At 43.2% G+C, this 218,268-nt stretch overlaps 1 protein-coding gene across 1 annotated transcript; it reads right to left on the bottom strand.

The window, feature by feature from the left end:
* Window positions 1-31,683: 31,683 nt before the first annotated feature.
* tmem145 (transmembrane protein 145) lies at window positions 31,684-141,332 on the bottom strand. The gene is made up of 11 exons (XM_034173604.1): window positions 141,152-141,332; window positions 139,742-139,873; window positions 134,353-134,424; window positions 105,607-105,675; window positions 105,079-105,159; window positions 104,736-104,814; window positions 98,296-98,389; window positions 59,389-59,561; window positions 58,597-58,717; window positions 58,069-58,257; window positions 31,684-32,201 (listed from the first exon to the last, which is right to left on the bottom strand). Exons 1-11 carry the CDS (start codon window positions 141,330-141,332, stop codon window positions 31,962-31,964), a joined length of 1,431 nt encoding a protein of 476 aa, XP_034029495.1. The 3' UTR covers window positions 31,684-31,961.
* Window positions 141,333-218,268: the final 76,936 nt, after the last annotated feature.

The following is a 218,268-nucleotide window of genomic DNA, read 5'->3' as shown; positions in this document are numbered from 1 at the left end:
GGAAACTGCAACAGTTCCTCGGTTTTGCAAATTTCTACTGGAGGTTCATCAAGGGCTACAGTCAGGTAGTTAGCCCCCTGACAGCCCTGACCTCCACAAAAGTCCCCTTCACCTGGTCGGATCGGTGCGAAGCCGCGTTTAGGGAGTTGAAACGCCGGTTCTCGACTGCACCGGTTCTGGTGCAGCCTGATCCCAATCGCCAATTTGTAGTTGAAGTGGACGCCTCTGACTCAGGGATAGGAGCCGTGCTATCCCAGAGCGGGGAGTCCGACAAGGTTCTCCATGCATATGCCTACTTTTCCCGCAGGTTGACCCCGGCTGAAAGGAACTATGACGTCGGCAATCGGGAACTTCTTGCGGTGAAGGAGGCTCTTGAGGAGTGGAGACATCTGTTGGAGGGAGCATCGGTACCATTTACGGTTTTCACGGACCATCGGAACCTGGAGTACATTCGGACCGCCAGGCGTCTGAACCCCAGGCAAGCCCGCTGGTCACTGTTCTTCGGGCGTTTTGACTTTCGGATCACCTACCTCCCCGGGACGAAGAACCAACGATCTGACGCCCTATCCCGGGTGCATGAAGAGGAGGTCAAGACCGAGTTGTCAGACCCGACGGAAACCATCATCCCCAAGTCCACTGTCATGGCCACCCTCACCTGGGACGTGGAGAAGACCGTCCGGGAGGCCCTGACATGGAGCCCGGACCCGGGGACAGGTCCGAAGGACAAATTGTACGTCCCACCAGAGGCCAGGGCTGCGGTCCTAGACTTCTGTCACAGTTCCAAGCTCTCCTGTCATCCAGGGGTGCGAAGGACCATGGCAGTGGTCCGGCAGCACTTCTGATGGGCGTCTATGGAAGCCGACGTCCGGGAGTATGTCCAGGCCTGCACCACCTGTGCCAGGGGCAAAGCCGACCACCACAAGGCCCAAGGCCTCCTCCAGCCTCTGCCCATGCCTCATCGCCCCTGGTCTCACATCGGCCTGGACTTTGTCATGGGCCTCCCACCGTCCCAGGGCATGACTACCATCCTCACGATAGTGGACCGGTTCTCCAAGGCGGCCCACTTCATGGCCCTCCCGAAGCTCCCGACGGCCCAGGAGACTGCAGACCTCCTGGTCCACCATGTTGTGCGTCTGCATGGGATTCCATCCGATATTGTCTCAGACCGTGGTCCTCAGTTCTCCTCTCAGGTCTGGAGGAGTTTCTGCAGGGAACTGGGGGCCACCGTGAGTCTCTCGTCCGGGTACCATCCTCAGACGAATGGACAGGCAGAGCGGGCGAACCAGGAATTGGAGCAGGCCCTCCGCTGCGTGACCTCCGCGCACCCGACGGCCTGGAGCAACCATCTGGCCTGGATTGAGTACGCTCATAATAGCCAAGTATCGTCTGCTACCAGCCACTCCTCGTTTGAGGTGTGTTTGGGGTACCAGACACCCATTGTTCCCGCTAGTGGAGGGAGAGGTCGGGGTGCCCTCGGTCCAGGCCCATCTGAGAAGGTGCCGTTGGGTATGGCGTACCGCCTGTTCTGCCCTGCTCAAAGCCCGGACGAGGGCCAAGAACCATGCAGACCACCGGCGTGCCCCGGCCCCTATGTATCAGCCTGGGCAGCAGGTTTGGCTTTCCACAAAAGACATTCCCCTGCAAGTGGAATCCCAGAAATTAAAGGACAGATACATTGGACCATTCACCATACTCAAGATCCTCAGTCCAGCCCCAGTGAAGCTGAAGCTGCCAGCTTTGCTGCGGATCCACCTGGTTTTCCATGTGTCACGCATCAAACCTCACCACATTTCACCCCTCTGTACCCCCGGACCAGCGCCGCCTCCTGCCGGGATCATCGACGGGCAGCCGGCTTGGACTGTGCGCCGGCTCCTGGACGTCCGTCGGATGGGCCGGGGGTTCCAGTATTTGGTGGACTGGGAGGGGTATGGACCCGAAGAACACACCTGGGTGAAGAGGAGCTTCATCCTGGACCCGGCCCTCCTGGCCGACTTCTACCGGCGGCACCCGGACAAGCCTGGTCGGGCGCCAGGAGACGCCCGTTGAGGGAGGGGTCCTGTTGTGTGGGCCGCTGAAGAGGAGGTACTGCTGGCCCACCACCACCAGATGGCGCCCTGCTTGGAGTGCGGGCTTCAAGCACGAGAGGGCGCCGGAGCCACTGGGAGTGACAGCTGTCACTCATCATCAGCACCAGCTGTCACTCATTCAACTCATCACCATCACTATAAAGGCCGGACTGCAACTCCACCTCCTCGCCGAGAAATCAGCTACCTTGGAGGTAATTTCTCTGCTGACTTACAACATTGAGTAATAGTCTGAACTTCTTTGCAGCCGTTTTCCTGTGGTGTTGCCTTATCTGTGGGATTGGCGTTTGGTGTGATCAGCGACGGCTTCGCTTCACACCCCAACCAGATAAGTGGTTAGACAGGAGCTGCACGAGTGTGTGACTGGAGGTGGAGGTGCTCCCTCCCAAAAGAACACAGACTGTGGGATTACTGAGTGTGCGTACTCACACTCACCTGTACTGTTTCTGTTCTCTGCCAGCAGTGCCAGGTCTGACAGCTGGAGACGGTGACCACCTGGGGACCCAGGACTTGGCGGCTCCGGTATTCTTCAGATCCGTTGGCGGTGAGGGCCATGTGGGATCCGGCTCGGTTCTGGACGGGCGTCTCCTATCCTCAAGCCTGCCCACACGTCACCCAACGTAATTGACTGTAGTTCCAAACTGGTTGTTGTCTGTATTCCGTTGTGCACAATTTACAACATTAAATTGTTACTGTTTGGCTTATCCATTGCCCGTTCTTTTACGCCCCCTGTTGTGGGTCTGTGTTCCTACACTTTCACAACAAGAGCTCTATTGAGCCGAGTATTCCTGTAACTTTAACTAGTAATGACTTCATGACTTTCTTTGCTAATAAAATTTTAACTATTAGAGAAAAAATTACTCATAACCATCCCAAAGACGTATCGTTATCTTTGGCTGCTTTCAGTGATGCCGGTATTTGGTTAGACTCTTTCTCTCAGATTGTTCTGTCTGAGTTATTTTCATTAGTTACTTCCTCCAAACCATCAACATGTCTATTAGACCCCATTCCTACCAGGCTGCTCAAGGAAGCCCTACCATTAGTTAATGCTTCTATCTTAAATATGATCAATCTATCTTTATTAGTTGGCTATGTACCACAGGCTTTTAAGGTGGCAGTAATTAAACCATTACTTAAAAAGCCATCACTTGACCCAGCTATCTTAGCTAATTATAGGCCAATCTCTAACCTTCCTTTTCTCTCAAAAATTCTTGAAAGGGTAGTTGTAAAACAGCTAACTGATCATCTGCAGAGGAATGGTCTATTTGAAGAGTTTCAGTCAGGTTTTAGAATTCATCATAGTACAGAAACAGCATTAGTGAAGGTTACAAATGATCTTCTTATGGCCTCAGACAGTGGACTCATCTCTGTGCTTGTTCTGTTAGACCTCAGTGCTGCTTTTGATACTGTTGACCATAAAATCTTATTACAGAGATTAGAGCATGCCATAGGTATTAAAGGCACTGCGCGGCGGTGGTTTGAATCATATTTATCTTATAGATTACAATTTCTTCATGTAAATGGGGAATCTTCTTCACAGACTAAGGTTAATTATGGAGTTCCATAAGGTTCTGTGCTAGGACCAATTTTATTCAGTTTATACATGCTTCCCTTAGGCAGTATTATTAGACGGCATTGCTTAAATTTTCATTGTTACGCAGATGATACCCAGCTTTATCTATCCATGAAGCCAGAGGACACACACCAATTAGCTAAACTGCAGGACTGTCTTACAGACATAACGACATGGATGACCTCTAATTTCCTGCTTTAAATCTTAGAAACATGGTGTCTAACCAGATCCTTACTCTGGATGGCATTACCCTGACCTCTAGTAATACTGTGAGAAATCTTGGAGTCATTTTTGATCAGGATATGTCATTCAATGTGCATATTAAACAAATATGTAGGACTGCTTTTTTGCATTACGCAATATCTCTAAAATTAGAAAGGTCTTGTCTCAGAGTGATGCTGAAAAACTAATTCATGCATTTATTTCCTCTAGGCTGGACTATTGTAATTCATTATTATCAGGTTGTCCTAAACGTTCCCTGAAAAACCTTCAGTTAATTCAAAATGCTGCAGCTAGAGTCTAACGGGGACTAGAAGGAGAGAGCATATCTCACCCATATTGGCCTCTCTTCATCGGCTTCCTGTTAATTCTAGAATAGAATTTAAAATTCTTCTTCTTAGTTATAAGGTTTTGAATAATCAGGTCCCATCTTATCTTAGGGACCTCATAGTACCATATCACCCCAATAGAGCGCTTCGCTCTCAGACTGCAGGCTTACTTGTAGTTCCTAGGGTTTGTAAGAGTAGAATGGGAGGCAGAGCCTTCAGCTTTCAGGCTCCTCTCCTGTGGAACCAGCTCCCAATTCAGATCAGGGAGACAGACACCCTCTCTACTTTTAAGATTAGGCTTAAAACTTTCCTTTTTGCTAAAGCTTATAGTTAGGGCTGGATCAGGTGACCCTGAACCATCCCTTAGTTATGCTGCTATAGACTTAGACTGCTGGGGGGTTCCCATGATGCACTGAGTGTTTCTTTCTCTTTTTGCTCTGTATGCACCACTCTGCATTTAATCATTAGTGATTGATCTCTGCTCCCCTCCACAGCATGTCTTTTTCCTGGTTCTCTCCCTCAGCCCCAACCAGTCCCAGCAGAAGACTGCCCCTCCATGAGCCTGGTTCTGCTGGAGGTTTCTTCCTGTTAAAAGGGAGTTTTTCCTTTCCACTGTCGCCAAGTGCTTGCTCACAGGGGGTCGTTTTGACCGTTGGGGTTTTTATGTAATTATTGTATGGCCTTGCCTTACAATATAAAGTGCCTTGGGGCAACTTTTTTTTGTGAGCTCTGACTCTTTGTCAGCCTGGCTACAGTGCTGAAAAGAAACCTGGGGTTGTTCTTATTTTCTTCAATTAGTGATGAGTAGTAAGATGTCCTAGCTTTACGGAGGGCTTTTTTATAGAGCAACAGACTCTTTTTCCAGGCTAAGTGAAGATCTTCTAAATTAGTGAGACGCCATTTCCTCTCCAACTTACGGGTTATCTGCTTTAAGCTGCGAGTTTGTGAGTTATACCACAGAGTCAGGCACTTCTGATTTAAGGCTCTCTTTTTCAGAGGAGCTACAGCATCCAAAGTTGTCTTCAATGAGGATGTAAAAGTATTGACGAGATACTCTATCTCACTCACAGAGTTTAGGTAGCTACTCTGCACTGTGTTGGCATATGGCATTAGAGAACATAAAGAAGGAATCATATCCTTAAACCTAGTTACAGCGCTTTCTGAAAGACTTCTAGTGTAATGAAACTTATTCCCCACTGCTGGGTAGTCCATCAGAGTAAATGTAAATGTTATTAAGAAATGATCAGACAGAAGGGAGTTTTCAGGGAATACTGTTAAGTCTTCAATTTCCATACCATAAGTCAGAACAAGATCTAAGATATGATTAAAGTGGTGGGTGGACTCATTTACATTTTGAGCAAAGCCAATTGAGTCTAATAATAGATTAAATGCAGTGTTGAGGCTGTCATTCTCAGCATCTGTGTGGATGTTAAAATTGCCCACTATAATTATCTTATCTGAGCTAAGCACTAAGTCAGACAAAAGGTCTGAAAATTCACAGAGAAACTCACAGTAACGACCAGGTGGACGATAGATAATAACAAATAAAACTGGTTTTAGGGACTTCCAATTTGGATGGACAAGACTAAGAGTCAAGCTTTCAAATGAATTAAAGCTCTGTCTGGGTTTTGGATTAATTAATAAGCTGGAATGGAAGATTGCTGCTAATCCTCCGCCTCGGCCCGTGCTACGAGCGTTCTGGCAGTTAGTGTGACTCGGGGGTGTTGACTCATTTAAACTAACATATACATCCTGCTGTAACCAGGTTTCTGTAAGGCCACCTCATTTTTTGGACACCACTCAGACAGCCAGCAATTCAGGGAGAACATGCGGCTAAACATGTCACTCCCGGTCCAATTAGGGAGGGGCCCAGAGAAAACTACAGAGTCCAACATTGTTTTTGCAAAGGTACACACCGATTCAATATTATTAATTTTAGTGACCTCCGATTGGCGTAACCGGGTGTCATTACTGCCGACATGAATTACAATCTTACCAAATTTACGCTTAGCCTTAGCCAGCAGTTTCAAATTTCCTTCAGTGTCGCCTGCTCTGACCCCCGGAAGACAATTGACTATGGTTGCTGGTGTCGCTAACTTCACATTTCTCAAAACAGAGTCGCCAATAACCAGAGTTTGATCCTCGGCGGGTGTGTCGCCGAGTGGGGAAAAATGGTTAGAAATGTGAACGGGTTGGCGGTGTACACGGGGCTTCTGTTTAGGGCTACGCTTCCTCCTCACAGTCACCCAGTCGGCCTGCTTTCCCGGCTGCTCGGGATCTGCTGGAAGGGAACTAACGGCGGCTAAGCTACCTTGGTCCGCACCGACTACAGGGGCCTGGCTAGCTGTAGAATTTTCCACGGTGCGGAGCCGAGTCTCCAATTCGCCCAGCCTAGCCTCCAAAGCTACGAATAAGCTACACTTATTACAAGTACCATTACTGCTAAAGGAGGCCGAGGAATAACTAAACATTTCACACCCAGAGCAGAAAAGTGCGGGAGACACAGGAGAAGCCGCAATGCTAAACCGGCTAAGAGCTAGTAGCTGCACTAAGCTAGCGGATTCCTAAAAACACACAAAGTGAATAATGTGTAAATAATTTAGAGGTGATTCAGCAGAAGGAGTGCTTTAGTTAAGGCACGTAAAGATTACACTGTGAAACAAATCATTATCTAGATCAATCTAACTGCGCAGATTAAACAGCTAACAGATACAGCAAAACACCGCTGTGCTCCGGAACAGGAAGTGATACAATACCGCAGTGAGAGCCAACCACCAGTAGAGGAAAGCAAATGGCAGGCAAACAGACACCTGCAGCCAGGTGTGAGTGGGAAAAGGCGCAGCGTCAGGACGCAGAGGCCCGATCTGTGACATACTGGTCAGTCACTATTAATAATTTCTTATATGTCCGACCTTGTTCGTTGATCGTTAAAATTAATTCATTAGTTCTAAATGCCATCATAATTATTTATAGGAAAATGTTCTATTTTTATTTCTCAAACAAATGTTTGGGCCTGAAAACAGTTTGGTATTATTTTCCTACTAAGGTTTGAACTTTGAGAGTGTTTACACACAAGAGAAAAGTGAGAAAATGTTCATGCCTGATTGAGAAAGTGTATAAACTGTGTAGTGAGGGGTTTTACAGCTTTGAAATGTCTATAATAATTGTAAAAAATAAAGCTGCCTCACGTCGCGGTTTCGCGTATTACGGGCTATTTTTTAGAACGTAACTCCAGCGATTAATGAGGGACCACTGTAACACTTTATTGATTATATACTACAAAACAATTGATACAACAGCCACTTTTGACGCTCTATTGGCACGCGTCGTGATTGGTGGAGTTCTTTTTCATTGCGGTCTTTCCTGCTTCCATGTCGTAAAATGAGGGTGTGTCTGAAGCAGAGTCTGAATATTTATGGGCGTGTTTATTATAATTACTGTTGGGAAAGTGTAGTGACACGGACCCACAACAGGGGGCGTAAATGAACGGATAATAGAGGAAGTTAAATGTGAACACTTTACTGTTGTGAATGTCACAACCACACACAGCAGATTATAGAATAAATACAAGTCAATGAATGAAGGTGTCGTGTGGGCAGGCTCGACGATAGGAGACGTCCGTCTGGAGATGAACCAGAACCACACGATTTCCACCGCCACCGAACCCGAAGGATACTGGAGCCGCCAAGTCCCGAAGTCCCCAGGTGGCCACCGTCTCAGCGTGTCGGATCTGGTACTGCTGGCGGAGAACAAAGACAGTCAAGTGTGGGTGTGTATACACCCAGTAACAATAACGGTGGGAATTCCACCTCCACCTCTAACACACACTCGTGCAGCGTCTGAGTACCACTTATCTGGTGGGAAGTAGGACGAAACAGTCGCGACCCACGCCAGTCCTCTGGGTAGACAGCTGCAACACAATAGCTCTTGGAATCAATCAATATAGTACGTGTGATAGGTTAGAAGGATAGCACGCCTTTAAACACTATGCTCAGGACAGCGCCAATAAATAATGATAACTCATAAGGTGATGTCATATTAAAAATAGTTAAAAATAGGAAAGTTCTTAAAATGTTAAAAAGGTTTGTAATAAATATACATTTACATAAAAGCCTTCAGAACAATATAAATACAGTTAAGAGTTGGTTAAAAGTATGTAAAGTATGTTATTCTTTATTTTTTCTAAATGTTTTGTAATTCTATTCAAAGGAATTGTGACCGCATTCTCGGAAATCGTCTAGTAATCCTGGGGGATCCTTTATTTTTACAACTTGTAATGTCTTCCCACACCACTGGAGTGATTTCGCGGGGTTTCTCCTCATTGCAATAAACCTCTGCGTGGGAGAAACAACCCGAAATAACTCTCGTGATCATTTCTCTCATATTTTCAGAGGTACTGCAGCATATTACCCCATATCCTGGGTACAACATTTGGAGGCACCGCTGGGATTGCTGCTTAGATGTCCGATGTCCACAGCCTGTACGTCGTAGTCTGAGCCTGCTAAATCCCCCACATCACCCAGGCAGCCTACAGTGAGGAAGGTGTTGCGGTTAAGGAGAGCTGGCAGCTGTGCTCCAGTCCACGCATCCTGAGGCCGACCAGAGATCACCAGGAGCTGCACGGATCCCACAGCTTGGTCTCCCCTGTACCTGCAAAAGTTCCTCCTGTCTACTGCCAAAATGTCACTGCTGGAACAGCAACAAGAACAAATCGTGCATGGAGTGCACACTTTGCCTAAAGAACAGTTAGTGTCCATCTGTGAGTTTCTTGGTATAGCAGGGAAAATAAAGGCTGACACAAAAACACGCCTGTCCCTGCTGACGCACATCCAGATGCATATTGAAAGAGAAGAAATGAAAGAATTGGAGGATGAAGGGATGTCTGAACTATTGTCACTGAAGAATAAGATTGCTGAAATAATAAGTGTTGAAAATGACTTACCTGGAGAAAATGTAAATGAAAGAGGAGACTCAGGGCGAACAGACCAGCCAACTACTACTCCACGGGTAGCAGAGACAGTTAATACAGTGAGAAGCGCAGTGGCTAATATTCAGTCCCAAACAAGTAACCGCCCTGTGAGTAGTGTGCCCAGTCAACAGCAACCAGGCGCCTATTGGCACAAAGATTTCAAAATATCAGGCCAAATAGGAGAGCCAGGCCAGAAGGATAAACTGACATTTTCCAGTCTTGCCCATCAGATCGAAAATGGACTGAGCAGAGGTTACTCAGAGTTTGACATTGTAGATGCTGTCATCAGGGCTATCTTGCCAGGTCTACAACTACGCAGCTACCTGGAGGGGAAGGCCCAGCTCACTTTGCCCACTCTACGCCGCATTCTTCGCTCTCATTTCCAGGAGAAGAGTGCCACTGAACTCTACAAACAACTCGCTTCAGAGGTACAGAACCCCAAAGAGACTGCCCAGAATTTCCTGATGAGGGTCCTCGATTTAAAGCAGAAAGTCTTATTTGCATCACAGGAGTCAGAGTCAGGTCTTAAGTATGACCCAGCACTAGTGCAGCGTATGTGCTTGCACACCATACTAACAGGCCTTCAGAGTGACAGTGTCAGGATAGACATGCAGCCACTGCTCTTAGACAATGATACTCCCGATGAGCTCCTGCTAGAAAGATTAAACATAGCTTGTGCTAATGAAGCAGAGAGGAAGCACAAGAAAGGGTGTTTAGCCTCACAGTCAGCCACTAGTGTGAGCGCAGTTCAGTCAGTAGATGCCGGGCCTGTCAAAAATTTAGTAAAGGAAGTTAAAGCTAAAATCCCTCCTGAACTAGTCACAGAACTAGCAGATCTAAAGACAGACGTAGCCTCCCTGAAAGGTCTCAGTGCAGAGATAGCGCAAATTAAAGAGACACTACAACAGCCAGTGTCTAGTGCTCAGTTGTACGTTCAGCCGCCAGTTATGCAGTACGACCGGGACCCACAGCAGTTTCACTTCTATCAGGGCCCCCGCCAAAAACCACCACCCTCTCAGTATTCACCACAGCACTACCAAGGTCACCCAGCTCGTCCAGAAAGGAGGTGCCATGCCTGCCAGCAGTCCGTAACTAATGAGCGCTGCACCCACTGCTTCTTCTGTGGGAGTGAGGAACACTTCCAAGCTGGATGCAAAAACAGAGGCACAAAATCACCTCGAGAGAGACATTTAAACGGGCAACGGTTACCACTGAGGGACGAGTGTTAACCATCGCTGACAGCAACAGGTCCCAACAATGTGCCCACTGCAAACAAGAAGATCCAGACATGAACTTGAGACGGTGTTCAGCGTGTAAAAAGACATTCTATTGTTCTAAAGCATGTCAGAAGCAAAACTGGATTGAACATAAGAGACAATACAATAAGTTAAAGATAAACAATGAAAATGAGATGGTCCACATCCCACTGCCACCAGTCCAGGTGAACACCCCTCACAAGGTCACATCTCTGGTGGGCAGACAGTGTTTGGTCGAGTGTCTCCTGGATGGCCACAGACTTCAGGCCTTGTGGGACTCAGGCTCACAAGTGTCAATCATTGACGAGAGATGGAAAGAGGACTACTTGCCACACCTAAAGCTGAGAGATGTTGCCGAGATGATGGACTCCACTGAACTGAGCCTCACTGCAGCCAATGGGACCAACATGCCATACCTCGGGTGGATTGAGACTACATTCCAACTTGATTCTGGGGCAGAACCACCTGAGGAAATGATCATTCCCATGTTGGTAATGAAAGGTTGTTACCTGTCGCACCCCATTATAGGTTACAATGTCATTGAATGCATCTTGAAAAGGACTGAAAGAGCTAAAGCATTCAGTACAGTGAGAAAAGCATTCCCCAGCCTCAAAAGGAACAAGGTGAAAGCTTTCATTCAGGCTGTCAGTGCGAATACAGTAGATGAGTTTCAAGTGAAAACAAAAAAAGACTGTATTACTGTTCCTAAACAAAGGCATATCCAAGTGGAATGCCGTGTAGCAGCACAGCCATTTAAACAAGACATGACTATGTTATTTGAGCCAGATTTAAACCCTCAGTGGCCAGACAATCTCGAGTTCTTCGACACTCTGGTCAGAGTTAAAAAGGGCACTTTACCTGTCATAACTGTGGATGTCTCTAACCCCACTGACCACGACATTGTTCTGGTAGGTCGTACCTTAGTTGGAACGGTACAGACTATAACGGCTGTTTTACCTGCCCAGATGTTTGAAAAAGCCACTGTAGCTACAATTAATCCCACCAGCACACAGCCCTCATCTCGCTCTAATGAGAAGTGGGATCCTCCTGTAGATCTTGGCCACCTCAGTGAAGAACAGAGGGTCATAGTTAAGCAGATGCTCAGAGAAGAATGTGACTCTTTTTCTATAACAGACAATGACATAGGCTGCATTGAAAACTTGCAAATGACTATTTCACTCAAGGACAATGAGCCTGTCAAACGCACATATCTGTCAGTACCACGCCCTCTCTATCAGGAGATGAAAAGTTACCTGCATGACCTAATCGCACAAGGCTGGGTCAGGAAGTCAAACTCCTCATACTCCTCACCAGTCGTATGCGTTAGAAAGAAGGATGGCACTTTGAGACTGTGTATAGATTATAGAGACTTGAATAGAAAAACCCATCCAGATCGCCAGCCCATCCCACGTGTCCAGGACATTATGGACAGTTTAGGTGGTAACTCCTGGTTCTCACTATTAGATCAGGGAAAAGCATACCACCAGGGGTTCATGTCAGAGGAAAGCCGCCCACTCACTGCTTTTGTGACCCCCTGGGGATTGTATGAGTGGGTACGCATCCCCTTTGGACTCATGAATGCCCCTGCAGCATTTCAACGCTGTATGGAGGAGTGCTTGGAGGGACTTCGCGACAACATATGCATCCCCTACCTGGACGACACACTGGTCTACAGCAAAACTTTCAAAAGTCATGTGGAGGATGTGAGAAAAGTGCTCCAGCGGCTAAGAGACTTTGGTATTAAACTTAAGTCAAGTAAGTGTGACATTTTTAAACCTGAAGTGCGCTACTTGGGTAGGAGAGTGTCAGCAGAGGGCAGCAAAGTTGATCCTGCTGATTTTGAAGCTGTAAGAGCACTCAAGGACATTAAACCGCAAACTGTTGGTCAGCTCAGAAAGATGTTAGGCCTTCTATCATACTACAGGCAATACATAAAGGACTTTTCCAGAAAAGCAAACTGTCTATATGAACTGTTAAAAGCAGACAAGGACAACGAAAATTTGACCACGAGAGTCACAAAGCAAAAGAAGACGAGTCCCGTTGTGCCCTCATCCACACAAATAATGTGGACTGACAAACACCAAAGTGCACTCGAGGAACTAATTGACTGCCTGATGAACCCACCAGTGCTCGGCTTTCCAGATTTCACCCAGCCATTTATTGTACACACTGACGCCTCACACGAGGGACTCGGTGCAGTGCTGTACCAAAGACAAAATGATAAGCTGCGAGTTATTGCTTATGGCTCGCGCACATTAACAGCAGCTGAGAAAAACTACCACTTTCATGCAGGCAAGCTCGAGTTTTTAGCTTTAAAGTGGGCGATCACAGACAAATTTCGAGACTACTTATATTATGCCCCGTCATTCACTGTGTTTAGTGATAACAACCCATTAACTTATATTTTGTCCACTGCCAAACTGAATGCAACAACATCAAGATGGGTCGCAGAGCTCGCTGACTTTCATTTCACTATTAAGTACAAACCAGGAAAAGAAAATGGTGATGCTGATGCTTTGTCGAGAATGCCCCTTGATGTAGAGACTCTAATGAAAGACTGTTCTGAGGAACTCCCTCCTGACTCTATTGCAGCTGCTATCCAGGCCATAGAGGCACAAAAGGAGACCCCTGCCACATGGTCTATGTTGGCCACAGCTTTGTCAGTCACAGCACAAGGTGTGTCAGCCGAAGCATCACTCACACCCATCCCAAAAGAACAGCTAAGCCAAGCACAAAAGACTGATCCTGTTATTGGCCCTGTATTACAGAGCAAAATGTCAGACTCAAAGCCACTGACCAGAGAGCTAAGAACTTGCAGTCCAAAAACAAAATGCTTATTCAGAGAATGGGACAAGCTAGTGCTAGATAGTGATGGCATTTTGTACAGAACCACTTCTGTCCGCAAACAGCTGGTACTGCCAGAACACTTTAAGAAAACAGTGCTTGACGAACTGCACAATAAAATGGGCCATCAAGGTGTCGACCGCACCGTGTCTTTAGTACGTGACCGCTTCTTTTGGCCTTACATGCAGACAGACATCGAACATTATGTGACCCGTGTGTGTTCCTGTGTCAAACAGAAAAAACCCAGTCGCGATTCAAGAGCCCCTTTGACCAACATTGTAACAACACAGCCTTTTGAACTTGTGTGTATAGACTTTCTTCATCTTGACAAATGCAAAGGTGGTTTTGAATATATTTTAGTGATTGTTGATCACTTCACACGCTTTGCACAAGCCTATGCCACTACTTCAAAGTCAGGGAAAACTGCTGCAAACCTCATCTTCAATGACTACGCCCTGAAGTTTGGTTTTCCTTGTCGCATTCACCATGACCAAGGCGGTGAATTTGAAAATCAGTTATTCACTCAACTTAAGAAACTCAGTGGCATGGCCGGCTCAAGAACAACACCCTATCACCCAATGGGGAATGGTCAAGTCGAACGCATGAACAGGACGTTGTTACAAATGCTTAAGACACTCACTGAAACAGAAAAGTCAAACTGGAAGGACTCTATCAACAAGCTGGTGTACTCCTACAACTGTACTCGTTGTGATGTGACTGCTTACTCTCCATTTTATCTACTGTTCGGGCGCTCACCCAGATTGCCAGTAGATATGCTCTTTGGACTATATTCAGACCCTGGTTTTAGTAACCACAAAGACTATGTTGAAAAATGGAGAAAGGGCATGGATGAAGCATATACCATTGCAAATGAGAATGCCAAGAAAACAGCTGACAAGAGCAAAAGACATTATGACACGAAAGTAAGGAGTTCTGTGTTACAGCCTGGCGAGAGAGTCTTGGTCAAAAACCTGACTCCAAGGGGAGGCCCAGGGAAACTCAGAGACTATTGGGAGGACACTATTCATACGGTAGACAGACAAATGGGGCCTGACCTCCCAATCTATGAAGTGAGACCAGAGAGAGGCAAAGGACGCTCTAGGGTGCTACACAGAAACCTACTCATGTCATGTGACCACTTACCTTTTGAACCAGCCCCAGAAAAAGACAACCCTGTAAAACAGAAGAGGAGAGACAAAACTGCCCCAGATACTCATGTGTCTGATGATGAGAGTGGTGATGAGTTCAGCTTTTACCATGCACCACCTCAGCCGCCTGGTTCCCAGCCATCAGACCTTTCTGAAACGAAACAAGAACCTGCTGCAGTGAGACATCAGCCTCCAGCACCAGCCCTTGCTGCTGTTCCAGCAGGGCCAACCGGTGGAGACCATCTGGAAGCACGTCACCCTGCGGCTGAGGAGGCAACTCGTGAGGAGATGGATTCAGTTGCTGGCGATCCTCCAGCCCCTTCGTTGCCTGCTGCATCTGAGGGAGCAGAGGAGACCACGTCCCAGCGCCCTCAACGAGAGAGACACCCGCCGAAACGGATGACCTACGACTACCTAGGGACCCCATCCTGCTACAGTGTCCAGCCTGCACCACCTCTGCTGCCTGTGTACCCAGGTCTGGCCCCATGGTTCCCTACGCTGCAGCCATACTACACTCAGCCCTTGGGTATGCATGGACTACAGTAAACAGGTACTACAGCACACTACCCCATATTCAGGGGTACGACACTCTCCAGTGATGCATCTACAGACTGCCATCGAGACTTTTCCTTCTATGGTTATAAACACAGACAATAGACTGCTTACTGACTCCTTAGTCTTCAGTCTTCAGACCTGATCTGTAGTGAAGTGATGGCTAGAGCCCACAGATATGGTTTGCTTTCAAGTTTATGGACTAACGGGTAAATATAGAATGTTGATAGTTTTGACATGTAAAAGTAAATGTTTTGATTATAATGTCGGGACGACATTTTTTTCAAGTGGGGGAGAGTGTGATAGGTTAGAAGGATAGCACGCCTTTAAACACTATGCTCAGGACAGCGCCAATAAATAATGATAACTCATAAGGTGATGTCATATTAAAAATAGTTAAAAATAGGAAAGTTCTTAAAATGTTAAAAAGGTTTGTAATAAATATACATTTACATAAAAGCCTTCAGAACAATATAAATACAGTTAAGAGTTGGTTAAAGTATGTAAAGTATGTTATTCTTTATTTTTTCTAAATGTTTTGTAATTCTATTCAAAGGAATTGTGACCGCATTCTCGGAAATCGTCTAGTAATCCTGGGGGATCCTTTATTTTTACAACTTGTAATGTCTTCCCACACCACTGGAGTGATTTCGCGGGGTTTCTCCTCATTGCAATAAACCTCTGCGTGGGAGAAACAACCCGAAATAACTCTCGTGATCATTTCTCTCATATTTTCAGAGGTACTGCAGCATATTACCCCATATCCTGGGTACAACATACGCAGGCAGAGAAAGTTACCTCTCAAAGAAGTACGATATCTCGGCGACTTGGTGGAGGTGTCATCCTGCTTTTTTCCGGGGAGAAGTGCAGATGATCGGTGACAGCTGTCATAGTTGATGAATGACAGCTGTCACCTCGGCTGTTCCTGTAAGGCGGCAGCGCCCCCTCGTGCCTGAAGCCCGCACTTCAGGCAGGGCGCCCTCTGGTGGTGGGCCAGCAGTACCTCCTCTTCTGGCGGCCCACACAACAATTACGATCGTTTCCACCCGCCGCATTTATCAAGATCACGTCAGGCGTACGCCAGAAATGGGCAGGTGCGCACTGCTTGATACATGTCACGGCGACTTTGGTGTATTTCAAGTTTACGCCATAAATTTACGCCACAAGTGCGCAACATTGATACATGAGGCCCAGTGTGTACATGATTACAGCTGATGGCACCAATCATCAATTAAATATTGTCTTATTGTTCTGATTGTCACATGTGGTGACACATTTAAGGGACTTTGTCCAAGTTTCTTTGTCCACCTTTCTTTGGGCAACTTACTGGCATTTGTCAGTTATCCATAGATTCAGTCATGTCCATGTACGAGCTCTGTTAGAAAACTATCCGACCTTTTAATTTTTTAAAAAAACTATATGGATTTGAATCATGTGCGCTTGCATCAGCCAAGCTTGAACCTTCGTGAGCATGTGTGAGTGTTTTCACGCCTGTTGGTTGCGTCATTCGCCTGTGGGCAGGCTTTGAGTGAGCACTGGTCCACCCCCCTCGTCTCAACACAAAAACATTTTTTTCACTCATGGTTAGTGGTTGTGTGAAGCCATTTATTGTCAAACAACTGTGTTTACTCTTTTTGAGTCATAATGACAACAGAAACTATCCAAATGACCCTGATCAAAAGTTTACATATCCTGGGGATTTTGACCAGATAACATGCATACAAGTTGACACAAACAGGTTTGAATGGCTACAAAATGTAACCATCCTCACCTGTGAGCTGTTTGCTTGCAATCAGTGTGTGTGTGTATAAAAGGTCAGTGAGTTTTTACAAAAACTCCTGTAACAGTGGAATGTGCTGAAAAAGTGCTATGTCCAGCTGTCTTGCCATTTCTCTGGAAGTCAGATGGCGTCCCGGATCAACAAAGCATTCACTTTGGAAATGATGTGGTCGTTTGAGCCTGTCGATCACCGCTCGGTGCGCGGCGTGCCATCTGCCGCTGTGGGCCGTCTTTAATCCAGTTGTAATTGTCCTTAAACTGTGTGATCCCCATAAGATCTTCACCGAAAGCCATCTGAATTTTCCAAATGGTTTCCACTTGGCTGTCTCTCACACTTTCTGAAAAAATTTTAATGAAGCAAAGCGGCAGTCGATCAGCCAATTTCCTGACAATGAAAATCCAATGAGGGGGCTGGACCACTCCTCCCACAAGGCGTGCTCACAGGCGAATGACGCAACCGACAGGCGTGAAAAAACTCACGCATGCGCACGAAGGTTCAAGCTTGGCTGATGCAATCACACATGATTCAAAAGGTTATTGCAAAAAATAAAAAGGTCCGTTACTTTTCGGACAGACCTTGTATGTGGACCTTGTATGTGACCTTGTATGTGGAAAAATTCACAAAAATTTCCAAAGACTGTAACTTCAAAAAGTTTTCAAGATACAGACCTAATATCTGGCATTTCACCCAAACTTTGGAATGTGATTAACATATAAATTTGACAGAATAAAGCTGAGGGGTAATTTCAGATGGAATGACCCCGCTGAAATACATCCCTACAGCATGATGCTGCCACCACCATGCTTCACTGTAGGGATGGTGCCTGGTTTCCTGCAAACATGACGCCTTGCATTTGTGCCAAAGAGTTCAATCTTTGTCGCATCAGACCAGAGATTCTGTTTCTCATGGTCTGAGAGTCCTTCAGGTGCCTTTTGGCAAACTCCAGGCGGGCTGCCATGTGCGGTTCTGTCTGGCCACTCTACCATACAGACCTGAATGGTGTATTGCTGCACAGATGGTTGTCCTTCTGGAAGGTTCTCCTCTCTCCACAGAGGAATACTGGAGCTCTGACAGAGTGACCATTGGGTTCTTGGTCATCTCCCTGACTAAGGCCTTTCTCTCCCGATAGTTCAGTTTAGACGAGCGGCCAGCGTTAGGAAGAGTACACTTCCCCTCAGATTTGTGCCTCGAGACAATCCTGTCTCGGAGGTCTACAGACAATTCCTTTGATTTCATGCTTGCTTTGTGCTCTGACATACACGCTCAACTGTGAGACCTTATATGTAGACAGGAGTGTGTCTTTCCAAATCATGTCCAGTCAACTGAATTTTCCCCAGGTGGCCTCAATTAAACTGTAGAAACATCTCAAGGATGAAACAGGATACACTTGAGCTCAATTCTGAGCTTCATGGCAAAGGCTGTTAATACATATGTACAGTGGTGCTCAAAGGTTCACATACATACCCTGGCGGAATTTCTTTTTTATTTTTTTATTTTTTTGGGGGGGGCATTTTTCAGAGAATGTGACTGATAACACAAAAACTTTTTTTCACTCATGGTTAGTGGTTGGGTGAAGCCATTTATTGCCAAACAACCAGGTTTACTCTTTTTTAATCATAATGACAACAGAAACTACCCAAATGACCCTGATCAAAAGTTTGCATACTCCTTTTCTTAATACCATGTGTTGCCCCCTTTAACATTACTGACAGCTTGGAGTCTTTTGTGGTGGTTGTGGACGAGGCTCTCTGATGGTAAAACTGCCACTGAACATGTCTTGGACTTTATTTACACTAATTACAAAGAAATACAAACAGTATGGCACTTTATGGTAAATCTGCATGGAGTAGACAGTTCTCAAAAACTGAGTGACTGTGCAAGAAGGAGAGAGTGAGGAAAGCCACCAAGACACCCAGACAATCCAGGAGAAGTTATGGGCATCTCTGCTCAAACCTTCAAGTCCCTACTTCACCGGGCTGTGAATTCTTCAAACTATATTGGATTAACCATGAAATTGATCATCTGGTCTCCGAACGCTATTGACACCATTTTTTTCAACAAGGAAATCAGGGCCGGGGGATCCTGCATGCCCAGATGGAACCTACCCTGCGGGCTATGTTCTTGACGCCTGGGAGAAATGGCGTATCGCATGCTTGGTTCCATTCTCTGTGGAGGATGTCAAAGATCTATTTATATTTGGATTTATTGTAGGAGGGCTGGTACTTATTGGTTTATGTGCTGCACTGACCTACCGGAGAATTGGCAAGACGGCTGCCACCAGAACCACGACCCCTCACCTGTCCATCATGATTAATGAGTTGGGCAAGGCGATACATTCTCAGACTGCGTTAATCCTTGAACTCAGATGCAAATTGGATAACATCTCAGAGCAAATGCACGCCTTGCAAAGGAAGATGTCGGAGACCAGAGAATACTCATAAATTGGATCTGGGTGTTCATGTGAGCTGCAAAGGTGTTTTCACTGCTCCACCATAAACATGGCAGGCTTATCAGCCTCTGAAGGACAAAATGCCCCGTTTTTTTCCTCCAGAAGAATTTCGACGGCCTTGGTGAACCATTTGGCTGCCTTCTTTCTTATCTTCTGCAACTCCAGCACACACGGACAGAAACTGACATAAACTTAACTCATTTGCCACTCACACATGGTCAGAGACTGATATGCATGCTCCCACCCCCCCACCCCCTCCTGTCCACATCCCCCACCCCATCCAGGCCCCTGCTCACGCCACTCCCTTCCCCCTCCGGGGTGCAGTGCAGCTTTAGCTGCTGTAGGTCCCAGTTCTCCCCCAAGCTGGCGGCTGTGCGACCACATGTTGCTGCGGCTCCCCCACACTCACATTGCCTCAATTCGGATAACGGACTGTTTCAAAGTTTAGTGCACATAAACAATGTCAAATGTATATGTGTTGTCTTAATTCTGATGTGTGCCATTATTACGGTAAACAAGTAATAATTGTGGATTAATTGCTATATCTTGTCTGTGGAAATGTGAGTGTGGACATAATCTCGTTGTTGCACTCGTGTAATGACAGTGACAATAAATCTTATCTATCTATCTATCTATCTATCTATCTATCTATCTATCTATCTATCTATCTATCTATCTATCTATCTATCTATCTATCTATCTATCTATCTATCTATCTATCTAGCTATCTATCTATCTAGCTATCTATCTATCTATCTGTCTATTTTGGAATAAGGGTATAACATAACAAAATGCAGCCCAGTCTCATGTTTTGTTTTGTTTTTTAATCCTCCCATCACGAAATGAGTCAAATTTTTGTGAAGGGGTTTTTTTTAAACTCACTATTACTAACCCTACTCCTACCCCCAACCCTAACCTTAACCTAATCCTACTCCCCCCCCCCAACCATAACCACCGAGACACCCCCCCCCCCCCCCCCCCCCGCTTCACTTTTAATTTTGTGCAGCCATCACGGAATGAATTAGAATGAATTTGTGCTGCCGTGACGAAAATCAGGCGCTTTTCATCACAGTATCATGAACCAATAGATTAATGTATATTTCATGCTGCTGAATCACAAATTGCGACTGGGTTGCAAAATGTTGAAAAAGTGCAGCGCTGTGAATACTTTCTGGATACACCGTATGACACATCATGGATATGCAATAGGCAGTGAAGCAAATGTCAGTGGAGGGTGGGCTGAATAAAGCACACTAAATGATCCCGGGTATGACTGGCACAAACAGGCAATTGAAGGCAGATGGGTTTCAGGATGATTTCCCTCCAAAAAACTTTTTAATTCTCTCTGTTAAATGGTTCCTTCTCATGTGTTTAATAATTTGTTTAGGAAACTTCAATCTGTATCAATATTTATTTGATATTACCCATTATTTGCAACAAGAAAAAAAAATCTGATTTATTGTATTTCTGATTTCTTTGATTTGTGTGCTGAGCATAATAACATTCATACTATGACATAATTTGATCAGTTGTTATGAATTCAAATTATTTGCTGAAATCCATCTGACTGTCTTTACATAATGTGTTTTCAATTTGATACAAAATGCAAATGTTGACTAACTGAAACACTCGAGTTGAAACTTCTCATATTTTTTAATTAATAGTTGCTCATTGCTTAGTCAGCAGTCCCATTCTTTTGTTGCTGCTAATGTAGAAATATACATATACTCATATTCCGCATACCCCATTAATCATTACTTCTATACTCAACAAAAATATAAACGCAACACTTTTGGTTTTGCTCCCATTTTGTATGAGATGAACTCAAAGATCTAAAACTTTATCCACATACACAATATCACCATTTCCCTCAAATATTGTTCACAAACCAGTTGAAATCTGTGATAGTGAGCACTTCTCCTTTGCTGAGATAATCCATCCCACCTCACAGGTGTGCCATATCAAGATGCTGATTAGACACCATGACTAGTGCACAGGTGTGCCTTAGACTGCCCACAATAAAAGGCCACTCTGAAAGGTGCAGTTTTGTTTTATTGGGGGGGGGATACCAGTCAGTATCTGGTGTGACCACCATTTGCCTCATGCAGTGCAACACATCTCCTTCGTATCATCCGTGAAGAGAACACCTCTCCAACGTGCCAAACGCCAGCGAATGTGAGCATTTGCCCACTCAAGTCGGTTACGACGACGAACTGGAGTCAGGTCGAGACCCCGATGAGGACGACGAGCATGCAGATGAGCTTCCCTGAGACGGTTTATGACAGTTTGTGCAGAAATTCTTTGGTTATGCAAACCGATTGTTTCAGCAGCTGTCTGAGTGGCTGGTCTCAGACGATCTTGGAGGTGAACATGCTGGATGTGGAGGTCCTGGGCTGGTGTGGTTACACGTGGTCTGCGGTTGTGAGGCTGGTTGGATGTACTGCCAAATTCTCTGAAACGCCTTTGGAGACGGCTTATGGTAGAGAAATGAACATTCAATACACGAGCAACAGTTCTGGTTGACATTCCTGCTGTCAGCATGCCAATTGCACGCTCCCTCAAATCTTGCGACATCTGTGGCATTGTGCTGTGTGATAAAACTGCACCTTTCAGAGTGGCCTTTTATTGTGGGCAGTCTAAGGCACACCTGTGCACTAATCATGGTGTCTAATCAGCATCTTGGTATGGCACACCTGTGAGGTGGGATGGATTATCTCAGCAAAGGAGAAGTGCTCACTATCACAGATTTAGACTGGTTTGTGCACAGTATTTGAGGGAAATGGTGATATTGTGTATGTGGAAAAAGTTTTAGATCGTTGAGTTAATCTCATACAAAATGGGAGCAAAACCAAAAGTGTTGCGTTTATATTTTTGTTGAGTATATGTCTCTGGGTTCTGGAATTCATTCATCTACTAATAGAAGCAACAAGTTGGTTGTTGTTGTTGTTGTTGGTGTCCCACACCAGACTAAATTCAAGCCTCTCAAGCAATATATAGTGATATAGCGATTTAATTAGAAGTCTCACTTTCATAAATCTCAATTTATCCCTTTTTAATTCACCTCTGGTTTTTTCTTCATATCAGGTTTTCCATCCTGAGATATTCTGTAAAAGGAAATTCATAGAATGGAAATGCTTTTTCTCTCAATTTGGTGGGTCACATGACAGTCGCTTTGACTTTGTATGTTCTACTAATGTAAGAATATACATGAATGAGATTAATTTCTCTATGATATACTCCATATTCCAGTGAAGTGTTTTCAGATTTCAGAAATGATTGAATAATCTTACTTTCACCCTGGCTGGCGTAGCTGTTTCATATTATTTATTTTATTTGAAAGTTTCGCGGAGGAGTGCTCCATAAAAGTGGCACTGCAGGTGGGTTAAGAGCAGTCTTTAATATTAATATCTTTAAGATGATGCAAGTGTGCGAAGCTCTTAATTTCACCCCTGATTACTTCCCATCTTGAACTTAACTTCATAATGAAATGAATTAAGAATTAGACTAGCATCTCATGTCTTGGCAGACACAGTGTGTTTGACAAACTGATGGTATTACTTCTATCTTGCTTCACAACATCTGGACTGGGACTAACACATTCATTCAGGTCTATTATATAAATAGTCTGATCCGCTTCTTTATTGGTTTTGACAAATAGTAGCTGTAAACATGTGGGCCTGAGTTTGAATAAATGTAACAGCATAGTAACAGCACAGAAAATGCAGATTTATGGTGAAACTCCATTGAAAACATTAATCATGCCCATTAATTTCTATTTATGTCTGGTTGTCAGACACTAACCAAGATGGCAGTGCTCTGGCAACAGCCAGCAAATGAGCGGATCAGCCTGGTCCTCCATCTAGTGATTAAATAGAAATCGATGGGCGAGAGGCAGGGTAAACCCTGGAAAGGACTCCAGTCTATCACAGGGCCAGTTCTGGAAACGCACAAATATCAAATTTATCAAAGGACAATCATTGGGGTCATAGATCAAAATTTGTGTTTGTGTGTTTTTTAAATTAATTATGTTTTTTCATTCAATTTCCACCAAATCTGGCACACATATGGAGGTGGGTTCTGGAAATTCTCATACAAGGTAACATTTCCCAAGGGGTTTTGACTCTGATTTGCAGAAGTGGCTTCTAGAACTGCCCAAGCAAGTTATTTTTTTTTTTTAAATCCAAAGATGAATCATTGGGGTCAAAGGTCAAAATTTGTTTTTCATTCTAATATCCACTAACCATGGCACACACATGAAGGTGGGTTCTGGAATTGCCCAGGTAAGATGAAGTTTATCAAAAGTCAACAACTGGGGCCAAGGATATATCTGCCAGTTTGTTGGCCTCTCTCCTCCTACGTCCACCCATTTTTGACACGCACTTACGCTAATAAGCGAAGTGCGCAACGCATCTGCGCATGTGTGGGTCAAACGGGGGCAAAAATCCCAACTACCAAACTCACACTGCTCCCATTGAATTTTGTATACAGTAGCATTAGCGCACTGTAAAAGTTAAGGCTTACAGGGATTGTTTCAAAGGCTTTAAGCCTTAAGCGACATACAATAATGACAGGGGCGCATTGTGCTGTTTTCAAATGCTCGAACGGTATTTATAGGCTTGAAAGTTGGCTGAAAACACACGACTGCAAAGCTCCACTGAGTCCACACAAAGACGGAAAGAATAAGAAATGTGGTTGTAAACCTCCGTTCATTCTACACAATTTCCCCACAGAAAAGAAAGATCCAGATGGACATAAAAGACGGACTAAATTGTAAGTTTCTTGCACACATTTATTTTGTCAATATCCTGAAACTGTGCCGAATTATAATGTGGCTGATGACGCTGCTTTCGTGCATCGCCTTATAACTATAATGTCGCGCCATGAATGACGTGGCACGTAATATTGTAATATTGACATGTTCTATAAACAAACTGCATGCATGCACATATCATTGTATGTCTGTCAACTTACCAAGACAAACATGACACCAAAGAGGTTATATGTGAGACCCACCTTCCTTGTGGTCATTATAAAGTCGGTGGAGTCACGATTACTCATCCCTGCTTAGCAAATATTCTGCAATATCCACAGTTTTGTTGTGTGGGCCACCCGAAGAGGAGGTACTGCTGGCCCAACACCAGAGGGCGCCCTGCCTAAAGGCGGGCTTCAGGCACCAGAGGGCGCAGTCGCCACCAGGAGCACCAGGAGCCCGGAGTTGACAGCTGTCATTCATCACTTCATCACACCTCACCCATAAAAGCCCTGGAGAAGACACCACATCTCTGCCGAGAAATCGTCAAACCATTTCAGGTAAACTCTCAGCCGTCTTTGTGCTTTCCGCTGCTAAACTTAAGTTGTAACGTACTTTGCATCTAAGCTGGGAGCTGTTAATCTGTGATTTTGAGTTTGCAGCCATATTCACTTACAGCCGAGTTGGAGGAAGTTGGGAGGAGTCGGCGTTTTCCGCTCTGCACTCCTGCACTCGTTAAGTGTATATTGGGGTCTGCACGAACACTCAAAGGAAATGTGAGATCAGGAGGTGGAGGTGTTTTCCCACCCGAAAAGGAACTGCTTGCTGACTGTTTTGCTGGGTGTGTGCACTCACACCCACTATTAGCAACCTTTAAACAAGAGGCTATACCAGCACCGCAGAGAGGTCACCAGTGGACCTCAGTCTGCAGTTCATCTCCACCTGAAAGACACTAACCACACGTTTGAGGACAAGGAAGTTAAAATCTTAGCCAGAGAGAAGAAATGGTTTGAGAGAGGTGTCAAGGAGGCATTTTTTGTAAAACAGTTGAAACCCAGCCTTAACCGGGGGCAGGTCTCAGACACGCTTTGTCCCCTGTTTACAATGGGGTACTCAGGTCAAAGCAGTTTCAGTCTTTTGTTCATGGTAATGAGTCATTCACGTCATCAGGAGAGTCGTCAAGGGAGCCATCAGGGGAGGCTTTCATCCCATCATTAGGAGAGTGCTAACTAGAGCACAATAGGTGCTAATTAGAGCTATTGTTTAGTCACTAGCCTATAGCAGTCGGCCTCTCGGTAGGAGGGGTCTGGTTAGGTTAAAAATTCCAGCTTTTGTTGGCTTCTGGTTTATTCTTCTCTACAAGAGTCAAGACAGAAGTCAGACTACCAGAGCAAGAATTTTAGCTGAGGAAGCTTCTGTGATTTGAAGCGAAACGTCCTCACGTCAAGCAACCCAGTCCAGTCGAAGATTCAAGCTTCTCTACCCACTATTAACTGTTTCTGTTTCCTGCCAGCAATACCCGATCTGACAGCTGGAGACGGTGGCCACCTGGGGACTCAGGACGTGGCGGCTCCGGGGTGTTCCAGATCTGTTGGCAGTGGAAATCGTGTGGGTCCCAACTCTTCTCTGGACGGGCATCTCCTATCCTCGAGCCTGCCCACACGACACCAACTTTGTAATTGACTGTAGTGTAAAACTGTATCTGTATTCCATTGTGCACATTTCACAACATTAAATTGTTACTTTTTGCATTTCCATTGACCATTCATTTACGCCCCCTGTTGTGGGTCCGTGTCATCACACTTTTCACAACAAGTTTCAGACCCTGGACTTCATCTAACCATCCGTCAGTTGCCTTCAAGGGGTCAGAAATTTGTTTGTCTACAACTATTAACAAGGACTGGTCATTTTCGACAGCAGCACTCTCATCCTCTTTTGTTAGCACCAACGGTAGTTTCTGTACCGATGCAGCACACGCAAACGCAGCCAGCTCTTCTTTCCATTTCTGTCCACGGCCGTATGTAGTCCTGGTTGTAACAGGCAATCTGCAGAGCTTACAAAAACGCTTTAGATCAACTTTCCAGCGGTTGAAATTATCCAAATCATATCACTCCTCACTGCTTTCCGCCGTCATAGCTTGTGGATTGGTAGTCGAAAAATTTAGCCTACCCATAATGCACCGCGCGGCCCGAGATGTGGACTTCACTTATAGAGTCAGCGTTGAGCCCATCCCAGCAGCCACAGGGCACGAGGCAAGGTACAACCTGGACCGTACAGCAGTCTGTCACAGGGCCACAATTAGACAAACACATTCACGCCTGCACACCTACAGTCAATTTAGGGTCACCAACACACCTGACCTGCATGTCTTTTGGAGGTGGAAGGAAGTCAGAGCACCCAGAGGGAACCCATGCGAACACGAGAATATGCAAACTCCACACAGGTGGGAAGCAATCCCACGACCATCTTGCTGTGAGGCAACAGTGCTAACCGCTAAGCCACCGTGCTGCCTCCTCCCAGGTCCTTTTGCTGATTTCTACCAAACTTATATCAGTGAAGGCCGACTCCAACAATGCCTTTAAATAATTTATTTCTGCAAAGTTCAAGATTAGGGAATATGATTTTCAAACCAATTTGGACCAAATGTGGCACACACTTAGGTGGATTCCAGAATTGCCCTGGCAAGGTCAGCCACAGGTCAATCATTTGAAGGAAAGTGAATGTCATTGGGGTCAAATGTCAGATTTCTGTAGCATTTACTTTTTTTATGCCCACATATATTACCAAGGAAAGCAATATTAGCCCTGCTTCAGAGCTGAAGCTGAGGGATGAACTCGTGTAAAAAAAAAAAAAAAAAAGTGTGAAAATAACACAATCAGACAAAGCCTGTAATAAAACCAATATTTTTAATTAATTTGGCAAAAAGTGTATACTGTATGTACAGTGTATTTGACACCATTAAATGCATTTGAACAGTGCCTCAGTGATGTGCTCTTAACCAGGTCATTCTGAGTAGCCTAATAGCTGTGCTGTTTTTTTGTCATGCATACATGATCTTTTTTTCTTTTCTCCATCATCTTTCCCTACTCGCGTGTCTCAGTCCACTAATGTACATCAACGTACACAAAGTTAAAGCCATGATACTGACAAAGCACGTGTGTTAGTCGGGTCGGCCAGTGTTGGTTCAGTCACATCATGGTTACCACAACAACAGGCAACAGCAGACAAATGGCAGTCAGTGTCATATATAAACACATCATCAAAAATAACAACTAGGAATTCAAGTAGTATTCTGCTTCACACACTAAATTATACTCTCACGAGTTACACACCACGGTCCAAACATCTTAAAATACTCCATACAGAAGGTTGCCATTGATTAAACAGTGGACTACCTGTTGACTTCCACCATTTATGGATTAGAAAAATACACAATCAATGTACAATATTTTCTAGTTGAGATAAAATTGCTTGATTTGTCAGCGTCTTTACAGTTTTTTTGTTTGTTTTTTTGTCAGTATCTGAATTGCAGAAAGCTGGTGGTCCACTCTGTTCCAGAGAAATCCATACATTCTAAATTGATTGTAAAATGACTGTGCACGATACGGCCTATAACATGTCCACTCAGAGACGTTTTCAGACTCTATTTACAGGTGTTGCAGGTATGACTCTGAAATAGTACGACGTGCGGATACAGGTTCAAAGCAGTCTTATAAGGTGACATCACGAATAAATAGACTAAGACCAGGAACATTAAAGTGCTCCATGCAGGACAGACAATATGTACAACTGTGTCGCTCTGTTCACAGCTCAGCTATACTTCTTTTCTTAAATCATAGCTCATTGGTAGAGGAATAAAAATGACTAATAATGGTTCAATCTTTGCCATATTCTACAGTGCCTACAAAAAATGACCCCTTTGAGATTTTTGTTTTTCCTCGGCACTGGAAAGCAGCAATCCTGTGCTGACTGTAGCTTTGAGCGGTGGCGAGTCTAGACTCTAGGGTGGGGGCCGTATGGAAACCCATCCGGGTCTTCTCTCCCTTTCTTTCCACATAAAAAGTTAATTTCACACCACTCACATATCTGTCAGTGTGTTGCTTAGTTGAGAGTTAAACACTCTCATGGGTCCTGTGGAAACTATAGATGCTATAGGACTGGATCAGTCAGGGAGGGGTGACGGTGAGAAACTGAGGCTGACAATGCAGGATTTGTGATGTCAAATCTTAATTTTTCCGGTAGGGTTAAAATGGTACTAAAATTCTTTGGGGTGGGGGCTGCATGCCTATGAGGCCCCTCCTTAGATCTGCCTTTGCTTCACAGTACAAAGACCAAGAGCAGCAGTGCACAAGATGAAATCTGGACCATGCTTTTTTATATACACAGCCCGAGTGCTGAAAATTCTCTCTGGGCTCTCCACTCGCACATCACGGTAGATGCTGCCTCATGTTATATTAATGCTGAGCTTCATCATAATATAATACGCCTGCTTATAAAAGATTGCTACCGGATTCATGGGAATTCTTTTGGATATTTTTTAGATAAAACGTCCTTTTTTCAGTACATAAACCTGTGGAGTGTCACTGTGCACAGCTTCTGCAGACTTAAGGAATAGAGGGAAGAGTGTCAAAACCCGTACCATCCATACCCTGTGTGGTTTTTGGTGCACAGTTTGGATTTAAAGCTTTTTCCCGCCTCTCATAGCAGATGTTAACACAGAAGAGACTCACTGCTCCACAGAGGGCCTACTATTTAGAACAGAAATAGTTTCCTCTCTCAGTTTCTCCCACTCTTCACTTTTGGGAAGGAGAGTAGCTATGGTTTATTGGTGTCACTGCAAAATGAATGTGGTTATCACTTGGTGGTCTCCAGCATCATTCTTCTGTGCTGTAGTGTGCTGAGGCAGCAGGCTGAAGGCAGCTGACACAGACTCAACAAGCTCATCAGGAGAGCTGGCTCTATCCTGGAGGTTGAGCTGGAGTCAGTGGTGGAGGTGTCAGAGTAGAGGATGCTGAGGAAGCTGCTCAGCATCCTGGTCAATACCTCCCACCCCCTGCATGCCACACTGACGTCCTGTCAGAGCACCTTCAACCAAAAACTGAGACCACAGAGGTTCACTATAGAACACCACAGGAGGTCTTTCCTACATGTGGCAATCAGACTGTATCATTCCTCCCCCTTCTGCAGGATGAGTACATAATGAAGAGAGCTATTCAAAATTATTCAGTTATTCAGAGTAAATTTGTTGTACCTATTGTACCAACAACAACAACAAAAACAAATTTACTCTTTCTGTACTCTGGTGAAATACTTTCCTTTGGGATAAATAAAGTTGATTGTATCTTATTTGCTGACCCAGAATTTTGGGGAACCTCCCATACACAATTTTTGGGAGGGTTTGACTGTTTCTGTTTTTTAAAGGAGCACATATTTAGATTTTTATCCCTGTCACAAAATAATAAAAACATGTAAAAGTCCAGAGAGTATTGTGAAGTAATGTGCGGGTAAGGATTTTTTTTTTTTTAACACCCGCACCCACCCAGCTGGTCATGAGAGCCAATTAACACTGCCTGACCCATACAAAATATGCAGTGATTAACAACCCAAAACCAAGCTGGCTCACAAAATAAAGCAACAACAATGGGTCTATGTATGCTGTGATGGAATCATAGCATTTACGTAGGAATATGCTTTCTTATTTAATCACATTTTAAGAAGGATAGACATGGGTACAAACACCAAGGATGCCACTCATGCTGCAGTCACATATTGGCTGTAAGTGGCAGACTGTAATGCAGATGTTTTATCTTTAATGAGGAAGAAATTTGGGCAGCAAGAGATGTATTATTTAAGTGCAGAGAGTCACTCAGTTTTAATCAGGTAAAGGTGAATAATTTGTGTGATATTACAGAGAATAATTAATCTACAACCTCTCAAAAGTTGTCTTTTTAAGGCACCAATACAGTCAGAGCTTCCTGCTTTAATGGAGGCTGCATTTCAGTTTTATGTCGCTAGAATCTGGAACAAACTTCCAGAAATGGTTAGACAGGCCTCAATTCTGACAATGTTCAAATCCAGGCTGAAAAAAAAGCTGAAGCTTTATTTTACCTGTGCATATGACAGTTGAAAGTATTTTATTTGCATTTTTTCCTTTTAATGTATTTTTTAAATGATTATTTAGATTTTATGAATTGATTACATTTGATTGTAAATTTATGTAACTGTAAAGCACTTTGTATTTTTTATTTTTTATATTTTTATTGCCTTGTGTATGAATTGTGTTCTATAAATAAACTTGCCTTGCTTAATATATGCTGTGCAAAACACTATGTTCCAGTGAAGTAAATTACAATCATTAGGATAAAAAAAAATAAGCAAGCCTCATGTCGTCGTCACCTAAGGTGTGCCACTGCAGACAGGAATTTTACTATGATGACCATTATGACTATTTTTGTAATTGCCAACATGAATATAGCAAAAATGCAGACAATATCAAGCAGCACAGAGTGCACCCTCTGGCGTGTGTGGGAGAGAGGAAGAGAACGTGGATGTAATCGCATCTTATATATGCCATTGAGAGAGTCTGTAACATATCTGCAAATTATTAATTACTGAGTGGGAACTCTGTTTTATTATTTTTGACCCGCTCCACCCGCAACTGCAACATTTTTCTGATCAAGCTTGTCCACAACCTTATGAGCCATGGTTCAACACCTGCAGGTTACAGATCGACCTGTTAATCAGTAGTGATTATGATTATTGTTATTATTTTTAAACAGTCACTGTAACTAAAGGCAGAAAGGCCAACAAATACAGTCCACATATTTTAGGTACTCAACAAGAGCGACATCAAAGTTAGTAAAGGTTTGGGTGTCCTGTTTACATTGGATACATTGTAGATTTGAGCTGGAGAGTGATGGGGTGAAAAAACAGGGTTGAGTTTTCCAGTGACTTGGGGGAGGAGTTAATCACCCCGTCCTTGTGCTGTATTGCATAAGTACATTCACTGCCGTCTGTATACAGAGAAATGACTTTAGTTAGCAAACACTCCAATGGAAATTGAGCTGAAACTGAATATAGTGTTTGTTTTCCCAGACAGCGGAAAAAGGAGAAATTACAGGAATATCGTTTAACAGAAACTGTGACTGTAAATTGATTTTCGCCCGTCAGAAGTACTACTAAAATCTATTGTATGCATTTTACAAAAGTATAAATTCCAATACACACAGTAAGCAAATATTCACATGGAATACATCCATTTTTGGACAGCAAATACAAACATGCTTGTTTTACGAGTACCTACAAGTGTCCCACAGTAAACAGGAGACTGTACATTTGCACATCAACAGCATGTCAAATGTGGAACGATCAGCAGAAGGCATGAACAAACAAAAATTATGTCCCCAAACTCAGGAAATATCTATAGTCTATCAAAAATGACCCCACAGAAATAAGTCATGAAAAGATTAAATGTAATGGCATAAGATTTCTGATGGTCTCAGCACCAGCTAGAATTTAATAATATAGAAAAGAACCATCAAACCTAATTAGGCTTTTGTGACAAATTCTTAAACTATACAGTGGCATTTTTAGCTATTCACATTCTCTTCCAGCGTGCCATCAATGCCTGATGAATTTTTAAACAAAAGCATTTCTGAATGTTGTTCACTTCCACTTCATGCACAGCTGTCGTTCTGTTGCTCCAGCTACATACACTTTGTCATCTTTTTCCCCTGGTGGCTCCTACTGGTCAACATCAAATATTTATTGCTTCTTTATTCTTCAACAAGCTTCCATCTCCAACTCCTCCATTTCGGTGATTTCATTTCTGTTTCAGGATGCTCACTTTCAGATGCCCTTTTATGGTGATTTCTGCCCTTCGTCCATCCAAACCTTTCTTGGATGACACGTGTCTCTTTAACGCTGCGATTTCCACCTTCTGATTTCATTCGTTTGATTTCGTATTACCATTCTCTCCCCATCTCCCTTTCCTGTCTGTCTCTCCATCTTATGCCTTTGTTCCAAAGCCTGCTCCTCCTCCGCCCTGCATGCTGAAGTACTCTGTGAAGGAAGGGATCCGGGGAGGGGGCAGGGATGAGTGTGTGGCAGGGCGGGGAGGTATTGGAGGTGGAAGTTGGGGCAATAAGGATGTCAAGTCAGCAGCCGTGGTGATGATCTTCTGTTCGCTGTTCTTCAGCACATCTTGTCCTTTCCGGGCCACCGTCTCATCCACCGTCTTCACCGGATCCTGCAAACAGAATGACACTGACTTTACACATTTGATGTGATTTAAAAGACAAAAAAGTTTGTTTCCATTGTTTTCAGGTAAAATTCTAGACACTGACAGCTATGCAGATGATATGCAGCTTTTCAATTCGGTGGCTAAAAGAAAGCCATCGTAGTACTTTTTTATCACTGTCAATATACAGAACATAATAAACATCTGGATTTGATTACATTTATTCAAATTAACCCTCTGATGTTCACAGATGCAACATGTCCAGATTAACATAAAATTTCTATTATTATATATGTGTGACAGAATGATACAGAGACTTTGTTCGACCACTTCCTGAAACTACAACTTCTTAGCTATAGTTTCCATCTTTCTTGGGAGGATCTGTCATTCACAGCCAACCCTAGAATCTGGTAAAGAGCACATGGCCTTGCACCATCAGCACCGCTTTGTGCTTAAAAGTGGCTGCAATGCATCTCAGTCAGAGATTCTCAGTGAAACACTAAGACAATCAAAAAGAACCTTCCCACTGACCTGAAAAGGCTTTAATTTTTATTTAGTCTTTCACTGGCACATAGCAATTATGGATTTTATGGAGTTTCTGCTAATGAGGGATTTTATTAATTAATTTTCTATACCCACTTACTCCAACTAAATAAATGAACTGCATTTATATAGTGCTTTTCCATCGGCACCAGACGTTCAAAGCAGCTACACACTCCAGTACACACTGGGAGCAACTAGGGAATTAAGGACCTTGCCCAAGGGCCCTTCGTGATTTTCCGATCAGGCTTGGATTTGAACTGAGGATCCTCTGGTCCCAAGCCTAACACTTTCACCACTAGGTCACCTCCTCCCCAAAGGGTAATGGAGGAGCTAAAGACTATCCCAGCAGTCACTGGGCGAGAGGCAGACTACAACCTGGACAGGACGCCTGTCTATTACACATCAAATGTGTGTGTGAAATTTACGGTGTTGAGATATGTGGGTGTGAAGCGTTAAGACTGTAGTGTTAATTTCAAACAAATTAACAACACATTTGTGTCACATGGCCGTGTTAAATCACACAGTGTTAACTGAACTCTCTGCAGGATTTAAACTGCGGCCATGAGTGAGCGGGAAATGAGAAAAGGAAGAAATGTCTACATGTACAATATGATAAAACACCATCATTGGCCATACTGTGCATTTAGAGGAATAATGTTACACACATTAGCCACCATGCTATACAACACATTCTATGGGATATCATGCGACACACAGTAACACAACATAAACTGATGAGATATACTTTATACTTTATTGATCTCACAGTGGAGAAATTACGTTTACACTCCAGTTACCTCAGACAGCAATTAGTCCACAATTATTACTTGTTTACCGTAATAATGGCACACATCAGAATTAAAGACAGCACATACGAGGTCTGTCCAAAAAGTATCGGACCTTTGTATTTTTTGCAAAAACCATATGGATTTGAATCATGTGTGATTGCATCAGCCAAGCTTGAACCTTCGTGCACATGCGTGAGTTTTTTCACGCCTGTCGGTTGCGTCATTCGCCTGTGAGCAGGCTTTGTATGAGCAGTGGTCCACCCCTCTCATCAGATTTTTATTGCAAATAAATGTCTGAACGATTTGGAGCTTTGCTGCATCAAATTTTTCCAGAAACTGTGAGAGACCTCCAGCTGGACACCATTTGGAAAATTTAGATGGCTTTCAGCGACGATTTTATGGGGAGTACACAGATTAAGGAGTGCTCCAACCGGTTTAAAGACCGCCCACAGCGGCTGAGAGCGCGCCGCGCTCCGAGCGCCAATCGACAGGCTCAAACCCCGCTGAAACATCCAGATCATTTTCAACGTGAAGGTTTTGTTGATCCAGGACGTCGTCTGACTTTCACAAAAAAGGCAGAAGGCGTAGACATCAGCACTTTTTCGGCACATTCTACTGTTACAGGAGTTTTTTTTCATGGAAAGAGAAGCGGAGGATTGCGCCACCGTGCTGCTCATGGCGCGGGACAAAACCACCTCCGTGTTGGTCTCACAGGACGGCTTTCAGGTAGCTTTCAGACGGCTTCCGGTTGCTTTTCAGTCGTGTGAGTATCCGAGAAATTGTGCATGAGCTGGACATGCCCCAACATGTCCAGCGGATTTCCTCCGCTCCTCTTTCCAAGACAAAAACTCCTGTAACAGTGGAATGTGCCGTTTATTTCTAAACTGGACGCTGTCTTGATCCGGTATGTCGTCTGAGTAGCACAGGCATTGCGGAAGACGTGGGCATCAGCACTTTTTCGGCACATTGAGACAGACGTGCGGAGGAATTCCGCGTGTCGCGGCGGAGCCGCACGGCGCAAAGCAACGCCGTGATGAAACCTCACAGGAATCTTCCGCTTCTGTTTCCATGAAAAAAACTCCTGTAACAGTAGAATGTGCTGAAAAAGTGCTGATGTCCACACCTTCGGCCTTTTTCAGATGACGTCCCGGATCAACAAAGCCTTCACGTTGGAAATGATCTGGTTGTTTCAGCGGGGTGTCAGCCTGTCGATCGGCGCTCGGAGCGCACCGCGTTCTCAGATGCTGTGGTCGGTCTTTAAACCGGCTGGAGCACTCCTTAATCTGTGTAATCCCCATGAAATCATCGCTGAAAGCCATCTAAATTTTCCGAATGGCGTCCAGCTTGAGGTCTCTCAGTTTCTGGAAAAATTTGATGCAGCAAAGCTCCAAATCGTTCAGACATTTATTCGCAATAAAAATCCGACGAGAGGGGTGGACCACTGCTCACACAAAGCCTGCTCACAGGCGAATGACGCAACCGACAGGCGTGAAAAAACTCACGCATGCGCACGAAGGTTCAAGCTTGGCTGATGCATTTTAGGACAGACCTCGTACACATTTGACATTGTTTATGTGCACTAAATCTGAAGAAGTCCATTATCCAAACTGAGGCAAGTGGGTGAAGGTCGCGCAGCAACCCTGAGTTCCACCACCGTCAGCTTGGGGGGGACACGGACCAGCAGCAGTTAAAACTGCGCTGCCCCCGAAGAAGGGAAGGGGTGTGACGTGAGCAGAAGCCGGAGTGGGGGATGTGTGATGGGGGGTAGAAGGAGGGTGGGGAGAGGGAGTGGAGCATGCTTCAGTCCTACGAAAAACAGTTTATTGTCTTTGTGGGTTGAGATAAGAAGGAGCCAAATAATCACCAAGGCCAGAAGACATTCCTCTGGAGGAAAACAGTCGGGCAATTTGTCCTTCAGGCTTGATAAGCCTGCTGTGTTGTGGTTTGAGCAGTGAAAAACACTTTTTACAGTTCCACTTGAACAAACCAAATCCCAATTATGAATTAAGAATATTCCCAATTACGAATTAAGAATATTCCCCGGCCTCTGAAATCTACATCTTTATCTGCAAGGATGTTGTGTGGGCCGCCTGAAGAGGAGGTACGAGGGCTGTCAATAAAGTAACAGTCCTTTTTATTTTTTTCAAAAACTATATGGATTTCATTCATATGTTTTTACGTCAGACATGCTTGAGCCCTCGTGCGCATGCGTGAGTTTTTCCACGCCTGTCGGTGACGTCATTCGCCTGTGAGCACTCCTTGTGGGAGGAGTCGTCCAGCCCCTCGTCGGAATTCCTTTGTCTGAGAAGTTGCTGAGAGACTGGCGCGTTGTTTGATCAAAATTTTTTCTAAACCTGTGAGACACATCGAAGTGGACACGGTTCGAAAAATTAAGCTGGTTTTCAGTGAAAATTTTAACGGCTGATGAGAGATTTTGAGGTGAGACTGTCGCTTTAAGGACTTTTCACGGTGCAAGATGTCGCGCAGCGCTCTCAGGCGGCGTCATCAGCCTGTTCAAGCTGAAAACCTCCACATTTCAGGCTCTATTGATCCAGGACGTCGTGAGAGAACAGAGAAGTTTCAGAAGAAGTCGGTTTCAGCATTTTATCCGGATATTCCACTGTTAAAGGAGATTTTTTTAATGAAAGACGTGCGGACGGGTCCGCGCGTCGGGACGCAGCCGCCGCGACGCTCCGCCACAGGAAAAACACGTCTGTTGAAAGCCTTAAGGACAAGTTGGAACATGTCCTGCCTGTTAAACAATTTCTCATATACTCACTCCACTGAAAGCCATCAAAAGCCGCCTGGATTTTACAAATGGTTATCAACACGGAGGTGTTTTTCCTGTGCCGCCGCACCGCGTCGGCTGCGTCCGGACGCGCGGATCCGTCCGCACGTCTTTCATTAAAAAAAATCTCCTTTAACAGTGGAATATCCGGATAAAATGCTGAAACCGACTTCTTCTGAAACTTCTCTGTTCTCTCACGACGTCCTGGATCAATAGAGCCTGAAATGTGGAGGTTTTCAGCTTGAACAGGCTGATGACGCTGCCTGAGAGCGCTGCACGACGTCTCGCACCGTGAAAAGTCCTTAAAGCGACAGAATCACCTCAAAATCTCTCATCAGCCGTTAAAATTTTCACTGAAAACCAGCTTAATTTTTCGAACCGTGTCCACTTCGATGTGTCTCACAGGTTTAGAAAAAATTTTGATCAAACAAAGCGCCAGTCTCTCAGCAACTTCTCAGACAAAGGAATTCCGACGAGGGGCTGAATGACTCCTCTCACAAGGAGTGCTCACAGGCGAATGACGTCACTGACAGGCATGGAAAAACTCACGCATGCGCACGAGGGTTCAAGCATGTCTGACGTAAAAACATATGAATGAAATCCATATAGTTTTTGAAAAAAATAAAAAGGACCGTTACTTTATTGACAGCCCTCATACTGCTGGCTCACCACCAGAGGGCGCCCTGCCTGACGTCGGGCTTCAGGCACCAGAGGGCGTAGTCGCCAAACAAGAGCACCAGGAGCCCAGAGCTGACAGCTGTCAGTCATCACCTCATCAACATCACATTCCATAAAAGCCTGGGAGAGACGTCATAACTCTGCCGAGTTATCTGCGTACCCTTCAGGTAAACTACTCAGCCGTTCTGTGCCGTACGCACACGTTTTTGCATCTGAGCTTTTTGCAGTCGTAACCTTTTTGTACACTTGCAGCTTGTAGCTGAATTTGTGGAAGTTGGAAGGAGTTGGCGTTTCTACTCCTCACTTCAGACTTTGATTAAGTGATACATAAGGCACTGCACGTACTCTGTGTTCTTGGGTTTGGAGGTGGAGGTTTTTTCCCTCAGGAAGGAACTGTGTTTTTGCTGACTGTTTGCTGGGTGTACACACACCCACCTTTAACCTGTGTCTGTTCCTGCCAGCAGTACCGGATCTGACAGCTGGAAGCGGTGGCCACCTGAGGACTCGGGACTTGGTGGCTCCATGGTGTTGCAGGTCTCCGTTGGCGGTGGAACCTCGTGGGTCCCGGGTCTTCTCTGTTTAGGCATCTCCTACTCTCGGGCATGCCCATGCGTCACTGAGTTTTGAGATTGACAGACTAAAAGCATATTTGGTTGTTTGTGCACATTTGCAGAATAAATTGTTATTTATTCGGACTTCCTATTGGCCGTTCATTCATGCCCCCTGGCGTGGGTCCATGTACTTCACTTTCCCAACAAAGGCACCCATCTGCTCCAAGATGTCATCCAACTTGCATCTAAGTTCAAGAGTCATCACAGTCTGAGAATGCAATGCTTTGCCCACCTCGTTAATGATGACAGACAAGCGAGGGGCCGTGGTTCTTGATGCCGCCGTTTTGCCAATTTTCCGATAGATCAGGGCAGCACATAAGCCAGAGAGTACCAGCCCTGCTACCATAAGACCAAATATGAATAAATCCTCGACGTCCTCAACAGAGAAAGGCGCCAAGCATGCAATATGCCAAGACCCCCAGGGGTCGAGAACATAGCCCACAGGATGCATTCCATCTGGGCAGGTAGGATCCCCTGGTCCTGACCTTCTTGTAGAAACGACGGTGTCAATAGCATTCAGAGACCAGCTGATTACTTCCATGGTTAATCCAATAGTAGTCCAATAGAACCAGTATTTATTCGGACTTCCTATTGGCCGTTCATTCACGCCCCCTGGCGTGGGTCCGTGTACTTCACTTTCCCAACAGGATAACTTGGCCACGTCATGGACTCCGAGGGGCGTTTTCCACCATTTGAACCACCAATGGAAATGCAAGGTGCGCAGGCTCCACCAGGAGGTGAGTTGGGTGAGCTGCAGCACGTTCTCACCAACTTTATTGCTCGGTTGGATCTGTTAACCAAGCAGGATATTCACCTCACCCGTAGGATGGAGGCTCTCATCGTTCAGGTGAAGGCGCGCGTCAGGTGTGGCTGCAGCCACTCCTCCTGCGGGCCTGTCGCTTGATTATGATGATCCAATGGTAGTTCAAAAGTCTCCCCCCTGTCACCTGAAGCTTACATTAGCCCCCCGGAACCGTACGGGGGTTGTGTCGAAATGGGCGCAGACTTCTTGATGCAGTGCGCGCTCGTTTTTTCACAACACCCTGTGATGTACGCGTCAGACCACAGCTGGGTGGCTTATGTGATTAATTTGCTTCGGTGCAAGGCACGCACCTGGGCTACGGCGCTCTGGGAGCAGAACTCACGGCTCCTGTCGACGTACAGTGAGTTTATCAGGGAGTTTCGACAGGTGTTTGATCACCTTACAGAGGCGAATCGGCTTCAAATGTGCTACTGTCAATCCGACAGGGGCGCAGGAGCGCCGCCGAGTATGCCATCGACTTCCGCGTCGCGGCAGCGAGAGCCGGTTGGAATACGGTAGCGCGCCGCGCCGCCTTTATAAGGGGGCTGTCTCCGGCCCTAAAGGAGCACCTGGTGGCAAAGGATCAGCCGCGGGATTTAGGCGGGCTTATCGACCTAGTTATACAGTAAGACAACCAATTAGAAGAACATCGACGGGAGCGAGATGAAGGATGTGGCCGGGCACGCACCGCCCCTCTCCGTTCCAGGTCCGAAGCAGCGCCGCCCTCCCCCCGCTCCAAAGCCAGAGTGCTCTGCGTGACAACAGCTCCCCCTGCTGCCGTTGCTATGGAAATGAGCTGGACTAAAGTAAAATCAGATAACAGACAAAGGAGGGTGGCCCGTGGAGAGTGTTTTTACTGCGGCTCGAGTGAGCACATGCAGAAAAACTGCCCCAGACGGTTAAAACGTCAACACTCGCCCTTAGAGACTGGGCTAAGGGTGAGCCATAATACTCATGTGGGAACACCACGAAAATCTGCACGAGTCCCAGTCACAATCCTCTGTGGGGATTTAACCCTTCATGGCCCAGCACTGATTGACATGGGGTCAGAAGGGAATCTGCTTGATAGTAGATGGGCTAAGGAAGTAGGGCTCCCTCTAGTGGCCCTTCCTTCACCATTGAAGGTACGGGCACTAGATGGCACCCTTCTTCCATTAATAACACACCGGAGACAGCCCTTAACACTGGTTGTCTCTGGAAACCACAGGGAGGACATTGTGTTTTTTGTAACACCTTCTACATCCAGAATCATTTTGGGTTATCCATGGATGATTAAGCACAATCCCCAGATTGATTGGCTGACTGGGGTTGTGGCTCAATGGAGCGAAACCTGCCACCGGGAGTGTTTAAGATCCTCGGTCCCACCCGGTGAGACTGCTAAAGAGGAGGTCCGAGTCCCCCCCAATCTTGCAGCGGTGCAAAGATCTGGCACTCACACTTCCCCGGCACAGACCGTATGATTGTGCCATTGATTTAGTTCCGGGCACTGAGTATCCGTCCAGCAGGCTGTACAATCTCTCACGTCCAGAGCGCGAATCAATGGAGACCTACATCCGGGACTCTTTAGCTGCCGGGTTAATCTGGAACTCTTCCTCCCCGTTGGGTGCAGGTTTCTTTTTTGTGGGCAAGAAGGACAGCGGACTCCATCCATGCATTGATTATAGAGGGCTGAACGAGATCACGGTTCGCAACTGATACCCGTTACCTCTATTGGATTCAGTGTTCACGCCCCTGCATGGAGCCAAAATTTTCACCAAGCTGGATCTTAGAAATGCTTATCACCTGGTTCGGATCCGGAAGGGAGACGAATGGAAGACGGCATTTAACACCCCTTTAGGTCACTTTGAGTACCTGGTCATGCCGTTTGGTCTCACTAACAGCCCCGCGACGTTCCAAGCATTGGTTAATGACGTCTTGCGGGACTTCCTGCATCGGTTCGTCTTCGTGTACCTAGACGATATCCTCATCTTCTCCCCGGACCCTGAGACCCATGTTAAGCATGTACGTCAGGTCCTGCAGCGGTTGTTGGAGAACCGGCTGTTTGTGAAGGGCGAGAAGTGCGAGTTCCACCGTACTTCTTTGTCCCGATCCGGTCAAGGTAGCGGCGGTGAGAGATTGTCCCCAACCGGTAAGCCGTAGGAAGCTGCAACAGTTCCTCGGCTTCGCAAATTTCTACAGGAGGTTCATTAAGGGCTATAGTCAGGTTGTTGGTCCCCTTACAGCCCTGACCTCCCCAAAAGTCCCCTTCACCTGGTCGATCGGTGCGAAGCCGCGTTTAGGGAGTTGAAACACCGGTTTTCGACTACACCAGTTCTGGTGCAGCCTGATCCTAACCGCCAGTTTATTGTTGAAGTGGATGCCTCTGACTCAGGGATAGGAGCAGTGCTGTCCCAGAGCAGGGAGTCCGATAAGGTTCTCCACCCTTGCGCCTATTTCTCCCGCAGGTTAACCCCAGCAGAGCGGAACTATGACGTCGGCAATCGGGAGCTCCAGGCGGAGAAAGAGGCCCTGGAGGAGTGGAGACACCTGTTGAAGGGAGCTGTGGTTCCATTCATGGTCTTCACTGACCATCGGAACATGGAGTACATCCGGACCGCTAAGCATCTGAACCCCAGGCAAGCCCGTTGGTCACTTTTTTTCAGACGTTTTGACTTCCAGATCACCTACCGCCCCGGGACTAAAAACCAGAGGTCTGACGCACTGTCACGGGTGCATGAAGAGGAGGTCAAAACAGAGCTGTCGGATCCACCAGGCACCATCTTTCCGGAGTCCGCTATCGTCGCCACCCTCACATGGGACGTGGAGAACATCGTCAGGGAGGCCCTGACCCATCACCCGGACCATGGCGGTGGACCAGCTAACCGTTTGTACATCCCACCAGACGCAAGGGCTGCAGTCTTGGACTTCTGTCACGGTTCCAAGCTCTCGTGCCGCCCAGGGGTGCGAAGAACCATGGCAGTGGTCCGGCAGCGATTCTGGTGGGCGTCAATGGAGACCGATGTCCGGGTCTGTACCACCTGCGCCAGGGGCAAGGCTGTGCACCAAACAGAGAAAGTACTCCTCCAGCCGTTGCCTGTACCTCGACCCCCCTGGTCACACATAGGCCTGGACTTCGTCATGGGCCTCCCTGCGTCCCAGGGAATGACCACCATCTTGACGATAGTGGACCGGTTCTCCAAGGCGGCCCACTTCATGGCCCTCCCGAAGCTCCCGATGGCCCAGGAGACTGCAGACCTCCTCGTCCACCATGTTGTGCGTCTGCATGGTATCCCGACGGACATCGTATCGGATTGTGGTCCCCAGTTCTCCTCGCAAGTCTGGAGGAGTTTCTGTAGGGAATTGGGGGCGACCGCAAGCCTGTCGTCCAGGTACCTGTCACCCACAGACCAACGGACAAGCAGAGCGGGCTAATCAAGATCTGGAACAGGCCTTATGTTGTGTGACCTCCACGCACCCGACGGCCTGGAGTCAACATCTGGCCTGGATCGAGTACGCCCACAATAGTCAGATCTCCTCGGCGACCGGTCTCTCCCCGTTCGAGGTGTGTTTGGGGTACCAGCCCCCATTGTTTCCAGCCATTGAGGGAGAGGTTGAGGTCCCCTCGGTCCAGGCTCATCTCAGAAGATGCCGTCGGGTGTGGCGGACAGCCTGCTCTGCCCTTCTGAGAGCCCGGACGAGGGAGATGGACTATGCAGACCGCCGACGAGCCCCGCCCCAGCTTACCAGCCTGGGCAGGAGGTATTGCTTTCCACAAAGAACATCCCTCTGAACACGGACTAACCTAAACTGACTGACAGATTCATCGGACCTTTCCCCATCATAAAAGTCATCAGTCCCGCCGCGGTGAAGCTTAAACTCCCAGCTTCATTGCGGATCCACCCCGTGTTTCACGTCTCTAAAGTCAAGCCTTACCACACATCTGACCTCTGCACCCCCGGACCAGCGCCGCCTCCTGCCCGCATCATCGACGGCGAGCCTGCATGGACAGTAAGAAGGCTCCTTGATGTTCGCCGGAGTGGTCGGGGTTATCAGTATCTGGTGGATTGGGAGGGGTATGGACCCGAAGAGCGCTCCTGGGTGAAGAGGAGCTTCATCCTGGATCCGGCCCTCCTGGCCGACTTCTACCAACGACACCCCGACAAGGAGGCGCCCATTGAGGGGGGATCCTGTTGTGTGGGCCGCCCGAAGAGGAGGTACTGCTGGCTCACCACCAGAGGGCACTCTGCCTGATGTCGGGCTTCAGGCACCAGAGGGCGTAGTCGCCACACAGGAGCATCAGGAGCCCGGAGCTGACAGCTGTCAGTCATCACCTCATCAACATCACATTCCATAAAAGCCTAGGAGAGACGTCATAACTCCGCCGAGTTATCTGCTTACCCTTCAGGTAAACTACTCAGCCGTTCTGTGCCGTACGCACACGTTTTTGCAGTCGTAACCTTTTTGTACACTTGCAGCTTGTAGCCGAGTTTGTGGAAGTTGGAAGGAGTTGCCGTTTCCACTCCTCACTTCAGGCTTTGATTAAGTGATACATAAGGCACTGCACGTACTCTGTGTTCCTGTGTTTGGAGGTGGAGGTTTTTTCCCTTAGGAAGGAACTGTGTTTTTGCTGACTGTTTGCTGGGTGTACACACACCCACCTTTAACCTGTGTCTGTTCCTGCCAGCAGTACCGGATCTGACAGCTGGAAGCGGTGGCCACCTGGGGACTTGGGACTTGGTGGTTCTGGTGTGTTGCAGGTCTCCGTTGGCGATGGAACCTCGTGGGTCCTGGCTCTTCTCTGGTTAGGCGTCTCCTACCCTCGGGCCTGCCCACGCGTCACTGAGTTTTGAGAATGACAGACTAAAAGCATATTTGGTTGTTTGTGCACATTTGCAGAATAAATTATTTATTCGGACTTCCTATTGGCCGTTCATTCAGGCCCCCTGGCGTGGGTCCGTGTACTTCACTTTCCCAACAAAGGCACCCATCTGCTCCAAGATGTCATCCAACTTGCATCTAAGTTCAAGAGTCATCACAGTCTGAGAATGCAATGCCTTGCCCACCTCGTTAATGATGACAGACAAGCGAGGGGCCATGGTTCTTGATGCCGCCGTTTTGCCAATTTTTCGATAGATCAGGGCAGCACATAAGCCAGAGAGTACCAGCCCTGCTACCATAAGATCAAATATGAATAAATCCTCGACGTCCTCAACAGAGAAAGGCGCCAAGCATGCAATATGCCAAGACCCCGAGGGGTCGAGAACATAGCCCCCAGGATGCATTCCATCTGGGCAGGTAGGATCCCCCGGTCCTGACCTTCTTGTAGAAACGATGGTGTTAATAGCATTCAGAGACCAGCTGATTACTTCCATGGTTAATCCAATAGTAGTCCAATAGAACCAGTATCCAATATAATTTGAGGAATTCACAGACTGGTGAAGTAGGGACTTGAAGGTTAAAGGAGAGAGCAGAGATAAGGGAGAGTGGAGGAGATACGATCGCCCTCGTCGGAGTCCCAAGCTGATGAAGCTCCCAGGTTTGGCTTTGGTTCATGAACAGTCGGCAGTGATGCTCATGGCCTCAATTCCCACCCTGTGTTTGTGTGGGTTCCCACTGGCTGCTCCGGCTTCCTCCCACATCCAAAGACATGCAGGTTAGGTGGACTGGAACCTTACTATCGTCCTTGTCCAGGGTGTCTCATGCCAAAACGTACACTTTTATGTGTCATTATTTAACAGTGACAGTGTTGGGGAATAACACAATTTAGTGTAAAAAAAAAGAACACTTTTAAGTGTCATAATTTAACACAAAAAAATGTTAGATTTTCAATGCTTTTCACTTCTGAAAGTGTAAATTTAACTCAGCATCTGTTAGAACTATATAAACACAGAGAAAGTGTTAAAATTAACACTGTGTGAGTTAAAGTAACATGGACAATTTTGCTGTGTACAGAGTCACATATAGACAAACACATTCAAGGTCACAGGATCAATTTAAAGTTTCCCAATCACTTAAACTGCATGTCTTTGGAAGTGGGAAGAAGCCAGAGCACCCAGAGGGAACCCACCTGAACAAGAAAGGAACATGCAAATTCTCCACAGAAAGGACCAGGTGGGAAGAGATCCCATGACCTTCTTGGTGTGAAGCAAAAGTGGCAACCACCAAGCCACGGTGCCATCTGGATTTTATTCATATGATAAGGATTTGTGAAAAATAGAAAACATCTAGCTGACACTGGAAAGTGATTTTATTTTACAAATTGTTCTTTTACAATGTACAAGCTCCCTTCCATGCAGCTCCCAGTGGGTGGCACTACTGAGCTGCAAGACATATTTTTTATTTCTTGAAATGCATTTATATATTGCGTTAAAATCTTTTTTTTCATATATTACACTACTTTGTGACGCAAAGACATTGGAAAACACATTTCTAACACCAAAACAGTTTGTCCACATAAAAGAATTTTGAAGAATTTTAAAAAAGACATTCAATATTTTCAGCATTAGAGTCAGAGTACATCTTTCACACAGTGTTCTAGACAAATATATGTCTTACAATCAGAAAGCTGAGATTGTTATGAACATTTTGATATGCAACATACAGTTGTATGCAAAGGCTTGGGCACCCCTAATAATTTTCATTATTTTCCTTTATAAATCATTGGTTGTCAGGATCAGAAATTTCAGTTAAATATATCATATAGCAGATGAACACACTGATATTTGAGAAGTGAAATGAAGTTTCTAGTATTTACAGAAAGTGTGCAATAATTATTTAAACAAAATTGTGCAGGTGCATAAATTTGGGCACTCTTGTCATTTTATTGATTTGAATACATTTAACACTAATTATTGGAACACAAAATTGGTTTGTAAGCTCATTGACCCTTGACCTCCTTACACAGGTGAATCCAGTCATGAGAAAGGGTATTTAAGGTGGCCATTTGCAAATATTTCCCCTCTTTGCATCTCTTCTAATGAGTGGCAATATGGGGTTCTCTAGACAACTCTCAAATGACCTGAAAACAAAGACTGTTCAACATCTTGGTTTAGGGGAAGGATACAAAAAGCTATCTGAGAGATTTCAGCTGTCAGTTTCCAATGTGAGAAACATCGTGAGGAAATGGAAGACCGCAGGCACAGTACTAGTTAAGGCCCTAAGTGGCAGGCCAAGAAAAATCTCAGATAAGCGGAAGCGAAGGATGGTGAGAACAGCCATAGTCAGCCCACAGACCTGCTCCAAAGATCTACAACATGATCTTGCTGCAGATAGTGACTCTGTGCATCGTTTAACTATACAGCGCATTTTGCACAAAGAGATGCTGTATGATGCTGTAATGCAGAGGAAGCCTTTTCTGCGTACATGTCACAGAGTCACTTGAGGTATGCTAACATTTGGACAAGCCAGCTTCATTTTGGAATAAGGTGCTGTGGACTGATGAAACTACATTTGACTTATTTGGACATAACAAGGGGCGGTTTGCATGGCTGAAAAAGAACACAGCATTCCAAGAAAAACGCTTGCTACCTACAATAAAATTTGGAGATGGTTCCATCATGCTGTGTGGCCAGTGCAGGTACTGGGAATCTTGTTAAAGTTGAGGGTCACATGGATTACAGTCAGTATCAGCAGATTCTTGAGAACAATGTTCATGAATCAGTGACAAAGTTGAAGTTGTGCTGGGGCTGGTTCTTTCAACAAGACAATGACCCCAAACACTGCTCAAAATCTACTAAGGCATTCATGCAAAGGAACAAGTACAATGTTCTGGAATGGCCATCTCAGTCCCCAGACCTGAATATTACTGAAAATCTGTGGTGCGATTTTAAGCGGGCTGTCCATGTTCGGAAACCAATAAATCTGACTGAATGGGAGATGTTCTGTAAAGAAGAATGGTGCAAAATTCCAAAAATCCAGGCTCTCATTGGAAGCTATAGGAAATGTTTAGAGGCTGTTATTTCTGCAAAAGGAGGCTCTACTAAATATTGATGTATTTTTTCTGTTGGGGTGCCTAAATTTATGTACCTGCCTAATTTTGTTTAAAGAATTATTGCACACTTTCTGTAAATCCTATAAACTTCATTTCACTTCTCAGATATCACTGTGTTTGTCTGCTATATGATATATTTAACTGAAGTTGCTGATCCAAACAACAGGGGGCGCAAATGAACGGTCAATAGATAATCCAATAAATACAATTTATTGCAGCAAAAGTGCACAACAAGTCAAATACTGTTTTTAGACAGTCAATCACAAGATACAATGAGTGACGTGTGGGCAGGCCCGAGGGTAGGAGACGCCTATCCAGAGAAGAGCCGGGGCCCACCAGGTTCCGCCGCCAAGTCCAGAGTCCCCAGGTGGCCTCTGCTTCCAGCTGTCAGATCCGGTACTGCTGGCAGGAACAAAAACAGGTTAAAGGTGGGTGTGTGGCCACCCAGTAAGCAGTCAGCAAAATAAGATCTCACTGTACTAGGGTGGGAAAACACCTCCACCACCTACACAGGAAACACAGTTCGTGAAGAGCCTGAAAAGTACTTCTTAGCCGGTTTGGAGTGAGGGGTGAAGACGTCACTCCTCCATTAACCACAAACCCAGCTCCCAGCTGGCAGTAGTAGACAGGAACTCCTACAACACTCAGAAAAGAGAGAACTTGTGCGTACGGCACAGTCAAAAATGGCTGAGAGGTTACCTGAGAGGTAAGCTGATATCTCGGCAGAGATGTGGTGTCTCCTCCAGTCTTTTATGGGATGGGATGGTGATGAGATGATTTCTGACAGCTGTTAGTCCTGGCTCCTGGGTGGAGACTGCGCCCTCTGGTGCCTGAAACCCGACAACAGGCAGGGCGCCCTCTGGCGTTGGCCAGCAGTACCTCCTCTTCGGGCGGCCCACACAACAGGATCCCCTCCTCAACGGGCGCCTCCTGGCGCCCGACCCGGCTTGTCGGGGTGTCGCTGGTAGAACTCGGCCAGGAGGGCCGGGTCCAGGATGAAGCTCCTCTTCACCCAGGAGCGTTCTTCAGGTCCGTAACCCTCCCAGTCCACCAGATATTGGAGACCCCGACCCCTCCGGCGAACATCCAGGAGCCTGCGTTGATGATGCGGGCAGGAGGCAGCGCAGGTCCGGGGGTGCAAAGGTCCGAGGTGTGGTATGGTTTAATTTTGGAGACATGAAAAACAGGATGCATCTGCAGTGAAGCTGGGAGTTTCAGCTTCACTGCGGCTGGACTGATGATTTTGGTGATCGTAAATGGTCCGATATATCTGTCCATCAGCTTTTGTGACTCCGTGTTGAGGGGAATGTTCTTTGTTGACAGCCAGACCTCCTGCCCGGGCTGATATTCTGGGGACGGGGCGCGTGGGCGGTCTGCATGGCTCTTCGCCCTCGTCCGGGCTTACAGCAGGGCAGAGCGGGCTGTACGCCACACCCGACGGCACCTCCTGAGGTGGGCCTGGACTGAGGGAACCCCGACCTCTCCCTCCACAGCCGGAAACAATGGGGGCTGGTACCCCAAACACGCTTCAAATGGGGAGAGGCCGGTAGCAGATGAAACTTGACTGTTATGAGCGTACTCGATCCAGGCCAGATGTTGACTCCAGGCCGTCGGGTGCGCAGCGGTCATACACCGCAGGGCCTGTTCCAGCTCTTGATTAGCCCGCTCTGCTTGTCCATTGGTCTGTGGGTGGTACCCGGACGAAAGGCTCATGGTGGCCCCCAGTTCCCTACAGAAACTCCTCCAGACTTGCGAGGAGAACTGGGGACCACGATCCGAGACGATGTTCGCAGGGATACCATGCAGACGTATGACGTGGTGGACCAGGACGTCTGCAGTCTCCTGGGCCGTCGGGAGCTTCGGGAGGGCCACGAAGTGGGCCGCGTTGGAGAACCGGTCCACTATCGTCAGGATGGTTGTCATACCCTGGGACACAGGGAGACCCGTGACGAAGTCCAGGCCGATGTGGGACCAGGGGCGATGAGGCACCGGCAATGGCTGGAGGAGTCCTTTCTCCAGCTGGTGGACTGCCTTGCCCCTGGAACAGGTGGTACAGGCCCGGACATACTCCCGGACGTCGGCTTCCAAAGACGCCCACCAGAACTGCTGCCGGACAACTGCTACGGTCCTTAGCACCCCTGGATGGCAGGTGAGCTTAGAACCGTGACAGAAGTCCAAAACTGCAGTCCTAGCGTCTGGTGGGATGTACAAACGGTTAGGTGGTCCACTGCCGGGGTCCAGGTGCCGCGTCAGGGCCTCCCTGACGATGTTCTCCACGTCCCACGTCAGTGTGGTGACGATAGTGGACTCCGGGATGATGTTTTCTGGTGGATCCGACAGCTCCGTCTTGACTTCTTCTTCATGCACCTGGGACAGTGCGTCTGACCGCTGGTTTTTGGTCCCAGGGCGATAGGTGATCCTGAAGTCAAAACGTCCAAAAAATAGAGACCAACGGGCTTGCCTGGGGTTGAGACGCTTAGCCATCCGAATATACTCCAGGTTCCGATGGTCAGTGAAAGCCGTGAATGGAACCACAGCTCCCTCCAACAAGTGTCTCCACTCCTCCAGGGCCTCCTTCACCACCAGGAGCTCCCGATTGCCGACGTCATAATTCCCCTCTGCTGGGGACAACCTGCGGGAGAAATAGGCACAGGGGTGGAGGACCTTATCGGACTCCCCACTCTGGGACAGTACGGCTCCTATCCCTGAGTCAGAGGCATCTACTTCCACAACAAACTGGCGGCTAGGATCGGGCTGCACCAAAACTGGCGCAGTAGAGAACCGGCGTTTCAACTCCCTAAACGCGGCTTCACACCGATCCGACCAGGTGAAGGGAACTTTTGGGGAGGTCAGGGCTGTAAGGGGACCAACAACCTGACTATAGCCCTTGATAAACCTCCGATAGAAATTCGCGAAGCTGAGGAACTGTTGCAGCTTCCTACGGCTTGCCGGTTGGGGCCAATCTCTCACCGCCGCTACCTTGGCCGGATTGGGGGCGACGGAGTTGGAGGAGATGATGAACCCCAGGAAGGACAAAGAAGTACGGTGGAACTCGCAGTTCTTGCCCTTAACAAACAGCCGGTTCTCCAACAACCGCTGCAGGACCTGACGTACATGCTGCACATGAGTCTCAGGATCCGGGGAGAAGATGAGGATATCGTCTAGGTATACGAAGACGAACCGATGCAGGAAATCCCGCAAGACATCGTTTACCAATGCTTGGAACGTCGCGGGGGCGTTAGTGAGGCCGAACGGCATGACCAGGTACTCAAAGTGACCTAACGGGGTGTTAAATGCCGTCTTCCATTCGTCTCCCTTCCGGATCCAAACCAGGTGATACGCATTCCTAAGATCCAATTTCGTGAAAATTTTGGCTCCATGCAGGGGCGTGAACACTGAATCCAATAGGGGCAACGCATATCAGTTGCGAACCGTGATCTCGTTTAGCCCTCTAAAATCAATGCATGGACGGAGTCCGCCGTCCTTCTTGCCCACAAAAAAGAAACCAGCACCTAACGGAGAAGACGAGTTCCGGATCAAGCCGGCAGCTAAAGAGTCCCGGATGTAGGTCTCCATCGATTCGCGTTCGGGGCGTGAGAGGTTGTACAGTTTGCTGGACGGAAACTCAGCGCCCGGAATCAAATCAATGGCACAATCATACGGTCGATGCGGGGGAAGCGTGAGTGCCAGATCTTTGCTGAAAACGTCAGCAAGATCGTGGTACACAGCTGGCACCACCGTGAGATTGGGAGGGACTCGAACCTCCTCTTTAGCAGTCACACCGGGTGGGACCGAGGATCTTAAACACTCCCGGTGGCAGATTTTGCTCCATTGAGCCACAACCCCAAACGGCCAATCGATCCGGGGATTGTGCTTACTAATCCATGGATAGCCCAAAATAACTCTGGAGGTAGAAGGTGTTACGAAGAACACAATCTCCTCCCTGTGGTTTCCAGACACAACCAGTGTTAAGGGCTGTGTCTGGTGTGTTATTAGTGGAAGGAGGGTGCCATCTAGTGCCCGTACCCTCACTGGTGAAGGAAGGGCCACTAGAGGGAGCCCTACTTCTTTAGCCCATCTGCTATCAAGCAGATTCCCTTCTGACCACGTGTCGATTAGTGCTGGGGCTTGAAGGGTTAAATCCCCACAGAGGATCACAACTGGGATTCGTGTGGATTTTCGTGCATTACCCGCGTGTGTGTTATGGCTCACCCTTAGCCCAATCTCTAAGGGCGAGCGTTGGTGTTTAACCGCTTGGGGCATTGTTTCTGCAAATGCTCATTAGAGCCGCAGAAAAAGCACTCTCCGCGGACCAGCCTCCTCTGTCTGTTTTCTGATCTTATTTTGGTCCTGCTCGTGTCCATAGCTTCCTCAGCAGGGGGAGCTGTCGTCACACGGAGCGTTCTGGCTGTGGAGCGTGGGGAAGGCGGGGCTGCTTCGGAATGGGAAGGGAGAGGGGCGGCGTGTGCCCGGCCATGTCCTTCGTCTCGCTCCCGTCGACGTTCTTCCAATCGATTGTCTAAACGTATGACTAAATCAATAAGCCCGTCTAAATCCCGCGGCTCGTCTCTACCCACCAGGTGCTCGTTCAGGACCGAAGACAGTCCATTTATGAAGGCGGCAGGGAGCGCTACCGTATTCCAGCCGGCTCTCGCGGCCGCGACACGGAAGTCGACTGCATACTCTGCAGCGCTCCAACTCCCCTGTCGAATGGACAGCAGCAGAGTGGAAGCAGATTCGCCTCGATTAGGGTGATCAAACACTTGTCTGAATTCCTGTACGAACCCAGTGTATGTCGTTAGGAGCCGTGAATTCTGTTCCCAAAGCGCCGTATCCCAGGCGCGTGCCTCACCTCGAAGCAAATTGACAACATAAGCCACCCTGCTGGAGTCTGACGCGTACATTACTGGACGCTGAGCGAAGACGAGCGAGCACTGCATTAAGAAGTCCGTGCACGTCTCTACACAACCTCCGTACAGCTCCGGGGGACTTATGTATGCTTCAGGGGATGGGGGGGGGGGGGTCCGTTGAACGACCACCTGTGCGGTGAGAGCCTCCAACCTACGATTGAGTAGTACATTCTGCTCGGTTACCAAATCCAACCGAGCAGTGAAGGCGGCCAAGAATTGCTGCAACTCACCCATTATTCCTCCTGCAGAAGCCTGTGCACCTTGCGTCTCCATTGACTGTTCAACGGGTGGGTTGTGCCCCTCGGGATCCATGACGTTGGCCGAGATATCCTGTTGGGGAAAGTGTAATGCACGGACCCACAACAGGGGCGCAAATGAACGGTCAATAGATAATCCAATAAATACAATTTATTGCAGCAAAAGTGCACAACAGGTCAAATACTGTTTTTAGACAGTCAATCACAAGATACAATGAGTGACGTGTGGGCAGGCCCGAGGGTAGGAGGCGCCTATCCAGAGAAGAGCCGGGGCCCACCAGGTTCCGCCGCTAACGAAGACCTGCAGTATACTGAAGCCGCCAAGTCCCGAGTTCCCAGGTGGCCTCTGCTTCCAGCTGTCAGATCCGGTACTGCTGGCAGGAACAAAAACATGTTAAAGGTGGGTGTGTGGACACCCAGTAAGCATTCAGCAAAATAAGTTCTCACTGTAGTAGGGTGGGAAAACACCTCCACCACCTACACAGGAAACACAGTTCGTGAAGAGCCTGAAAAGTACTACTTAGCCGGTTTGGAGTGAGGGGTGAAGACGTCATTCCTCCATTAACCACAAACCCAGCTCCCAGCTGGCAGTAGTAGACAAGAACGCCTACAACACTCAGAAAAGAGAGAACTTGTGCGTACGGCACAGTCAAAAACGGCTGAGAGGTTACCTGAGAGGTAAGCTGATATCTCGGCAGAGATGTGGTGTCTCCTCCAGTCTTTTATGGGATGGGATGGTGATGAGATGATTTCTGACAGCTGTTAGTCCTGGATCGTGGGTGGAGACTGCGCCCTCTGGTGCCTGAAACCTGACAACAGGCAGGGCGCCCTCTGGCGTTGGCCAGCAGTACCTCCTCTTCGGGAAGCCCACACAACAGTTCATTCTCATTATCCTACACTTTCCTGCACATTGTGTAAAGATTTTGCACATGTGAAGTGGAATAATTTGAGTTTCTCTCCTGTATGCATTATTCCTGACTGCATCTGCACACTGCATCAGTGGATTTAAGGCCATTTTTGGCACAGCAGCTTGTGCATGTTTGAAACTTCTCTGAGCTGCAGCATATAATTAATCACTGCACACATGATACGAGGTCTGTCCATAAAGTAACGGACCTTTTTTATTTTTTTCAAAAACTATATGGATTTGAATCACATGTGATGCGCGCCCTCCGCGTGCCCTCCGCGTGCCCTCCGCGTGCCCTCCGCCACTGTGGGCCGTCTTTAAAAAAGTTTTAACAGTCCATAATCCACGTGACGCCGACAGAATCTTCACCGATATCCAACTGAATCTATCGAATGGTTTCCAACTGCTTGTCTCTAACAGTTTCTGAAAAAAATTTCATGGAGCAAAGCTGCAGTCTCTCAGCAAGTTCTCAGACAAAAGAAATCCGACGGGAGGGGTGGACCAGTGCTCACTCAAAGCCTGCCCACAGGCGAATGACGCAACCGACAGGCGTGGAAAAACTCACGCATGCGCACGAAGGTTCAAGCTTGGCTCATGCAATCACACGTGATTCAAATCCATATAGTTTTTGAAAAAAATAAAAAGATCCGTTACTTTATGGACAGACCTCGTACCTTAATTTACTGCCATCAAAGATTATATTTAAATGTTCTTTTTTGTTTTGTCCAAGTCTTGGCATATCAGTGCTGGGGCTACATTACACACTGTGCTATTCACTGCACACCCACAGGAACTGAAGATTTTTGGGGGTGGGGGGTGGGGGGGGTAAGGTTTTGTTTTTTCTTTTCCATGTGATCACCTTGGAAACTAAAGCATTAAAGTGATGCTTTTTACTTTGAGGCATCTTTGTGTAGTGAGACGAGTTCTTTTCAAGTTACATTTGACACATTAAGGTGCGTTTACACATAACCAAGACGCATTACAAATGTCATTTTTCTGTCATTCATGACACATTCCTGACATTCTTAATGTGACTTAATGCATCTGAATAGGTTTCTTAATAGTGCATGTTGGTGCGTGATATTCTTGATATTCGTGGAGCATGTTTTTGCCTGTCAAAAAATCTTCCACGAATGTCACACACCACCCTCATTTCGTCTCACGTCGTGGAGGTCGCAACTGAGCGTATTGATCCGTCTTGATGAGTAGTGATCCTTAATAGAACGTGGCAACGTTTGTAGTGGTTCCTGTGATGGTTCTTGGATCCCAAACTGTCACGTGTTATGAAGTGACACGGAAACTGTCAAGTTTTGACACGACTTGTAACGCGGCGTCACATTTCACTGCACGCCACGACAAATGAGTTTTCTGTCACGTGCGCACAATTAAACTCGGCTCCAAATGTCATTCCACAGTTCCTGCTGAAGCTCCTCAGGACGCTCCTGCAGGTGTTCCACCTGCTGTTGTAACCAATGAGCGGGAGAACGAGTCTGAGCAACCAGAGGAGTGAGAGGAGACTCACGTGCAGCCAGACCTCCTCCAGTCCGGCGGAGGAAGAAGCGCGCACACAATCAAACCCTGCTGCACCGCATTCAGTTTGATTGCTGACACCAAGTCGGCTAGCGCGCAACAACGCGGAACACTATTCTTGACCGTGCGTAATGGTTCCTGATAATTCTCCAGCAACACGTGCCATTAATCGTAACGGGTGGTAACAGGTTGCAACAGTTCCTGAGGACACCTGACGCCTCTGCCCCGAATCATCACATTCGTGATCAGCGGCCAAGAATGTGTACTTCGTGGCATTCATGACTTGTCGTCGTTATGTGTAAACGCAGCATTACAAGAGACAGAATCAACAAAAGTCACTTTCTCGAAGAATCTACAAATGGCAAATTCCATAAAATGTTTAGGGTTCCATCAAGCTATACAGAACCACATATTATGACTTGATTCAAAATAATAACAATAATTACCTTGAAACTGTTTAATGCCCTTAAAGTACATTGCACCAGTGGACCTCAGAGCACATATAGGCCTTATCTTTTATTTTAACTCTTTTATTACATTGTATTATTATTGTGACATTATTTTATGATATTTAGATATGCCTTTATATGATTTTATGTACTTGAAAATGCATTTATTCATTTATTTCTGCATTAAAACATTCATTTATCCATGACACACTCCCTGGCTTAACATCTAACTGTCACTCAATTAGTTATGGCCTATTTTAAACAACAAGAACAGCCCTTTATCTGTCACAGGGGCAGACAGTCGATGAGCCAAGAAGGTTTATGGTAATACCTAAGGTGGGTAAACTGACACAATCTAATCTCGCACATACCATGATCTACACAAAACATTGATAATTTGGTAGGAACCAATTAAAAGCAAAAAAAAAATTAAAAATACACCATTCATGTTGAAAATGCTCCATGCCACAATAGCTGTCTTATCATAAGAATTACAAAAAGATAGTTTGTATTATCTGTGGCCTAAAGTTGTTGAATTATGGGAAAAAGGTATAAAAGGAAAAATGGTAACAAAAGCCAATTTCAGGATGTACAAAGGCCAAATATTAAAGTTACTCTGATGTAGGGAAAATATTGGTTGCAAATTACTGATTACACAGTGGGAATAAAAAAAAACCTTTTACCATCTTGCTTCATTATACTGTATAGCAAAGTATGTTAGTGTCAGAAGACGTTGACATTGTATGCCTTTTATATTCATCACCAATGATTCAAAACAGTCAGAAATATCTTTTAATCACAATACCTCAATTAATCATTTTCATCTTTTTTTACTATAATTGAAGCAATAATGACTTTTGAAACCTATACAAACTGAAATCATCCTCTGTCATCACTTTTGCTGTTTTCATCCCGCAACTCGGTAACTTCAGGCTGTAGACAGTATGAAATAACTTTTTGGAATCTACAAACATTGAGGTATACCTCAGTGTTTGTACCTGTCAACATGATTGGAGCATTGGTAAATTGTGAACCTTGTGGCACTTCAAACAATCTTCGTTTCAATCTAGGAAAAGGCATCATCACTATGGACTGAAGAAAAGGACTTCTTGTCCTACTGTGGAAAAGAGAGGGAGATTGCCAGGATTGCAACAACGACAGGGGTACCAGTACTACTCTGTTCATTGTGACAGGAAAGTGGATTACAAGGATTATTCTTAACAAGAACTCAGTTTTAGTTACTTGCTGCTCAGCACCACTCGGGCGAATAGCTGTCATTTTGGGCGACTGGTCATGGACGTCGGGCCTCTTGAAAATGTATACCACCCTCCAAAACCATGTTATTGTATTATTATATACTTTCTACATTCATACCATAATAGCCCTATTCCTTTTCTGTATACTTTGTAATTCTCTGTTATATTATATAGTTTGTATAGTCATCTTCTATCTGTCTCTCGGTTCCAGGGACTACAAAGACACATTAGGTAATCCTAAAAAGCAAATAGACAAAACAGGAAAAAAATGTTGTAAAGGTAACTAAAATGTAATTACATCTTAGTTAAATAATTTGCTTGTAAAGTGGCTCCATAAGCTCACCTTAACTAACATCCTCATTGCTTGTGTTCTTTTATGGTTTTGTCTTTTTATTGTGTTTTAAAAAATTTTATTTGATTTTCTCTGTTTTTATTATGCCGTGTGAAGCACCTTGAGGCAATCTCATTGCAAATTGGCGCTATATAAATTAATAAATATGATTTGACAAGATGAGGGATCAGAACCTGGACCAGCACCTCCTGCTTTGTCTGAAACTAAAGGCCATGGGGTTCATAATGTTAATATTACATTCTGATAATACATTTTTTTATTGTAAAAAGTTTAACCAATTTGTGTGTGTGCATGTATTTTTGTAGGCAGGTGCATGTGCAACTGGACTGTGGTCATATTATATCCCACAGAAGACAGGCAGGCTAATGCCTGTTTTTTCTGTCATTGTAATAAAACAGACTTTTCCAAATCTGCACATATATAATGAAAGGGACAGCGCTGAATACATGCAGTTATTTTTAGCACTTGGGTAATTAATTTGCCATAAATGCGCTAACAACCAGTGGAAAGTCAGGGGAGATTGGGTCAAGACGTGATTTTCTTGCAGCAGAAGCCTGCTCCTGTCCTGCTCCTGTCCTGTGTGTTGTCACAGCAGCCGCGCGCTGCTCCATGTCCCCCTCCCTCCTTTTCTCCCTCCCATGTGGACTGTGTCCCCCGTGGGGGGAGATGAGCAGAGCTGCAGCTGCTTGTTTAGTTATTTTGCCACCAAAACCGGCGTGGGTTTATCGTGTCTTTCCCTGTTAAACTGTGTTTATATGTCCCCTGCGTGCACGTTTTCGAGCTCACCTCTCTTCTCAAAGAATTTGGTTAGCAGCTGTTTTCCCTCATTTAGTTTTCTTTTTCTCTTCTTTTTTGAAATCCGGACTTTTTTAGTAAAGACATCTTATTTCAGCCTAAAAACCTCTCCTCATGCTGTCAGATTCCATTTGGGATGTGTGTCTGTGTGTGCCAGCGTGCCGCCTGTGCACCTGGACTAAACCATTGTAAAACTGTGCAGGGGTGGAAAGGGCCCTCAGAGATCTTTCAATGTTATTGTTAGAGCAGAATTATGTTGCGCAACATTTTGTGGGCCCCCTCCCATGCTCTGGGCCCTGGGTACATAGTACCTTATACCCCCCCAAGTCTGACGCCCCTGGTGATCAGATACAGGCATGTATCTGAATGTGGTGAAAGTTTTTAACTTGCAGAGGGATTCACTTATCTCTGCAGTGGCATTTATGTTTCTTGGTTCTTGATCGCTGAGATTTAGAAACACCTGGAAGAGCTTATGAAGTAATGAAGTCGATGGACAAATGTGTTTGGTGTTGTTGATATCATTGCAGGAGAATGAAGGTTCAAGTCTTTAAGGGTCCTGGTGCTTCCTTTCCTTGTTATATGGTTGTGAGCTCTGGATGCTAACCAGTGACCTAAAAGGCAATGACGGGATGTCTTTGGCACTAACTCTCCTTGGATGAATCACTGGAACTGCTTTGCATGAAATAAAATTTCTTACCACCTCTCAGATGAGGCGTAAAACTTGCATTGTGAAGGAAGACTAGCTTCAACATTCTGGCCATGTGACACACTTCTCTAGGCATGATCAAGCACGGAGGTGCCTCAGTGCTAAGGATCCCAGCAATGTGAAAGGCCAAGGGGACAGCCACATATAACCTGGCTGTGACAGATGGCTACTTTTGTGAAATGGGTATCAATCTGTTGTCTGCCTGGGCGGCTGTCATCCAGGGCCAGAGTTAGTTCTGTAGTGGATGTTGTAATGTGCAGCACCAGCACATGCTCCCAGACATGACCTGACCTGTAATCCACAAGCAGCCTCTGCCTGGGTGTAGCCATGTTTGTATATGCCATAGCATACTAACGCCTGATTCTGAGTGTCGTTTTTCCTCCCTAGGTGTTACTGATTTTTCAAAACTGGCAGTTGGCCTTGTTACACACTCCACTTGACTTTGACTGATTTGTCCGCAGACTCTCTTAACCACCTACAGGATGTTGACAGGTTGTTGAAGCACCCAAATAACACACATTCCCATTAGACTCACTGATTGGATGGAGAAGAGTTCAGTAAAGTTGGGCTGAGAGTCCCCCAAATAGGAACTGTTTCCATAGGCATGGTGAGGAAAACTCTCACCCCCCTCGCCACCTTTTGGACTCGACAGAAGGATCCCAATCTGGGACGTCCGAACATGATATGGGAAGTTCTTATTAGCTGCAGAAGGTCGTGTGATTGCCTACAAGAAAAAGAAGAAATTCTATTAATTTCAATTTTTCTTGTGCTGTGACTGTGTACTGTATGTGCACAGTGTATACAAAGTAATAGTACACATGAAAAATAAGCGACGTGAGAAATGTAATACGTGCATTTAGTAAGAACATAAAAGAGATGTAGGTGAGGAGTATGGTCCATTAGTAAAGGACAATGTGTTGGAGGTGAGGGAGAGGTGGATAATGAGGTGTGGAAGAGACAATCAGCTGAAGGAGAGCCAATAACGTACGACACACAGACACTGCTGGAGAAGGTTAATTTGATATGCTATGTGTGGTCAGGTTTGTGTCTGTGTTTTACGAACAAGAAAGACGATGTGAGCGTAGAGGTGTATGCCGAGCTGAATGCCGTTGACAATCTTTTCCCGCGCCCAACGAGGAATCCCAAAGTTGGCAATCAGAGCCATAACTGGCACTGCAAAAAACCTGGAGAAGACACAAGAGAGCAGATGAAGGATAAGGATGGCAAGAGACATATTAAAGAAGCAAATGTGATGGTGAGGACTGAGAGAAAGATAATGAGACAGGAGAGAACTAGAGATAATATTAGTCTTTGTAATCCACCCTTCACTTCATTACGTGCAGTGAGTGAGGAGGGAGAAGCTGAGCAGTATGTCAAATTATTTTTTAATGAGGAGCTTATGCAAAAGGAATTTCAAGAACAAAGATTTTAAGTATCTTTTGCACTCATATGTGAGTCCATAAATTACACCGCTTGGAGAGACTTCAGTTCATTTGCACACTAACATGTAGAGCAGTTAATATCGCTTGCAAGTTAACATCACTTTGAGCAGATGGAATCAGTTAATCAGTGAAATCACCTGCTGGAGTGGGTGGTTGCAAAGAAAACCTGCACCCTCTCGGCCCTTTCTGGAACAAGTTGAATACCCTTGATTGTAGAGTGCAGAGGTTGGATACAGTGTGTTGTAGAAGTGTTATTTCAAACTAACAAAGCTTTAAGGTACAACTATCGTGCACACACTTTTACACAGCTGCACCATTTATACAAATTGAAGAGAAATGTGCGCTGTTTGGCCCCTCGCTCAGCTCCTGTTATCTGCAGTAAGAATGATACAGAGAAGCCGAGCGGGACTAACCAGAGGGTGTATGTAGTGAAGAACGGGATGTAGAAAGGCTGTTTCTCGGGGTAGTGCTTCAGGGAGACCATGACAGCGTAGCAGAACCAGACGTAGGCCAGCAGCTGCAGGCCCATTAGTCCATAACCTGCAGGGCTGTCGTAAGCGTAAAGCACTTCACCTGGATCAAAGAACTAGAACAAAGTCATGAGAGGTTATACACACAAACGGAAATGTGCAAACGTACAGGTAGTTAAAGGCATTATCTTAAGGCACACTGACACTTGCACACATTTAACCCCCGCACTGCTGCGGATGCTGTGGTATATAAAATAATTATTTTGTAGTGGATTAATCATTTGCTGTCAGAGTTTGATTGATGAAACCACCTCTGATCACTTCCAGAATCACAGAGGAATTTCTACTGCTGCTGCTTGTCTCAAGTGCTTCATGACGTGGAGAACGCATATGGAATCGGCTCAAAGGTAATTATTTGTTATATTTATATTGTAATGGCTTGGTAAAACAGTTGCATTTTCATTCCTTTTTATGAGTATCTGTAAAGTTATGTTTATTATAGATTTAACATCTCATCATAATCGTTCAGATGAGCTATGCTGTGATGTGGTGCACTGACGTAATGATTTGCACTCGCACTCAGTGTTTTTGAATTGTTTGCCCAATGTTCACATGAAGTTCACATAATTAATGTACGCCAGAAATTTTGAACATTTCAAAATTGTCTTTGCGCACTTGCAAAGCTGCGCACACTTTACAATTTCCAGTGGTTTACAATGAGTTTACTCTCTGGCACAGCAGATTAATGTACCAGTGCGCGGCTCAAATTGGTGCAAGTGTCAAGGCACCTTTACACACTGTAGCTGCTTCCCTAACAACAGTGTTTTTGTCATCCAACACAGCTTGGACCATTCTCAGTCAATTTACATGCACTTTACATGACTTGTAATCTGAACACACAGTAAGGCGCTTGGGATGGGCCACAGTGTAGCATTAGATAAACCAGAAGAAATTCTCTCCATGGTAGGAATTTGTCATATATTTTCATATCAGCTCGTGCAGAATGATGGTGGACGGTGGAGTTCAAAATGTACAAGGAAGAAAAATTCACCAGAGCATAAAATACACAATGACAGTGTGATTCTGCAGTGTCATAAACAAGGTTGGGTAGGATTACTTTGAAAAAATACATGTGGATTACATGTATGTATGTACATACAAGTATGTACATATGTATGTACATATGTACATATAAGTCCCTGTTGGTAAATGATATAATAATTGATCAACATATTGATTTATTCTGCCTAACAGAAACCTGGTTACAGCAGGATGAATATGTTAGTTTAAATGAGTCAACACCCCCGAGTCACACTAACTGTCAGAATGCTCGTAGCACGGGCCGGGGTGGAGGATTAGCAGCAATCTTCCATTCCAGCTTATTAATTAATCCAAAACCCAGACAGAGCTTTAATTCATTTGAAAGCTTGTCTCTTAGTCTTGTCCATCCAAATTGGAAGTCCCAAAAACCAGTTTTATTTGTTATTATCTATCGTCCACCTGGTCGTTACTGTGAGTTTCTCTGTGAATTTTCAGACCTTTTGTCTGACTTAGTGCTTAGCTCAGATAAGATAATTATAGTGGGCGATTTTAACATCCACACAGATGCTGAGAATGACAGCCTCAACACTGCATTTAATCTATTATTAGACTCTATTGGCTTTGCTCAAAAAGTAAATGAGTCCACCCACCACTTTAATCATATCTTAGATCTTGTTCTGACTTATGGTATGGAAATAGAAGACTTAACAGTATTCCCTGAAAACTCCCTTCTGTCTGATCATTTCTTAATAACATTTACATTTACTCTGATGGACTACCCAGCAGTGGGGAATAAGTTTCATTACACTAGAAGTCTTTCAGAAAGCGCTGTAACTAGGTTTAAGGATATGATTCCTTCTTTATGTTCTCTAATGCCATATACCAACACAGTGTAGAGTAGCTACCTAAACTCTGTAAGGGAGATAGAGTATCTCGTCAATAGTTTTACATCCTCATTGAAGACAACTTTGGATGCTGTAGCTCCTCTGAAAAAGAGAGCTTTAAATCAGAAGTGTCTGACTCCGTGGTATAACTCACAAACTCGTAGCTTAAAGCAGATAACCCGTAAGTTGGAGAGGAAATGGCATCTCACTAATTTAGATCTTCACTTAGCCAGGAAAAAGAGTCTGTTGCTCTATAAAAAAGCCCTCCGTAAAGCTAGGACATCTTTCTACTCATCACTAATTGAAGAAAATAAGAACAACCCCAGGTTTCTTTTCAGCACTGTAGCCAGGCTGACAAAGAGTCAGAGCTCTATTGAGCTGAGTATTCCATTAACTTTAACTAGTAATGACTTCATGACTTTCTTTGCTAACAAAATTTTAACTATTAGAGAAAAAATTACTCATAACCATCCCAAGACGTATCGTTATCTTTGGCTGCTTTCAGTGATGCCGGTATTTGGTTAGACTCTTTCTCTCCGATTGTTCTGTCTGAGTTATTCTCATTAGTTACTTCATCCAAACCATCAACATGTTTATTAGACCCCATTCCTACCAGGCTGCTCAAGGAAGCCCTACCATTATTTAATGCTTCGATCTTAAATATGATCAATCTATCTTTGTTAGTTGGCTATGTACCACAGGCTTTTAAGGTGGCAGTAATTAAACCATTACTTAAAAAGCCATCACTTGACCCAGCTATCTTAGCTAATTATAGGCCAATCTCCAACCTTCCTTTTCTCTCAAAAATTCTTGAAAGGGTAGTTGTAAAACAGCTAACTGATCATCTGCAGAGGAATGGTCTATTTGAAGAGTTTCAGTCAGGTTTTAGAATTCATCATAGTACAGAAACAGCATTAGTGAAGGTTACAAATGATCTTCTTATGGCCTCGGACAGTGGACTCATCTCTGTGCTTGTTCTGTTAGACCTCAGTGCTGCTTTTGATACTGTTGACCATAAAATTTTATTACAGAGATTAGAGCATGCCATAGGTATTAAAGGCACTGCGCTGCGGTGGTTTGAATCATATTTGTCTAATAGATTACAATTTGTTCATGTAAATGGGGAATCTTCTTCACAGACTAAAGTTAATTATGGAGTTCCACAAGGTTCTGTGCTAGGACCAATTTTATTTACTTTATACATGCTTCCCTTAGGCAGTATTATTAGACGGTATTGCTTAAATTTTCATTGTTACGCAGATGATACCCAGCTTTATCTATCCATGAAGCCAGAGGACACACACCAATTAGCTAAACTGCAGGATTGTCTTACAGACATAAAGACATGGATGACCTCTAATTTCCTGCTTTTAAACTCAGATAAAACTGAAGTTATTGTACTTGGCCCCACAAATCTTAGAAACATGGTGTCTAACCAGATCCTTACTCTGGATGGCATTACCCTGACCTCTAGTAATACTGTGAGAAATCTTGGAGTCATTTTTGATCAGGATATGTCATTCAAAGCGCATATTAAACAAATATGTAGGACTGCTTTTTTGCATTTACGCAATATCTCTAAAATCAGAAAGGTCTTGTCTCAGAGTGATGCTGAAAAACTAATTCATGCATTTATTTCCTCTAGGCTGGACTATTGTAATTCATTATTATCAGGTTGTCCTAAAAGTTCCCTAAAAAGCCTTCAGTTAATTCAAAATGCTGCAGCTAGAGTACTGACGGGGACTAGAAGGAGAGAGCATATCTCACCCATATTGGCCTCTCTTCATTGGCTTCCTGTTAATTCTAGAATAGAATTTAAAATTCTTCTTCTTACTTATAAGGTTTTGAATAATCAGGTCCCATCTTATCTTAGGGACCTCGTAGTACCATATCACCCCAATAGAGCGCTTCACTCTCAGACTGCAGGCTTACTTGTAGTTCCTAGGGTTTGTAAGAGTAGAATGGGAGGCAGAGCCTTCAGCTTTCAGGCTCCTCTCCTGTGGAACCAGCTCCCAATTCAGATCAGGGAGACAGACACCCTCTCTACTTTTAAGATTAGGCTTAAAACTTTCCTTTTTACTAAAGCTTATAGTTAGGGCTGGATCAGGTGACCCTGAACCATCCCTTAGTTATGCTGCTATAGACGTAGACTGCTGGGGGGTTCCCATGATGCACTGTTTCTTTCTCTTTTTGCTCTGTATGCACCACTCTGCATTTAATCATTAGTGATCGATCTCTGCTCCCCTCCACAGCATGTCTTTTTCTTGGTTCTGTCCCTCAGCCCCAACCAGTCCCAGCAGAAGACTGCCCCTCCCTGAGCCTGGTTCTGCTGGAGGTTTCTTCCTGTTAAAAGGGAGTTTTTCCTTCCCACTGTAGCCAAGTGCTTGCTCACAGGGGGTCGTTTTGACCGTTGGGGTTTTACATAATTATTGTATGGCCTTGCCTTACAATATAAAGCGCCTTGGGGCAACTGTTTGTTGTGATTTGGCGCTATATAAAAAAATTGATTGATTGACATACATTTGGATTACTTGTAATCTGATTACTTTTGGATTATATTTCAAAGTAATCCTACCCAACCCTGGTCATAAATGCATCTACGTGATGAAGAAGGATTTTCAGAACAACAGAATAGTGTGTGTTGGTGTGTGTGCTCATATCTGCTTCGTGTCACAGAGTTGGAGGAAAATTGTGAGAATATTCACTGTACGGCGTACCGGCTGCATTGAGTGAAAAAAACGAGGCCTTAATTCACAATGTTCCAAACTCTACTTCCAAGATACAATTTACTTGCATGATTTGGTGAATTAGTTTTTTCATTTGATGAGTATGTGTGCTGTGCTGAACACACACACACTGCACACTAAATTAAGAGCAACACTGAGTGGAAGATGTTATCGTGTGTTTATGTGGATAATAACATGAAAATACATTTATTGAGCACAGAATAGATTTTGTTTGTTCTGAGAAAGGAATGCATATCTTTGCTGTATGCACTGATAAAATTAATGATTTAACTTGTGTGCTTGAATTAATTAAATCAAATCCAACTGTGAGAATGAATTATATGTTCTGCACATTCTGTCAACACATTCAAGTGAACACTTTGGAAGTCTGGTCCTCTAAAGGTCCCCAGCTTTTTTTCTTTTTTCTTTCTTTTGGCTGCTACGACTGAATATTTTAAAGACTGGAAACATCCATCTCCTCTTCACCCAAACAGGGAAGTCTTGTGAATTTTGGCCAGGGTTGAGTGTGATGAATGGCACCATTTTCATTTATATTGTTATTGCCAAAAACACAATGAAATATAGTGATCGAAGTTGAGGTGATGGGAACAAAAGGCTTGTATTTAATCACCTAATAAGTGATGATGGTGTTTTGGGCAAAACATGAATTGAACCAATCAGAATGTCACTTGTCATTGCCTTAAAGAGACAGATGTATCGGCAACAGGCACACTGCTATATTACATACACCTTTTAGAAATTACAGCCAATTTTAAATACAGTTTCTCCATTTTTGGAAGTCATAAGTCATTGGAAAATTAACCGACAAGCACTTCCATGTCACGGTGTGGCCTGTTGCCTCATCATTCCATGGAAAATTAAAATGATAAATGGTCTGGAGTTGATTCCAAGTGTTGAATTTTCATTAGAGAGTAGTTCATGGACCCTTCAATATGAGGTCCAAATAGGTGTCGATGCAAGAGAAGGAAGCCATAATTAGTGTGACACAAATGCATAGTCTGCACTAACTTACAGCACCCTGGGCGAATGTTGATAAGCTTAACAGCAACAAGTGACGCTTTTCTGCAGAAAGCTTTAACAAAGTGCAGTTCAGTGATTTTGGCATTTGACCTTTTTGACCCCCCAAATCAATAGGGTTCTTGAGGCCACCGTGCATAACACACATATCAAATTTGGTGAGTATCAGGTAACTAGTAAAAAATTTTTTTGCATTCACAAGCGTTTTACAAAGTACACTCCAGTGACCTTGACATTTTCACACAAGTGTCAACAGGCATTTTTGAGTCAATATGCAGAATGCATATACCAATTTTGGTGACGATCGACTCAGTATAAGTGAAGTGATCTCTCTCAGAAGTGAAATGAGGGTCATGGGGGGATGGAGCCTATCTCAGCAGCATCCCTAGGCCTGTAGTACTGCCAGTGAAACTGGCTCTCTGGTGTTTATTGATAATGTTCCTGCTGATGGAAGCACCGACTGCACATACTGATATCTACCCACTGGCTGTAAATTAAATCTGGCTTACAGTCTCATTGTCTGTTTGTTTTCACTATGAGTCACCACAGCAGATCCAAGGTGGACCTGCATATTGAATTGCTCCAAGTTCTACGCCGGATGCCTTTCTTGACGTAACTCCATATTATATGGAGAAATGTGGCCGGGGGGGGGGGGGGGGGGGTTCAACCAGCAACCTTCTGCACTGAAGCCAAGTGTACTAACCACTTGGCCACTGGCTGTACCATAGGAAAAGCAAAAAAAAAAAAAAATCAACAGGCAGAAAGCAGAAACTTTAGGATTAGGGAGTTATACAAAGTCAAAAGGCTTGGAAGACCACAGAAAACAAGAGAAGGTAAAGAAAAACCTCTTCACAACATCAGGAGGAGGTCAGCGCATCATCTTTAAAGTTTGCAATCAACAGATACTTTCATTAATGTAAATTCCAAGAGTTTACAACAAGGCGTAAACTAGAGTCCCTTTATACAAAGAGTAGTGACAGCTGAGAACATGGTGCCATTTTGGGGCCATCAGTTAATCAGTTAACCACATACAGCAACACATCCAGGTACAGGTACTATCAAAATAAATATAAAAATAGTTAAGCTATCCAATTTACATAAATTACAATTTATGATTATTTATTTAATTAATTTAAAGCCTGCTTTATTCTTCTGGAACATCATACACATTGACGTATCATGACGTCAATGTGCATGACACCTTTAAAGTTCTCAGTTGCTTGATTATGCTTTATTATGGATTAATTTGACCCTCAACAAAATTTTCTTTCTACAATCATCACCTCCAATTCAAAGGTAAGGTGTACACTTAACTCTTTTTCTGACTCCATGTTGTAAATTTACAGACTTTTCTGCCCAATGTATGTGATCCCAAAATGTAATTAGTGTGCGCACCGCAAAAACTTTAAAATATGAGAGGAAAGAGTGAAAGCAGAAAATTGTCAAATCACAGGCTTTTGCTGTGTCTGATTTAACAGGTGCAGGTCAGGCTGAGGGTCCGAGTCTGAGTACAGTTTGAAAAATTAAACAGACAGGCATTTAATCACAGAAATGAATCTGGTCCCACTTTCCTCGAATTGGTGAGTGTCAGCGCTGAACTTTAATTTTGTACCTCTGTTACTGTGCACGTCCAGACTGCTTGGGGTTTTTAATGGAAATACACTGTGATCAGACGGGACATTTTATCAGATGTGAGCAAAAAATCCGTTATATACTACATTTACTACATGGACTTTTTTGTCCGGTGACTGCGAATATCCATTTATACGATGACGGTTTAGGTGGGTTTTGGATGGATGGATGGATGGGATTTATTGTCATTGTCATTACAAGTGCAACAACGAGATTACGTCCACATTCAAATTGTCACAGACAAGATACAGCAATTAATCCACAATTATTACTTGTTTACCGTAATAATGGCACACATCAGAATTAAGACAACACATATACATTTGACATTGTTTATGTGCACTAAACTTGAAACAGTCCGTTTTCCGAATTGAGGTGATGTGAGTGTGTGGTAGCTGCAGCAACATGTAGTCACTCCGCCGCCAGCTTGTGGGGAATGGGGACCTACCACAGTTAAAACTGCACAGCCCCCGGAGGGGGAAAGGAGTAGCATGAGCGGAGGCCAGAAAGGGGTGTGTGATGGGGACAGGAGGGGGTCAGGGACGATGTGGAGCATGCTTTCAGTGTCTGTCCATGTGTGAGTCATTTTCTGTCAGTGTGTACTGGAGTTTAGAAAAGATAAGAAGGCAACCAAATGTTCACCAAGGCCGTAGAAATTCTTCTGGAGGAAAACAATGGGGCATTTTGTCCTTCAGAGGCTGATAAGCCTGCCATGTTTATGGCTGAGCAGTGAAAAACACTTTTACAGCTTCACATGAACAACTAGAACCAAATTATGAATATTCCCTGGTCTCCAACATCTTCCCTTGCAAGGCGAGCATTTTGCTCCGAGATGTTATCCATTTTGCGTCCGAGTTCAAGGGTTAACGCAATCTGAGAATGTATCACCTTGCCCACCTCATTAATCATGATGGACAGGTGAGGGGTCGTGGTTCTGGTGGCAGCTGTCCTGCCAATTTTCCGGTAAGTCAGGGCAGCACATAAGCCAATAACTACCAGCCCTCCTACAATGAATCCAAATATAAATAAATCCTTGACGTCCTCAACAGAGAATGGCGCAAAGCATGCGACCCGCCATGTCTCCCAGGCATCAAGAACAAAGCCCGCAGTGTAGGTTCCATCTGGGCACACAGGGTCCCCCGGCTGTGATCTTCTTGTTGAAAAAATGGTGTCAATAGTGTTCAGAGACCAGCTGATCAATTCTATGGTTAATCCAATATAGTTTGAAGAATTCACAGTCTGGTGAAGTAGGGGACTTGAAGGCTGGAGCACAGATAGAGGAGAGAGGAGGAGATGCGACTGCCCTCGCCGGAGTCCCAAGCTGTTCATGGGACAGTAAAACTCGATGTTCTTCAATAAATTTACCTCACAAAACTTTGACGATGAAGTCGCTTCCATCCCACCCGGCTGACTTTATTTTTCCAAATTTTTCTTCTGTTTGGATCTGAAGGGAATCTGTACATCTTGAAGCCCTTGTTGTGTCTGTCTGTGCATCCAAATGCACAGCAACCCGACATTTTCAGCGAATGAATAAATAAAACAGCTGGATAAAATAGCTGGAAGGTTATTTTGGCCCCAAGATGGCACCACAAGTCACGTGACTGTTTTTTTTTTTCGGCTTGTCGTGTCGCTACTCTCTGAATAAAGGGACTCTAGCATAAACCACTGTAACTCTCAAGAACCGGAAGGTCAGATTAGACTTTGCCAGAAAACATAAAGAAGCCTGCCCTGTTCTGAAACAAGATATGAGGTCTGTTAGAAAAGTTTCCATCCTTTTTATTTTTTTCAAAAACTATATGGATTTGAATCATGTGCGCTTGCATCAGCCAAGCTTGAACCTTCGTGCGCATGCGTAAGTTTTTTAACGCCTGTCGGTTTTCAAAGTAGGATAGTAGCAGTTTACACAGTAGGATTAAGGAGGATTGGAAGTCTCACAGGACATGTTGTGGCATGCCCAGCTGTTACACAATTTCTCGGATACTCACTCGACTGAAAAGCCACCGAAAGCCGTCTGAATCTTCCGAATGGTTTCCAACACGGAGGTGTTTTTTGTTGTGCGCGCCATGAGCGGCTCCATCCCGACGCGCGAATTCCTCCGCACGTCTTTCATTACAAAATCTCCTGTAACAGTGGAATGTGCTGCAAAAGTGCTCATGTCCACATTTTCTGCGATTTCTCTGGTAGTCACACGACGTCCCGGATCAACACAGCCTTCACTTTGGAAATGATCTGGTCGTTTCAGCCTGTCGATGGCTGCTTGAAGCGCGGCGCGCCCTCCGCTGCTGTGGGCCGTCATTAATCCGGTTGTAATCCTCCTTAATCTGTGTGACGCCGATAGAATCTTCACCGAAAGTCATCTGAATTTTCCGAATGGTTTCCACCTGGCTGTCTCACACAGTTTCTGAAAAAATTTTCATGGAGCAAAGCGGCAGTCGCTCAGCCATTTCCTTGACAATGAAATCCAATGAGGGGGCTGGACAAGTGCTCACTCAAAGCCTGCCCGTAGGCGAATGACGCAACCGACAGGCGTGAAAAAACTCACGCATGCGCACGAAGGTTCAAGCTTGGCTGATGCAAGCGCACATGATTCAAATCCATATAGTTTTTGAAAAAAATTAAAAGGTCGGATATTTTTCTAACAGACCTCGTATATTGGACAGATGAAACCGAGACAGACAGCACGGTGTCTTTGTGGTTAGCACTGTTGCCTCAAATTGTCCGTAGGTGTGCATGCAAGTAACCCTTAACTGCAGTAAGCGGTTGAGGATGAGTGAGTGAGTGAGTGAGTGAGTGAAACCAAGATTAACTTGTACCAGAATGGGGTGAAGAGAAGTGCATGGAGAAAGAAAGGAAAAGCTCATGATCCAAATTATTCAACACCATCTGTCGAGCATGGTGGAGGCAGTGCTGTAACACGGGCCAATATTATTGCCAATGGAACTAGCTCTTTGGTGTTTATTGATGATGTTCCAGCTGATGTAAGCAGCATAATGAATTCTCAAGTGTATAGGGTGATTATTATCTGTTCAGGTTCAGCCAAATGCTTCCAAACAGGATGGAGCTTCACAGTGCAGATGAATAATGACGGAAAATATCCTGCCAAAACAACCCAACAGCTTCTTAAGGAAAAGAAATGGAATATTCTTGAATGGCCAGGTCAGTCACCTGACATCAACCAAACACAGCTGCTTTTCATGTCCTGATGGCAAAACTGAAGACAGAAAGACTCACAAAAGTTGCAACTAAAGGAAGCTGCAGTAAAGGCCAACTGCAGCAAAGCATCTTAAGGGAAGTCAATCAGCATTTGTTCTCAGTTTCCAGACTTCAGTAACTGAGTGCAAACCATTTTTATCATTGTATGAATAATAATTCTCAGTTAGTTTGTTACTTTTGACCCAAGAAACCGGAGGGACTATGCATAAAAATGGCTGAAATTTCTGAATGATTTTTTTTTTTTTTAATGCCACGCACGGCACTTGCACAGCGTGGCGGGGCATATAGCATTCGGGTTGTCCGTCCGTCCATCCTTCCGTCTGTCTATCCGGCTGCAATTCGTTCGCCGTAACGTAGCTCGGCACCTCTTGCTCACAAAAACTTCACATTTGATGGGTGTATGCCTTGGAGGAGTACTTCGCATGGGTTTGAAGGCCGGTAACCTTGACCTACGTTTCAAGGTCACCAATGGTCACAACTGTCAAATCCTTCACCTGAAATTTGTTTGGCACAATGTACCTCTGCACCTACTGCTTACAAAAACTTCATATTTGGTGGGTACATGCCTTGGAGGAGTACTTTGCATGGGTTCCAAGGCCGGTGACCTTGACTTACTTTTAAAAAATTACCAATGGCTGCATTTGTCCGACAGCTACCGACTTTTTATGGTCACTGTTGGCCACATCCTCTAAATAAATATAATGTCAATCTCCAGTTTTTCCACTGTGTATCCCAGTTTACATCAAACACATAAGGGTTCAACCAAATACCTACCCCACACATGTACATATTACTGCACTTTACATGGAAAATAGTACTGCGCGCGGGGCATTTCGTGATGAACGTCTCTAGTTTTATTTATTTTCATTTATATGGTAAATGGACTGCATTTATATAGCACTTTTCCATCTGCATCAGATGCTCAAAGCGCTTTACAATTATGCCTCACATTCACCCCAATGTCAGGGTGGTGCCATACAAGGTGCTCACTACACACAGGGAGCAATAGGGGATTAAAGGGCTTGCCCAAGGGCCCTTAGTGATTTTCCAGTCAGGTGGGGATTTGAACCCATGATCTTCTGGACTCAAGCCCAACACCTTAAGCACGAGACCATCACCTTTATATAGCACCAAATCACAACAGAGTTGCCTCAAGGCGCTTCACACAAGTAAGGTCTAACCTTACTAACCCCCAGAGCAACAGTGGTAAGGAAAAACTCCCTCTGAGGAAGAAACCTCAAGCAGACCAGACTCAAAGGTGTGAGCCTCTGCTTGGGCCATGCTACAGACATAAATTACAGAACAATTCACAAAACGAATATACAGGAAATGCTGTTGGTGCACAGGACAGGATGGTCACCAGCACAAATACAAATCCCATCTCTTGGTGGAGCAGCACCTTAAACAGAGAGAAAAAAATAGAATCAGGCATCAGAAAGACAAGAAATACAGTACAATTTGCCAGCATTAATCAACAAGAAAAACAGAAGAAATACTAAGGTGATCGCCGACCACTAGCCCTAAGCTTCACTAAAAGATGCAGAATTTAGGTAAAGTTGAGAACGCGGCATGCTCCGTTTCCTAATAAAATGAATTAAAAGTGTAAAAAGTGTAAGACGAAACTATACCAGTATGCTAGCCATACGAAAGGGAAAATAAGTGCGTCTTAAGTCTGGACTTGAAAGTCTGCACAGAATCTGACTGTTTACATAACTGATGCAGGGAAATCATTCCACAGAACAGGGGCATGATAAGAGAAAGCTCTATGACCTGCAGAATTCTTATTCACCCTAAGGACACAAAGTAGTCCTGCACCCTGAGAACGCAAAGCCTGGGCCGGTACATAAGGTTTAATTAGGTCAGCTAGGTAGGGAGGTGCCAGTCCGTGAACAATTTTACAAGACTAGTAGCAGAACCTTAAAATCTGATCTCACTGGGATAGGAAACCAGTGAAGGGATGCCAAAATGGGTGTAATGTGGTTGAACTTTCTGCTTTGTGTCAAAAGTCTGGCTGCAGCATTTTGAACCAATTGGAGAGCCCTAATGCTAGACTGCGGTAAACCAGAAAATAGAACATTGCAGTAGTTCAATCTAGAAGAGATAAATGCATGGATCAGGGTCACAGCATCAGCCATAGACAGGATGGGATGAATCTTCATTATATTTTGCAGGTGGCAGAAAGCAGTCCTCGTAATATTTCTAATGTGGAGGTCAAAGGACAGTGTAGGATCAAAAATTACCCCAAGGTTCCTCACTTTGTCAGTGTGATGTATGACACATGAGCCTAGGCTGAGTGTTAACTGGTCAAATTGATGCCGATGTCTCACTGGACCAAGAACCATCATTTCAGTCTTTTCAGAGTTTAAAAGTAGGAAGTTTCTAGATATCCAACTTCTCACTGATGCAAGGCAATCTTCTAAGGATTTTATGTGAACGAGATTACCAGCAGTTATCGGCATGTATAACTGAGTATCATCTGCATAGCAGTGAAAGGTAATCCCAAAACACCACAATATGTGCCCAAGGGGTGCTATATAAAGGGAGAAAAGCAGGGGGCCTAAGACGGACCCCTGTGGAACTCCAAATTTCATGTCACTAAGGTTAGAGGTAGTGTTACTGTGCAAAACACAGTGAGAACGACTGGTCAAGCATGACATCAGCCATGCAAGGGCACTCCCAGTAATCCCAAAATGATTTTCCAGCCTATCAAGTAGAATATGATGATCCACGGTATCAAATGCAGCACTGAGTAGAGTAAAAAAGTATTTAGTCAGTCCCTGATTGTGCAAGTTCTCCTACTTAGAAAGATGAGAGAGGTCTGTAATTTTTATCATAGGTACACTTCATCTGTGAGAGACAAAATGAGAAAAAAAATCCAGAAAATCACATTGTAGGATTTTTAAATAATTTATTTGTAAATTATGGTGGAAAATAAGTATTTGGTCACCCACAAACAAGCAAGATTTCTGGCTCTCACGGACCTGTAACGTCTTCTTTAAGAAGCTCTTCTGTCCTCCACGTGCAAGGTTGGGTAGGATTACTTTTAAATGTAATCCAAAAGTAATCAGATTACAAGTATTCCAAATGTATGTACATACAGTAGTGTTCAGAATAATAGTTGTGCTATGTGACTAAAAAGATTAATCCAGGTTTTGAGTATATTTCTTATTGTTACATGGGAAACAAGGTACCAGTAGATTCAGTACATTCTCACAAATCCAACAAGACCAAGCATTCATGATATGCACACTCTTAAGGCTATGAAATTGGGCTATTAGTAAAAAAAAGTAGAAAAGGGGGTGTTCACAATAATAGTAGCATCTGCTGTTGACACTACAAACTCAAAACTATTATGTTCAAACTGCTTTTTTAGCAATCCTGTAAATCACTAAACTTGTGCTGGCGAACTGCTTGATAGTCCCTCCTCCCTTTCCATCAGTGGGGGATGCCAGGTGGAACGAATCTGCTGCGCAATCTATGCGTGCCCGGTACGTTTAAAATGACGGACCTGTCACTTTTGGGTGTTGGGGTCGCAGCGCTTGTAAAGATCGTAGCGCAAGAAAATTCATCTGTAAAACCAGAGTGACTGTGCAGAGATGATTCCTTTCTGCAAACATTTGAAAGACAGCCGGTAAGCGCCATATTACCCTGCAAACTGTGAAACTTACCTGAGCAGTGTGGTGTGTTCAGTAACGTTCTGGAAACACGGACTCTAAAAGACTGTGGTTTGATTGAATTGTTTGTTAATGTGGTTTGCTGTGCTTTGTGCAAGTTGGGGCTAAAAGAAGGTGTAGTTAAAAGCTACAGTTAAAACAAGGCGTAGTTAAAAGCTACAGAGTCTGTTTGCCTAAAATTAGAATAAAATGGTAAAAGCCCAATTGATGGAGATTTTATGAGTTGTTACCATTTATTTAATTAATCATTGCCTGCTTACATGATATTCAATGTAATCAAAAGTAGTCTGAGTTGAGTTTCTGCTTCTTGTGAAATGAACTGTATCAACTATCTGTTATCTGTGTGATGTGGGAGTGAAACCAGCCACAAGACTGAAAGAATATGTGTCTTAGCTGACTTGTTAAAGGATTCTACATTTATTATTGTCTGAATTATTTTCTTTTATACTTCATTTACTCATTCAATCATAATAATTATGTACCCATTCATATATGCTGCATTTAAGCTAAATGATTGCTCAGCCACAGTGATGAACTAAAGGTTGTTTCAGGACTCTGTTGACATCGAAACTTAACTGCTTACTCCCTTCTTTCTGTGAAAGAAACACAGGTCTTAGGTTTGTACGCTCTCTCTGAAGCTTCTCCCCTTTGCGCAAAGCTCACAAAAGAGATCTCTGTCTAATGTTGTCTCTTTTTATGTGATTGTGCTTTGAGAAACTGTGTTTTGCAGGATACGATCTCAGGCACAGTTTAAGTGCCAGGTCCAGTTAGGGCAACGGACCTGACATTTTCCTGGCGCCCAACGTGGGGCGTCGACACATCCTCCCTCCGTAACCAGAAGACGACGCGCCGCAACCCCGTTAGATGGAGGAAAAGACCACCACTTCAAACGTGGCCGGCGTTTTAGACTGAAGTCGACTTGTGGCTCGGAGGAGGGATTGACGACACTCTACGAAGCCACTAGAATCACAATTTTGACGTAAGTAAGGAGTCTTTTGTGTGGGATTGTGGACTTTAAGTTAATCACTGCAGTGTAACTAAAACACAGGAAGACCGTTCAACACGTGACCTGTGATTAAAACACAGGAAGACCGTTTAATACGTGACCTGTGACTAAAATACAGGAAGACCGTTTAATACATGACCTGTGACAGGAAGACAGATTTATTCTTGACCCGATGTGATATTTGCCACAGGATGACAGTTAACACTTGACCTGGAGAGCAATTCTAAGACTATTATTTACCTCAAAGAGAGACAACTGTGACAACGTGTAGGATTGTTTTTTTCTCCAAATAATTTAACAAATTCTAATTGGACATTTTAAAAAGTACTGAAACCCCAAGTTTACCTGAAGGGGTAATGAATGAATGGAACGTATGATTGGGAATGATCGTAAGCGAATTCCTGTAACTCCGGTTGCAGTGTAGCTTGCGTGACATTCCATACGCACAAAAACTCAGCAGCAACCGCAAGGAAGCAGAGGCAAGGTCGACCCGCCCAATCTAAGGATTTGGTAGAAGCTTGGTCGCACCTCACGGACGCGCCAGAGTCATTAAAGGGGTCTTGAAATATCACTGATTTAGATGGCCCTAGGCCTAACCCCCTCAGTGGTCTAAAATGGGAAACACACAGGGTACATTAAAACTCGAGGGCGACCCCAAATATATGGAAAGGGTCTCCCCGGGATCCACACAGTACTGTAAAGACTGGAAAAAGAAATCTGGTTTCACAAATAAACTTGTGGTGGAAAATTGTCAAAAGGGTGTAAGTGACGTCACACTTCAAGTAGCCACAAAGACAGGAAAGAGTAAGTTAAAAAAGGAGGACGAATTGAAAGTATCGAAGAGATGGTTAGATGAGGCACAGAAGAGACAGAAAGCAATCAATGACAGGAAGAGTCAGAAAGGAAAAGACAAGATAATGTATGTAAGACCTGAAGATAATGAGACAGTGACCGGACGACAACAGCCACCATTACAGCCGAGACCACAACCTGGACAACAAATTGTACAACATCCATCACAGCAGAATTCACAAGTACAACAACAACAATCACAACTTACAGACTCTGGAAGTACACCCTGGAGATTGGATCTACATTAAAGTAATCAAAAGGAAATCTTGGTCCAGCCCAAAGTGGGAAGGGCCATTCCAAGTGTTACTAACAACACCAACTGCAGTTAAAATCGCGGAGAGGTCGAGTTGGATCCACCTAAGTCACTGTAAGCTGGTAAAACTCCTGGACAACCCAGAGGAAAAGGCATCCAGCCCAGAGGAAAAGGCATCCAGCCCAGAGGAAAAGATCATCTTGGGTGCATCTATCCCACTACAAAGACAAAGACCAAAGGTTGAAGCAGACGAGTAACCAGCTGTGACCAAGGAGAGGCCTGTCAACTCAGACCAGGATCAGAAGCAGACGTACTACAAGCTTGAAATAAGAGCACTGAAGCTGACGTGACCAGACCAGGAGACAGAAGCAGACGAAACTGCATCTTTGAAAACAGGAGACAAGACGATCCTGTTCTAATCCTGTGCACCTGTGTTTAAAAGAAACGTCAAGAACAGGGCACAGGACAGAGTACATGACACATTATCTTAAGTCCACTTGCAACATGCCTTACACATACTGATAATAGTACAGATTTATGCACTACAACTGAAGGGAAATAACATAAAAAAAAAAGGTTCCAGATTCCCTCAGTCCCTTGCTGAACTAAACTGAGACTGTGAACTGTCACCTTCAGCCCCTAAGCCCACATAAACTGCTCCTTTTGAACTGTCACTAAAGACGACACCTGTGCCAGTCAACATGAAGGACGAAGAGCTCCTGCTGAGGAGAGAAAGAGTTAGACGATGTAAGGGAAAAATCCGAGAGGTTCATAGCAGAAAGAAATGCTCTTGTTTTTGTTGTTGTATGATAATGTTGCTTCTGTTAGCAGGGGTAATATATTTACTTCATCATTTCTGGTTACAAGGGACAGCTAGACAAAGCGAAGCGTTCGCAAAAATCAATAAAAGATACATACCTAAACAGATGTTAGCACTACTCGATGAGATAAAAAACGATACCAGAGACAATCCATTACAGCAAAACTCTTGGTACAATTATGCAACAATCGTAGCTCAATCAGTTAATGAGACAGACTGTTATGTCTGTTCATACATCCCAATATCCAGCACACAACCAACTTTATGGGCACGACCATTTAGTTATGGTGTCACTGACTGTATTGTTCAAGCTATGTACGTAACAATGACTGGTGAGGATCACATATATATATGTCAAAGCATACAGCGGATGGAATGGATCTCATTGGGGGAAAATTTATGACCCGTGTAGTCAATTAGTAACCTTGACTAGGATTAAGGCATCTGCACTTGTGGCCAAAACTGTTATAATACCCCACGGAATTAAATTTCCAATTTGTTATTATCAGGAAGGGAATGTATCAGTGGGACGGTTGACTGCTAAGAGATGTGTAGAGACTCACCTAAATGTTGGAGAGTGTATTCAAGTTAACACAACCAAATCTGAAACCCTATATTGTGGAAAGTGGGACAGACCCACCTGTCCAACAGATCACAATTGCTTCAGGATAGCAAAATTATGGTTACCGGCCCAGAACGGAACATGGCCAGTGGATGACGTGTTCTGGGTTTGTGGTACAGGCTTGTACCTGAATCTCCCACCGGGATGGGATGGAATTTGCGCCCCTACCCAGGTGTCAGATCACACATTTGTTGTCGCGGCCGAGCCCAAAAGGCCAGAAAGGGTGAGGCGGAATTTAGACGACGTGGAGATTCACCAGGTAAAACACATCTGGCAGAGCGATGATGTGCCCGAGGAGTTTAAGATCTGGAAAGATTGGGAGATCGGTGGTCTGTCCGTGTTGCCCTGGTTGGGTATTCCAAACTTACAGTTTCGATTAGAAACAGTAAATTATCAATTGGCTGTATTCCTAAATACGTCTCTCGTAGTCAACAAAGTACAAAACAAAATGTTGACCGAAATCCGTACGATGTGGTTTGCTGTGCTTTGTGCAAGTTGGGGCTAAAAGAAGGTGTAGTTAAAAGCTGTAGTTAAAAGATACATTACATAAAAGCTACAGAGTCTGTTTGCCTAAAATTAGAATAAAATGGTAAAAGCCCAATAAAATGTAGTTTGTAGAAATGTAAAACTATTTATTTATACCAAGCAAGGTTTATATTTATTTATACCAAGCAAGGTTTAATTTAGCTAAAAATGTACAGTTAAAAATCTCTCGCTAAAAGTATAATCTATTTACTTAGCTAAAAACAGAGTGAAAAATTTGCTGTTTGGCTAAAACAAATATTTTAGATTTATTAATTTAGTCGAATAATGAACTGTTTTGAAATCTCTTGGCTACAATATGTGATGTTACCTTGGCTAAAGACATAAATATAAAAAATGTACTTAAAATCTTTTGCATTGGTAAAATGTATTTAGACCTTTTGATTTACCTGCTAAACCTTTAACCTTCTGCTGAAAGTTATGTGTTCAAAGTTATCCTACAATTCATATGGCTTGTAAATAGTAGCTGAAATCTTTCACTAAAAAAAAAAAATCGTTAAAATCTTACTACTGGCTAAAAAATCTTTGACTATTAAATCTATTTGGCTAAATACCGTCATAAAAATATTTTGATTTAAAAGACAGAAATATTATTTGTAATATTATGATTAATGTGTTTTCATGTACTACTATAAGTAATTTTGTGTTTTTGTTCTCTTTTTGAGGTTTTTCACCTAACTGTTCAACATGGAACAGTAATAAAATGGGCTATGGCTGCTCACTGAGTGAAATCCAGCTGACATTCAATGTAGAAGGTTTATCTTTTTCAAGTGGGGAATTGCACATACTAAGTCAGAACACAACTTGACAAAACTAGTATTTAGTTGTATAACCACAGTTTTTCATGATTTCTTCACATCTGCGAGGCATTCATTTTGTTGGTTTGGAACCAAGATTTTGCTTGTTTACTAGTGTGCTTGGAGTCATTGTCTTGTTGAAACACCCATTTCAAGGGCATGCCCTCTTGAGCATAAGGCAACATGACCTCTTCAAGTATTTTGACATATCCAAACTGATCCATGATACCTGGTATGCGATATATAGGCCCAACACCATAGTAGGAGAAACATGCCCATATCATGATGCTTGCACCACCATGCTTCATTGTCTTCACTGTCAACTGTGGCTTGAATTCAGAGTTTGCGGGTTGTCTCACAAACTGTCTGCGGCCCTTGGAACCAAAAAGAACAATTTTACTCTCATCAGTCCACAAAATATTCCTCCATTTCTCTTTAGGCCAGTTGATGTGTTCTTTGGCAAATTGTAACCTCTTCTGCATGTCTTTTATTTAATAGAGGGACTTTGTGGGAGATTCTTGCAAATAAATTAGCTTCACACGGGCGTCTTCTAACTGTCACAGCACTTACAAGTAACTCCAGACTGTCTTTGATCATCCTGGAGCTATCAATGGGTGAGCCTTTGCCATTCTGGTTATTTTTCTATTCATTTAACGGTTGTTTTCCATTTTCTGCCACACATCTCTGTTTTTTTTTTTTTGTCCATTTTAAAGCATTGGAGATCATTGTAGATGAACAACCTATACTTTTTTGCACCTGCGTATAAGTTTTCCCCTCTCCAATCAACTTTTTAATCAAACTATGCTGTTCTTCTGAACAATGTCTTGAACATCCCATTTTCCTCATGCTTTCAAAGAGAAAAGCATGTTCAACAGGTGCTGGCTTCATCCTTAAATAGGGGACACCTGATTCACACCTGTTTCTTCCACAAAATTGACAAACTCACTGACTGAATCCCACACTACTATTATTGTGAACACCCCCTTTTCTACTTTTTTCTTTTTTTACTAATAGCCCAATTTCATAGCCTTAAGAGTGTGCATATCATGAATGCTTGGTCTTGTTGGATTTGTGAGAATCTACTGAATCTACCGGTACCTTGTTTCCCATGTAACAATAACAAATATACTGAAAACCTGGATTAATCTTTTTAGTCACATAGCACTACTATTATTCTGAACACTACTGTACATACATGTAATCCACATGTACTCTTTCAAAATAATCCTACCCAACCTTGTCCACGTGTTACCTGTATTAATGGCATCTGTTGGAACTCATTATCTGTATAAAAGACACCTATCCACAGCCTCAGTCAGACTCCAAACTCAACCATGGCCAAGACCAAAGAGCTGTTGAAGGACACCACGAAGAAAACTGTAGATGTGCACCAGACTGGGAAGAGTGAATCTACAACAGTCAAGCAGGTTGGCGTGAATAAATCAACTGTGGGAGCAACTGTAAGAAAATGGAAGACATACAAGACCACGGATAATCTCCCTCGATCTGGGGCTCCATGCAAGATGTCATCCCGTGGAGTCAAAATGATCATGAGAACGTGAGCAAAAATCCCAGAACTACACGGAGGGACCTGATGAATGACCTGCAGAGAGTTGGGACCAAAGTAACAAAGGCTACACACAATGCAGAGAGGAACTCAAATCCTGCAGTGCCAGGCGTGTCCCCCTGCTTAAGCCAGTGCATGTCCAGGCCCATCTGAAGTTCTCCAGAGAGCATATGGATGATCCAAAAGAGGATTGGGAGGATAAAATGTGGTCAGATGAAACCAAAATAGAACTTTTTAGTCAAAACTCATCCCAAGAACACCATACCTACTGTGAAGCATGGAGGTGGAAACATCATGCTTTGGGGCTGTTTTTCTGCAAAGGGGACAGGGCAACTTATCTGTGTTAATGGAAGAATGAACGTGGCCATGTATCATGAGATTTTAAGCCAAAACCTCCTTCCATCAGTGAGAGCATTGAAGATGCAACATGGCTGGGTCTTCCAGCATGACAATGATCCCAAACACACCACTCAGGCAACAAAGGAGTGGCTCCGTAAAAAGCATGTCAAGTTCCTGGAGTGGCTGAGGCAGTGTCAAGACCTCAACCCCATAGAAAATTTGTGGAGGGAGTTGAAATTCCATGTTGCCCAGCAAAAGCTCCAAAACATCACTGCTCTAGAGGAGATCTGCAATGGGCCAAAATACCAGCTACAGTGTGTGCAAACCTGGTGAAGACTTACAGGAAATGTTTGACCTCTGTCATTGCCAACAAAGATTATGTTACAAAGTATAGAGCTGAACTTTTGTTATTGACCAAATACTTATTTTCCACCATAATTTACAAATAAATTCTTTAAAAATCCTACAATGTGATTTCCTGGATTTTTTTTTTTCCCCTCATTTTGTCTCTCGCAGTTGAAGTGTACCTATGATGAAAATTACAGACCTCTCTCATCTTTCTAAGTAGGAGAACTTGCACAATCACGGACTGACTAAATACATTTTTACCCCACTGTAACAGCAACAGAACCGTAGTGGTGTCAGAATCCATTGTAAGCAGAAGATCATTCACCACTTTAGTGAGAGCCATCTCATGATATTTTCTAAAAGCAGACTGCAGTGGCTCAAAGATATTATTCTCCGTAAGATAGTCCACAAGCTGCTGTGACACCATTTTTTCCAGAATTTTAGAGCAAAATGATAGATTTTATATCGGTCGATAGTTTTTCAATACACTAGGGTCAAGATTAGGTTTCTTAAGTAATGGTTTAATCACTGTAGATTTGAAACATTGTAGGAACAGATCCAGAAGTTAAAGACAGATTAATCATTTCCAGCACAGTCGGCCCAAGAGTGGGCCACAGGTCCTTAAACAGTTTTGTTGGTATAAGATCAAATAAACAGATTGTGCTTTTTGTGATATTTTTGCTTAACCCTCTGGAGTCTTGGCTATTTTGGGGTGTTTTTGAATACTTTTGGTTTTACCTTCATAATTTACCTTAAAGTATTTACTTGGCCTTGTTTGGGATCATTTTTTCAGCACAACCTCACCTGTGTGACTTTACAGTTTTTCTTTCATTCTGACATACTGCAAAAAAACAGTGACCCAATATTCACCCCAAAACATAAAATCGAATCAGAAAAAAGTTAGTTTTTTTTACTGTGAAAAACAGAAATATTTTGACAAACCATTTTCATAACTTAGAATGTAAATATAAATTGTAAACTTCAAAAATATATGTAAAAATGTAGCATAAACAAAGTTATATACAACAATTCACATTAAAATGCAGGAAATGCTTCAGGTGTTTTTTGTGGCTATTTACATCCAATAAGAGGCCACACAAATTATATTTGTGCCACTCAGAAAAACAATTCCTGTTAAATGCACTTCAGAAGCTTAAAAAAAATTACAGATATTCCACCTCAACATCCATGTGTATTTTTCCCAAATTCCTTGTTTTTGTAACATTTTTTTGGTATTGGTACAGACTGTCCTGGCTGTGTTCATGGCCAAAAAAAAGAAAGAAAAGGGTGTTTTGGACTTTGGGGGGGCGGGGGGTCTCTACCTGAACTCCTGTGTTCTCCGCCCCTGGAGCCTGCTCTGTGTTCCAGGACTAGGCACTGGAGCAGAAACACAAGAGTCCTGGAGAAGATGGAAAGAGAAGCGCGTAGTCCGGTCCACTGTGCAAATCTGTGCGCAAAGATCGGTGAATCCACCTGCTCTCGTTCGTCCAGACCAGAACAATAAAGTCCAAAGTCCAGAGCGTGATCAATCATCAGATTGATCACGCTCTGGTTCAGACTCAAGTCAAATCATGTGAGTGGAAGCAGTAGTCAGCAATGACAGTGCCTTGAGGTAAGCACTCCGCACTTTGATCGTCTTCATGCAGTTCAAAAAAAGAGAGAAAGACTTGATGCGCTATTCCATGATGCCTGATTATTTTGGAGCACTAAATAAATAAAAAACTACACCACACACTAACTACACATGTTAAAACACTCCACCCCACACACACTAAAACACATTGCAAGCACGGCAAATATCACAACTTTCAAAACTGCTCGCATCTGCGTTTTGCTCCACACACCTTCTCTCAGCAAGGAAATTACGTGGATTGGGGATCATTGTTTATTTGGTAATATATTTTACACCAGTGATAAAGAAAAATTAGTGTTTTTTTTTTTTTACTTCTTTCCTATTGCAGACAGAGAAAGACGGAAGAAAAGTCTTGTTCGCAAAACGCGTGCATGCACATACACCCATGTGGGGTCTGTGCACTGTCATCAAACCTAAGTGAAGCTGGGGATTGTGATTGGTTAGTTTCTGATTTTTCCACAAATGCTAACACCCCTTTCTCCTGCTGCAGCTGAGGGAGTCCTGTTTCATTCCAGCCCTCTCCCTCCTCCAGGTGAAAGGAGGAAATGAGTCGTTTTGCAGCTGCTGTCTGCAAAACACGCAGCAAATATGAGAATATTATCCCCCAAAAAACTTGCATAAATTATTAATCATAATTCAAGTTATACTTGGCCTATTAACAAAATTTAAAAAGTGGTGTGGAGGTTGAAGTCTCCACGTTCAACACGCATGCAAACAGACTTTCAGAGTGGAGCCGATTGTTTGCTATGTCCACTTAATTAGGTCGTGTGACTTTTAATGCGAGGGCACGTCATTCGACCACAGACGGTTAAAGCTAAAATTCTACACCATAAAAACACCTTGATTGTTTCCTTTCAACTCAATTGTGGTCATGCACAAATTTGCAAATCACTGTCCCAATACCTATGTGCCTGACAACAGATATCAAACTCAGAAGAAAGAGGATTTCTAGTGAAGAAAGGTTTCTGTGTGTAAATCAAAGCATGTGAGTGAAAGCAGCAGTCAGCAATGACAGTGCCTTGAGGTAAAGAATTACAGCACCATGTGCAACACCTTCTCCACATCATCCAATCACTGATCTTATACATATCCCACCAGGTGCAGGCAGTACACCTTGGTTATTTTCTAACTTGATGCTCTATTGCCCATCCATGTGTATCCAACCAGACTAAGGTCGTAATGAGGCCACATATATAAGGCGTATCTGAATATTGTGTTGCGTAAATAGCAGAAGTACCTCTGTGTTCAATTTCTGTTTTTTTTTTTTTTTTTTGTCTATGACACAATTCTTTTCTGTCTCCTCATGATAGCACTGCACCAACCTGACATTGGACCACACCTCATCTAACAACTGGCACGCCCATGGATATATGGATGAATGCAAATACTTTTGTTATTTTAAAATTGTGGACACTGGGTGAGAAAATGGCAACTGCATCAGGTGAAAAGTAGCAATGCCACTTGCACGGCTCTGTGTAGTGCACTGCGATGGGTGGAAGGTGACATTGACACAACTGGGTCATCAGCCTGTGTAAACACATATTTGTGGTGTGTTTGTGTGCATCTGGATTGCATTTCACAGGCCGGTGCCTGGAGAGCGTACAGGGTTACCATTACTACATAATGCATGACAGCCGGTTAGATTCTCACCTGCACACCCATGGTGTGCAACATTTTTCCAAAGACTTAATTTCAGTTCCAGAAGTAGCCTAGTTCATTTTATTTTTAGCAAGGGTTCCCCTGAGTATGGAGCACTTTAATAGCAGGGACCAAGCAAGAGAGCGAGAGAGTGGATAAATTACACTGCTAAAACAAATGGCTATAAGTCATTATACGTCAGCTATTACTGTTAAGAACAGGATGGACGTTAACTTTGCAGTCTTCCTACTGGATCATTGCCATGCTGTAGCCAACCAGATATCCTAAAGGTACATATGCCATTACATGTTACTCAGCTAAAGACACTGTAATAATTAAATCGTAACATAACTGTTACGCACTGAGTGATACTGAAAAAACCCCACCATGAAATGTCTAATCCATCTTTATATTAAGAAAACAAACAGATTTCTAAACCCTTAAAAGTCATTGAACTATGATTACTTATTTTAGGGCCCCTTCACACACAGGACGATTGAAGCTGACTAGCGCACAAAGGAGGAATTGCTGCCTGTAACACCTCGTACACCTGTCCCTACAACTATTCGTGCACACCAGCGGCTGAAAGACAGAGAGTGCCCTGTGAGAGCTCATTCGATCCATCTCGCGGCAGGTGTCGGCCAAATTCCAGGTGACACACGTGAACATCCAACACTGCTCACTGGACACTTAGAAAATGTGGGGCCATTCATGCTGTTAGCATGAAAATAGTGAGCAGACAACCACTGTCGAGCTGCATGTGAAATTTGTCTAAGTGCCCCCACGACTGTGGCGTTGCAAAGCAACACACGTGGCATGCCAGAATATCGGCTCACCCCTCAACACGTGTCATGCGTATGTATCGCGTGTGTGTTACCCTTTCCATAACACATGTGGTGTGCATGTGTTTCACCCTATATATAGAGGAGGACTTTATTAAAAACAAGACCTGAAAGTTCAGCTACAATTTGCCAGAAGGTACATCTGAGATGCAAGCCTAGATTTGATGTTTTGGTGAAAGAAAATCCTCCTCTGTACCACTTCATCATGAAGCTGTAAAACTGGGGATACCAAATGCAAAACATGCACTATGCACAATTTCTCCTATCACAGCCACAGAAGCCTGTAATGTATTCTGGGTGTCTTGTGTCTTTCCTCACTCTTCTCCTTCTTGCATAGTCACTCAGTTTTTGAGAACTGTCTACTCCACACAGATTCACCATAGAGTGCCATACTATTTGTATTTCTTCATAACTGATGTAAATAAAGCTGAAGACATATTTAGTGACATGGAAATGTTCATGTATCCATCCCCTGACTTGTCTGAAGAAAACTGGCAATTAACACTGGGATTACCAGCATTTTTACACTACTCCTCTATCTACCAAGTGCTGCCAAATGGCAGCACTGGGGTACTTTACATCTCATTAGGCCACCTTTTGTTATGTACATGGGGGCCATTAGATCAGAATGTGCAAGTGCTAGAAAGCCAGCTCACAACACATACTCACTCTGTTGACTGAGAGACGCAGAGATGGCTAAGCTTTATAGCACAGAGCAAGCTTTGGACATGATCCTGAACCATGTTGACCCGTGTGACTTCGATGGAGAAGAAATAACCATTGCGCTGACTTCCAACTCTGAAGATTCTTCTGGTAAGATTTCACAAATTTCCTATTTTCGTTTGCCTGTATTTGGCTGTTGTCTTTTTGGAAGAGAAGCACTGCAAAAAGTACCATCTTGATAAGTTAAAATTGCTCAAAAAATAATATTTTATCTTAAATTGAGAAATTTGACTTGTCAAGACAAAAAAGTCTTGATAAGATGTTTTTACTTAGGTTTTTATGAAAGTTTAAGTAAAAAATGTCTTTTTTCTGAGTGTTTTTTCTTTTTTCTTTGTCTGAGTGGTTTTTTTGTCTTCTAAATCTATGTAAAAATATCTTTACCTTTACCAGGTTTTCAAAAGGCAAAATAACTTAAAATAAGGTTAAAGATCTGAACTTGAGCTATTTTGACTAATCAATATGCCACTTTTTGCAGTGTGAAAATCCTAAATTAGTACAAAGGAGGCATACTTGAGATGTTTTGGAATTATAATTCGAATAATATCTTTGTCAATTGCACATTATTTCAACATTTCACTAATCAAATCTCAAACATATGGTCACCCTGTAGATGAGGACACTTCGCCACCGCCACAAAAGAAAGGTCGCATGGAGACACACGAGTGGCTGACAGAGACGGCAAAAGACGGCACAGTGTGGCGTGACGAACAGATCGGAAGGCCTCTGCATCACACCCCAATTGATTGTTATGCCACAGATGGAGAGCCAACTGCTTTGGCCAGAAGAAAGGTGTCGAGTCGCTTACAGAGTTTCCTCTGTTTCATCACTCTGGACATGCTTCGGACCATTCAGGGGTGGACTGTCCAGCATGCACGCCAGACACAGGAGGGAAACTGGTTCATGGCTGTCCCTGAACTAATGGCGTTCATTGCAATCCTCATCCTGCGAGGGATTGTCCGCCTTCCAGCGGTGCATGATGTATGGTCAGCAACACTGGGAGTGCCCTCAATCAGCAAGATTATGGCTCGAAACCGCTTCCAGGACATCATGCGGCACCTGCGCTTCGATGACAAGGACACACGCAGTGAACGAGTCGCAAATGACCGGTTTGCTGCAGTCTCTGACATTTGGGGGTCTTTTGTTACCAACTGCATTACTTCTTACAACCCAGGAAGGCACATCACCATAGATGAGCAACTTTTTCCAACTAAGACCCGTTGCCATTTCCTGCAGTACATTGCTTCAAAACCTGACAAGTTTGTCATAAAGTTCTGGGTTGCATGTGACCTGAAATTCAAGTATGTATGCAACATCATCCCATATCTTGGCAAAGACCCCAGTCGTCCAACAGGGGAAAAACTATCGGAAAATGTGGTGATGAAGCTTATGGAACCATTTATGGACAAAGGAAGAACCGTTACCACAGACAATTTTTTTTACCTCATTGTCACTAGCACGGCGACTGCTCAGCCGGAAGACCACACTCCTTGGCACAGTAAACAAGGTTCGCCGTGAGCTTCCAGACTCTGCCAAAAAGACTTTGGACCGTGAGGAATTCAGCACACAGGTGTTTTCAACCTCTGGTGCCACACTGACCGTTTATGTGCCCAAACGGAGAAAGACTGTCTGCATCCTCAGTAGCATGCACAGTGTTGTGGATACTGGGGATACCCGAAAAAAAAGCCCAACACAGTCACCGACTACAACAGCCAGAAATGTGGTGTGGATGTCATGGACCAGATGGTCAGAAAGTACACTGTGCGTTCAGGAACACGGCGTTGGCCAGTCGCTGTGTTTTACAACATGATTGACATTGCAGCACTGAATGCACATGTGCTTTACCAAGCATGCACTGGGGTCAAAGAGAGACGGGCGGACTTCTTGGTGAAGCTTGCAAGAGAGCTTGCCCAGGGGCATATGGCAGCCAAGGAGGTGTGTAATGAGGATAAACTTCAGCAGCAACCACACACACCTGACACAGGGAAAAGGGCATTGTGCCAGGTGAAGTGTTGCTGCAAGAATAACCACGCCACTAAGCGTTGTGTTTATTGCAACAAGTTAACATGTGGAAAATGCAGAAAGGAGATGTTGTGGCAGTGCCAGATGTGTTCAGACAATCTGTAAGCACACACATATGTACACAGGCTTATTGGCAGAGTTTAGAGTTTAGAATACTTTTGTTATCATACTGTTGCATGCTTATTTTATTTTATCTTTTATTACTTACTTATACTTAGATTTATATAAGATATTTTGGACATCCAGTGTGGGCAGCAAAGTACTGTGCATATGACAATAAAGCTTTGAATCTTGAATCTAAATTTCTTCTACTAAGTGTTGTGTTTTTTGTAACAAGTTCACAGAAAGGAGATGTGGCAGTGCCAGGTGCGTTCAGACAAACTAGGTCAAATGTCACCTGGTAACAATAGAAATAATAAGAATATAGAAATAACAAAACATTAGCATAATAACTATTGAAGTAATAGTGGTACAAATATCATTCCTAAAGCTATGGGTATGTCTTTATGGTCAAAGAATCTGATAAAGTTGAAAAGTTTATTTTATTCTTTATAACTAAACATCTGTTTTTTCTTATGTACTTGGGTTCTGTCTTTAGAGTTACTTCTTACAAATGTAACTGAAACTATTTTTTATTTTTGCTGACACAAAGAGGACAAATGTGCAAGCTGAATAAGGTGCTACTGTGTATTAGCTCATTTAGCATCAATAACAGCTCGAAGTCTTTTGTGATAGTTGTGGATGAGACACTTTATTTTCTCAGATGGTAAAGCTGCCCATTCTTCTTGGATAAAGGTCTCCAGTTCCTGTAAATTCTTGGGCTGTCTTGCATGAACTGCACATTTGAGATCTCCCCAAAGCGGCTCAATGATACTGAGGTCAGGAGACTGAGATGACCATTCCAGAACCTTCACTTTTTTCTGCTGTAGCCATTGACACATTGACATGGCCACCAGTCCCCCGAGGGACCGCCGTACACCCCCCCAATTCTCACTCCAAGCAAACTTGAAAACTTGAGAGCCCTGGTTCAGACAAACTACTGCTCAAGCATACCCCTCCCCCTAAAGGTGTGTGCAAGAAACCTCCAGAACAGATCTAATGGCTGCATTTACAAATGAAAGGGGGTCGTTGAGATGTAAATCCAGGGAGTGCAGCTGCCATTTGGCAGCACCTTGGGATTTAAAGGTATAACTGCCATTTGGCAGGTCCTTATTTACAGGTATTACACCAAAGAGGCTGACTACTTATGCAACCCATCATCTTGGCTTTTATATTTTTAATTAATTAATATCATGTTATAGAGATTTACTTTCAGTTTGAGTCTAAGGAAGATAATTTTAGAATTTTTTATTGAGAAGGCTGATTTACTTTTTGTATTTGAAATGCCATAAACAAATCAAAATGTATGAAATACCAAGGGGCTGAATACTTTTGCAAGCCACTGTAAGTGTATCATATTTGGAAATAAGCCCAGGAATTTAAGAAGAAATTTACTACTACATGATGTTGAAATTGATTTTATTGATGATAAATTAAGATGGAAAACACATTAATTATGTTAAATCTAAAATGTCAAAAGCCATTGAAATTCTGTATAAAGCACAAGACTTCGTCTCCCACCATTCATTAAGTACTTTATATTAGAGCCCGACTGATAAGGATTTTTTGAGGCCGATGCTGATAACGATATTTGGATGAAAAAAATGCTGACATGACAATGATACCTGTTTTGCCAAAACTCACTTTATAGTCACCCTTTCTTGACTTCAATGAAAATAAATACTTGTTTTATAAAAAAGTCAAATAATCTTTCTTGACCTCATATTTAACTGTTGACAGCACTGTAACAGTAAAACGTGCATTTTCTAACCTACATTGTTTATAAATGTAACTATTAAATTCTAACATTTTTCTAACATTTAAATTCTCTATAAACATTTTACTTGTCAAAATTATTATTATTTTAAGTAGTATTAGTAGTTGTAATAAAAAAAAAACAGCTTCAAAACTGGACCTTTAATCTAGGGGTGTTGTGGGGGAGGGGGGCACATCCCTGCCCCACGTCCCCATTCTATCTGGATTCGCCCCTGCTTTGGCGTTTCAGCACAAAGAATGGATAACATTTATTTATGCAGAAAACATGACCAGATTTACAGGTAAGAAAGTTTTATTGTGTTTTCACATCATGTGGTCCTCAGAAAGAGAGTTTAGGTGCATTTGAATGGAAAATAGTGTTAGCTGTTGACGCATCGCGGAGGATTAGCTGTTTTTAACGAGACAATACGGAGCAGCTCAGCTCAGAATTCTAAATAAAGGAGAAAAATAAAGCATAAAAATGACTTTGTAAAGCTCAGTGCAGGTGTACTGTTTTCACAGCGCTTTAAGAGGTGAGGACGAGTCGTAGCTGATGAAAAGCTCACAGCTCGCTTAAAGTGGGCAGTTCAGTCGAACCCCGACCTCCTGCCCACGGACCAACTTTAATGCTGCTGTCGACCCACAATGCAAAAATAATAGTAACGCACAGTGACTTGGAGAAGTAACTTTAATCTGATTACTCATTTGGAAAGATTAACGCGTTAGATTACTCGTTACAAAAAAAAAGTGGTTAGATAAGAGTAACGCATTACTAAGTAACGCGTTACTGGCATCACTGCTCACGACACACCGGGAGCAATAGGGGATTAAAGACCTTAATGATTTTCCAGTCAGGCGGGGATTTGAACCACAGATCAGTGCAGAAACCATGTGTCTGAAGAAAAATCCTTGGAAATGTTTTTTGTTGTTGTTTGTTACCTCAAAATTTCTGATTACTGTTTAAAAAAGTTTAGAACACTTAAAAAACACAATTAAAATAGTTAAATCAATAAATGGTTCTTTAGAAACCTTTCATCTATAAATTAAAACCACCTGAGATCATTTCTTGTTTAACATAAGGAACCTTGGACATTTATTTTTAGACAAATAAAATAACATGGAAATGTGTACATTTTTTAAGTCTGGTAGATTATTACTTGATTGTTCAAGCTACCTCAAGGAGAAGTGCACTGTTTAAGTGATAAATAATAAAATAAGGTGATTAAAATGAAATTATTATATATTTAGCATTTGTTCATTGTTCATTCAGTTTTTTTAAAGTATTGGATCGGGACTCGGTTTCGGCAGATACTCAAAATCAGATGACTCGGAATCGGATCGGGGCCAAAAAAACCTGATCAGAACATCCCTAATTATTATTATTATTATTATTATTATTATTATGTCATTCATTCATTATGCTTATAAGACTCCGGGTCATGGTTTCTACAAACTAAGTAGCCCTGAATTGACACCTTAACATGGTGGAGGTGTTCATGAGCTCCAGTGATCCAGGGATGTGTGTTGTCTGAAGCTCCTGGTCCATTGTACAGTCAATGGAAGTGTCCATGTTGTGAATTCTGACCACAGACTTGTGGCTTCCGAGGATTCATGTGAAATTTCATATACTACTGTCTGCTCACTGCCCAAGACAAATCTGGCCAGCTCGAAAGGTCAGACTGTTTTTCAGGAATTTGCATGCAATCTGGCTGGAAAACTTGCAGACACGGACACAACTAACAATTGTGGGAGTTCTTCACCAACAACACCTTGAATGTTGCTGGGGATTGTGTCAGTTCACCACTGTCCATAGAAGAGGTGCTTCACATCTGAGGGCACTCTAAATGTCATCCATAGGCGTTGTAGTGTATGGTTTAATAACTACAATCAGAATCAGAGCAGTACCCCGCTCTGATTCTGCTTGTAATGTATGCTTTATACCCCCATCACACATAGCCAGAATGATACCGAATGGCATCAGAATGACGAATCGACCCACATCCAAAAAGTGTCAGGTTTCAATTTCAAAACGTACTGACAGCAGTCTGCGAAAGGCCACACAGTTGATCCCAGTACATGTTCAAAACACTCCAAGCACCGTCGAGGTGGAACACCTAACCGACGGCGGTCTGACGCACGTGAGGTCAGTGATCTTGGGGAAAAAGAGGATGAGCGAAGGAGTAATTGAATGGGAACAGGTGACACTGATGCCAGCTTGGACACATATGGCGTGAGTCCGGTCCATATGTTGGTTGTTCTTGTCCAGCACAGGTCCTGTGTAAAGGGAGAACAAAGTGTAACATCCCATTCTGGTCCCATGTTTGCCATCCAGACATTTGGAGATCGGGCAGTCTTCAGCACCATTTATGGCCATCTGACAGTAGTCTGTGTCATCTACATATGCTTTGGATGCGATCTGACAGGTGTGGACAAGGCAGTCTGTCTGCATTCTGACATGGCTGACCACGCCTCTTTTCCTCTTGGCTGCATCCAGATTATGACCACTTTTGCTGTGTCGGCCTGATTCCTGTACATTCCGGCTATGTGTGGCGTGGGCTTTAATAACAGTTGCAGGCTCCACAGGGAGCTGAAAAACTAGGCTGTGATGGCCCTGAGAACGGGTAAGGAGGCATTTGTTTGAGGACTCTGTGATCAGGTAACACACCATCGGTGGTCTAGTGACCCTCAACCTGCTTACAGAGGAATCCAAGCATTTTGTTCCTCCAAATCTACACCTTGTTCCATAATGGAAGATGGTCGAGTCCTGACAGATACCTCTGCTGTACTGTCACATTGGGCTGGCTACTTTGAGAAGCTACCTAAGGCTGATCCTCTTGCTGGGATGTTGGACATCTCTCTGCCAGGGTTCTTGGAGCTGATTCCACAGTCAGAGATCACAAACTTGCACTTTTATTGACAAACTGGATATTTTAATTAATAATCAACACACATTGAAAACCTTGTCTCCAAGCTAGTCAAATTGTTTTTCTTCTTTAAGCCTCAGTCACATGGCACTAAGGGCTCCTTCATACATAGTACAAATAAGTACAACTCAGGGCAACTCACGGCGAAACATCTCGTATGAGTGACGCACAAAAACATTGCACTGACAGGCAGGCATGCATGATCCCAGTGCATCTGTTCGTGCACGCGATGGTGTCTTTCAAGCAGGAACACAGTGGGAGCAGCTGCACCACATCACGCTGCTGATGTGGAGAACAATTAAATAAAAAGCAGCTGTATAATTAGTGAATATCACTGGGTTGATATAAATGATACATAGAAGGAGACACAATATAGAACCCCACGATTAAATGACCTTGATAAAAAATGTCACTCACGGGATTCAAACCTGTAAGCTCTGATTACCAGACGGAAACTTTACTACTGCGCTACCATCGCTGGCCTGTAATCAGTGCAGAAAAATGCCTGAAATCAACAAAGACATGGTCAAGGTGCGCTGTGTCTGGCCACTGCAGCTAGGCGCAAAGGCGAAAGATGTTTTATATATTTCCACATGAGGACAGCAGGCAGAGACACACGCCTCACGGAAGAATGTTGTAAGTTCATGTCCTTCCAAACACTGAACGTGTTCTCAAGCTGGGACGTCCAGGAGCAGAGATCTTTACAGCCATGGCTGTGAGCGGACATGCCCCCCCCCCATCCGTTCAGTGCACAGACCAACGTATCACTCTCTGTGTTGTGTGGTCATTTATTTTCGTTATTTGTTATAAAACTGCGTATGTAAGTATTGTCGTAATTATTTATATAACTGTCCTGGCAGTGGTTTCTGTGTTTGTAATGTGTGCACTGAGTTGTCATCCAGCTGTCAGTGTGCTGTGATCAGCTGATAGGCCCCTCCCCGTGCTGTGTGATCAGACCTCACTGTCCGGCACCCATGTGATCAGACCTGTACATACATGTAAGCATTTTATGCAAGTGTGCCCCCTCCCCCCGGCATGCCAGCTGTGTTGTGGGGAGCGGGGGGGGGGGGGGGGGGTGATACATGTGCACACATGCAAGACACATGCATCACGTGTGTGGCATCACGTGTGTGGCTTTTTGCAACTACACAGTCATGGGGCACTTAGACAAATTTCATATCCAGCTCAACAGTGATTGTCTGCTGACTGTTTTCGTGATGATAGTGTGACTGGCCACACATTTTCTAAGTGCCAAACAAGCAGTGTTAGATGTTCGTGTGTGTCAGCTGGAATTTGGCTGACACCTGCCGCGAGAGGGTTCGATGGGCTCTCACATCGTACACTCTTCTTTCAGCCGCTGGTGTGCACAAATAGTTGTAGCAACAGGTGTACGAGGCGTTCAAGGCAGCTATGATTTTACACATTTTGCATACGATTCCTGCTCCATGCACACTTCATGCGCAATCGGACCAAATCTGACCAAATTCGCACTATGTGTGAAGGGGCCCTAACGAAGGACACCGAAGCCCAAACAAAACAAGAAATCTTGACTTATGCTGACTTTCAGACGCATCGTTTAACCATCGTCCAGCTTTGTTCCTGCAGCTGGCGCTTCATCAGACTTTTCAAACTGTTGAAAAATGTGAACAAATCCCGATGACAACCACAATTCGTCTATCTTATGGTTCCTTATCATTTGCGTAGTTTCTGTATTTTCAGAATCACAATCAGAATCAAATTTATTGCCAAGTAAGTTCTCACATAAAGAATTTGATCTGGTGTCATTGGTGCATAAACAGCAATAAAAGAAAATACTTCTGTAAGAAGCAATAGGTGCATAAACAACAATAAAAAGAAAAGGAAAAAATATTTCTGTAAGAAGAAAAGGAGACAAATAGACAATGGGCAAAATTAAGTTTACTGTCAAATAGATATAGTGGAATGGGGCTGTGCAGGAATTCCAGTCAGCGTTCCATTTGACTGTCGTTCAACTTCGTCCAACATCTTGCATGAACGTTGACAATATCTGAACGGATCAATAACCAAAGCTCCAATGAATTGCAATGTAACATCCTTGGCTCGCTGATGACTCGTCCATGTGTGGGATGAAAAGCAATGCTGTCATACAGAAACAATAGCAGTAAGAACGTTTTTTCAACTACTTCAATTATTTACGCATGTTTCAACTGTTTGTGGCTGGCCTGCATGCACCTGCATGTTTTATACTCGATTTTGGTCATGTCATCATGAATGTTTTATTTTGATTTCATTTAAAGCGTCAAATTCGACGTTCGTTTTGCACATTCCAGCCATTTGTGGCTGGCCTGCGTGTGCGCACACGTTGTTTTTGTGAAGACAAATAACATCTCTTACCTGTTGTCAAGACAACCAGATCCTGCACCTGCAGGTGCTGCGGACATGAGGACCAGGCTGGCTGCACTCGGTCTCATACCCACTGTCGATCACATCATCGTGAATGTTTCGTTTTGATTTTGTTTAAAGCATCAAGGTTGATGCTCGCTTTGTTTTTCTCTCAGTTTCAGTTTTGTTCCTTTTTGTGCTCTTGATTCGCAGGCTTTTTGGTGATGGGGAAGGTGCAGGATCACTTGCTCACCTTTTCTCGACGATTTGTGTCTATGTGACTTTTTTCTTTCGTGTGCCGAGTGACCAGGCCCTTTAGGAACAGATCCAATTTCTCCCTCAAGACAAGACAGTACTTGATATCAGCACCTTTTTTTTTATTTTTTTTTACCTCTGCTGGATTACCTCTGCTGGATTATGGTGATTTAATGTTTTTGACTGCCCCTGATCAGTGACTTAATAAATTAAATGCTGTGTACCACTGGGCTCTGCATTTTATTACTCACTGTGGATATCGCACACATCAATGTACTTTGTAAGCTATTGCTAATTGGCCCTCTATGTACGCAGGTTGGTTGATCTCTATATATAAAACAGTTCTTTATATAGTTCCTCCTTATCGTCTACATACACGTGTAGAACCCAACATCAATATGGCCTTAGCTTTCATTCTATTCTACAGATGGTGGTCCCAAGAGTGAGAACAGAACTTGGAAAAAAAAAGCTTTTAAATATGCTGATTCTTCCACATGGAATAACTTACAGACTGAATTGAAATTGTCAGAACTGATTTCTCTGGGGGAGTTTAAGTCATTTATGTGGGATCAACATGTGTGTGTGTATTTATATATAGGGTGGAGTGGGTGGGTGAAGAAAGGTAGCAGAAAGATATCTGCAAGAGTGAAGGGAGAACGTCTACAGTAGTGAGACCAGTTATGTTGTATGGCTTAGAGGCAGTGGCGCAAACAAGAAGACAGGAGGCTGAGCTGGAGGTATCAGAGATGAAGATGCTGTGAGTTTCTTTGGGAACTATAAAGATGGACAAGGTCAGGAATAAGGATGGGTATCGAGAACCGGTTCCTTTCGGGTATCGTTAAGAAATGATTCTATCCACCGATATCAATAAGCTTTTTGCTTAACGATTCCGTTATCGGTCCTTCAGAGTGGCCGTTGTTTATGGGGGTGTTTGTCAGGAAAATGAGCATTTCTCTGCACTGATTACAGACCCTGCAGCGGGTCCGTAATCAATTTTTCTGCAGCGCGGCTTTGCTTTGAACCAATTGAAGCAGTGGTTCGATCTATTGCTTCGTTTATTCATTTTTTTCCCTTTCGCTTTGTCTTAATTTTCCCCTGCTAAAACCCTAAAGAGCATACGTCTGTGAGTATTATTTACCTTTTTTATGTTAAACCGACCTGTTATGGTCTTCTGGAACAGTTGATAGATTTTATAACTTAAAAATGTCTAATGATTAGTTATTATATACAGTTTTAGAGAAAGAGACAAAAAGAACCTGAATAGAAACACAACAGAAAATATAAAACCAACTAACAATGAACATACATAAATAAATAAATACATACATACATACTGTGAACACCTAGTGACTCTTACACCTCCATTTCATCCCTGTCTTATTTAAGTTTAATGACAGTTTGTTTCGGTCAAACCATATTTTCAATTTGTTAATTTCTTCAGTGATTTCCTCCAGAACTATCTGCCAAGCTAGAAAACTTCTGCATCCTTGTAAGAGCAGAATACTACTGGAATGAATTTGAATAAGGAAATTGTTTTTTTTTTCTCACCTAAATGGATGCTACAGTCACTGCAGTTTATTGTCTGGAATAGTCCCAGATTGCATTTCAGAGCTTCTCGAATTCAAACATTTTCGTGCAGGTGGTGTTGGGGGTAATTTTGGGTTTCAGCTTTTTTTGTTTTTCACCACTTTCATCCCTGAATATGTCAATCGTGAGTCACGTTTGTGTGGATTAAAGTTACTAACTGGGACTCCTGTCTTGTTGCGAGAAAGAAACGAGAATCGTCCTCCGTTCTGTTCACACAGCTCCAAACGCTGCGCGGCTCTCTGCCGAGTCAAGTTAGAACGATATAGTCCAGTCGGAATGAATAACTTCAAAGCAAAACACTGTTTTGTTTATTTTTATTTATGTCCAGAGATCAAGGATACAGTGACCAATTTCATATTTATTTACTTTAAGACTCAATGAAATACATAGAAAACCTGTAAAGCCTACTTTTAGTACAAAATTCACAAGAGGTATTGATAAGGGAATCGATAAGGAATTGGATCGATAAGCAGAATCGATAATGGCATCGATATCGATAAAATCTTATCAATACCCATCCCTAGTCAGGAATGAACATATCAGAGGTACAGCACAGGTGCAGCGGTCTGGAGACAAACTCAAAGAGGTGAGATTGAAATGGGTTGGACATGTACAGAGGAAGGACCCAGGCTATATCGGAAGATGGAACCACCAGGCAGGGGTGGAAGAGGGAGGCCAAAGAGGAGGTTTATAGATGTGGTGATGGAGGACATGCAGGTGGATGGTGTGACAGAGGAAGATGCAGAGGATAGGGTAAGATGGAAATGCATGATCTGCTGAAAGAAGAAATGTTAAATTCTGCATTTCATGGCACATTGGGATATTGTTGTATAAACCTATTTTTGCTGCCGACATTAATTTACACACGTGTGTTATTCAGTGCACCTGTTACACCTTCCATTGCTGACACAATTCAATGCAACTGTGAATAACTGCAACAAAAACAACAAAAACTGTCAAGGGCAGCACCCAAAACCTTTGTGAAATAAATTTAAGAAAAATTATAATGGAATGCTATCCTTTGTCTACCTTCAAGTGTTAAGTGAGGATGTTCTTCCAAAAATTGGTACGTTTCGTGTGAGCGCTTTGTCATCATTAACCATATATACGGTGTCCCAAAAAAATATACAACATTTAAAACACTCTGTTTGACCCTTAAATGCTACAAACTTAATCACTTATGTTTCTTTTTTACTTGCAGAGACCCTGAAGTTTATGTTGATGCCAAGCAAGACTCAGGAAAATGCCAAGATTAAGCATACTACAGCGAACAAAAATTATTGAGTTTTGACACCAGACCAAGAGTGTCACAGGTGCTTTATGCTAGACCTACAAAATGCAGGGCCAGTATTGACATTGGTATGAAAAACGTCAACCTTTCAGCTTTCTATCCAGCCAAAAATTTATTTCCTAGACATATGCTTTGACCATTTTCTTTGCTGATAAAATGTTGTATATTTTTTGGGGACACCTGATATATTGCTCAGAAGCTTCTGAGCACGAAATTACCAGGATTCAACCCCCTGGTCTTAATGAGCTATTGTGCCCATATGGTGAAACTGCTGAGCAAACTGGTGATGCTATTGTGGCTATTGGTGAGGAGACTGCTAGGATCAGGCTGCCAAGAGGTATTGTGGGTAATGCAGTGCGCTGTTATACCTCAGCCTCGTAGATGAACAGGATGACGTAGGTGATGGTGTAGACAGTCATGTAGATGCTGAGTTTAACCGAGCCGCTGTGGCTGATCCTCGCCCTGCAACACCCACAAGTGGGGTCAAACGTTGTGCACGTCACAAGAAGATAAGAATATCATATAATAATAACAATGGTATAATGATATGAGTGACAAAGGTAAAGGAGAATGAATATGCACACACAGAAACATGCAAGTGTGCATTGCAGCAAAAAGGCAGGTGTTACTCACAGCAGAAACACAAAGGATGTGAACTAAACAGTTATTCACGGAAACAACACATTTGGAAAGAAACTGCATGCAAAACGCAATCATTAATCTCTTCGTAATTCACACAACAGCATTCAACACACAAACGTTTCAGAATTCAGCCTTCGCCAACATTTGAAGACAAACGTAACACTAGAAAAACAACATTTTCAGAGTAATTATGCAAACGTTTCACTAATAACAGATACGTTTTTGGAATGAGATGTGATGCAGATTTTCAATTTATGCAGTGGGATTTCAAACGCTTTCCAAAGCCAAAGAAATCACAGAGACTCCCTGACACAGACAACAATATAATTCTGGGCTTTCAAAGACATCGCAAATGTTACACAACCAGTTTTTGCTCCACAGGTTTCATCTGCAGGAAGCTTCACTGAAAGTCAACCCCGCGGCAGGAAGCGGGAGCAGTATTTTAACGAAGAGGCACACCTCACAAACCTTGTGATCTGCACCGAAAGATCACAAAGTGGAGCCTCGTTCTGCAACTGCACAGCCCAATTCTCACGATAATGAGATTCAGAAAATAACTTCAGTGGAATGCTCAGAAAAAAAGTGAACACTTCACACAACAGCTGGTATGTTGTTCTCGTTTGACAGCTGTGATCAGACGTATAAATGACATGTGCGCATGTGCATATGTTAATTCCCACATCGAAACTGAAATTCAGTGTGAATATGCACACCCTACACATGCATCAGACCATGTGTGCATACATTTTGTCACATGATCCGAGTCTGATGTGATAAACAGGAAAAGGAAAAAAAGGCGAGAGACAGAAACTCGTATGCAGTGTTATTTTTTTAGTCTCATTGCCTTTTTAAAAGACTTGGCATGATTTCATGCAATCTGAGCTTCGGTGTCACTGAAGAAATACTGAATTAATGATGAGTTTCAATGGCCTAAATACACACAGTCGTACATAATGCGTGTGCAGACTACTTGCTACTGCAATGTTACATGACCTACACAAGAGAGTTTACAGGAAATTTTGTGACTGACTGATGACTGCACAAACAAGAAGGTTGATAACTGCCTCTGCCTACATCAGCTTTACATCATCCAACTCATTTCCTATCCGTGCTGCAGATTAACAAGCTTCTTTTTGTACTTCTGTTTGAAGTACAAAACAAAGTCCGATATGCTACCAGCAACCATATTAGCTAGCCATGATACAGCATTTCATTTTATAAAATTCAACCCTACTGAAGCATAAGTTGTTCTAAAAACAGATTAAACCTCTAGAAACTTGGACCCTGGACAACTGGCTAATAAGCCAATTCAGCATCTCAGTCCGTGCGGTGAATGCTGGGCCGGGTTAAAGTTTACAACTAGCAGAAACACACTACAAGCGTAGACAGCAACATAAATACTGATGATTTTTAGTGCTGGAAAGCCGACATTTGGAAGGAATTTTGAAAAAGAAAGGGGAGGATCCAAAATAGGTGGGATGCAAAAGAAACAACTTGTGGCCCTAGTTTATGCGTTCACAGTACAATATGCCCCCATATTGTATCAGGCTATCAGGCTATGACACCTTATGAATCATGCGGCAGGATACTATAATATACAAGGTCTATTAGAAAAGTATCCGACCTTATTATTTTTTTCAAAAACCATATGGATTTGAATCACGTGTGATTGCGTCAGCCAAGCTTCAACCTTCGTGCGCATGCATGAGTTTTTTCACGCCTGTCGGTTGCGTCATTCGCCTGTGAGCAGGCTTTGAGTGAGGAGTGGTCCACCCCTCTCGTTTTTTTCATTGTTTAGGAATAGCTCAGAGACTGCCGCTTTACTTGATCAAAAATTTTTCAGAAACTGTGAGGGACATCAAAGTGGACACCATTCGAGAAATTCAGATGGTTTTTGGTGAAAATTTTATGGGCTTCAAAGAGATTACGGAGTGTTACTGTCGCTTTAAGGACAGCCCAGAGCGACTGGTGGTGCGCCGCGCTCCGAAGCCACCATCGACAGGCTGAGCGACCATTTCATTTCTAAACGGATGGCTGTATGGATCCGTGACCATCGTGTGCAATTTCTCTGGTTATCACAAGAGCTGGACATCAACCATTTTCCGGCAGATTTCACTTTTAACAAGAGATTTTGTCATGGAAAGCCGAGCCGAGGCTTCGCGCGTCACGATGGATTCGCTACTGGAGCGAGACAAAACCACCTCCGTTTTGGTCTCACAGGACGGCTTTGAGATGCCGTTCAGACAGCTGTCGGTGGTTTTTCCATCGAGTGATTATCCGAGAAATCGTGGATGCGCCTGGACATGCCAGAACATGTCCTGTGAGGCTTCATCACGGTATTGTTTTGCGCCATGCAGCACCGCCGCGACGCGCAGAATTCCTCCGCACGTCTGTCTCAATGTGCCGAAAAAGTGCTGATGTCCACGTCTTTTCACAATTCCTGTGCTAGCCAGATGACATCCCGGATAAAACACGGCGTCCAGTTTGGACATGAATGACACATTCCACTGTTACAGGAGTTTTTGTCATGGAAAGAGGAGCGGAGGCTTCGGCGCAAAGCAACGCCGTGATGAAGCCTCACAGGACATGTTCTGGCATGTCCAGGCACATCCACAATTTCTCGGATAATCACTCGATGGAAATCCACCGACAGCTGTCTGAACGCCATCTCAAAGCCGTCCTGTGAGACCAAAATGGAGGTGGTTTTGTCTCGTTCCAGTAGCGAATCCATCATGACGCGCGAAGCCTCCGCTAGACTTTCCATGACAAAATCTCTTGTTAAAAGTGAAATCTGCTGGAAAATGGTTGATGTCCAGCTCTTGTGATAACCAGAGTAATTGCACACGATGGTCACGGATCCATACAGCCATCCGTTTAGAAATGAAATGGTCGCTCAAGCCTGTCGATGGCGGCTTCGGAGCGCGGTGCACCACCAGTCGCTCTGGGCCGCCCTTAAAGCGACAGTAACACTCCGTAATCTCTTTGAAGCCCATAAAATTTTCACCAAAACCATCTGAATTTCTCGAATGGTGTCCACTTTGATGTCCCTCACAGTTTCTGAAAAGATTTTGATCAAGCAAAGCGGCAGTCTCTGAGCCATTCCTAAACAATGAAAAAAATGACGAGAGGGGTGGACCACTCCTCACTCAAAGCTTGCTCACAGGCGAATGACGCAACCGACAGGCGTGAAAAAACTCACGCATGCGCACGAAGGTTCAAGCTTGGCTGACGCAATCACACGTGATTCAAATCCATATGGTTTTTGAAAAAAATAATAAGGTCGGATACTTTTCTAATAGACCGCGTATACATCGCATCAAATACTTCTCTGGTTTAATTTGGACATGTAACGGATAAAAATAAAAATAATAATTACATCTTACTACTTTAGTCCACTCAGCATGTCTTTTGGGATCTTACAATTCCTTTGGAAAGTTGGAGCGCAAATGCGATGGTTTCCACTCCTGAACTGGACAAATTTGCTATCTCTACTTTTGCATCCCGCGCACATCATCCATGGAACAATGTGGACCTGTCATGCTGCTTTAACACTGCTTAAAGCTGCTAATTTAACTTAACTTTAAGGGCAAGATACAAATGTTTCAAATACTCTGGTAATGTGGCTTCTATACTTTGTTTACTGAAGTAGATATGCATGATCTTTGACCGGAAGATTTGACACCCTCACGGCACATGTGTGATGATAAGGCTTATCACAGACCTGTCTCAAATTTACATTTCATTTTGAAAATTCTTGAAAAAGTAGTTTCACTGCAACTTGTAGCTTATTTGTCCAATAGTCATCTCTTCATTACAGTCAGTGTTCAGAAATGATCACATTACAGAAACTGCATTCACTAAAGTGGTGAATGATATGCTCACTATGGATTCAGATACCACCACAGTGCTGCTGCTGTTGCTGTGCCTTACTGCAGCTTTTGATGCAACAGATTATTGTATATTGTTTGCTCAACTTGAACACTATTTCCGGTCAGATGTTTTCTTGGTTGACCTCATATTTATCCAATCAATCACAATGTGTCTTGTGTAATAATATAACTTCCAATCCCTTTGGAGTAAAATATGGGGTTCCACAAGGTTCTGTATTAGGTACTCTATTGCTGTCACTTTTCATAGCATCTCTGGGAAAGATACTACCGTCATTTATTCATTTTCTATACCCACTTACTCTAATCAAGGGTCATAGAGGGCTGCAGCCTATCCCAGTGGTCATAGGGCAAGAAGAAGGGTACACCCTGGACAGAACGCCAGTCTATCACAAGGCCACATACAGCCAGACAAATGCATTCAATGCATTCACACCTACGGTCCATTTAAAGTTTCCAATTCACTTAACCTGCATATCTTCTGAATTAGGATCAACGGGAGCACCCGAAGGCAAGCCACATGAACATGGAAAGAGCATGCAAACTCCACACAGGAAGGACCACGCAAGAAGCAATCCCAGGACCTTCTTGCTGTGAGGCAACACTGCTAACCGCTATACAGGCTAGGTGAAATGATGACTCTAAACTGACCGCAGGTGTAAGTGAGAGTGTGAATGTGTTTGACTGCTGGCCCTGCAATACACTGGAAGACTGTTGCCTCTTGTCTGATGACAGCTGGAATAGCCTTCAGCCCCCCGTGGCTCTTAACTGGAATAGGTGGGTATAGAAAATTATTATTATTATTATTATTACTACTATTATTATTATCTGTGTTCTCTGGCTAATTCTGTCTCATGCTAGACTGTCTTTGGTGCTTTTACTTTGATATCTCCTCTGCGTTCTGTCCGTCTAATATCACTTCCTGTTCCTGGCCTTGTGGGATCACATGTCTTCAAACTTCATGTGTAATTGTTGGCTTTATAACCATCATCAGCGCATTCCCTCAATGCCAGATTGTCTAGGTTCATCCTGCTCTCTCGTGTGTATCTCCCAGTGTTTTTCTTGTGTTTTACTGCTGTGTTACAGACCTTCAATGCCTTTCTAAGTTTCTTGAGTTTGCCTGTCCTTTCTGGATTTGATCCCTTGGCACTCTGTGCATTGACCTTCTGCTTGTGTTTTGGATAACATTTTCTCTGATCTCTTGGATAGTGTATTGTCTATTGGACTGAAAAATAAACCAGTTTGTTGATACCATCATGGTGGTTCTCTGTGTTGGTGTACTCTGTCTATGTGGTTACACTGTATTAATTTCAAAAACCCCTCCCCATAGCTTTGTTTTTTAAAGTACGTGGATAAAAATTGGTACACATGTGTGACTTGCATAGATGTACAAAAAAGTCTCTTGCACCATTGGGCTACTCCAAACAGGAAGTCAGCTATTTAAAATTTTCATGTCAATTTGGCTTGATTTCCACACGTTGTATTTGAACAAACTCCTCCTAGGGATTTTGTCCAGTGCACTTCAAATTTCTTTCACATCTTCCAGAGACTATACTGATCAAAATTTATCAAAAGCTTTTTTCTATGTCGAAGGGTCTGGCCACTATGGCGCCGCCATTTTGACCCTTTGTCGTGGAACATCAAGTCATGATAACTCCTTCATGCTTTGTCTGATTGACTTGAAACTTCACATGTGTGATGAGGGTCAGCCCCTGAAAAGAAATCATGCTGGCCCGGGGAGGCGGTGGTGTGGACACGAGGGCCCGTATATGACTGCTTGCAGTCCCAATTTGTTTTTGTTTGTATTTTTGTTGTTGTTGTTTTTTTGTTTTTGTTTTTTTTTTTTGCAAATTTTCATTTTTTTAAGTTACATAAACCTTTCCACAGTACTGTTTGCCCCTGACTAATGTTTATTAAGATCTGCAAGGTCACCCTTAAATGAAGCAAATTGTCTTGGCTAGATTTACAGGTCAAATATAACCCGTAAAGGACAAGCGGAACGAACTGGACAAACCTTTGCACAACAGCAGTAGTATGCAGTAAATAAAGGAATATTTTCATTTGTGAAAGCTCAGAGACATACAGTATCAGTCACATCAGAATATCAGATGTTCATCCTCACTATAAGAGTCAATGCACTAAGTGCCTGTGTGATTGACATCTAGATGAGCCAGTGTTATGTCTACAGCAGACAGAGCCGACAGCAATGGCACAAACACACCGGCACAGTGACAGAGTTAAATGGAGAGAGACGCACAGAAAATTGTAGACTCCCCCACCTGGTGACAGTAAAACCTTTTCCCAACAATATGAGCATCAGAAGGAACACCAAGAAACTGACAGAGAACAGCAATTTCCCTGGAGATGGACAGACAAAGCGAGAAAAAGAGAGACAGAGGGGCAATTAGTTTTTCTGTAATATTAGCGGGAGGGAACATAAAAAACAGGTCACCTAGCGCACACACACACACACACAGACACACAGTGGTTGTCGAAGCAGCTATTACACCTCTTCAACGCATACATCCATCATTCTTTACTCATTCATTCAGCTGTGGCACTGTGTGATTTTGCAACGCAGAGACGGTGTCATTCAGCCGTCCAAGCAGGAGGCCAACTCACCGAGTAGTTTCAGGCTGCCGTTGCCAACTCCATCTTGAGCATACAGGCCCCAGTAGACACAATGAAACAACAGGCTGAGCACTGCCAAGTGAAAAACAAAATAAAGACAGAGAAAGGGAGATGGAGAGGGCAAATGATGGAAGACCAAAGAAGCAGAGGAGCAGGAGGAGGAGGTGGGGAGGGCGATAACCATGATAGGGAGTGAGGGCAGCATGAAGGAAATGGTGAGAGGAAGAGAGGGAATTAGCAGAGTCAAAATAAGAAGGCTTGGAAAAAGTGGCAGGAAAAGGAGGGGGAATGGGAAAGGAGAGGAAGAGGAGAGAGAGATAAAGACAGGAGAAGACATCAGTAACAGCACGTCCACTGAGACTGTTTGCAATGGTTCCTTTCAGACGCTAATCAGGGCGATAATATCTCGCCTCTTCAAGAGAGAATTAACAGATGAGATGCTGCTGCTGCTGCACGTGCGTGAGCATGCCTATCTGCTTTATGTCTGTGTGCACGTGTGTTCGGCATAGAGGCACTCACCCTCCACACCTGCTGCCGTCATAAACATTTTGTAGGTTGTGTGAAGAAGCTGTCGTCCCTTCAGATTGTCTGCAGGAGGAAAAAAAGAATGATAATGAGGCGACTGTGTGTGTTTTTGTGAGAGAGTGAGTGGAGGGAGATAAAAAGGATGTAGATGTACAGATGGTGGAGGACAGTGAGAGATGGGACCAGGCCAGATGAATGGCAAGCAAACATTAGCATGCATCCATCTCGAGACAAGCGTCACGAGCCCAGAAGCGTCTTCTCTGTTCTCCATCCCTAATCTCTGAGGAAATATGTTTAATGTAGGGTTGGAAGGCATTTTTACAGATTAAAAAAAAAAAAAAAAAAAATTTAATTACTGTTACAGACAGAACCTTATAAGAACAGTTAGAAGAGCAGGAGGTCACACAGCTGAGGGCATATGTTTATATACACCTTGCCAAAAAACTTTCAAGGTCAATTTTCTTCTACTGCACATGTCCCATTTTAGCAATCAAGAGTTATTTAAAGCTAAAGTGTGCAGAATTTAGTCCCCCGTCACACTAGAGGACGAATGCCGTCTGAATGGAAATCTGATGTGCATTCAGGCAAAGCTGAGGCACACTCAAAAACCTCCAACAGCAGTCTGAGTGCATTCCAAACGGCACAGTCGTACAGCCAACCCGAAAGTAGAGAACATGCTCTCAACTTTCAAGGTGCGTTCGAGGTGGAAAAATATGGTATGGCAGTCAAGGTGGACTCTAACTGCAGTCTGACTGCGGCCTAAATATTCTGACAGCGTCATAACAGCATTCAAAATAGTCTGATCATGTTCGAGGGATTTTTGCCATGGTTACGCACTTCAAAACCTGCCGGTATGTCCCAAATGTGGCACAGATGAGCCAGACGTGCACCTCCAGTGCATCCCATTTGAGGTGCGCAAAAGAAATACTGTAATGTGGAAAGTCTGCGGCATGCATTCATCTTATGAAACAGATGTGGACATTGCGCAATCAAACCGAAAACACTGTGTGTCACCGCAAGTCTATGCGCCTTAGTGCCGCTGCACAGCGCCTCAGGACAAGGTGTTACATCTATAATACTCATGATATTACAGATACAGGTAAAACAGAAATGTAACTGTTTTACCAAGCCACTACACTGTAACAACTATTTATATATTATACCTTTGAGACAACTCCAAATATGTAGCCCAGTGGTACAATGCGCCTAATCCAGCCGGACAGCGGGATGCACAGCTCCTGTGGGAGCACCTATCATCTGATCGCTTTGCTGCTCATGCATGAGGCAGTATCATGTCCAGGTGTTCGCATGCTTCGGTCCGTCTGCTGGAACATGTTTGAAGCCCGGTTGCCACAGAAAATCACTCACAAATACAAACTCTCTGACAATGAGAAAACAATTGTAACGTGATCGTGACGGCATGTAATTTGCTAACTCCTCACCAAAATAATTATCCTGGTAGTGGTAGCTCATTTTACAAGTGAAAACTCTTCATTTCTGCAGAAATTAGCTGACTCCCCAACCATGTGAAAGCATGTGTGAAACTAACCTGGTCCCACGGCAAGTCGTGATTCAGGAGGACAAAATATACATGAATCTATTGGTTTGTGACATTGTGATGAAAAGTGCCTCATTTTCATCACAACAGCACAAATTCATTCTAATTCATTCCATGATGGCTGCACAAAATTAAGGGGGGGGGGGGGGGTGTCAGTGTGGTTATGGTTAGGGTTTGGGGGTAGAAGTAGGGTTGGTATAGTGAGTAAAAAAAAACTTTCAGAGGTATATGATATATTTAGAGTGTAGATTGTTGTGCATTATGCAATAACACTCTATCATAAGAAGAACTTAGTGTTGGAGATTTTCTTATTACTCTTATGACTGAAGGCTGAAGTAGCAAGAAATTACCTCCATTTGAATTTGAAACAGTCAGCATGCTAGAGCTTCCTCCTTTGGAGGACCTACTCCCCCGGTGATGTTGACAATTATTACCCGAGGCAGCACACAACGTGTGCCTCTGGTAATTTCTGTGGAGAACCCTGAAGGAAGTTTAGTTCTAAAGGTCCAACAAAATTCCTAGATCACAGCTGATGAAGCATTTTGAAGGCATCATATAGAAAAAGCCGCTGGCATTTATTCAAAGTTCAGATAAAAAAGCTTCACAAAAGTGTACAGTTGGTCACCAGGACAAAGGTCAAACCTGTTAGTTTTATAGTAATCGCTTCCTCCTTGCTCAACCATGTTGGAGGAGGAACTTTTCAGCCGAACCTTGTGTTTTGATTTCTATTTCATTGCAGATGGCATGAACGCTAAATATTTCATGGTTTGTGTGGTCAATTTCATTTCATTTGTTATAATATAATGTACTGCGACAGACTAGCATCCTGTCCTGGGTGTACCCCGCCTCGCGCTCTATGACTGCTGGGATAGGCTCCAGCCCCCCGCGACCCTTAATTGGACTAAGCGGTAGAAGATGGATGGATGGATGGATGGATAATATAATGTATATACATAATATACATCCATTCCATCATGTAACATATTTCAAAGCAAAATGGGATAGAAGCAATTTAAAGCTATTAATGATGCTAAACAAAAGATGTTATTCCTAACATGTCAGCATTGTCAAGTAACAGGTGATCCACAAAAGACCAAGTCTTTGAGGAGCAAAGATGGGCAGAGGATCTCCCATTTGTCAACAAATACATGAGAAAATTATTGAAATGTTTTACAACAACATTTCTTAACAAAAGATTTGAAGTGGTTTGCATATTTCTCCCTCGACAGTGCATAATATCATTAAACAATTCAAGACATCTGAAGGAATTTCAGTGTGTAACGGATAAACAACTGTGATCTCTGATGCCTAAAAAAAGAAGCCTTATGTAAACTTTATTGAGAAGTGGCATCAACATTTCTGGGCTCCAAGACATCTGGGTTGGATTATCACACAGTGGAAATGTGTATTTTGGTCAGATGGATCAGTTTTGTAGATCTTTTTTGGAAGAAATGGATGCAGTGTGTTCCAGACCAAATATGAATCCACACATAACACGACGTTGGGAGAAAGAAGCAGAAACCGGCCGAAAAAGAGCAAAGAAAAAAAAAGCAACAAATTGGTGAACTGGGAAAAATTCACCCAATGTCGGGAGTGATACATGGTTGGACAGGTGTGAACGATCTCATGCACGTGCATGAACACAGTGCGAGGACATACATTGTGCTCACACAGCAGCAGCAGCAGCAATTATATGCTGGACATATTAGTTATGCTGTGCATGAATCAAGGAAAATGTGTAAGCAGAAAATGGAGTGCACACAACATCATAAGAACAATGAATGTACTGTTTAAATGTAAGACAATCATGTTACTGGTCATGATTCTGTTCTCACTGTAAAACACACACACACACACACACACACACACACACACACACACACACACACACACACACACACACACACACACACAAAAGAACAACCACTTTTTAATATTTAATTCCTGTCATAGAGAGCGGACAATGCAAGAATTATCCTCCTCCTGGATGTACACAAGGAAGTAATGAACTGGCATGGATGACTTTTTCTTCCTTTTATTTTTTACATGAATGATCTAATGTGCTCATATCATGGACACATCAGCCAGTTCCGCATGTTCCTCTGTACAGCACTAGTGACCACGTTACAAAGGTGATATGTGGTTATATTTATTACAATGTGATGAGGGCCCACTGATGCACGCGCCTCACAGTGGTGTCTCGTTAGGTGATATTCTGCATGGCACCATATGTGTTCCCCAGCTGTGCATGGCAATGATGCAGCGGTCAGGTGCAGCTTTGACTGTTGTTTTTATTTTTCCCCATGTTGTCATCATTTGCAGACATGCGTGCAGCACCGTACCTTGCACATGGGTAATTGGAGCACATGTGACAATATGTGTTCCCCAGCTTTGCATTGCGCTGACACAGCAGCTGCGATGTGGAGTGGCGCACGCTGCAGGATGGCAGCACTGGCCGTGGGCATTAGTCAGCCCCCTCCCTGCTTGATTTCGAATGTCATCCAACCCATGACATGATCATATGTCACCCACGGTCCTCTGACAAACACATAACTGTAGTGCATCTGTGTGCATGTGATCATGTCAGTCGATATGGACATGAGCAACACACCCACCTTCCCATTGCAGTAACTCACTCATATAGATGGCCTCACGCCTCCAGGCTGTGGGGCAATCGAGCTGGCCATGCCGATTTTTCTGTGAGACTGTCAGTCAAGCTGTGACATGACGGACAGACCATGTGGACTAGGGCTGCAGCTATTGATTATTTTAGTAAGGAAGTATTCTATTGATTATTGTGGCGATTAATTGAGTAATCGGATAAAAAGTACTTTTGCGTTTTTAAACAACATCAACAGTCCAGGGCTCTCCCTAAGGGACCCTTCACACATAGTACAAATAAGTACAAATCAGGGTGAATCACAGCGAAACAGCTCGTATGAGCAAACCACAAAAACATCGAGCTGACGGGCAGGTAGGAACGATCCTGCTGTGATGGGAGCATGTGGAACCACATCGCGCAGCTGCTGCGGAAAAAAACAATACATGCCACCAATGGGATTTGAACCTGCAATTTACAAAGTCTGATTGCCAGCCAGAAACTTTACCACTGCGCTACCATCGCTGTCCTATAAAAGGTGTGAAAAATGCCTGAAATCAGCAAGGAGCTAAATGTGTTTAAAAAATATAAAACCACAAACCATAAAAAAAGCTGCATTTTACTGAATCCCTCTTATTGAGTGGACAATACAAGTATGAACCGTCAGTTCCTCTTTAGATGACCCATGGTCTCAGATGTACAGCCATGAAATGACATGAATGGAGCAGTGCACTCTTATCATGTACACATCTGCTGGCCCAGTGTGTCCACCTGGCCCCGCGCGCATCTGGCCCGACACGTCTTGCGGATGGTGCGCCACAGGACAGACACTGCATCATGTGGAACAGAGTGGGTGATGTGACATTCAGATCGCCCGCTGCATGTTATGATATGACCGCCCATTTCACCTGGAGCAGCCTGTCAATGTGCATGCCATGTGCTCGCTCGCTGCAGCCCGTCGTAACAGCGATATATATTTTTATGTATGTGCATGAGAGGACAGCAAGCAGACACACGTGCACCACAGTTGTAAGTTCATGTCTGTCCAAACATGGTACGTGGTCTCCAGCTGGGACATCCAGAACCAGAGATCTCAACAGCTGCAGCTGTCGGCAGCCACACCCCCCTGTCCGTCCAGCGCACACACCAACATGTCACTCTGTTTCTGTGTTATGTGAACTGTAAGTGAGTCTCTGGTCAGCAGCTGACAGGCACCTCACTGTGCTGTGTGTGCCCAGATCTGCCTGTCCGGCCCCCATGTGATTATGTCTGTGTAGCATACATATCAGCATTTTATGCAAGTGTGCCCACACCCGGCACGGGCGCGAACCACATGTATGCCACTTGTGTTTTGGGATGGGGGGAGCGCAACACACACACACACACACACACACACACACACACACACACACACACACATACACGCGATACACATGCAGGCCACGTGTGTTGTTTTTTGCAAAGCCACACTCGTGGGGGCACTTAGACAAATTTCACATCCAGCTCGAAAGTGATCGTCTGCTCACTGTTTTTGTGCTAACAGCGCGAATGGCCACACAAGTGCCAGTGTTAGATGTTCGTGTGTGTGTCCGATCTGCACCCTGTCAATGAAAACTTGACTTAAGGTGCACGTAAAGGGCCGAGTCTATATGCTCGGCAGATGGGGACGCAAAGCTGTGTCAAAATGTCTATTTGACCAAACGTTGGCTGAATAAGGCACAAACAGTCTACTTGCCTGACCATGGTCAGGCCAAAGTCTTGACATTTTGTTGAAATGGCAATGGGATGTGGCTTTCTGCCCCCCCCCCCCCCACCTTGTAAATTTTAAACATTTTTAAGTTTTTTTTTGTTCTTCTTTTAAAAGGTTGGTGGAGTGGTCACCTGCCTGAATTTTTTTATCCTTCTTTCTCGGCGATTCAGCAGATGCATTTCAGCATTCATTCATTCTTCATTCATTCATTCATTCTTTCATTAGACACCATGTGCACTAATCATGGTGTCTAATCAGCATCTTGATATGGCACACCTGTGAGGTGGGATGGATTATCTCAGCAAAGGAGAAGTGCTCACTATCACAGATTTAGACTGGTTTGTGAACAATATTTGGTGGAAATAGTGATATTGTGTATGTGGAAAAAGTTTTAGATCTTTGAGTTCATCTCATACAAAATGGGAGCAAAACCAAAAGTGTTGCGTTTATATTTGAGTGTATTTAAGTTACCTTGTTTGTGAAGCACTGTGTGTTGCCCAAAAAAGCGAAAATTAAAAAGCAAAACACAGAAGAAAGAGTGGACTTCTGCTGAGAGGATCTTCTTTCAGAGACTGTCAATGTGGCCAGGGACGAAGCTGTGACTCGCCCGGTGTGAGGGGCTCAGCACTCCCCTCAGGGCAGAGAGAGACAGCAGCCGGCCGCCGGGCTAATAGCAAACTTCGACTGTGGGTACCCAGCCACCGGGTTAATGGTCACTCCCCACGTAGAGTGGAGAGCAGCCAGTAGACCAAACGTGTGTTTTTTAAAAATAGACAAACACACTGCTTCACTTTAAATGCACAGTAAGCTATTTCAGATGATCAGCATAGACCATCTTTCTATTAAAAGACTTTATGTATGCATGTAAACTCATGTTCACAACTTGTGCGTGCTTAGTGTGCACACTTACAGCAGCCCTGTGTAGTCACAAAACCTTTTCAAGCCAAGCATCACTGGATCCTCCTGATAGGATCGTTCTTATATGTATCCCAGCTGAAAAATTACCTTCACATTTCTCCTCTTGTAACAAGACGTGTAAAATAACCATTGGATTTATTATAGCAGATGTGTATGGTGGCCAAACAGGAACAACACTGCCCATAACTCTTTGTTGGATGATAAATTGTAAGAAATCTACACAGAAATCCAACAAATCCACTCTGAAACTCATCTTGGTTGGTGAATTTTCTTTAAGCCATATGACAATAAAACATACTGTTGGGTGGCACTGCAGAAATCATTTGAAGACTGCAATTACATTTCCTTTAATAGTTTGGAAAAAAGGAAGACGCACAAGAAAATGTCAATTCCAATTATCACCAATTCTTAGCACTCTGCCAGCCCGATCACTGTAACAGTTCCTCGCTCCCCGCAGCGTACACTTGAGCAAGCACAAAATGAGATTGAGGATTGACGAGTATGAAGAATATTCAGACAGCCTACAGCAGTGTGCAAAGATGTTATGAAAAAAGAAACAAAGAAATAGATGTAAGATTAAGGGTACAGTTTGCCAAAAGGCACATGGGACACCCGGGCCTAGATTTGATCCGTTTTCTTGCATCAAGTTCTCCTCTGTGCTCCTCCACCATGAAGGTGTGACTGATGATGCAAGAGGCAAATAATGCACTATCCCCAGTTGTTTTTCAATCTTGGTGAAAGAAGCCTATAACTCCTTTAGAGTTGTCATGGGAATTTTGTTGGCTTCCCTCACTAATCTCCTTCTTGCACAGTCACTCAGTTTTTTGGAACTGTCCACTACAGACAGATTTACCATACAGTACCATGCTGTTTGTATTTCTCAGTGATTAACAAAAAGGAAGTCCAAGACATAGTGACTTGGAAATGTTCATGTATCTATCCCCCGAATTGCCTTAAGAAAACTGTCTAAACATGACATGTATTGTAAATTAAAAGTGTTCCAATAACTGTGCCACATGTACATAATATGTATATGCTGCGGACATGAATGAGCGAAGCTCTTCAGCATCTCACTATGTCATTTACAATCCCAATTCCAATGAAGCTGGGACGTTGTGTGAAATGTAAATAAAACAGAATACAGTGATTTGCAAATCCTCTTCAACCTATATTCAATTGAATACACCACAAAGACAAGATATTTAATGTTCAAACTGATAAACTTTATTGTTTTTGTGCAAATATTTGCTCATTTTGAAATGGATGTCTGCAAAACATCTCAGAAAAATTGGGACAGTGGCAGCAAAAGACTGGGAAAGTTGATGAATGCTCAAAGAACACCTGTTTGGAACATTCCACAGGTGAACAGGTTAATTGGAAACAGGTGAGTGTCATGATTGGGTGTAAAAGGAGCATCCCCAAAAGGCTCAGCCATTCACAAGCAAAGATGGGGCGAGGATCACCACTTTGTGAACAAATGCGTGGAAAAATAGTTCAATTGCAAGGAATTTAGGGATTCCATCAGCTACAGTCCATAATATAATCAGAAGTTTCAGAGAATCTGGAGAACTTTCTACACGTAAGCGGCAAGGCCGAAAACCAATACTGAATGCCCATGACCTTCGATCCCTCAGGCGGCACTGCGTTAAAAGCCAACATCATTGTGTAAAGGATCTTACCGCGTGGGCTCAGAAACACTTCAGAAAACCACTGTCAGTTAACATAGTTCGTCGCTACATCTACAAGTGCAAGTTAAAACTCTACCATGCAAAGCGAAAGCCATACATCAACAACTTCCAGAAAGGCCGCCGACTTCTCCGAACCTGGACTCATTTGAAATGGACAGACGCAAAGTGGAAAAGTGTGCTGTGGTCTGATTAGTCCACATTTCCTATTGTTTTTGGAAATCATGGACGTTGTGTCCTCCGGACAAAAGAGGAAAAAGACCATCCAGATTGTTACCAGCGCAAAGTTCAAAAGCCAGCATCTGTGATGGTATGGGGGTGTGGTAGTGCCCATGGCATGGACAACTTACACATCTGTGATGGAACCATCACACATGCTGCCATCCAAGCAATGTCTTTTTCAGGGACGTCCCTGCTTATTTCAGCAAGACAATGCCAAGCCACATTCTGCACGTGCTACAGCAGCGTGGCTTCGTAGTAAAAGAGTGCAGGTACTAGACTGGCCTGCCTGCAGTCCAGACCTGTCACCCATTAAAAATGTGTGGCGCATTATGAAGCGCAAAATACAACAACGGAGACCGCGGACTGTTGAACAACTGAAGTCGTACATCAAGCAAGAATGGGAAAGAATTCCACCTACAAAGCTTCAACAATTAGTGTCCTCAGTTCCCAAACGCTTATTGAGCGTTGTTAGAAGGAAAGGTGATGTAACACAGTGGTAAACATACCACTGTCCCAGGTTTTTTGAAACTTGTTGCAGGCATCCATTTCAAAATAAGCAAATATTTGCACAAAAACAATAAAGTTTATCAGTTTGAACATTAAATATCCTGTCTTTGTGGTGTATTCAATTGAATATACAACCCCTGGCAAAAATTATGGAATCACCGGCCTCGGAGGATGTTCATTCAGTTGTTTAATTTTGTAGAAAAAAAGCAGATCACAGACATGACACAAAACTAAAGTCATTTCAAATGGCAACTTTCTGGCTTTAAGAAACACTATAAGAAATCAGGAAAAAAAATTGTGTCAGTCAGTAACGGTTACTTTTTTAGACCAAGCAGAGGGAAAAAAATATGGAATCACTCAATTCTGAGGAATAAATTATGGAATCATGAAAAACAAAAGAACGCTCCAACACATCACTAGTATTTTGTTGCACCACCTCTGGCTTTTATAACAGCTTGCAGTCTCTGAGGCATGGACGTAATGAGTGACAAACAGTACTCTTCATCAATCTGGCTCCAACTTTCTCTGATTGCTGTTGCCAGATCAGCTTTGCAGGTTGGAGCCTTGTCATGGACCATTTTCTTCAACTTCCACCAAAGATTTTCAATTGGATTAAGATCCGGACTATTTGCAGGCCATGACATTGACCCTATGTGTCTTTTTGCAAGGAATGTTTTCACAGTTTTTGATCTATGGCAAGACGCATTATCATCTTGAAAAATGATTTCATCATCCCCAAACAACCTTTCAATTGATGGGATAAGAAAAGTGTCCAAAATATCAATGTAAACTTGTGCATTTATTGATGATGTAATGACAGCCATCTCCCCAGTGCCTTTACCTGACATGCAGCCCCATATCATCAATGACTGTGGAAATTTACATGTTCTCTTCAGGCAGTCATCTTATAAATCTCATTGGAACGGCACCAAACAAAAGTTCCAGCATCATCACCTTGCCCAATGCAGATTCGAGATTCATCACTGAATTTGACTTTCATCCAGTCATCCACAGTCCACGATTGCTTTTCCTTAGCCCATTGTAACATTGTTTATTTCTGTTAGGTGTTAATGATGGCTTTCGTTTAGCTTTTCTGTATGTAAATCCCATTTCCTTTAGGCGGTTTCTTACAGTTCGGTCACAGACGTTGACTCCAGTTTCCTCCCATTTGTTCCTCATTTGTTTTGTTGTGCATTTTTGATTTTTGAGACATATTGCTTTAAGTTTTCTGTCTTGACGCTTTGATGTCTTCCTTGGTCTACCAGTATGTTTGCCTTTAACAACCTTCCCATGTTGTTTGTATTTGGTCCAGAGTTTAGACACAGCTGACTGTGAACAACCAACATCTTTTGCAACATTGCGTGATGATTTACCCTCTTAAGAGTTTGATAATCCTCTCCTTTGTTTCAGTTGACATTTCTCGTGTTGGAGCCATGATTCATGTCAGTCCACTTGGTGCAACAGCTCTCCAAGGTGTGATCACTCCTTTTTAGATGCAGACTAACGAGCAGATCTGATTTGATGCTGGTGATAGTTTTGGGGATGAAAATTTACAGGGTGATTCCATAATTTATTCCTCAGAATTGAGTGAGTCCATATTTTTTTCCCTCTGCTTGGTCTAAAAAAAAGTAAACGTTACTGACTGCCACAATTTTTTTTTCTTGATTTCTTATAGTGTTTCTTAAAGCCAGAAAGTTGCCATTTGAAATTACTTTAGTTTTGTGTCATGTCTGTGATCTGCTTTTATTCTACAAAATTAAACAACTGAATGAACATCCTCCGAGGCCAGTGATTCCATAATTTTTGCCAGAGGTTGTAGGTTGAAGAGGATTTGCAAATCATTGTATTCTGTTTTATTTACATTTTACACAATGTCCCAACTTCACTGAAATTGGGGTTGTAAGTCCTTCAGACTTTTTTTGAGTAAATGCTTCAGGGGAGCATTAGCATGGCTAAAAACCTTCTCTCTCTCTCTCTCTCTCACACACACACACACACACACACACACAGACGCCCTGCCTTTTTATGCATTTTCCTTTTTTTGTCTTTCAGCTTCTGGGGCAGGGGGATCCACCCCACAGACCCCTAATTACAGCCCTCTTAACCCCCTGCCACTTTAAGTATTTTTTAATGTAGATCTAAATTAATATTCAAAGTTTTCAGCTAGTTGACAGTAGGGCTGTACAATATGGCCAAATTAACATATCTCAATATTGTCATATCAATATGATACATGATATGACTATGAATTCACACAAAGTGCAGCAACAGTGAAAATTAAACATTTTTAAACAGCAGTAATACCACACTCATTTTGCACTCATCATAAGGTTAGGATAGTGTGCCCTCCAAAAGTATTGGAACACTTGGTATTTCACACATTTTACTTTGTTTATGCCATTTAAAATACAAGAAATACAAAAAATATACAGAATAAAATTTCTAAAATTAACTTCCTGAAAGCAAATGTCTAAAACTTGATATAAATTAATTAAAATATATAAAATACAGGTTCCTGATGAAGTGGTGTAGAAGAGGATATTCTTAAAAAGAAGTTGTTTGAAGTTTGCTGTTTTGGTGAAAGAAACTTTTGTATTTCTTCATAATTGATGTAAATAAGGTCCAAGACATATTCAGTGACTTGGAAACGTTCATGTTTCCATCCCCTGACTTGTCTGAAGAAAACTGGCAATAAAACAAGAGTTGTGTATGTAACTACGGTTTTATGAATTCTGGATGACTGCCAGAGGGCAGTGCTTTAGCACCTGGATTATTCTGGATATGCCTCTCGTTGAACGACATTTCACCGAAGGAGGCTGATGGTCGCCGTTCCTGTAAGCTTGCAATATAGAGTTAACAACCCACCGCACCAGTCTTTGCTTGGACAAGGCGCTGCCCTTCCTGGGGCACCCATAGCAGACTAACAGAGCATCACTTTTGCGAAACGCAACTGTCAATTCAATATAACGTCTAAGTGCACAAACAGGGCACAACAGGCTAGAATTAGCTTCTGCAGTAGATCAAGGGGTAAAGACAGCCAAGGTAACCGGCTGGTTAGCATGGAAGGGTAAAATCGTCTTTGGTAAAACGGAGGGGTTCAGCCATAGAGTAACCCCTGACCCATCAGAATTCCAGCGCACGCAGTTGTCAGCAATTGACAAGGCATGAAGTTCCCCAACATGCTTTGCACATGAAATAGCAAGGACGAATGCAGGCTTAATTGACAACCAGCTGAGGTCACTGGCACCCAGTGGCTCAAACGGCAAACAGCATAAACCCTCAAGAACTAATGGAAGATCCCAGGATGGCACACGTATAATCCTCGGAGGCTGAAGGCAAAGAGCACTTCTTAAAGGCAACATATCAGGGGTGTGATCCTATTGATTGACCATCTACCATAATGTGGCAAGCAGAGACAGCAGCAATGTAAACTTTAACTGTGGAGACAGAAAGACCACTGTCAAACAATGATTGAAGATAGCTAAGCAGCACTGGCACAGGACAATGCTCAGGGTCCACACATTGCCCACTGCAAAATGGGTAAAAAGCTTCCATCTATTGCCATACAATGCCCTAGTGGAGGGCACACGGGCATTCAGTATAGTCTGCAGTACAGCTTGATCACAAGAGCTCAACATGGAGTATGTCCCTTCAGGGGCCACACGTACAGTTGAAGACGCACCTGGGTGAGGCTGCCAAATGTTCCTGTTCAACTGTGAAAAAAGGTCCCTCCTCCATGGGAGAGGCCATGATACTCCACTGAGGAGCAACAGAATCATGGGGAACCATGTCCTGCCCGGCCAGTACGGGGCTACTAGCAACACTGTGTCATCGGTCATGCATATTCTGTGTAGTATCAGCGTGATGAGCGGAAGAGGAGGAAACGCATATAGTAGACAGGCCGGCCAAGGGTGAGCCACTGCATCTTGGCCGAGTTGGCTGTATGGTTCTGAGAGAGAGAGAACCACAGTGTGTTGTGGCTTTCGGGGCAAACAGATCAACTTCTGCCTTGCCAAACTTGTCCCAGATCAGCTGAACCACATCCGGGTTGAGGTGCCACTTGCCCGGTGGTAGTTTCTGACGTGAGAGAAAATCCACAGCGTGGTTCTGCATGCCTGGCAGATGCACAGCCCAGAGAATCAGCATGCGAGTTCCTGAGCTTCCTTCAGGGAATGAAGAGAACTGGTACCTCCTTGATGGGGTTTATATGGTACACTCTCAATGTGTTGTCTGACCGAACAAGCACATGTTTCCCCTCTAGGGCAGGAGAGAAGTGGCTCAGAGCTAGGTGGACAGCACACAGCTCTAACACATCGATGTGCTGGAGTCTGTCCTGAGAGCTCCAGACACCCCTGATCATTCTGTGGTTCCACACTGCACCTCAGCCGGAAAGTGAGGCATCTGTTACAATGACCTCCCGGCGGGAGGATAGAGAGACCAGAGGAACACCATGTGTTAGGAACTCCCTTTTACCCCAGGGGCGAAGATGTCGGACAGACTGAGCTGGAAGAGGCACAGTTCTGTATTGATGCAGCATGGGGTTGAGACCCAGGCTGTTGAGCCAAATTTGCAAGGGCTGCAAGGACAGGAGTCCCAGAAGCACTACTGCTGACACTATCGTCAGTTTCCCCATGAACCAGAGGAGCAGAACGTAAGTCAGTCTGGCATTCCTGCAAACATGATGGACCAGAGTAAGAATGTCATCCACCCTTTGCGGGGATGGACAAGCAGTCATTGCCAGTGAATTGAGCACCATGCCAATAAATACCACCTGTTGGCATGGGGTCAAGGAGCTCTTTGCAAAGTTCACAGTGAGCCCTAGCTAGCTGTGAAGGGTGCGAGTGTCGTTGAGTGATTGCTGCCGGCTCTGTGCGCATACAAACTAGTCGTCCAGATATGGAAGAATCTGTATCCCACGAGCCTGCAAGGGACAGAGTGCTTTTGCCACGCACCTGGTGAACGTACGGGGAGCAAGTGAGACCCCAAAGGGGAGGACTCTGAACTGGTACACCTGTTCCTCGAAGGCAAATCGGAAGAATTCACCAGGAGTGGAAAAACACTCACAACAGTGCTGTGTAATATCACAGCAGAAAACAAAACGGGCGATGTGTAATAACTTCAGAGTGACTAATTAACATTCATGCCACAACGTCAGGACAGTGCAGCATGTCCTGCAGCGCGACATACCCTGGCATGTCCCACACACACACATTAGCATTGCACACAGCAGCGGTAACAAATTAACGAGCACTCGTAGGAAAAACGAGAGCGACACGTCCCGCACACAGGAGAGTTGCACATACACAGTAGCTCAAACAAATTAACATGTACTCATAGGAAAACAAGAGTGACACATGCCGCACACAGTAGTGGAAAAACAAGTGAAGCCACAACTGCTCACTCGTAGTGAAACAGAGTTACTCACTGAGAGCTGAGGCCAAATCAACCAAACACCTGCACCAAGCGGGGTTACTCACCCACAGCGGTAAGCAGAACAGAGTAAAGAACTCGTGGACTTACAGCCTCTGGAGGGCGTGTGTGCACAGCTCCAACCACGGAAGGTTGCGAGGCTATGATCAACAAGCGATCCGAAAAAGTTCAATCTTCTGCTTCTCATGCAAGAGATGGAAAAAGAACTGAATGCTGGGTAACGTGTGCTCATATACTGTTGCTGACGTCACCCAGGTCACGCCTACTGGCGTGACATTGTTGGTATAAGACTCGACCTCTGCGCATGCGCGCATTAGAGGTTGACATTTTTTCAGGAATCCCACGGGTCACGGGATTCCCGTAGGATTCCCACAGGATGGGAGTCAACTTTGCTACTTATCACATGATTTGGACGGTACGGGATTAAAAGTTCACAGCAGCAGACGAGAGCGGGAACCAAAGTTTTAGACAGTGAGCCGTCCTGCTGTCATTTGGTTGGTCAATTTTTGAAAAAGACGGCGAAAAAATAGCGGGCGGCTTTACCTAAAGCCGTCTAAAATTAGGACTGGGTTCGATCGCTGCAGCTGTCTGTGTGTGTGTGTGTGTGTGTGTGTGTGTGTGTGTGTGTGTGTGTGTGTGTGTGTGTGTGTGTGTGTGTGTGTGTGTGTGTGTGTGTGTGAGAGAGAGAGAGTCTGCTCGCTGCCAGGAGGGAGAGGGGAGGGGGCAGGGGAGGGCTGTGAGCCGCTTCAGTCAGTGCAGAGCGCGCGCTGAGCACAGGATGAAGCAACACAAACAAAACTGTGACGCTGGCTTTATTTCTCCCTGGACTGATCTGATGGTACATCCTGTTCACACCGTGTGGGTTTTGGTGACAGTTACACTGAATTTATGAGATGACATAAATGGTCAAAATTCCTTAAAAAATGAGAATACAGGAATGAACATTATAAAAATCACACACACACATGTTTAAAATAAAACCTGATGTGGAAGAAACTGCAGTGATGTTCAGAAGCAGAAATCACATAAAGCAGCTGAGAACTCTGAACTCTAACAGGTTGTTATTTTCCAAAGATATTTATTTTAGATGACTCAATGTCATTTTATGTTCAAGCACAAAATGTGACTGAGGAAGAGAAAAAGAGGAAATGAACTGGTCAGAATAAAAATACAAGCTGCTGATTTTTGTTATTTTTCAAAGTTATTAGGCTGCAGCTCTGCGTTTCATTTTGTTTATTATTTTCAAAAATCATGAGAGTCAAATCAGCCTGCATTGTTCAGTTTTTCCTGCATGTTTGTGTATTTTTTCCTTCTTCATAAGAGTTTGGTGTTTGCATTTGTTACAAAGTTTGAAAAAACAATAAAATGTTCACACTTTTCTTTATAGCAGTTCTGTAATTTCAGAAATGCAACAGAAACTCCACAAATCAGAAGAAGATGGGACTGTATGTAAATGAAGGTAAAAATAAAAATGTTTGCACGAGTCCCAGTTTTTCCACTCACACCCAGTCCTTCCAGAGTTGTGTCTTGGTGGCTTCCCTCACTTGTCTTCTTCCATCATGGACATTTAGTTTTTGAGAACTGCCTACCTGACACAGATTTACCATAAAGTACCACCCTGTTTGTATTTCTGAATGATTGATTTAAATGAAGTCTAAGAAATATTGGATCAATTGGAAATGTTCATGTTTCATCCTCTGACATTTCTCAAGAAAACTGGCTGTAAAAATTAATTAATTCTTACATTTAGAATAAACTGCCCTGTTCCAACATTTTTCTTCTTGGAAAATGCTGCAGGCCTTAAATGTAAGAATGGATATATACTCAACAAAAATATAAACGCAACACTTTTGGTTTTGCTCCCATTTTGTATGAGATGAACTCAAAGATCTAAAACTTTTTCCACATACACAATATCACCATTTCCCTCAAATATTGTTCACAAACCAGTCTAAATCTGTGATAGTGACCACTTCTCCTTTGCTGAGATAATCCATCCCACCTCATAGGTGTGCCATACCAAGATGCTGATTAGACACCATGATTAATGCACAGGTGTGCCTTAGACTGTCCACAATAAAAGGCCACTCTGAAAGGTGCAGTTTTGTTTTATTGGGGGGGGGATACCAGCCAGTATCTGGTGTGACCACCATTTGCCTCATGCAGTGCAACACATCTCCTTCGCATCATCCGTGAAGAGAACACCTCTCCAATGTGCCAAACGCCAGCGAATGTGAGCATTTGCCCACTCAAGTCGGTTACGACAACGAACTGGAGTCAGGTCGAGACCCCGATGAGGACGACGAGCATGCAGATGAGCTTCCCTGAGACGGTTTCTGACAGTTTCTGCAGAAATTCTTTGGTTATGCACACCGATTGTTTCAGCAGCTGTCCGAGTGGCTGGTCTCAGATGATCTTGGAGGTGAACATGCTGGATGTGGAGGTCCTGGGCTGGTGTGGTTACACGTGGTCTGCGGTTGTGAGGCTGGTTGGATGTACTGCCAAATTCTCTGAAACGCCTTTGGAGACGGCTTATGGTAGAGAAATGAACATTCAGTACACGAGCAACAGCTCTGGTTGACATTCCTGCTGTCAGCATGCCAATTACACGCTCCCTCAAATCTTGCAATATCTGTGGCATTGTGCTGTGTGATAAAACTGCACCTTTCAGAGTGGCCTTTTATTGTGGGCAGTCTAAGGCACACCTGTGCACTAATCATGGTGTCTAATCAGCATCTTGGTATGGCACACCTGTGAGGTGGGATGGATTATCTCTGCAAAGGAGAAGTGCTCACTATCACAGATTTAGACTGGTTTGTGAACAATATTTGAGGGAAATGGTGATATTGTGTATGTGGAAAAAGTTTTAGATCTTTGAGTTCATCTCATACAAAATGGGAGCAAAACCAAAAGTGTTGCGTTTATATTTTGTATATTAACAAAAAATAAATAAAAATAAAGCTGACCACACAAAACATGTAATATGTTGGTTTAATACAGTCAGCAGTTACAGAAATAGAAGTCAAAGTACGAGGTCTATTAGAAAAGTATCCGCCCTTATATTTTTTTTCAAAAATCATATGGATTTGAATCACACGTGATTGCGTCAGACAAGCTTGAACCTTCGTGCGCATGCGTGAGTTTTTCCACGCCTGTCGGTTGCGTCATTCACCTGTGAGCAGGCTTTGAGTGAGGAGTGGTCCACCCCCTCGGCGGATTTTCATTGTCAGGAAATGGCGGAATGATTTGGGCTTTTTTTCCCATCAGCTGAAATCCATCCAAAAACTCACGCATGCGCACGAGGGTTCAAGCTTGTCTGACGCAATCACGCGTGATTCAAATCCATATGATTTTTGAAAAAAATATAAGGGCGGACACTTTTCTAATAGACCTCGTAAAAGTCAGGATCATTACATGTCCACCACCACCACATTTTGAAAAACTGTAAGACCACAGGCCGTGCATTATTTATGTTTTGTGTCTTTTAGTGAAGTTTTTTTTTATTATTATTTGGATTAAGGCAACAAGTGCCTCCTTGTATAACCACAGATGAACTCTTCCTGTTGCCATATCTTCTGAAATAAAACAGCAGAGCACTAAAGCCTAAAAACTAAAAGAAGGAAAAAATGGGAGCAGTACAGGAGCGGGAGTCATTCTGAATGGGAGCGGGATGGGAGTGGGAGTCATTTTACCAAGAGTGGGACGGGACAGGAATTTTATTTTTACTCTGGCCCAGGATTGGGATGGGACAGGAATTTTTTTGTGGGAGTGGGATGGGACAGGAGTGAAAATCTACTCCCGTGTCACTCTCTAGTGCACGTGGAATAATCCAGGGGCTAAAACACTGCCCTCTGGCAGTCAGGAGGAATGACATAGAAAAGATTATTATTTACAGGTATTGTCAAGTTTTAGAGATTTTGCTTTCAGTTTGAGTTTAATTAAGATAACAACGCCTCATACACCCGTTGCTACAACTATTTGTGCACACCAGCGGCTGAAAGACAGAGTATGCGCTGTGCAAGCTCATCGAAACCTCTAGCTGCAGGTGTGGGCCAAATTCCAGCTGACATACATGAACATCTAACACCGCTCGTTTGGCATGTATAAAATGTGTGGCCATTCATGCTATCACCACGAAAACAGTCAGCAGACGATCACTGTCGAACTGGATGTGAAATTTGTCTAAGTGTGTGTCTAAGTACTTAGACACACACATGTGGTGCATGTGTCTCACACGTGTGCGCGTGTGTTGCACCCCCCGCCCCGTGCCCCCCAACACATCTGGCATGCCGGGTTGGGGGGGTGGCACAAAGTGCTTATATCTATGTACAGATCTGATCACATGGGGGCCGGACAGCAAGGTGTGATCGCACACAGCACGGGGAGGGGCCTGTCAGCTGATCACAGCTGGATGGCAGCTCAGTGCACACATTACAAACACAGAAACCACCACCAGGGTGGTTATATATATATTATATATATATATATATATATATATATATAATATATATATATATATATATATATATATATATATATATATATAAAACCGCCCTGGTGTCTTTGTGGTGTATTCAATTGAATATAGGTTGAAGAGGATTTGCAAATCATTGTTTTTTTTATTATTTTACACAGCGTCCCAACTTCATTGGAATTGGGGATGTATGCAATTACATAAATAACGAAAATGAATGACCACATAACACAGAGTGACACGTTGGTCTGGGTGCTGAATGGACAGGGGGTGTGTCTGTTCACAGCCGCGGCTGTAAAGATATATGCTCCTGGATGTCCCAGCCTGAGAACACGTTGTGTTTGGAAGGACATGAACTAACAACATTCCTCCATGAGGCACGTGTCTCTGCCTGCTGTCCTCAAGTGGAAATATAGAAAAAATCTTTTGCCTTTGTGTTGGGCTGCAGCGGCCGGACACAGCGCACCTCATCCATGTCTTTGTTGATTTCAGGCATTTTGCCGCATTATGCCAGCGATGGTAGCACAGTGGTAATGTTTCCATCTGATAATCACAGCTTACGGGTTAGAATCCCATGAGTGACATCATTTTTTTTAAACAGGGTTATTTAACCACTGGGGTTCTGTATTGTGTCTTCTTTTATGTATTATTTATATCAACCCAGTGATATTCACTATTTATACAGCTGGGTTTTATTTTCTCCACATCAGCGGTGCGATGTGGTGCAGCAGCTCGCACTGTGTTCCTACTCAAAAGACACCGTCGCACCAGGATCATGCATGCCTGCCCGTCAGTGTGATGTTTTTGTGGTTCGCTCATATGAGCTGTTTCGCTGTGAGTCGCCCTGAGTACTATGTGTGAAGGGGCCCTTAGATTTATTTATTTATTTGTATTTGAAATGGCATAAATAAATTAAAGTGTGTGAAATCAATCAATCAATCAATTTTTTTATATAGCGCCAAATCACAACAAACAGTTGCCCCAAGGCGCTTCACATTGCAAGGCAAGGCCATACAATAATTATGTAAAACCCCAACGGTCAAAACGACCCCCTGTGAGCAAGCACTTGGCTACAGTGGGAAGGAAAAACTCCCTTTTAACAGGAAGAAACCTCCAGCAGAACCAGGCTCAGGGAGGGGCAGTCTTCTGCTGGGACTGGTTGGGGCTGAGGGAGAGAACCAGGAAAAAGACATGCTGTGGAGGGGAGCAGAGATCGATCACTAATGATTAAATGCAGAGTGGTGCATACAGAGCAAAAAGAGAAAGAAACAGTGCATCATGGGAACCCCCCAGCAGTCTACGTCTATAGCAGCATAACTAAGGGATGGTTCAGGGTCACCTGATCCAGCCCTAACTATAAGCTTTAGCAAAAAGGAAAGTTTTAAGCCTAATCTTAAAAGTAGAGAGGGTGTCTGTCTCCCTGATCTGAATTGGGAGCTGGTTCCACAGGAGAGGAGCCTGAAAGCTGAAGGCTCTGCCTCCCATTCTACTCTTACAAACCCTAGGAACTACAAGTAAGCCTGCAGTCTGAGAGCGAAGCGCTCTATTGGAGTGATATGGTACTACGAGGTCCCTAAGATAAGATGGGACCTGATTATTCAAAACCTTATAAGTAAGAAGAAGAATTTTAAATTCTATTCTAGAATTAACAGGAAGCCAATGAAGAGAGGCCAATATGGGTGAGATATGCTCTCTCCTTCTAGTCCCCGTCAGTACTCTAGCTGCAGCATTTTGAATTAACTGAAGGCTTTTTAGGGAACTTTTAGGACAACCTGATAATAATGAATTACAATAGTCCAGCCTAGAGGAAATAAATGCATGAATTAGTTTTTCAGCATCACTCTGAGACAAGACCTTTCTGATTTTAGAGATATTGCGTAAATGCAAAAAAGCAGTCCTACATATTTGTTTAATATGCGCTTTGAATGACATATCCTGATCAAAAATGACTCCAAGATTTCTCACAGTATTACTAGAGGTCAGGGTAATGCCATCCAGAGTAAGGATCTGGTTAGACATCATGTTTCTAAGATTTGTGGGGCCAAGTACAATAACTTCAGTTTTATCTGAGTTTAAAAGCAGGAAATTAGAGGTCATCCATGTCTTTATGTCTGTAAGACAATCCTGCAGTTTAGCTAATTGGTGTGTCCCCTCTGGCTTCATGGATAGATAAAGCTGGGTATCATCTGCGTAACAATGAAAATTTAAGCAATACCGTCTAATAATACTGCCTAAGGGAAGCATGTATAAAGTGAATAAAATTGGTCCTAGCACAGAACCTTGTGGAACTCCATAATTAACTTTAGTCTGTGAATAAGATTCCCCATTTACATGAACAAATTGTAATCTATTAGACAAATATGATTCAAACCACCGCAGCGCAGTGCCTTTAATACCTATGGCATGCTCTAATCTCTGTAATAAAATTTTATGGTCAACAGTATCAAAAGCAGCACTGAGGTCTAACAGAACAAGCACAGAGATGAGTCCACTGTCCGAGGCCATAAGAAGATCATTTGTAACCTTCACTAATGCTGTTTCTGTACTATGATGAATTCTAAAACCTGACTCAAACTCTTCAAATAGACCATTCCTCTGCAGATGATCAGTTAGCTGTTTTACAACTACCCTTTCAAGAATTTTTGAGAGAAAAGGAAGGTTGGAGATTGGCCTATAATTAGCTAAGATAGCTGGGTCAAGTGATGGCTTTTTAAGTAATGGTTTAATTACTGCCACCTTAAAAGCCTGTGGTACATAGCCAACTAACAAAGATAGATTGATCATATTTAAGATCGAAGCATTAAATAATGGTAGGGCTTCCTTGAGCAGCCTGGTAGGAATGGGGTCTAATAAACATGTTGATGGTTTGGATGAAGTAACTAATGAAAATAACTCAGACAGAACAATCGGAGAGAAAGAGTCTAACCAAATACCGGCATCACTGAAAGCACCCAAAGATAACGATACGTCTTTGGGATGGTTATGAGTAATTTTTTCTCTAATAGTTAAAATTTTGTTAGCAAAGAAAGTCATGAAGTCATTACTAGTTAAAGTTAATGGAATACTCAGCTCAATAGAGCTCTGACTCTTTGTCAGCCTGGCTACAGTGCTGAAAAGAAACCTGGGGTTGTTCTTATTTTCTTCAATTAGTGATGAGTAGAAAGATGTCCTAGCTTTACGGAGGGCTTTTTTATAGCGCAACAGACTCTTTTTCCAGGCTAAGTGAAGATCTTCTAAATTAGTGAGATGCCATTTCCTCTCCAACTTACGGGTTATCTGCTTTAAGCTACGAGTTTGTGAGTTATACCACGGAGTCAGGCACTTCTGATTAAAAGCTCTCTTTTTTAGAGGAGCTACAGCATCCAAAGTTGTCTTCAATGAGGATGTAAAACTATTGACGAGATACTCCATCTCACTTACAGAGTTTAGGTAGCTACTCTGCACTGTGTTGGTATATGGCATTAGAGAACATAAAGAAGGAATCATATCCTTAAACCTAGTTACAGCGCTTTCTGAAAGACTTCTAGTGTAATGAAACTTATTCCCCACTGCTGGGTAGTCTATCAGAGTAAATGTAAATGTTATTAAGAAATGATCAGACAGAAGGGAGTTTTCAGGGAATACTGTTAAGTCTTCAATTTCCATACCATAAGTCAGAACAAGATCTAAGATATGATTAAAGTGGTGGGTGGACTCATTTACATTTTGAGCAAAGCCAATAGAGTCTAATAATAGATTAAATGTAGTGTTGAGGCTGTCATTCTCAGCATCTGTGTGGATGTTAAAATCGCCCACTATAATGATCTTATCTGAGCTAAGCACTAAGTCAGACAAAAGGTCTGAAAATTCACAGAGAAACTCACAGTAACGACCAGGTGGACGATAGATAATAACAAATAAAACTGGTTTTTGGGACTTCCAATTTGGATGGACAAGACTAAGAGTCAAGCTTTCAAATGAATTAAAGGTCTGTCTGGGTTTTTGATTAATTAATAAGCTGGAATGGAAGATTGCTGCTAATCCTCCGCCCTGGCCTGTGCTACGAGCATTCTGACAGTTAGTGTGACTCGGGGGTGTTGACTCATTTAAACTAACATATTCATCCTGCTGTAACCAGGTTTCTGTAAGGCAGAATAAATCAATATGTTGATCAATTATTATATCATTTACCAACAGGGACTTAGAAGAGAGAGACCTAATGTTTAATAGACCACATTTAACTGTTTTAGTCTGTGGTGCAGTTGAAGGTGCTATATTATTTTTTCTTTTTGAATTTTTATGCTTAAATAGATTTTTGCTGGTTATTGGTAGTCTGGGAGCAGGCACCGTCTCTACGGGGATGGGGTAATGAGGGGATGGCAGGGGGAGAGAAGCTGCAGAGAGGTGTGTAAGACTACAACTCTTCTTCCTGGTCCCAACCCTGGATAGTCACGGTTTGGAGGATTTAAGAAAATTGGCCAGATTTCTAGAAATGAGAGCTGCTCCATCCAAAGTGGGATGGATGCCGTCTCTCCTAACAAGACCAGGTTTTCCCCAGAAGCTTTGCCAATTATCTATGAAGCCCACCTCATTTTTTGGACACCACTCAGACAGCCAGCAATTCAAGGAGAACATGCGGCTAAACATGTCACTCCCGGTCTGATTGGGGAGGGGCCCAGAGAAAACTACAGAGTCCGACATTGTTTTTGCAAAGTTACACACCGATTTAATGTTAATTTTAGTGACCTCCGATTGGCGTAACTGGGTGTCATTACTGCCAACGTGAATTACAATCTTACCAAATTTACGCTTAGCCTTAGCCAGCAGTTTCAAATTTCCTTCAATGTCGCCTGCTCTGGCCCCCGGAAGACAATTGGCTATGCTTGCTGGTGTCGCTAACTTCACATTTCGCAAAACAGAGTCGCCAATAACCAGAGTTTGATCCTCGGCGGGTGTGTCGTCGAGTGGGGAAAAACGGTTAGAGATGTGAACGGGTTGGCGGTGTACACGGGGCTTCTGTTTAGGGCTACGCTTCCTCCTCACAGTCACCCAGTCAGCCTGCTTTCCCGGTTGCTCGGGATCTGCCAGGGGGTAACTAACGGCGGCTAAGCTACCTTGGTCCGCACCGACTACAGGGGCCTGGCTAGCTGTAGAATTTTCCACGGTGCGGAGCCGAGTCTCCAATTCGCCCCCAGCCTGGCCTCCAAAGCTACGAATAAGCTACACTTATTACAAGTACCATTACTGCTAAAGGAGGCCGAGGAATAACTAAACATTTCACACCCAGAGCAGAAAAGTGCGGGAGAGACAGGAGAAGCCGCCATGCTAAATCGGCTAAGAGCTAGTAGCTACGCTAAGCTAGCGTATTCCTAAAAACACGCAAAGTGAATAATGTGTAAATAATTTAGAGGTGATTCAGCAGAAGGAGTGCTTTAGTTAAGGCATGTAAAGATTACACTGGGAAACAAATCATAATCTAGATAACTAGATCAATCTAACTGCGCAGATTAAACAGCTAACAGATACAGAAAAACACCGCTGTGCTCTGGAACAGGAAGTGATACAATACCGCAGTGAGAGCCAACCACCAGTAGAGGCAAGCAAGCCAAGAAATGCCAAGTATTCCAATACTTTTGAGTTGAGAAACACTTTCAATCAATCAATCAACTTTTTTCTTATATAGCGCCAAATCACAACAAACAGTTGCCCCAAGGCGCTCCATATTGTAAGGCAAGGCCATACAATAATTATGAAAAACCCCAACGGTCAAAACGACCCCCTATGAGCAAGCACTTGGCCACAGTGGGAAGGAAAAACTCCCTTGTAACAGGAAGAAACCTCCAGCAGAACCAGGCTCAGGGAGGGGCAGTCTTCTGCTGAGACTGGTTGGGGCTGAGGGAAAGAACCAGGAAAAAGACATGCCGAGAAGGGGGGCAGAGATCGATCACTAATGATTAAATGCAGAGTGATGCATACGGAGCAAAAAGAGAAAGAAACAGTGCATCATGGGAACCCCCCCACAGTCTACGTCTAAAGCAACATAACCAAGGGATGGTCCAGGGTCACCCGATCCAGACAAGTAAGCCCGCAGTCTGAGAGCGAAGCGCTCTAATGGGGTAATATGGTACTACGAGGTCCCTAAGATAAGATGGGACCTGATTATTCAAAACCTTATAAGTAAGTGGTACCACTTTGTGGTATGCGTATTTTTAAGATAAATGCATCATCCTGGTTTCACTCAAAACTTCACTTCTAAAATTAGGGAAAAACTGATATAAATAGCAAAATATACATACAGTATAGTAAGTTGAAAGTGTTTTTATTCATTATCACTGAAAAATAAAGTTTGTACAGCTTCTCAAAAGTGTGTTTATTGGAAAGCGCGCTTGCAGCGCTCCTTCAGCGGTTACGTGATGCCGTGACATCACAGAATGGAGAGTCCCGTTTTTGTCTGTTCGATCGACAACAGGAACAGATGGACCTCAGCATGGACAGTGACGAGATCAAGAACTTTTCTGACTCCTCTTCAAGTATGGATTATTTCTGACTCGGATCCTGAGATTGTCGCAGCAGTGATTAGACCCTACAGATTGGAGCCGTATTTTTCAGACGAACATTCAAACCAGGAGCATTCTGGCAGCAAAAATAATGCCGACGGTGTTTATGGCGGAGCCGAAGCAGAGGCAAGAGACGTGCCAATTCCGATGGATTTTGAAAGGCTGCAGAATATGGAATGGTAAGGGAGGCTTTGATTTTTGTTGCTGCTGTTCATAACACTCTAATTACTGTATAGCGTTTTCGATTCAAGCGTCTGATTACCGCCTTTGTTATTGTTCCGGAGCTGTGATAGTGTAGCTATTACTTGCGGACCACCGTCATTACCTTCGGGTTTTTGCCGTTTTCGAGTGCCTGGCATTGCATTCATCCATGTTTAGTTACTTTATTTTCATGAAACAATAGGAAATAAACAGTGAAAGTTTCGAAAAAGATCGGCGAAAACAACTGTGAACATGCCGGCGCCGTGTTTACTACGTAAGTTCCTTGACCATTTCAAGATTATTGTGAACATATTATTTGGGGTTGACATTTTATATGTGTTCCTGTGAGCGGTGAGAACATGGAGACGGTAGAGGAAAGTGTCTGCTGTCGGGAGCAAATGCGTGTGTGCGAGCGGAGTGAGCGGCAGCCGGACATTTCGTGCATCACACAACAGCGCGGCTTTCGATCAATCTGCCTGGATTTGAAAAGGCTAAAACCTTTCGCCCTCGTGTTTGTGCAATATGCTGCGACACACTGGTCAGGCATATCAACAACCAAGTCCCTGAGAGCTGTGTTTAATCAAAGTTTCAGCAAGCCGGTACGGTCTACACGTAGTGACGTATTTTAGGCTTGGTGCTCAGCGGGAAGCTGGTCACGGGGCGTGCACATTTTTCAGTGGCGGGACGTTCAAATGTTATATATAACGGGAGAACCGCGTACACTTTCCTAAAACGTTTAGGTTGACCGAATTATATAACCTTTGTTACATGTAATAAGACTATGTTGTCTTTAAGTGTCATATCCACTTTAAGTCCTTCAGACATCAAAATTAAGAGGTTATTTAATTAACAGCTGTCTGCTCTTTTACAAATCACTGGAGACACATGCATATATAAGACAACCAGAATTAAAGGAGAAATGCTGCTTTTAACAACCTGGACCTCATTTGTGGCATAAAATATGGTCATTTACTCACCAATCTAACTTTGGTGTCATTATTAGTCCATGGTTCAAACGACGTGTTCAGTTCAAATCTGAGGCAAACATTTTTATTCTTCTACTAAGGTGGATTAGAACTTTTTGTGGTACATAGCACCAACTACTAGACAGAAGGAACGTAGCAGTCAATGTGACTCACTGATTTCAAAATGCAGCTCTTTTCAACTAGACCTGTGGTGCCGTGACATGTCAATAATCTGTGTTCAATCAGATTTCAGGAGAGTCCAGTCCAACCCTGGCTTCTGCTCTAGCTCCACCCATGCCAAGAAGTGTTCAACATTTGACATTTCCTGTTTCACTGTGGACTCAAAATTTGGCACTTCCTGTTTCAATGTGAACTTCCCACTGAGTTCCCGCGAGATTCCATGGGATCTTGTCTGTCCTACCAGGAAGTGTCAATCCTGGAAGTGTTTGACATTTGACATTTCCTGTTTCACTGTGGACTCAAAATTTGGCACTTCCTGTTTGGGACCCCCTGTACCATGAGCGAACATCACGCTGCTGCGTGGGGCTTCACTCAAATTATGTCTGTATATGTATTTCACAATAGGAAAGCATTTTGTTGTTCAATAACTTTAAAATTATGATATTAATATCATATATTCAATCACAACATAATTTTCCCCAAGTCACAGAGGAGTTACATCTAACCTTACCCACACCTTGTACAAGTACATTGGCAATGGTCAGCAAAACTCACTCTTAGAAGCAGAAACCTCAAGCAGACTATATTCAGTGGGATGACCATCTGCTTGGGCCATACTACCAAAAACACAAGGAGATAAAGCAAAAGCAGAAGGAAGCGCTAAAAAATGCAGACAGAGAAATGTTGTAGATAAGCAAGAGCCCAGTTGTTGCAACAATCATTGACTTAAAAGACAACCAAAGGGTGAAGAGCAGTCTTGGTGAAAAGGACTGTGTTGGAAGCATTCGAATTGCGGTCGAGATGCAGTCATACCAAATTCTGATTGCCATACGAATGCAATACGACATACATAAGGGCAATTCGTATGCAACTGGAAACCATTCGGACTGCATTCGAGGGGCTGTACAAATTGTTCGAGCACATCAAATCCTGGCCAAATGTCTCGACCGTCCTCCCCATCACACGAGGGCATGAATGAGCACAAATGCCATTTGTGCATATCAAGCTGCATTCAAATTCCTCATACAACATTCATGTGGCACTTAACAAATTCAGCCAAATTCGCACGGCCGGAACAAATGTAGAGAACATGAACACTACTGTCAAGCTGCAATCAAACCGGTGAAATTTCGAACGGTGGTCGAAGGGTCGTCGTACCGCAGTCTGACTGCATTCAGAGCATTCTGATCGCATTCGAGGGGACCTCAAAATGGATCAGGCACGCCAACTCCTGCTGGCACATCCCAAATGTGCCCCCATGCCCCAAGGCCTCATATTTCATTGAGAGCAATGCATCCTAGTTGTTGCCGTATTTTCGACTCAAAACTTATTTAATTGTTAAATTTTCAAAGTTTCTAAAATTTGAGGGAGGTAAGTCAATTATTAGAGGAGCAGCTCAACCGCTTCAGGTATTTGCGCCATTACTGGCTTCACTGGCCTGAAGGTTGCTGCTGCTCGCGCCGTTCAGCCGTTCACAAGAAGCCAAAGCTCCCCCGCCTCTGTCCTGTTCTAATAATGTCCCAGCCTGCAGATAAAACCACCGCACGCTCAACTTGTACTCATCTAAAGAGACATGAGAACTTACTCCTATCCCATCTAGAAATCATGTAGATTTTATAATACATGTGAAGAAAAAGCCCCTTTGTGCTGCAGCGGCCTTTGATGGCTGAGATAATGTGATCTGAATGCATAAATTAATGAGCGCGACTACTTACAGGCAAAGTAGCAGGATAGAATGAAGACCATGGTGAAGATGACCAGAAATGTGATGTCCGTCTCCAAAATTCCTGAAAGGAAGAAGTGATAACATTAGAAACCTTATAATATAATAATTCTGTAATATTGTAGTAACTCCCATTAATGTAATAAAAATATCATCAAAAGTCCAGAAAACGTAATAAAACTTGATAATCTAATAATCTCCATACCAACAATGTAATAAAACTAATACAAAACAATATTTTTACTACAAAGAAAACCATAGGAATTATTAGAAACAAACCCTACTGTGAACCAACAAACCCACTATTTATCTGTTTACATATTTTAAAATTCAGGGACTTGGTTGATTACACCACAATTCAAATCATGTATAAAGTCAAAAACAAACTTTTTCCTCAACATGTCCAGGATCTGTTTAAAATAAGGGAGTCCAGTTACAATTTGAGAGCAACACTGGTATTTGACAAGTCAATGATTCAAACTACTGTAAAAAGTCATTGCATTTCTGTTAAAGGTGTTAATATTTGGAATAACTGTCCTGATAACAAAATTATCTGATAACTTAGTCGGCTTTAAAAGGCTCTATAAGAACAATATCATTACTTCTTTTAATCTGATAAACTAGGTTTCTAGATTTTTTGTTATTGTTTTTGGGGATTGTGCACTGTTTGTCTGGTTGTGTTTGGGGAAAAATTATTTTTTTTTTTGCTTATTGACTAATTTATACTTTTTGTGCTTGGCAGTTGCTGTTGCAAGTACACGTACACGTACCCTAAACACTGCTCAAAATCTACTAAGGCATTCATGTAGAGGAACACGTACAATGTTCTGGAATGGTCATCTGTCGTGTATATATATATATATATATATACACTCAACAAAAATATAAACGCAACACTTTTGGTTTTGCTCCCATTTTGTATGAGATGAACTCAAAGATCTAAAACTTTTTCCACATACACAATATCACCATTTCCCTCAAATATTGTTCACAAACCAGTCTAAATCTGTGATAGTGAGCACTTCTCCTTTGCTGAGATAATCCATCCCACCTCACAGGTGTGCCATATCAAGATGCTGATTAGACACCATGATTAGTGCACAGGTGTGCCTTAGACTGCCCACAATAAAAGGCCACTCTGAAAGGTGCAGTTTTGTTTTATTGGGGGGGATACCAGTCAGTATCTGGTGTGACCACCATTTGCCTCATGCAGTGCAACACATCTCCTTCGCACAGAGTTGATCAGGTTGTCAATTGTGGCCTGTGGAATGTTGGTCCACTCCTCTTCAATGGCTGTGTGAAGTTGCTGGATATTGGCAGGAACTGGTACACGCTGTCGTATACGCCGGTCCAGAGCATCCCAAACATGCTCAATGGGTGACATGTCCGGTGAGTATGCCGGCCATGCAAGAACTGGGACATTTTCAACTTCCAAGAATTGTGTACAGATCCTTGCAACATGGGGCCGTGCATTATCCTGCTGCAACATGAGGTGATGTTCTTGGATGTTGGCACAACAATGGGCGTCAGGATCTCGTCACGGTATCTCTGTGCATTCAAAATGCCATCAATAAAATGTACCTGTGTTCTTCGTCCATAACAGACGCCTTCCCATACCATAACCCCACCGCCACCATGGGCCACTCGATCCACAACACTGACATCAGAAAACCGCTCACCCACACGATGCCACACATGCTGTCTGCCATCTGCCCTGGACAGTGTGAACCGGGATTCATCCGTGAAGAGAACACCTCTCCAACGTGCCAAACGCCAGCGAATGTGAGCATTTACCCACTCAAGTCGGTTACGACGACGAACTGGAGTCAGGTCGAGACCCCGATGAGGACGACGAGCATGCAGATGAGCTTCCCTGAGACGGTTTCTGACAGTTTGTGCAGAAATTCTTTGGTTATGCAAACCGATTGTTTCAGCAGCTGTCCGAGTGGCTGGTCTCAGACGATCTTGGAGGTGAACATGCTGGATGTGGAGGTCCTGGGCTGGTGTGGTTACACGTGGTCTGCGGTTGTGAGGCTGGTTGGATGTACTGCCAAATTCTCTGAAATGCCTTTGGAGACGGCTTATGGTAGAGAAATGAACATTCAATACACGAGCAACAGCTCTGGTTGACATTCCTGCTGTCAGCATGCCAATTGCACGCTCCCTCAAATCTTGCGACATCTGTGGCATTGTGCTGTGTGATAAAACTGCACCTTTCAGAGTGGCCTTTATTGTGGACAGTCTAAGGCACACCTGTGCACTAATCATGGTGTCTAATCAGCATCTTGATATGGCACACCTGTGAGGTGGGATGGATTATCTCAGCAAAGGAGAAGTGCTCACTATCACAGATTTAGACTGGTTTGTGAACAATATTTGAGGGAAATGGTAATATTGTGTATGTTGAAAAAGTTTTAGATCTTTGAGTTCATCTCATACAAAATGGGAGCAAAACCAAAAGTGTGTATATATATATATATATACACACACACACAAAACCCCAATTCCAATGAAGATGGGTCATGGCTGGTTCTTCCAGCATAACAATGACCCCAAACACACAGCCAGGGAAACTAAGGAGGGGCTCCGTAAGAAGCATTTCAAGGTCCTGGAGTGGCCTGGCCAGTCTCCAGACCTGAACTCAATAGAAAATCTTTGGAGGGAGCTGAAACTCCAAACCTGAAAGATCTGGAGAAGATCTGTATGGAGGAGTGGACCAAAATCCCTGTTGCAGTGTGTGAAAACTTGGTCAAGAACTACAGGAAACGTCTGACCTCTGTAATGGCAGACAAATGTTTCTGTACCAATTGTTAAGCTCTGTTTTTCTAGGGGGTCAAATACTTATTTTATGCAATAAAATGCAAATTAATTATTTAAAAATCATACAATGTGATTTTCCAGATTTTTTTTTTTTTTTTAGATTCTCTCTCTCACGGGATAAAAATTACAGACCTCCAGTGGGAAAACCTGCAAAACTGACAGGGGGTCAAATACTTATTTTCCCCACTGTACATACAGGTTAAAAAAATATATTTTCTCTGTGGTTATATTTTGTGGTGAAATACAGCTGTATGTAAAAGTTTGGGCACCCCTGATGATTTCCAGGATTTTCCTTTATAAATCATTGGCTGTTTGGATCAGTAATTTCAAGTTAAATATTTCATATAGCAGACAAACACAGTTATATTTGTGCAATAATTCTTTAATCAAAATTAGCCCCCCCCCCCCCCCCCCCCAAAAAAAAAAAATCAATATTTAGTAGATCCTCCTTTTGCAGAAATAACAGCCCCTGAATGCTTCCTATAGCTTCCAATGAGAGTCTGGATTCTGGTTGAAGGTATTTTGGACCATTCTTCTTTACAAAATATCTCATTTCAGTCAGGTTTGTTGGTTTCTGAGCATGGACAGCCTGCTTAAAATCACACCACAGATTTTCAATAATATTTAGGTCTGGGGACTGAGATGACCATTCCAGAACATTGCACGTGTTCCTCTGCATGAATGCCTTAGTAGATTTTGAGCAGTGTTTAGGGTCGTTATCTTGTTGAAAGATCCAGCCCCGGTGCAACTTCACCTTTGTCACTGATTCTTGAACATTGTTCTCAAGAATCTGCTGATATTGACTGGAATCCATGTGGCCCTCAACTTTAACAAGATTCCCAGTACCTGCACTGGCCACACAGCCCCTCAGCATGATGGAACCAACTCCAAATTTTACTGTAGGTAGCAAGTGTTTTTCTTGGAATGCTGTGTTCTTTCTCAACCATGCATAAAATGTAGCTTTTTGCATACCGCCCCTTGTTATGTCCAAATAACTCAGTTTTAGTTTCATCAGTCTACAGCACCTTATTCCAAAATGAAGCTGGCTTGTCCAATTGTGCTTTAGCATACCTCAAGCAACTCTGTTTGTGATGTGCATGCAGAAAAGGCTTCCTCTGCATTACTCTCCCACACAGTATCTCCTTGAGCACAGTGGGCGCTGTATAGTTGAACGATGCACAGAGACACTATCTGCAGCAAGATCATGTTGTAGGTCTCTGGAGCAGGTCTGTAGGTTGACTATGACTGTTTTCACCATCCTTGGCTTCAGAGATTTTTCTTGGCCTGCCACTTCAGGCCTTAACTAGTACTGTGCCTGTGGTCTTCCATTTCCTCACTATGTTCCTCACAGTGGAAACAACAGCTGAAATCTCTGAGACAGCTTTTTGTGTCCTTCCCCTAAATCATGATGTTGAACAATCTTTGTTTTCAGGTCATTTGAGAGTTGTTTAGAGGCTCCCATGTTGCCACTCATTAGAGGAGATGTAAAGAGGGGAAACATTTCCAAATGGCCACCTTAAATACCCTTTCTCATAATTGGATTCACCTGTGTAAGAAGGTCATGGGTCACTAAACTTACCAAACCAATTTTGTGTTCCAATAATTAGTGCTAAATGTATTCAAATCAATAAAATGACAAGGGTGCCCAAATTTATGCACCTGTCTAATTTTGTTTAAATAATTAATGCACACTTTCTGTAAATACTAGAAACTTCATTTCACTTCTCAAAACTCAGTGTGTTAGTCTGCTATAAGATATATTTCACTAAAATTTCTGATCCAGGCAACCAATGATTTATAAAGGAAAATCATGAAAATTATCAGGGTTGCCCAAACTTTTACATACAATTGTATGCACCAAAATCCAGGAGATGGCACCTAAAAATTCTAAATTTTATGTGGGGGGAAGGAAGCGTAATGGGACACACTCAAAAATCCCACTAGAAATGCCACTGGCCAAAGTTATGACCATTTTGTCAAATTATTACATTATCGGCTTCTGCACGTGTAGAACCTTTTATTATGAATGAACTGAATGAATGAAAATTTATTTGGAATTAATTTATTATTAGTGTGCCGCTTATTACATTATTGGGAAGTTATTACCTTATCAGGTTTTATTACATGTTTTATGGACTTATGGGGATATTTTTTTATTACATTACTGGGGTTATTATAAGATCAGAAAAATATTACATTATCAGGTTCTACAGGGTTTGTTTGTTTTTTTAAAGCATCCAGTGAAGGTGGTGGAATCCAAAACAGTAAACAAATCACTAAAAGACAAAGAAAACAGGAAAGAAAAAGCACAGGCTTCAAAACATGCAGGTGTGTGAGGAGGGTATTAAAGAGGAAAAAAGAAAGATAAACCTGTTGGAGAGAGAAATAATTTATTTCCCACTCCTTTGGCCTCTTCTTTTCATCTCTTCCTCTCACTTTATCTATCATCATTAATTCATCCAGCCCTCATTTCATTATGACCATTTGTTCAGTTCAGTGTGCTTTATTGGCCGTGCTAAAGTGCCATCAGCTTTTCATTCCACATACTGACTCAGTCTTACCAAACTCATCGGCAGAAAAATGCTGCGACCAGAATGACTTCCCATTGGTCAGTTTCATCTCGTACTCCAGCTGCAGGCCATCGCCCTGCAGGAGACACAGAGACAGTAAAGGGCTTAAAATACACGTTAAACCTGCACACAACACTTTTGATGACAATAGCCATAAATGACAATGGTTTTCTCTCTACTTAGTCCCCCCCCAAAAAATGTTATGCAACATCACTCATTTTCTTAATTAAAATTACCTGTGGGTTGGCGTGGAAATATTTTCAGTTACTGTATTTGAAAGTTGTGTTTGTGGCCATCCTTGCTTTGGTCTTTTTTCTTTTTTTTGCTCCCACAGTAACGCAGCAGGTGTGAATGAAAATTCAGGTATCAGAGTGTTGGAAGATCAAAGATTCATGTGTGTGTTTCCAATAAATAATAGAACAATCTGAGGAGACAGTTAGGAAATATTCCTTCATACAAAGCAGTTTCAAAGATCATCATCCCAAATATGGTAAAATAAAAGTGGAGTGAATCAATATGAACCTTTAGGTCAATGCACATATTTAGAACAACACACAAAACATATTTACGAGGGTCAGCTGAAACGTTCTGCCTATTATAACGTGACTATTTCGATAGCAAGCAAGATATGGTCTAAGAATAATCCTTTACTGATTACCATCAGTTTTGCCTGCAAATTCAGGCAGCCACAGAATCGCCTTCGACGTAACACATGCACACAGTCGTCAGTAAAATGGTGATGTACGTGGATGTGTGTTTGAAACAGTGTGCTGTTACTGAAGTCCTCACGGTGGAGGGTTGTACACCCACGGACATTCATCGATGAATGAGTGTTGTCTACGGCGATGTCTGTGTGGATGTCAGTACAGTTAGGAAGTGGGCAAAAAGTGACAAAAACTCAAAGTCGTCCCTTCAGCAGGAAAAGTCTTGATAACTATTTTTTGGGAGTGCGATGGCACAGTCCACACAGAAATTTTGGAACATGGTAACATTGACAACTCCAACTGATATGTAGACTCTTTGGAAAAGCTGCACGCACTCATGAAGTTGGTTTGTGCTGGAAAAGACTATTCTTCAGCATGTCAATGGTCATCCACCAACGAGTCGAGAAACACAAGATGCAATGCACCGGTTTAAACAATCCAGATCTCACACCTTCTGACCTTTTTCCTTTTCCCAAGCTGAAAGAACACCTAAAGGGACACTGTTACACTCATGATGCAGAGATGTCAGTAGCTGTGCATCTCTGGTGCAGAGAAGACACCCATTTTCTTCACCGGCAGGATGCAAAAATATGCTATTGTTCTGGTAAATCTGTAAAGGGAAGGTGACCACCATAAAGTAATGAAACTGCTTGACAGAGAACATTCCAACCATGAAGCAGTTAGGGGCCTATCTCACTGGGCTGCGACAGCCTGTGAACAGAAACTGCAAGGGAAATCGCTTGATTCTGCGTGTCATTTGCCAAGTGGCACTCATCCCTCGCTTCACTCGCAGGGTGCCGCCAACGTCGCGCCTGGATTTCTAATTTGTCAAAGTTGGTGAGGCGACAAGGCTCCTCCAAGTATGCTCCTAGAGTCATCGCTGCTGTCGTGTAATCCTCTGAATGTACTCGCTGTGACTCCTAACATGAGAGAACTGTGGGAGGGGAGGCAAGGGTGAAGGAGGTGCTGGGCCACATGCATGAGGTGCAGGGGAGCATGCCACGATACATGATCAGAGAGGAACATCCACTTCTGGAGACTGCAGAGCTGCAGTCAGCCTGGCCTCACTTGTAGGACATCAGAACTCCTGTTTGAACTTTCTGGACTTATGCATTTAATGGGTTTTTTATTATTGGGGAGTGTAGTGTCAAAATTATTCATTTAATGTCTCACACAAAGCTTGCCTAAAACCTTTGCATTCAACTCTGTACTGAAGGCCCCATGTAACCTAATGAGCTAAGTAGCTGCATTAATAACCACATTGTTTCTGCCTGACTTTCCCTCCCATCTCCTCACAGCAGAAACTCTGATAACATTCATTTTCAGCAAGAATTTTCATGGGAAACTCAAAGTTTCATTTACTGGTAAATGTGTACATGACTGTTTGCAGCAACCCCGCCTTTCTCTGAATGTACAAAAGAGCACCCTCAGATTTGCTCTGGGCACACACACTTATTCAAAATCCTACTGTTCTGATTTTGACTACTGCATGTGTCTTTGAGGCCTTGAATTAAAAGCTTGTTGTTTTATTCTGCCAATTTCTTGACTTTATTTCCACAAACAGCCTCAGACACTGGAGCACAAGAGCAGAGCGCACAGCACTATATCATTTTGACTCTATTTTATCTCAAGTGTGCTCTCTTTCTCTCTCTGAGAACATGTGGTGGGAGTTCTTTGATGTGCTTGTTGTGACGGACACATGATCATTGAGGAAATATGATGACATGCTTTCATTAAACAACACACACTCTTCAGTTCCAGCTCCAACAGTGCAGATATGTGTCTTTAAACTGGGAAAATCTTTCTGCTAAATGCTGTGCTATGGAAATGTGATTTTGTATGTCCATCAGAGCTAAAACACCTCTGTAGTTATGCCTCTATACGTAGTTACTGGATTTGCTGGTATGATCGCTGCTACAGTTATGAACATGATCATTCGACTTGCATGTGCTCTACACTTTACTACTCTTCTATTTTATTCTTCCTTTTTAGATATTTAGATATGCCATAGTATACTAGCATAGTTCCACCTTAGAATTGAAATATAATATATAAGATATACCTTATTGAATTTTCATGTTATATTTCTAGTGTTTATCTTGTGTTTCACTCCAGTGCCAGATTGACTCTCATTTGTATACCAGTTTTGTCGCTTTCACTTCCAGTGTTTGATTTCCAGTTGCCAAACTGTTTCTTCTGAGTTTGGCCTGCTGCTTAATGGACTTCCTACATGGTACGTTTGATTCCTGTGTAATGATCCTGTGCTAATGTTATTGGATTCTTCTTTTGCTGCTACTCTCATGGACACTGTTGCCTTTTTGACTGCTTAACTGTGAACCAATCCCACGTCTGTGTTACTGACCAAATCACCAGTTATTTCCACATGGACACTGGTGTGAACAGCTTGCTATTACTTGGTGTTTGTTACAGCTTCAGCCTCCAGCTGCAAATAAAGACTCATGATTTGTGTTTTCTGCTCAGGGTGCTGCTGAGCACCCTGACCCTTTTCCTGTAGTGAAAGTAGTGCTACTTTCACTACAGGATGATGCCATTCCACTTCTTAGTTGTTTACCTGGCCCTACACGAAAGGCTTGCAACAGTTCTTGTTTGCCTTTCAGCTGTTCCTGTTTGCTCAGGATTGCCACAGCAGGTCCAGCACAGATCCATATTGGGATTTGGCACAGGATGCCTTCCTGAACTGGAGAAACACACACAGCCCCCGGTCTTCAGCAGTGGTCTCCCATCCAAGTACTAACCAGGACCTACTCTGATTAGCGTCTGAGACCTGTCAGGATCAGGGTTACACAGAGCAAACTGGATAATCAAAGGCTTGCAATAGTAAGGAATACAATTTTCAGAAGGGTGGCACAGCTGATGCTGAAGTAGAGATGCAGACAGCAACAGCCATCAACCTTCTTTGTTTGCACCTGATGTAGTAAAAATCAGGGGTCCCGTTTATTCAAGTCTGCTTAGCTTCAGGAAAGTACAAGTGACATCACCTATAAAGATCATTGTGTGTGTTGTTTAGTGAAATGTATTGTGAAGTTATAAAATTGATAAAGAGAGTTCTTGTCATTGTATATGTGTGTGCAAAACTGCTTTTGCAATGTTGTTTCTTTACAAAGTGCTGAACAGAACATAATTTTGGAAGTTCAGGAGAACAGAGAGATGAGGTGGAGTGAAGAAGAGAAAGGGACAGAGATGGGTTGACAATCTGAGCAAAAGGAGCTCTTTTCAAAAACACAAGCTCAAACTGACGGAGCTGGTGCTTGTTACAGTGGAGTGAGCAGGGGGGAAAAAAAAGACTGATTTCATTTGGCAGACGGAGACTCCATCTCACTCCTTCGATCAAAAAGGGCGAGAATCGTGGAGCATGAACTGCCACAAAATCAATACAGAGACAAACAGCAAGGAGACACAGATAAAGAGAGTGACAGATGTGGAATGTATGACAAAAAACAGGCTGAAAGCCAGAAAGAAGACAAAGGTATGAAGGCAAAGAAGGAAGAAGCGAAGGATCAAGGAGAGAACAGAAAGATTAGGGCAGCAGTCGTGCTTCACAGCAAAGGTTTTCTATTTGTGGAACAGATGAGTAGGCACGGGGTGATTTCTGGGGTTGATTGTTGGTTTCAAGAGAATATAAACCATTCACCTCTGATGTACTGTACTGTTATGACACGCTGAAGGCCTTCCTACTCAAACGTCTGTAGATTCTGCTACATGTGGAGCTACTCATCACTTCTCTAGAATATTTCTGAGTCATCACACAGTGTGGTTCAGGTCATGTTGCAGTTTAAGGCTGGCATTCCTGAACATCATTATAAAAAGGACAAATAAACTGATACATTTTCCAGATGGAGCTTGCCATTTAAAATTGAGCAACTTAAGCGCTCAGCGGCCACTTTACTAGGTACACCTTGATAGTACCGTGTTGGACCCTCTTTTGTCTTCAGAACTGCCTTAATTCTTTGCGGTATGGATTAAAAAGGTGTTGGAAACAATCCTCAGCAATGTTGGTCCATATTGGCATCATGCAGTCACTAATTCAACCCGTCTGCACATTCTCCTCTGGCCTCTGACATCAACAAGGCATTTTTCTCAGTGGATATCTTCTCTTTTTCAGACTAGTGAGTGTATATGACCTTATTCACCTCACGCTCTTATGGCTATTTTCATTTGAATTGATATGAGGCCAAAAATGTTTTATATGAGTAACTGTATAAATTATTCTGTTATAAATACCACCTATCTTGAAACTGTCCACAGTTACCCATAGATGGGTTCTCACACAGTCTGCGGAGGTATGCATCTGTTCACCCTCCACCCATCAAGGAAAAAGAAAAGGAAACTTTTTCCCGAACTGGGTTACGCCCTACAGTACCACAATATTTCTTGTTTTATACAGCTGTCTTTTTAAAGTATTCATAGTGCCATTAATAATAGTACCATTGTTGTAGTCAATGCCTAAACTCTCAAGGCCGGGCAAGGCTCAAACCCTCAAGGCCACAGCTTTTACCCCGAAGTCATGGCAAAATACACAAATAAAGCAAAAAAGTCACACCATTAACACCACTACTAACAGCCTGAGTTGTTGAGACAAAGCATGATAGATCTTGCTTTCTTGTTATTTAAGCCAATTTCTGACTTGAAAATCTGAATGCACAAACTCCTGGAATGGTTATTACCACACTTTTACACATAGCTAAAATGTATCTGTTGACATCTCAAAGCTGTCTTTAGAAGAATGTCGCATGCTTTACATTGGATAAATGCTCTATATTTATGTTGCAGACGGGATTCAGAGGACACTTCCGGTCAGCGAATAGCAAATATCTGTATGCTCCCCCCGCTCACACACTCAGTGAAGACCACTCCACTATGATTACAGCAAGCTCAGATCAGTTTTACCCCACTTGAAATCCTCCACTACTCCCTCCAAAAAAGAACAGAATTTGCATTGTATTTGTCGTGGGCTGCCTTTGTCTGCCTCCCTCCCCTTCCCTTCCCCCCTCCTCTTCTGGGTTGTTTGTTTTCCCTCCAGGAGCAAAAGGCTTCAGATGAAGAAAAACAGAGGAACACCTGCATCTCATCATCTCCTCGGACCTGACGCTCATGAGTTCCTGATCAGGAGCGGGTTACTTAAATCCCGGCTTTCAGCTCAGTCCTTGCCAGAATCTACGTCCTTGCCAGAATCTCATACATTGACATGGATATGGACATTGACATTGATCCATGACTTTGATCCATGACCTTGTCTACTCTGTCGCTTCCATGCGCTTTGACAGCTGAGCTTCCCATAGCTCATCTCAAGGTAACCTGGCTCCTCTATTTTCCATAATAGAGCTCTTTGACTTTTGATGTTTCCAGATGCCTTCCTGCGCAGCTTCCAGACATTGCAGCTGACATATCATTGCAGCTGACATATCATCAGCTGCAATGTCTCCTGGCTTCCACGCACTACCTGCACTACAATGTCACTTTGGAACTTGCAGCTGTTCCACTGCTAATCTGCACTCTGCCTTAGAGTGTGCTGCTCTGCTCCATTCAGCTAAGTTCCTACCGACTTTGAGCTTGTGAGATTCTGCCTCTCACCCTGCTCCTGTTTGTGACTGTGCATTACCAAGAACTGTTACCAAGAACTGTATGAACTGTTATGCAGAACTACTAAGAACTTCCAAGTTGATTCTGAAGCCAAGTCCAGCTTAATTGAATTGCGTCATAAGATGCACTGTTGCTGACCTCTAACGTCTGTGAACAATTCCTGAACTGTGAACAATTCTTGTATTAAGCCTACCGTAAATGTTCTGTTGTTAAAGGCTTCCAGTGTTACGAGTGCATTCACTCACCTTTGTTCTCCTCGTTCTCCTAGAATGTTCCTCGTCCTCGGCTCTGTGTGTTCCACCTGGCTCCGGGTTCCAGTCCCAATATCTAGGATTCCAACACACTCTCTAACTCCCAAGCCTGGCTCTGTGTGCACTGCAGCTACAGGATTTCCACCGCTACAAGCGGGCTCGGTCTCGGCTCTGCAAGCACCATCTCCAGCTCAGCACTTTAATTCCTCAGTTATTCATTATTGTAAATAAATCTCTTTTTGTTCACAACCCATTCTCGCCCATGCTCCCAGCATTTGAGTCCATCGCCTGTAATGGTCCCGTCCCGTCCGGACCCCTAACCACAACAGTATTTTATGCTTTGCTTAAACAGCAGCCTGGCATCAAAATAACCAAGCAGCCAAATTCATATGCAAGCAGAGATCATTCATTTCAACATACAATAACAAAATTAAAAACAAAGCCATTTGATGATTTTGAGTGAAAATCCTGGCAAATGAGCAGTTTCTGAAATACTCAAACCAGACTTTTGGGGACCAACATCCATGTTGTCATGACTAAATGCACTGAGTACCTGCCATGTGATTGGCTGATAGCTTATTTGCTTTAACATTCAGAACTGCCAAAAACAAAGACAGGAAGGACAACAGGTAGCCAAACACTGGAGAGCATCATACAACCGGAAAACTGACTGCTTAGGGCAGCACACCACTGAAACTCACACACTGGGAATCAGCCCAAAACTAGGGGACAAAGACACTAACACAATGACAAGGAGACCAAAAATACAAAACACGAAACCAAATAAAGTTAACCACAGCCATAACGGGACCTCACAAAAAAAAGCAATCCAGAAATATTAAGGTGAGAGAGAGCCCAGTGAGCACAGGGGAAGTAACCAGAAAAACTAAAAGGGAAGACTAGAAAGGCAAACACCACCCCATTGTGGTAATAAAATAAAACCAAAGTAAAAAAAAAAAAAAAAAAATCCAGACTAGACACAAAGGAGCAGTCAAAAAGCAAAAGACATGACACTCTCTGAACCATCTCAGGACCAGAAGGAATTCATGAGGCGCTTTGTTCCTTGGCCACGGAGCTGTTGATCAGCCACCAGGAGCATTGGTGTCGGGAGCTATTCTTCTGTTGCTTCAGTGTGCAGTGCACTAGGGACTCTACCAACTTAGACTCATCCCAGTGACAACCACACCCACTCGATCTGAGTGGAAACAACTGTCAACTTTAGCCACTGATTTCTGTGTAGGCTCTCAGTTGTCCAGGTGGTTTCCATAGTAGAGAAGCTTGAATCTTCGACTGGACAGGGTTGTTTGACGCGAGGACGTTTCGCTTCTAATCGCAGAAGCTTCCTCAGCTAAATTACTTGCTCTGGTAGTCTAACTTCTGTCTTGACTCTTGCAAAGAAGAATAACAGAAGCCAGCAAAGCTGGAGTTTTAAACCTAACCAGACCCCTCCTACCGAGAGGCAGACTGCTATAGGCTAGTGACTAACAACTGCTCTAATCAGCACCTATTGTGCTCTAGTTAGCACTCTCCTAATGACAGGGCAGCTGTCCCTCCTAACAATAGGACTGGCGCCTCTCCTGATGACGTGAATGACTCATTACCATGAACAAAAGACTGAAACTGCTTTGACCTGAGTATCCCATTGTAAACAGGGGACAAACTCTCCTCACTCCCCTCTCAAACCATTTCTTTTCTCTGGCTAAGATTTTAACTTCCTTGTCCTCAAACATGTGGTTAGTGTCTTTAAGGTGGAGATGAAATGCAGACTGAGGTCCACTGGCACCCTCTCTGCGGTGCTGGTTTAGCCTTTTGTGCAACGGCTGCTTAGTCTCACCTATGTAGTGTTTGTTACAGTTTTCCTGACATCTGATAGAATACATGACATTGCTCTGTTTGTAACTAGGGAGCCTGTCCTTAGGGTGAACTAATTTCTTTCTATTTCAATTTATTTGAAAGGGACCATGTGCAATTAAAACATAAATGTTACCATTTGATGCACTGCACCAGAGTTAGCCTTGGGCTAATTTACATCTGCAGTCCCTGATCACAAATAAATATGACACATATAAAATCATCAAAATCACAAATAAATACAACCAAGATGTTAAACATCACTTAACAGATAAAAACATGTAGCAACACTATGTACTGTAAACAAAATGCCCCTCATAAGCACTCAAACATATACATAATCATAGGGTGTAGTAGCATGCACAGCACACAACACTGCCCCCAGTCACACACACTCCTTATCACAAAAAAAAAGCAAAAAAAAAAAAAAAGCACTAACTTAGTAGTGGGTGCATTGTTGTGAACGCTTTAAATATTTTTTTTATATTAACTTTAAAATCACAAAATGAGCCGCAATTTTTTATGTTGTCTGGAATAGCATTCCATTGTGTAACAGCTTTAACAGAAAAGTCTGCCTGCCCAAATGCTGAGTAGCGAAGGGGTAAAACGCAGTGGAAGCTATTCTCGTAGACCTTACAAAGTCACGATAATAGACAAACTTGCACAAGCAGGCGGGAGCCAAGCCGTTTAAGACTTTGTAAACAGCACATAAATTTGAAAATATCCTAAAATTTTCAAAAGATAATAGATTGTACTTGTGTAATATGCTATAACGATGATACCTCAGTGGCTTTTTGTCAAAAAGTTTCAGATTCTAAGGGCCTAATTGCTGTCTGACTAGCCTGACCCCAACAAGTAATACAGTATGAAATATGGGGGAAATATGGGAGCGGCCGGCGATAACCTTAGTATTTCTTCTGTTTTTCTTGTTGATTAATGCTGGCAAATTATACGGTATGTTTTGTCTTTCTGATGCCTGATTCTGTTTTTTCTCTGTTTAAGGTGCAGCTCCATCCAGAGATGGGAGTTGTGTTTGTGTTGGCGACCCTCCTGTCCTGTGCACCAACAGAAATACTTGTATATTCGTCCGTGAATTGTACTGTGAATTATTTCTGTAACTTATGTTTGTAACATGGCCCAGGCAGAGGGTCACCCCTTTGAGTCTGGTCTGCTTGACGTTTCTTTCTCAGAGGGAGTTTTTCCTTACCACTGTTGCTCTGGGGGTTGGTAAGGTGAGACCTTACCTGTGTGAAGTGCCTTGAGGCAGCTCTGTTGTGATTTGGCGCTACATAAAGGAAAATAAACTGAAAAAATTGAAACTGGAAAATTAAAGCCTCAGTAGATAAAAAGGATCTAATTTGTCTAAATAGAGCCAGCCTATATTTAATAGTTTTTGTCATTTTTTTTATATGTTTCTTATAGCTAAAATTCAGATCCAGTAACACACCAAGATATTTGAATTCAGTAACAATCTCAATTTGTTCACCCCCAACGCAGACTTTTACATCTGAGATGTTCAATTTTGTTTTGGAGAAGAACATACCTTTAGTTTTACCTACATTTAAAGTGAGACAGGAGCGGTCTAACCACTCAGCCACTCCAACCAAAGCATTATTTAATTTTTCAGCTGCTTGTTGAGCTGACTTTGCATGGGTATATAAAACAGTGTCATCAGCATAGAGTTGCATCTCCACATTACGACAAAACTGTGGAAGGTCATTAATGTAAAGACTAAAAAGTAGTGGGCCTAATACAGATCCTTGTGGCACACCCATTGTGCACTTCAAGTAACTGAAATATACATCTTTAACTTTCACACACTAGCTCCTATTGGATAGGTATGATGACATCCATGCAAGTGTGTTAGCTGAAAGATTAAGGCTGGAAAGTTTGGATATCAGAACTGTATGGTTAACTATGGTTAATCCAAACTGGGTGTTATGTGTCGGACGCAGCCCGGAGAACCGACCAGCGTTTGAAGGACCCAGTATGAAATAAGCAGAGCACGGTACAAAGGATAACTGACTTTAATAACATAACAGTGAGGTGATAATACAAACAAATAAGTGCGCGGTCTGGCATGGTGGAATGCCGGTGTGCTCCCAGCAGCACTAACGGTCCGAAGCCAGAAACAGTTCGGACCCAAGGACCCCGCCGACACCCCCCAGGTGGTCGCGACAAACCGAGTCTGTGAAAGAAGAAACCATCATGTGAGTCCACACTCCACACACAGAGAGACCGCTCAAAGGTGTACATAAACAGCAAACACTTCCTGGCTTAATTACTAATCAGCTTCCCACCCTGCAGGCATGGAACACTCTGTTCACATACTCAAACTGCAGTGGAAGCTGATTAAACGACTAACATAACAGCTCAATACAATAAGGTGTGAGGGACACCACATACTGACTGTACAAATGTTAGTCACAAAATCTAACGTACCTCAGGAAGTGTGCTGACGAGCGTGAGACCTCACCCCCTCCTCTTTCACAGACCATGGTGTCAAACCTGGTACAGTCTCTGCATCCACTGATGATGAGATGGCTCTCGAGACGACGATCTCACCCGTCTGGTCACAAGGTCGAGTCTCTGGCAAATACACACTGTGTACTCCAGACTTAAATGCCACCATGCTCCAATCCGTGTAGATGCACCACAGCTGTGAGTCCTGACGAGCTGCACATGATCAGCCTCAGGAGATCAGGGTGAGGTCCTGATGACTCAGCCACACAGCCACTCAGTCCTAAACGCGTGCCACCTGGAAGGAAAAACAAAAGACAGCACAGAAGACAGAAACAAAAGGCAGCCAGGCCCCCCCAGCCATACAACACTGGGCTGGATTTAGACCAGGATTACAACTGTTAATGTGGTCTGTGAGTTGTTTCATAACCACTTTCTCTGCTTTCTTGGAGGTTACTGGCAATATGCTTATACAGTGCTACGTGACTAAAAAGATTAATCCTGGTTTTGAGTATATTTCTTATTGTTACATGGGAAACAAGGTACCAGTAGATTCAGTAGATTATCACAAATCCAACAAGACCAAGCATTCATGATATGCACACTCTTAAGGCTATGAAATTGGGCTATTAGTAAAAAAAAGTAGAAAAGGGGGTGTTCACAATAATAGTAGCATCTGCTGTTGACGCTACAAACTCAAAACTATTATGTTCAAACTGCTTTTTTAGCAATCCTGTGAATCACTAAACTAGTATTTAGTTGTATAACCACAATTTTTCATGATTTCTTCACATCTGCGAGGCATGGAGTCAACCAACTTGTGTCACCTTTCAGCTGTTATTCCACTCCAAGTTTCTTTAACAACATTCCACAATTCATTCACATTTCTTGGTTTTGCTTCAGAAACAGCTGTTTTATGTCACTCCACAAGGTCTCAATTGGATTTAGGTCCGGGGATTGGGCAGGCCACTCCAAAACATTAATTTTGTTGGTTTGGAACCAAGATTTTGCTCGTTTACTAGTGTGTTTGGGGTCACTGTCTTGTTGAAACACCCATTTCAAGGGCATGTCCTCTTCAGCATAAGGCAACATGACCTCTTCAAGTATTTTGACATATCCAAACTGATCCATGATACCTGGTATGCGATATATAGGCCCGATACCCTAGTAGGAGAAACATGCCCATATCATGATGCTTGCACCACCATGCTTCACTGTCTTCACTGTGAACTGTGGCTTGAATTCAGAGTTTGGGGGTCGTCTCACAAGCTGTCTGCGGCCCTTGGACCCAAAAAGAACAATTTTACTCTCATCAGTCCACAAAATATTCCTCCATTTCTCTTTAGGCCAGTTGATGTGTTCTTTGGTAAACTGTAACCTCTTCTGCACGTCTTTTATTTAACAGAGGGACTTTGCGAGGGATTCTTGCAAATAAATTAGCTTCACACAGGTGTCTTCTAACTGTCACAGCACTTACAGGTAACTCCAGACTGTCTTTGATCATCCTGGAGCTGATCAATTGATGAGCCTGTGCCATTCTGGTTATTCTTCTATTCATTTTGATGGTTGTTTTCAGTTTTCTTCCATGTGTCTCTGTTTTTTTGTCCATTTTAAAGCATTGGAGATCATTGTAGATGAACAACCTATAATTTTTTGCACCTGCATATAAGTTTTCCCCTCTCCAATCAACTTTTTAATCAAACTACGCTGTTCTTCTGAACAATGTCTTGAACGTCCCATTTTCCTCAGGCTTTCAAAGAGAAAATCATGTTCAACAGGTGCTGGCTTCATCCTTAAATAGGGGACACCTGATTCTCACCTGTTTGTTCCACAAAACTGACAAACTCACTGACTGAATGCCACACTACTATTATTGTGAACACCCCCTTTTCTACTTTTTTTTTACTAATAGACCAAATTCATAGCCTTAAGAGTGTGCATATCATGAATGCTTGGTCTTGTTGGATTTGTGAGAATCTACTGAATTTACTGGTACCTTGTTTCCTATGTAACAATAAGAAATATACTCAAAGCCTGGATTAATCTTTTAAGTCACATAGCACTACTATTATTCTGAACACTACTGTAGGTCTATAGTTACCAACTATACAACGATCACCAGATTTAAAAACTGGAGTCACGATGGCGTGCTTCCAATCCACAGGAAAAAAACTATGTGTAATGGAAAGATTTTGTAAATGAGTAATGGGGGAAATTAGAGCAGCTGAGTGTTTTTTAATTAACACTGTGTCCTGATGGGAAGTAGCTTTGCTTTTTGAATTTCTTAAAGAGCAAATCACCTTCTTAACTTCCTCTTCAGTTACTGTAACTAAATCAAGGCCTCCCCCTGCAACAGTCAAATTAACGCGTAGCTCCCTAAATTTAAAATGATCTCCTAGTTCCTGAACAGAATCAATAAAAAAGGAATTAAACGTAGAAGCAATTTTAATATCGTCTATTGTCTCACCCTGAACTGTGAGCTGAATATCCCCTGTATAACGGTGGTCTTTCCCTGTTAAACTGTTAATATTTTTCCAAATTTCATTGCTGCTGCCCTTAGCATCATTCATGAGTTGAAGGAAAAAGTGTGACTTAGCTGTTCTCAATTTATTAATCACTCTGTTCCTTATACCTTTATAAACTAAAATATCTGTATCTCTTCTGGTTTTGATGGCCTTTTTTAAAGCAGTATCGCTACTTTTCATCAGTTGCCATAAATTTGCATTGAACCAAGGCAGGCTGACTTTGCTTCTATTTTTTCGATACATTTTTACAGTGAATTTATCACTAACAGCATTGATTTTAGATGTAAATAACTGACAGCTACACTCCAGATTTTCTGAGGATAAAATATCTTCCCAATCCAAATTATTTATCTCATTGTCAAATGTGTCCCGTTTTCTTTTAGGTATACAGAACACATTTTTGTAACGAAAAGTTGATATAGGACTCTTAAATCTATGTTTAGTTAATTTCCTTGCCACCAGAATTAGGTTGTGGTCAGACAGACCAGTAATCAAATTGTAGCTTTTTGTTATCCTTTCAGGTGTTATTCCACTCCAAGTTTCTTTAACAACATTCCACAATTCATTCACATTCTTGGTTTTGCTTCAGAAACAGCTTTTTTTATGTCACTCCACAAGTTCTCAATTGGATTTAGGTCCGGGGATTGGGCAGGTCAATCCAAAACATTAATTTTGTTGGTTTAGAACCAAGATTTTGCTCATTTACTAGTGTGCTTGGGGTCATTGTCTTGTTGAAACACCCATTTCAAGGGCATGTCCTCTTCAGCATAAGGCAACATGACCTCTTCAAGTATTTTGACATATCCAAACTGATCCATGATACCTGGTATGCGATATATAGGTCCAACACCATAGTAGGAGAAACATGCCCATATCATGATGCTTGCACCACCATGCTTCTCTGTCTTCACTGTGAACTGTGGCTTGAATTCAGAGTTTGGGGGTCGTCTCACAAACTGTCTGCGGCCCTTGGACCCAAAAAGAACAATTTTACTCTCATCAGTCCACAAAATATTCCTCCATTTCTCTTTAGGCCAGTTGATGTGTTCTTTGGTAAATTGTAACCTCTTCTGCACGTCTTTTATTTAACAGAGGGACTTTGCAGGGGATTCTTGCACATCAATTAGCTTCACACTGACTGAATGCCACACTACTATTATTGTGAACACCCCCTTTTCTACTTTTTTTTACTAATAGACCAATTTCATAGCATTAAGAGTGTGCATATCATGAATGCTTGGTCTTGTTGGATTTGTGAGACTCTACTGAATCTACTGGTACCTTGTTTCCCATGTAACAATAACAAATATACTCAAAACCTGGATTAATCTTTTAAGTCACGTAACACTACTGTAGGTCTATAGTTACCAACTATACAATGATCACCAGATTTAAAAACTGGACTCACAATGGCGTGCTTCCAATCCACAGGAAAAAAAACTATGTGTAATGGAAAGATTTCGTAAATGAGTAATGGGGGAAATTAGAGCAGCTGAGTGTTTTTTAATAAACACTGTGTCCTGATGGGAAGTAGCTTTGCTTTTTGAATTTCTTAAAGAGCAAATCACCTTCTTAACTTCCTCTTCAGGTACTGTAACTAAATCAAGGCCTCCCCCTGCAACAGTCAAATTAACGCGTAGCTCCCTAAATTTAAAATGATCTCCTAGTTCCTGAACAGAATCAATAAAAAAGGAATTAAACGTAGAAGCAATTTTACCATCATCGTCTATTGTCTCACCCTGAACTGTGAGCTGAATATCCCCTGTATAACGGTGGCCTTTCCCTGTTAAACTGTTAATATTTTTCCAAATTTCATTGCTGTTGCCCTTAGCACATGGGTTAAAGCAATAAATTTTCATCTGACTGAAATTTTTTCCTGGCAAAAATCAATGCCAGCAATTCCCTAAAATGTGGCGTAGTGGGGGCACACACTGTTTTTTCCTCAATAAATACAATAAACACATTATACAGCATACAAATCAATTCTAAATAGCCTCTAAGGAGAGACAGACAAAGCATAAAAAGAATGCAAAACCTGAACATAAAGGTACATAAAAGGGTGGTGGGGGTGGGGTGTAGTCTTGATTCTGGGGGGTCTGGGGGTGCTCCCCCAGAACATTTTTTTAAAGACCAAGTCAAATTTTGTGTATTCTGGTGAATTTTAATGGGTATGAAGTCTTCTGAAACAAAGAAAACGCACTTCAAACTGTCAAGTAAAAATTCTTTGTCTTCTGTAGTATTTTGATTTGTTCTAATCTGGTAAATGCACCAAATGGGTGCTGAGTCGCGGTACAGTCAATAAAATACAAAATTAGGGCCTAAAGCAACTGACAACGTTGTTCTGCTGTGCACAAAGTAACACTGTTACCAGTTTTGACAACGCATGCACACTGAGAAACTCAAAACTGGCTTATTCACATTTAATGCTTTATTTCAGGTTTATTGGAGAAGAAAAGATCAAGTTGCGTATTTGAACGCTTTGTGATTCTAGTTGGGCCTTTTATCAGTTGCTTGAAATGGTATTTATCTGTAATAGCTTTTAACTTCCTCCTCGTAGATTTGTCCTCCCAGTTCAGATTAAAATCCCCCATTAAAATAATTTCTTTGTTATGGTCACATTCTTTCAAAATTTCAATAAATTCTTCATAAAATGTATTGCTAGCAGCCGTGGGTCTATAAAAGCCTATAATAATAAAAGACATCTGCTGAGACAAAACAACTTTTAGTGCAACATACTCCAAGGAAATTGCCGGGTTGAAGAATATATGTTCGAACTTAATAGAATCTTTCACATACATTAATACCCCGCCCCCTTTTCCCACAGTCCTGTCTCGCCTGAAACATTGGAATCCAGTCACTGTAAATACATTAATAGGAGTAGATTGTTGTAACCATGTTTCAGATATGCACAAGAAGTCCAAGTTAGAGTTCGCTAGTAAATGAGTCAGCTTTCAGTTTTGAGACGATACTTCTGATGTTTAAGTGACCACCGAGAAGTCCCCTCGGCTTCCACTTAGGATCCCAGATGACCTTTGTGTGATTGACAGTTTGAAATGTCTTAAATGAGAATTGTTTTTTAACAGCGGGATTAATGCACCTGACAGCATCCACAGCAAAGTCTATAGGCTGGAGTTCCCCTGTTAGCGTCGTTATTGTGCTAGCCAGCCCACCAAAGGCACCCACGCCAGCCGGGGGGAGGCCAGGTACAGACGACCAGCAAAACCTTACCTCCCCAGACATTGGTTGGATTCCGATATGACTCCAAACGCAGAAAACCAGCAGGATATGTTCAAACAGTGTTCTTTAATCAAAGCAATAAATGCAATAAATGCAAAAGCCAGTTTTGGTTAAAGATGATATACAGGTGCTCACCGTTCAAAGTACAAAGTTCAGAAATCAAACTGCAGGGGCAAAGGTGACAAAAGAAAATACAGGTCTAAAGCAGGACAACTGACTTAGAAGACAAAAACACACAGAAAACACTAGGACAAAAACAACTAACGAACCAGCAACCAGGAATCTGAAAAGCAGTTTAAATAGACTGTGAGGTTATTACGATTGACTGCAGGTGCACTGATGGCTGAATGAGTTCATGTGTGAGTGTAACAAGAAGAAAGCAAACCAAACAAGATCAGAGAAGACTGTGTTAAAGTAAAACAGGAAGTAGGGTTGAAACTAACAATCCATTAGAATAAAACCAAAGTAGGACATTTAGAACACTTAGAAGCAAAGCTGAAACCAGATATACACTACAAACACTATAAACCAGAACTAAAACTATTAAAGAGTTACATGGTCCGCAACAACTTCAAATCCAAATATCCTGAAAATAATCTTCATTGTTGCACAATTAGTCTTCATCTAAACCTTCTCAGAGTAGCTTCCTACATTTTTTTTGCAGTAGTCACAGTAACAGGACAGGAAGTGATTTCATGGGTGTTTGAGGTGTTGTGGCTGAGGTGCACTTAACAGGTGCTTTGTCATAGCTCAAGTACTTGACAGTGCTCATGGAACCTATCAAAATTGACCTTTATTGTCACAACAATTCCTGCCAAGGTGATGTAAACCGGTATTTAATATGGACTCTACCGTGAATATTTATTCATGAAATATCAAAAGGACTGGCCAACAAACATGATATAAATGTGAAACTGCCATAGTGAATTATCGGCCCGAAAGAGTACTTTCTTGGCACAAAACGAAATGGCCTTGTTCTCAAAATAAATGGCAAGTTTTCTCAATATAAACTGAAAACTGACAATTTACCAGATGATTTTAATTTTAACACTCACCAGTGATCAAGAACATCAGCAGTAAAAGAGAACAGCCTTTAAAGGGTAGCTGTAAACTGACAGTGTACAGACTTCTGACATCCACAACGAATTCACAAGTTTGCTTCTTCACACTTCCCGAGGGTGCCTCCTACTGGAGGACTTCTGAGCATGCTCAAACAGTAGAAGACACCTGAACAGATGCAGAAAACACTAAAGAAATTATACTGTATGTTGTTGTTGTCCCCAGTTGTACAGCATTGCCACAGTGGTTCCATGAGAGATCCACACTGGAATTTGGCCCAAGTTTTAAGCGGAATGCCCTTCCTGATGCAACTCCTGTTCTACATGGAGAAACAAACAGCCCCTCGTCTCCCAAAGTGGTCTCCCAGCCAAGAACTAATTATGCTTCACATCTGAGAGCTGACGGAATCATGTGGACACAAAGCAGAATGGCTGCAAAGAGATGATACGTATTTGTTTGTTTTTCCATTGTCTTTTAGAGTTAATATTCTATGCTATATTTTCCAAGCAATCAAGATTTTCAATACCCAGGCATTGTTGCAAACTCAAATTTGATTTACAACATGAAATGTGTATGGCACTGGACCTCAAATAATAAATAAATAAATAGATAAATCAATAATAATCTCAGTGTATTAGATCATTTGATATTTGTCTGTTGCAGGACTTACCTGAATCTGACAATTAGAAGCTAAAAACATCAGATATATTCAAGCCCATTATAATGCCAAGCAAAGAGGTGTACTCACTGTCATTAACAAGAACGTTACATTACTCCTGAAAACACCATTATGGGCCCAGAAGGAAAACATACTTACTATCACATTAGATGATATCACAAAAATTTACAGCCCAAATACTAATGATTTAAATTATTCGCATCTTTTTTCCATTGTGTTAAATACTTTGTGCTCCAATGTCATAAAAGGTTTTGTCTTCAATGAACCCATTAATAGACATATATAATACACCAGAAATAAACATTGTTGGCAATCAACAGAAACAAACAACACGAGTGATTTTGGAGTTGGTGATAGTTGAAGGTTACAACATCCTGCTGCTACAGAATTAATTTTTTACTCCTCAGTTATTCACAGCTCATATTCATATCTTCTCACTCACATCTCACTGACATCCAATATGTTAGAGTCTAAGATTCATCCATTCCTCATCAGTGATTATGCCCTAGTATCTATCATCTGGAACATAAATAAAGTTTATAAACTCATGACCAGATGGTATTTTAATACATTCCTCCTCGAAGACTCAAATTTTGACAGTTGCATTTGAGCAGATGGGTCTCATTCCTAGAAATAGATGACACCCCAGAAATATCACAACAACAACAACAACAACATCTTCTACTCTGTATATAAGAAAATAAATACATAGTAGGGAGTAACATTGGAACAAAGGAGTCAGGAACTGGAGAATAAAAATGCAAATAATCCATCAGAAGGAACAACAGAACCATAAACCTAACGTGAATGATGTATTTTTAGTGTAGGATCATTTGTCATTTTGTGTTTTTTTTTGTTTTGTTTCTTTGTTTGTTTTTTAGTTTTTTGTAAAAGCAAAAACTCGATTTTGAAAGAAGATATTTTAAGCTTTAAAAAAAATTAGGGTGCCATTTTTTACATTCTAATGGGCCTTTCACACTGCAAGCTTCAGCGCGACGCTTTAACGCCCCCCCAACGCATCGTAACACCAGGCCGGTGCGTTTCCAATGCGTCGCTTCTAAAGCGGCAAGGGGGTGGAGATTGTGGCTACATCACACTCTGGCTGTTTCCACAACCTGAAAAAAGTTCAACGATCCCCATCTTGAATTTGTGTCGCCTGAACCACAAAAAAGCTTAAAAAACAGCAGTAGAACGATTCTCCCATCACCCTGCTGGGAGAAGCTTTTTTAAGCTACTTTTCGGAGTGATGCCGACCGAGGGAGGACTGACGACTTGGTGGGATATCGATCGAACCGTGACAGCGGGCCGACCCGCATGGAGAAGCCGGCCTTCAGGCATCATCACTGGGCAGAGCGAGGCAGGCTGCCGGGGTGATGGAGCAAACCCACTCAGTCCGAAATCTCCCACTTTTTGGATATATGCGAAGTCCCAGTTTGCCCAGCGGAGGTTAGTTCTGCAGCTTTATCGAGGTGAGGATAAAATAAAAGTAAAATGTGACGTTTCTGCACTGCTGTGAAGGTTTATTGATCGGCTAACATTAGCTTAGCTTTTTAGCAAAGCTGATATGAGTGAACGCTTTAATTTGTAGATGGTTCAGTCTTTTTTATTTTTATCAAATAAAGCTACTGCTTTTTTCAGACACCACAAAAGCTCAACTTTAAATAACTTATTTTTTCGGGCGTTTTTTTTTCCATCGTTTTTTTTGGCCGTTTTTTTTCCCTTTTTTATATATAAACTGTTTAGTGTTTCTTTATATTTAAAGAAATATTTTTTATTTGTCCCAATCAGGAAAATTTGCTGTGCAGACAACCAAACTTCCATTGATGAGCTGAACACCGCGAAGTCCAGTCGAAAGAAAACATCTCTGCTCTTCAAAATAGGACAAAAGTGTCTTCAGCAACTCCACCCGAGTTCAAAGCTGCAGAAGAGACCTTCATCTGGTCCTGAGAATCCAGCATCACCTGCTTCTAAATAAAAGGCTCTTTGAACAGCAACTATTTTATTATTTTTTAAAAAAGCTGTTTCATTTTATATTTTAACAATAAATGAACGGATCATTAAAAATGTCCATGAATCAAAGCCAAAAGACATTTGCACAGGTAGAAGCTCTCCACTTATTGTGCTCAAATTCATATTTTAGAAATGACTCTGTTCTGATAACATTAAAGGCAATTACATATTTTGACAAAATTACAAGTTTAAATGACTATATAAAAAAAAAAAAAAATCATGAGGTTTATGTCACAGAAATCCTACTTTACAATCACATTTTACAATTTTACAATTGCATTCAGAGTGCGGCTTGGTTCCATTTAGAGTGCAAATTTGGTTCCATACGTTTGGTACCATTGCACTCTCACGTGCACGCGCATGCTTGCGTACAAACATGTGCGTGCCCACGCATGCTCGTGCACGCAAGCGTGCACACTCACGTCCGTGCGGGTGCACGCTTGCGTGCACGAGCATGCAAGCGTGCTCGTGTGGGTGCGGGCGCTTGCATGCTCGTGCACGCAAGCGCGCGCCCCCACACGCACGTGAGTGTGCATGCACACACAAAACCAATCCACTGTGCTGTCTGGAGGTTGTTAGCAGGAAGAAAGAAAAGTTGGACTCATTTCTGACGTGATTTTTTTTTTTTTTTTTTTTTGCTGCACTGAGGACATATACAGTATTATTTTTGTTGTTCACGCACACACAAGCGCAGACCAGGTTGCGTGTGTGTGCACGCGCGCGGGGCACATGACTCTCCTGAGACATAATTTGAGCTAACTGATAAGGCTAATTCTTGTAAGACACACACACACACACACACACACACAAAACAAATCCACTGTGCTGTCTGTTAGCAGGAAGAGGAAGAAAACCTGGACTCATTTCTGACGTGACTTTTTTTTTTTTTTTTTTTTTGCTGCACTGAGGAGGCACACAGCTGGACCGAGCCGGTTGCTTGGGACAGCGACATAATGATTTGATTGAGTTAACTGACACTGCTACACACACACACACACACAAAATCCACTCCACTGTAAGCCTCTGAATGCATGAAGATGCATGAAACGCTGATATGATTTTTGGCTGGACTGAGAAACTACACAAAGTCTTTTTTTTTTTGTTTAATGGAAGTCCGAAGTCAGTGCACAGCATCACTGGACTACACGTCACAGTGGAACACCAAAATGTAAGTCCCTTTTCTGTTGTTTATGAATGAATAAAATATAAAATGACAATGATGTATTTTAGCCATTATATAAAACAAATAATGAATGTTTTTACATTCTTTCAATGGTACGAATATTTAATTTGGTGAAAGCTGGAACAAACCATTCAACTCGGCTTCGCCTCTTTGAAAGAAGTAGCGGATAAGGAGGGGAGGTATATTACGATCAATGGAAAATTAGAAAACCAGCCTGTGACCTTGCTCAACATACGCCCCCCCGAAAGAGAGTGGGAAAGCCTTCTACGAGAAAATATTTGATCTTATAAATGTGGAGACAGAAGGTATATTGGTGTGCGGTGTTCAATGTAGTACTGAACTACAGGCTGGACAAAACGAGTACTAAGGGAGGCAAACAACAGATTAATAAGTACATGAATAATGTTGCCAGAAATGAATTTACTTGATGTATGGCGAGAACTCCACCCACTTGATCGGGACTACACCCACTACTCAGCCCCACATGATGTGTACTCCAGAACTGATTATTTTTTAATGGCCAAGAGAAATGTTCATAGAGTGAGGGAGTGCAGGATAGGAGTAGCTGACATCTCAGACCACAATGCAGTCTACCTAAAAATGAACATGAATAATAAGAGAAAGGAAACAATATGGAGGCTTAATGAAGGTATACTGAACAACAAGGGGCTAGTCAGGGAATTAAAAGGAGAAATTATTAGATATAGGAAGGAAAATGATAATGGAATGGTAGACCCAACCATTCTATGGGATGCCCTGAAACCAGTAATTAAAGGGAGGCTGATAAGAACCAGAATCGAAACGTATCAAGAACAAATTAGAAAATTAAAAGAGTTGGAAGAACAACACAAGCAAACACAAGTTTCAGAAATAATTAACCGGATGAAAGAAATTAAGGGGAAAATAGATGATATCTTGTTGGAAGAGGCAGAGAAGAAAGCAAGGTTCATCAAACAGACTTACTATGAGTGAGGATCTAAGGCCACTAAATCTATGGCCAGACGCCTAAGGAAACAACAAGAATTGGCTAATATATATAAAATAAGGGACCTGGTAACTAATAAAATTTTTTATGAACAAGAAAAAAATAGAAAAAATATTTGAGGACTATTATCGTCAATTATACTCACAACAAACACTTGTAGGAGAAGAGCATATGGTGAAGTTTCTTGAAAATCTGGATTTACCAGCAATAGGTACAAAGCAGAATGCCATATTGACCTCTGAGATCACAGCAGAAGAGATTAAAAAAAGCAATCAGCCAAACAAAATCAGGTAAATCATCGGGATCTGACGGACTGGGGGCTTCCTTCTATAAAACATTTAAGGAAGAGCTAATCCCACTACTACAGGATTCTTTCAACTATAGTCTTACAACAGGCAAAATCCCTCCCTCATGGAAAGAGGCCATTATCTCCATAATCCCGAAGGAAGGTAAAGACAAGGAGCATTGCCACAACTACAGGCCTATATCACTTTTAAATGTTGACTACAACAACAACACAAACATTCCTCCCAGACCTAATTGACAAAGACCAAACTGGCTTCATTAAAGAAGGACAGGCACAGGACAATATCAGAAGAACGTTACATGTCATAGAAAATATACAAACCAATCAAGAAAGTGCAATTTTAGTAAGCATTAATGCCGAAAAGGCCTTTGATAGTGTGAACTGGCTATTTCTTTATAAAATACTGAGAAAATTTGCGTTCAATGAAAAATCTGTGGATTGCATTAGAAGAATATATCAAGAACCTACAGCAAGGATTAAAGTAAATTGCAGTCTGACAAAATGATTCAATCTGGAAAGGGGGACAAGACAGGGCTGTGGCCTCTCCCCGGGTCTCTTTGCCCTGTTTATTGAACCTTTGGCCCAGCTGATCAGGCAGGAGGACGAAATTAAAGGGGTGAAAATAAGAGATGAGTAACACAAGATAGGACTATTCGCGGATGATATCTGTAAAACAACCCAATGAAAGCTTCCCAAAAATAATAAAGTTATTAGAAAGTTATGGGAAATACTCAGGATACAAGATAAATGTCACAAAAACACAGATTTTATCATGTAATTATAATCCATCCCAAGAAATAAAGGGTACTTACAAGCTCAAGTGGAATGCTAAATCAATAAAATATTTGGGAGTAAATATCACAAAAGGATTGGATAAATTATATGAGACAAATTACACAAAAATAAATCAAGAAATTAAGAGAGACCTGGAGAGATGGTCTGCTACTGCCATGGACTTCACTTCAGGAACAGAAACAATAAAGATAAATATTCTCCCAAGAATTCTATATGTGTTTCAGTCCCTGCCAGTAGCAATCCCACAGGAGCAGTTTGTGGAATGGGATAAGTGGATATCAAGGTCCATATGGGGTGGAAAGAAAGCTAGGATTAGGTATAAAACTCTGCAGCTCCCTAAAGACAAAGGAGGATTGGCTCTGCCAAGTATCCAGGAATACTTTTATGCTGCACAAATCAGACCCTTGATATATTGGGCGAAATGGAAAAGTATAGAAATGGCCATGACACATACTGAGGTATGAAATCTAATTGCAGATAGAGGATTATTAAGAAAACTGCGTAACCAACTGGATGCAGTAACCATAAACACAATTGAAATATGGAACACTGTCTGTGAAGGGTACAAGTTGGAGAAAGAAAAACTGATTTTGAGCTGGTTTGCATTCGATGATAGATTTATTCCAGGGATATATGATAAAGGGTTTAAACAATGGTCACAAAAAGGAATTACAGCGATATGCACAATGATGGATCAGCACAGACTACAGAGTTTTGAAAAGTTACGGGATACGTTCAGACTAGAACAAAACGATCAATATCGATACCTGCAAATAAAGGATTACTATGAGAAAGAGATAAAAGTGGCCACCAACAATGAAATTATTGAGGTATTTCGGAAAGCATATAAAGGAGAAAAATGCAGAGTAATCTCAGTTTTATATAGAAACTTGATGTTGTGCAACAAATCCTCCTCTCTGTATATTAAGGAGAAGTGGGAAAAGAAACTGAATGAAGAAATACCCGAGGAGGAATGGCAGAGTATTTGTAAAACACAGTGCACATCCACTAGCTCCAGGATCTGGAGGGAATTCAGTTGCAAAAGTATGGTCAGGTTCTTCATAACTCCAAAGCTCAGAAAAGCAATGGTATCTACACCACAACAGTGCTGGAGAGCATGTGGACACATAGATGCAGACCATACCCATATATTTTGAGCCTGCCAAAAGATAAAAGGGTATTGGGACAAAATATGGCGATGCCTACAAAAGGTAATGGGTTACAAAATACCAAAAAAGGTCAAGATACTCTACTTGGGGAACTTAACACAAAACATGATTCAAAAAAAGGATAAGTATTTTGTAAAGGTATTGTTATTGGCAAGCAAAAAACAATTACAAGACTATGGCATAAACCAGAGCCACCGACCGAGGGGCAGTGGCTGTGCACTGTGGAAGAAATTTTTATAATGGAGAAACTTACACACAAACTGAGATTGCAAAAAGCGCAATTCGAGACCAAATGGAGGAAATGGACTGATTACAGAAGACAAGAAGAGGACACCACCACTATAAACCGACAACAAGAACATGGATGAGTGACTGTTTACTAAGATATTCAGACGCCTTGAGACACCCCCCGCCTGAGTGATTGTGTACCAGTTTGTTCTCTGTTCAGTATTACCTTTGTGCATCTTTTTCTCAATAAAAATAAGTTTTAAAAAAAATTTAGGCACATTTTAGCAGACACAGCAGTGCTCTCCACAGAAATGTAGCGCATGATGTAGGTATGCCTGATATATCATTTAAACATCGCCATCACGATGTGCACATGTATGATTGTTATATCGCGGGGACTTGCGATGTGGTATACTTCAAGTAATCATGCACATTTACACTGCCAAGTGATCAAGGTAAAAATCTGCTTTTGTTTTTCATGACCAACGAATAAAAGACGTTGAAGATATTGAATTTACTTGAATAAAGGATCCTGGTACAGTGAGTGCGTGACATGCACCTTCTCCCTCACTGTGCTGTACACATCAGCGTAATATAAGACAGACACTTCTTTAAAAACACTGTTTATTCACATGCAATTACCATGATAAGGAATTAAAGTACTTCCAAGTGATGTCTAACAAAACAAGGGCACCTCCCGTGGATAACTGCATGTGAACGTGAACACAGCCCGTGAAAACCTGGGATCCGGAGTGCAGGTTTTCCACAAAAGCCACATTAATAAATCCGCTGTTCACCCTCTTGATGAAAACTCTGATCGAATCCAAATACATGCATTTTTTTGAATACCTAAACTTGATTCATCTAAAGTGCACATCTTTTCTCTTCATCTCCAAGTTGATCAGCAAGTGGATTAACACACAGCGACATGTTTTTAAAAATACCCAAATGCACTGCTTCGCTTTAAATACACAAAAGTCTATTTCAGATGACCTCTGCAGATTTTCTTTCTCTTAAAAGGCTTTATTTTACTCAGCGTGCCACTTTGCAAAAGTTGTAGCTTCTGCTGCTACACTGACTAGTGCAGTCCTTACACCTGTCTTCTCCGTTTTTGTGGAACTTTCACAAAATATTTCCACAGTAGAGACATTAGAGCACCACATAGAGGCCTGTCATATGTACTTTTCAGGCATTTTCAGCGTGTGCTGAAAAATCATGCAAGATATTCATCTTTCGTAATATATATCACCATGGGCACAAAAATCCCAATGTCAATTTTTGTCCAGTATCGTATAGTATGACGGTGCTAGAGGTCATTTCGGGTGTGGAATACCTGCAGCAGAGTAAAGAGGCAATCTCATCTAAAATTACAAACTCAGGCCTTGTCCCTATGCAAACAGATACAACCTTTTTAATTTGTCATTTTCAAAAAGTGTTACAGTAATATGCACCATTTCAAGACATATCTGCATACACACGAATCCACTGAAAATAGTATAGTATATATGCGAGGGTTGTATGTGGTGCTGTAACACTTCCACAAAAAATGGAGAGGAAGCTGTGGATCATGTGCGTAACCAGTGTAAAGAGCTAATCAATGTGGCAGCAGAAGTGAGAACTTTACAAACCGGCACGCTGAGTAAATATGAAGTATTTGATCAGACCTGTTGCGTCTTTCAACCGGTTTCATCATCAGAGCCTGATGAAAACTGTTATCCACATCAGATGCCCTTGTTTTAGCAGACACCATCTGAAAATACTTTAATTCCTTATCGTGGGAACTGCTTGTGAATAAACACAGGGTGGAGGCGTTGTTCCTCTGTGTTTGGTTTTCCTCTTGATTTTTGCCATCACTGCAAGCAGACTGGAGCCTGACAGACGAGCAGTTTGTTCTGGGTGCGTTTTTCAGCCCGTGCTGGAGGACACCGCTGCTTGTCCAGCCTTCAACAAGAAGGAAGAAAAAATAACTTATTTTAAAAGCTGAAAGTCTTTTCTGCAATTATTTTATTAGTCTCACAACAGTCTCTTTATTCACGCCAGTGTTCACCACAGTCATTCTTCCTCTCTTCAGCATTCTGCTATTGTCCATCTTAAGCGGTAGATGCCGGAACGCTCAGTGAGGAAATTCATTATACAAAAACATTTTTAATTTGTTGCTACGTGGCATCTTGCGCCCGGTGTTGTGCCAGACTCAGCACCCCATGTGGCTGCAAACCGACAAATTTCAATAAATTTAAGCAAAGTAACCTGGGAAAACAGAGAGGGAACACCCTAAATTTGAAAATCAGCTTGATAGTGCCGAGATCAGAACATGATGGCACAGCACCATTATTCTGTTGCTATAGAGCCATGCTACATACTTGAATGTTCATCTGTCTCGACTCCTGCACATTGGCCACTTTAGATTTATTCTTTCAGCTTTATTCGTGATATTTTTATTTTAATATTTTCCTTAGCTTAGTGCAGAACTTTCTTTAAATTCATATAAATCACTGTGTCCTTGTCTATTCTATTTAGTATGTTACATATCATGCATGTGCATGCAGCAAGACAGCTTCCTCAGATGTGACATACTAAGCAAAAGAAAGTGATTCAAAATCAACACATTTAAAATGTGAAAATCATTTTGCGTGCATCTTCACCTCATATATGTCAACAGATGTTTGAGATTGATGGCAGAGACACAGTGATGTTACGCTTTACACCCTGGGTTCAAGCCCATCAGATTTTGAAAGTACTAAAAATTAAGCAAGCCCAATTGGGAGGACTGTAAAGTAGGTATTTTTCTTTGTTTGTCATGTTTTGTAGCCAGAACGTCATATAATTTGGAGAGAATGATGAAAAATTATCTGGATCTCAAGCTCTCTGTTTTGACAAAACAAAACCTCTTTTAGGGTTCAGTAACTATTAGTTACTTTTCTGAGCAATCAGTCTTAGGAGTAACCAAGTTAGATTACTAGTCACCTTATTAGTTACATTACTTATTGGTTACAAGTTGTCAGCAGCTGCAAATAAAGTAACTGCATAAAGCTGCTAATGAAGTAACCAGATAAAGTAACTAAAAAGTAACTTTTCAAAGTAACTGTGGCAACAGTTTGCATTCTTTTTCATGTTTTTTGATCTAATTTTATTGGATAAAGGATAATTCACTCACCTCCAGAAAATCCCCCCTTTATGAAGACGTGAACTTGTGCCCTCTTGAAAATCAATGCCACCAGCTCTCAAAATGCAAGTGATACTCTGAATCTTAGTCTCTCTAAGTAACCACTCATTTGACACAAAGTCATTCCAGTGGTACCCAAGAATCCTCCAAAGAGACAGAGTACCAAAGACATCCATTAGTCTCCCTCAGTCACTGGTTTATGTCCAAGTCCACAACCATACATCTGTAACATGCTCATGAAAAAAAGAAAAAAAAAAAGTACTTGTCCAATGTATCCTACAGCAGAGAGTTACTTTTGGAGACTGGAGCTTTTTATGGCTGAATGATGAAGAAAAATATCCTCTTCTGTGTCATCCCTCTTGACGAATCCATAACCATCCGTATAGTTGAACCACTGAACTGGGCCAAAAACATCAGTTTCAATGATCCTATAACCATGTGATGCTGGGACAGTTGGGCTGGATGGAGTTGTCCCAAGCACAGCAGCTGAGTGTCGCTTTACTTTCTGACTCATGGTTACTTGTAGTAACTGATGGTCTGTGATTTCAGACTTCCTTCTTGTTGTTAGTCGGGGAAAAAAAGGAGATGCTCTCTGCCACCTATGTGTAGTCTCTTCAGCTACATGTCAAATAAAATGTTATGTGATGTCATTTGAGTGTTAAGAATTCTATTTTCACTTCCTGACTAAAGTACTTTATGAAGTCATTTAAGCACTAACTGTGCAAAAAACCCTCTCCCTCAAAAAAAATAAAAACAACAACAACAAAAAAAACACCCAAAATACTTTAAATAAACACTAAATTTTAGGGGGAAATTACTTAATACTATTTCTCAGTAAACATGACAATTTAACAGATTTTGCATAATGTGGCTTTAAAAAAAAAAAGCTGTACTAGCATGCTGCTGCACTTTCATGTTCATAACACATTTCTGGACAACTGGACAATATTCATAATACCATACGATAGAGGTTGCCCTGCTTATGGAGGTCACCATTTGTTCCTGCTGCAGCCACAGGTGAGTTGGTGAAATCTGGTGTTTTCTCACTCTTGATTGGCTGAGCACACCTGACTAATTAGCAGTGGGTGAAACACAGAGAGGTGGAGAGCATGGAGGGTAGGTGATCTCCAGGAGCAGGGTTGGTGACCCCTATTGTAAATGCTCAAAGCTCATCAAAACACTACAGTGAAATGACACCGTTTCCACTAAGTGATTGAATGGTTGGTTTAACTGCCAATCTCTCTCACAAGAACTGCAATTCCAAAGGTCATGGCATTGGATGGCAAGTCCCACTAAATATTGGCATTTTGTTACTGTTGTTTTTACCCGAGGCCAAAATTTGGCCATCAGGTATTGCGAAGTCTTTGTGTCCGTCCATCTGTCCATCTGTCTGTGCTCCGCATAAGTCCACTCCTATTATTTCCAGGGTCTTCAAATTCACAGTATTCTTTGGACACAGACCTTGGACAAGTTCAAAGATGGCTAACCTTGACCTATTCTAGTGGGTCAGTTCACATTCTTTCAACACACTCTTTCATTGATTACATGCTCATACGGTCAAGGGTATTTTAGCACTGCATTACATTATATTTTTAAATCCATTGTTGCCGGAACATAATCTCATAAGGCCTTGCGATAGACATCTTCGGCCCAGGGCAGACAGGGAGTTCATGACACGCGGTGTTCCTCTGGGCTCTCTGCCCTCCCTCCAGGAGGTCATTCTAACAGATGCCTCACTTTTAGGTTTACCCCACCTCATGCCCAATAACTGCTGGTACAGGAACTGAGAAGGAGAGAGAAAGAATATTTGCTTTGACTGAATTCATACGAAATCGTTTCTGCTGGATTGTGCAGAGGTATTTCTGTGTTATTACATGGGCGGAGGTAATGTTTTTGCCTGTTTGTTTGTTTGTTTGTCTGTTTGGTTGTTCATGAACAGCCTGGAGTCCACGATGTTTCATATTTTCAAGGTCATAAGTCAAAAGTCAAAGTCAGGAAAAATCTTGGAAAATTGGACGCCTGCGGAGGGTCTATGTCTAAGGTGCAGGAGTCTGTTATGGAAGGAAGAGGGGAACAGCCCCCACCCCCCCTTCTTGGCCCTCAAACTGACCTGTCTGGCCCACACTAAATAATGCCCCAGATGCTGCGATAGACACAACATACTCATCACGATGGGTGGTAGTGGGGGGAGTTAGCAGCTCCTCATTATTTTCACAGGAAGGCGCTAACTGCTCTGGGAGAGGAATAGCAGAATCCGCAGGAGGCTAACATTTCGACCTTATCAGACAAGATCAGATCATGGCTACTCTTTATTGCTGTAGTAGTAAGGACTTCAGCATGTGGGCACTTATGTGACTTGAATGCCAGTACTGCAGAGGGCATCTCAGCTTTGAATCTGGCCAGACTGGCCGACCTCTCAGCCAATGGTTTGGAAAGGCGATTGATGCAATTGTCTTCTGAGTACTTGTTTCAAGTGTCCAGCCCCAAGACATGATGGGTATAAATTATGGCCATCCTCCGGGCTCAGAGGAGCAAATGAGCTACTGCATGTGTGCACCAACCCAGTCAATATTATTGTGTGCATAGTAGTAAGTGAAGCACACTGCGGCACAGTGGATTAGTGGTTAGCACTGGTGGCATACAGCAAGAAGGTCGTGGGATCAATTCCTGCCCTTTCCATGTGGAGTTTGCATGTTCTCTCCATGTCTGCATGGGTTTCCTCCAGGCACTCCGGTTTCCTCCCACAATCAAAACATGTTTATTTAGGGTCTGATCCTTTCTCTGGCACTGGCCAAGGCAGAGTCTCTACATTCGGAGTTTGGCCCCGGGCACTGGACTGTGGCTGCCCACTGCTCCTAGCGGTTGGACTGTGTCTAACTTTAATTAGGATGGATATATGTACAATGACAATAAAGGCTCTATTCTAGTCTATTCTATTCTCAATACACCACACATCCAAATCCTGTGGCGAAACACGGTAAAGCGAGGAGCAGGAAGCACACTATATCCACCACCTACTTCACTCTGTGTTACGTGAAAAAACGGGGAATGGGAAGCACTCTTCGTCCACCAGCAACTTAACTCTGTACCACGGAATGCTCATGGCACGGAGAGGAAACACTCACACTACAATGGCCAAAGTCAGCGCGGTATGTCCCGGCAATAGATGCTGTATAAACAGAGTGGGAAACACTCACAATAAGCAGTTTAACTTTAAAAAACACGACAGCTGCCTGTGGACTAACACAGATGTTAGACTAACACAGACATTAATGCCATTGAGCCAAGCCACCAAAATGGCGGTGCAGGAAGAAGCGGGAAAACACTCACACCACAGCGACCAAAGTCAGCACGGTATGTTCCGTCTAAATTGTGGGAAACACTCGCAACATGCAGCTCAATCTAAAAAATACACCAAGGGTCTGTGGACTAACACAAATACCAACTAGTTAAGCCACCAAAATTAACTCGTAGTAAGCTAATTTACTCACCATGAGTGGTAGCCAAGCTGAGAAGAAAAGTAAGGATATGTCATCTTGCAGCCTCTGGAAACCGCAAACGCGTAGGTCCAAAAAAAATGATTGCGAGGCTCCGACAAGACAAACGATCCAGTGTCACAGACCGAATGGTCCCCTCCTAAAAATCGGTCTGCCCTGCCTTCACTGCACATGCGTCATTTCAGAGCTCAGCAGTGTCATTCCTGAGCATCACCAGCGTTTCACTGATTATCACCTCATTTCTACTTAAAACTACACTTCAGTCATCATCTATCTCAGCGACAGATATCTGAAGCTGTTGTACAACAATCATTTCCACATAAATTCAGCATTATTTCATAATAAAAGATGGCGGACCAATTAGAGAGCAGCAGCAGCTGCTGTTGTGCCTAAGTCATTTCAGAGCATCAATAGCGACTCACTGATTATCGCCTTGTTTCTGCTTAAAACTGACTTTATAGAATGATTTAAGAGGTTTTACTTTGTTATCTGATGGTTAATAATCACATTATTCCCTTTGATCGCTTTGGGTGTAGAGAGTCAGACTCAGACGAACTGCTGTGGTCCCAAATGACGCATGGGCAGTGAAGGCAGGGCAGACATTTTTTTTAGGAGGGGACCGTTTGGTCTACGACAGCGGAGCAATTCAACCTTCTGCTCTCGTGAGAGATGTATAAAGAACAGAATGCTGGGTGACAGTCATATATATTGTTGCTGATGTCACCCAGGTCATGCTCATTAATGTGACTTTGTTGGCATAAGACCTCGACCTCTGCACATGTGGGTATGGGATAATCCAGGTGCTAAGGTGCTCTCTGGTTGTCAGGAGGAATGAAATATAACTGCTGTTTCTTATGATTAAGGTTGAGTACCAGTGATATCAGAGAATGATCAGAAATCAGAATGTCATGATAGGTGGTGGAGACCACATTTGATAATAAATTGGAGTCAAAAAAATACTTGATTGTTTAAGACCGTGGAGGCAGCAGGTGGCAACTGGTTCGTTTGGGCTCATCTGTCCTGAAAGCTGTCAAGCACACAACTGAAGTCACCACCTGTCTTCCATTACTTTATTTCAAGCCCAATACAATACGCATACAGATGGACCCACCCTAAAGAGTCAGACAACACTTGGACGGAATTTGAGGAAACAATATGTGAGCTAAATTGTATCATGGGTTTACCACTGATTAGCCAATCCATTAAACACCATCCCTGTATCCAAGCCCCAACAATTTTAACTATTTTGACAGTCTGTTGGTAATTTCATATGATTACAAACCCCTCTTTATCACTGTGATGATAAAGCCTCCAAAGATAGGTGTGTAGGTGAATCCTGAACAGCTGACCAAAGCTGACAATGAGTCTTTTCTTTGCAAAAGAGCAGCAGTTCTACTTTTCCCATTTTTTCCACGTCAGAACATTTTTTTGTCTCTAGCAGTCCTGCCACCCTGAAAAAGAAATCAATTTCAGCCATTTGTTTCTGTGGCCTCCATCTTTTTTCCAGTTACTTCCAAAATCTGTTGACCATAGTTGATAGCTGGAGATTATATCAATAGGTAAACTGAAATCATTTACTTTCAACTATGTTCTTGTCACCAAGACGGTCCATAGCAATGGCCCAATTACTGTTAATACCTCAGGTTCCATTTTCCCCTGACTGGTGGGTAAGAGTCCAAAATACTAAATCCCTTTGACTGTAAATCACTCCTGACGCAAAGGAGAAATCCACCGCTTTACAGAGTACTGTGGGCTCAGATTTAGAGGTGCTGTGATTCTCATCTCAAACACTTTACTCTCCAAATCAGCAAAATGTGCAACAAGATCATTGTCTGAAAAATCATCACGTCGACATCGACAACCACAATCAACAGAGTGTTTCTCAGAAAGAGGAACAACTAACTACTCATGAAAACCATGAGCAGAATCAGTGACAATGCACAATGGGGACAGTGTCTACAACCCACTGAAAACATGTGTACTCCACCTGGGGAGTAATTGTTTATAAAAGAATAAAATATAAAATCAAGAAGTTTTTCTCTGCAATCTGTTGACTTATTCAGTGACTTTCAATACAATAAAATAAAATAAAATACTCCCAAGCAAGCCATATTACTGAAACTCAATACATTTCAAAGCATTTTCATGTCTCAGCTATTTTGAAAAAAGAACAGCTGCTGAACTTATATGCTGAAAATGGTAAATGGACTGCATTTATGTAACATTTTTTTCCATTTGCATCAGAAGCTCAAAGCATGTTACAATTATGCCTCACATTCACCCATACTCACAGACACACCGATGTCAGGGTGCTGAATTTGTGTGATGAATGGAATGAATCTTGAAAAATGTCATGTTCTTGACACTTGGTTCTAAGGCGGATCTCCTATTGCAGATGTTTGGCCCTGATTGACATCCTGATTCCAAATACAAGGTAATCAGGTCACTGAATATGGCTAATGACAGTACAGTGTACATATGTGCTAATGTCTGTGGTTACAACAACATGGTGCAAAGCTAAAATACATCTGTTATCATCTGAAAAAACATGTGTTCTTCTGAAGAGTGCAGCATGTCTTTCATGTGAAGACTAATGAATATATTTCCCGATAAGATTGAAAGAGGTCAGCCAACATGAGTCTTTGAATTGCATATACACACACACCTCTGCGCTAACTTTACAAATAACTTGTTTTTTTTAGATTGTAGCTGGGGATCATCAAAATAACAAAGCTGCCCAATCCACATTTAAGTGGATATTATTTATTACAAGAGGTACTGATGAAATAATATCAAATAGATTAGATTAGACAGAACTTTACTGATCTCTTGAGAAGACTCCCTCAGGGAAACTGAGGTTCTAGCAGCATTGTATAGCAGCACACAGGGTAAGAACCACACAGAATACCAAAAGTGAAAGTAAAAATGAAAAAAAATGTTTGCAAATACAAAATATAAATACACAATATAAATAGCAGACATACCGATGGTCAGCTCTGTCATCAGGGCCAGCTTTTTTCAGCTGAGGACTCTTTCCAAGATTAATCTTATTTTACTCAAGTTGATTTTGAAAGAGCCATCCATGCATTTATAACATCACGTCTGGATTATTGTAATGCTCTCTATGTTGGGCTGGACCAGCGCACCCTACAGCGCCTGCAGAGTGTACAGAATGCTGCAGCCCACCTTTTGACTAAAACAAAGAAGCATGAGCACATCACCACTGTGCTCTGCACCTTACACTGGCTCCCTGTTGGCTTTCGTGTTAAATATGAAGTTTTGCTGATTGTTTTAAAGTGTCTGCACTGTATAGGCCCGATGTATCTGAGTGAGCTCTTGCAGCCGTACACTCCACGTAGGGCTCTGAGGTCAGCTGACCAGCTTCTCCTGGCTGTTCCTAAAGCCAGGCTTAAATCCAGAGGTGATAGAGCCTTTTCTGTCGCAGCGCCACGACTCTGGAACGATCTTCCACTGACTGCCAGGTCCTCAGAGTCTGTGGGACAGTTTAAGTCCAGACTGAAAACTCATCTCTTCTCCCTGGCTTTCAACACTGGCTAAGTGGTATATGCTTTGCTCTGCTATTTTGCTCTGTATTTTTAGATTATTTATTTATTTATTTTTTCCCCTTTAATATTTTACGCTTTTGTATTGCTATTATTGTGAAGCACTTTGGTCAGCTACAGCTGTGTTTTAAATGTGCTATATAAATAAATTTGAATTGAATTGAATTGAAGTGAATTGAATAATTGTAAAGTGCTTTGAGCATCTGATGCAGATGGAAAAGTGCTATATAAATATAGTCCATTTACCATTTACCTCAACTTTACCTAAATTCTGGGTCTTTTATTGAAGCTTAGGGCCAGTGGCTGGTGATCACCTTAGTATTTCTTCTGTTTTTTAATTTGCTGGCAAATTATACAGTATCTTGTCTTTCTGATGCCTGATTCTGTTTATTCTCTCTGTTTAAGGTGCAGCTCCATCCAGAGATGGGAGGTGTATTTGTACTGGTGACCCTCCTGTCCTGTGCACCAACAGCATTTCCTGTATATTCATTTTGTGAATTGTTCTGTAATTTATGTCTGTAGCATGGCCAAAGCAGAGGGTCACCGCTTTGAGTCTGGTCTGCTTGAGGTTTCTTCCTCAGAGGGAGTTTTTCCTTACCCCTGTTACTCTGGGGGTTGGTAAGGTTAGACCTTACTTGTGTGAAGCACCTTGAGGCAACTGTGATTTGGCGCTATATAAATGAAATTAAATTGAAATTTTTTACTCTCCCTCTCTCTCCCCTTCTCTTCTGTAACCAGCTCTCCTTTGCCTGCAGAGGATGGAGCTGTCTGTCTGCTGAAAACATTTAACAGGTAGGCATTAAAGTCTTTGATTTCAGACTTCACAAATGTTTTTAATTGTTAAAATTTATTCACTATGCCTGCAAAAATATGTTAGCGTTCTAAAAATAATCGTACCTAAATTTATCAGACGTTAAATGGTCCGCTGATGGTTTTCAAAGTTATCTGAAAAGCTAATCTGATAAATGAAAACATTAGCATCAATAATTAGTGGATTAGTGGAACTGTGCCCACCACTGCTGTGACCCTTAAGAATTCAATGAATGAATGAATGGTAGCACCAATATGAGTGCAGACACTGGCAGTGCCTCTCTGTTTGGTACCAGACACAGAAAATGTTGACATTTTAATAAAGTTCCTTGAACTGTTATGAGTAAAGTCAGTCAAGCCAGCTAATTTCACATTCTTTGGGTAAACCCATCACTTGAATAACTGTCACCCTGATTCCCAGACATCCTCTGCTTGGTAATTTGCAAGGTCTAAATTTTATTTATGCTGACTGCTCTTTTCCCTCCTGATGAAATAACAATTATTTGGAGCCTAGAGCTTCTGTGCTATATTTCATCCAGTGAAATTGCCTGGATGTATTAAATAATGATCAGTTTTATCACTTTTGAATGTAGAAAGCCACATCTGCAGATTGAGAGTGGACACCTTTCACCTTTATGAGCTGATAGAGATTTCAACCCACTTCAGTGCAGGTGAAGGCTGAAATGAAACGTACATGAAAGTAGAGCTGAATAAGCGAGACAGAACAAGAAAGAGAGGGAAAAATGTGTCATAGCAGATAAAAGTGAGGCAGATAGGTGGCACAAGGAAGAGGCATAGAAGAAATGAGGCTGGTGATAGCACGATGGGGAGACAATTAGAGATAGACAGAGAAGACTGAGAAAAAGATGGAAATTGATAAGAAATGGTGTGGAGAGGATCACAGCTTGGTGTTGAGAGCAGGACGCACTGAAAGATTGTGAACGACAGCTGCAGGAAAGGGGGAGAGGTTTGAAAGCCGAAGAGAAGTGGGAGGGCGTGCGGTGAATGACGCAGGATGAAAATTGGCTGCAAGCCACGGCGTGCATATGTCCCCGGGAGTGGAGACGAGCTTTTATACTCCAGTCCAACAGCGTTAGGCAGTGTGTCTATCAGTGGATGCTGGCATGACACTAAACCGCACTCTGTGGCAAGAATCCATTCTAATCAAGCCCCTCTTCACCCACAGCACACAAACAAACCACTCCAACATATATGTGTGTGCACATGCATGACTTCATGCAGACACATCCCACTTTTTCTTACTTAAAAGCAACAAACGCAAAGACAGACTCATCTGCAGGACTGCTGGGTTTCAGTCCTTGACTGCAGCCCTCGGTGTATGTGAGGACGCATCGTCGCTTTCATTATAGCTGCTCATGATGTCTGCACTGAATACCTCAGAAAAAAAAAACAACTCACATTAACAAAGAGTTTGCTTTTTTCTCCTCCTGGCATATCATTAGAAAGCACAGAGTACCTTTACAGCAACACAATGCTTCAAAGTCCCTGAAGCTCAGTAATCAATAGACTACAGCAGATCCTTGTAAAGCACATTTAGCACAGTTTAACAAGAGAAGAGACTATTAAGACACCGTGCATTTTGTTGTATGACATGCTCCAGGCACGGAGGCAGGGGTGGTGGCCAAGTGGCTAGTGCGCTTGTTTTCAGTGCTTAAGGTTCCTGGTTCAAACCCCCACGCCTGCCACATGTCTCCATGTAATGTGGAGTTGTATCAGGACGGGCATCCGGTGTAAAAATTGTGCCAAATCAACATGCAGGCAAATGTGGCAAAAGTTTCTTTCTTGTCAATAAGGTAACACTTTACACATAAATACACAGGTTTGTCTTCTTAATATACATATGTCGCGGACATGAATGAGTGAAGCTCCTCGCCATCTAACCATGTCATTTAGGTCCTTCAGACTTTTATCAGTAAACTTGTTCTTGGGAGCATGACTAAAACCTTTCTGCTTCTGGGGGCGCTCCGCACCCCCCCAGACGCCCTGCGTTTTTAAGCATTTTCCTTATTTTGCCTTTCAACTTATTTTCCTTATTTTGCCTCTGCACCCATACGCCGCACCTTTTTAAGCATTTTTCTTTTTTGCTTTTCAGCTGACACCCCCCCCCCCCCCATTACAGCCCTCTTAACCCCCTGCCACTTTAAGCATTTTTTTTTTAATGTAGATGTAAATTAATATTCAAAGTTCAGCTGCACAATATGGCCAAATTATCGTATCTCAATATTGTCATATAAATTGTCATGTAAATGTCACTTATATACATCCTGTCCATATTCTTGAGCCACTTAGGTGGGTAGGGAGGTGGTTTTGTCTCGCTCCAGTAGCGAATCCATCGTGACGCGCGAAGCCTCCGCTTGGCTTTCCATGACAAAATCTCTTGTTAAAAGTGAAATCTGCCGGAAAATGTTGATGTCCAGCTCTTGTGATAACCAGAGAAATGGCACACGATGGTCACGGATCCAGACAGCCATCCGTTTAGAAATGAAATGGTCATTCAGCCTGTCGATGGCGGCTTCGGAGTGCGGCACGCCCCACAGCCGCTGGGGGCCGTCCTTAAAGCGACAGTAACACTCCTTATTCTCTACCAAGCCCGTAACATTTTCACCGAAAGCCAGATAAATTTTTCTAATGGTTTCCAGCTGCCAGTCTCTAACAGTTTCTGAAAATATTCTGATGGAAAAAAAGCCCAAATCATTCCGCCATTTCCTGACAATGAAACAACGACGAGGGGGCTGGACCACTCCTCACTCAAAGCCTGCTCACAGGCGAATGATGCAACCGACAGGCGTGGAAAAACTCACGCATGCGCACGAGGGTTCAAGCTTGTCTGACACAATCACACGTGATTCAAATCCACATGGTTTTTGAAAAAAATAATAAGGTCGGATACGTTTCTAATAGACCTCGTATACCTTCCTGAATTTTCATATCAATATGATATACGATATGACTATGATTTGACACAAAGTGCAGCAACAGTGAAAATTAAACATTCTTAAACAACACCACACTCATTTTGCACTCATCATAAGGTTAGGATACTGTGCCCTCCAAAAGTATTGAAACACTTGGAATTTCACACATTTTAATTTGTTTATGCCATTTTAAATACAAGAAAAACAAAAAATAAAGTATAAAAATTTCTAAAATTATCTTCCTCAAACTCAAACTGAAAGCAAATCTCTAAAACTTGATAAAATCTGTAAATAATAATCAGTTTTATTGCCAGTTTTCTTTAGACAAGTCAGGGGATGGAAATATGATAAGTGATAAGAATGGTGACAAAGGCCAGTTTCAGTTTGCACAGGGGTCAAAAGTTAAAGTTGCTCCATTAATTTTGCTCCAGCTGTATTTGTGCTGAATTTGATGCTTGTATCACCATTTGAAGGATTGTTTCAGTTATCTGCTGCACAAAAAGCCAACATGTTTGCACTCTTAAACAGCTAACAGACACACATGGCAACCCAAATTAAAGGAGAAATGCTGCTTTTAACAACCCGGACCTCATTTCTGACATAAAATATGGTTGTTTACTCACCAATATAAGTTTGGTGTGATTAGTCCATAGTTCAAACGATGTGTTCAGATCAAATCTGAAGCAAACATTTTTCTTAAGGTGGATTAGAACATTTTGTGGTACACAGCACAAACTACTGCACAGGAGGAACCTAGCAGTCAATGTGACACTGATTTGAAAATGCAGGTCTTTCAACCAGACGTGTGGTGTCGTGACATGTCAATCATCTGTGTCCAATCAGATTTTAGGGGAGTCCAGTGAAACCCCGGCCTCCGCTCTAGCTCCACCCATGCCAGGAAATGTTCAACATTTCCTGTTTCACTGTGACTGAGAATTCGGCATTTCCTATTTGAGTGTGAGCTTGCCACTGAGTTCCCGGGAGATTCCATGGGATCTTGTCTGTCAATCCAGGAAGTGTTTGACATTTGAACATTTCCTGTTTTACTGTGGATTTGAATTTTGGCACTTCCTGTTTAGGACGCTCTGTACCACGAGTGAGCTTTGTGCCGCTGCGCGACGCATCGCTCATATTATGGATTTTCTTTCTGCTCACAGAGACTATGCAGGTGCATAGCCAGTGGGGCAAGGGGATGGAAGCAACATCTGCTGTGGTGACCCTGAGTGAAACAAAGAGATCAGCTGAAGAGGCTGACTTGCATGCACCAGGCACAGGAGAAAAAAAATGTGGACGCAGTCCAGAGACATGGACAGATGCAAGGTTATCTATTTAGTACTGTTGGGAAAGTGTAGGAACACGGACCCACAACAGGGGGCGCAAATGAACGGACAATGGAGAAAGTCAAATCACAAAGTTTTACTGTTGTGAACTCACACAACAAACACAACAGATTTACAAATACAGCAGTAACCGAATTCCAAAGGTGTCGTGTGGGCAGGCTCGACGATAGGAGACGTCTGTCCGAGTCGAACCGGAACCACCCGATTTCCTCTGCCACCGAACCCCGGGGATACTGGAGCCGCCAAGTCCCGAACCCCAGGTGGCCACTGCCTCCACTCGTCGGATCCGGTACTGCTGGCAAGGAACAGATACAGTCAGGTGTGGGTGCGGCTGCACCCAGCAACACACAGGGTGGAAACACCACCTCCACCTCTTGTCAGGAAAATACAGGTGAGTGCAGGAATGTGAGTACTTATCCAAAATACAGTCTCCTGCTGTCTTTTCTCTTTCTGTGTAAAGGCAAAAAGTATTTAATGGTCAAAAGATGATCTGTTTGGCTGGATACGTTACCTCCTTGGTAGAGCGATATCTCGGCAATGAGGTGGAGATGCCGTCCTGCTGATATACCTCCCTGTTGATTGATATCAGCTGTCTCGTCTCAGGTGATGGGTGACAGCTGTCACCCTGGCTGCTCCTGTGAGGCGGCAGCGCCCTCTGGTGCCTGGAGCCCGCACTCCAGACAGGGCACCCTCTGGTGGTGGTGGGCCAGCAGTACCCAGCGGCCCACACAACAGGACCCCCCCCTCAACGGGCGCCTCCTGGCGCACGACCAGGCTTGTCCGGGTGGCGACGGTAGAAGTCGGCCAGGAGGGCCGGGTCCAGGATGAAGCTCCTCTTCACCCAGGAGCGCTCTTCGGGGCCGTACCCTTCCCAGTCCACCAGATACTGCAAATCCCGGCCCATCCGTCGGACGTCCAGGAGCCGGCGTACAGTCCAAGCCGGCTCGCCGTCGATGATCCGGGCAGGAGGTGGTGCCGGACCCGGAGTGCAGAGGGGTGAGGTGTGATGAGGTTTGATTCTGGAAACATGGAACACTGGATGAATCCGCAGTGAGGTCGGAAGCTGAAGCCTCACTGCGGCGGGATTGATGACCTTGAGAATTTTGAACGGACCAATGTATCGTTCCTGTAGTTTTGGGGAGTCCACTTGTAGGGGAATGTCCTTGGTGGACAACCACACTTCCTGCCCAGGACGATACGTAGGAGCCGGGGTCCGCCGCCGGTCTGCATGGTTCTTCGCCCTCGTCCGGGCCTTCAACAAAGCAGAACGGGCGGCACGCCACACCCGACGGCACTTCCGTAGGTGGGCCTGGACCGAGGGCACACCGACCTCTCCCTCGACCACCGGAAACAACGGGGGCTGATACCCCAAACACACCTCAAAAGGGGAGAGGCCGGTGGCTGATGATACTTGACTGTTGTGGGCGTACTCGATCCAGGCCAGGTGGGTACTCCAGGCCGTCGGGTGCGCGGCTGTCACACAACGTAGGGTCTGCTCCATCTCTTGGTTGGCCCGTTCTGCTTGCCCGTTGGTCTGGGGGTGATACCCGGACGAGAGACTGACCGTGGCCCCCAGTTCCTGGCAGAAGCTCCTCCAGACGTGCGAGGAGAACTGGGGACCGCGATCGGAGACGATGTCTGATGGTATCCCATGCAGACGGACGACGTGGTGGACCAGGAGGTCCGCTGTCTCCTGGGCCGTTGGTAGCTTCGGGAGGGCCACAAAGTGGGCCGCCTTGGAGAATCGGTCCACTATCGTGAGGATGACGGTGTTTCCCTGGGACGGCGGGAGGCCCGTGACAAAATCCAGGCCGATGTGAGACCAGGGGCGATGAGGCACGGGCAGCGGCTGTAGCAATCCCGATGTCTTGCGGTGGTCGGCCTTGCCCCTGGCGCAGGTGGTACAGGCCTGGATGTAACCCCGGACGTCGGCCTCCAGGGACGCCCACCAGAAGCGCTGCCGGACGACTGCCACGGTTCTTCGCACCCCAGGATGACAGGAGAGCTTAGAACCGTGACAGAAGTCCAGAACTGCAGCCCTGGCTTCTGGTGGGACGTAGAGTTTGTTCTTCGGTCCGGTTCCGGGGTCCGGGTCTCGTGTCAGGGCCTCCCGGACGGTCTTCTCCACGTCCCAGTTGAGGGCGGCCACGATAGCGGACTCCGGGATGATGGGATCCGGGGGATCCGACAACTCCGTTTTGACCTCATCTTCATGTACCCGGGACAAGGCATCCGATCTTTGATTTTTGGTCCCGGGACGGTAGGTGATCCGGAAGTCAAAACGGCCGAAGAACAGTGACCAGCGGGCTTGCCTAGGATTCAGCCGCTTGGCGGTCCTGATATACTCCAGGTTCCGGTGGTCAGTGAAAACCGTGAATGGCACGGACGTTCCCTCCAACAGATGTCTCCACTCCTCAAGAGCCTCTTTCACCGCAAGGAGCTCTCGATTGCCGACGTCATAGTTCCGTTCGGCTGGGGTCAACCTGCGGGAAAAATAGGCACACGGGTGAAGGACCTTATCGGTCTTCCCGCTCTGGGACAGCACGGCTCCTATCCCTGAGTCCGAGGCGTCCACTTCAACCACAAACTGGCGACTAGGATCAGGCTGCACCAGAACAGGTGCAGACGAGAAGCGCCGTTTCAACTCCTTGAACGCGGCTTCGCAACGATCCGACCAGGTGAAGGGGACTTTTGGTGAGGTCAGGGCTGTCAGGGGGCTAACTACCTGACTGTAGCCCTTGATGAACCTCCTGTAGAAATTAGCAAAGCCTAGGAACTGTTGCAACTTCCTACGGCTTGTGGGTTGGGGCCAGTCTCTCACCGCCGCAACCTTGGCCGGATCAGGAGTGACGGAGTTGGAGGAGATGATGAACCCCAAGAAGGACAAAGACGTGCGGTGGAACTCACACTTCTTGCCCTTCACAAACAGCCGGTTCTCCAACAACCGCTGCAGGACCTGACGTACATGCTGGACATGGGTCTCAGGGTCCGGAGAAAAGATGAGTATATCGTCTAGATATACGAAGACGAACCGGTGCAGGAAATCCCGCAAGACATCGTTAACCAACGCTTGGAAAGCCGCGGGAGCGTTTGTGAGACCGAACGGCATGACCAGGTACTCAAAGTGACCTAAGGGGGTGTTAAATGCCGTCTTCCACTCGTCTCCCTTCCGGATCCGAACCAGGTGGTATGCATTTCTAAGATCGAGCTTGGTGAAAATCTGGGCTCCATGCAGGGGTGTGAACACTGAATCCAACAGGGGCAACGGGTATCGGTTGCGAACCGTGATCTCGTTCAACCCCCTATAATCAATGCATGGACGAAGTCCGCCATCTTTTTTGCCCACAAAAAAGAAACCTGCGCCCATCGGGGAGGTGGAATTCCGGATCAACCCGGCAGCTAACGAGTCCCGGATGTAGGTCTCCATTGATTCGCGCTCAGGCCGTGAGAGGTTGTACAGCCTACTGGACGGGAACTCACTGCCCGGAACCAAATCAATGGCACAATCATACGGACGGTGGGGGGGAAGAGTGAGAGCCAGATCCTTGCTGAACACGTCGACAAGGTCGTGGTACTCCACCGGCACCGTCCCCAGATTGGGCGGGACTCTGACCTCCTCCTTAGCTTGGGAGCCGGGAGGAACCGAGGAACCTAGACACACCCGATGGCAGGTCTCGCTCCACTGAACCACTACCCCGGACGGCCAATCAATCCGGGGATTGTGCTTCAACATCCAGGGAAAACCTAAAACCACACGGGAGGTGGCCTGAGTCACAAAAAACTCGATCACCTCCCGGTGATTTCCTGACACCACCAGAGTTATAGGTGGTGTCTTATGCGTGATCGGAGGGAGTAGGGAGCCATCTAGTGCCCGAACCTGTACCGGCGAGGTAAGCGCCACCAGAGGGAGCCCTATCTCCCTGGCCCATCTGCTGTCCAACAGATTCCCCTCAGAGCCCGTGTCCACCAGTGCTGGGGCCTTCAGGGTTGAGTCCTCATAAAGGATCGTGACTGGGAGTCGTGTGGCAATGTGGGTGTGTCCCACGTGAATGTCTCGGCCCACCCCTAGCCCAGTCTCTAGGGGCGGGGCGTTGGAGTTGAACCGCTCGGGGCAGTCCCTCATGTGGTGCTCTATCGCACCACAAACAAAACAAGCTCCGTGGGCCCGTCTCCTCTGTGCGTCTGGTGCCCTAAATGTTGCCCTACTCGTGTCCATAGCTTCGTCAGCAGGGGGAGCTGTGGCCCCACGGAGCGCAGGGGCCGTGGAGCGTGGGGAAGGCGGAGCGCGGTCGGAACCGGAAGGGAGAGGGACGGCGCGTGCCCGGCCACGCCCTTCGTCTCGTTCCCGCCGACGTTCTTCTAACCGGTTGTCTAACCGTATGATAAGATCGATGAGCCCATCTAAATCCCGCGGTTCGTCCTTAGCCACCAGGTGCTCCTTAAGAACCAATGACAGTCCGTTTACAAAGGCGGCGCGGAGGGCAGCGCTATTCCAGCCGGACCTCGCAGCCGCGATGCGGAAGTCGACTGCATAGGCAGCTGCGCTCCGACGCCCCTGTCTCATCGACAGTAGCACAGTTGAAGCGGTTTCTCCTCTATTGGGGTGATCGAACACGGTTCTGAGCTCCCTCACAAACCCATCATATGTCTGAAGGAGCCGTGACTTTTGCTCCCAGAGCGCTGTAGCCCAAGCGCGTGCCTCGCTGCGAAGCAGGTTTATTACATAAGCTACCTTGCTAGCATCAGTCGCGTACATAACTGGACGCTGTGCGAAGACGAGCGAACACTGCATAAGGAAATCCGCGCACGTCTCCACACAGCCTCCGTACGGCTCTGGGGGGCTTATGTATGCTTCCGGGGAAGGTGGGAGGGGTTGTTGAACGACCAGTGGAACGTCAATGTTACGCACAGGGTCGACGGGAGGGAGAGCCGCAGCGGCGCCCGGAGGGCGCGCTTCCACCTGCGCGGCGAGAGCCTCCACCCTGCGGTTCAGGAGGACATTCTGCTCGGTCATCAAATCTAACCGAGTCGTGAAAGCAGTGAGGATCCGCTGCAACTCACCGATTACCCCTCCTGCAAACGCCTGCGCGTCCTGTTCTTCCATTGGCCGTTCAACAGCCGGTTGACGCCCGTCGGGATCCATGACGTTGGCCGAGATATCCTGGACAATGGAGAAAGTCAAATCACAAAGTTTTACTGTTGTGAACTCACACAACAAACACAACAGATTTACAAATACAGCAGTAACCGAATTCCAAAGGTGTCGTGTGGGCAGGCTCGACGATAGGAGACGTCTGTCCGAGTCGAACCGGAACCACCCGATTTCCTCTGCCACCGAACCCCGGGGATACTGGAGCCGCCAAGTCCCGAACCCCAGGTGGCCACTGCCTCCGCTCGTCGGATCCGGTACTGCTGGCAAGGAACAGATACAGTCAGGTGTGGGTGCGGCTGCACCCAGCAACACACAGGGTGGAAACACCACCTCCACCTCTTGTCAGGAAAATACAGGTGAGTGCAGGAATGTGAGTACTTATCCAAAATACAGTCTCCTGCTGTCTTTTCTCTTTCTGTGTAAAGGCAAAAAGTATTTAATGGTCAAAAGATGATCTGTTTGGCTGGATACGTTACCTCCTTGGTAGAGCGATATCTCGGCAATGAGGTGGAGATGCCGTCCTGCTGATATACCTCCCTGTTGATTGATATCAGCTGTCTCGTCTCAGGTGATGGGTGACAGCTGTCACCCTGGCTGCTCCTGTGAGGCGGCAGCGCCCTCTGGTGCCTGGAGCCCGCACTCCAGACAGGGCGCCCTCTGGTGGTGGTGGGCCAGCAGTACCTCCTCTTCAGCGGCCCACACAACAAGTACTCTACAAATCAAATACTTGAACAAATATCCAGGATGTGGTAGTTAGTATCAATGCCCTGAATATTTAAAATCAGGTGAGTATCTGGTATGTTGTATCTAATATAAACCGCATTACAGAGGGTCTTAGTAAATCAGACCCTTTGCCTTCAAAGATGTGAGGTGTGAAACAGGCGTTACTGACACCTTGTACCATAAATGGTAAGGGGGCGTGAAAAAAGATGTGAGCAGTGCCAAATATATTCCAGGAGGGAGGTGGTAATGGGAGGTGGATGTCTGACTTCTGCTATTTCGACTGGAGTCAGAATTTGTGGAGTAGATGTCAGATTCTGACATCTGGTACTTGCTGTTGAAAGTGCTGATTGTGAGCTTTAATTAATGCCTGAAGGTAATTTATTGAACTTTTTTTAATCAAATTTTTTACTTCATTGTTGTTAGTTGTAACCAAATCTATTGTATTTTGTATTGCTGTCTGTTGATGTTTTATACTGTTGTGGCTGCCAGAATGGAAGGTCTCCCAACTCAGCTGGGTTCACTCTTTTTGACCCTGGTCTTGTGAAGCACATTTAAATCACCTGTGTTGTGATTTAAAGCAATACAAATAAATTGAATTGAAAGTGAAGTGAACTGACTTTTAAATGTTGCGCTGTCATCTAAGATTGAATTGAAGAAGATTTATTTTGAACATAGCAAAAGAAAAAATAAAACAGACAATGCAAAATTAATGTTAGTTCAAAAAGATAACAATAATAATAATGACCATCATCATCATATTCAACCACAACAACTAATAAGCTGATTATCATCCTGTCAAATCACTTCCAAAAACAGTTACTCGAAAGAAAAGTGTGAGTGTGTGGGGAAAGCCATAATCAAAGCACTGCAGATGTGATTTGTCATTATTTTTGTCATCATTATTTTTTTTGTTGTTGTTGTTGGCATTATTAAAAGTATTTCTGGCTTGACTGGAGTTTTTGTTAGCCGGGTGAGTCACCAGGCCTATAATGCTGTAGGAGCAACACTGTAAAATCTCTTATGCGATATGTATCAGCTTTCCTATCACACACAAAATCACACACAAAAATGAGCATGCATGCAAAATCATAATGCCATTTGTGTAGCTGCATGAAGAGATGCACAGGGATAGTTGCGACTCATCCACAATTATTTGGGGGTGGCATTGTGGGTGGATTAAATAAATGAGTGGGTAAAATATGAACTACATTCTCTGAAATGTGAACATTTTAAAACTCACTTTTTCCTAATGCACTACTTGTAATTTGCAGACTTTCATTTTGGCTAAAAATATGTGGGATCTGTTTCAGTCAAACATTAACATGTAAAATACGCTTTATGTGTGTTTTCCATACGTTTGCTTATGTGGTGTGCAGCATCATTCTCAATCAGAGGAAACCACCACATAGAACATACAAATTTGTTGAACACTGACTGTCAATGAATGAAGTAGGGAGGTGACTGCATGATCACAATGAATGAAAAGTTAATACTATTAAAATATACAACAGAAATTCCAGAAATGTACAACAGGAAATTAGTTTCATACAAAAAAAAACCCCAACTGAATTTGGAAATACTTGCTTTTAAATTAAGGTATACAGCGTTATATACACTAGGGGTTCATGCTGGTTCGCTATATTATTGGCGCACCAGTATGCATATCAGTATTCTCATTACTGTGTTTTCTATATATCAGCACTGGATGTAGCAACCAGTTAGTTTACTTTTTTGTGTAGCAGCACTGAGTGCTTTAAGTTAAAAAAACAGATAATCTTGCAGTGTTTCATAGTGTGCTGCTAATGCAGCAAAAATAGCAACATGCCACGGTGAGTTTTAAAAACATATTTACCCTGTCCTTTCTTTGGAAGGTGCAGCAAGTCTGTTTCTGACAGATGGCACATGTGATGAAACTTTCTTTCTTGTCGATAAGGTAACACATAAATACACAGGTTTTTCTCATCATTATGGATTTTCTTCCTGCTCACAGAGACTGTGCAGGTGCATAGCCAAGGAGGTCAAGGGGATGGAAGCCCCACCTTTATGGTAAAGGTCCACTTTTGAAATTGTTTTTGCATATAATAAGAATAATGATAAGAATAAAAATAAATAAATAAATACACTTTTAACAACTATTTCATCAGTATTAGTACAATTCTGTACAAAGTAAAATTGAGGAGCCATATAAAAATCAATTTACTTTAATTAACTTTTCTACATCACAAAAGTTCAATGTGAAGCAACAGCTTTTTTTAAGCAATATCTAAGCCTCGGCACAAATGGGTCTGTTTGGGGTTCCAGATTTACAACCAGGTCAGTTATCGTTAAGGAAGCCATAAATATGAAAATGACTGATGGTCTTGGGGATAGTCATTTTATCAAAAAGACATGTAAGTTGTGAAGTCAATTTGGGATAGGGTGAAAGCAAGGAAAAGATCACAATGTGCTAAAGAAAATACTAATACAACAAACATTACACAGTATAACTAAAATTCTAAATAGCTGGGTTACCACATAATACAATTTATGCATGCATTCAAATAAAATGTCTATAAGCACCTATATGTGTTGTGAAAGTGTAGGAACACGGACCCACAACAGGGGGCGCAAATGAACGGACAATGGAGGAATCAAATAACACTGTTTTTACTGTTGTGAAAAAGGCACAACAAATACAACCGATTACAATATGGAGATTGAGTCTTATTACAACGGTGTTGTGTGGGCAGGCTCGACGATAGGAGACGTCTGTCCAAGTCGAACCGGAACCAACCCGATTTCCTCTGCCACCGAACCCCGGGAATACTGGAGCCGCCAAGTCCCGAATTCCCAGGTGGCCACTGCCTCCGCTCGTCGGATCCGGTACTGCTGGCAGGAAACAGAAACAGTCAGGTGTGGATGCGGCTGCACCCAGCAACACGGAGAGTGGAGAGTCCACCTCCACCTCTCGTCAACAACAATCAAGAAATGTAGGAAGGTGAGTACTTATCCTACTTCGTCCAATACGGTCTTCAGCTGACCTAAGCACAAGCAACACAGTATTAATTCTCAGAATAATACAACTGGCTGAGTTCGTTACCTCTTTGGTAAGGCGATATCTCGGCAAATGAGGTGGAGATGCCGTCCTGCTGATATACCTCCTTATTGATTGGGATCAGCTGTCTCCAGTGATGGGTGACAGCTGTCATCCTGGCTGCTCCCGTAAGGCGGCAGCGCCCTCCGGTGCCTGGAGCCCGCACTCCAGGCAGGGCGCCCTCTAGTGGTGGTGGGCCAGCAGTACCTCCTCTTCAGCGGCCCACACAACAATATGTGTGCTTATAGACATTTATGTGCTTAATTTATATTAAGCACATAAATGTATCAATATTGTGTTATATGTGAAGTATTGGAGGTCCAAAGATACGTATGGTACTAAATTGGGTTTTGAGAACAACATGAGCCCTACAATATACTGTAGTTTGAAGTCTGAAATAAATGCAGCCAATATGGATTTGGACACCACTATGGTTCTGCTATTGTTAGATCTCATCGTTGCATTTGGCATAGTGGATCACTGAATACTACTGGACAGGCTTGGGAACCACTTTGAGATTTCTGGAAATGTCCTTGCATGGCTGACATCTGTAGAAGAATTTTTAGGTCCATATTTGAACTGTGATGAACTATCAAGTGTCCTGATCCGAACTGTATGTCCTCTGGTTGAACTAGCAGGTGTTCAACCCAAAAAAAGGGCTCTATTAGTCATTTAGTCTGTCAGGGGCTTTCCAAGGCCTTTTAGGTGCTTTCCCGCAGGCCACGTGCGGGGGCCTCAGGCCAGCTGCACGTGTGGCTGAGGCCACGTGCGGAGGGGGCCTCAGGCCAGCTGCACCTGTGGCTGAAGGTCTTTTAAAAAAATCAGTTGTAAATCCTTCATGTTTTAATGGGAGCGTTTGTCACATTGAAATAATGGCCTAACACCTGCTTAGGGTTCACTAGAGGACGCTTCCAATAGAAAACCATGTCTTGGGAATGAAATAAATAAAAAAGTCGAAGGAGGAGCGATGCCCGCGGGTCTCCAATAAATAGACGAGCGCGGTTGTCATATTCAGTCTCTCTAGAGGACTCAGTTTGTCTAAGCTTTGTGTCGAAGGCTTAAATAAACTTAAAAACTCTGTGCATTTTATCTTGCTTAAGGCTGAATTATTCTAAAGTGTTGTGTCCTCTTTCTAGCATATCACTTGCAATTAGTTTGTGTTATCTAAAAGACGACATCCTGAGAAGACCAAAAAGACGAGCCGCGACAGAACTTGGCGAGCCAGCTTCAGGAGGGTCCAGGGGCATTCCGGCAGCCTGGGGCAGTCCAGCTCATCCCTCCAGACCGTAAATAACAGTGATCACGACTAAAAGGTAAGCAGAAACCTTTTATAATTTCTGCACGATCTGGAGGAGTGAGTCGGGATTTCCGCCCAAGTTGACAGGTGATATTTTTTAATTGCCTCTTACCCAAAAGAACCTGGACTAAGAAAATTGATAAGAGACTAAAAAAAGATAAGATTGAAAATTATCAGGCCTTGTAGATAAAATGCTCAGAAGGTGTGTGTGTTCCCGGGAAAAAGAATGTCTATGTGAGTGAAAGTTCAGGAATGTTCATGAACTCTGGTGCGGAAAGAGTGCGTGGAGAACTAACCTGGATGCTTGGGGAATAATTGGTGTTGAAATTCGTTACTAACGTGCCGGCTGATAGCATGCGCTGTAGGGGTTAATTTAGGGGAGTATACTGACAAATAGATACAAGGTAATACAAGGTTATTTAAAGAGTTTAACAGAGACTGAAGTGAAATAAGTGAGAAAAAAGAGTTTAACAAGAGAATACGTGCAGAGAAAGCACAAGATAAGCGCCTGAGGGGGCGCAGTAGAAATACCGTACGTGATAAAGAGATTTAAAGAGAAAAGTGCAAAGAAGCACAGCTGACAGTAAGTAAAAGAGCTCAATAAAGGACGTCATTTTTTAAGAAAAGAGAAAAACTATAAAAAAAATAATAAAATAAATAGAGAGTTAGTGCAGAATACATGAGAATTAATGAAGCAGAAAATAGTGCAGTAAGGCACAGGATACGCACGCGAGGTGCGGTAAGGCGTAGAAATAAATGAAATATTGTATGCTCAGAAAGGAGCTTGTGAAAATAATATATTAAGCACAGGATACGCACGCGAGGCGCGGTAAGGCGTAGAAGTAAATGAAATATTGTATGCTCAGAAAGGAGCTGGTAGAAAATAATATATTAAGCACAGGATACGCACGCGAGGCGCGGTAAGGCGTAGAAGTAAATGAAATATTGTACACTCAAAGAGGGCTTGAAAAAAGTAATATATGAAGTTGCTGACAGCGCCGGAGAAGCTGTCTAACGTGAAGAAGAGATACATGCTTAAACAGAACACATTGGTGTTAAGTGAATAAAAAGGTTGTTTAAAGCCGCGGAGTGAAAAGTGGCAGAAGTCTAGATAGAGATATAGAAAGTTGTTTTTAATAATTTTTGTGTATAAAGCTTTTGAAGATTGGTGTGTGGGAGAGTGGAGAGTAATCTGTGTAAAGCTGTGAGAACTTGCAGGCTGGCTGACATACAAGATTAATGTGAAAGAGTACGAGGGGGAGGTATTTAGACCCAACAGGAGGACTTGGGAGGTGCATGACAGGCAGAGAGGAAAGTGTGAAACAGAGGCAGTGAAGAAAAAGACAGGAGAAGAGTGCTATGTAAATACAGAGAAGGTAGATATTATTTCAAAGAGAGAAAACTAATAAACAAACATAGCAGAAAAAGACGAGAAGCAGAAAGTTAAAAAAAAAATAAAATAAAATAAAAATTAGAAGGGAAATAGAAAGTCGGGAGCAAAGACATTAGGAGGTGTTAGGGTTGTAAGAGGATTAAATAAATAAAGTTGGTTATAAATCAAAGAGTTAAAGCTTAGATTATAGTGAAAAAGCTGACAGACTGATCAATGCTTGGGACAGTCTTTGATGGGAGACTTAAGTGATGATGAAATAATACTCCCAGAACATTACTTGACTGACGGAGACATCGAAACCCAGGGAATCAGGACACATTTTTGGCTGGAAAGGACCTATTTTGACAGGGTAGGAGCAGAACATTGGCAGGACGAACAAGAGATCAATCAGAAATTATGGCAGATTACTAAGGTAATCAATCTGAAGCAAAAGAAAGAACAATTCCCTCTAATTAATTGGGAGCTGCTGATAAGACGTCTGTGGCATCAGGGTTTAACCCCGTGGCTGGAGCTGCTTTGTGCTGACCCTAATAAAGAACTTAGCATACCATTAAATCATTTAGTAACACTACCAACCGATCCAGGTGAAGAACTGTTTCCTAGGTTGACTCTGACTGTGGTCCCAAGGAAGGTTCGGTGGGAAACAGGTAAATTTTCATATTTAGTTAAAGAAAAAGAAGACGGGCATAGCAGTTGGAAATTTAATCCTTTTAAGGGTTTAAAATACAAAACAGGTGTTACAGCCAGCAAGTTATTGGTCTGGATCAGGACAGCCCCTGAGGGACTACCAGAACACCATAGAAACACCTCACATAGCGTTTGTCAGGGTTACATGGGTAACTCTCAAGGTCAAGGTCGGGAAAGTACCCCGCTAGACTTAGTACTAAGAAAATATCCAGGAAAACGCACTAAGGCCAACCAATGTATGAGAAAGTGGCACAAAAGGTCACATGGGGGCAGGCAATGGCCTTTGGTGGGATCATTTGATCCGGTGATGTGTGAAGCAGTTGCGGTAGAAATACAGAAAAAAGAAATTAAAGATCAGCAGAAGAACGTGAAAAACAACAAAAAACGCACTGAAGAAAAAGAAGTTTTGGCCTTGTTCAAGCAGGAAGCACAGAGGCTACAGCAGAAAAGAGAAAAAATGACAGAGGAAAGATCCAAAGAGACTAAAGCCAGTGCACCGAGCTGGGAAGCAGAGCCACCCCCATATAAACGTCATCATATGGGAAAGACAGCTGGACAATTTGTATTAGGAACTCGTGAAGAGGACCAAGGCATGGATGTGGAGGGCAAATTCACACTGACACTAAAAGCTCGAGAGCCACAAGGAGACAGGTCCTCAGTCTGTCAAATGGATCATACAAGGTCTCCAAGTCCGAAAGTAAGTGGTCGCTCACCACGACCAGCAGGGGGGGCCACAAATAACAGTGACACGGAGGCAGACGAGGATAAAGAGAGAGACCTGAAGGCTCCGCCTGCACATCGAGGTCCACTGAAAACCGTCCCCTCCCACCATAAGTCAGCCGACTGGACCTTCACAGGCTATAGAGGCTCCGAAGAGTGGCACAAGAGCTTCTGTGACACACTGGATCTGGCCAGAAGAGATAATGAAGAACTAGCTGAGCAACTTCGGCTAGCGAAGGAAAGAATACAAAGACATAGGGACACCGAGGAAAGAAGAATATTACAACAGTCGACGCCCAATCAAGGGAATCACATTATACAGCCACCCACCCGAAAAATTTCTGGTGAGATCATCATTGAGAGTGCAAAAGAGGCCCGACTCAGGCAAAGACAACAATGTGTAGCCAAAGACATAGCGGCTTTAGAACAGAATATAACCGAATGGATGGACTGCCTGGAACCAGTCAGTCGCACTCGATCTGGAAGACAGTATGGAGCCCGCACAGAAGAAGAGGAGGACGAAGACCTCATATGCCCATTGGTGGTTAGAAATGGTCATCATGTGTATACCCCATGGAGCTGGACAGACATGGTGGGGCTGGCCAACAGACTGCCAGACATCACCCAAGGAGCTGGGAGATGGATAACTGCCTTAGAAGAAGGAAATGGACCCACCTACAGTCATGGGTGGAGAGGAGAGTCACGGAACTTTCAAGGTCAAAGAGGAGGGTGGCGAAGAGGATCTCGCCAACCTTCATTTGGAAGCAGATTCCAAAACTCAGCTCCCAGGAACAGTCAAGCGGGACCGCCTATGGGACCAACACCCCCAATAGGGGATCAACCCTCTAATGAGTGTTGGAGCTGTGGACAACCTGGACATCGAATGAGAAATTGTCCGGCCCGGCCTTGGGTTGGACCCTCTGCCTATTGGCAATAGGGGGGCCTAGAAAAGACAGAGGGGGAAACGGTGGCATTGGCTATTTCGATGATACCTAAGGAAGAGCCAACCGTCACTGTTAATATACAAAACAGAGATTTCCCTTTCATGGTGGATACAGGGGCAACATACTCTTGCATAGAGAAAATGGGCGCTCATCTCCCCCTCTCTGGGTCTGTAATTAAGACCATCGGCTTCTCTGGGAAAACTCAATTAATACCTTTTACACGCCCACTTCCTGTAACGATTGCAGGAAAACAATTGAAGCACCCCTGTTATACTCACAAATACACCTGTGAATTTGCTGGGAAGAGACATTTTATGTAAGCTACAAACCCAGATAGTGTGTACCCATCAGGACTGCAAATACACTTTCCTGACGAAGCACTTGCCACATTATGGTGCTTATGGACATGGAAAACAAGGTCCGACCTGTGCAACCCATGGTATACTGGCTGAAGTTACAACCAGAAAATTCAAATCTTCAACTGGAATGGGAAAAATGGAAGCCCTGGGCCGAACAACACTATGAAGCAGTATATACACCTAGTTTACCTTTACATGTCACCCTGATGTTCAATGCCAAACAAGAACAAACTGACTATGCATGCTGCTGGGATGTATTGATGAAGCAACGGCTGTTTCACATAACCACCACAGAAATTTATTTAGGCCCCCAAGGGGCCGCAGCTTCTGTCAAGCTAACTTCAGCTGAACAACAATGGTATCAAGTGCCGAATGCCACACCTCATGTGACCCTTTTAGTCTCAGAAAGTACGAATCCCATGACCTAGGTCCAATGGTAAAGACAGCCTCAGAAGTTGAAAGAATGGCAAAACATGGAAAGTCCACAAGTACATCTGTCAAAGACCAGCAGTTTATACGAATTAATTTAAAAGTAAATGATGAGGCTATAGCTCAAAAAGTGGAGCTCAATCCTAGACCAGAGGGACAGATGGTGTTATCGGCCCAACAAGAGAAATTGTTAGAGCAATACCACCAGTGGTGTGGTCCAAAAGCAAAACGGATGTAGGACTAGTAAAAACAGCCTTACCAGTAAAAATAAAAGTAAAACCGGGAGCAAAACTGCCTCACCAAAGGCAGTATCCATTAAAACCTCAGGCTATTGAAGGCATAAAACCAGTAATTAAGGGACTAATTGCAGCTGGAGTTCTAATAAAACTGCAAGCCCATGCAATACTCCTATCTATCCTATCCCTTAAAAACATACCAAAGAGTATCGGCTGGTACATGATCTGCGTCCTATCAATGCAATTATAGAAATGGATGCACCTATAGTACCTGATCGCATACTATACTATCAAGCATCCCTGCTGGAGCAAAATGGTACACGGTAATCGATCTGTGTTCAGCCTATTTCAGTGTGCTGTGCACCCAGACTCACAACATTTGTTTGCATTCACATTTCTGGGACAACAGCTAACGTATACACGGCTACCTCAGGACTGAACCTGTCCCCAGCAAGGTAGACCAGCCTGGTCCGCTACAGGTGTAATCCTTTTGTTGGATGTCTGTGGTGCTGCGTTTGGAGCTTAATTCCTCTCCTCCTCCACGGGCCACACTTTTGCACCTCAAGTTGAAAGAGTCACTGTGCGCCTCATTCATTAATGTCTCAGTTACCACAGATAACAGGCAATTCTGTGTGCATGCGGTGAAATCATCCCACAATGTCCCAAGAAAAAAAATGTTAAAATTACTCCATTTTGCCACATGTGGAGTGGAGTTGCCGCGCAACCATCCCTGGTTTAATGTTGTGAAGTGCACAATGGAATACAGACAAATACAGTTTTGGTACTACAAACAATTATATGTTGAGTGACGTGTGGGCAGGCTTGAGGATAGGAGACGTCCGTCCAGAACCAAGCCGGATCCCACACGGCCCTCACCACCAACGGATCTGAAGAACACCGGAGCCGCCAAGTCCTGGATCCCCAGGTGGCCACCGTCTCCAGCTGTCAGACCTGGTAGTGCTGGCAGAGAACAGAAACAGTATAGATGCGTGTGAGTTTGCACACTCAGTAATCCCACAGTCTGTGTTCTTATGGGAGGGAGCTCCTCCACCTCCAATCACACACTCGTGCAGCTCCTGTCTAACCACTTATCTGGTTGGGGTGTGAAGCGAAGCCGTTGCTGATCACACCAAACGCCAATCCCACAGATAAGGCACCACTACAGGAAAACGGCTGCAAAAAGGTATCAGACTATAAGTCAGAGTTAAGTTTAGCAGAGAAATTACCTCTTCTGGTAGCTGATTTCTCAGCGGGGAGGTGGAGTTGCAGTCCGGCCTTTATGGTGGTGGTGATGTGGATGAGTGACAGCTGGTGCTGATGAGGAGTGACAGCTGTCACTCCCAGTTGCTATGACGCCCTCTTGTGCTTGAAGCCCGCACTTCAAGCAGGGCGCCATCTGGTGGTGGTGGGCCAGCAGTACCTCCTCTTCAGCGGCCCACACAACACTCACAGTGTCAGGTTTCGAGCCTGCTTGTCTTCCAGTTTTGTTTGTCCCCTTTCCTTTTCCCTCTGTCTGTCCCAGTCTTGATTTATTAGTTTTATTTTTGTTACTTATTTATTCTCATTCTGTTCAGCCATTTATTGCTTATCTGTTATTCATTTGTCTTGGATTTTGTTTTCTGTTTTCATTCAGCCGTCATGTTGCTTTTAGTTTGTTCTGCCCTTTGTTTCTTTATTACTTTTCTTACTCTAGTCATTTTTCAGCTGGTCTAGTTTTGTCCTGCCAGCCTGTGCCATCATTGTGTAATCATTAGTTTAATCATTTGTTGTTCTGTTATCATATGTTGCATTATCTGTTATTTAGTTTTTCCACTTGCATAGTTCTGTTCTTGTTTTTATCTTAGCAATTATTTACTGGTTGTTTCCTTTTCAGTCTTTCTAGTTGTTTCTTTGTACAATTCTTTTCATGTTATTTTAGTCCATCTTTGGTTTTGATTTTTCTTTGGTTGTTACGTCACATCACTATTGCACTTGCTTTGGTGTCTTTGTATCTTTTCAGCACTTCACTCATTCTGTCTGCTTTGTGTTTTCCTTCCCTCATGCTCTTGCACCCGTTCTGTCCTCTTCCTCACCTTTCGGCCACTCCCCCTTTCCAGATCCTTCTTCCTCAAGTGCACCTCATTATCCAATCAACGTCTTCCGTATTTAAGCTGCTTCTGTTCACTCCTTCCTTGCTCGTTTGTTGAACTTGTTTCACTCACTAGCTCTTTGTTACAGTCCTGTTTATACCAAGCTGTGTTTTGACTCTGCTCTGTTTTCCGGATCCTACCTTTTGCCTCAACTCTGAAAACCCTGTTGCTTGTATACTGAACACTGCTCGTTTTTCACCACATCTGTTGTTTCACCACTGCCTGTTACCTTTGCTCCGTGGACATCTTAAGCCAGGTTCACACGGCAGGATAATTAGGCCGATATCGGACCTGATCTTCCCCTTCCGACAACTGTAAGGATGCCCCGACAATCATGATCTTATCAGATATTCCTGCCGTTTGTGGTGTGTTCAGAGCGCTCTGATCTGCTCGGAAGGACATCAGGAGCGCTCCGATCACAAATCGGGGATATTCAACATGTTGGATCGTCTTGGCCCGATATCACAGTGTGTTTTGTCCTCCGAGCACAAACGAGCAGCCTGCTGAATGTGACGTGCAGCCAATCAGAAAGCGAGGTGACAGACGCACGGAGCGGAAAATAAAATCAAAACAGCTGTTCTGACTTACCAGAAGTCCGGTGGTCGCGCTGTATCCACTCCTTTAAAGAACACTTTCTTTTTCTTTTTGTATTGTTTTTTCCCCTCTGTTTTAAAAAGTCCACAAAGTACCTCCGTTTGTTTACTCTGAAGTCACGTTTAATCTCAAGAGATTTTGCGAGATTTCCTGTCTGAGCTGTGAATGTTTGTGTGTTAAATCTGTTCGTGTGGTGGTGTTGTCAATCAATCAATCAATCAATCAATTTTTTATATAGCACCAAATCACAACAAACAGTTGTCCCAAGGCGCTTTATATTGTAAGGCAAGGCCATACAATAATTATGTAAAACCCCAACGGTCAAAACGACCCCCTGTGAGCAAGCACTTGGCTACAGGGGAAAAAAACTCCCTTTTAACAGAAACCTCCAGCAGAACCAGGCTCAGGGAGGGGCAGTCTTCTGCTGGGACTGGTTGGGGCTGAGGAGAGAACCAGGAAAAAGACATGCTGTGGAGGGGAGCAGAGATCGATCACTAATGATTAAATGCAGAGTGGTGCATACAGAGAAAAAAGAGAAAGAAACAGTGCATCATGGGAACCCCCCAGCAGTCTAAGTCTATAGCAGCATAACTAAGGGATGGTTCAGGGTCACCTGATCCAGCCCTAACTATAAGCTTAGCAAAAAGGAAAGTTTTAAGCCTAATCTTAAAAGTAGAGAGGGTGTGTCTCCTGATCTGAATTGGGAGCTGGTTCCACAGGAGAGGAGCCTGAAAGCTGAAGGCTCTGCCTCCCATTCTACTCTTACAAACCCTAGGAACTACAAGTAAGCCTGCAGTCTGAGAGCGAAGCGCTCTATTGGGGTGATATGGTACTACGAGGTCCCTAAGATAAGATGGACCTGATTATTCAAAACCTTATAAGTAAGAAGAAGAATTTAAATTCTATTCTAGAATTAACAGGAAGCCAATGAAGAGAGGCCATGGGTGAGATATGCTCTCTCTTCTAGTCCCCGTCAGTACTCTAGCTGCAGCATTTTGAATTAACTGAAGGCTTTTTAGGGAACTTTTAGGACAACCTGATAATAATGAATTACAATAGTCCAGCCTAGAGGAAATAAATGCATGAATTAGCTTTTCAGCATCACTCTGAGACAAGACCTTTCTGATTTTAGAGATATTGCGTAAATGCAAAAAAGCAGTCCTACATATTTGTTTAATATGCGCTTTGAATGACATATCCTGATCAAAAATGACTCCAAGATTTCTCACAGTATTAGTAGAGGTCAGGGTAATGCCATCCAGAGTAGGATCTGGTTAGACACCATGTTTCTAAGATTTGTGGGGCCAAGTACAATAACTTCAGTTTTATCTGAGTTTAAAAGCAGGAAATTAGAGGTCATCCATGTCTTTATGTCTGTAAGACAATCCTGCAGTTTAGCTAATTGGTGTGTGTCCTCTGGCTTCATGGATAGATAAAGCTGGGTATCATCTGCGTAACAATGAAAATTTAAGCAATACCGTCTAATAATACTGCCTAAGGGAAGCATATATAAAGTGAATAAAATTGGTCCTAGCACAGAACCTTGTGGAACTCCATAATTAACTTTAGTCTGTGAAGAAGATTCCCCATTTACATGAACAAATTGTAATCTATTAGACAAATATGATTCAAACCACCGCAGCGCAGTGCCTTTAATACCTATGGCATGCTCTAATCTCTGTAATAAAATTTTATGGTCAACAGTATCAAAAGCAGCACTGAGGTCCAACAGAACAAGCACAGAGACGAGTCCACTGTCCGAGGCCATAAGAAGATCATTTGTAACCTTCACTATGCTGTTTCTGTACTTAATGAATTCTAAAACCTGACTGAAACTCTTCAAATAGACCATTCCTCTGCAGATGATCAGTTAGCTGTTTACAACTACCCTTTCAAGAATTTTTGAGAGAAAAGGAAGGTTGGAGATTGGCCTATAATTAGCTAAGATAGCTGGGTCAAGTGATGGCTTTTTAAGTAATGGTTTAATTACTGCCACCTTAAAAGCCTGTGGTACATAGCCAACTAACAAAGATAGATTGATCATATTTAAGATCGAAGCATTAAATAATGGTAGGGCTTCCTTGAGCAGCCTGGTAGGAATGGGGTCTAATAAACATGTTGATGGTTTGGATGAAGTAACTAATGAAAATAACTCAGACAGAACAATCTGAGAGAAAGAGTCTAACCAAATACCGGCATCACTGAAAGCAGCCAAAGATAACGATACGTCTTTGGGATGGTTATGAGTAATTTTTCTCTAATAGTTAAAATTTTGTTAGCAAGAAAGTCATGAAGTCATTACTAGTTAAAGTTAATGGAATACTCAGCTCAATAGAGCTCTGACTCTTTGTCAGCCTGGCTACAGTGCTGAAAAGAAACCTGGGGTTGTTATTTTCTTCAATTAGTGATGAGTAGAAAGATGTCCTAGCTTTACGGAGGGCTTTTTATAGAGCAACAGACTCTTTTCCAGGCTAAGTGAAGATCTTCAAATTAGTGAGACGCCATTTCCTCTCCAACTTAGGGTTATCTGCTTTAAGCTACGAGTTTGTGAGTTATACCACGGAGTCGGGCACTTCTGATTTAAAGCTCTCTTTTTCAGAGGAGCTACAGCATCCAAAGTTGTCTTCAATGAGGATGTAAAACTATTGACGAGATACTCTATCTCCCTTACAGAGTTTAGGTAGCTACTCTGCACTGTGTTGGTATATGGCATTAGAGAACATAAAGAAGGAATCATATCCTTAAACCTAGTTACAGCGTTTCTGAAAGACTTCTAGTGTAATGAACTTATTCCCCACTGCTGGGTAGTCCATCAGAGTAAATGTAAATGTTATTAAGAAATGATCAGACAGAAGGGAGTTTTCAGGGAATACTGTTAAGTCTTCTATTTCCATACCATAAGTCAGAACAAGATCTAAGATATGATTAAAGTGGTGGGTGGACTCATTTACTTTTTGAGCAAAGCCGATAGAGTAATAGATTAAATGCAGTGTTGAGGCTGTCATTCTCAGCATCTGTGTGGATGTTAAAATCGCCCACTATAATTATCTTATCTGAGCTAAGCACTAAGTCAGACAAAAGGTCTGAAAATTCACAGAGAAACTCACAGTAACGACCAGGTGGACGATAGATATAACAAATAAAACTGGTTTTTGGGACGTCCAATTTGGATGGACAAGACTAAGAGACAAGCTTTCAAATGAATTAAAGCTCTGTCGGGTTTTTGATTAATTAATAAGCTGGAATGGAAGATTGCTGCTAATCCTCCTCCTCGGCCCGTGCTACGAGCATTCTGACAGTTAGTGTGACTCGGGGGTGTTGACTCATTTAAACTAACATATTCATCCTGCTTGTAACCAGGTTTCTGTTAGGCAGAATAATCAATATGTTGATCAATTATTATATCATTTACAACAGGGACTTAGAAGAGAGAGACCTATGTTTAATAGACCACATTTAACTGTTTTAGTCTGTGGTGCAGTGAAGGTGCTATATTATTTTTTCTTTTTGAATTTTTATGCTTAAATAGATTTTTTGCTGGTTGTTGGTGGTCTGGGAGCAGGGCACCGTCTCTACGGGGATGGGGTAATGAGGGGATGGCAGGGGGAGAGAAGCTGCAGAGAGGTGTGTAAGACTACAACTCTGCTTCCTGGTCCCAACCCTGGATAGTCACGGTTTGGAGGGATTAAGAAAATGGCCAGATTTCTAGAAATGAGAGCTGCTCCATCCAAAGTGGGATGGATGCCGTCTCTCCTAACAAGACCAGGTTTTCCCCAGAAGCTTTGCCACTTATCTATGAAGCCCACCTCATTTTTTTGGAACCCACTCAGACAGCCAGCAATTCAAGGAGAACATGCGGCTAACATGTCACTCCCGGTCCTGATTGGGGAGGGGCCCAGAGAAAACTACAGAGTCCGACATTGTTTTGCAAAGTTACACACCGATTAATGTTAATTTTAGTGACCTCCGATTGGCGTAACCGGGTGTCATACTGCCGACGTGAATTACAATCTTACCAAATTTACGCTTAGCCTTAGCCAGCAGTTTCAAATTTCCTTCAATGTCGCCTGCTCTGGCCCCCGGAAGACAATTGACTATGGTTGCTGGTGTCGCTAACTTCACATTTCTCAAAACAGAGTCGCCAATAACCAGAGTTTGATCCTCGGCGGGTGTGTCGTCGAGTGGGGAAAAAACGGTTAGAAATGTGAACGGGTTGGCGGGTGTACACGGGGCTTCTGTTTAGAACTACGCTTCCTCCTCACAGTCACCCAGTCAGCCTGCTTCCCTCGGGATCTGCCAGGGGGGAACTAACGGCGGCTAAGCTACCTTGGTCCGCACCGACTACAGGGGCCTGGCTAGCTGTAGAATTTTCCACGGTGCGGAGCCGAGTCTCCAATTCGCCCAGCCTGGCCTCCAAAGCTACGAATAAGCTACACTTATTACAAGTACCATTACTGCTAAAGGAGGCCGAGAAATAACTAAACATTTCACCCCAGAGCAGAAAAGTGTGGGAGAGGAGAAGCCGCCATGCTAAATCGGCTAAGAGCTAGTAGCTACGCTAACCTAGCGGATTCCTAAAAAACACGCAAAGTGAATAATTTAGAGGTGATTCAGCAGAAGGAGTGCTTTAGTTAAGGCACGTAAAGATTACACTGGGAAACAAATCGTAATCTAGATAACTAGATCAATCTAACTGCGCAGATTAAACAGCTAACAGATACAGAAAAACACCGCTGTGCTCCAGAACAGGAAGTGATACAATACCGCAGTGAGAGCCAACACCAGTAGAGGCAAGCACCGTGTGACTGAACACCACACACTGTACGACCAAACCTGTTAGATCCATGATTTATTATCTTCACGTGTGTGGTCTCTCAGGTTTTGGAAACCTAAAGATAATTTTAAAATCTTGTTGTGTGAACCAGGTGTTACCTGAATAACGAACCCTTGCCTGCATTAAAGACCCTGCATTTTACTCATACGCCTGACCTGAGACTCTGCATTTTGTGTCCAGCCTCACTGTCTGTGCTTTACTTCCACTCAGCCTGACACACAGCTCATAATGCAGAGAAGCTTCTTTCCTCAAAAAGAATCTGCCCTCACATTTTCAAAATAAGGCTTTAGTCCTCACAGACATAAGTAAAGTTACTGATGGACAGTTTCAGTTCACTTCCTGGTGTTGTATATTTTACAGGTTATATTTCGGTCAGATGTCTGTCAGCGTCATGTTTGTTAAGAAACACACGGTTAATGTTAAAGGACAATTTGTCGTAATCAAAAAGTGAAGTTACAGGATTTAAGTGAAGTGTTTGTAAATAAAAACAAAACTAATGATATTGGTAGCAGTACAGTCAAAAAGTAAGAAACAAATGATGAATAAAACATGTTTTCAAAGTCATCATAAAACTGTAATGTATCATTAAGTATTTGTATCAGTACTCAGTATCGACGAGTACTCAAATGTATGTACTTGTACTCAGTCTGGGAAAAAGTGGTATCGGTGCATCCCTAATATGTACACTGGCAGTGTTAATTTAACACTGCCAGTGTTAATGTTACACTGGTGATTTTACTGTGTGATAAAAGACCATTTGTTGTCTCATTCCTATGGTTAGCATATTGTGTTAGCATCCTTTTGATTCTTTTAAATTTTACTCCTTTATTGTGCTTCTTTTGATCTTTAATTGTGCTTTTTAATTAATTAGTTATTTATTTTAAATTCATTTTGAATTGTTTTGTGTGAAGCGTCTTGGGGCGATGCTGTCATGAATTGGCACTTTATAAATGGAATAAATTGGAAAAAATTGATACTCGCTGATACTTAAATTAACTGAATGATGGACCAAACGTTCAGAGGATGATAAAGCAGACTCCCTGATTATGCACATTCTGGGAATGTTGCAGGGAATATCTCATCAGATGCGTGACTTAAATTAGGAGCAGGTCTCACACGTGACTTGGAATGAGCTTGTTTCTCCATTTCTTTCATTTTAAAAGCCTAGGGCCGGTGACCACCAAAGCCTATTTCTGGTAGCCACCAAGGCCTCGATCTGTTGATCACCAAAGCCTAAGTCACTTGAAGTACTTTGGAGCACATTGTAAGGGTAAAGTCCAGAAAAAAACAAGCCATGACTTTTTTTAATGGAATCAGGTGTTTTTCTCCTTTTAACAGTAAATGAAGCACTGCAAAACACCATACATTAATTTATCTTAAAAAAAATGTTTCTGTGTAGGCTCTCAGTTGTCCAGGTGGTTTCCATAGTAGAGAAGCTTGAATCTTTGACTGGACTGGGTTGCTTGGCACGAGGGCGTTTCACTTCTAATCACAGAAGCTTCCGCAGCTAAATTTCTTGCTCTGGTAGTCTGACTTCTGCCTTGACTCTTGTAGAGAAGAATAACAGAAGTCAGCAAAAGCTGGTGTTTTAAACCTAACCTAACCAGACCCCTTCCTACGAGAGGCAGACTGCTATTGGCTAGTGACTAAACAATAGCTCTAATTAGCACCTATTGTGCTCTAGTTAGCACCCTCCTAATGACAGGGCAGCTGTCCCTACTAACAATGGGACTGACGCCTCTCCTGACAAAGTGAATGATCATTACCATGAACAAAAGACTGAAACGCTTTGACCTGAGTACCACATTGTAAACAGGGAAAAAGCGTGTCTCAGACCCCCTCCCCAGTTAAGGCTGGGTTTCAAATGCTTCACATAAAATGCTTCATTCACTCCCCTCTCAAATTTAGCTGAGGAAGCTTCTGTGATTAGAAGTGAACCTCCTCGCGTCAAGCAACCTAGTCCAGTAGAACATTCAAGCTTCTCTACTAAAAATGTTGAAACTAATTGCTTAAAATTTTTATGTGGCAATAGCCACAATTGATTCATTAATTTTCTGTCATTTATCCGGGTCATGGTGGCAGTAGATTGAGCAGCTCATCCCACACTTCCCTGTCCTGGCCAAGTCCTGTAACTCTTCCAGAGGTGTTCCCAAGCTGGAAATATAATCCTTCCAACCTGTCCTGGGTCTTCCCCAGGGCCTCCTCACAGGTATACATGCCTGGACCACCTCCCTAGGGAGACCACCAGAGGGCATCCTCACCAGATGCCTGAACCACCTCCACTGGCTCCTTTCTTGCGAAGAAGCAGCGGCTCTCTGAGTCCCCCGGGTAGTTGAGCTTCTCATCCTGTCCAGGAGTGAAGACGAGATACCTGGTGGAGGAACCTCATTCTTCTGCTTGTATCCATGACCTTTTATCTTTCAGCCATTACCCAAAGAGAGTCTGGCTTTCTGAGCCAGAAGGACAGACTCTCGATTTTTGATTTTCAAAACAGATTTTTTTAAATTTATGTTTTCTGTAATCAATTTCAAGAAATTTTTGAGTCATATGGCTTTGCGGATTTTGCAGTGTCCTGATGCAAAGCAGAAACTTTAAATTTATACAGAACATCCCAAGCTGCTGAAAGCACAAATATATTTTAAAGCATTTTATTGTTTCAGTCTGCAGCAGGTCAGAGTCTCTTTCAGAAACCTTAGACCAGCTGGGAACAGCTTTGGGTTTCTGTTGACAGAATGCTGGGCCCCCCTGAGGGCCAGTGTCACGCCTCATTTTCATCTTGTGTGTTTTGCTTTTGACACAGCTAATTTTGCACAGTGATGCTGCAGGAAGCATTAGCACGCAGCAGCACTCAGACACAAAACCGTCGCCACACGGTCATCTGGATCAGGTTTTTTCTGGTGCAGAGGTTCCATTAAGGACCAGGTTCTGCTGGGTCCTTATTCAGGCGGGACTCGTTAGTATGCAGGAGATCAGGGACCATGCCGGACTGCTGCAAAACAAGTTCAGCCTACAGGGACGTGTCCTTAACATAACCTGGTAACCAGGGTCTGGAGTGTCAGTGAGTTAAATCACAGTATTTGTCTTGGATGTATGTCTTCATACATGAAAAGACAACATTTGTATAAAATGACAACCAGTTTAAGAAATATCCTCTACATATGCCACTGTTAATGTGGGGAGATACACGCTGTGATTTAAACACGCTGTGGTGATGCCTTTAATCAAAAAAAAAAACCTTGGTCCCTCCATTTTTTTTTTTTTTTTTAATTTTATGCCAAATATCAACTTCCCTTTTTATACAAAGTTTTAGAGAGAGCAGTGTACATTCAGCTGCAGTCGTTTTAGCTGAGCTTGACATCCATGAATAGTTAGTCTGGCTTCAAACCCAGACATAACACTGAACTGCCTGTTGAGAGTTTTAACAATCTGATTTTAGCTGTTGACTCAGGTAGTCCTGCCATCCTGATGCTTTTAGACTTGTCAGCTGCCTTTGACGCAGTGGATCATGTGATCCTGCTGCATCGTCTCGAGTAATGTGTTGGCATTACAGGCCCTGCTATCAGCTGGTTCAGGTCCTACCTTACATTCTGTGCAGTTGGATCACTTTTCTTCAGATGTGGCCCCACTGACCTGTGAAGTCCCTCAAGGCTCCATCTTAGGGCCTATTCTATTTTTGTATATGTTGCCCCTTGGTGGGTTTTAAGAAAATATCACATTTCTTTTCATTGCTTTGCTGACAATGTACGATTTACTTGCCGCATAGTTTGATGAGTGAGGTTAAATCATGGCTGAGCGCTAATTTGCTAAATTCTCAATGAATCCAAGATGGAAATGATTCTGTTTGGAGGAAACTCTTCCACAGCCTGCTCCGCTGGCCCCTGTGTACCTCTCTGATCTCCTGCTTCTTTACATCCCAACCACAGCCTTAAGGTCTTCTGACCAGCTGTGTTAGAGGTGCCAAAAACCAAAGTAAAGACTAGAAGTAACAGGGCCTTTGCAGTGGCTGCCCCCAGGCTTTGGAACAGTCCCCTCTTCCCTATTAGATCATCCCTGACCCTGACCTACAGACTTTTAAATCTCTCTATAAACCCATTCTTCTCCCTGGCATTTCCTAAATGAGCAGGTCCACCTTCATGTTTTATTGTTTTTCAACCTGCTGTAAATTGTTATTTTAATTTATTAATTAATTAGCTTATTATTGGGTGTAGCCTGGTCCCCACTTTTCTACAACACTTTTGGTTGTCATTGTAAATGTGCTTTAGAGATAAAGTTGAGTTGTGCTGAGTTGAGCTGAGTTGAGATACAGATCGTCATCTTGTTCTGTTTTAAACACCAATATAATATCACAGGTCACATTTTGGTGTTTAGGTCTGATCTCTGTGTTATTATGTTTCTGGTGCTGTCATCCAGATATATTATTTTCGTGTTATTTGGACAAATCTCCCCGTGGTAAATATTTTCTGGCACTTTTATCAGTTCTTCCTTGTTCATATCATGTAACCTAAACTCCTTTTTCTGGCCTTTGATTTGTTTTCCTGCAGTTCATGTTATTTACCCACTGTTAGAGCCTTCCCTCTTCACCACTCTGTAGAGGTTCATCCTGCCGTCTTGTGGTATTGATCCAGTTTTTTCCCAGTTTTTGCCTTCCTGTTACAGACCCATGTGCCTGTTCTATTGCTGTTAAAGACCAAGCCTGCTGCCTGCTACTGAGCTCTGCTGGTTTATTCAGCGATCTGAAAGCCGCTATGTGCTGCTTTCAAACATGTTATGTTAAGTTATGTTATTATGTTAAGTTATGTTATGTTAAGTTATGTTATGTTAAGTTGTTATGTTAGTTATGTTATGTTAAGTTATGTTATGTTATGTTATGTTAAGTTGTTATGTTATGTTATGTTAAGTATGTATGTTAAGTTGTTATGTTATGTTAAGTTGTTATGTTATGTTAAGTTGTATGTTATGTGTGTATGTTATGTTATGTTAAGTTGTTATGTTATGTTAAGTTATGTTATGTTATGTTATGTTAAGTTATGTTATGTTAAGTTGTTATGTTATGTTATGTTATGTTAAGTTATGTTATGTAAGTTGTTATGTTATGTTAAGTTGTTATGTAAGTTATGTTATGTTATGTTAAGTTGTTATGTTATGTTAAGTTGTATGTTATGTTATGTTATGTTATGTTAAGTTGTTGTTAAGTGTATGTTATGTTAAGTTGTATGTTAAGTTATGTTATGTTATGTTAAGTGTTATGTATGTTAGTTGTATGTTATGTTATGTTATGTTATGTTATGTTATGTTAAGGTTATGTTATGTTATGTTAAGTTATGTTATGTTAGTTGTTATGTTATGTTAAGTTGTTATGTTATGTTAAGTTGTTATGTTATGTTGTGTTATGTTATGTTATGTTGTTGTTATGTTATGTTAAGTTATGTTATGTTATGTTATGTTAAGTTATGTTATGTAAGTTGTTAGTTATGTTATGTTATGTTAAGTTATGTTATGTTAAGTTGTTATGTTATGTTAAGTTGTTATGTTAAGTTATGTTATGTTATGTTAAGTTGTTGTTATGTTAAGTTGTTATGTTATGTTATGTTAAGTTATGTTATGTTAAGTTATGTTATGTTAAGTTGTTATGTTATGTTATGTTATGTTAAGTTATGTTATGTTATGTTAAGTTGTTATGTTATGTTAAGTTGTTATGTTATGTTATGTTATGTTAAGTTATGTTAAGTTGTTATGTTATGAAGTTGTTATGTTAAGTTGTTATGTTATGTTAAGTGTTATGTTAGTTATGTTATGTTAAGTTATGTTATGTAAGTTGTTATGTTATGTTAAGTTGTTATGTTATGTTTATGTTATGTTATGTTAAGTTATGTTGTTGTGTTATGTTAAGTGTTATGTTATGTTAAGTTGTTATGTTATGTTATGTTATGTTAGTTATGTTATGTTAAGTTGTTATGTTATGTTAAGTTGTTATGTTATGTTATGTTATGTTATGTTAAGTTATGTTGTGTTATGTTAAGTTGTTATGTTATGTTAAGTTGTTATGTTATGTTAAGTTGTTATGTTATGTTAAGTTGTTATGTTATGTTAGTTATGTTAAGTTATGTTATGTTAAGTGTTATGTTATGTTAAGTGTTATGTTAGGTTATGTTATAGTAGTTATGTTATGTTAAGTTGTTATGTTATGTTAAGTTGTTATGTTATGTTATGTTATGTTATGTAAGTTATGTTATGTTGTTATGTTATGTTAAGTTGTTATGTTATGTTATGTTAAGTTGTTATGTTATGTTAAGTTGTTATGTTAAGTTGTTATGTTAGTAAAGCTTTAAGGTTTTTGCTCCCTCTCACTGGAATGTCCTCGTCTGAACTGAAACTGTCCTGGTTAACCTCTGTGAACGCCTTCAGCTCGGTTTTAAGAGATCGCAAATGAAATTCTTTTGCACAATGCCTGTGTCGTTAAATTCTAATCAGTTTTTTTTTTTTTTTTTTTTTGAACTTGTTATTTCAAAAACAAACCCAGTGGTTACTAACAGCTGACAGATGTTATATGGTCTGACATGGCCTAAAAAGGTCCTTCAGCTTTTTTCCACCATCTTATCCATAATAGAAGAGCTGAGTTCCTCTTACACTCTCCTCAGTGCACAGTCTGCACAATGATGCAGCATTTGAGGAAAGAGGAAGAAAAAAAAGATTCAAATCTGAAAAAGTAAACTTTGACTCAATGTGATGCTGAAAAGATGTTTAAAAATAAAAAAGCAGAAAGGCCAAAAAGAATGGCGACCCGATGGAATAATATCAGGAAACGACGTCTCTGATGAATTTTAGATGATTCTCTTTCATTATCTGCATGAAAAACCGCTTACAAGCGCTGAAAGGATCCATGAAAAATTAACTTTACATCTCGATGTTATTCATAGACTCTTCTTTCGTTGTTCTTATTCAGTGATAAAACATCTACAAAATTTAATAACATTGTTTGTAACATTAATAACTTTATTTTTACTATAAAGTACTTTCAGTCACATATCTTAAAATACTTTAATATATAAAACATTAAAATTCATGAAAACTTAAAAGACAAAAACAAGTTACAATATTGATATGCACCATATTTGTAGCTGTTGCATGTCACATGCACGTCTGCCATCAGCGCTTGTGATATGACATTTCTAAGTGTTGATATTTGTGATGGACCCCCCCAAGACAAAGGTGGCATGATGTGCCTGTAACATACACCACGTGAATGAATCAAAAGCAACCATTAAGCAGAATAAACCTTCACATACAAACACCTTGCTGCAGGCTTCACCTTAGGGAGCTTTGGTGGCCACCATCCGGTGTTTGTGTTAAATTCTCTCTTCCACCCTCTGGATCTGGTGCAGTACAGTTTAAAGGGAATAACAGGTGCCACACTGATTGGTTGATATTATGTTCAGACTACAATGCGCCCATACTGAATGTACACAGTAATTATACATAGGTGGACTTCCCAAACCTTAGCACGTTGGGCTAGTGAATATTTTATAAGTGATTTATGAAGGAAAATTGCAGAAAACAATGCCATGTGATAACATGAAATAGACAGCAATATGTAAATGAAGATTTTTGTGTGTTAATGACCGTAAATGCAAAATGAAGTTCAATGAGCCACTTGTAGCTATGCAAAACATAAGACAAATACACACATTTTCAATAAAAATTTCATTTATTGAACAGTTAAATCAAAAATGAATTTACCTTGAAATAGTTTGTCACGGGAGGTGTGCAGTGTTGACACAAGTCCAAATTCAACTGTCAATTTAAGGCAGGGTGGTGGGCAATCATGTGCCATGAAGGCTTGAGACACCACAGGTCTTCCTTGCTACCAATCAACTCAGCAGGTGATTTTATTGATGATCAGGGTTTATGTTGGGGAGAAGCTCATCAGCAGCCCACCTGCTGAGGTGAATGGTAACAAGGATAACCTGAACTGTCTCAGTCCTCGGTGTCCACCCCTGTTTTAAGGTGACAATCTTCAAATGCACATTGCCAGGATGGGGTGCATTTCACTTATGTTAATATTCTCTTTTCAGGGGCAAATTACACCACAAACAAAGTGAAAATACAAGGAAAAAGTGAGGATGCGGCAAAAGTAGACATGTGTTGTGTTGTTTGTTGTGGCCTGAAGTTCAAACATGTTGAGGCGGTTGTGCAGGTGAGAGAACGCAGCTACTTTGTCAAGGTGTGGAGGCAAACACCAGTATGAAGTCTCTCATTTGCCTCATCTTCCCTTCTCGTGGAAACTGAAAAAAATTTTACTTTTTGCGACTGCTTCAGTGATTGCAGCCAACAACAAAAAAAAAGTACACAGTTTTTCCGTTAGACGTGATGCTGTGTTTGTGCAGGCTGTCCCCGGAGGTGGTCAAATCCTGTGATATCATGAAGGGGGTTCAAACAAGACTGCGGTGTCCCATTGATAGCATCAGTTTAGGGTTGAGGTGCACAGCTGGATCCAGTTCGCTGATTCTGAAAGACACTGAATTGTGAGTCTTCTGACAGACTTTGTGTTGCTAACAACGCATTTCTATAACATAAATGCATGATAAATGTGACATTTAATTTCTTTAGGCAGTGGATGCTTGTTTTGTTAAAAAATAGGCCAGTGTAAATTAATGTTAAATTGTGGTGTTTTCCTCTCTAGGAACCATCACCTTATCGTGGTGGAGAGGTTTGTGTGTCTCTATGAACCTGACAGCTGTGTTGTCTGGAGCCTTTGTGCTCCTGGTAGGGTTTCCTGTGGCAAATTGGTCTCAGGCAAGAGGCCAGACTAAGAATGGTTCACAAGACACCATGACAGAATGAGGTAGAGGAAATGTGACAGGCCCGCAGGAAGCCTGGGGCCCTGTCTGGAGCCAAGCCCATCAGCGAGCGCCTGTTGGCTGGGCTTGCTACAGAGCCCAGTCAGGCACAGCCCGAAAAGGCAACGTGGGCCTTCCATCTCCACCCTGTGGGCTCACCACCCGCAGGGGAATCCCTGGTGTTGGGTGCGCTGTCCTATGGGTGGCAGTGAAAGGTGAGGGCTTCGGCGGACCAGACCCAGGAGGCAGGGGCTAGCTCTGGGGGTGTGGAATGCCACCTCACTGTGAGGGAAGGAGCCAGAGCTTGTGCAGGAGGTGGAGCAATACCAGGCTGAGTCCCCGGCAGAGCGCTGCTACAATGGAGTTTACCCTGGTAGATGAGAGGGTCGCTTCCCTGTACCTTTGGGTGGGGAAGGGGGGGGCACTCTGACTGTTGTTTGTGCGTATGCACCAAACAGCATTTTGGAGAAATTCGGCCTTCTTGGAGTCTCTGAATGGAGTTCTATATGGGGCTCTGGTGGGGACACATTGTTCTCCTGGGGGACTTCAACACACACATGGGCAATGACAGAGACACCTGGAGAGGTGTTAGTAGGAACAGCCTCCCCGATCTAAACCCAAATGGTCGTTTGTTATTGGACTTCTGTACTAGTCACGGACTGTCCATAACAAACACCAGGTTCGAACATAAGGATGCTCATAAGAACATGGTACAAGAGCACCCTAGGCCGAAGATCAATGATCGATTTTGTGATCATTCATCTGATCTGAAGTGGCATGTTCTGGACACTGGGTGAAGAGAAGAGCAGAGCTGTCAACTGATCACCATCTAGTGGCGAGTCGAATCAGAGGGTGGGGGGGGACTTTGGACAGACCTGGTAAGGCCAAACAGATAGTGCGGGTGAACTGGGAACATCTGGAGGAGTCCACTGTCTGACAGATCTTCAACTCACACCTCCGGCAGAGCTTTTCTAGCATCCCTGTGAAGGTTTGGGGCATTGAACCAGAATGGGCAATGAAGCTGAAGCGGGGAGCTGTGGCCTGAAGGTCTTAGGTGCCTCAGGGTGGGCACCGTGGTGGACACCGGTGATCAGGGAAACCGTCTGACTGAAGGAGTCCTTCTGGCATATGTTATCTCAGAGGACTCCGGAGGCAGTTGCAAGGCACCGACAGGCCCGAAGGGCAGCAGCTTCTGCTGTGGGGGAGGCAAAGAAACGGGTGTGGGAGGAGTTTGGAGCAACCATGGAGAAGGACTTTCGGTCGGCACCAAGGTGCTTCTGGCGGACTGTGACTCATATGGAAAAGATATACATAAATTTTATAAAGTTTGTATCTGTTCCATCTGGAACTTGTAAGTAATGCATGTGACAGTCAAACCAGATATAAGATCCTTAGTAAATTTGTACAATGTTACTTATATAAATTGGGAACTTAAAAGAATATACAATATGACAGTAATTCCACATAAAGAATCCTGAGTAGATATGTGTAATATCTAACAGACTTATAAGCACAACACATGTCAAATATAAAGTTTATTACTGGAACTGATGTAACTTCTTGAAAGTTTTTTCTATTTCTTTTCCATATGGGGAGGCACCTCAGGAGGGGAAAACGGGGAGCCATCCAAGCTGTCTACAGTAAGGATGGGAGTCTGTTGACCTCAACTGAGGATGTAATCCACAGCTGGAAGGAACACTTTGAGGAACTCCTGCATCAGACCAGAGTGCCCTCTATAGTAGGCTCAGAGCTGGAAGCTGATGGAGGATTTTCATCAATTTCCCTGATCGAAGTCACTGAGGTAGCCAAACAACTCCGCAGTGGCAAGGTCCCAGGGGTTGATGAGATCCGTGTTGTGAAAGTGTCGTGACACGGACCCACAACAGGGGGCGCTAATGAACGGACAATGGATAAGCCAAAAAGTAACAATTTAATGTTGTGAATCGCACAACGAAGTACAGACAACAACAATATGGTGGAATGTCAATTATACACAAGGTGACGTGTGGGCAGGCTCGAAGATAGAAGACGTCTGGCGAGAGAAGAGCCGGATCCCACACAGCTTCCACCACCAACGGATCTGAAGAACACCGGAGCCGCCAAGCCCTGTGCCCCAGGTGGCCACTGTCTTCAGCAGTCAGACCCGGTACTGCTGGCAGAGAACAGAAACAGTATTGATGAGTGTGAGTTCGCACACTCAGTAATCCCACAGTCAGTGTTCAGTTAGGAGGGAGAACCTCCACCTCCAATCACACTCGTACAGCTCCTGTGAAACCACTTATCTGGTTTGGGGTGTGAGGCAAAGCCGTCACAGTCCACACCAAATGCCAATACCGCAGATAAGGACACCGTCACAGGAAAACGGCTGCAAATGAGATCAGACTATTACACAAGGTCTTTAGATTCAGCAGAGAAGTTACCTGAATGGTAGCTGATTTCTCGGCGGGGAGGTGGAGTTGCAGTCCGGCCTTTATGGTGGTGGTGATGTGTAGTGGCAGTGGTGTATTCCAGGCACGTCCATCTGGGAGGAGACCCCATATCTCCACGCTGGCCTCGGAACGCCTCGGTATCCCCCAGTCAGAGGTGGTCAATGTGGCCCGGAAAGGAAAGTCTGGGGTCCCTTGCTGGAGCTGTTGCCTCCGTGACCCGATCTCGGATAAGCAGTTGAAGATGAGTGATGAGAGTTGTGGTGTTTTCCGACTTAAACTTTAAAGAATTTTTTTTGAGTGAAAATAAAGAAATGCATACCCAAACAGCTCACGGGGAAAGACTGAGTCACATTTATGAGTGTCTTTATTGATCGCACAACACTGGGTAAACTAGCACCAAGGTTCTAAATGTGCTATATTACAGACAATCTCAGCCCCTGAAATTGCTTTGAGCCTTGATAAATTTCATTGCATGTGCAAACCTCACCCGTTAGCATGTTCCATGCCCACAATTTTGCGCACACAGGTGGCCACACACCAAATCACATCTTCATGAAGGCAAACATGCCAGATAGACAAAAAGCACTATTTTGTCCATTTCTACATTCAGTAGTAGATCAGCATGCAGATTTCGTAAATCAGGTACTTAATGTTCTTTTACATCTTTGAGGCTTTTTGATGTTCGTGAACTCACTTGTTTCTTCTTGAGAGTTAACTGTTAATTGTGGGATATACACACAAGCTGTTCACATTCTGCAGATATCAATTCCAAATGAGTCCCAGGTTAGAGTTCCAACAGGAGGAAGCATCTCTCACACAGAAGTATAAAAACATGTCTGGTGACTGTCTGGGGACAGGAACAGCAAAGTAATGCCGAAAATAGAAGCTCAGCGTGTGTCTTTGTGCCCAAAGTTAAGAGACTGTTTCGTAAGAACGTTTTTGCACCAGTGGGCCCGTCCCACCTCACATCCTATTCAGCTGCACTGCAGAGGTATGAATCTTTGAAGACCTGCATCCTGCGTCACGTGTCCACACCCAGTGCTGAGAACAGACAGGAAACAGACACACCGCTGAGGTCCACCACCTCCACGTCCGGGACTATGTGAATGTCCAGGTGTGGACCAGCACAGCAGCAGGTGATCATCACGTCTTTCAAACTAACATCTGCTCTGTGAAGCTGACAAGAGAAATAAATGTCTTCAAGAAAAAGCTAATTTTACTCACCAGCATCTCTCAAAGAAACATTCCATTTTCAGAACATTGGGCCTCATACATGAACCGTTCTTAAGAACAAGTTTGTTCCTAAATCCAGGCTGTGGCATTCATGAATTTGTTCCTATCAGGATTAGTTCTTAGGTAAGAAAAATCCTATGAACACTCAGGAGAACTCTTACACACATTTAGCAGCCACACAGGGAGGGGATGGGAGCGCTGCCTTGGGGACCAGGTCTGTATCCAGACACTCAGTCAATGGTACTCCTAAAAAGTAGGGTGGGGGAAAATTAAATGTAAAGTGATTTAGATTTTTCCCATAGCCTATCAACTTCAATCAACTTTTTCTTGTATAGCGCCAAATCACAACAAACAGTTGCCCCAAGGCGCTCCACATTGCAAGGCAAGGCCATACAATAATTATGAAACACAGTCTACGTCTAAAGCAACATAACCAAGGGATGGTCCAGGGTCACCCGATCCAGCCCTAACTATAAGCTTTAGCGAAAAGGAAAGTTTTAAGCCTAATCTTAAAAGTAGAGAGGGTATCTGTCTCCCTGATCTGAATTGGGAGCTGGTTCCACAGGAGAGGAGCCTGAAAGCTGAAGGCTCTGCCTCCCATTCTACTCTTACAAACCCTAGGAACTACAAGTAAGCCCGCAGTCTGAGAGCGAAGCGCTCTAATGGGGTAATATGGTACTATGAGGTCCCTAAGATAAGATGGGACCTGATTATTCAAAACCTTATAAGTAAGAAGAAGAATTTTAAATTCTATTCTAGCATTAACAGGAAGCCAATGAAGGGAGGCCAACACGGGTGAGATATGCTCTCTCCTGCTAGTCCCCGTCAGTACTCTAGCTGCAGCATTCTGAACCAACTGAAGGCTTTTTAGGGAACTTTTAGGACAACCTGATAATAATGAATTACAATAGTCCAGCCTAGAGGAAACAAATGCATTAATTAGTTTTTCAGCATCACTCTGAGACAAGACCTTTCTGATTTTAGAGATATTGCGTAAATGCAAAAAGGCAGTCCTACATATTTGTTTAATATGCGCTTTGAATGACATCCTGATCAAAAATAACTCCAAGATTTCTCACAGTATTACTAGAGATCAGGGAAATGCCATCCAGAGTAACGATCTGGTTAGACACCATGCTTCTAAGATTTGTGGGGCCAAGTACAATAACTTCAGTTTTATCTGAGTTTAAAAGCAGGAAATTAGAGGTCATCCATGTCTTTATGTCTGTAAGACAATCCTGCAGTTTAGCTAATTGGTGCGTATCCTCTGGCTTCATGGATAGATAAAGCTGGGTATCATCTGCGTAACAATGAAAATTTAAGCAATACCGTCTAATAATACTGCCCAAGGGAAGCATGTATAAAGTGAATAAAATTGGTCCTAGCACAGAACCTTGTGGAACTCCATAATTAACTTTAGTCTGTGAAGAAGATTCCCCATTTACATGAACAAACTGTAATCTATTAGACAAATATGATTCAAACCACCGCAGCGCAATGCCTTTAATACCTATGACATGCTCTAATCTCTGTAATAAAATATTATGGTCAACAGTATCAAAAGCAGCACTGAGGTCCAACAGAACAAGCACAGAGATAAGTCCACTGTCCGAAGCCATAAGAAGATCATTTGTAACCTTCACTAATGCTGTTTCTGTACTATGATGAATTCTAAAACCTGACTGAAACTCTTCAAATAGACCATTCCTCTGCAGGTGATCAGTTAGCTGTTTTACAACTACCCTCTCAAGAATCTTTGAGAGAAAAGGAAGGTTGGAAATTGGCCTATAATTAGCTAAGATAGCTGGGTCAAGTGATAGCCTACCTAGTGCCATCTCCCGGATGATGACCCCAATGTGCTTTTGAGTGTCTGCTGTTCCCCTCCAGTCCTCTGCATCTCCCGTCGGGATTTTGAGATGTTTTGTCTCAGATTTTACATTGAACCATTTCTTTTTTTGCTGATTTCCTGCATCAGTACCTCCACCTCTGAACTATCAGGCACAATGGGGAGCTTAAATACACCTAGGTGATGAGGTGCAGATAGAGAACAGGTGTGTGTGAACACACCAGAAGGAGGGTGTGGCCAGACAGAGGGAAGCACCCACCACCAAGAGCCAGCAGAGACAGGCAGGAAAGAACAGGATAGACAGACCCAAACAGAAAAACCCCAGCAAGAGAATAAACAAAATGTAACTGAAAACCCAAAGCCAAGAAATAAAAGCTGGCAAAACCCAAATCCTGACAGTTACACCCCCCCCCCCCCCAAAGGCCCAGGTGTGGCAGGGTGAGAGGCATGAAAATCCAAAATAAGAGGGGTCCAGAATAAAGCGGGAGGGAATCCAAGACCGCTCCTCTGGGCCGTACCCCTCCCAGCCCACCAAATACTGGAAACCACAGCCCCTCCAACACGAAGCCAGAAGCTGACGCACAGAGAAGACCGTCCCCCCACGAACCGGGCGGTAGGTGGGGGAAATGGTCCGAGGGCACAAAGGGCTGGACTTAAAGGGTTTGACATGAAAGGTGGGGTGAACATGCATAGAACCAGGCAAACGAAGATGGACAGAAACAGGGTTAATGACCTTGGACACGGGGAAGGGACCAACGAACCTGGGCGACAGTTTTCAAGGAACCCCGTAGTGGCAAATGCCAAGTGGAGAGCCAGACTTTGACCAGGTGTGTAGACAGGAGCCGAGGAACATTTGCGGTCCGCAGCAGCCTAGTATTGCGCCGAGGAATGGCACAGGGCACGACGTGCCCACCCAGGTTCGTTGGCACCTGACAATCAGAGTTAGGGCAGACAGGACCGGGGACCGAAGGGTGGAGGAAGAAAAAGAGGGAGGATGACCAACAGCACATGAAAAGGGGAGAAACCAGAAGAAGCAGAGGGCAGACTGTTGTGAGGTAATTCAACCAAGGCAGTTGGGTGGACCAGGTAGAGGGATGCTGTGAACACAAAATTCTCAGACTTTTCCAATTCTGATTAAATCTTCGGGCCAGCCTGATGTGAGACTGGAGGTGGCCCCAAGTAAGTGACAGAACGCATCCAGAACCTGGACACAAACTGCAGGCCCCGGTCGGAGACGATCCTGGGGAAAA

This window comes from Thalassophryne amazonica, chromosome 7 (genome assembly GCF_902500255.1).
Source record: "Thalassophryne amazonica chromosome 7, fThaAma1.1, whole genome shotgun sequence".
Taxonomy (NCBI): domain Eukaryota; kingdom Metazoa; phylum Chordata; class Actinopteri; order Batrachoidiformes; family Batrachoididae; genus Thalassophryne; species Thalassophryne amazonica.
This window is presented reverse-complemented; position numbering and strand designations above follow the sequence as displayed.

Bases quoted from the DNA above. Each gene is read 5' to 3' on its own strand.
- tmem145 (XM_034173604.1), bottom strand. From the start codon at position 141,332: ATGACTCTAGGAGCATACTTGGAGGAGCCTTGTCGCCTCACCAACTTT. The intron at 105,160-105,606 runs GTGAGTGCCTCT...TTCACTTGGCAG, and splicing joins GACGGCAGCAGGTGTGGAGG to TGCTCAGCCTGTTGTTTCAT. The intron at 98,390-104,735 runs GTGGGGGAGTCT...TGGGTGTTGCAG, and splicing joins AAAGGTTTTACTGTCACCAG to GGCGAGGATCAGCCACAGCG.